Source organism: Telopea speciosissima, chromosome 3, assembly GCF_018873765.1.
Source record: "Telopea speciosissima isolate NSW1024214 ecotype Mountain lineage chromosome 3, Tspe_v1, whole genome shotgun sequence".
NCBI lineage: Eukaryota > Viridiplantae > Streptophyta > Magnoliopsida > Proteales > Proteaceae > Telopea > Telopea speciosissima.
In genome coordinates, this window is record NC_057918.1 from 115,306 (window position 1) to 351,566 (window position 236,261).

General features: G+C 41.4%; 4 protein-coding genes, 1 long non-coding RNA gene, 1 other non-coding gene and 1 pseudogene across 8 annotated transcripts; 4 read left to right on the plus strand and 3 right to left on the minus strand.

Moving 5' to 3' along the window:
• Window positions 1-1,400: 1,400 nt before the first annotated feature.
• Window positions 1,401-2,288, plus strand: LOC122653803 (annotated as a pseudogene).
• A 5,214-nt stretch (window positions 2,289-7,502) lies between these two features.
• On the plus strand, window positions 7,503-8,036 carry LOC122653634. The gene is made up of 3 exons (XR_006331838.1): window positions 7,503-7,563; window positions 7,636-7,712; window positions 7,966-8,036. It is a non-coding gene; the product is annotated as an uncharacterized LOC122653634 (long non-coding RNA).
• Window positions 8,037-17,048: 9,012 nt separating this feature from the next.
• LOC122656112 lies at window positions 17,049-90,379 on the plus strand. The gene is made up of 10 exons (XM_043850561.1): window positions 17,049-17,368; window positions 20,279-20,348; window positions 29,853-29,977; window positions 73,151-73,259; window positions 73,343-73,406; window positions 73,513-73,568; window positions 83,032-83,139; window positions 88,263-88,412; window positions 89,687-89,857; window positions 90,016-90,379. The coding sequence occupies exons 1-10, from the start codon at window positions 17,136-17,138 to the stop codon at window positions 90,247-90,249; spliced, it is 1,320 nt and encodes a 439-aa protein (XP_043706496.1). The 5' UTR covers window positions 17,049-17,135; the 3' UTR covers window positions 90,250-90,379.
• Window positions 90,380-91,588: 1,209 nt separating this feature from the next.
• On the minus strand, window positions 91,589-105,899 carry LOC122656485 (DNA repair RAD52-like protein 2, chloroplastic). Of its 2 annotated transcripts, none has more exons than XM_043851025.1 (4): window positions 105,389-105,899; window positions 104,943-104,980; window positions 104,046-104,137; window positions 91,589-92,085 (listed from the first exon to the last, which is right to left on the minus strand). In XM_043851025.1, exons 1-4 carry the CDS (start codon window positions 105,745-105,747, stop codon window positions 91,939-91,941), a joined length of 636 nt encoding a protein of 211 aa, XP_043706960.1. In that variant the 5' UTR covers window positions 105,748-105,899; the 3' UTR covers window positions 91,589-91,938. The 2 variants fall into 2 exon arrangements, with proteins under 2 accessions (XP_043706960.1, XP_043706961.1); XM_043851026.1 differs by having other exon boundaries at window positions 91,872-92,085; window positions 104,000-104,137.
• An 8,699-nt stretch (window positions 105,900-114,598) lies between these two features.
• Window positions 114,599-159,073, minus strand: LOC122656691 (protein FRIGIDA-like). Of its 2 annotated transcripts, XM_043851302.1 has the most exons (4): window positions 158,131-159,073; window positions 115,781-115,953; window positions 115,342-115,686; window positions 114,599-115,173 (listed from the first exon to the last, which is right to left on the minus strand). In XM_043851302.1, the coding sequence occupies exons 1-4, from the start codon at window positions 159,068-159,070 to the stop codon at window positions 114,787-114,789; spliced, it is 1,845 nt and encodes a 614-aa protein (XP_043707237.1). In that variant the 5' UTR covers window positions 159,071-159,073; the 3' UTR covers window positions 114,599-114,786. The 2 variants fall into 2 exon arrangements, with proteins under 2 accessions (XP_043707237.1, XP_043707236.1); XM_043851301.1 differs by having other exon boundaries at window positions 114,599-115,686.
• A 19,205-nt stretch (window positions 159,074-178,278) lies between these two features.
• Window positions 178,279-225,761, plus strand: LOC122653808 (U2 small nuclear ribonucleoprotein A'-like). The gene is made up of 8 exons (XM_043847750.1): window positions 178,279-178,360; window positions 178,587-178,627; window positions 204,350-204,479; window positions 204,574-204,779; window positions 206,098-206,271; window positions 206,564-206,614; window positions 206,726-206,899; window positions 225,735-225,761. The coding sequence occupies exons 1-8, from the start codon at window positions 178,279-178,281 to the stop codon at window positions 225,759-225,761; spliced, it is 885 nt and encodes a 294-aa protein (XP_043703685.1).
• A 3,323-nt stretch (window positions 225,762-229,084) lies between these two features.
• On the minus strand, window positions 229,085-229,165 carry TRNAL-CAG. Its single transcript has one exon. It is a non-coding gene; the product is annotated as a tRNA-Leu (tRNA).
• Window positions 229,166-236,261: the final 7,096 nt, after the last annotated feature.

Consider the following 236,261-nt stretch of genomic DNA (forward strand, 5'->3'; position numbering starts at 1 on the left):
ATATTGCCCATAACTGGTTTTGCGAGCGGCGGAGACACCATTAGAGGGGGTGAAGTTTATTGGATTGTGTTTGATTCATCGTTATTTCCATGGAGAAAATCAACAATTGGGTTCAGAGGCAAGTGATGAGGAGAAGAAGAGTAAGGCGGATAAGCTCTGGGTGTTGTTGTGTCCTTCGACCATGTTGATTTTTATTTGCTAAACTGTTTTGCCATTGATTAATTGCAGCAATATTCAGGTCACTTCTCTATGAAGCTTGTGGGAGAATAGTGAATCCAATCTATGGAAGAAGATGAAACTCCAGGGTGTGAATCGCTCTAAGGTGTATGACCTTCGCTCCAAATTTCAGGAGGAACAGTAAGGACTGGTTTGAGTTTGATTCAGATCTGGTCGGTTGCAGCCTTGTAGGTACCATCCAGGACAGAATATCAGTGTAACAATGAAGGGAAAAAACAATAGTAGACATAGAAGAACAAGGAATGAGTAGGAGCAAGGGAAAGGAGACATGGAAGAAATCAGACCTGAGAAGCAGAGAAAGTCAACCTCAACGATGGACTCCAAGCATCTATTTGAAGAGTTGCAAACAAGAAAACCAAAATAAAACTGGAATAAAATTTAACTCTTACTTGGAGCAGCGGATCGATCCCCTCGGACCTTGGCGAGTTGCAGTCCCTCTCCGGAACGCTCAACCTTTGAATTAGACCTGCTTCAAATGGTATGTGTGGGAATTTGATTCTGCAAGAGAAGGAGGGCTGGAGGGGTGGTGCTGGTGCTGGTGGCGGTGGCGGGGTTGCAGGGGAGCAAGAGAAGGAGGGCTGGAGGGGGCGGCGGCAACGGCGGAGGAAGAAACAGCAGAAGGAGAAGAAGAAGGGGAGAAAAAAGGAATAAAAAAAAAATATTGAATAAAAACAAGGGCAAAATTGTCTTTTTTTAAAAACTAATTTCTAACATCATTAATTCATCATTAAGGGTATTATAGGGATTTCACTGTGGTAAGGGTAATTTTGTCATTTAAAAAGAGTTAACAGACACTTAACTGCAGAGACTAACGAAGTGGACTAAATTGAAATAAATTCATAAAAATAGGGGGTATTTGTGACATTTTGACCAAATATGGTAAGTTTCTAAGATATTAGATACTTTTAGGGGGTATTTGTGAAATTTTCTCTTTTTTTTTTTAACATAAAAATTAATAAGAGTCCGTAGCAACTCAACGTTAAGTGATAACGTGGAATATACTTTAGACATGAAAAAACTGTTATACCTTTTCATAACACCCTTAACAAACCAATGACCATCGTCTTCCTCAAATCTCACCCACCATTCTTGTCAAGCAAATCAATCATGTTCCTCCTCCATAGAAGAGAAGATCGGATTTTTCTTGGCCATTCAGTCTATCAATGGCGATTCAGATCCTACTAAGGGTTAAATTCGCTTTGAAGCTTCCAAAATGCCCTTTCCTGCCCATTCGCTCCAAAACAACTTCATCTCAGTATGTGGTGTCCGAGGCAGAGACCCCCCACCTTTGAAAAATTCATGGGCAACTACAAAAATTTTCTTAAGGAAGTCTCAGTCCAAGATCTCATCCTTGCGAACCCTAAAAACCCAACACTTCCCCTTGATTTCCTCAACATGCTTTCTAAAAAATTCCACCTCAATCGTAGAGTACTTCAATTCATCCGTAAATATCCCCACATTTTCACGTTCTTCTATGATAGCCTCAAGTCAAAATCATTCTTCAAATTAATCGAAGCTGCAATTGAGATTTCTCGACAAGAAGCAACTGCAATTGATACTTCAAAGCGCGTTGTAATTGACCTATTAGTTCGACTTCTCTCAATGTTTATCTAAAAATCTCTACCACTCCGAGCAATTTTCAAAGTCTGGAGGGAACTTGGCTAGCCCGATGATTTTGAGGATTCAATAATCTCCCACAACCCTACTATTTTCTCTCTGTATTATGCCCATGAACCTAAAACTCATATCTTGAAATTGGTGCTTGGAAACCTAAATACTAGCTCTTTTTTTAGCCGCAATTGAGAATAGAAAATTTTTTGAATCTTGTAGGGAGGATGTCGGGGTTGATCCATCAGAAATAAAATTTGCTTTTAAACATGGGTTTCCACCAGGGATTAGATTGAACAAGGATTTTAAAGCTAAGCATAAGGAATGGCAAAGGTTGCGATATTTGGGACCTTTATGAATTCTTGAGTTTGACAGTGAGGAAAATGGTGGAGGTAGAGAAGATTAGTCATTTTCGGAAATGGTTTGGGATTGATTTGTGTTAGGGACCTATCTCCAAGCGAAGAAGTTATTTTTCTTGCATAAAATAATATGACCAGTAGATAGAGCCACATTACAATCAATCTAACAACCCTTATTCTGATTGCATTCTTCTTCGTATAAACCTTCAAAATGATTGTCCAAGCAACAACAAACACTTGGTTTTTAAACGACTTCCATCTAGATTCTCCAAAACCTTTAAGAGTTTCCTAATTTTAGTACTTTGAATTGAAACCTTGGGACGTCCGATCTCGATCGACTGTCCATGATGAGCAATAAAAACATTTGCACGTAAAGCTCAACAAAAGAGTTTTGGTTGCCGGATGAGGAACAGGGTTGGTCGTCTCTTGCCAGGGGGAGGAACAGGATTGGTTCGCCTGACAGGGATGATGGGTGAGGTTTGGGGAAGACGATGGTCATTGGCTTGTTAAAGGTGTTATGAAAGGGTATAAGAGTCATTTCGGTATAAGAGTCATTTCATGTCCAAAGTATATCCCACATCATTACTTAACGTTGAGTTGCTGTTATTTTTACCTTTTTTTTTTTTTTTTTAACGAGGGGGTGTACAAGGTGGTTATTGGAAACCTGGTTTATTAATGTTTTAGAAAAAGTGCAGGGAGTACACGTAATTTTCCCTTTAGAAAATGGTGGATAGAAGAATCCACAATTGATCATGTCCTTCAAGTCACACGTTGATTTCTACGGTTCTACCACATCGTTTCAAACGAAGTTTTACCATAACATTCCTCTAATTTGGAACCGACATGGAATTGATTCAATATGAAGCCACGAAGAGTCGTAGGCTTTAATAAATAGTATAGTAATCTATAATTTTTTCTATTTATATTATATTCAATATTTATAGGATTCTAATTTAGAATCCAAATTGAGAAATTGTTGGCTTGATAGGAACTATGAAAGAAAAAAGGATGGTCTAACTATGCGAGAGTCATGAAATAGAAGGGTGGTCTCTCACTTATTGAGACTTTTTTTTTTTTTTTGGGTCTATCCTACTTAAGGGCCCACAGACCAACTACAAGCTAAGGAGAAAGGCTAACACAAGCCCACAATCTACAACTAAGGGGGGGCGGGGAGGAGGGGAGAGAAAGGTGCCCTTTTGGCACAATATGCAATCTAGGAGAGTCGATCCCTTGACCTCATGAGGGGGGCATGCACGTACTCAACCTGCAATGCCTCCAACCAACCGAGCTAGCGGTTGTTTGCCCTTATTGAGACTTGATTCCTCAAGATGTTATGAAATAAAATCTTGACTCCTCTGCCCATTCTTCTATTACAGTTGGATTATTATTATTATTTTTTTTTCTGTTTGAATTTGGGACATGTGTTTTTATGGCTATTGTGTGATGTTGGAAGATTTTATGGAGTTCGGATTTTTTTTCTTTTTGGTGTTTGAACTTAGGTTTTGAATATCCCTATACTTGAAACGTGTCACTGAAGTTGACATATTTTTTTGATATGTGGTACTTGGATTTTTTAGTTTGGAATGGGTTGTGGAATTTGGATATTAATATGTATTTTTCTTAATTGTCATAGTTGCTTTGAACTTTGGATGCAAGCATTTAGGTAATAATTTTTCAATCTTTGTGTATATGCCCTTTTTTGTTCTGTGTTTTTTTTAAATGTGTATCATCATTTTTTTTTTTTGCCGTTGTCATAATATTTGACAGCATTTTTTATTTCTTGTTTAATTTCTTAATCGTTTAATATGCCGTCCCAAACAAAGTTTTTTTTTGCAATTACCATTTTAATTGACTTTGTTAGGGTCAACCCTATAAAAAGAACAGTGTTGTGTCAAACAATAAGGGCAAAAGATCGTTGTCTACTTGCATAGCCCTTGCACTAATGTGGGGCTTGATGAGAGTGTGTGCAGGGGCATATACACGGATGGGATTTTTTATGTCGTAGTATATACATTGAATTTTGCCACCCTACAGTACTTTTTGGACATTGTTTAGGAAAGCCTTACTTCGGTTTAACTCATGAAGTACTGTTCACTCTTCCCCTAAGACAATGGTCCCACTCTCTGCTGAGCGGGCCATGGGGGTAGGCACCCCCTACCGGGGGTGTAGGGGGGCGGAGCCTTAGCACTGATTTTTCTTAAGGCATATGCTCTCATACATGAACAAAAAATAAGAAGTCGGTGAAAAGCATCAAAAGCACTGAGGTTATGCAGGAATACACTGGTAAGCCCTATTTAGGGTCCAAACAGGTAAGTTCTCATCGTTGTTCTAATTTCAATTATTTATTTTTTCCAAATAGTTAAATGCTTCATTTTTAGCCGTTATGCCACTTAAATAGGGATTTCAAAATAGTTAAGCTCTTTTTTTAGCCATTATGTCGTCCAAATACATATTTCCAAAAATAGATAGGTAGGTTAACATTGTTGTGGGAGCTCGGATTTTGGTGGGGAAAGGTAGGAAGAAGAAGATGACGGGGCGGGTGGAGTTGCAGGAAAAAATAAGGAGGAGGAGGGGTGGAGGGCTTGATTTTCTAAAACCCATAAGAATTTACTATTTTACCCTTCCATTTTGGGACTAATTAGCACGTGTTCATTAAAGTGCCGCACAAATAGCGAAAAATTGTTTTCAACGTAAAATCATAAATGACTTTCAACCTCTTTTTGGTTTTTGTATTTTTTCAATCATTTTAAAATAGAAATAGACTCCATAAATGATACCAAACGCAACCGAAAACATTTTTTTGGCCAAAAATAAAAAATAAAAACTATACCAAAGACGCCCTTAGTCGTCATGTCATCTAAATAGGGATTTCCAAAATAGTTAAATGCTCCATCTTTAGCCGTTATGCCCCTTGAATAGGGATTTTCTTATGCCACCCAAATAGGAATTTCCAAAATAACTAGAATCTCCGAAATATACAATATTCCATTTCACACCGAGAGGTTGCCCAGGTGATCTTCAAAATGATTTTTGAACTACGTTCGGCTTGATCCCTAATTAGAGTACATAGACAGTCTGGGTAGTTATATTAATACTAAGTTTCAACCATCTTTCCCCTTCCCCCTTCCCTTTCTTACATAAATATATACGTTATTCAACCCAACTACCACTATATTTTCTTTTTTGTAAAGCATGTTAGTTATTAAACGAGTAATATTAGTACAAATGGTCTACATAGAAAAAGCCATGCCTTCGACCGAACAGGGCTGGGGTGTAAAAGCATCCCCAATACGTAAGCTTGAACCAACCTATAAATCTAAGAAAACCTTTGCCTTATCCATCATGGTCTCTATATCTCTAAAAAAAATAAAAAAGAGAGACATCTAGGTGGCGACTCCCTTTACGTACAGAGAATATTCCATGCTACCATAAAACAATGTTCTTGTCTTCGTCTCTCCCCCTCGTTGCAGTCGCTCGCCAATCCTGGAGCGACAAGGAAGAGAAGAGAGAAACCACGCACAAGACAGAGGAGGATTCAAGAAATCCCCTTATACTTACACACAGGGAGTAGGATGATAATTTTACACATTCATATGTTTAGGAGTAGGGGCTACGCAACTAGGTAGCGTTATTTTTCTCACATGGATGTGATTTTTTTATTTCATAGGTGGTGGAGTAGTAATTTAACGCACTCGTCTGTCTAGGCACAAGGGCTATGCGACCAGGGAGAGGTCTTTTCCCAATAATAAAAATTCGGGAAAAAGTACTCTAAAAGGTAGCATGGTTCATGTGCCTTGACACAAAAGAAGGTGGAATGACCACCTTGCCCCTCGTGAATATAAAAAGACCTCCCTTGTTGATGTTTTTGTGCGTGTCGTGATTGGCCCCCAGCCACACTGCTTGTCGTAACCCTTTTCCCTAAAAATCGTATTGCCAAAAAACAAAACACTTAGGGCTTGTATGATACACTTCTGTTTCTGGGTCATGTTTCTATTCCAAAAATAACTTTTTGTATTTCTATTACTGGGCCGAATTTCTTGGTATAAACACGTGTTTGGTAATGCATAGAAAATTCTATTTATGTGTTAGGAAAGAAACAAAAATGCGTTTGTAACGCGCAATAATTTATATTTCTAGAACATTGAAAAATTTAAAAAATGCCATTGAATACCCTAAAATTTGTTGGCATGAGGTGGTTTCGGTGGAAATGGTAGTGGAGGAGGACGTGATGGTGGCGGTCGAATCTAACAGAGATGAGAATCGTAGAGATGGGTTGAACACCCCCACCCTCTCATTTCTCTGTTTTATTTATAGAATAGAGAAGTTCTAATATTTTTCTATTTTTCAATTATTTTTTTTTTTGGTTGTCCAGATTCATTCCCTAGAACAAAAAAATGGATCGATGTTAACAAACAGATTTCTATTAGAAAAAAAACAAAGAAATAGAGAAACAAAAATGTTAACATCCATAGATTAGAGTATATGTGGATGAACGAATCTGACAGAATAACTGTTTGATTACCCTGATTCTAAAACCTGAATCTACCAGAATAACTGTTTGGTTACCTTGATTATGAAATCTGAATCTAGCAGAATAACTGTTTGGTTACCCCAATTTCGAAACTTGAATCTACCCAAATTGTGATAAAATGCAATATGAAATAAAATTAATTATACTAATTATTTTATTATTTAATAATAATAAAATATAATCATAATTATAATATAAGTATTTAAAATTTTAGTATTTTTAATTAATAATTTAATTCTGTGTGCACACTGCCTTCCATGCAACCTTTGCCCTTTAATTAATTATATGAAATTTTAATTATATGATGCTTTGATTAAATGATTTTTTCCGACAATAGAAGAGTTAAATAGAATTCAATCAAACATGTTGTTTCACATTTATGTGTCACTTGATTCAAGTACATAAAACAAAAAAAACAGGGTCCGACAATGCCATGTGATTTTTGTCACATTCTCTTCCTTCTTCCTAGACACTGTATAATGCTCATGATTGCCTTAAGTGACTATGCTATGAACAGTTGAATAAAAGGATCTCGGTGGATTCGAACCACCATACCCTTGGAACATGCTCATGTTCCAAGTGCTCTACCAATTTGAGCTAAAGACCTAACAAGTACAGTAGCAGACTGTTTATGGGACGTAGACATATTAAAATTAAAAAAAAAAATTACAGCATATGCATTTGCTCCAGGGAAGAAAAAAAACAGAGATGAGAGAGAGAGAGAGAGAGAGAGAGAGAGAGAGAAGCACTAGAGCACAAGGATGAGATGGACCACTACTCTACATGCCCATTTTGTTCATGTAGTAGAGCTTATTGGTGGCCATGAAAGTAAGAAAATCTCCATTAATCAATTTCTTCCTTCTACCAAATTAATCAATTTTGTGAGTTATATTTGTGTAGGGGCAACACCCGAATCAGTTTTGGAGTTAATGAATGTGAAGGACTTAACACTAGCTCATGTGAAGAGTCACCTGCAGGTAGGTGAGGTTACTGAGGAGCAATCTCCATTGCTTTGAAATTAAGAGGAAAACAAATATTATTATATATTTTTTTTTCTTAGCTATTATTTTTTATATTATTGGTTATATATTTAGGTTATTTTAATATTTTTGGTAGTGGAAGTGGGGTTTGGCCTGTTTGGAAAACAAAGGGTAAGGACAAAAGGGTTTCAAGAGAGTAATCTTAGCATTGTGGACTTTGTATAATTCTTTTATGTGCTTGTTCATGAAGATGTATAGAACAGTGAAGAGCACTGACAAAGGAGCATGTATTTGGATCTTCCCCTACACCCCCCCCCCCCCTCTCTCTCTCTCTCACACTCAAGATTTCATTGGTACTGGACTGGCTTTAGTCCACAAGAATTAATTTTTTCTGGGTATCTGGCTTTAGTCCCCCATCAATATTTTTTTAAGTTAGGTGGGGTGGGGTTTTTGTTAATCGAAGGGCTTTCTTTTCATAATGTATTAGCATCTGATATAGCTTCTCTCCCAGTCAGAAATACCCACGAAAACTTCAGATGTAAAGATCATTAAAGATTGTCTTGGCATTCTAAATGAAGGTGTTCTATCAACAAAAAAATGGCTTTGCTGTTCTATCATTTCTCTTACTAGGTTTTGCTTAAAACATAAGATAGTGATGTACAGGTCATAAGATTTTGCCTCAAAGGAAGTAGAAAGCAGAATAAAGGAAATAATATTCTCTAAACAAGAAGACTCAATAGCAAAGTCCTAACCTTCATAAAAAAACCATCCATTAGCTATACAATCAAATTTACAAGAACATATTGTTAGAACATTCAAGGGTTTTGAGAAACCCGAATCCGTCCCCCATCCAGATCCCTAGAACACCATTGAATCAGAATAAATAGGGAAAGCAAAGTGTACCTGGCACCCACGTATGTTGATGAAGAACACATAAGAACGCCTCCAAAAGCAGCATCGATCTGTCAGATAATGAGTGCAATCCACGATGGGGATCTTCTGTCGCCTCCTATACTCTCCCACAACTCTCTTTCTTTGTGGAGAAAAGAGAATAGTGAATGCAAGGACCCCTCATCAGTAGTATTTATAATACTCCCAAAAACCCTGACCCACTTCCACAATGGGCCGGGCCGGGCCGGTCCATCTCAATAAAATAGTAGCAGCCACGTCGGCCCTTGTATTTCTTGATCCCCATCAATGATCGACCCGATAATTAATTAAGTTCACACTCGTTGCATTTCGGGGAAATCCCAACAATCTCCCACTTGGGCTACATTAATTATAAAGTCATCATTATCAGATGTGGCCATGGGATCTCAGCACAACAATAATGCTACTAAACCTTGATCCAGTCAGTAAATACATCGATGTCGAGCAACAACAGAAAATACACCTCAACATATGGCATATCACTTTCTATCAGCTACAAACAAAGACCTACTTACTAACATGAATCGCCTTGAGATAATTTGTACAAGGAATGTCGTCCACGTCTGTGATCACATAAATATCATCATCATTCGTTGTGGGTCCTCGAACGTATCATGAGCATCGTACGACTCATGGATTACCTTTGAACATCAACATGATTCGTTGGTAATCGAACGACTTAGTTTATCACCAATAGAACATCCGTGGTTAGAAATAGCCGAACGACTTGTCTCGTCGCCAATCGAACATCCTTGGACCAAAAGGCCCATAAACACATCAATCATATGCATGCATGCAGATGCTATTCATCACAACGAACAGAAGCACCATAATCGAAACGAAAACATATATTAAGTCCTCTCACTCAACAAGCATATCAACGAGATAGGAAGAATTCTCAATCCACTAACAGAACAATCATATAAAGAAGCACTCCCAGTGATCAAGAGAATCGAACAAACTAAATCGATCAAGTTTGAAAGTAAAAATTCAAACCACAAATCCCGGTATAAACTAATCAAAACGTCAAACTATTCGAACCGATTACTTCTTTCGTTCTCAGTCAAGTTATCATTCTCAAGCTTCTTACTTTCTTTCTTGCGCACAATTAGATATCAATTTCTTTCAAGGGTATAATCGTAGTTTGTTAAGTGCATCAACTTCCTCAACATATTCTTCGTGATTTTTAATTCACTCATTCATTCCTTGTTTTATTTCAGTATTTGGCTTTATCCTTTCATAATATTGATGCATTTTCAATCCATGCCACCGAAGTAGCTTTCGTCAAATGGCTCAAGGCCGATTATACCCTATAGGTTACAAATTGTTTTTAAAACAATGTTTCATTGCTACAATTCTTATTGATGGATTATTCGTTCATGGTTCATTATGCTCGTTGGTTAACTGTCAGTTACCATAATTATTCACTTATTATTTCATCTACCATAATAAGTTGTTATTCGTCAATAGCATAACATTTTCATCAACATATAGAAACAGGACATCATAATATTAAAGGTTTCTATATCACACAAACTAACATGTTCTTCACCCATCGCATGTTGTCTTATCATTAAACATGCATCAACATAAAATCAGTGGTTCTAAACATTTATCATCAACTCATCAGACACATGTATGCGTACAATCAAGATGATAAATATCAAACACTAACACTTCTTTACAATACTGCATTCTTGCCCTTTTCGGGTCAAAGGTACACGTCTTTATCATACCGGTACACGTCTTTATCGTACCATAAATACCGCGAGATAGCAACAACTTTCAGAAATCTCCCTCCACCTTTGGGTGATAAAGAAACCCCTAGGTTATGCATCTCAATAACAATTTATCGCACTGTAATTACCGTGAGATGTCGATGACTTTCAGAAATTTTCCTCCACCTTTGGGCGGTAAGAAAACCCCTAGGCCACGCATCCCAATTTCTTCAAGTACACTATCTTTGGATGGACACATTGCCTTTATGTGAAGAGATCAGTAGTTTTCAGAAATCCCAGCACCTTTGGGCAACTGGAACCCTTAGACCACTATCCCTTCCAATACATATGCATATCACCTCGTCAAACTTTGGTAATATCGCCTTTGGTCTAATGTCACCTATTCCGCTGCCTTGACAGAACCATAAAAGGATTCAATGGGCCACTTTGGTGGATCACCATTTTACCCTCTCATAATTCCTCAACCAAATATGCAGCAATATGTGTGGAAGTAAATACATCGATTGTCCATAATGTGTTGTGATATGCACGTTTATCATCAATGCGACAATAGTCAACCCAAAATAGTCCAAATATGCTTAAAGCAGCATAATCGTCCAATACAGGTCCCTGGGATTATTAAATGTCCCAAAACCATGTACCATGGGTAGGTCTTGTAATTACGAACAAAACAAGACCAACCGGAGCCTAATCAGACGCTCCACTCACCCATACGTCACTCGAAGGTGACACAATCATCATAACAGGTCCCATAAAATTAACCAAAATATTCGAATTGGATGCCCAAAACGTCGACCTTGAAAAATTCAAGCAAAATGGAGCATCCCAGGACAAAATCCGATCAAAACGGCGTTCCAAAACAGGAAATATAGTTTTTGGAACAATTGAAAACGTTCTAAACCAGTCGATTCTGTTCCCAAAACAACTGGAAAACACAAAAACCTCCAAAATCACTATTTTTGTTCATACAAAGTATGTCGAATTGCATATCAAACCGAAGAGCACGCAAAAACAGACACACCAGAAAAACCGCGTCTCAAAATTCATCCAAACGAACCCACACGGTCCATTTGAAGTTTTATAGTCTTTTCCCCTTTTTTTTTTTAAATCCGAATTGAACCGGTTCGATCGAATCAACCCAAATCAAGCCGAACCGGACCGTCGGCCCAGGATACGGGTCAAACAATGGGTCAATGGTCGAGTCTGGTCAGCCATGCGGGTCGGGTTAACTTTGATCGGGTCTCGGTTGACCGGGTCAAACTTGCCCCGCAAGGACGTCAGCATCGCTATGGAGATTTTTTTTTCTGCAGCGGTCGTCGGCGCGTGGATCTCACTCGAGCCTTTGGGGGGCGCGTGCCGACACGTTCGGCCACCAACGACAACGATCCACTCACCGCCGTGTTCGTCTCTTCAAGCCCTTCGCATTCGTGTAAAAATATTAAACTTTCGCCGGTGGAAAATTCTGGCAGCGGCGAAAACGTGCGATTATGCCAAAATCCCTATTTCCACCGTCAAAACTCGATCTAGGTTCTTAATCAATCGATCCTAGGTCCGTATGGTCGGCTCTGATACCACTTGTTAGAACATTCAAAGGTTTTGAGAAACCCGAATCCGTCCCCATACAGATCCCTAGAACACGATTGAATCAAAATAAATAGGGAAAGCAAAATGTACCTGGCACCCACGTATATTGATGAAGAACACATAAGAACGCCTCCATAAGCAGCATCGATCTATCAGAGAATGAGTGCAATCCGCGATGGGGATCTTCTGCCGCCTCCTAAACTCTCCCACAACTCTCTTTCTTTGTGGAGAAAAGATAATAGTGAATGCAGGGACCCCTCATCAGTAGTATTTATAATACTCCCAAAAACCCTGACCCACTTCCACAATGGGCCAGGCTGGGCCAGTCCATCTCAATAAATAGTAGCAGCCACATCGGCCCTTGTATTTCTTGATCCCCATCAATGAACGACCCGATAATTAATTAAGCCCACACTCGTCGCATTTCGGGGAAATCCCAACACATATGACCACCAGATAGAAGCATCGAATATAGAGTTTTTAGCATTGCAATGAAGAAACTGTGGGCAAAATCCTAATTTTTCTTCAGGTGCACTTATAACCGACCATGAGATCAGGGAAAAGATCCATGAACAACATAATTCAATTTTCATTACAATTGCTCTTCATCAATTTTCATTGTAACCGACCATGACGATCCATTAATTCCTTATTTTAAAAATCTGAGAATGTTGTCTCTGCAAAGGAGCCAATCTCTAATATTTGAAAGTGCAAAACAGTACAAGAAGGCACAACAGCAGAAAAATTGTTGACATAGCTCCATTGCCCACCATTCTTTAATTTTCCTTTTTCATGGGACCTCTATGTCTCTATATCCCAAGGGAAGGGAAGGGAAGGGAGCAAGAGATGCGTGGAGTGGGTTCAGAACTGTAAAGCTAGAAGATCTAGCTAGCCATGATTGAACACCACTGATCCCAACCAAAATACTTGATCATATTACTTGAGAGGGTTGGGATTGCTGTTCTAACAAAACACAAAAACATGCCGAAAGAGGTACTGTTTTTAAACGTTAGCAGACATTCATCATGTGCTTAGTCCCTGTGACAAGTTGCAGTTTTATAGAACTATGCCAAGTGGCAAAAGCACCTCTTTATTTTTTTTTTCTTCTAAGAAATCAAGAATAGTATAAAGGGCTGTCTTTTGTAGAGCAAGGCTCAAAAGTGCTTTACAAGTTGGGCAACGGCACTGAAGTTGAGACTAGTTCCCATTTCAGCTTCCAGCAATATATGATGTCAGGCTCAAGTTGAATCAGTTATGAGCTTGGTTGGTCCTTCATGTCAAACCACATGGCAGAGAAAGGCATCTATATGGGTATTTATGTAAAAATATATGGAGAATGGAACTAATGGAAACCCCCTTTTTCAGCTCATGAAATCTGTCAGGTGAACAGATTTCAATTCAAGGTTTTTACCCAAAAAGAGAGAGAGAGAGAGAGAAGATAATTCAAGGTTTTTCTTCTATAAATGATAAATTTAAATCCCATTAAAATATGTATTATTTTCAATTTCCAATCTCTTTAAAACAACCGTAATGAACAATAGACAACCACTTCCTTGGCAGTACAAACAACAGCATGGAATCTCTCATGACTCATGAACAACACAAACATACCGGAGTATCAGTGAACTTTGAAACCACAAAGAAAACGGAATCAATGACCTTGAAACCACTCCCAGATCCATATCTCAGCCTCTTATCTAAAATTTGCTGGTGTAAGCTTCAGCAGAACCTCTGTTTAAAGCTCTCTCCAGCCTTTTCTCAAATGGAGTAGAGTGCCAATTCACTCTCTTATCCATTTATACTAATAATCTGTATACAATTTCAGATTTCACCATTCAAGCAGCTAAACAAACAAACGACAGAGAATACCCATTTCAGAAATTTCAGAGAAGAAACATATCACACACACATGGCTAGTAGGTATCAAATTTCTCTTAGAATGACAGATCTAGACCTCTGCCCACTTCCAACCCAACCCCAATCCCCATCCCTCCCCCATCCCAAACCCCCAAAAGGAAAAAATTGACCAAACATACAGCTACTTTTAGACAATATGCAAATTCCAGAACTAACAAATGTCCCTTTTCAATATTCCCTAATAACTACAGTTTCTGGATTCAAGGAAAGAAGTTAGGTGGCGTGGGGTTTTTGTTAGATAAATTCAGAATGGAAATTTAATTATGGGAGTCCTATTCTGTTGAAGGAAGTAGAAAGCAGAATAAAGGAAATAATATTCTGTAAACAAGAAGACTCAATAGCAAAGTATTAAGCTTCATAAAAAAACCATCCATTAGCTATACAATCAAATTTCCTTTTAGAATGCTACCCAGTAATTCACACATGCATTCAAATCTCTTAAATTACAATGTTGGAATCAAACAAATAGATAGGAGAGAGCAGAGAAGGTCTCTGAGACAGAGAAGGCAGAGAAGGAGAAGAAAAAAAAAAGAAGAGACAGATATCCAACAGAGAAGGGAAGGAAGATGAGAAGAATAAAAAAAAATGCAGGCAAAAGGAGGGTTTCAGGTAGGAGATGGGGGAGAGAGAGGGCTTCAGGGAGGAGTGCTGGCATGCCATCAATGGAGCCAGTGAGCCACCCAAGCATCAGAATAAGAATTAAAAGAAAATATAAACCAGAGAAAGAGAAGAAGAGCAGCGGGCTGGGAGAAGGAAAAAATAGAGAAGAGGAGGCCGGAAGAATTTAAAGAGGGTTTTGGGATACCTAGAACTGCCTAGCCGCGACTTGTCAGAAGGTTGAAGGAGAGAAGAAACCAGGGTCATATTAAGACAAAAAATGAAAACTAAAATTAAAAAAGTTCACAAATGGCCATATGCAGAGGAAGCGAGAGAGCAGAGAAGGACTCTGAGACGTATCACACACACATGGCTACTACTCATCCCACACACAGATTCATAGAGGATACAATAGATTTTAGAACCAGAAGATATCTATTTCAAAAGCCTTAAAAATTACCTAATAAGTTTTCTCTGACCTAACACCAGGCACTCTTCTTGCAGGGTGATTATGATCCGGTTTCTCTGGACAAAATAGGAGAGGGAATAACCTAGGTCAGATCAGAACTTCCCACAATCGAAACCCTAGAAACAGAGAGCGCAAGAGAGAAAGCGACACTGAGAGAGAGAGATAGAGAAATCTGTGCTAATGGAAGGATCGAACTCACCAGAGCGAGATCTCTCCTTCATTCTCCTTCAACTTCACCTATCTTAAAGTCTTCAACGGTATTGCCTCTATCGCAATTCTATCTGAATCTCAAGATGTTAGGCCTTTTATACCATAGGGTTTAATTTCTTGAATCTCAGGATTAAATCTCAAGATTTAGATTTTTAGTGTAAAATGGTGTATCTCATAATGTAAATCCGTTTTTCCAACCAAACGATTAAAAAAAATGAAATTATCAGCACCACCCCTTGAGTTACACTCTTATTTTAATACAACCTCATTAAGTATCCAAATATCAAAACCAATCCAAAATCTAACGGGTTAACTGTATAAAATACAAATGACTAAAATACCCTCGACACTGGCTTTGCACTTCAAACCTGGAAGGGAAAATAGGCACCCCACCTCCATCTTCCATACTTGCGACCAGCCCACCTGCCGGAGAACCTGCAAGTGTCCGGCTAAATCCCAGGAACTCCACTCCAGCGATTCATGCCCCTGTGCTTCCCGGGAAGGATGACTGATAACGCTGAGACCACCGATGGTGAAAGTGACGACATAGGCATCGACACCACGACTGCGAGCAAAGCCATGTGTATGCTCTCCTTGGTTGAGTTGGAGAGCATATCCCAAAGACACCAAAGGTTCCTTGCTCTTATTTTTCTCCCCTTCTTAGTTTCAGAATTCTGAATTGATCGTAGTTTTCGTAAGCAGAAACACCCATAAAGGAAAATAGAGAGTTTGACATTGAGATGTCTTTTTTTTGCAAAATTTCTTTCATCGACGGAGAAAAGGTTGCTGAAGAAGGTGAGTGGGAGGAGAGATAGGGGAACTGATCAGAATTCGGAAATTCGAGTCGTTGCTTTGCCTCTGCATCTTCCTATATATCTATAATGGATTCGAAGCACCGATTTTATATATCATCCAGAGAGAGAAACGGATTGAAAGAGAATCAATCAAAAACGGTAATTTCAAACTTGAGTTTTGTGATATTCACAGTTTTGTTATTATATTCTTGAAAGATTTATTTATGTATCAGTAGATTTTGGATTTCTAGGGTCTTAGCGATGTCTGCTAGGGTTCTCAGCGATTCTATGGTGAAGTCTGCTCCATATTCTCAAACGATTCAGGGGCTGGGGTGTGTTTTCAGGGTAGAGGCGCACGGAGGCAAGGGCTGCAGGATCTTGAGAGCCCGCATGCAGGTGGGTTGGGGGGCAGGGGGTTTGGGTGGTGGGGGCCAGCATGGTGGTGGGTTGAATTGTAGTTGGTGAAGAAGAAGAAGAAGAGTTGGAAGGGTATAATTGTTTATAATTATAATTTTACCTGCTGACTTCACCACTTAACAGCACTAAGACTTAAACCCTGTTAGATTTTGGGTTGATTTTGATATTTGAGTACTTACGGGGGTTGCATTAAAATAAGGGTATAACTCAGGGGGTGGCGCTGATAATTTCCCTTAAAAAAATTGGGATTCATGTGTTTGTAGATGTAACACCTATAAATTTACGCAACCAAACACAATGTAATAAGTTATCCCGAGTAGTGACCCAAGTTGAATCTAAAATCCTAGTTCGCAAGTTATGTCAGAGTTGGAATGACAAGTTACTGTCCACCGTACACACTTCTATCAAACAATCGCCAAGGTCTGAGTGTCTGACCCCTCCACCGGTCCACATCCTCCCTCCCAAAAAGAAATAAGGGGAAGCAGTTTTCTGTCCGGGAGTGTGGCTTACGCCAGCACTCCCGTGTCTATCTCTCTCCTCCTTAAAACAAGGGGGTAGATGTGTCTTTTCACATGGAGAGAAAAGAGATAGACTCATGGGAGTGCTGATGTAAGCCACATTCCCGAACAAAGATCTTTTTCCCAAACATAAAAATAAAAATATATATTGGCACTCACCGGTCGGGCGGGGTTTTGGAACGCGGAGAGATTTTTCTTGTGTATGTTTGTCTGTGCACTGGTCGAATAGCTGGGAGGTTTGGGAGATGAACACAAAAGTCTGGACTCCGCATGCGTTCGTTGCACCGCGATATCCTCAGATTCAAGGCGAATATAGCTTACGGGTTTCTCAAAACCGCCAACGTTGCGGCCTTTACTTTCGGTCAGGAAACCGCCTCCGCCGGCATAGGGATGCCAGCCGTCCTCGTAAGCGGTTATGTTATTCCGATGACCAACCTCAAGAAACCACCGGAGTTCAGCTCTACAGTGAGATTGAAAGGTACACAAACAAAATCTGATCCGCGAAGACTTGCGTATTATTGTGTCTTCTTCTTCTTTTGTTTTAATGAATGTCAAATTTTTACTGATCAAGAGAAGAGAGTAGGAGGTGTTTCCTGTTATCCTCCAATGTTTCTGTCCATTATATCATCGGTTTGGTCTTCTGGAAATGTGTTGCGACATGTTGGGCGAGATGTTCATTATGGCCACCAATTGTCATTGCCTATCTGATCATGTGAATTTGTCTCCAAGAACTAATACCGGAGACTTTTGGTGAATAACAATTCATTACCAATAGAAGAAGAAACCGGAGACTTTTATATATGTTTTCCCTTACTATTTTTATCGTTTAATGTACCTCTTACAATTCACAATCTTCTGTGTCTTTTATGAAGTCTTTATCCCTTTCTAGGAGGGCCCCTAAAGGGGGGTGGGGGGGGGGTTATAAAATTTTTGCATATGTTTTAGTATGATCTGATTGATTATTGTCATGAATGAAGTTGTCTTCAAAATTGCGAAATAAATGTGGCTCTTAAGCTAAAATTTCAAATTTGCAAGATGTGATGTATGTTTCTCTAACATTACTCATTTATCTCGATCTTTTTAATGGAGAAGATTAGTACACTGTGATACATTCTGGTAGAAATTTTAGCATTGATTGGTTGAGATGTTTAATGTATGTTGAGCATGCAACTGAATTTGAAGCATTAGAAAAAGGGGACCTTTTTCTTGCATATCCGTTTAGGAGACCTTTCTTAAACAACCCTACAAATCTGCCACATGGCAAATCAGATGGGGCCCAAATTTTGTTCACAGGTAGACCTCTAGGTCCCTTGCTCAGTGCTCACATGTCAAGTTTCAGTCCAAATAGAATTTTCCTTGAGGCAAAATAGAACTTTGAAAAATCCAGGACTATGGGAGAGTTCATAGTTGTGATTGATCATTGAAGTATCATAGGCGTGCATAGACACATGCATCATGCATGGGGATGCATGGACATATATGGGAGAGTATTTGCTTGAATTGAGTATGAAATTTAACACATGGATAATCCATACCATATCCTCTCTATACAACTGTTGGAATTGCCACATCATCTGTCCATGTGGCTCAAAATGGTGGCCTATTTTGGAAGCCCTTCCTAAATGGGGCTGTGCAAAACAGTTTTCCTCAAAAAAAAAAACCATTTCCATCATTGTTTTGATACTGGTTGAACATTTGAATATTGTGCCATGCTTAATGTTTGGACTTTGTCCCTGATGCAGTAGCTTTGGATTGTCTGAACCATTATGACAAGCTTTGGAAGTAAAAGCCCAAACATTCCGGTCCCTTAGCCAAGCCCAAGATCCATGGCAGTAAATTGCGAAGTATTTTTTTACTTGGGGGTTTCTCATAATTATTTTGGAGGTTTATTTGTAATTATTAGAAGTGTAGGTTTTTTTGTTATCTAATTGATAGCTGCATTAAGTGTGGGGCCAGTTCTGGTTGCTGGTTAGTTTAGGGAGTCTTTTATTCTGTTAAAAAGTCTCTTATTTTATTACCTTAAACATCCAGGGGTCACGGACCGACCATAGAACCCTGTTCAATAAGTGGAACGTATTAGCTGTCCACTCTCAAGTTGGGCAGTAAGGGTCGGAGAAGGGCAATCACTCATTCTTATTCTTTGTTATTTCTTTAGGAAGTCCACTTTAAGTGGAATTATATTTCTTTTTTCATTTAAAGAACTGTAACCCCCCTAATCGATTATTGAAAGGAATCAGGAATTTTTATATTGAAATTGAGATTGTTGTCTTTCTCTCACTCCCCCTATGATTCAGGTTTCTTCTTATTCTTTCCCTCCTGCAATTTCTCTTTCTTTCTCTCCCCCCTTCTTCCTAGCAAGTCTGCAAGTTGATCCATCTCTCCTCCCCCTCCATCATTCTGAATCCTTTCCCTGGTAAAAACTCAGTTGCGCCCCTATATCACCCCTTATTTCTCTCTTTCTCCCTGCCTTGGGTACCCTGTTTTCCCTTCTCTGTTGTCGCTGCAGGTGCTGAAACTAGGATAATCTGCTGTCTGATCTTCTCTGTAACCGCAGATACTACTCTACAGAGGTCCTGCAGAGAAACTTTCCTTTGAGTACTGCTAAGATAGCCAGTAAGTAACCTGCAACTTACCAGATCTGAAAGCTTTTATGTTCTGGTATCAGGTTAGTATTTTAGATCTGTGATCTGTTATTTAGTCCCTAATATCTGATTCTGTTATTTAACCAGTATATCAGAACTATTTTCTCAGTTTTTAAGCTTCATAGCTAATGTTCTGAGTTGCTGGATTTGGATCTGAAACTTTGCCTATTCTGAATTATTTTTCTAGACTACCATTCAGTTTCTGTCAGTATTCATTAGTTCTCTGTTTACTGATTTGATAACTAACTGTAGTTCTATTTTATCTCCTTTTCTGTTTCAGTATTGTATTCTCTGTTTTGTTTCTTTTGGGTTTGTTGCTGCTAAACCTTAACTTACCTAGACAGCCCCTAGTTCCCTAATTACACTCTTGACAACCTGGGCGTATCAGCAGCCTAAATAATCTTAAGTTCTGCATTAGCCCCAAGAATCAAGATCTCGATTTCGGACCTGGTTTTGGTCAGGCCTGAAATTGAAATGTGCTGGATCTCGTTTTGAAGTTTCAACATCGGGTTTTGACCTTTAGGCCTCCCTGGGTTTCAACCCAGGGTCGAAACTTGGGTTTCAACAAAGGGATTTGTTTCGGCCAGGCCTGAAACCAAGACAACTCGGAGATTTCGGTCAGTTTTGACTGATATTTAGTTCCATCATAACTGTTATTTGACTGGTTTTACTTCATCAGTTATCTATTTTGTGTCAGAATTGCAAGTCAGAACAGTTACTAACTCTAATTTATTTCTCATTTGCAGATTAATTACGGAAACTGCAAAGCAATCCCAAGATGGTTGGGGTGCTTCTGGAGATTGGAGTGAAATTGAGGTGCTGTCAGTTTATTCTTCCCTGATTTTCTGCTATTCTTCTTTTCCTCTTCAATTTCAGAAACCTTAATTTTATAGTCTCTATTTCAGTGGGCATTTTTCTTAGTTTCTTGTTGTTTTCCCACTCTTGTATGTTGTTTTCCCTAGATACTTTCCTCGGTTACTTACTGTTCATGAGTACTGTCCACAGTCCAATTACATTGATTGTTTCTTCCTTTGCCTATTCTCTTTTATTTTTATAAACTCTAATCAGCCCTACTCTATTACCCACCACCGTTCCTTGTAGTTCAGCCTTAAGATATCCATAATCCTAGGGTGTGCTGCATCAGAAGTCTTCCTTTTGGTTTTGGTACACATCTGAAAAATAAAAAGCAAACATAATTATGGACTTGAATTCATAATCAGAAAAAATGAAGACTTGAATTCATAAAAACTAAGTATAATGGATTTTATACCTCTTCTCCTTATCCAAATTATCAGGAGTTTTGGATGAGTGATGCATGTTCATGGATTTGATATTTCTTCTCTTTATCCATACCATCAGGGTGTTGGGATGAGTGGTACCAGTGCTGAGATCTTAATGCACTCAGCTTTGTCAAGGCTGATGTCTTAGGTGAAGTCTAGGTGGTCCATCAGGGCTAGGTGAGACTGGCCTTGGTAATTTCTAACTAGGCTGGCGCCTATGACTTCGTGAGCTCGAGGGCTGTGTCATTACTCAGTCAATAAGGTTCCCAGATTTGCTTGTGAGAACCACAAATTTTTCCGAAAAAGTGAATCCTTTTCCTAAGAGTTGCCACTTTTGGGTTGAGGACCCAAAATATTATTTCAAATTCATAGTTATTGCCTTATTGGTGCAGTCCAAAGATGAGTCTGAATCAGGTCAATGGTTTGTTTGTTGTGAGGCAACAGGCCTGGTTCAACATTGATCTTCTTATGCTAATACATTCATAAAGTCACATCCTCAAGAGAAAGAAATTATATGTTCAACCTAATTGTGGATTATTTTTCTCCCCTTTAATATAACAGACTTGTATGCTTTTAAATTGCCTATTTCCTCCGTCATAAGGTCTAGGCAATGAGCTGCATATGGAGTCCAATACAACTTCTTTCTTTTCTCCATTAATAATCTACCAACATAATTGGCAGTATTGTCAGTGACTACTTGAATCACATTATCCTCCCAAATCTCTTCAACTTTACTATCAAGGAGCTCAGATAACATTTTTGCATCTTGTTTTTTACTTGGTGCATCCACAGATCCCCCCAAAAAAAAGGGAAAATTACTTCGATCCACTAGATAAGAACGGAAATTACAAGATAAGTAGGTCAAATTTGTTTTACATCCACTACTTTCTATTTTAAAAAGATTTACTTAATCCCCAAAGTTGGTTAGTACTCATGCCACGCTGGAATAAAATAAAAGCAAACTTCCAAAATTGCACCAACCTCATTTAACTGTTTTAAAAACTGTGAAATCCAATGAAATTGCACCTTAATTGTAGGAGTAGAAGTCAAAGCGGTTCAACAAAAAAAAGAAATGAAATCAAAGCGGTTATTATCCCCTAAAAAAAATAAAAACAAAGCTATATCATCGAATCCAAAGGGAAGTACACCTTAATTGCTGGAATAGAAAACAATAGAAACAATTAAAAAAGTAAAATAAAATAAAAAAAGAGGATGGTTCACTCACCATCCTAGGGTTCACAAACCCCTCCTAGGGTTTTTGTATGTTCCAAAATACCCTCTCAATACCTATTCCCACCCTGCGGTGATTGGTGGAAGGAAACTTGGTCAAAAAAAAAAAAAAAACAAACAAAAGCAAAAGTGGGAGAAACAATAAAAAAAATAAAAACATGTAGAGAAAATTGCAACGACCCTTCCCTCCTATTTTTCCCATTGTGGTTTAAACAGATTTTTGGGGTAATTTTGGAAGTTTACTTTTATTTTATTCTTGCGTGGCATGAGTACTAACCAACTTTGGGGATTGAGTAATGTCAATAATAAGAGAAAAAGGAAGAAGAAGAAGAAGGAGAAAACGAGAGAAGAAGAGGAGAAGATGAATGCAACTTGGGAGTCGCACGTTATGTTTGACCTCCCACAAAACTTAATTAAATAAGCTCTTAAGGGCATAACAGTAAAACAACATAAAACATATGTAACATAAAAACTCCCTAAACTACCCTCTAACTATTCTCGGTATTAGCAGCAGGCGCTAATACCGAGATTACATAATCTCAATAACACTCCCCCTCAAGCTGGAGCATAGATGTTAATCATGCCCAACTTGTTACAAATATAATCCACTCTTGCACTCCCCAAAGACTTCGTAAAGACATCTGCAAGCTGTTCTCCAGTACGAACATGACAAAGAGAACTCAGCCCTTGTTGCAGCTTCTCTCGAACAAAATGCAGCCAACCTCAATGTGTTTTGTCCTCTCATGAAACACAGGATTTGAAGCAATATGGACAACAACTTGGTTATCACACCACAACTGCATAGGAGAAACATCAACTAACCCAAGCTTAGCCAACAATTGTCTTATCCACATCAATTCACAAGTAGCAAGTGCCATAGCCCTATACTTTGACTCTGCATTGGAACGAGCAACTACTGTCTGTTTCTTGCTCTTCCAGGGCATCAAATTACCTCCAACAAATATACAATAGCCAGTAGTAGACCTCCTGTCAACTGGAGACCCTGCCCAATCAGCATCTGAAAAACCCTATATTCTCCTATGTCCATGATCACTGTATAGAAGACTACGTCCAGGAGCCTTTTTAAGATAGCGTAAGATATGCACAACTGCCTCCCAATGAGATGTTTGTGGGGCGGATAAAACTGACTCACCGCACTAACAAGAAAGGTTACATCCGGCCTAGTTACTGTTAAGTAATTTAACTTGCCAACTAACCTCCGATACCAATCAGGATCAGGCAAAATATCACCATCATCAGCAGTAAGTTTCAAATTGGGATCCATAGGGGTATCTAGAGGTTTAGCACCCAACAGTCCTGTCTCTGAAAGAAGATCAAGCACATATTCCTGTCTCTGAAAGAAGATCAAGCACATAAATTCCTTTCTTTGACTGAGCAACTTCCACACCCAAAAAATACTTCAACTTACCTAGATCCTTGGTCTGAAATTTTTGCTACAAGTGTACCTTCAAATCTTTAATACCAGAAACATCATCTCTTGTAATGACTATATCATCTACATAAACCACAAGAAATATTTTCCCTGCACCAGAGTGGCGGAAGAACACAGAATGATCACTACCACAGCGTGTCAGCCCAAACTCTAACACAACCTGAGTAGACTTGCCAAACCAGGCCTTAAAAGACTGTTTCAGCCCATATAGAGACTTCTCTAACTTACACACCAAGCCAGACTCACTCTGAGCAACAAACCCAGGAGGTTGCTCCATATAAACTTCCTCAATCAAATCCCCGTGTAAAAAGACATTCTTGACATCTAGCTGATACAAAGGCCAATGGTAAGTAGCAGCAAGAGAAATCAAAATGCGTACAGAAGTGAGCTTCGCTACAGGAGAGAAAGTATCCAAGTAATCAACCCCATATACTTGGGCATAGCCCTTCGCAACAAGACAGGCCTTCAAACGAGCCACAGATCCATCAGGATTCACCTTCACCATATACACCCACCGACAACCAATAGCAGATTTACCTGAGGGTTAGGGCACAAGATCCCAAGTCTGATTCTCTTCCAATCCCAACAATTCCTCATTCATAGTAGCCTTCCAACCCGGACTGGACAATGCCTCTACGACAGACTTAGGAACAGGATGGTTTTCAATAGTTTGTAAACAAGAATGAAAGGTGGAAGACAAACCAGCATAGGAAACAAAGTTAGAAATGGGGTGTTGAGTACAAGCCCGAACACCCTTACGATGAGCAATATGAATATCAAGATCAGATGGAGGTTCCAAAGGAGGAGTAGTACCTGTCTCAGGATCTGTTGACGAAGAAGTTGATGTGGCAGAACGCGTAAGAGTGGGGGTCCAAGTACATACTTTCCGTTGGTGACGTTTAAACACACTAGGTGGAGGTGCCGGTGATGAGGCAATCTGCGGAACAGAGTGAACAATGGAAACAGGAAGATCATCATCCAAGTCAGACACAGTAAAAGATGAACTATCATAGGGAGTAGACTTAAAGAAAGAAACATCAGTAGTAACAAAATATTTCCGCAACTCAAAAGAATAACAACGATAACCCTTTTGAGTGCGAGAAAACCCAACAAACATATACTTGAGAGATTTAGGATCCAACTTGGAGACACTTGGACGATGATCAAGAATAAAACAAACACTGCCAAATACTCGCAGTGGTAAAACAAATAATGGCATAGAAGGAAACAACAAAGAAAAGGGTATACCACTATGTAAAACAGAAGAAGGCATGCGATTAATGAGATAACAAGAAGTCAAAACAGCATCTGTCCAAAAAGATTTAGGTACTTTCATCTCAAATAATAGAGAACGAGTAACTTCCAATAAATGTCTATTCTTCCTCTCAGCTACACCATTTTGTTGTGGGGTGTAAGCACAAGAGGATTGATGAATAATGCCACGTTGAATCATAAATTCAGATAAGGGGGCAGAAAAATATTCCTTAGCGTTATTACTACGAAGAATACACAAAGGAGTCTGAAATTGATTATTGACTTCATTCACAAATGCACAAAAAATTGAGAACAATTCAAAACGACATTTCATTAAATAAAGCCAGGTAACCCTGGAATAGTCATCAACAAAGGTTACAAAGTAACGATAACCCAAAGTAGACTCGACAAGACACACAATTCAAACTAGAAAGAGACCAAAACCGACTATCCAAAAGCTTTAAACTCTCAAACGAAGGATGACCCAATGATGACAAGTCCTCACTTGCCATGAACCATCAGGAACACCGAGTACCCAAGGTAGGTGGTTTACTAGAACCAGACCCACCACCACGACCACGACCACGACCACGACCAACACTTCTATTACCATTACCAGTAGTACCAGCCCCACCATTGGGCCCACGGTTCTGGGGAAAAGAAGCCAAGGCCGAATTATCAACAGTAGTAGTAGTCTCACGGGAGACACATAGAACCCTGGAAAAAGTCTCAGACAATGTGGCTACCTTGTCACCACTAAGAATTTGGGAACGGACTGAATCGAACTCCTTCCCAAGTCCTCCCAAAAATCCCATGACAGCAAGCTGCTCCCGCTGACTTTGCATTGCTTCCACATTAGAAGTAATGGGAAGAAGTGAATTAAGTTCCTCATACATTCTTTTAAAATCATCAAAGTATTGGGTCAAAGGACGACCCTTTCGATCAACTCTATTGAACTCCTGTGACAAATCATAAATGCGAGAAATGTTGTTTTGCCCAGAGTACAAAACATTGAGATACTCCCAAAGCTCCTTAACCTTATCAATATGTGTTACCAAATCAACAATTTGGTGCTCCAAAGAATTCAGCATTTGTCCCAAGATTCGAGCATCAACTGTATCCCACAATGGGTCATCATCAGGCTTGAGCTTAAATAGGTGATCTTGCTGATCATGTCCTATCAATACCAACTTAACAACTTTCTTCCATTGTTGAAAGTTGGTGATTCCCTCCAATTTCTTTTCAGTGATTCGATTAGAGGAAGAAGAGAAAACTTCAGTCATTACAGGCTTGGAACCATCACCCATAATTTACTACCAAATTGATGAAGTGAAGGAATAAAAAATTCTGGAAAAATCGAACCTCCAAAAACCCTGGCAAAAATCGATTTTATCAGAAAACCTAACAAAAATTGATTATAAGAGAAGATGATCAACAGCAAGAAATTCTGATATATGTCCTTCGAAAGAGGGGCAGCACACTCTAAAAATCCAGCCAAGTCCAGAAACAGTCCCAAGAATCGATTTTTCTCCCTTGAAAAATCGATCTCAAAACCCTGACAAAAGGTGTCGATCCCATGCTGCAGCCTTCAATTTAATCTTCACTCCATCCAATGCAATCCACAAACACAAATGAGACCTAGTTCTTAATTTATACCATGAACTAATGCTGTAAAAGCCTCCAAAATACAGCAGTGGGTGCTGCACCCCTTCAAACAGAGAGAGGGAGAAACCGCAAGTCTTCAAGCTTCAATATCACTTCAATCTTCAGTCTTAGGTTGTAGAAAAGAGATAGAGAATTCCACCGAGAGCTGTAACAGTGCTTAAAGCTCTGATACCATGTCAATAATAAGAGAAAAAGGAAGAAGAAGAAGGAGAAAACGAGAGAAGAAGAGGAGAAAATAAATGCAAGTTGGGAGTCGCACGTTATGTGTGACCTCCCACAAAACTTAATTAAATAAGCCCTTAAGGGCATAACAGTAAAACAACATAAAACATATCTAATATAAAAACTCCCTAAACTACCCTCTAACCATTCTCAGTATTAGCAGCAGGCGCTAATACCGAGATTACATAATCTCGATAACAAGTATATCTCTTCAAAATGGAAAGTAGTGGATGTAAAACAAATTTGAAACCTACTTATCTTGTAATTTCGGTTCTTATCTAGTACATCTAAGAAATTGTCCCCAAAAAAGGTCCCTTCCGTACAGTTGACAAGATAATTAATTAGGTGCCTTCCTTTACTATCTGTCCAGTGTCCACTCATCAGACATGAGAGTGCACCCATATTTCTTCTAATCAATTTTATTTTTCTTCTTCATTTCATCAAATTTCTGCTTCTCAGACTTCAATAGAGTAACCCTATAATCATGAAATGAATGGGGCTTGAAACCTGGCCCATACTGTCCAATTGCTTCAACCAACTCCTCAAAGCTCCTTAGCTTCATTGCATTGAATGAAACACCGCTTTCACAAGCCCACCTTGCAAAGTAAGAATGAAGTTTCTCTCTTTCTTCCTTTGATCTTAAACGGTTCTCCATTGTTGTCTGATAGGGACCTTTACCCCGCCTCGCTTCAACTACCTCTTCAGGAGTCCGTCTCACATGAGCATCCATGGGACCCCTTGTTGTTTGACTTGTGTCTGAATGACAGCTTTCTTTTTTTTTAAAGTTATCCCAGAGCTTGGGACAAGGCTTGAGCCTCCCCCCCCCCCCCTAAATCAGACTCTGTATGCCCTTCGGCCCCTTCCACAAGTGAATCTCCACCAACATCTAAATCATAAAAAATTTCCATCGTCCTCTTCTTGTTTTTCAAGATTGCTTCTTTCATCTCTTTAGCAAAATTTTCAATTGTCTTTGTGCACTTAGGTACATGTCCATATCCATCAACCAAGTGTTGCTTTGATCTTTTTATTCCTCCCTTGACATCTTTCCCACAAAGGATACACTTAACACAATTCTTGACTTCTAAATTAGGCTAGTATCCGTACTTCCATCCGGGATCATTTGATTTAGCCCTCCTTGCAGAATCCTTTTTTGGATCAATCCCTGACCCCGCACTACCAATATTTTCATCCCCACTGCTACCACCAAGTACATTGGCCGTTGTACTCTCTTTGTTTGATGTCTAGTTGTCTACAATGATAGAAAGTAGAAAAATAAAAAATAAAGAAATAGAGAACACAAACATGTCTTAAATAGTTAATTTAATCAAACCTTAGCTTAAGAAAGTTCATAGCTAACAACCTAACCCCAAAATGACGGACAAGGTACTAAAACTCGGGTCTCGGTACCAACTCGGCTCTTGGAAAAACCGAGACGAGTCGAGATCTCGCCGAGTTGGTGCATTTTTTTTTTCCAACTCGAATCCTCAACTTTGGGTCAACCCGAGATCCGAGATCTCGCCGAGATATGTCGAGTTTTGTCGAGTTAGGTAAGGTATTTAAGTGGTAGGTGGGTTAAAAAAATGGGTCGAAACCGAGATACAAACCGAGATCCGAGATCTCGCCGAGATATTGCACTTTTGAGACTCGCAGGCAATCTCGTCTCGGCTTTTCGAAAAACCAAGAAACTCGACGAGATCTCGAACTATGATGACGAAATAGAACACATAAAAATTAAAATGGCATCAAAAGAAAGTAGAGAGTAAATCAGAAAAACCAGGGTGAAAAAAAAAATATAACAAACAAAGGGGGAAAAAAATAAACAGAGAAGAAGAAGCATCGGCAGCATGAGGCTATTGGAAAGAAAAAACAGATAATAGAAAAAAGAAGAAGCCGCAGCCAACACTCAGCATCATCATCAATCATCATAATTCATTAGTCATTACAAAGGAGGAAAAAAAAGAAGCAACGTTACTGCGTTACACAAAAAAAAAAAAAAGAAGTAGAAGAAGAAGCATCGGCAGCATGAGTCATGCGTGTGCATCATTAGTTCATTACCAAAAAAAAAGGATAAGAAGCAGCAGCAGAAACATGGGACCAAAGAAAAACAACAGAGTAGAAGCCTAGAAGAAGAAGCAGACGTGAGCTGGGGCAGGGAGCAGCATAAGAAAAAAAAAAAAAAAAAAGACAAAAAAAGAGAAGAAAGAAGAAGACGTGAGCAGGGAGTCAGAGAAAGGGAGACGTGAGCAGGGAGTTAGGGACAGGGAGACGTGAGCAGGGACATGCAGCAGCAGCGTAAGGGAAAAAAAAAAAAACAAAAAACAGAAGAGAAGAAGAATAATAATACACTAAATTTACTTACCTTGCTGAAGCGAGGGTAGCCAGAGGAAGACTCGTCGGAGCCAAAGTAGCCGGAGAATACTTGTCGGATCTGGAATCGATGGAGAAAATCACCGCTGCCAGTGGTTAATGGATTTCTCCCAAACACACGAGAGATGAGGTCGAGGGTTTTGCTGTTTTGGAGAGAAAATCTGTGAATCTTAATTTTTTTTGTTGGGATTTTTGTTCCTTTATGCCTTTTTTTAGATGGATATTCGTCATTTGCTACACCCAAGGTTCAAAATCTCGTTTCGGTGTTTCGGTCAGACCGAAATGAGCGAAATCGGTGAAATTTCACCGAAACAGTGTATTTTTTGCATGAGTTTTGCTTTGCCATTTTGGGGGCAAGCAGCCAAAATGAGCGAAATACCGAAATGAAATGACAGAAATTTCAAAGAAACAGTGCATTTTTTAGATCGAAATGAGTGTAACACCAAAACGAAATGAGCAAAATATCAGCGAAATGATGTCAGTTTCTTATTTCACCCCATATTTCATTTCGCCAGCTTCAAAATTCCAAAATTCCGAACTATGACTACACCTTGGGTTTGCATTTCTTGGCTTTCCAAATATAGAAAGAATTTTCTTTGTGTGGGAGTATAGTGGAAAATTCTTCTTTCTTGAACCTCTTCTGTTGCAAATTCGATTCAATTTAGCATGTTCGTTGCTCCTATTGAAAACTTGTTAAATCTTGTGATTTTTAGATTACTTATTGTAATGAATTTTTAACTTGAATTCTGAAATGAGTGACTTATTACTTTTTGCTGCAGTTTTGAGTAAGTTATGTATTATTGAGATGGATTAACATATTGAGGAAGTGTGGAAATTATTTGGTCTCAGGGAGCATGGGTGCTAAAACCAAGAAACTCAAAGCCAACATCAGTTGTTCATTTTGTTGGTGGTATTTTTGTTGGGGCGGCTCCTCAGCTCACATATCGTTTATTTCTTGAGAGGCTTTCAGAAAAGTGAGTGACTTTAGTGGTCTCTTTTGATTTCTGCTGGATTTCTATAAATGCGTACTTGTGCTTCCTAATCTAGTTTACTTTTATCTCCTGCTAAGGAAGTTCCATCTGCTTCATAATTCACATAATTTCGCATATATTGTCCTTTATGCATGTTTCTGGTCCCATATTGCATGAGACAACTCTAACTTAGGATTAGTCTTGTGGAGGGAAGTCCAAAATATTGTGGGTCACATGATTGAGAGAGCCTATGAAGTTCAAAATGCGATTGAAGGGAACCTTTTTATCCAATGGCTTGGATTGGCCACATCAGCCTTCCATTGCTCAGATCAGGCTGTGCATTCCTCCATTATTGTTACTTTCCTTTTAAAAGGATCCTAAAATGTTTTTTCATTCATTATAAATGTTCACTTTATCATATTTAAATCTTTATAAATAATAAATATATTAAACATAAGTTTGTGTAACAAATATATAACTATGATACCTATGAGATGAGAAACGAATTTTTTGTAACAAATATATAACTATGATACCTATGAGATGAGAAGCGAAGGGAGAGGGGTGTGTAGGTAAATCTTTCTGGGAATGTGGAAGCCATGCATGCCGTTGCCCCTTCCCCATGCTCATAGTTAGTAAATACAGGTACGGGAAAAAAGGGGTACAGATACGTACGGGTATTAAACGGACCTAGACTTCAATAATACTTCTAAAAGTTTGGCGTATTCTTGTTCACTCAATCAGTGACAAATTTAGAGACAGCTTGGGCTCAGATAGAATGGCTTTGGTCTCTGATATTCTTCTTCATGATAGGTGGGCACCATACTGAAATTCAAACCTGCTGTAGCTCCATACTCAGTCTAATGATTTGTAGGACTGGAAGGATGTGGGCCTCCGCAGGGTAGGGGGAACAGACCTGCTGAACCTGTAAAGCCGGATACACTGTACTACTTGACATCAAAGAGGGTGCTTGAACATATTGACAGAACATATGTCCTTTAAAAACTCGATACCATGCTTTTGAGGGCCAAACAATTGTTTTTTGCCCCTTTTTTTTTCTTTTCTGGGCAGCCCAATTTTGAAAATTTAAACATAATCCGTTAAGTAGTTTCACACTTTCATCCACACAAAAAAAAAAAGAAAAAAGAAAACACTCTCAAAATGGTACTCGTGGTTTTTACCCAAGTTTGCTAGTGTACACTGAATGATCTTGTACAGTGTACAGTAGCCTTATTATAAACAGTAAGTTAACATATAGATAAACTACTGGAAATGTAAATAATCCATTTTAACAATCAAAACATGCAATAGAATTGTTAAATAAGCATAAATGATGGATGAGCATTGCAACCGCCATTCAACTTCATAAGAGCATTAAAGAGTATTGGTAGGTAATAGTAAATGAGGGTGCATACTTAAAGATGTCGTAGTCGCACCCAATGGCGGAATATGTGTGGGAAAGCACTGTAACTGCAATCTTCGTTAGGTTGGGTTAATCTCTGTCATAAGCATAAATGATGGATGAGCATTAAAGAGTATTGCTAGGTAATAATAAATGAGGGTGCATACTTAAATATGAATGGAAAGCATTTGGAATGGCATTGAGGATGTCGATCACCTTTTTTTACTTGCCCCCTAGCCCTCAACATTTGGAAAAAAAAGCCTTAGCCTCTATTTGGCCTCGTAGTAGAAGGCCTCTTCCCTTTGCTAGGGAATATATTTGGATGCTGAGAGCTTTCTCAGGTGGCACAATCTGCGATACTGCTGGTAAACTAGTGTTTGAGGCTGCTATATCTCACATTTAGATGGAGCGGAACCTTCGAAGATGTCACACCCTGCTCCTTATAACCTAGGAGATGACTATGATGCTTACATCATCCTACTCAACCTGCCAGGATCTCTAACACAGTATCTTAACATCACAATCCATACTCAAACAATAGAAATCAGAGCAGCGGAATATAATATAAACAATTCTTGTTACAGGACAACTAAGTGATAAAGTTATTACATAACAGTAGTTTATTCTTGTTCACCGATAACAGCGATAAGTACTCAAAACATATTATAATATATCATTTATACAATTCCCAGGAATACCAAAAAATCCAAAAAGAGTATGGGGACATCTAGTCCTCAATCACTGCCCACTGTAGGCACAGTCATCACAGACGCAACCGGAACCATGCTTTGTAGCATTAGGGTTCTACCAGTCCATCTCGCCTTCATCGCCATAAGATGAGGTATCCGTACACACTAGTACAACATGACCTGCATCAACAGCTAAAACGGAACACACACGTGGTGTGAGCTTCACTAAGCTCAATGAGGGATGGGGGCATGTAAGCACAAACAACAGTAGGATGCGGTGCATGAGTTCATTTTATAATTATAACCTAACAACAAAACTAAGTCTCAGGTAAGATGCTACTGTAACACATTAGGATGTATCCCTGGTCCCCGAATGCGACTTGGGTCCCCCAACGATACAGCCCAAGTTGCGAAAGGGAGCTTGTCGGTCCACGAATGCAACCTGGGTCACCCAACAAACCCCGATTAGATCCTGCCAGTCCCGCAATCATTTGGAGGAAAACTATGAGGAGCTGTGTGAGTATGGTGAGTTGGAGCGGTGAAGGAATCGGAGAACAACGGGTAATTACACTCGAATACTTGACCGTTTCTATATCCTTGGCGGATTGGATGATCCCAACATGAAGCAGGTCTTCCTCAACTCTTTCCCAGATCCTTTGGGAAAAGATGCTGTAAAATCTTTGCAGCAACTTGGCCTTCGCACTGACCAAGCCCCAGTTGGTCGCCTCTACCAGGAAATTCTCCGCGCTCTGCAGAAGCTTTGTGACCAGCAGCTGTTCTTCAAACAGTGGGAAAAGACCACCCACAAACTCACTGATGCATGTGACACTTCTTACCTCAAGATCAAGTGCAAGGAATCCACATGCTCTTGCCCATCCAAGAAGAAATCTCATTTCTCAAAAGTCAGCTCTCGTCCTGCAAAGCCTCCCTTCCGGACTCACACGTCCAACCGTTTTAAAAAACGGCCTCAGTCCAAACATCAACAATACAAGTTCTTCAAGAGAAAGAAGTTCAGACAAAAGACTTCTACTAAATGTTATGCCTGTGGCAAGACTGGCCATTTTGCTAAAGATTGTCCTGACAAGACAAAGAAGACCAAGCTCATGCACATGCTTGCCCAGTTCTCCATAACAGATGATCCAGAGGCGGATGTTGAGTCTCTCTACTCCGTAGATGATGACTTTTCGCCTGATTTACTGTTTGCTCTTGAAGATTGGGACGACTTCTCCGGCACCTCATCACCCGGATCCGAGTCCGATGGTTTTGACCCCATCTACCTGGTTGTTTCACAAGATCCATATTCCCCTCCTACTTCACAACCCTTCTTGACAATTACCAAAACACCTTTGCCCCAAGCTCCTCTGTACATTTCCCCCACTACATGGGATCGCCCTGTTAAAGTAATCGGTTACTTTGATACAGGCTGTTCTATGACCATTTTAGCCCCCCATGTCCTACCTTCTCAATTTTGGAAGCCACACAAGCAGTATTTTACTGCTGCTGACGGACAAACTTTCTCAGTAGACCTTATTTCCAAAGGCCCTGTCCGTTTCAAGATTTTCCCTTCCCTTACCCTTAGCCATACTGTTTTAGGTTCTTCCCTTCCTGGTCGTGATGCCCTCATAGGTTTTGACCTCCTATGCCGCCTACCCCATCTCCGATGGAGTATCCATGGCCTTAGCCACAAAAAGAATTTTCTCCCCTGGACCACTGTTTCCAATTTATTACTAACAACTCCTATTGCAGATATCAAGCAACAACTACTCGCTCAATGCAGCGCTGATTCGCACACTGAGTTTCTCACTAAGTGTGATCATCCTCTCTGGCATAATCCTAAGTTCTTCATCAGGCTTCCTTTCAAGAAAAACGAAGATGCAAATCCGACCAAAGCCAGCCATTCTGGCATGAAGCCCGAGCACCTCACCAGTGCTCGTCAGGAAGTGACCCTCTTACAGGCCCAAAACCTCATAGAGAAGACATCTTCCCCTTGGGCTTGTGAAGCATTCTATGTCAACAAGCGAGTTGAGCAAAAGAGAGGAAAACTCCGATTGGTGATCAATTATCAGCCCCTTAATGCTTTCTTGGCTGATGACAATTTCCCTCTGCCCACACGGCTAGCACTTCTTCTCCAGCTCTCCAAAGCTAAGATCTTCAGTAAGTTCGACTTGAAGGCCGGTTTTTGGCAGCTTGGCATTCATCCTGATGATCGTGCTAAGACAGGTTTCTGTATTCCAGGTGGACATTTTCAGTGGACTGTTCTCCCTTTTGGTCTCAAAGTTGCACCCTCCTTATTTCAACAGGCTATGCTGCAGAAGTTCCTCGATGTCACCCTGGCTCATGGTGTTATGCTCTCTCCCTCAAAACTGGAAGTTGCCGTTCCAACGATTGATTTCCTTGGTGTCACTATCTCCAAAGGAAGTTTCCAGCTCCAACCTCATATTGGCCGCTCACTTCTCGATTTCTCAGATGGCCCTCTCACTCGGCAGCAACTATAGCAGTTTCTCGGCATTATCAATTATATGACCGAGTTTCTTCCTCATCAGATCCGGTTCACAGGTCATCTTCACCGACTACTCAAAAAGGATGCTCCCCCATGGTCTCATGCTCATACCAAAGCAGTCCAGGCCCTGAAGACTCTTGCTCAGTCTTTGCCCACCTTGCAGATTCCATCCTCCGGTTTACGCATCTTACAGTCTGATGCCAGCGACACCCAATGGGGTGCTGTTCTTCTTGAAGAAACCCCGGATAAGAAGAAGCGTCGCGTCTGTGGTTACCGTAGTGGTATGTTCAAACCTTCTGAACAACATTACCATTCTACCTTCAAGGAAATCCTTGCAGTACGCCGTGGCATAGAAAAATTCCAGTTCTTTCTGGTTGGACACACTTTCCAGGTCGAGATGGACATGACAGCTTTTCCGAGAATGCTCCACTTCAAGCAGAAGCATCTTCCCGAGTCTCAACTGTTACGTTGGGCACAATGGTTCTCTCAATGGTCTTTCAAAGTCAAGCACATCAAAGGCAAGGACAACGTCCTCGCTGATTTCCTTTCTAGGACTAAGCCTCCTATTTCTTCGACCATACCTATTCTCTGTATGCCTCTAACCCCTGAAGCATATTCCTCCTCTGCTCCATCACCACCAGCAGACCCATTACTCACCCTTCTCCCAACTCTCCCCATTTCATTATTCAGCGAAATATCCCTTCGCACCTTACAAGCCAATAGTATCTCCACTTACCAGTCTGTCCTATTTTCCATCGTCCACAAGAATGGTCTCGAATATGACTGGGTAGTCTGTCATCCAGATTATCCTTTTCTCACACCTTTTACCATTCACCCAGCCCTTTTTGACAAAGAATGTGTTGTGTTCTTTTGGCATCTCCTCGCAGTTCATTGGATTGCGCTGACCTTCAACCGTCACACTCTCTACCATTACCTTAGCACCGTCTCCACTGTTTTCTCCAACCCTACTGGCAGTTACTATATTCGTCTCCAAAGACCCCAATGCTTAGCCCGTTTCCTCCGCCTTTTTGCTCCAATACCCTAATGGCTTTCTATGCTTTCTGCCCTCGATGATCTCCCCTTCGTCACCTACATATTTCATTGACCCCCTGACTTCGTCCATCATGACCTTGTCTCTCCTCCTGTTCTAGAACACCACCTAGTTGCCTATGATCCCATCTTCTTCCTCCATGGAACTAGTCAAGAGGATCTCTTCACCCACCGAGATGAGTCTGATGCCCACAAGGAAAAATGGTTTGCTTTCATGACTACTATGTGCGCCCACAATCATGTCGACCCGGCTACTCTGCCAGCTTGCCTTCTCCAAAGCACCCGTACCGCCTGGGAAGTCAACAACGAACTCCAGCACCCAGTCATCCATCGACTTCTAAGCGAACACCTGGAATTTGAAGTTGATCATGCCCTCGATATGTTCATCCTCTATTCTAGTGACAGCGGCCTCGACACCGATTAGTGCTACACAGTACTTAATAAGTATTTTGTCTTAAAGTAACTATAGGTTGTCGGTTGGTTGTAATAACTATGGTTTGTATGTTACCATGGTTAGGTTGTTACCATGGTTAGTTGTACTTCGTCTTAAAGTAACTATAGGTTGTCGGTTGGTTGTAATAACCATGGTTTGTATGTTACCATGGTTCAGTTTGTATTTGCCTATTTATTGAGCTACTCTGCTCTTGTAAATGAAGAATTCCGCAAGTAATAGAACTACTACTCTGAATTGGTATCACGCATTTCCAAGCCTATCTCTAATGCACATGATGCACACGATCATTTCATTAGTATGGCGATCACGGTACCAGATACCACCTCCGCCACACCGGATCCCATTTCCCAAACACAGATCACAATCATGTTTTAAAGTAGTTGTAAGCATACGTAGTGAATTTATGAAGTTAAACTAACATAGTTAAGATTATATACAACGTCATATGCTATGCGTGCACCATACAACATTTATAATGCAAAACACTCCCAGATTAAGTCAAACCACACCCACTCACCTTATCAATTTATTTGGTGATTCAATCCCAAAATCAAAGCCGATCAATCCCCGTTACGTCTCACCGTTACACTTGCCTCTGACCTAATTATGTGTACAATATTTTCGACCAAGTGTTGGAGAAATGCCCGAAGAATTCCCGGAAGGGCAGAGTCATAATCAACTCTGGGAATCCCCCGGTAGAAGGTATCAATAAATCAGCTGATTGACCGGTGGATCATTATTGATCATTCAGTACTTGAAGCTGGAGCTTCAGAAGTTTAAGTTACCAACTGGCAGAACCCTACTGGCATTACCAGACTTTTGCTGGTAGTGAACGACCGGTAGTCAGTCCGAGAACTAAACTTCAGTTTAGGTCTCACCTGACATCGTGCCGGGGCCATTTCTGTTCCATAGAGATTGTAGGGGATCACTACACCTACACTTTAAGCCTAACGACATCGGGTTTCATCGGTTGAAACCGGAGATATGACCAAATCTCCAATTCGAAACCCTAAAGTTAGGGTTTGGGTCATTTTCACCCAAATCTCGCAGAAACCGATTTGGAATGGGATTGGGAGTGTGCAAGAGAGTGATATGCCCTCATATAACCATACTCCAGCTAGCTTCCAAGCACAACACTCGGTTTTAACTGAAACCCAATGAAAATCCTAACCTAAGCTTAGATTTAGCTAAAAATGGAGAGGAGGAGGTGAAGAGCAAGTGCCTCTACCTGAGATGGAGCAGGGAGCGAATTTAATACGGAACACCGGGTCCTACTGGAAGCAGTCCAATTTCTGGACAGCAAGACCCACCAGCTGATCAGGGTTTGCCTGTGCTGATTGGCCGGTTGGTCAATTCCAGCCTTGTTCAATATGAGATTTCAGCAGTGCTTTCCCCCTCTCCCAAGGGTACTTTGGGGGGGGGGGGGTTGTGCACGGTATCTTGTCAGTGTACTACCATGCTTTCGAAGGTATAATTGGTAAGAATGATTACCTTTGATCAGACCTCCGGTAATGGATTCGTATATCCATGTTCACAGTCATGGAGGAAAGTCCACCCGTCTACCACGATCCAAATAACTCGACATTTGCAGCCCACAAGCTGACAACACTGAGAGTTGCTAGAGTAGTACCTATGCATTAATTCAAATTAGGATTGATTTGGGCACGGGTGTAATAGAAGATGGACCTCCAATTCTTGTTCTATTGACATGATGATGCAGGACAATTGCTGAACCGGGTTGACCCTCTTAGCAATCTCGACCGAGATGGGCCAGTCCCTTGGAGATGCATTCGATCAGCCTTATTTTCCTGTGGATTGCGGAAGATCCTTCAGATTTGGATTGCTTCTACAGTTGTATGTGGGACCCACAAGATAGTTTGGATTTTTAGTTTTCTTTTGCGCAAATCAAGCCTTAGTGTTAGGATCTATTTTAGTAGTTATCTTTTATTTTGGGTAGGGAGATAAGATTGTGTTTCCGGTTTCTTGGTTAGTAAGTTTCCATATAGTTAGGATTTTATTTTCTTTAAATAGGGCTATAATCCACGGTATTTGTTATGTAAGAATGAATTGAAAACAAAGTGAGTTTGTGCCTGTGCATACCCCCCCCCTTTTCTTCTTCTTCTCACGGCTCCTTCTTCCCCTTTCTTCTGTGTGATTTCTTCTCTCCCCCTCTGATACCAGATAATGCGGGACAGAAATCGAAAAGAGGATTGAAGGAGGTAGAAGAAGAAACCAGAGGTTACCCCTGCAAATATAATTTAACCTTTTCGATCAATAGGTTAAATTATATTTGCAGGAGTTCTTAACTACCAAACAATGTTCTACTCTCACCACTTGATTGATAGTTGACTGTTTATTTGGATCTGGCTCAAGCCTAGCGACCATTGTGTGAACTGCTTCTATCAGATCTTGTCTCATCGCAAATCTACGCTTGTATTGGTACTTAGAATTCAGATATTATGCTGAAAACAATGCAAAGTACCATAATAAGAAATAAATGACAAATTGACAAGTTGAATAGAGGTTAAAAAAAGTAACAACTCACCACCCTTTTGTAATGGATGCATGAGTTGCCTCTCCCAGCGATCCCTGATAATGGAAATGAACCTTGTGTTGCCCCGTCTGTACACTGTCTCTACTTGCATCTTCATTATGTCAATAGCTGCCCACAAGACTGGTAAGGTGGGCTTCTTCTGTGAGTCCACCATTCTCAAATCTCAACACGGTGACGACTGGGTCTAAGATCTTTACGACTTTCTTGAGGTCATCCTAGAATTTGTCAAAGCGTGTAAACCCTGCCCTCACCAAGTCACCACCACACTTGCTCCTCAACATTTGCAGGGCAAAACGATGATTGTAGACGAAGGTGCTCACATGTCTTGCCTTCTCTATCACCTCTTTTACAATCTTGATATTCCCCATGTCCTTCTCCATGAGATTGATGTAGTGGGCTGCACATGGAGTCCAGAAGAGATGGTACCTGGTATTGTTCATCAATTTTTGCCCTGCCTTCTTAAAATTACTCCCATTGTCAGTGACAACCTGTACCACATTCTCCACTCCCACATCCTTCACCACCTCTTTCAACAAACCTGCAAATGTACTTTGCATCCTTCTTTTCCTTGAATGCATCAACTGACTTAAGGGACATGGTCCTCCCATCAATTTATCATGAAGTTGATGATGGACTATTGGACTATCTAGTGGGTCTAGTCCAACCTTGACACATCACAGTTACTCCATAATATGCCCACATCGGCTTCAACCCCTTAATATACTCCAACTCTTACTTGTGGTGAGCCAAATAAACATTAGACATCTCATATGCTGTGGGCCCTTCACTCCTGGGCCAGCCCTACCTATCTCATCTAACATGTTCTGAAAGTATGGCCCTATAGTGGCATTGGTTGGATTGTTGTGGTAGAAAAGCCCACTTGGAGAAAACAATCCCCACTTTCTCCTTCATACTAGCCCACATTTGTTTCAATTCTTTTGTTTCTGGTCCTGTCTTGGAAACAAGGGTCAAGATCTCGTCTCGTCTTGCCATTTCGGGCATGTCGAGATTTCTGAAATATCCAAAATTTACCGAAATTGTCGAATTATGGTATTTTTTCTGCCATATTTTGGCAGTCAATCTCGGTGGGTTTTTGGCCATATTAAGGCCTGTGTACACCCTTATTTAAGCTAAATAAACACATTTAAACCTTCATATTGCAAAAAAATGAACTTAAAGTGGTGTTTTGGGTTTGCACCCTTTATTGATAGTATACGGTCGGACCCTGATGTATAAATAGTTAAATACACATTGTATAAGTACTAAAAAACATGATACATCACTTTTCGTGCCACCAATCCCCGATGGACACCTGGCCTACTCTGGGCCACAAGCGAACCAACTCCAAAACGTGGCCTCAAAGAACTGTGCCAGAAGCAGTTATGCCAGCTAGGACGGGTCCACCACAACGGTTACACAACTTCCAATTAAGGATATACCATTAACTTTATCTCCAGCGCCTTGTATAACAAGATTCCAAGATTCGCGGAAAGGAAAAAGGACTCCTATGGCAGGTTCCTAATCAAACCCGTAAGAGAGGAGTCGTGATAAAAAAGGAAAGGGATGAACCCTAAATTGGTATACATAGGAGCTCTACGCTGTACTGTAAAGGGATTCTCCACTAATTAATGAAGAGATTGAGAAGCTTAGTAGAGTGATCTTCGTTTTTCCCTAACTCATTAGTAGCTTCAGGCTAGCTTGAAAGTTGTACTGCCTGAGGATCTTCCTCCGGCAACATTCTTTGTGCAACATTTTTGGCGCCGCCTGTGGGAAACGAGGAAACAAAACCTGCGAAGACCCCATCATGACCAACACCAGAAATCAGTCCAGAACCACCAGAGCCGCAGCAACCACAGCCGCGCCAGCCGCCGCTCCTAACATTCCTCCCGCCATCGTTCAGGAAGAAGACCAGGTCCAGCTCGACGGTTCCCGACAGGTGGTAGACGATCCCATCCAGGAGGGTGACGAGTCACAACAGGAGGGATCTCATTCGAGGTCTCCTAGGGATCCGTCACGCTACGTGACGGTGGAACAATTCGACGCGCTGCAAACCCGCTGGCAAGACAAGATGGAAGAGATGATGGAGATGCAGCGTAATCTCTTGCAGAGGATCCAAGTACCCCTACCTCCGCCATGAGGGAGGAAAAGAACACCTTACCCGGAGCATAGCGAGAACCACAGCAACGCAAATAATGACCGGCGATAGGGTAAAGAAGTTCAGGTGAACGCCAAGAATCAAGGCTCCCTAATGACTAAAGTTGAGCAGATGCTGAATGATAAGGTCTTGGAGCTCCAGGATCAGATCCAGGAGGTCATACGAGGAAAGAATAAGGCCCCAAATCTCGACTTCCACTTCACTACTGACTTGGCATTCACAAATGAAATCCGGTTGGAGCCCCTGCCGAAGGGATTCAAGATGCCTACCATTGAGCAGTATGTGGGCACCACAGAACCCGAGGATCACTTGGAAACCTTCAAATCCCTAATGTTCTTTCAGGGCGCCTCAGACGCCATTATGTGCAGGGCCTTCCCCTCCACTTTGAAAGGGGCGGCCAGACAATGGTTCACGCCTCCCGCCACGCTCCCTCTTGAGCTTCGTGGCTTTAGGGTGGGCCTTCCTGGCCCACTTTGTAAGTAGCCGGGTCTATAAGAAAATTGCAGCGAATCTCTTAGCCATAAAACAACGCTCGGACGAGTCCATCCGAGGTTTCCTCACCAGATTCAATAAGGAAACCTTGGAAGTACGGAACCTGGATCAGACGGTGAAATTTTAGGCGTTGCGCAGTAGCATTTAGGATGTGGAGCTGAAGAAGTCTTTAATCACGGATGAGCCGGAAGACATATATGAGCTTTTCTCGCGGTGTGAGAAGTACATTAACCTGGCCAAAGTCTTGGCTGCCGAGCAGGAAAAGGAAGGCAAGTCTGAGAAGAAAGTCCCAAAGAAGAAGGATGCACCGACCGGGGAAGTTGGCGCTAAACGCGTGGGGGATGAGAAAGATGGAAGAAAGAAAAGAGAAGATAAGAAGGTGTGGGTACCCAGGAATGAGGAACCGACTTACACAGCTCTTACCCACAACCGAGCATACATCTTGAATGAGATAAAGGATCAGGTGACTCTGCTCTGGCCAGCAAAAATGGCAAAACCTGCGCACGAGCGCAACAAGAACAAGTATTGCCGCTTCCACCAAGACCATGGCCATGATACCGAGGATTGCCGATAGCTGAAGGATGAAATTGAAGCACTCATCCAAAGAGGACGATTGGGCCGATTTGTTAAGAAGGAAGATGGCGACAGAAGACAAGACTATCGTACTCGGGAACCTGAGCCGAGATACCGATCACCTGCGCGGTCGGAGAGGGAAAACAACCCGCATGGGAAGCAGCACGCTGAGAATGCCCCCTTGCGCGAGATGGCCACAATCTACAGAGGTCCAGGCCTAGGGGGAGAAACCTCCAATTCTCAGAAACATTATGTTCGAAGTGTGTTCCAGATCGAGGTCCCAGATAAGAGGAGGAAGACTGACCAGAAAATCATTTTCTCGGATGAAGATCTATCAGACATACAATCTCCCCATGATGACGCCTTGGTCATTAAGATGGTTATCGCCTATTGCACGGTAGGAAGGATTCTCGTGGACAACGGGAGCTCGGCGGACATCCTGTATTATGACGCATTCGAAAAAAATGCTCCTAAAGCCCGAAATGTTGAAAAGGGTTGAGTTCCCCCTGTACGGATTCAATGGGGCCCCAGTACAGGTGGAGGGCACGATTGAGTTGCTGGTGACTGTGGGCACTGAGCCCAGACTTGCCACTGTGAAGATGAATTTCCTGGTGGTAAAGGTAAACTCCACGCATAATGGAATACTAGGGTGACCCGGGCTCAACGCTCTGCATGCTATCGTTTCCACCTCACACCTGATGATGAAGTTCCCAACCGATCAGGGGGTAGGGGAGTGCCGAGGAAGCCAGATCACCGGCTGCAGATGCTATAAGGGGTACTTGAGGACCAAGGGAAAGGAGCCACAGATACTGGTGATCAACCTGGATGATAACCGAGACACCACCGAGCAAGAACGGACGGAACCTGTGGAGGATCTGGTCCCAATAGAGATTGTCGAAGGAGACCCCACGCGAATCGTGCAAATTGGGGCGGGTTTGGGAGGCAACCAGAGACAGGCCCTCATCAACTTCTTAAGGGCCAGCGCAGACGTATTTGCATGGTCGGCAACCGACATGCCAGGCGTAGATCGAGAGCTAGATGAGCATCGGCTCAGCGTGTATCCAACTGCTAAGCCGGTGTTCCAGAAGAAGAGGACTTTCGCAGCAGAGAGGTAGGAGAAAGTGATCGAGGAGGTAACCAAACTGTTGGAGGCAGGTTTTATAGAAGAAGCTGTTTACCTCGAGTGGCTTTCTAATGTTGTAATGGTGCCCAAGCCTAATGGCAAGTGGCGGATGTGTATTGACTTTATTGATTTGAATAAAGCATGCCCTAAAGACTACTATCCCTTGCCTCGCATTGATTTGTTGATAAATGCAACGGCGGGACATGAAATGTTGAGTTTCATGGACGCCTACTCCGGATATAATCAAATCAGGATGTACGAGCCTGACATCCTGAAAACTTCTTTCATTGCTGAGAGGGATACATATTGTTATACTCGCATGCCGTTCGGGTTGAAGAACGCCGGGGCCAAGTACCAACGGCTGGAAAACAGCATCTTCAAAAATCAAATAGGGCATAATATGGAGGTATATGTAGTTGACATGTTAGTGAAGAGCCTAAAGGCAGAGCACCACGTTGCTGACCTTGATGAAGCATTCCAAGTCCTTAGGAAAAGCAAGATGAAGTTGAACCCGGCCAAGTGTGCTTTCGGCATCGCCTCGGGAAAGCTCCTCGGTTTCATGGTATCTAAAAGAGGAATAGAAGCCAATCCTGTAAAAATAAAGGCCATAGTGGAGATGCAGCCGCCTGGCAGGGTTAAGGAGTTACAAGAACTAACGGGAAGAGTAGCAGCGTTAGGAAGGTTTATTTCAACCTCGGGGGACCGCTGCCTACCCTTCTTCAAGGCTTTAAAAAACCGAGCACGAGAAAGAGAAACAAAGGGGACCAAGCTCACCTTTGAATGGACGGAAGAGTGTCCGATAGCGTTCACAGAATTAAAGAGGAATTTGGCCCATCCACCCCTCCTGACCAAGCCAGAACCAGGAGACATCCTGCAGCTTTATCTGGCCATCACCGCAGTGGCGGTAAGCGCGGTTTTGGTTTGGGAAGAGGGACGGGCACAGAAGCCCATTTATTATGTCAGCAAGGTGCTCCTGGATGCAGAAACAAGATACAACAATGCAGAGAAATATGTATACGCGTTGATCTCGGCAGCTCGGAAGCTAAGGCCTTACTTTCAAGCCTACACTATAGAAGTAATCACAAATCAACCTTTGAAGAGGATACTGGTCAAACCCGACCATTCGGGTAGGCTAGTAGCATGGTCAGTGGAGCTGGGTGAATTCGACGTCCAGTATAAGCCACGCACAGCTATTAAGGCCCAAGCCTTAGCAGATTTTGTTGTTGAATGCACCTTGCCCGAGGAGGGAATGTGCCCAGATGCTGAAACCGGAGAGCCAACGTAGACCTGGACCCTGTTCGTGGACGGTTCCTCTAGTGCAAACGGGTGTGGCGCCGGCCTTATGCTGACAAGTCCAGGAGGGTTCTCAGTACAATACTCCCTGAGATTTGAGTTTCAGACTACAAACAACGGAGCAGAGTATGAAGCGCTAATTGCAGGTCTGAATTTAGCCAAAAGTTTGATAGTGAAAAGCCTTGCCGTCCTCAGTGACTCCCAGCTAGTGGTCAATCAAGTGAAGGGGGAGTATGAAGCAAAGGAACCGCGCATGGCACAGTACCTCAGCAAAGTGCGTGCAAGGTTCGAAAACTCGGGTCTCGGAGCCATCTCGGCCCAGCAAAAAACCGAGTTGGGCTGAGATCTCGCCGAGATCTCGGCGAGTTTGTGCACTTTTTTTTTCCCTGACTCGGAAGCCCATCTCGGTGGGTTTTAGACCTCTTTTGGGTCTGAAAATCGGTATACAGCCTATTTTAGACCATTTAAACACAAAGGCATTATCAGATTTTGCAAAAACTTTGTCTAAATAGGACTTTTACATCGGACCCTTAGTTGGTAGGCGAAGACGTATTAAAATAGCATACTATATACATTAATGACATAATTTATGTATATAGAACTCAAACAAAATATTCAATTAATAGGAAAACAACTTAATAAGCATTACAAATGTTAAAGTGAATAAGTGATACATCAAATTGCTTAAGCTTAACAATGGTACAAGTTACAACTATCATCACATAAAATTAGATTGAATCACATATTCATTCCCCATTTGTCCCGCATAATCTTCCCATGATATATTGTTGCTCCACTGTTGCATATAGTTCTCCACAACATTCATATAAGAGTTCTCATCCACATATGCCAAGACCCCTATCCTAGGGTATAGCTGTTCCACAGTGGCGTTAGACCGTTGCTGTGAAGGTTCATATCCACTGCTTGTGCGACTGTCATATTGAGGAATGTATGGGACTGATAATGTGGACCCAAAGGTGGACCCAATGCTAGACTCACTACTTTGATAGTCATACGCATGTGTTGACTGACCAAACTGACCATAGGCACTATATTCAGAACCGGTGCTCTGCTGGCCATAATCATAGTGATGATGAGGTTGATATGATTGCCACGACTGATGCTCACTACCAGTATCCATAGTCATGCTTCCAAAACTTGCTAGCATGGTGTTCATACTTGTGTCATCATACTGAGGTTGGTTGTGTTTGCGACCCGTCCTTCTCTTGTATGTTTTACTGTGGCCACCATGGTCTTGATCTTGTGTGGTATGTGTAAACTGAGACTCACTTGTGAAACGCACAGGGTCCTCCTGGGTTACCACTTCATGCTGGTATTGCTCGCGCATCCCCTCATGATGATCCTCATAATAACCACCACTCTGCATGCCACCACCACCATTACCACCAATAGCGTCATCACCACCAATAGCGTCATCACCACCAGCAGGGTCATCACCATCACCATCATCATCATCATCATCATCATCATCGGGAGCAGTTCCTGTTGCATCCTCAAAAGGTCTCGGTGACTGAGAATGTGCACGCCCCTCTTGCGACATATAGTCGTCAACATCTGTACCAGTTACGGACGCAATAGTGGAGTTGGGCCTACCTCCAGGCTCATCCATCTCTGGTGCACCACGATCCCTCACCTACTGGAATAGGGGATCCTCATCATCATCAGAGTCCTCCTGGAATATGTTGGCTAGCTCGGTGGGATCTTTGTCATTGTTCTCAAATTCTTCACTTATGTGCCTCATCTTTAGTCTCATATTACAATGCACATATACCAGCTGCTCCAGTCGTTGACTACCCAATCTGTTCCGCCTCTTTAAGTGTATCAATGCGAATGTGCTCCAGTTGCGCTCGCACCCAGAGGATGAACAAGTTTGTGAGAGCACTTTGATTGCTACCTTCCTCAGGTTGGGTGAACTTGTATCATAAAGCACCCATCAGTCAGCTGCATTATAAACATAGAATATTAAGAATATGTGCATTGTAAAGGGATAAAATTATAATTTATAAATGTAATGTCATGCCATATTGCCACCTACCAGGGTCTGACTTTTGTCTACCCTCCACTGCAGCTTTTCAACTGAAACTTGCTGAGGCCTCTCTGAAGAATTTGATCTATTTTCATTTTAAATTTCAAACAGTGGTAGAGGCATTAGTATTTGCCATTTAGTAATTACATTCCTTTACTGACTACCAAAGTACCAAAGTCCCATAGTCTCACCTCTTCATTATAGTCAGATTGTGTCTTGGGATTGACCTCCAACTTCTCAATAACAGTTTCAACTGGCAGTAACAAATCCGTGTTCAGTCCAAGATTTTGCGAGTACTGGTACTTTGGATTCAAATAGTATGCTAGTAAAGGGGAAACCACAAATATAAGTTGTTAGTGACTTAATACTTTCGAGGTTTGAATATGTAAATGTAAAAACTCATATAAAGTTTAAAGTATGTTGAAGTGTTGAACTCACCAGCTTTATGCAAGGGATGACTCAAGTGCTTCTCCCATCGCTCATCAATGATGTTAATGTATGAGCGAGCACTTCGGGGTATTGCAGCTCGGACCATTTCCTTCATCTTCTGCAGGGCAGCATATATGTGGGGCAAGGTAGGCTTCTTCTCCGTGTCACCCATCCTTAGTACTCTAATATGGCAACAACTTTATACAAGTCCTTCCAAAATTGATCACTTGCAATGGTCTCTTGTGCTGCCTTCCCTTCTTCTATCCTAAAACCTGGCCAAATAAACCATTGTTCACTTGCAAACATTGACCTCAGACCTACCACCTTCGTATGAATGCTCTTCAATGCAATGTAATTGGTGGCAAATCGAGTGACACCAGGCCTCACTAAATCCCCCTTGCATTTTTCCCTCATCATGGCTAAAGCATAACCATGGTTATACACAAAGGTGGTCACTTGCCTGGCCCTATTGACCACACCAGCCACCAAAGCTTTTTTCCCCATGTCCTTCAGCATTAAATCAATAGAATGGGCTGCATATGGAGTCCAAAAGAGGCGGATCCTCTTACTCTTCTTGTTCATCAATTTCTCTCTAGCCTTCTTAAAATTAGAACCGTTATCCGTCACAATTTGGATAACGTTCTTTGCTCCTATATCTTCCTCCACCACTTGCCTCAGTAGCTTATACAAGTATGATGCATCCTTTACATGCTTTGATGCATCAACAGACTTCAAGAAGACAGTCTTTCCATTACAACTCACCATGAAATTTATAATGGACTGTCTAGTAGGTCCAGTCTAACCATCAGCCATAAGAGTAACCCCATATGTGTCCCACCTTGGCTTCAGACCCTCTATGTACTCTTTCAGCTCCTCTACCTCTTTAGGCAAATATACATTATATAACTCATATGGTGTAGGCCCCTTCCATCCTAGGCCAGCCCTCCCTGCAACGTCAAGGAATGCATTATAATATGTTCCTTGTGCTACATTAGCTGGAATGTCATTGTATAGCATGAACTTGCTGAAGGCTTTCCGTGCTTCCTCTTGTTTACCACTAAACACTTGCGGGATGGTTGGCTGGAAGGCATCTTGTTGTCTAAAGGTAGATGGATCCTGCTAAAAAATGGTATCTGGGGAACGTGCTTGTGGTCGGGCTTGGGGCCGTGGGATATCTCTTGTGCCAGTGCTTCTCCTCCTCTCATCTTGTTGCACTGGTGCAGCTGAGCCAGATCCACCAGCTCCTCTTGCTTGCTCATATGCTTTTATATTCTCAAAATGAAAACTTTGCCTACTCTCTGCCAAAGTCTGTTGATAAATCCTCCATTCAGCTTCTGATTTGAACTCACCAGGTGTAGGCCTATATTCAGTATCATCTCCTATTCCTCCACGGATATCTACACCAGGCCTCTCTAGAACTGCCTCATCAAAAGCTATTTGTTGTCTTTCCCTCTCAGCTTTCTTTGTTCGTACTCCTCTCAAGTTTTGTGCCATTGCCAGTTTCACTTGGCTCGGAACATTTCGGCATTTGGCAACATCCTGGCCCAGACCAGACAAATGTTTCTTTAACCTAGTTGCTCCTCCAGAATTTAGAATCTTTCCATAGTAGTTACACTTTGACTTCTTTTTGTCCTCAGACATCGGGACTCCATGTAGCCATGCTATATCCCTCATTGTGTAAGAAATATCTTATTTTTTATACTGTTACATAAAAAAACATGTATTAGTAACTATTACAGACTTAAAGTAAGGTATTAAACATTTAAAGTATTGTATTCATAACTATTAAACATAATATGAAGCTACTAGAACAATCAAATACCTATTTCTTATTTATTCCCTAACCCTAGTATTTATTTATTAATTAAAAATAATATTTACAATTTTTATTAAAACTAATTATACCTTCAAATATAAAATATTATAACATAATGATGTATTTGACATCATTTGAAGTTGGACATTATGTACAAATGTTGTGCATAATTTTCCAACAAAAACAGATATTTTTCCTTAATTTTATATATATTTTAAACTATTTTAATAATATTATTATTAAATCTGAAAAAAAAAATATTTTTTTTTAATGGGTGAAAAAAAAATGACTCCATGAGGCTGTAGAGCATGCAAACTTGTCTAACATATATCAAAATCACATCCAAACAATAAGTATTTATCATATTTTTTTTAATTTCTTTTTTGAAAAAATTCATTTTTTTTCCAGAAATTATAATAAAAAACATAATAACCCAAAAAAAAATTCGGCCTCCGTCAAGTGATAGATCGGCCGAAGTTGTGTAACATAACTCAAAATCACACCCATCTACCAAGATTTCATCAATTTTTTTTGAAAAAAATAGATTTAAGGAAAATGGGTTACCTTTCCAAAATCCTTCAAAAACTTGATCAATCTTGCAAAAGTGAGTTTCATTCTTCAGTTTGGCAGCAAAATCAGCTTCCAAAGGTTTGAATCCAAGCAAAAAATGAAGAAGGGAAGAGAAGAAGAGAGAAGAGAGAGAAAATGAGAGTAAATACTCCCTCTAGACAGAATCTCGTTGAGTTCTGTCGAGATGGGGTGTTTAGATAAGTTAAATGAAGTTAAATGGGTCATTTTGACCCAAACCCATACCTGAAACCATCAACTTGACCCGAGATCTCGACGAGATTTTGATGTTTTTGTTCTTGTTTTTAACATAAAAAAGAGACCCAATCGAAACGAGATATAGCCGAGATCTCGGCGAGAAAGTGTATTTTTAAGTCTCGTAGGCCATCTCGACTCGGAAAATCAAAAAACCGAGAATCTCGGCGAGATCTCGCGAGATTTCGGACTATGAGTGCGTGCTCTGATGGCTAAATTCACCCACTTCCAAATATTGCAGGTGCCTCGGGAGCAGAATGCCTCGGCAGATGCCCTTTCCAAGCTGGCCACCTTGGATTTCAAAGACCTCGGTAGGACAGTATACGTGGATGTGGTCAGCAGGCCGAGCGTAGAAGAAACCGAGGATATATTACCTATCGATATGGAGCCTTGCTGGATGGATCCTTTAATAGCCTACCTCCAAAGGGGGTCATTGCCGGCAGACAAGGAAGAAACAAGGAAAGTAAGAATGAGAGCCGCGCGGTATACAATGATAGAAGGAGTACTCTATAAGAAGGCCTATGCCATGCCATACCTAAAATGCCTCCGGCCATCTGAAGTGGATTATGCCTTCCGGGAGATACATATGGGTATTTGCGGACAGCACTTGGGGGGCATAGCACTCGCCCATAAGGTCATTAGACAAGGATACTTCTGGCCATACTTCCGCAAAGAAGCAATGAGTTTCGTTCGCAAATGCTACAAATGCCAGAAGTTTGCGCCAGTCCCGCGACAACCGGCCACGGAACTCACATCAATCTCAAGCCTGTTACCTTTCGTGCAATGGGGCATGGATATCCTGGGACCCTTCCCTAAGGCTTCTGGAGGAAGGCAATTCGTGGTCGTGGCCGTGGATTACTTCACCAAGTGGGTGGAGGCAGAGGCCTTGGCAGTAATCTCGGCAGCGAAAGTATGGAAATTCTTCCTCCACTCAGTTATCTACAGATATGGAATCCTAAGAACCCTTATCACCGACAATGGAAAACAGTTTGAGCAAAAATTCAAGGAATTCAGCGATCAGTATGAGATTCAATTGAGGAAGACCTCGGTAGCTCATCCGCAATCGAACGGCCTAGCGGAGGCCATGAACAAGATCTTTTTTTTTTTTGGGTGAATAAAAATTTCATTACCAAAAGAGAGAAGAAAGGAGAATTACAAAGGGCCCCACAACAGGAGGGCCAAACCAGCCAGCCTAAGCATTTGCCGGAGCTACCAAGGAAACATTGGAGAGACCCCAGGACTGAACAATGGTCCTGTTCCTAGGGGAGTCTATACAAGAAGAGGGGGGAAGAAGAGATAACTTTGCTTTAATTTCAAAGGAAATGGAGTCCCAAATCTTCTGGTAAGTCCGAGAGTTGGAAGTCCATTTTCTCAAATTTCGCTCCATCCAGATATGGTTGAGGGTAGCACAAAAGGCCAACTTCCCGACCGCGTCACAAGTGGTGGATTCAGTAAAAGTCATATCAATCCAAATCCTTTCTCTGGAGAAGGGAAGGATGCGTCTTCGGGTAGGCCAGCATTTGAGAAGGACTCCCTTCCAGATTGCAGTAGCAGTTTGGCATTCAAAGAAGAGGTGGTTCAGGTCTTCATCATTGTTCCAGCAGAGGCAGCAGGCACGAGAGACTAAGATCTGGCGGCTGCGAAGAAAAGCTTGAGTAGGGAGACAGTTGTTGAAGACTCTCCAGGCTGTGAAGCAGTGCCTAGGAATGTGATGCTTGAACTAAAGAAGTCTATGCTAAGATACCAAAGGGCCTTTCAGACGAATAAGATCCTAGGCAGCCTTTGAAGAGAAGGAGCAAGAGTTGTTAGGGAACCAAGTAACACAATCTCCTCTAGAAACAGCCCTTCGAGTAACCGAGTGAAGCTCATTCCAGAAAGGGGTGAGGATGGGGCAAGATGTTGGAGGAGCCCAACCATTGTGATGTAGAATATCGGCCACCAAAGAAAGTCTATGAAGGCCCGAGGAGTAAATGGATCTTGGAGTAACCCGGTGAAGAAGAATTCCCATAGGATGCCAGTTGTCAAGCCAGAGGTAAGTAGATTGACCATCACCAATGCTGGAGCGAATGACTTGAAGGACCAAGGGGCGACTGGCAAGGATTTTCCTCCAAACCCAAGAAGCATCAGGTAGAGCGGGAGCAGTCCAAATGGAATTGTGGCGGAGGGGCCCCGAGTAGATCCAATCCACCCAAATGCTCTTTTTTTTTGAGGCTATCTTCCATAGAAGCTTGATGATGCCAGCTGAGTTCACTTCTTTAATACGCCGAATACCCAACCCCCCTTCCTTCTTGGGAAGGCACACAGCAGCCCAGCTCAAGGGATGAAGGAACCTTATGGCGTCAGAGCCCTTCCAAAGGAAAGAAGCCATAAGAGCTTCCACAGCCTTGATAGTAGACTGGGGGAGACCATAGACACCCGACCAGTAGATATAAGAGGCTTCCAAAACAGATCTGATGAGGACCAACCTGCTAGCATAAGAAAGAAGCTTGCTTTTCCAGAGCTGAAGTCTCTTCTGGATCATATCCAACAAAGGAGTACAATGGTGAGCAGAGAGCCTAGCAGGGATCAAAGGAATTCCCAAGTATTTGACAGGCAGCTGACCCTCAAGGAACCTAGAGATGGCGAGGAAGCCGGCTTTGTCAATTTCAGAAACTCCAGCAAAGAAGATGAGAGTCTTGGAGGGGTTGATGCGAAGCCCTGATAACTCTTTGAATTGATGGAGGCAAAGCAAGATAGACTCTAAGGAGGCAATTGATGCCTTGGAGAAAATCATCAAGTCATCAGCAAATGCCAAGTGAGTGAGCTTTAGGCCTTTACACTTTGGCAAAGGAATGATGAGCTGCTGGTCAGTGCAAGTCTGAATTTGCCTGGAAAGGATTTCCATGGCAATAGTAAACAAGTAAGGGGAGAGAGGGCAGCCTTGTCGAATCCCCACAGAAGCTCCAAAGTACCCTGCCGGGCTGCCATTGACCAAAACTGAGAACTTTGGGGAAGAGATGCAAGAGCTGATCCAGTGAACAAAGGGCAAAGGAAACCCCATTTGAGTCATCACTTGAGCAATGTAATCCCATCTAAGAGAATCAAAAGCTTTGTGGATGTCAATCTTCAGGAGCAACGACGGAGAGTGATTCTTTCTATCAAAGCCTCTGACAATATCATTACACAGAAGGATGTTATCAGAGATGTTCCTGCCAGGGATGAAGGCTGTTTGGTTGTCACTCACCAATAGGTCCACCACACTCTTGAGTCTTCTAGCAAGAATTTTTGCAATAAATTTGTACAGAAGACTGCAAAGGGCAATGGGCCTAAAGTCATTCATGGCAATAGCACCTTCCTTTTTGGGTATAAGACAGAGGAAGGTGTGATTGATCCCATTAACTTGGTTGGGATTAAGGAAGAAGCTCTCAATGGCAGCAATAAGGTCAGCTTTGATGATGTCCCAAGCAGCTAGAAAGAACCCCATACTAAAGCCATCCGGGCCAGGAGCTCCATTAACCTTGAGGGAGTGGATAGCTTTCACAATTTCTTCTTCTTTGGGGATAGCACTTAAGGATTCCAAAAATTCTGGAGCAATGAACTTGTTGAGCAAATGGTTAGGTATAGGGATCTGATCCTGTTGAGGCTCAGAGAAAATACCTTTGAAGTGCTGCACTGCTAGATCCTTAATATCCTTGACAGTGTTAACAAGAGAGCCATCCTGTCGAGAGAGCTGGACAATAGAGTTAGCATTAACTCTAGCTTTGACAGACCGGTGGAAATAAGCTGAGTTAGAGTCACCCAAATCCAGCCACTTGATTCTAGATTTTTGTTTGAGAAAGCTTTCTTCCCTAGCTAGCAAGGTGGAGAGCTGGATAGAGACCTCTTTTTCTTCAACAGCAAGGGATTCATTGAGCAAATCAGACTGCAGCCTAGATTGAATGGAAGCAAGTCTGTCCTTACACTCTTTAACTTAAACAGTAATGTTGCCAAAGATGTTTAGGTTCCAGTCCTTAAGGGCAGCCTTGACATTCTTGAGCCTCTTAGAGAAGGCTATAAGAGGGGTAGAGAAGGCATGGACAGGCTTTTGCCAAGCTTCAAGGACAACCGGGAGAAAAGTTGGATGAGAAGACCACATGTCAAAATATTTGAAGGGTTTGGGGCCAAAGGAAGTAAAGGGCTGGATAGCAATCGAGATGGGAGAGTGATCAGAGATGCCTGGGTTTTCAAAAGAAGCCTGGGAAGAAGGGAAGGAGTTAAGCCACTCTTCATTGACCAGAACTCTATCAAGCTTGCAGGCAATTCTACAGTTTCCAGACCTTTTATTGCTCCAGGTAAGGGGAAATCCACTCCATTTGAGATCATTAACAGCTGTCTTCAATGCAATCATTAAAAACATTCATAGTATCCAGGTCAATATGGTCACCCCCTTACTTTTCATTACTGTAGTGGATAATGTTGAAGTCTCCTCCAAGACCCTGAGGCTGGGATCCAATTTGGCTAGCAAGGGACCTGAGATCAGCCCACAAAGAAGTCCTAAGAGTAGGACAGTTTTCAGCATAAACAACTGAGAAGAAGGAAAAATGGCCTAAGGAGTCGGAGAATTTGGTATGAAGGTATTGAGAGGAGGAAGCAGAGAGAGAAATAGAAATTTTTTTGGGATCCCACAGAAGCCAGATACGGCCATTGGTATGGTGGATGTAGTTGGAAAGCAGAGACCAACCAGGAGCAACTGAGGCAAGGATTTTGGAAGAGTTGGGCTCCTTAACATGGGTTTCCAGGAGGCAACAAAAACTCGAACGAGATGATCTAATGCGGGAACAAACAGCAGCCTGCTTCGCGGGAGAGTTGAGCCCTCGAGTGTTCCAGACAGTGCCGTGAATCATTGGGACAGAGGTTGCAGGGGCAGCGAAGGCTCAAGGAGCCTGGTCAGCACAGCACGAGACCTAGCTTCACTATGGTGCCGCCGGTGATAAGAGCTACCATAGGGGGCAGTGGGAGTGGGAGGGGGGGGGAGGTGGGCAAGAGATGAAACAGGGGAGCTGCAAGGAGCGGGTGAAGAAGATGATGGGTTCAACGGACATGGGCCAGGTCCATAAAGAGAGCTTAGACCTGCCCGAGAGGAAGAAGAACTTAAGTTTGGACAACCCGACCCATTGGAGGAGTTGGGTAAAGGGGCAGATGAGTCTGGGTTAAAAGAATCCGGTTCAAATGGATTAGAAGACAGCGTAGAGCCCAAAAGGCCACAAGGAGGAGGAAGGTCAACTGGAAGGGGCCCCACTTGAGCCAGGTCAGCAAGAGTTGGTGTCGCGGGGTTCAATAAAGCAGGAGAAAAATGAAAGAGGGTTACTTCGATAGCAGGCAGGAGCGAAACACAATCACCAGAGATCAAGGGAGTAGCAGAGCAATTCAGAGGAGCAGTCGAGGACTTAGAAACCAGAGCATCATAGTTTTCTAAGCCAAAGCCAAGAATAGAAGGCTCGACAGCAGGATCTTCTGCCATACGAGATCTGCTGCGAGGAAGTATCTCAAACTGGGGTTTCTCGGGGCACAAAAGGGGCTCTGCATCTTCAGTCGACGCTAGGAGACTGAAACGATTTTGACCATCAGCCCAGGGCTTCTGCAACGATTGAGACAGATCGTTGGTGCTTTCCGATGGCTTCTTCTTCTTCCGCCGCTGATTCCGGTGTCGGATTCTGGATCGTGAACGACCGCGAGAGCTATAGCGAGCAACCTTGGAGTGGAGGTTTATCGTCTCGACTCCACCATTAGCCGTTATCGCAGCTCTATCCAAGGGAACTATACCAGAGCTAGCAGATCCATCGCCAACCAAAGAGACTGAGTTGCATCGAGGATCAGGGCCATCAACCTCCAGGGGTTTGACTATCGGAGTGCAATGTTGGGAGTCATGGCCAAAGGTTTTACAGACCATGCACTGAGGAGGCAGCCAATCATAGTGTACTTCCTGTTCAAAAGAGTGGCCCTCACCTTCATTGACAGTGATGAGAGAAGGTAGGGTCCCAGCAGCAGAAACTTCAACACAAATTCTCGCGAAGGCTAGACGATCCTTCCGGCGAGTGTGCAAATGAGAGAACAAAGGATTTCCAAAGGCTGAGCTGATCAGACTAAGGCCATCAGTGCACCAGAAATGAAGAGGCAAGCCTGGTAAAGTGATCCACAGAGGAATGGATGAAAGGTCCAGTCGCCGAAGTTGAATTTGTCGAGTCCATTGACGCAAGAAGATAGGCCTTTTACCCACCAGCCAGGGACCTCCTTCTAGGGCACGAGACTTGTCAAGAGAGGAGGAGAATTTAAAAATGAAGAAGCCATTGTCTAGCAGAAAGGTATCCAGAGTACCTTGGGGAAGCCATACTAGGAAGAGAGGACGAGGGGAGGATCAGGAGACCTGCCGGAGGGACCGGCAAGGAGAGACAGATGGAGGGGAGGAGCTCATTCCAGTGGGTCGTCACCCACTTCTGTTACAGTTTTACTTGAATGGAAACAAGAAAAAGCTAGAAATGGCCAAGGGATTATGGGTGGAGGAATTGCCCAGCATTCTATGGGCATACCGAACAACTATGAGGCTGACAACTAGGGAAATGCCATTCATGTTGGCATACGGAACAGAAGCAGTAATCCCCGTGGAGATAGGGGAGACATCAACAAGGGTACAGTTCTACAATCCTGGGCTTAATGATGAAGAGCTACGAGCAAACTTGGATTTACTGGAGGAAGTCCGAGAGACAGCTCAGGTCCGAAATGCGGCTCACCAGCAACGAGCGGCGCCATTACAATTCAAAGCTCAAACTCAGAAAGTTTCTCCAAGGGGAGTTGGTCCTACGCAAAGTAGAAGCCTCCGATCCGAGGTCCATGGGTAAGCTAGCGCCAAACTTGGAAGGACCGTACAGAATCTCCAAACAGGTGGCGCCGGGAGCGTACCATTTGGAGACTTTAGGGGGGGTTCCCATACGGCCATACCACGATCTTGGAATGCAGAGAATTTACGAAAATTTTATCAGTGAGGTCAATTTCCATTTTGTTGATTTTGTTAGAAGTTAAAAATGAGTACTCTCTTCAAGACTCAGGAGGCAAACACAAATGAGAATGTTAGTACTTATCCAGTTATTCATGGCAGAAGTTTAGTCTTGCAATGTTTTGTTGCTTCTATGTTGCTTCTGATTATGTGCCAATAAAATTCATGGTCACCCGACCATAATGGTGAGTTGCACCATAGGGGCGCTTCCCCAATAAAATTCATGGTCACCTGACCATAATGGCGAGTTGCACCATAGGGGCGCTTCCCCAATAAGATTCATGGTAAACCGACCGCGATGCGCCGCATGGAAGGGGTACAGTACTCCTATAGATGCCAAGAGAGACAGAACACTAAGTCCAAAGCGTAGCAGAAAGAATATGGAAAGAAGCCGTGCAAAAACAATAGGATTCTTTATTCTTTAGTGACATTTCAAAATGCTAGTACAAGTACATGAGATTGCTACAGATACACATACAGGGGTATTACAGACCTAAGGATCAAATCGAGCTTGGTTTGAGGTGAATTCTCCTTGCCAAAAGGAGAAAACGAGGTAGGCTAGCAGTGTGCCTAAACCACAAGCCCGACGTGCCTTGTCTTGATCCTCCCGAGCAGCGACCTGAAAAATGCAGGAACCAGGGGACGAGAAATGTGAGACAGGGGTAACAGTAACAACAACATCGGATAGTTGAAGATCAACCCCGACATCCATGGTGCAATATGACCTGTCTCAAAGCGACCCCGAGAAGTCAGGAGTGGGTTGTGTTGCCAAATGGGATTCACCATCGGAGGGTTTAGAAGCTCCTCCAAAGCCCAAAATAGCCCCCATCACCAGTCCCCCACATCTGCAAGAAGCGAAGAATCTGAAGAGCACAAGCATGTCCCGGGTCACGATCCTCCCGACGCTGCTTATGCAAAATCTCCACGCCTCGAATCCTGAAGAGGTTAGACTCGGCAGGAAACAACCCCCTCAAGACTCTTAATTTCTCTGCTGTAACGTTCCCACTCTAAGTATTGGCGAGGGCACACTACGCAGAGAAACGGCCCCGAAGCTAGAAAACCCAAAAGACACTGTGTGTCGATTGAGGATCAAAGCTGTAAGGGCCAATGTCGATTGAAGATTGAAGCCGAAAAAGGAAATGTCTCTAAGAAGATAAACCTCCAAAAATATATAGCCTCTGTATGTACAAAGACAGCGACATCCAAAACGGCAAAAAAGATCGAGAGCTTCAACCCAACCATGGAAGGATGTCAAACGTGGAACGTTCATGGTTTCACAGGAAATAAAACGAATGAGAGGAAGAAGCACTATTTAAAGAACTAGGCGACGGTTCACCCTGGAAGAAGAATGCCAAAAGACAACCACCCAAATTAAAGAGAAGTAACTGCCAGGGCCACGTGACCAAGCCTTATTAGGCCCGTACCTTCTGAAAAGAGGGAAAGGGTACAACTGCAGAGGCAGCGATTCAGCTTCAACTTAAGTTCCATTAAAGGCGTGATAAACAAGGCGCCAGTCAAGGCATGGGTAATAAATGTTTTTCGTGGGAACCCGCAAGAAATCTTCTGGAAAAAGATCTTCGTTATAAAAACCGTGACGTTAGTGGGAAAGACCCAAAGAACACAGAATACCAGTAAAACACTAAGTAAGATTGTGATTTTATACATAAAGGCAGCTACTGCCACCCGAGATACGGTGCAAACGATTACAGGTATTTAGGCTCGGGACGCGAGGGGATAGGGGGCAAAGGTGCTGGAACATTCCGAGGAGGAGGAAAGAATGGTATCGAAAGAGAGGAAGGGTCTAGTACCACCTCCCGTACAGGAATTCTGGGATTAAAACCCAACTTAATCCTCTCCTACTTGAAATGGGGGGCGACATCCCTTATCTTGACATATAAACGTTGAGCCCCTTCCAGGGCTTTATCCTCACTGAAGCGTTGGAAGGCTGCTGATTTTACAACATGTTCTATGGTAAGGTTGGCAGCAGCATATTTTTCAGCCCACAGATAATCCGCCACGTCGTCGACAATATCCCGAGCAAACTCCAGCCTTGCCCGCAGGTCCTCTTCCCAACGCTCCAGAGACTTGTAGTAATCTAACCCACTCTCCAGACGAGCGTGGCGCTTCCTCAGCACGGCATTTGCTTTCGCAAACGCCTCTATCTAAGCCTGTAATTCCTTCTCCCGCTGCGCGATACCAGCTGGCATGTTAACGTGCCTCAGAAAGTTATCCTAAGAAAAAGAGAAAGGTTATGTTCGGGTGGAGGTAAAATCAAAGAAATCAGCATGACAGCTCGAAACATAAGAAGAGTATGGTCATTCATCATTAAAAGCCCCGACAGGCAGAAGTACAGATAAAAAAAAAAAAAAGAGGCAAAAAGGGCAAACAACAAGAGGGGAGGCTAAACTACGGGAGCAACCTGAATATCTTGAACTTCATACGCAGCGGCACCCTCAGTGGACGAAACTGGGGGGTTCTCCTCTCCAGACACGACACCTTGTGACGCTTGCTCAGTATCCGGGGTATCCCCCTTGGCCTGCTCGGGGATCGAAGCACTAGTTCCAGTTGCACCCGCCAAAGAAGTCAACCCACCAACCTCAATACTAACCATGGAAGGAATCACGGAAGCAGGGTGCGGTAGGGGGATGTCCAATTGACCCGCTGAGGACGAGGGGACATAAGCACCAGATTTCAGTTGGGCAAGCATGGACTCCACCTCGGATATTCCCCCGAAGTCAAAATCTGGTTGCCTCTCCTGCAACTGATGCCAGATGGAATACGCTGTCTTCAGATATGCCTTCAGGGCCGTTTTTATATGCCCTCTGGTATTGGCCTTTGACTTGACATACTCCTCCACTGCCTGAGCACGCGAGTCCTCAAGTTGGGACTTCAGAGCGACAACCTCGTTTTTCAGATCCTCGACCAATTTTTCTTTCCTGGCCAACTTCCCCTTGACCTTCTCATGGGAGGCTGAGACAGATTTAACTTGCTTTTCCGATGTCGCAAGCTTCGCCTCCACCTCAACACGCGCCTCCTCCGCGGCCTTCTTCCCCGCCTTCAAATCCTTCACCTTGGTGTTCAGGATATGAATTCGATCCTCGCTATCGCGGCAGATTTTCTTCAGCTCCTGGATCTCCTTCTTCGAGTTCATGTACACGGATGCGATTCTTCTCTTGCGCTCCACTAGCCCAGAGACAAAAGCCAAAGCCTGGAACGAGGCCAAAATTAGCGGCTAGAGATGGGCAATCAGACGACAGATAAGGGAGAGATACTACCTCATAAGCCCGAGCAGGGGTGGACTTCTCGAGCATGTCGTCCATCTCCGAGAGCCAATCCTGGTCAGCGAGAGGAGCACAGTTCAGAGCCAGATTCTCAGTAGCAGCGACGTCGCTAATTACCCTCTGGTCGGTACTGATCGACCATTTGGGAACGAATATGTCAAGACTGACTTTCTCCTTCCCCTTTCTCCTCTTGGTTATATCCGACTAAGGGGGATCGCTGAGGACCGCGAGGGGTCCCTCAGTACGCGAGCCAGACAAAGAACTCCCCTTCCCCTTCTCCAAGGAATGGTCTACAATTTTTACACTCCGAGAAGGCAAGGAAGGAGTTTTGGTAGACACCCTCTTGGAGGCCTCCTTGTCATACTCGGTGTGGGCCGATTTCCTTTTCTTACTCTTCTCGGCAGAAGGGAGGATATTATCCCCTGCCACCTGAAGACTCTCGCTCTCCATAAATGTGGTGAGGGAATCTAGAGGAAACTCCGCTGCAACCAAAGCAAAAGGGCGAAAAGAGTTAGCGACATATGATGGATTATAAGGAGACGAGAAAGATGAATCCCCGAGATGCTCACCCCTCTCCAACTCGTTCATGTCCAGGGCGTCGATGGCATCTACTTTAACACGCCGTCTGTCAGCCATCATCTTTTCCAAAGTGGATTGATCTTCAGGGTTAAAGGGACAGATTTTATTTCGAACAGTGGTATCAGGGTAATCCCATACGGTGGGACACCGAGGTCCTTCGCAGGCAACCCAGAAATCCCTCTACTTGCAACAGTGAATGGCTGACGGGAGAGGGCCCACAATGGGAACATCGCGTTGGCGAAGATAATATCATCCAGGATGGCCGCTATTCTGGTTCAAAGTGAAACACCTAATGAACAGGGCAGGGGAGGGGCGCCTGCCCAACCGAGAACATTTGATCACAAAGGCTCCCACACATCTCCAACAATTGGGAACTAATTGACTTGGGGCAACTCGGTAGTGCTTGAGGAGGAAAGAAATGAAGGTGGGAAGAGGGTAACGGAGCCCCGCCTCGAAAGCGTCTAGAATGAGGCCCACCTCGTTGGATTGTGGTTGGTTCAACCTCTCCTCAGGAGAAGGAACCCTGAGATCAACGGACTCCGGTATACCGTACACGTTTCGAATCTCCCACGGATTGTATTCTGTGAGGATGGACGGGATCTCATCTACCCCTTTCGTAATGGTGGGATCTTGCTGAGGTTGGCGAACCCGGTATCCCCTTTTAACCGCCGACTTTTGGGAACCACGGCTAGAACTACTGGTGGATGCCCCAGAAGAACTTCGGGGAATTAAGATTGGGACCCTAGAGGCTGTGGTATTCACGATGGATGACTGAGGATGGGCTCTCCAGTTCCCTTCTAGGGCCTCTCCATGGAACAACCGCTCTCCCTCATCTAACAGAGATTCTACTTCCTTACCGGCTCCTGAGATTGAACCCTTCTTGGACTTCCTCATTCCCCAAAATAAATAGAAAGCACAGAGAGTAAAAGGAAAAGGAAATAGGGAAACTTACTTGAGACAGGGAGGATACGGTTGAAGAAAGAAGATACGGAGCGAAGCGACGACAGAAGCCGGAGAGTTATGTTTTAGCTGGAGAACTCTAGAGCGATGAAGGAGGGAAGATTAAGGAAGTAAGAGCACTTTATACTCATGGGGGCAACGGAATAAGACCTCCAAATCTCACCACCCATTCTACTTGGACGGCCCAAATGTCAGAAGGGAGAAGAAGAAAAGGCACCGAAATAGAAGACAGAAACCACCTTCACAAAGAAGCACCGGGAACGCAAGGGGGTTTGAATTCGAAACTTTATGACATCCCATCGAGTTTCCCTCAAAAGACGTGAAAATCAGAAGATATTTCGCTCCCACGTGCAAGCGCTGGCGAATGGCGGCGGGGTCATAATAGACCTACGGAGGGTAACGTTGTCCTAGAGAAGGCTATGACTCCAAAGAATAAAAGGGTTGGATCCATCCACTGCTGGCGCCACTCACGCACAACCTGAGCTACACCCGGATCAGCGGGGGGTACCGAGGACATATACTCCCTATACCTCACCTCAGGTAAAGGGAGTAGGGGGCAAATGATACATCACTTTTCGTACCACCAATCCCCGATGGACACCTGGCCTGCTCTAGGCCACAAGGGAACCAACTCCAAAAAGTGGCCTCAAAGAATCGTGCCAGAAACAGTTATGCCAGCTAGGACGGGTCCACCACAACGGTTACACAACTTCCAATTAAGGATATACCATTAACCTTATCTCCAGCACCTTGTATAACAAGATTCCAAGATTCGTGGAAAGGAAAAAGGAATCCTATGGCAGGTTCCTAATCAAACCCGCAAAAGAGGAGTCGTGATAAAAAAGGAAAGGGATGAACCACAAATTGGTATAAATAGGAGCTCTACGCTCTGCTGTAGAGGGATTCTCCACTAATTAATGAAGAGATTGAGAAGCTTAGTAGAGTGATCTTCGTTTTTCCCTAACTCATTACTAGCTTTAGGCTAGCTTGAAAGTTGTACTGCCTGAGGATCTTCCTCCGGCAACATTCTTTTTGCAACAAGACATAATAACAAATTTAAATAAAGTAATGATACAAAAATAAAGTCAAATGTAGCCTTTAGTTTAAACTTTAAACTCATAAAGTCACAAGTGCATAAGTTCATAAGTAATAACTCATAAACTCCATAAAAGTCATTAGTTCAATACTCAATAGTCAATACACAAAGTCACAACTCACAACTCACAAGACACAACTGTCATAAATCAAATCTTAGTAATAATTGCTATGCCTTCCTGGATCGACCCCACTCATGCTCCGCTGGAGTTGACATCCATTGCTCTCTGTCTGAAGGACATACATGGACCACGGTATAGTTTCGGAGAAGAAACGAGTGTAATCATCCACTATTGCCATGTAAATCCCGAAATATCACGGAATTTCACCGAAATTTGTACTTTTTCATTTCGTATAGCCATTTCGTCTCGGTGGTGTAGAGATTTCCGAAATATGCCGATATATCGGCGATATTTTGCGAAATCTTGAACCATGCTTGGAAAGAGAGCAGGATCCGACTGAAGGACCTTAACAGTTGGGTCACGAGGTGGGGGTGGAGGCCGTTGGACTGGGTCTGGGGCTGGGGTCTTCACACTCTGGCTCCTAAATGGAATCTCTGACTCTCAGTGTCTTAACCTCCTCCTCCTGTGTAGCCGTGGCTGGAGCTGTGGCTCATCTCTAGCCTATCTAGATGAACCAGCTCCCCTGGCCTCTGTATTATTCTCTCCTGGTCCATCCTAAACTACTCTCTGCTCTCTAACCTTGCCCTCCTCATTTCTGCAGCCTTTGCCGGTGTTTGTGCATAATCCCAATCTAGCTCCTCACTGTCATAATCCTCCTCCCCTAATTCAGGCATCCTCTGTAGACATTCATCATGAAAATCATACCTGGCTGCCCTCTTCTCCCTCCTAGCTTCTACCCCTCCCCTCAGATGCATTACCGTAGCCCTCTTTATCTCACTTGTCACATTAGGGCAGCCCGTTACATTCCTATCACCACCAGCAAGATGCCACTTTAATCTAGTGGGGCCCCACCTCCCCCAATTATCTTCTTACAATAATTGCACTCAAATTAATTCTTGTTAGCTGAAAAGGGTCTCCCATGCAGGCATGCAATGTCCCCCCCAACCTTGGCCAACCATTATGCAACATTAGTTGGTACCCTGTTGCAACAAGAACACAAAGATTATTAACATGTATGCTTCAAATATGGCTCCTAAACAACATCAAAGCATATTCTAGATTTCCCCTAAGTATGATATTTTTGACCTTTTTAAAAAATATTTTTTAATTATTTTAAAAATTAATTAATTAAAGAACATTACATTATTAATCCCTATAGTTTCATTAATTTTATTCATTTTTAAAACTAAAATAGAATATTCCTCTTATTTATTTTCATTATTTTTTGCATTTTAGCAATTATTTTTCAATAATCCAAAAAATTAAAACAAAAAATAAAAATATTAAAAAAATTTCGACACCGTCAGGCTATCTAGCAAGGTTGATTGAAGTGGTGGATGCAAGAAATCTAAGTTAGATGTTGATTTCGGGCCAAAAAGTAGAATTTTCAGGCAAAAATGGCTCTGCAGTGTCTAAACCTGTGAAATCCCCTCTCTTGGTCGAAACTCCTCGAAATACCTCTATGCTTCAAGCCTCAAATGAGTGTCTAGCAAGGTTGATTGAAGTGGTGGATGCAAGAAATCTAAGTCAGATTGATTTCAGGCCAAAAAGTAGAATTTTCAGGCAAAAATGGCTCTCCAGTGTGTAAACCTGTGAAATCCCCTTTCTCTTGGTCAAAACTGCTCGAAATGAACAAGTTTCGATCGACTTTGAGCCTTTTAATGCCTTGGTCCAACCATGTTTCGGTTGGAACAGTGTTGAAACCATGCACTTTGACATTTCAACCCTTAAAGTCGGTAGTGGGACTAGAGAAGGGCCAGCGCAAAGGGGGTGAGTGGGGTATTTAGCGAGGGAGTCGGGGGTGGGGGGTGGGGCTGGAGAGGGCCAAAATCTCTTGCCCCCCCCCCCACCCCCGACTCCCTTGCTAAATCCCCCACTCACCTCCTTTGCGCTGGTCCTTTTCTAGTCCCACTACCGACTCTCACTCATCCCTGAATCTCGCCCCACTTCTGCGACCCTCTCTCTATAGTTTAGGAGCTACAAGGTTTTCTTTCCTGAAAAAAAAGAGGCTCAGTCCTTCCTCACTGCCCAACACCCATCCCCACGATTGTATCTTGTTCTACGCTATCCCTTCCCACTCCTTCTACCCATCCCCACCCATAACCCTGCAGCCTCCTGCGGCACTAAGGTCAGTGATCAGGACCGCGGCGGTGGGATTAGCCTGAGCTCTAGCTCGTCGCCTCGGTACTTTTGGACAGTAGGCTATACTCCGGTAAGTTCACGCCAGCACAGTTGGTAAGACTGCAGCTTGCATAAGCGATTTGGCCGGATTCGGCCATAATTAACCGTCTCCTTATATCTTTGCATTCCTGATTTTGACCATTCTGGTTGCTGCACTCCATATTTCTGTATATTGATCACACAATGTTACTTTATTTATATTATTTATTGCAGCAAGATTATTTTATGCCTTAATTTAACCATCTTATTATATCTTTGGATTCCATGAATGACCATTCTGTTCACACTCCATATTTCTTTATTGACCTCACAGTGTTACTTTATTTATTTATTTATTCTCCTTCTCGCATTCTCTTTTGCTATTGTGTTCAACTTGAAATTACTGTAGTGCCGTTTTACTTAGAGATACTTGTGCAAGCTTGGTGTACTTATATATGTTCTTTTATTTATATTCTTCTATGCCTTAACCCAGATATTGCTTTGAACTATTCTAATCCTTTGTCTTTTGCCTTTTGGACTGCATATGTTGTGAGATACTGACACTTGGTGGAATTGTTTAGATTGCTTCCTTGTCTCTTGGCATGTATCTATTCTGTTGTGCTTTCTATTCTTAGGTGTTGAGGTTGACTGTTATATATTTTAGGCGTTTGCCCTCACTTTATTATATTCTTCCTATATGTTGGTGTGCCAAGTCTAATATGAGCTAGTGGTCTTTTTTATCATTATTATTTGTTTAGTTTTAAGCATTGCTTTACTATTTGTGTGTCTTGCTTTGCCTGATTATGCACCTCTTTTTACCTATTGAGAGTGTCTTTCAATGCATTAGGTTTGTCCTCTCCTTACTACCTTTTTGTTTATATTTTTCTAATATATATACCTATTTTCTTATAGTGGTGAGCTAGGTCGGCAGCCGACACTTTAATATATCTTTCTAATCACCTTTGTGCATGGATCCTTTTTGTTGTATGATTTCTTTTCTCTTGATCTCATGTCTTTCCGTCCTCTTTTTACTAGGGCGTCCCTCGTAAGCGATGTGCCGTGCTGACGCCCGAATGCGGTGATAAGTAGACAAGGGCAAGTGAGAGGAAATTTGTTAGCCCAGAAGCGTAGTATTAGATTAGCTTCCTGCAACATTGGATCCTTAACGGGTCAGAGCCTGGAGTTGGTAGATGTTATGAGGAGACGAAAGCATAAATATCGCTTGTATGATGTATCCAAGAGATAAGGTGGAAGGGTAACAAAGCTAAAGTGTTGGATGACTTCTAACTTTGGTATTCGGGAGATCGTAGTAATAGAAGCGGAGTGGGCACAATTGTGGACAAAGATCTAAAGAATGACATTGTAGAGGTCAAAAGAATGGGAGACAAAATTATATCCATCAAACTGGTTTTGGAGAAAGAGGTTGTCAATATTGTTTGCGCCAATGAACCCCAAGTAGGATTGGATGAAAGTAGTAAGCGTCAATTTTGAGAACACATGGATGATTTAATGCTGGGCTTTGGTCAGGATGAATCGATTATTATTGGAGGTGACCTTTGTTATCAAGGCGTCGCCTAGGTGTCCAGGCTCCTTAGTCGCCTTGGACGCCTAGGCTGGCACCTTGCCGCCTTGCTTTTGGACCCTCTAAAACGCCTTGGTCACCTTCCCGCCTTGATAACTATGGAGGTGACCTGAACGGACATGTTGGGAGTGATTGTAGAGGATATGAAGGTGCCCATGGTGGTTACGAGGTTGGGGAGAGGAACGAGGAGGAGACCTCAATTCTAGACTTTGCGGTAGCTTATGATCTTTACATTGTGAACACTTTCTTTGAAAAAAGTGGGGAGCACTTAATTACCTATAAAAGTGGGAATCATACCAGCCAAATAGACTTCTTCCTAACGAGATGGGCAAACATAATGGTGTGTAAGGACTGTAAGGTTATCCTTGGGGAGAGCCTAACTATCCAACATAAACTGGTGGTCCTAAGATAAGATGGTGGAGATTAAAGGGGAGTCCCTAAGGACATTTATTGATAACATGGTCAAACAAGGAAAGTGGGACTTTGAGGGAGACACCAATGCGATGTGGAACGAGATGATGACTTGTATTAAGAGGGTTGCCAAAGATGTTCTAGGGGAAGCGAAGAGTAGTCATCAGGCCCCTAGAGAGACTTGGTGGTGGAACGATGAGGTCCAAACAGCCGTTAGGACCAAGAAAGATTGTTTTAAGACATAACAAAGGACTAAAGAAACAGAGGATAAAAAGAGGTATTATGATGCCAAAAATGAAGCTAAGAAGATTGTAGGGATGGCTAGGGCGAAGAAATATGAAGATTTTTATACCAACCTAAACACTAAAGAAGGGGAAAAAGCTATATATAAGATAACTAAGATGAGAGAAAGGATGAGTAGAGATTTCGATCAGGTGCGTGCATTGAAAGTGAGGATGGAAGAGTGTTGGTAAGGGATAAGGACATTGTGAAGAGATTGGATGAGTATATTTGTGACCTACTAAATGGAGATAGGTCGAGTAAAAATGACTTGGATGACTACATTATTCAGCAAGACACCACACATCATAGATATGTAAGAAAGGTTAGTGTGGTGGAAGTTAAAGAAGTCTTAAGAAAGATGAAAGTAAGCAAGATTCCAGGCCTAGATGAGATCTCAATAGAAGTGTGGAAAACCTTTGGAGGTTGTGGGGTTTATTGGTTAACTAATCTGTTTAACAGGAATATGAACACAAGGAAGATGCCAGATGAATAGAGGAGAAACATTGTAGGCCCGATCTACAAAAATAAAGGTGATATCCAAAGCTGCACTAACTATAGAAGCATAAAGCTTATGAGTCGCACTATGAAACTTTGGGAGAAGGTTATTGAAGCCCGTTTGAGAAGAGAGACTCCTATCTTGGTGAACCAATTTGGCTTTATGGCAGGTAGATCCATAATAGAAGCTATCTACTTATTTAGGAGGCTCATGGAAAGATATAGAGATAGCAAGAAGGATCTCCATATGGTCTTTAGTGACCTAGAAAAAGCCTATGACCTAGTCCCTAGAGATTTAATTTGGCATGTTCTAGTGAAGAGAGGGATATCGAGTAAATATGTGGACGTAATAAAAGATAAGTATGAGGCATTGTTGTCACGGCGTCTAGGCGACCCTAGGCGGTGTAGAGGGTCCTAAATCAAAGTGACACCAATTAGGCGACCAAGGTGCTTGGACGCGGAGGCGATGCCTTGACAACTTTGGTACAAGGAAGTGGTGACTAGTGTGAGATTTGTGGGAGGTCAGGGCAAGGAATTTCCAATTATGTGTTGAATTATGTACACCAGAATACCGTGGGGGTATTCTAGTCATTTTACAGTTGTATTTTTTTACTTCTTTGTTCCTCCTAGTTAAGTCGGCTATACTAGGGGTATATTTGGTTATTCATATGTAATCTCTCATATTATAAATACAATGCTTGTTTGATCATATTGATCATCCAAGCAATTACTCTCTAATTCAGGTCTGCTAACATGGCATCAGAGCCAAAAAAAAAAAAACCACGGTATAGGGCAGTCCTCTCTCCTTCCATTCTCGATTTCCCCTCCCTTTCCCTTCATTCTCGAGCTCTTCTTCCCCTCTCTTTCCCTTTGTTCTTCATCCTCCCACTAGGGCAGCATTGATGAGGTGATCTACAGATCCAGTTGCTGCCCTCCATCACCTCATTCATGTTATTAAATTTTCTTCAGATCGATAGGAACTTGTGCACTGCCTACGATATTTGAAGACTTAAAGTTTTTTGGACTGATTCATGTACTCTACTAAAGGATCTCTCCACTTTATTGAAGCTCAAGCATGGTTCAAGATTTCGCGAAATATCGCCGATATATCGGCATATTTTGGAAATCTCGACACTACCGAGACAAAATGGCCATACGAAATGAAAAAGTACAAAAGTTAAGTTTTTTCCTGTTTTCAGCATTTTCATAAAATGGTCCAAACTCAGTTCCAGGCTACTCTCAAGGTTTTGAGAAGTGATAATGGCACTGAGTATAGGGAAACTCAATTTCAAAAATATTTTGCTGATCATGGGATTGTTCACTAGACTAGTTGTGTCGATACCCCAGCCCAAAATGGTGTGGTTGAAAGGAAGAACCGACACTTGTTGGAAGTGGCCAGGGCGTTGATGTTTTCGCGCCATGTTCCCTCCCAATATTGGGGGGATGCTGTTCTCACTGCAACCTATCTTATTAATCGGTTTCCTTCCCGTGTTCTTGATTCGCGCAGTCCGGCTGAAATTTTACACGGGAGTTCCACCTTTGTGGTTCCTCCCAAAGTGTTTGGTTGTGTGTGCTATGCCAGAGAAACGAAATCTCATGGCACACTTGAACCTCGGGGGTTGCGGTGTATTTTTTTGGGCTACTCTCCAACCTAGAAAGGTTATAAGTGTTACCATCCCCCTTCTATCGTACTCTGGTCAGTATGGATGTCGTTTTTCATGAAAGTCTTTCATATTATCTATCCCCACATCTTCAGGGGGAGAGTTCTAGTTCTAGTGAAGATGTGTTTATGTTTCCTCCCCTTGAAGTTCCTCCTGCCCCACCTCCTATAGCTGCTGCCCCATCTCCTTCGGCTGCTGCCCCTTCTTTCGAAGGGATTTCTTTACAGGGGGAGCTTGTAGGAAATAATGGTGGTGATGTTCCTAGTCAGGGGGAGTTGACTCCAGTCCAGAGAACCATCAGTGACTTTCAGAAGAGAATTGACAACTCTAATACCATCACCTACAAAAAGAGATGCTCCAACAGAGGTTAGCATCAATCCAACAGAGGAGTCGGCAATTGAATGTCGTAACTCATCCAAACCCTAACTTCTTTATACCAAAATAACCCCCTAGACCTACCCATTAATACCCTATAAACTCGTATTCCCAATATCCAAACCCTAGATAGGTAGGAGACCTACCTATATTGGAATAAGTCTGGGGTTGGGTTACATACATGTTGGGCCTTTATACCAATATCCAAACCCTTGATTGGATATTGGGAATAGGGGTTTATAGGGTATTAATGGGTAGGTCTAGGGGGTTATTTTGCTACAAAGAAGTTAGGGTTTGGATGAGTTACGAAATTCTGCAATTTAGGGCAGAATTAGATTTAGGGTTTTGATGAACAGATTGGGCTGCAACTGAGATCGAGTTGAGGGATAAGGCTGGACAGATTTCAGAATGAGGCTAGGGTTCTGGGAATCGATTAGGGTTAAGTGGAGGATTAAGAAGAGGAATGAAATTGCAGAATTATAAAACTACTTACTTGAATTAACACTGATCTCCAACAGTAGCAGATTGAAGAAAAGCTAAGAGAGGACCTCCCGATCTACAAGATGCAAGGAGTCAACTAGAGATCCTCCAATCCCTTCACCTTGATATCACTCACAAGGCAACACTCAATAGAGCAAGGCAGTAGCAGCAATGGCAGCAAGCAAAAGCTATTTTTATTAATCAAATTCGTACCTAATGCTGGCCTCCCTTACAAACTTATATCGAAGACTTAAAAATAGACGTAGACACTAAAAAGGAATGGCCTGACCCTATCCCTAACGTATTAGGTAACTTAAACTGACTAGGAAACTAGAATACTAAAGGAAATAGACTCAAATCATGGCTGGACTTATAGAGTCCTAATCCAGCCCAACTTACATCACATGACCACTTAAGTTGTCACATGACCACTTAACCAAGTCACATGATCACTTTAATTGAACCAATTGGATGCAACCAATTTGAACCGGTTCAATTAAAAAACATAAAAATAAACTAAGTATTGGGGTAATCCCGTATACAACCTATATACCCATATTTTAGACCCATAAAAGTGGCCTATTACATTAGAAACCTATGGGATCAAAGGCCCAACATGTATGTAACCCAACCCTAGACTTATTCCCAATGAAACAAGCCATATTTGGTGATGAATCTGCATCAAGGAGTTTGAGATTAAAGATCTAGGGAAGCTACAGTACTTTCTTGGGATTGAGGTTGGCAGGTCTTCTAAAGGCATCTTTCTCTCCCAGAGGAAGTATGTCCTAGACTTGTTGGCTGAAACTAGTTTGTTAGGGTGTCACCCTTCAGATACTCCTATGGAGGCTACTGTCTGTCTCAAAGAGGAGGAGGGTGAACCTGTTGATAAAGGCCGGTACCAAAGACTAGTGGGAAGCTGATTTATCTCTCACACACACACGTCCAGACATTGCTGTTGCTGTGAGTACTGTGAGTCAGTTCATGCATGACCCCTATTCTTCTCATATGGAGGCTGTTCTTCGGATTCTTCACTACTTGAAGTCAGCTCCTGGAAAGGGCATTCTCCTGTCTCCTCATGGTCACCTACGGATAGAGGCATATACCGATGCTAACTGGGCTGGTTCTGCAAATCGGAAGTCTATCTTTGGGTATTGTTCTTTTGTAGGAGGCAAGCTTGTTACTTGGCGTAGCATGAAGTAGAATGTGGTGGCTCGTTCTAGTGCTGAAGCAGAGTTTCGTGCTATGGCACAGGGCATTTTTGAGTTATTTTAGCTGAAACGCTTGCTACAAGACCTTGGTGTTCTTGTTCATCTTCCTATGATGTTGTACTGTGACAACAAGGCTGTAATCAGCATTGCACACAACCCGGTACAGCATAATCGCACCAAGCATGTTGAAGTGGACGGACATTTCATTAAGGAGAAGTTGGAAGAAGGGTTGATTTGTGTTCCCTTTGTGAAGTCTACTGATCAGGTTGCTGATATTTTCACCAAGGGATTGTCTAGGAAATTGTTCCATCCTAATCTAGTCAAGTTGGGCCTGATTGATATATTTGCTCCAACTTGAGGGGGAGTGTTGAATTATGTACACCAGAATACTGTCCCATGGTATTCTGGTCATTTTACAGTTGTATTTTTTACTTCTTTGTTCCTCTGAGTTAAGTCAGCTGTACTAGGGGTATATTTGGTTATTCATATGTAATCTCTCATATTATAAATACAATGCTTGTTTGATCATATTGATCATCCAAGCAAATACTCTCTAATTTAGGTTTGCCAACCTTATGATTGGGCTACATCAGAGATCAGCCTTAAGCCTTTATCATTTTACGTTTATCATGGACGACCTAACCAAAAGCATCCAAGACGAGGTCCCGTGGTTATGCTCTTCATCGATGATATCGTTTTGGTGGATGAGACAAAAGCAGGGATTAATGCTAAGGCTCCATTTGTTACTTGATAAATTTTACACAAAATATTTTACTTCGTAAATATAAAATTTTACATGTTGAAAAATTTCCAATGTTTGTTTGCATAAAAAAAACATTGGAACACTTTTCAACATGTAAATTTTTTGAGGTAAAATTTTCCGCTGAAACAAACGGAGCCTAAGTTAGAGTTATGTAAATCAACCTTGGAAACAAGGGTTGTAAGATTAGTAGAATGAAGACGGAATATATGATGTGTAATTTTAGTCACAGTATGATGGATACTGACATGGTTTGGATTGAGGAAAGAGAGATACCGCAAAGTGACTATTTTATATATCTGGGTCAATCATAAATAAAGAAGGTGACATAGAAGATGATGTTTCACAGAGAATTAAAGTGGGATGGATGAAGTGGAGAGGTGCGTCCAGAGTGCTGTGTGACCGATGTATTCCTTTAAAGCTTAAAAGAAAGTTTTATAGGACTGTTGTACGACCGGCTATGATGTATGTGGGAGAATGTTGGGCAGTGAAGAAGTGGCATATTGAGAAGCTATGTGTAGCAAAGCTGAGGATGTTAAGATGGATGTGCGGAAAAACAAGGATAAAGTAAGGAATGATCGTATCAGAGCTGACTTGAGAGTTTCTTTGATCAATGACAAGCTCCGATAGAGTTGTTTGAGGTGGTATGGTCATGTTCAATGGAGGCCTAGGGACACCCCAATAAGGAGGAGTGATATGATCTCGATTGAAGGAGCTAAAAGAGTTAGGGGTAGGCCAAAAATGACCATAGGGGAAGTTGTGAGGAAGGATATGCATAGTATAGGTCTTGTACCCTGTATGACCTTGGATAGAGCCTATTGGAGGGCAAGGATCCATGTAGCAGACCCCATTTAGCTGAGATTCTCCCGACTTGTTGGGCTGTGCCTCTTTCTGCTTACTTTTCTTTCACTTTTCCTTTTGTTTTCCATTGTTCATTTGTCACTTTCCATTTTTCACTTTGCATCTCATTTTCCATCCCTCTTTTCCCATCTCTGCATTCCCCTATTTTGTCTAGACCTCAGTTTTACGTACTTTGTTTGATTGGATCCATGTAGCCGATCCCATTAAGTTGGGATAAGGCTGAGTTTGTTGTTGTTGTAGTAGAAACCGAGATATCTGAGTTCTTGAACCATGCTTCCAGTTATGTGAATTATAGTTTTTCTGATTTCACTTAAAGTTTTATCCAATTTGATTTCCCTTATCATTTGTAGAGTTTATTAGTTTTAGAACAGCTTTTGCTTGTGGTTCTATCAAAAGTCAAGTTTATTGATTTGAAAATTAAGGAAAAAATAATTTAAACTTCCTTCTATGACATAGGGGTGTATTGGTGGTTGCCACACCTTATGCTAGTGGATTCGACCACTTCCTCATTGCAGATGAAGCACAGTTCAAATTTGATAGGTGTATTCGGTTTCTACAAGGGACCGTGAGTTCATCCAATAATGGTTTCGAAAATATCTATCTATTTTTTTTTTCTTTTATCAAATTTTAAGTGCTTTTTCTTTACAGGTAAGTGACGTCCCCATTTTCAGCATTGGCCATTCTTTGGGATCTGTCATCCATCTTCTGATTGGTACTGTCTTATGTTATTACATGGTCTAAAAATGTTGTCTCTTCTAACTTCCAAGTGATAAAGTTTGTGTTCTAACATCTTGTTTTACTAAGTTGTGATACATCAGGGTCAAGATATGCCATTCAACGAAGTGGGAATATATTAATGGCATTTAATAACAAGGTACTTGGCCTTGTAAATTCTTTTGTCTGTAAGACGAAATCAGAGTTTGAGTGAATCTCTCTTCATATCAATTTATTTTGATTTAGTTAAATTGCAAATATGGGTTGTTCAGATTGCTATTTGCTATTATTTTTAGTCATTGTCCTGTTTATAGGATCAAGAAGATGTACTAAAAGTTGCATTATTGTTTCCTGTTATGCAGTGTATTCTAGAATCTTTTTCAATAATATGATAAAATGCTAAGATAGGAACCTTCACAAACACATTAGGAACATGGTTCATGATTTCGGTCAAAACAACCGAAATCTTACGAAATTTTTCGATTTTGACTTAGGTTGAAACAAAATGTGAAGCGACTCTACAGGTATTCCAAATTTTGACCGAAACTTTCATGTTTCAGTTGTAATATTGTAATGTTTCAGCGTTTCATTTTCATTTCACCGAAACAATACAATCCCATTACATTAATACTTTTTTATTAATCGAAATGGGTCACTGTTTTGACCCATTTTGCTCGAAGTTGACCAGAACCGGCAGGTTTCAACTTCAAACAATTGGATTTGAATTTTTTAGTCATTTTACTTGCAAATCATGGTGGAACATGTTGAAGCTTCTACAGGTCATCTGCAACAAACATTTGATGGATTTGAGGGAGATTCCTTGAAGATTCACAGTTTTTGGTATACCCTTTTTCCCTAAAGTAATTTTTTGAAAGAAAAAATAGGGTAAATATGTAGTGGTTAGGCTCCAACTTTTTATATGTTAGATAGCATAAGCCTATCTACGATTTCACGAAGTCGCATTTAATTTTCTGTTTTGTTAAATTATTTTTAAAATTTTATGTTTTAATATTGATTTCTTGCAACAAATTTTTGAATAAAATAAGGTTTATACTTAGTGGTTAGAGGCTAATTTTATCTATGTTAGATATTGTTGGCCCATCTACGGCCTCACAATGTCTCTTTTTTCGGTCAAAAAAATGAAAAATATGAAAATATTCTATTTTGGTTTGAAAAATAATTATTTTAAAATAAATTTATTGTCAATTGTGTTTTTTTTGGGTGAATAAATAATATCATTACCGAAGAGAAGAAAAGAATTACAAAGGGCCCCTAGGGGCAAGAAAAACACAAACAGCCAAAGCCTTAGCTAGGAGAGGCTGAAGAAACAAGAGAAACATTAGAGAGGCCCCAGGAGTCAACAATGAACCTGTTCCTTGGGGAGTCTAAACAACTAGAGGGGGGGGGGGGACAAGAGATAACTAGGAAATGGAATCCCAAATCTTTTGGTAAGAAACAAGAGAAACATTAGAGAGTCAACAATGAGCCTGTTCCTTGGGAGTCTAAACAACTAGAGGGGGGGGACAAGAGACAAGAGATAACTAGGAAATGGAATCCCAAATCTTTTGGTAAGAAACAAGAGAAACATTAGAGAGTCAACAATGAGCCTGTTCTGGGAGTCTAAACAACTAGAGGGGGGACAAGAGATAACTTTGCTTTAATCTCAAAGGAAATGGAATCCCAAATCTTTTGGTAAGGACGAGAATTGGAGGTCCATTTCCTGATATTACGCTCCATCTAAATATGGTTAATAGTGGCACTGAAAGCCAACCTCCCTACCACATCATAAATAGAGGAGCCAGCGAAGGTCATATCAATCCAAATCCACTCTCTAGAGAAGGGGAGAATTCTTCTACGGACCGGCCAGCACTTGAGGAGGATGCCTTTCCAAATAGCAGCAGCGGTAGGGCACTCAAAGAAAAGATGACTCAAATCTTCAGCATTGTTCCAGCATAGGCAGCAAGCAGAAGAGACTTGGATCTGACGGCTTTGAAGAAAAGCCTTGGTTGGGAGACAGTTGTTGAAAACCCTCCATGTTGTAAAACAGTGGCGAGGAATGTGATGCTTGAACCAAAGAAGCTTGCGCCAAGGTACCAGCTGGCCTTTCAAATGAATGTAGTTCCAAGCTGCCTTAGAAGAGAAGAGGCCAGATCTGTTTGTTATCCAAAGAACACAATCTCCTCGGGCAGTAGGCCTTCTTGGAATAGAGGGGAGCTCACTCCAAATAAGGCTAAGAGAGTTGCCAAAGGGTGGGGGAGCCCAGCCATCCTGATCAAGAATATCAACAACCAAAGATAGCCTGTGAAGACCCATGGCATAAATGGAGCGGGGAGTGACCTGATGGAGAAGAATCCCCGAAGGGTGCCAATTGTCCAGCCAAAGGTAAGTGGAGAGACCATCACCAACCTGGGACTGAATGACCCGTAGCACAAGGTGTCGGCTAGCAAGAATTTTGCGCCAGACCTAAGAAGCATCAGAGGAAGGGGAAGCCGTCCAGATAGAGTCATTTCGAAGAGGACCCGAATAAATCCAGTCAACCCAGATGCTTTTCTTCTTGGAAGCAATCTTCCAAATAAGCTTGATGATACCCACAGTGTTCACCTCTTTGATTCTTCGGATGCCCAGCCCACCTTCCGTCTTAGGGAGACACACAGCGGCCCAGCTTAGGGGATGGAGAAATCTAGAGGAATCATTGCCCTTCCAGAGAAAGGAGGCCATGAGAGTTTCCAAGGACTTGATGGTGGCCTGAGGTAGCCCATAAATCCCAGACCAATAGATATAAGATGACTCCAATATTAATTTGATAAGGATTAACCTGCCTGCATAGGAGAGAAGTTTGCTTTTCCAAAGTTGAAGCCTTTTCCTGATCAAATCAAGCATAGGAGTGCAATGGTGAGCAGTAAGCCTGGTCGGGATCAGAGGAATACCCAAGTACTTGACTGGAAGCTTGCCCTCTAGGAAGCCAGATCTGGCAAGAAGAGCTGTTTTGAGAACCTCTGAGACTCCAGCCAAAAATATAAGAGACTTTGAGGGGTTGATGCGGAGACCCGAGCGCTCATAGAAATGCTGAAGGCAACTTAAAATGCACTCAAGAGAGGTGACTGTGGCCTTTGAGAATATCATCAGATCGTCTGCAAAAGCCAGATGAGTGAGCTTAATGGCTTTACACTTGGGCATTGGCATAATAATCTGCTGATCAGTACAAATCTGAATCTCTCTGGATAGGACTTCCAAAGCCAAGGTGAACAGGTAGGGAGATAGAGGGCAGCCTTGGTGAATCCCCACAGAAGCACCAAAATAACCCGCTGGGCTACCATTGACCAGAACCGAGAACTTGGGGGAAGAAATGCAAGAGCTAACCCAATTTACAAAAGGCAGAGGGAATCCCATCTTAGTCATCACCTGAGTAACAAATGCAAGTACTACAACATCTTATGTGTTGTTCCATGCTTACACATTGGTTAATTGTGTCATTATTATTTAAAAATTATAAAAATTATGTATAAATTACAAAAAACTTTTTTGTTGTCGTAGGATTTTTAATTAATATAGAAAATTTACTAATGTTACACTTTTTGTTGCAACAATGTAAGAGTTCATCATGACTTCTCATGGAGGATGAGGGTGACAACATGCAGGCATGGTGTACCCATTGGGAATGATATGAAGAAGTCTTAATGCGATTATTGTGGGAAGAAAATCATAGGAGGTGGGAAAGCTACAACGTCGCCTGGATTGGGCAAGAGGCCAAATAACTACCAGAACTACGGTTGGCCGAGCAAGGTTTTTCGAGGAGCTAGTTCGAGCCCCAATCCGACTCCGTACCGTAGGCCAGATGTGGGTTAGAACCCTTTCCGCCCCACCTATAATCGACCTGCCCAACCAACCGCGAGTCAAGCGACAACAGCAGCCTCGCCAGCCCGACCAGCTACAAACACTAGACTGAAGTGGCATTTGGCAATATGGATATAAGAATGTGGTCAAATGCCCTAGGGTTTTTCTTAAAGTACAGGAGGCCATGGCTACTGATGAATTAGGGGAATTGAACTTGTGTGAATGAGACATAAGCCCTCTTTATTTATAATAAACCTTATGAAGTACAACTTACAAATATACCCTTAGGGCCACACCAACTAAACCCTAATGGACAAATATACCCTTGTACCCATAGTACAACACTCCCCCTCAATTTGGTGCATAGATATCAATCATGCCCAGCTTGCTAACAATAGAAAGAAAATTCTTAGTACTCAATCCCTTAGTAAATAAGGTTTGTCCGAATTAAAACCTAAAAACCAATCTATCAGATTGTACCTCTCAAACTGCTCCCTATTACATCTATCTAATGAAATAAATTGTAAATAATGAAAAATAAATCTTCGAGTCACCCTCGAACTCTCCACCAAAAGCATATCTCCATCTCAATCCTCTATGATGTAAAAAATATGGGGTGAGCTAAAAAGCCCAGTAAGATATGTAATAAGAGCATAACACCGAAACAACAACCAAACAATCACATGCGACTAAAGAAAACACTTTTAGTTTTCTCAAAAATAACATTTTTTACCAACACACTTATAAAGGGAAACAGGCTGCCACCGCCCATAACATGAGAGAAACACGACCCACTACAACCACTCTCTGTTGTCTCCCACTCTGTGACTATATATAATCTCTGTTGTCACCTACTCTGTGACTATAGATGTTTCCGCGGCCCCACGGAACACTCTATGTCTCTGGTGGTTATGACTCTCCACTGGCACGGTGCAGTCTATTTACCCTCAAACACTCTCTCCAATTTCACTCTTTAAACACACATGTTTTAAATATAACATGTCAACACTCATGCCAAAGCATCCAAGCAATAATCAGTAGCCCTGATACATCACACCAAAACAAGATTTAACATCACTAAACATGACTTACATGACCACATATCACTCATGATCACAATTTCAAATCACCATACATTAACATATTTCAACAACAAGAAGCCAAATAAAACATAAGTCAACCATACCACACAATTGTGGTGTATACCTACTATACTCCACTTACTTTGACCCGGGAATGTGTTAATTCCATCCTCCACGTTCCAAGCACTCAAATTAATCACAACCTGCAAATATAATGCAGACTCTGTTAACTCACATAATCTAAAACCAAAACACTATTTTATTTCCCTCGAATTCACTCTTAGGTCACCTAAATAAATTCCCAACATGAGTACATACATGCTGTCCCTACAAGATTTCAGATCTAAAAATTGATTGAGTAGGATTAATATAAAGTTAATTCACAAGTAAACTAACCCCAATAGTACCCACGATAGACATATAACAGTCCCAGCAAAGGAGTCAATGACCAGCAGCTAACACGTATGCCACAGGCCCAAAACAGAGAGTTATATGGGCAGAAATAACCTGAACCAGAATTAGAAACTGTAGGGCTCTAATGGGTATACAAAATCTTATTTAATTTCTGAAGTTGCACATGGCAGTAGAAGGAAAACCAATCTACAATTCGAGTTGATTCTCAAAGAGCACATACGCTTTGGCTACTAAACTTCACTGGTTAGGTCTCTTCAGGGATAGGTACCAAGGCTGCAACTTTCGAGGAGAAAATATTAGGAACATCCTCTGGAGAGCAGCAAAAAGCTTTTTCATTATCAAAAGCCTTGATCAAACACAAGACAAATCTTCAATGAAAGAGAGCAGCAAAAAGCTTTTTCATTATCAAAAATCATGTTCAATACTTGCCCCTCTTACAACCTTATATAAAAGACTAATAGACTCTTACACTAAAAAGGAAAGGCCTAACCCGATCCTTAACCTATTAGGTAACCTATACTAACTAGGAAACTGAAATACTGAAGGAAATCGACTCAAAACACGGCTGGACTTAAAGAGTCCTAATCCAGCCCAACTTACCAAACAATTAAATAGTCACATGACCACTTAACCAAGTCACATGATCACTTAAGTGATCACATGACCACTAATTACACAAAAATAAAACTAAGTAAGGAATTAAAACATTTAATCCCGTATGCAACCCTGTTACCCATACTTTAGGTCCATAAAAGTGACATATTACATTAGAAACCCATGGGATCAAGACCCAACATGTATATAACCCAACCCTAGACTTATTCCTAAGCAAAAGAAGCCCCGGTTGGTGATAAATCTGCATCAGCCTAGGAGACTAAGAAGCCCCCCTAGCTGACTCTATTACAAGACTACCTCCGGTCTCAAAACCGTGGAGAGGAGGGGGACTTAAGTTGTCACATGACAACTAAAACAATTTCAATAAGGAATCTACTTAATTCACTTAAATTGAACCACTGGTTCAAATCAGCTTTGGACCGGTTCAATTTAAAACACAAAAAAAATTAAAATAAATCTAAGTATGGAACCAAAACAGCTAATTCCGTATGCAACCCTATTACCCATACTTTAGGTCCATAAAAGTTACCTATTACATTGAAAACCCATGGGATCAAAGGCTCAACATGTATATAACCCAACCCTAGACTTATTCCTAAGCAAAGAAGCTCAGTTTGGTGATAAATTTGCATCATTTGGATTTGGAACGACTAATATGAGAAGACAGGCCAAGATAAGTGCCAGGATAGGAAACACATTGCATATAGACAATTCCTGAAATAGTATCTTTAACATGGTCAAGGGTGTTTTTGCTGACATAAATTTCAGATTTTTGGAACGGCTAATATGAGAAGGGAGGCCAAGGCCTGATTTGGTATGATTTCTATTTCAATTTCATGGGTCATTTCGATTTTGGAAATTTGTTTGGTTTGATTTTTGCACATTATTTCAGTGAAATAGAAATAAGATGGAATAGAAATTCTGAAACAGGTGAAGACCCCTTTCAATTTCAAAATTGAAATTACATTCATTCCAATTTCGCGCTGCTCTTTAATGAGCACGTGGTAAACAACGGATTTTTTATGGGTAAAGTAGTAATTTCACAAAACTTTAATAAAAACGGCTCTCGAGCGACTCGTTACAGATATAGAGACCATTCCTCAGCATCTCTCTTGCCATCGCAAAGACCATTCCTCAATCCTCACCATTTCTCTCTCGCTCTCTGGTTTCTGGCTTAATGCAACAAGGCATGAATGAACATCTCTCTCTCTCTCTGTCTTTTCGGTCAGGGATATGGTAATTTTTCTGATTTGGGAAACACCCTTCACCAGATTTCTCAAACTAACAGTAATTTCAAAGCCCCTTCTAAAGAGATTCTAATACCCAAGGGGCAATTGAGGCTCTTGGGTATTGGAGGGGTGTTTAGAAACTCCTATGGAAATTACTGTTATTTTGTTCGAGTCCCATTTGTATTAGAACTTGAAATTCTATTTAAGAAACTACAATGGTTTATGTTGTTAAGTTTCAGAAGTTTTCTGTTCAGAACTTGAAATCCTATTTAATTATCCTATAATTTAATTGTTTAGTGAACTTCTCTGTCCCCAGGAATGATCTCATTGAAAACAGCTAACAAAGATAGCAGCCCAAGTTCAACAATACCTTGATCTTCATCTTTAGAAATCTGCAAAGCCCTGCTAGGGATTTAATAGTTGACTATGGATCAGCAAGCAGGACCATTCCCAACTCTGCAAGTTTATCTTTTTCCTCTCAAATAATTCTTCAGCAGAAAGGTCCTCTTTCAATTCAGCCTAAACACAACTAGATAGGGAATAAAAGAATTGCCTTGAAAAGGAAGAGTTCAAAATGGAAAGAAAATATTTTTTAGCATATCACACAGACTCAAATGATATGCTTGGATTTTGAAATGTTATGCTCAAATAAACATCCAAAAAGGGTTCATAAAATATTTGGTATGGCTAGGGAGCATTTCTTGAGGTTGGTGTCTATATTGAAAGAAAGATGTCCATTGACAAACACAAAGAATATTTTAGTGGAGGAACAATTAGCAATGGTCATCTTAATGATGTCTCACAATATTAAAAATCCATTAATCCAAGAAGTGTTTACACATTCAGGGGAAACAGTGAGTTGACACTTCCACAGTGTATTGGCAGCATTGCGAATATTTGCTCAAGAGATGATACAATCACTTTCATTTGAGGAGATACCACCAGAGATCAAAACAAATCAGAAGTATTATTCATTCTTTGTCAATTGCATTGGAGCAATAGATGGAACACATATAAGCGCATCACTTCCACTTAACTAACAAATACCATATAGATTTGATAGAAAAAAATGAAGTTACCCAAAATGTATGTGTTGCATGTTCATTTGACTGCTTCACTTTCCTTTGGGTTGGTTGGGAGGGTACTGCACTTGACAATCGAATATTATGGGGAGTCAGGAGCACTCGTCTGAATTTTCCCATCCACCACTAGGTGACATTTCATATGATAATTGTAAAGAAACTTATCAATTTTTTTTTTATATGATTGACACTTGAACTTTTAACTTTATATGTGTAATTTGAAAATACTATCTTATTGAACAAATATTTTTGTCATGTATTATACGCCGTCTCACATGGGTCTTTTATTATTTTCTTTTTCCTCCTTGACCGTTCGGACCCATGAGGATGATACTATTTCTCATGCCACCGTTGGTGTGGCGTGGTATCGGGAACCCTCTCCCAAAGAAATATATTCAATTGGAGAGAATATATTCTCAATAATTGAACTACCAAATGGATTTCTTATTCTCTAAATATTTTAGATTGATGCAACCAAAGCAATTTCAATTTCGTGACCAAAAATCTATTTGTTGACTATTTCAAGAAATCAATTTGAAATTGAAATAGAAATCATACCAAATCTGGCCCAAGATAAGTGCCAGGATAGGAAACACATTGCTTATTGACAATTCCTGAAAGTGTCTTTAACATGCTTAAGGGTGTTTTTGCTGAAATAAATTTCAGATTTTTGGTGATTGACCATTTGACAGAAACGCCACCGTAGAGAGAAATGATATCACTAATCTCATGGGCATCTCTAGGGGTGGCCTGCATGAAGAAATAACTATCATCAGCAAAAAACATATGAGAGATTCTAGGACCGTTTCTGCCGATCCTAATTGTGGAAAAGTCCCCTTTGATGAACTTTGTTTTAGATAATGCATGAGATGCTTCAGAGCAGATTAGGAGGGGATAGGGGCTAATGGGGTCTCCTTGACGCAGTCCTCGAGACGGGGTAAAGATACTAGTGGGTGAGCCATTTATAAGGATCCTATATGAGACAGTAGAAATGCATTGGTTAGTCCAGTTGATCTAGTTTTCTCCAAAACCCAAGCATCTCATGGTATGAAGGAGAAATCTAGCCTAGAGTCACTTAAGTGATGCTTGAAATGCGTTTGACTATATCATGACACCAGCTTAATGATTTTCTTCAAAGGTTTTATTTTTCATATAATTTGCTAACCTTTTTGTCAATATCTGCACTTGGGAAATGTTAACAAATTCTATTATCCAAGGACGATCACCAGAAATGGTATAACATGCTCTACAGACTGCTTATGTGCTTTCTCATATGCTACTGGATGACTATTACCTTGAAATTATTTTCACTCTTAGTAAACTATCTGTGAAATTACTAAAAAAGTTATAATTAATGCATTCCACAGGAGGCGAGCCTAGCAATCCCATTGTTCTCACCTGTTATTGTCCCAATGGCCCAAAGCTTTGGTCCGGTTTTCTCCCAGCTCATATCATCTCCAACAATCCGCCTTGGGGTGAGAACTTAAAATCACTTACTTATGATGATGCATTTAGGCTGAGTTTGTTTTGGCTTCAGACTTTATCTAGTATCCTTTCTGATAGTCTAGGTGTTGAAGTACTATTCATGTGACATTGTTCACGTGAACAGTGATTTGGTTGATATGTGTATCTTCTATTTTCCTAGTCCTAGTTGGAGTCCTAGTTTCTAATTATGTCAAGTCCTAATTCTACTGTGAGTTGTTAGTCTTAGTTTCAGTTTGAGTTGTTAGTTCTAGTTCTTTTCCTATTGTAACTTGGAATCCTATCATGATTAGGAATTCCTAATCTGATTAGGAGTTCCCCTTTCCATTGTAATTTGAGATTATAAATACAAGCATTATGAGGGAGACTGATAAGTTTGACAGTTCTCTCCTCTTCCTCATCTTCTTCTCTCTCTCTCTTCTTCCTCCATTCTCGGTTCTGGTTTTCTTCATCTATACTCTCTAACATGGTATCAGAGCTCATGGTCTGAAGTTACCCTGGGTTATTATCGTCTTGCCGGTTTGAGAGTTGTGTAAGGTCTCTGGTGTGGTGAGCAGCCACCGTCACCGCTGCTGCATGTTTATAGATATTCAGTTTTTTGTTTGATTTTTGTTGCTATGGCTGTCGATTAAAAGTTCGAAGCCAGTTTTGTTTGGCTATGTGATTGGTTTTATGGCTTTTATCAAGCCTTGTTTATGTGTCGGTTGCTTGCCGCTGTTCCTTTTTGAGGACTGGTTCACAGGTGGAAGAAGGACATCCACCTGCAATTTTCTGCTGGCTGTGTTCTTTGTCTAGGGATGGGGCTGCTATTACTGCGCTTTTATTTTTTGTTATCATGGAGTGATTCTGTTGGAGAAGATGACTACTGTTGTGTGAATCGAACCAACATCTGAAGAACCTCTGTTCGTTGAAAGTGCTATCCTCTTTAGAAGAAAAAGGTCCTGCTGATTTACATATTGATTTCCTGCAGGGTTGGTTGCGGTGGTTGGTGCTCTGGTTGTATGGTGTTTGCAGCAGCTATGGTTTTCTTCTTCCCTTTGGACTACTACTCTTCCCTACTTTACCGTACCGTCAGTTTGAAGACGAAGGTTTCTCGGTTCGACTAGGTCCTCTCCTCTTGAGAAGCTAGTGAACAGAGAAGAAGGTGTTCTTCGATTTCTGGTTTCCAGGGTTGATTATTGCTGTGGGAAATTTTATTTGGATCGATTCATCAATTGTCGCTGCTGTTGTTTACTTCGATTTCTATTGAAGGTTTGTTTGTGGAATTAAATTCTGGTTTTCTACTTGCTGAATCGATTTGATGTTGTGGGTTGCTTTCGCTATCAAAGGAGATTGAAGGACCTGCTTTTGTTTGCTGATCAAAAAAGTAGAAGACCTAATGCATCTTGATCCATCTCGATCTACCGTATCTGAACCAGATCCGTCGGCTGCTGGTTCGAAGTTTGAAGACAACCTTCATCAACAGGTCCGCTGTTTCCCCTTTGTTTACTGCCTCTCTGTTTCCCCTTTGTTTCCGCTGGTTCAAAGCCGTGACTGTCACGAGGTAGAAGACGGTCAAAACTCTTTGCCTTTTGCGATCAATTCTTTCCTTTTATGAGTTGGTTTCCCATGTCATGTGTTGCCATATCCTTTGGTCCAGGATTTATCAAGAATGTGTTTTCTTACTTTTCTCTAGTCGCGTGACTCAAGAGACTTGGTTCTTTTATTAGTTACTCTATTTTATTCCTTAAGTTTCCCTTTATGCCGTTATCATCTTCCCTTATCTACCTCTGTCCTTATATTACTGCTCATTCCAACATTACCCTTTTGCCTTGGGTGGTATTTGTAATCAGATTTCATCTAAATTATAACTATGCCATCCCTTTTTTAATTGTGTTATTTACAATTCTGCCATTCCCCTTGCAAAATTCTGGTTATTTACGGAACTGCCATTAATTTAATACATTCCCCTATTTGACTACCCAATTGACCCTTGAAAATTCTGGTTTATTACCAGTTTGCCCTTTGGCTTGGTTTGTATTTAAAAAGTGGAATTCCACCAAATTACAGTCATGCCATCCTTTTTTTTCAACACCGTTCCCTTTCAATAATTCTAATTCCCTTCATATCCCATACATTTGGCATATATCCATAACCCCTTTGGAAGTTAATGGTATTCTCTATTTTGCCATTTCTTCTTTTTCCATTACCCTTAGCACCTCTTGGAAAAATCTGGAATATTATGTTTTTGCCCTATCTCTTACATCATCTCTGTTATGTCCACGTGTACTACACATGAGGGGGAGATTATGTATAGTATACCTGCAGACATTGCAGAACGCAGAACTTGCAGGAACATTGGTGCAAAACATAGAAGATCGGTTTTCTCCACCATTGCCATAGGGTATCCTTCGTTATAGGGTTGAGTTTGCCGTAAGGGGGAGATTGAAGTATTGAAGAGTATTGGAGATATTTGGTTGTTGCCTATTTGAGGACTTTCAGTTGGGTTGATACAGTTTTTTTCCGCTGCCTAATTCAGCTCGTTTCCGCTACTTGCTGCTCTAGTTATTTAACTTCAAAATTTTATGTCATTATGACAATCTGAGATTCATCACTGGTTAGCTATTGAAGATCATTAAAAGCTGCCTTTTTTGGAAGAAATTCTAGTCCCGGTTTGCTGATCATGTTTGTCCAGGTTTTGAAGATCAATTATTTCAAGTTCTTGAAGGTTTATTTGGGAGCTACATTCATCTGTCAAGCTGGATTTTGCTGCAACTTAGTTTCTTCTCATTTTGTTCAAGTTGGGCATTAATACCTTGTATGCGCCAACTTGAGGGGGAGTGTTTGCATTATTATGAAGTTTTTTTTTTTTTTTTTTTTTTTTTTTTCCTTTTAATTCAAGCTGGATCTTCTTTCTTTACTTATTTGTATAATCCAGCTTGAGGGGGAGTGTTGAAGTACTATTCATGTGACACTGTTCACGTGAACAGTGATTTGGTTGATATGTGTATCTTCTATTTTCCTAGTCCTAGTTGGAGTCCTAGTTTCTAATTATGTCAAGTCCTAATTCTACTGTGAGTTGTTAGTCTTAGTTTCAGTTTGAGTTGTTAGTTCTAGTTCTTTTCCTATTGTAACTTGGAATCCTATCATGATTAGGAATTCCTAATCTGATTAGGAGTTCCCCTTTCCATTGTAATTTGAGATTATAAATACAAGCATTATGAGGGAGACTGATAAGTTTGACAGTTCTCTCCTCTTAAGTTTGACAGTTCTCTCCTCTTCCTCATCTTCTTCTCTCTCTCTCTCTTCTTCCTCCATTCTCGGGTTTTGTGATTCCTTAATGCATTTTCTGCTCTTTTTGTTTCTATTCATTGTGAGCATAAGCATGCTTGGCACCTATGCTTTTGCAAAGTCTGTTAGACGTGCTTAACTATGTCAATATGTAACCCATTCTCAGTGAAACGAATGGAACCTCATGTTAAAGTGTTTCTATTCTGGACAATATCTACTTCAAACTTCATGAGACACTTCCATGGCAGAAAACAGAGATATCCTTGGGCAGGCATATTGACAGCACACTATGTTTTATTCCCTTTTCCCACTTAATTTCATTTCTACATTCCTTGACACCAAATTGTCTGCACCAATTTCATTTCTGCATTCCTTGTACCAGTTGCTGTATTTTCTGCTATTTTGGGGATATTTCATTGTCTGTGGTCCTGTCATGTCCCCATCTGGTTAATATTTGTTTTGGACTATTTGTGGCGGATATAATATACAGGATGGCATAGGAAACTGAACAAGTCACTTGTGTGCAAACTATTCAATCTATTAATTTGATTATTGCAAGGTATTTTGGTATTTTCTTTTCTGCAGTGGTTTGTTGTATTGGCATTGGGTATTTTGAGTCATACCTTGAATTTGATTGGATCCAAGTCCTAGTAAGAGTTACAACTTGATGTCTAAAGCTATATGAGGGATTGTGAATAACACGTTTGGGCTGATGAATGAATTAAAATTTTCATCATATAATCAGATGTTTCTTATGTACACACCATATTCTGCAATTCAATTACTCCTTCCAAATTTCATTATATCAATGCCCTAGTCTCTCTTTCCTCCCCCCCCCCCCCCTTGAAATTTATACCGTATTATCTTGCATCTAAACCTTAAACAGTGAAGATTCTTTTCTATATAAGTACCCAGTAAAATAGCCTTGAAATTCTCCCTCCCTGGGAAGTTAATATTGTTTTTCATGGCTTTGTAAACAAATAAGAATTTGATACTTGTGGCTCTAGACATGGCTGGATTAGGTAATGAGTTTTGAATAAGATGATTTTGGTACTAGCCTTGAAATCATGTGCCCCCCCCCCCCCCCAAAAAAAAAAAAAAGAAGAAGCCAATATTGCTTTTCATTTTTCTTGGATTTGTAAGCAAATAAGATTTTGTTACTTTTGAGCTCAAATATGGCTGAAATAGGTAAAGATGGTGAAGAATGTTGATGAAGATGATTTTGGATAACACTCCCTGTGATGCAATGTAGGCACTTGAGCACTGCCACCATGTAGTGTTATTCTCGACCATTGTTGGTTTGGTGGTGTCAGATTGGTTGTAGATCTGTTAACCAGACGGTTTAGATGTTGAGGTGACACATGTGTGTTTCTATCCATAACAGGCAAAGAAAAACTTATACTTACGGACTTACCTCTTGAAAAAAAAAAAGGTGGGGCCAAGGGTTTTTAGGGCCCAAAAAATTGCAGTTTCCTCTACCAACTCTTGCTCATATTTTCAATCACGAAAAGGAGATGAACCATTTTCCTATGCTATACGTATTTCAAAATAAAGAGGAAAGGACTCTCACAAGGAGTTAAGCCATTGGGAAGAAGATAGAGGCCTTCATCTTTTAGAATGATGACGTAGAGAAGGAAGATTATATCCTCCTCTTCCAACATGTTCTATGGCTTCTATCTCATCCCCATCTTGACAACCAATGATCTCCCAGTTTAAGTAGCCAATTACAAACTAACCCCAGGAACAGTTTTGTTGACACAAACGCTTGACACTATTTTCTTTGGCACCCATGATCTGTTAGTCATTTACTGATTGAATGTACCATCTCTTGATGAAATGTTTCCAGGCAGAAATGGCTCTGAAGCAATTAGAGAACCTCAGCCCTCCAATTATGAAACAAGTACTTCCTTTGGTTGAACAACTCCCTCCTTTGTACATGGATTTAGTTAAAGGGAGAGAAGATTTCACCCCAAAACCAGAAGAGACTCGAAGATTGGTATGTATTATATTTGACTATAGCATCAAGTAAAAGCTTGAGTTGCTACATATAGTGTGCAGGCTATGCTTTGACTATCACAGGTATGACTGTGGAGGCAAATTATTTTGCCCAATTTTGTTCATTACTGGGTCTTCATGGATTGCATTTTGATTATTGCTTTTCCTCCCCGAATTTTTGTTTTGGGAGATTTGCATTCAGTCTTCACACTTATGGGGTTTTTTGTTCTTTTTATGGAACACACTTAAGGTCTTTTGAGGTTTGTTCTAATGTGTTCTAGCTTAATCCTGAATTTACCATAAAAAATATATAGTTTGTTTAGAAGAACGTATCTGTTTGACAGATCTGGGCAGCACATCTGCTTATTTGCAGGCTGTAGTTGATCTTTCAAATCTGGTCTGACTAATGAAATTTTGAGGATGGGTTATGATGGGTTGTAGTTGATAGTCAACTTCTTGGAGTTTCCATTCATCTTTCGTCAGTTTCTTGATTGCTGGTTTTGGAGATTGCTTATATGGTTACAGCTTGGATTGTTTGGTTAGAATTTGGTTTTATTTAAGGGAATTTTAATTCTGTTTGCATATCTGGAGTTTTATAAGATTTCACTACTTAATGAAGATGCTGGATTAGTTTGAGCGAGTCCTAGTCAAACTTTGGATTCAGAAGTTGCTAAATTTATTAAATTTAGAATCCCTCCAGCCATACTAAGACCATTACCTGTAGGATTTTAATGTTCTTCTAAATTTGCCTGCATCCAAGGGTCTGTTGTTGCTGGTTTCAGAAAATGAAGTGGTTTGGGTTGTCCAGGGACAAAATAAGGACAAGATATGTCTAATAATTTATTCCGAGTTGCCCACTTTTTCTTCCTTTTTGTCTTTTTCTAATTTTATCTGTTCAACCTTCCTTTGTGCTACTGTAAACCAGATGATCACTGGGGAGGGGGAAGGAGGAAGACAGGAATGTTTTTTGGGTGGGGTGTGCGGGTTGACGTTTCATTACTTTACCACAGTTCACTTCTCATAGAGCACATGATGTTATGTCAGAAAGACCCTAGAGAGTTAAAACCCAATCTAGCTGCTAGCTGCAATTCGTTAAGTGATAGGAGAAATGTCTTTCCTTTTTCTTTTTTTTTGGGGGGGGGGGGGGGTAGAGGAAATGTGCTTGTTGAGTATAAAAGCATGAACTTTATGTCGTTTCTTTGAGCAGTTTCCATTTTGCAAACCTGTACTTTCTATAAAAAGATTCATATTTCTTAGATGATAAATAATTCACAGATAAGGTCTTACTATGGTGTTTCGAGGAATCTTCTGATTAAATTCAAAGATGATACAATCGATGAAACTTCAACATTAGCACAGGTGCTGACCTGTGATTCTGCCATTAGTTCACTACTTGATATCTCAATCCGTTTGTTACCTGGAGATCATGGGCTTCCACTGCAACAGGTGAATATTATATACAATAATTTGGGTTAGATTAACCATGGGATGAAGAGTGACAATTTGAACAAGATTCTTATTACCCTTTTCATTCATTTATTTATTTATTTATTTTGATTTTTGATACAGAACTAATATCTTTGAAACCAATTAACAATTTGCAGGTTCTACCAGATGTCCCCCCAGCGATGGCAGATGCAGTAAATCGTGGAGGTGAGCTGCTGGCAAATCTAACTGTGGGAACGCCATGGGAGACAGTTGCCAAAGAAGTAGGGAACACACTTGGCATTGATTCAAGGATCTTACGGGCAGAGATTTCAAAGGACATAGATTTGCTTGTGGATGTAATCACATCTTGGATGGCATCAAACTCAGGTCCAAGACTTCTGAAGCCATGAAAAGTGAAGTAGAAGGCCAGAAGCCAAGTCTGCCAAAGGTGGGGGAGAGAATCTCTCTGCATAAAACATTCTGACGATACCATTCATATATCTCTATACATATATGGAACTTTCATTTTCTACCCCGTGAAATGTACCACCCAAGAAAAAAACCTCTACAAAGAGATACCATCATTTCCTTTTCTAAAGGAAATTGAAGTGAAATTATTTTGAAATGAAAATTGAAAGAAGGTAGCCTGGTCTAATCACAAACCTACTTTAAATGCCAACAATTGCTGTGTGGTAGATTAGATGAGGCCCAAATTTGTGAACAGATAGACCTCTAGGTCCCTTTGCTCACATCTCAAGTTTCAACCTTATTGGAAGTTGCCATGTGGCAAGACAACTTAGAAAATCTGGGGTTACGGGAGAATGCACCGAGTGGTCGAAGTAGTTGTGCATTGACATACATAAGAAAGCTGCTACTAGGAGGGTGATTGATTTAGACTCCAAAATTTAGCACGTGCCTAACCCATACCATGATCTCTCTCCACATGATTTCTGCCCATGTGGCAAAATAATAGTAGTGTTTTAGGGAAAAATATCACCTCAATTTGCCTGCCCGTCAATTTTCTCAATTCCCTCTAATAGAGTGAGGTGGAACCCACTCCGAGCGGAGTGATCATTTCCACTCTCCTATTAGATGGAATTGAGGAAATTGAGGGGCGGGCAAATTGAGGGGATAAAGATCCGGGTTCTTACCAAATGTTTGTAGGAATCCCTTTCCCGAGAAACTTTTGTAATCATAATTGTTTAACTAATTTAAAATCTTAATAAAAAATATGATTACCTTTTTCCTTTTTTTTTTGGTACAAAAAAATATGATTAGCCTACAGGCTAAAAGGTTGCTGTACGTCCCCAATAATAGCTTGACGGTATGTTCTTCAATTGATAACTATTGATTTAACCTCTTCAATATGGTCACAAACGCTTGAGGTTGCCTATGAAATTTGACATTCCACATGTGGATGACCAAGGTATGCTCTAGATATCTAAACACTAACAGTGGGATTACTACCCATCAAAGCCCTCATGGCAGATATATGGGGTCCAATGTAGATATTCTTCTCTAGAGAGCTTGTGTAGAAAACATTTACCAGTGTGTTGCGTGTACTGTGTGCATGCCCTCAAATGGTTCGGCTCCAACAGATACTGGCCACCTCTCTAAAACTCCTACATGAAGGGCTGGCGAATAAGAGCATGTGTAGATCGCTGCGGTCAAACAAAAATGAAAATCACAGTGGAAAAATGCCTATTCCCGTCTACTGTTAGACGTTTTTCTGTGCATCTATGAAAAGAGTGACAAAAGGGAATGAGCATATTCAATTTCCACAAACAAAAAATGCATGCTCAGTTAGACATGGCACGGTATGCTTTACACTGCAGGACGGACTTCATACAAGAAATCATTGCTTTTTGCCAGAAGCTTAACATTTGAACAAACCTCCACTACAGTATTTCATCCAAAACAAGCTTCAACAGAGTTCTGGATAACCACTCCCAGCCCCTCAAATCTTAATATGCGCATTAACTGGAAAGCATTTACAATCTGAACTCATAATAAAGATAAGTAGAACCCGGAATTTGTTCCAGTGAAAACATGACTGCTACTTATTATGAACTCATTATGAAACAGAACTGCGCTATTTTCTATAATATCTCATCTTCATGATACAAGTATAGACCAAGACCAAACCGAGCACAAGCTCTACAGAAAGCTATTTCCTCTGCTGCAGCAACTGGATCTTCAATGCTGCCATCACTCAAGGATACTGTCCCAGTTGATTCACGGTGTGCCTGCATCGGAATTTAGAGAAAGAATAGTCAAAATAAATGACACGTCAATCATCTTCTGATAAATGTAATGAAGAACTTTACTTCAGCTTTTGATCAATTGCCTCATCAATGTTTTCTTTTTTTCTTTGGTTGTTTGGTTTTTTTTTTTTGGGAGGGGGGGTGGGGGAGGATGAATTCCGTGCTCTCTATAGTTGAATTTTAACAGGCCTTTTATTGTTATCAGGAAGACCAGTAAACAGATCATGTAGCCATTCTCTACAAAGTACGATGGTGCACCTTCAGCAAGGATTACATCATACTAAATTTAGTCACGATAAGATCTAATGTCACAAAAACTAAACATCAAAAGTTACCTTAATAGTATCATTGAATATGCAATCTCTATATGGATGGGGATGCTTTAAAAGCAAACACCAACAAAATCACATTCTTGCTGCTCTATCCATCAGTAATCAACCTACATTCTCTCCACATTTTAGTGCATAAAATACAAGTCCAGCATTACTTCTTCCTCCATCTGCCAAATCAAGTCAACAAGTGTTCTATCCACCTTATGTTCATGATCACCATCAACAGCAACAGTGATGCAGTTGATTCCAGCATCCACAGAATTAAAAAGAAGGGAACCAGGCCACGAAGTAGCCTGCGGTTCCCTTATTCTGAACCTTAGAGCACTTAGTCTGGGTGTTTTCTGGTCACTCAAACAAGAATTGTGGACCGTGGGGATTGTTCTATGCAGAGTTTTTAACTTATTTCTTTCTTTGTTACCTAGTAGTGGATTGGATTAGGACAAGGATAAAGAGTCCAGTCCAAGTTAAATTCCTGTTTTATGTTACTAGACAAGTTACTTGTTTATAAGAAACACTCCAACCCATCACAGTCGACTCAAGAGTTTCCCTTTCTTTCTTTGTTATGAATTTTACTTGGAAACTACTTCTACATAAGAGTATGAGGCTGAACTACTCAACTCTCTACATTATTGTAAGAGCCATAGAGCTCCCCCACGATTTATGTTGATGAATACTTGTTTTATGCCAATGAAGCTGTGAGATGGTAGGTGAACTAGTGTGATGCTGGTTGGAGCTTGAGTGAGAAATTCTCATATCCCTATCCTTCAATCTGCTTTCCTTCCATTCTATCCTGCAATACAAGTATGATGCAATTAAATCACCTAAATGGTATTATTTTATTAGAAATAAGCCTTGGGATGGGTTATATATGTGTTGGGCCTTTAGTCCAATGGATTTTCTTTGTAATGGGCCATTTTTATTTTTTTTTTCTTTGGGGAGGGGGGGGGGGGTGTGGGTTGGAGGGGGTGAATAAAAATTCATTACCAAAGAGGAGAAAGAACAAGGGAGCCACCAAATTAGGGGGCCAAGAAGGAAGAAAGGAAAAAAAATTACAAAATAAAGGACAAACACTCCCTCTAAGGAGGAGAAAGCATGGAGGAGGGAAAGCCCTAGATGACAACAATATGATTGTTTATTGGGGAGTAAATACAAATAGGGGAGGATCTAGAAATTTTGCTAGTAACATCAAAGGAGATGGAGTCCCAAATCTGATGAAGGATCTTGAAATGGAGGTCCATCTCCTGAGATTGCACTCCATCCAAATATGCACCATAGCCGCTTTGAATGCAAGCTTTCCAACCTTGTCACAAAAAAGACTTTCCCGCAAAGGTCATATCCACCCAAATCCACTACCTCTAGGAGAGGTGGATTCTTCTCCGCCTAGGCCAGCATTTACGTAACAACCCCGACCATATTGAGGCGGAGAATGAACACTCAAACATAGATTATCAACACTTTCCGAAGCGTTCCGACAAAGACAAGTAGGGGAGACGGAAATCTGCCGGTGAATGAGAAACGACTGCATTGGGAGGCAGTTAGAAAGAGCACGACAGACGCAAAAGCTATAGTGGGGGATATGGCCCTTAAACCAAACAATCTTGCTCCATGGGGAGATCAGCCCCCTAGATCTTATAAGATTCTAAGCCGATTTAGAACTGAAGAGACCAGTAGAGGAGGACACCCAAGTAACAATATCTCCCAAACCAAGAGACCTTCTTGGAATGGAAGGGCATTCCAAATTTCTGCTAGTTGAGGAGAGAGGAGAGAGGCCCAACCATCAGGAAGAATGATGTCCGCTACTAAGGAAAGCCTGTGGAGACCAACACAGTAGATAACTCTGGAGCCGACTAAGGGAAGGAGGATGCCGCGAGGATGCCAATGATCGAGCCAAATTCTAGTAGAGGAACCATCTTCAATCTTAATAGTATCAACCCCAAGTGCTAAATGTCTGAGATTAAGAATCTTTCTCCATACCCAATAAGCGTCCGGTTTAGGAGCAACAGTCCAAAGGGAGTCATTCATTGCAGAGCAACCCCGCACAAATCCACTCAACCCAAATACTTTTTGTCTTGGCAACCAGCTTCAAGATTAATTTAAGGGTACCAGCCGCCTTGTTGACTTCTTTGATTCTTCTTAAACCAAGACCCGTCTCCTCTCTAGGAAGGCATACTGAGTCCCAATTGATAGGGCGGAGAAATCAATTAGTTTTTTAGCCTTTCCAGAGAAAGGAACACATAAGAGATTCCAACACCTTAATAGTAGACTGTGGAAGGGCAAGAATACCTAACTACCAATAAATGTAAGACGATTGAAGAACCGATCGAATCAATTCCAAGCGCCCAGCATAAGAGAGAAGCTTGTCGTTCCACAACTTGAGCCTCTTGTGCAAAAGATCTAGGATGGGAGTGCAGTGATGAGCAAAGAGCCTGGCAAGGATGAGAGGCAGCCCCAAATATTTGACTAGGAGGCAACCAATAGGGAAGGAAGTCTTCTCCTGCAAAATTTCCATGTTCGAAGCAAAAGGCCCACCAAGAACAAGAGGGATTTCTGCGGGTTGATCCAGAGACCAGAAACTCTTTCAAATAGATTCAAGCAATCCATAATTGTCTCAATCGAAGTAATATTAGCCTTGGAGAAAATCATTAGGCCATCAGCAAAGGCCAAGTAAGAGATCTTGAGGTTCTTACACTTGGGCATGGGAGAGATGAGCAGCTGATCTGTCTTGCACTGGATCTCTATGGAGAGCACTTCTATGGCAAGAGTGAAAATAAGAGGAGACAAAGGGCAGGCTTGTTAATGCCAACTGTAGAGAAAAAACCTGCTAGACTACTGCTAACAAGCACCAAGAACTGAGGAGTGGAGATTCAATTATAAACCCAATGAAGATTCTGGTCCTATCCAACTTACCCTATTCCACTCTATCCCACCCTTGGCCCATCCCTTGCACCCATGACCTCCTCTGACCCGGTATTTAATCCCTCCCCCAAACCGCCTCCCCCCCCCCCCTCTAACCCCTTATCCTTGAACCAAGCCACCAAGAACCTGCTCCCCTCCCTAGTTCCTTTGTCCAGTTTGAGTTCCCCCCTGATGCCCTTCTGGCTTTGAGGCCCACTATGGTGAGACCTCCCTCCCCCCCCCCCCCAAGGTTCTGTCGAGCCTTCCCTCCTCCTAATTCTGACCTTTCGTGGTCTTCCCCCTATGGCTAACCCCTTGGGCTATCGCCACTAGTCACCATCTTATCACCTACTCTCTCTAGAGATATAGAACTCACCCCCTCCTCCCTGGTTCCTTTGTCCAGTTTGAGTTCTCCCTTGATGCCCTTCTGGCTTTGAAGACCACTGTGGTGAGACCTCCCTCCCCCCGTCCAGGTTCTGTTGAGCTTTCCCTCCTCCTTATTCTGACCTTTCGTGGTCTTCCCCCTGTGGCTAACCCTTTGGGTATCGCCATTCGTCGCCAACTTATCACCTACTCTCTCAAGAGATATAGAAGCCTTCCCCCTCGGGTGTCACCACTCAACCCCTTTTAGTTCTCCATGTGTGTAGGATTAATTTGGAATGTCAGGGGTCTCAATTCCTTGGCCAAGCATGCTGAGATTCATTCTATCATCAAATCCAATAATGCTTCTTTCTGTGCTCTTCTTGAAACTAGAGTTCTCCAGGACAATGCCCCTCGCATTATCTCCTCTATTGCCCCCTCTTTGTCCTTTCTCTCCAACTATGACCACTCCCTTAACGGTCATATTTGGATCCTTTGGGACCCCACAAAAATTTACATCTCTTCCTCCTCTTCCCAAATTCTTCACCTGCATCTATCCCTCCTCAACCCCTCATCCTCTCTCTTCCTTTCTATTGTCTATGCCCTCAACAGAGCTATTGATCGTCTTCCTTTATGGCATGACCTTTCCCTCCTCCATTCCAGTGTTGGCATTCTTCCTTGGGGTGTCGATGGGGACTTCAATGTTGTTCATTTCGGATCTAAAAAAATTGGTGGTCACCCCCTTGATCTCCCATCTGTCAACGTCTTCAATGCTTGCATTGAAGATCTTGGAATTAATGATCTGAGATGGTAAGGATCTCCTTTTATCTGGCACAATAGGAGAGTAGGCCCTGATCGGATTGCTTGCAAAATTGATCGTTTCCTCATTAATGATGCTTAGCTATCCCTTTTCCCCAATTCTCATGCCTCCTTCCTCCTCCCTGGTATGTCTGACGACAGCCCTTGTCACCTTCTCATCCAACCCTACTCCTCCTTTGGCCCAAAGCCTTTCAAATTCTTTAACATGTGGACTTCCCATTCCCTTTTCCTTCCCACCGTCCGCGAGGCTTAGTCCAAGCTTATCCATTGTTTCTCTCTCCCTCTCCTTTCTTTTGCAAAAAGGCTCCATAATTCCAAAGCTACTCTCTAAGTTCGGAATTCCACCATTTTTGGCAATATTTCCTCTCGGCTTTCCTCCTGCCGTTCCAATCTCTCCCTTGTCTAATCACAACTCCAGCTTGACATGCTCAACCCTTTGCTTGCTAAGGAAGAGAAAAGGCTCTCCTCTGAGCTATCCTCTCTCCTCCCAAGAAGAGAGTTTTCTTCGCCAAAAATCCCACATTAAATGGTTAGAGCTTGAAGACTCCAACACGGCTTACTTCCATCTTCTCTGAAAGCCCGCTCCAACTCCAATTCCATTACAATGCTCCTGACTTCTAATGGTGTACCCCTATTACTTCAGCCCTTAGTATTTAAAAATGAAGCCATCTCCTACTTCTCTCTCTTCTGCCTTCCCCTCTCTCCCCCCTCCCCCATTCCCCTAACCTTATTAATAAATTCGTCCCCTCTTTTTTGGATCTCCTCCAATCCATTCCCTCGGATGATGAAATCCTTAAAGCAGTTCTCTCCCATAAATCCAATCGGGCTCCAGGTCCTAACGGGTTCAGTATGAGATTCTTCTCGACTTGCTGGGACATTGGGACATCATTAAAGATGATCTCATTAAAGCCGACGGTGGCTCCGGACGGACAGGTTCTTGTTTCCCACTATCTTTTTGAAGTAGATAGTTCCCAGTACTCATTCTATAAATACAAAAGGCTCTGGTTCTATGGAGAATATTAGCAACTTTATTTTTGGTTTTGGACCAAAAATAATAGCTGGGGTGGCTATCGCTGCCTCCGCTCTTCTGGGGGCTCGTCATATGTTTTAGGTGGGGTTTTCTGAAAAAGTGCCCTTTCCCCAACCTCCAATCGGGTCAGAACAGAGGACTAACCTCACTAGAATTGCAGTCCGCCTCGGTCCCCCCTTAGTTCACCTCAAAACCAAAGGGAATATCGAAAGCCATCTGCAACTTCTTCTATAATCCTGGCCGGATTTTTATCCCAGGGTGCTGTCCCCTCACATGGGGGCGAAATGACCATATAACCTCCCCTCAGGCAGTGTGTTCGGGCAGGGAGGTTAAATGGTCATTTCGCCCCCATGTGAGGGGACAGCACCCTGCTGTCCGGTCAGTGGACAGCAGAGGATAATGATCCATCCTGGCCAGCTCCCGCGTATCAACCAAACATTCCTTTGCCTCATCCCCAAAAAAGAGGGAGCTTCTTCCCTGTCAAACTTTAGACCTATCTCCCTTTGCAATCTTCTCTACAAATTCATTGCCAAAATTCTGGCTAATCGTCTTCAATTGGTGATTCCTGCTTTAGTTAGCCCGAACCAATCAGCCTTCATCTCTGGTAGGAGCATTGCTGACAATATTCTCCTTTGTGCGGAGATTGTCCGGGGCTTTGACCGCAAATCTGATTCCCTCGCTGCCCTCTTAAAGATCGACATCCACAAAGCTTTTGATTCCCTAAGATGGGACTTCATTTGTGATAACTTGACCCAAATGTCCTTTTGCCCTATCTTTGTCCGTTGGATTCATTCATATATTTCTTCCCCCTTCTTCTCGGTCATTGTTAATGGCTCCCTTGCCGGGTTCTTCCCTTCGAAAGTTGGTATCCACCATGGTTGCCCCCTCCCCCCTTTCCTCTTCTCCCTTGCTCTAAAGGTCCTCTCCAGGAGCATTCAGGCTAAAACTAACCAGCATCTCATCGACCCCATCCCCAAGTAAAAATGCCTCAATCTCACCCACCTTGCCTTTGTAGATGATCTCATGATCTTCTCCAAGGCTTCCCCCCTCCTCTATCTCTTCCATCATGTCTTCCCTTTAGCTCTTTAAATCTCTCTCGGGTCTGCGTATTAACTTTTTAAAATCGCAATTCTTTCTTTCCGGGGTCTTTGAGCATGTCAAAGCCACCCTTCTCAGTTTGACTGGGTTTTCCCTTGGGTCCCTTCTTGTGAAGTACCTTGGCCTCCCCCTTAGTCCTGCCAGGTTGACTGGTCATCATTGCACCCCTATGCTTGATCTTATCCGTAAGGGGCTCCAGCTTTGGAAGGGCAAACTTCTTTCCTATGCGGGTAGAATTGTTCTGATCAAATTTGTTCTTCAATCCTCTTACAGCTACTGGTGTGGTACTATAGCCTTCCTAAATCCACAATCAAAGCTATGGAATCTCTCTTCTGTGCTTTCCTTTGGAAGGGCCAAGAGTCCTCCAAATTCCTCCACCCGATTAGCTGGGCAGCAATCTGTTGCCCCAAATCTGAAGGAGGCCTTGGCATCTGTCGGATCAGTAATTATAATATTGCAGGCCTCCTCAAGCTAATCTGTAAATCTCCTCTAAGCAGGATTTAATTTGGGTTAATTAGGTATAATCCTACCTCTTAAAGCAAGATTCCATCTAGACTGTCCCCCTACTTGCGGACCCTTCCTGGGTCTGGTGCAAAATCGTTCTCCTCCGCTCCTTAGCCCTCAGTGCCACTTCCTCGACGGCTGTAGATGGTTCCTCCACCTCCCTCTGGCTTGATCCTTGCCATCCCGCTAGAGTCCTTTACAACATCATAGGTGCCCGAGGGGTCTACTCTACCGGCATCCCCAAATCTGCCCCTCTCTCATCAATAATCTCCCATGGTTCCTGGTCCCCCCTATCCCTTTCCCCCCAGTCTCACTCAGGTCCGAGCCTCCCCCCCCCCCCACCTCCCCTCTCCCCATCCCTCTCATTCGGACAAAGTAATCTGGCTCCCCTCCCAAAATGGCATCTTTACCTCCCGCCCAGCTTGGGATTTTGTTAGACCCCATAGCTCATCTGTCCCCTGGCGTAATCTTGTTTGGTTCAAAAGTCACATCCCTAGACACTCATTCAATGTTTGGAGAACCCTAAACCTTTGCCTCCCTACCCAACCTTTCCTCATTCTCCACCACATCTCTATCTCCCCCTCCTGTATCCTTTGCTGGAACAGTATTGAGGATGTCGATCACCTTTTCTTTTCTTTCCCCCTAGCCTCCTCTATTTGGAAAAAAGCTTTACAATCCATTTGGCCCAAGAATAAATGTCCCCTTCCCTTTACCCGGGAGTGGCTTTGGCTTGATATGTCTCTTTCTAGTAGCTCTATTTGTGATACAGTTGGCAAGCCTGTGTTCGGGGCTACTATCTCTCATATTTGGATGGAGCGGAATCTTCGTAGATGGACTTCCAACTCCCGATATATTGACCTGATTTGGAAAGCCATCTCTTTTGATGTCAACTCTAGAATTCATATGTTTCCCCATGGTTCTCTTATAGACTCCCCAAGGAACAGGCACATTATTGTTAGCTGGGGTTTAGATTCTTCTTTCTTTTGCTCTCTTAACCAGGCCCCTTAGGTCTGCGGCTTGTGGTTTGTATAGCTCCCCCCCCCCCCCTCTTTCATCCTGTGTATCCCCCCCTTTTTTTTCCTCTCCTCCCTTCAGGATTTTGGTAATGAATTTTTTATTCACCAAAAAAAAAAATGTCACGTCATAGTGTGTGAGAAGAAACGAGAGCAATCCTCCACAGCTGCCTTGTAAATGGTCTCATCTACATACTGCAAGTAACCTATCCTAGGGTATAGGTCACCGTAATGTGCAAAACCAGCCACTGACCCACTTTCAAAAGATGGTGTTGGTTGCATGTACGGCCAGTAGGTTGGGTAGTAGAAGAAGTTGTCGACTAAGGACAATCCAATATGTCCCTATGAGTGGGCGTCATACTCAAAACTGGGGCCATAAATCGGCCAACAATGATTAATTTATATATATACACACATATAATAGAGCCCCATCCAATTTATATAAGCCCTATTTTTTCACCTTTTTTTGGTAGAAAAATTAATTTTTATTACCAGAAAAATAATATATATATAAAAACAGAGGAAAAATTTTGACATGATGAGGTCGCAGATCGGCAACTAGTGTCTGACATATAAAAAATCTACCCCCATACAACAAGTATTTGTCATAATTTTTTCAAAAAATAATATTTGGGAAAATGTAGTTTACCTGAAATAGTTGAATGTGGCCAAATTTTCCTCAGTAAGCAGCAATTGATCTCTTTGGAGTGATGTGGCAACCCCCAGCAGTATATTCCAGTAGTACGGAGTGGTGAAGTGGCCAAAAAAACCAAGTTTCCAGCACTTTTCCCCTTCTCCAGGTCGAAACCAACGGAACCACCAAGTTCAAGTCAATATTTTGACCTTAGCTCGTGAAAGAGTGCATATTAATATAAGGGTTGTGTCATTTCGGCAAGCTGATACAAACAGTACCTACGAAATTTCGGAAATTTCAGTCGAAACAAATGCACTCCGGTGTTTCGTCTCGGCCCATTTGAAACTACCGAAATTTTTGAAATTTCAGTGAAATTTCACCGAGTTTTTGAACTATGGTTATAGACTTATAGGTGGGCAGTAATGGACTATTAAAACAATTGGGCCAAAACATGTCATGGATACATGTGTTGCATTCCAAGGAGCGGCTACGACAGCTTCAGTGGTACGCAGCTCATGGATTGGACCCGCCAAGAAACTCCTCATGCAATTGAGTGGTAAGTGTTGTATCATGTATGCTTGTTTTTCCATTCATATATATGTTTTGATCATTTTAATACCTTATTAAGAAGTACCATATAGATAAACTCAACGTAGTAGAGATGAGGATGTGTGAGATGGATGAGTGGCAAAACTAGGAAGTATAAAGGCATGATCATATTAGAGCTGGTTTGGGAGTAGCTTCGATACTTAATAAGCTACAAGAAAATCGTTTGAGGTGGCATGGCCATGTTCAAAGAAGGCCTTTGGATTCTCCAGTACGGAGGAGTTATTTGATTCAGATTGAAGGAACTAAAAGAGCCAGGTGCAGACCTAAAATTACCTCAGGAGAAGTGGTGAGGAAAGAAATGCATAGTTTAGGCCTTGTATCAAGTATGGCCTTGAATAAATCTGATTGGAGGGCATGGATCCATGTAGCCGACCCCATTTAGTTGGGATAAGGCTGAGAGTTGTTGTTGTATTAACATTTCCAATAGCTAAATTATATGTAGACTTAGTGTTTACAATAAGGCTAGTGTACATTGATTAGGTTTAAAATGTCCAAAATAGGCAGCACAGAAAAAATAGGACAAAAAAACACTTTCTGGGCCTAGAAACCAAGGTTTCGAGTTGGCCCAAAAGAAATACAACTCGGTCAAAACCTGATATATCTTGGTTTCGGCCAGGTCAGAAACCAGCCTCAAAACCGACTAACCGAGATGTCGATCCTTGCTCTGAACTACAATGGCTCCAGCAAAAAGTATAATCATAGATTTGAAATTATTTCTGCTACTAATACAACAAAGAAAAACTCTAGGTATCTCCAGCCAATTCCTAAATAAACTAGCAATACTAATATGACCAATTACTATGTTTTAGCAACTCCAGTGAGTGCTTAACCCTTCTCCCAAACAATAAGGAATTGACTCTGAATATATAAGATTCCTAATCAAATTGAAGTTTATAAAGTATCTGTCAAAAAATATTTATAAACTACAAACCCACCACAAACTGACAACCTCTTGGTAAACTGAACACAACTTTAGCAATATAACTTGGACAGATACTTAAAAAACTAACCTAATAAGCTTTTACAGTTTTACACAGCACCAAAATCACATGAACTCACAAAGCTTTCTTCCCGAAGTGACAAAATTTACCCATATAATGCCTCAAAACTCAAACGAAAGAATGTCCATGCAGGCATGCATGACCTCGATTGAGTTGAACATGAACTGTCCATGAAAGAAAAAAATGTTCAAAGCACGAAATGCATTTTTTATTTAAAAAATAATAGCATAACCCCACAACATCAAGAATCCTTCAATCAATGATTCTATAAAAATCGCCAGGAACTAAAGGGTGGATGATTGGAGAAGCAGTGAGGAAAGACATGTAGCCGACCCCATTAGTTGGGATAAGGCTGAGTTGAGTTTATCTAAAGGGTGGATGAAGTAGAAAGCAACAGTCTTGATGCCAGTATCCTCAAATTTCCATTGCCTGACAAGATCAATACAATAAGCCTCATGTTATTGTGAATCCAGCACACCATAGATTCTGGATAATCTCAAATTTCTCCAATTATAAGGCTCTTCAGGTGAACGTGTGGAATCTTTTTGGCTGCCAACTCAGCTACCACATATAGGATTGCTATTATCTAGACAAGTCAACAAGAAACCCATCCTCTCCCCTACCCCCAACATAATTAAATTTCAACAAGAAATGAGACGAATATTATTTTTTTTCGGGGGGAAAGAGAACACTATCTGGGCGTGTGCAGTGTGCTGCCCCTGCACCCAGACACAGGGGCACGCTAAATGACCGCCACGCCCCCAAGAAATTCTGCCAATCCATGGGGGCGTGATGGTCATTTCGCGCGCCCCTATGTCTGGGCGTAGGGGCAGCGCACCGCACGCGCCCTGATAGCATTCTTTCTCCTTTTTTAAAAAAAAAAAGAGGCCGAAAGAAACACTGCCAAGAAGTAGAGGCTAAGATTAACAATAACCAATGGTAATTTGACTGAATTGTAATCATAATTCCAAAAAACCTAAAAAGGTAATGAATGGGTTCGAGGGGTCAGTTTCAGGTTTAACAGGTTCAAGACAAAATAACATGTTTCTTTAGTATTTGTTAAGATATGTATTAGTGTCTCGGTTTAAGGGGTATAAGTTAATGTCGGTTCTTGAGGGGTGTTTCGGGTATTAGGTGTCTATTTAACTTAATGTCGGTTGCGGACCCAAAGTCTGTTTTAGTTTTCATAATAAATAGATCCCCTCACCCACAGTTTGAGTGTTCTGTTCACAACTCAAACCGTGGGCAGTTCTCTTCTTCTTCTCTTCTCCTCTCTCCATGATTGCTGGTTGTTAGTGCTTTGATATTGTCACATGGTATCAGAGTGCTAAGATCCAGTGTCTGCCATATTATTTTCATTTTGAGAGTCCTTTTAGGGTTTCTCCATTGTGGTCAATTCTCTGATACCCTAGTTGGTGAGATAATGAGGAACTACGGTTTCCTGCTGCCATGAAGATCTGCTCCTTGATTCAACAACTACTAGAGACACTAATACATATCTTAACAGTACTCATTTCTTGTTGTCATGAAATTGGCCTGAACAACCTGACACAGATCCAATAAGTGTTTGTCTCAAGCAGACAGGTCATTTAAAATTTTACCTCCCTCTGATGATGAGAATGTAAATGCACAAAAAAGAAGGCACACCTCTCCATCAGATCCATGTATAGTGACACGATACACCACAGTCACACCTCCATTGTCGGCAAATATAACATCACGTATTTCTCCACACCAACCTAGAAAAATTAAAAATCAATTAAGAACAACGTCAGCATGTTTCATTACTTGTACACACAAAGGAAAATATAAGTTTCTTATGTGGAAAGACAAAAAAAAAAAAAACTGCTCAATCATAAGCTAATGAATATAATAAACCTAAACTGAAGGCAATTTAATGAGCCCATCAAGATTTAAGTGGCCAAACATACTAGAGAACATAGAAAGTCGCACAACATTGGAACTAGTCACATAAATAAGTCGCATGCTTCTCCAGGTGACCCTCCTTCCTCAAAACAGACATTGACACGTATGCTTCACACACACAGCAAATCTGCATGGCCTTGCACTACAAGTGGCAGGTAAGCTTCCTAGAGAAACCAGGGGGCCAGTGTATTCCATTTGATTCATAGCAAATGAATAGGACCACATCATCCTCAATTCATGAGGTAAGCTCAACCAAAAAGCTCCTCCTAGGCAGCAAAAGAAAAATCTCCATATAACCAGAATTTGAACCGGAACAGACTTATGAGGCACCGAACCGATAGTGAGATCACATGGCTAAACCAGTGGGCCCTGGATTAGCCAGTCTGGTTATTTCCATATCAATGTATCCTCCACCCCCACCCCCCCAAAGCGTTAGGGAAGGTCCGATTGTGAAAAAATGAGATGATCTTCCTAGAACCAGTAAATTTGGTGAGTGACAATGACCAAGATGATTTGGTGGGAGGTTAACTCTCCTAATTAAACCCAAAAGTTGGAAGTTGATAGAAATAAACATTGAAGAAGAAAATGATCGCTCGAGAGCTACAAAAGAGGGTCCACCTGGGGCATAGAAGCTCAACATTCGGTTGGCATGGTACCTGTAGAAATATGCAAGTAATACGAATTCAGTTAGATCATCCATATTCTATACCCAAACGAGAAGGAATGGGCGAGAGAACAAAAACATGATATAGGTGCCGTCAGATACAATCATGATTAGAAAGACTAGTGGATATAGAGAATCTAAAGACAAACTCACACTAAGATAGATATTCCACAAAAACGATACCATATCATTTCTTGTCCCAATCAAGCAGTAGCCTCAGCAAGCCTGATACAAATCGATAGAGATATCCAGAAACCCCATGTAGTTGTTCGAAGTTACGGTTACACTATCACTATGGTTGTTTTTAACTTGTCATTTTTCTTTCCCGTTGTTCCTTCAGTTTAGATAAGCAAACCCAAAAAAACAAAATTGACCCCGAGTTTGTCGACATTGTTCTTACCATGGGATATAGTTGGTATCGGGTTTGATGATCTTATCGGGGACCCTTTTGTTGAGGTCTCTGAGGATCTCAGCAAGGGGGCGCATAATGCACGACGACTTGTCCAGAGGCACCACGTAGTTCGAATTAGGCACTGCTGACTTCTTGACGGCGTTACTGCTGCTACCGCCACCGCCACTGTTCTTTTCCAGAGCCCAAACGACGAGGGACAACGACGGCCTTCTGCTGCCTCTACGCCGTGAGATTCGGAGTTCGTCGGAAGTACAGGAACCGCATAGAGGTGAAGAGATCGCCAGAACACGATTCTCCGTCGCCGGAAAAGCAAACTTATTAAGAAAGATCGCGTTATGTAAGGCCATCGGATAACTATAACAAAGACGGATAGAATGGGCAAGAAAAATACACAACTCGGACAGCCAGGGTTGGTAGGGCGTAGGGGTTTTGGATTCTGTAATGGCCAAATGAAAAGAGCGGAATAAAGACCCTTTACCCGTACCTGGAGGCTGGAAGATAATTCCTTTTTTTTTTTTTCTGGTAGAAGCTGGAAGATAATCAAACTCCCAAAAAAACAGAAAAAAAATAAAAATAAAAATAAAAAAGTTAAAGCTGGATCGGAAGATAAGAAAAGCCAAGTACACAAGAAGTTAATGGACACAGTGAGTAAACCGATATTCTAATTTTCCAATTATAATTCTCTTAAGGGTGCGTCTATTTATTTTAGGTTTAATTATGTTTTTACTTCAACAGAATGGCACATAAAGTAATTTCTTATATATATTTTTTTTTGTCCTTTTTCTGGGATTCCATGACTTTACTGCCGTTAAATATCAGCTTCCTCGGTCATAAAAACTGACGCTCTCCTCTTGGAGTTTGCCTACTGGAAAAGGCTTCGAAATCCCGATCCTTCTTCGACATCTTTACCCATGTGAAGAAGAAGAGGACTTGGACACTTGGAGGGATGGGCAAAGTGGAGTCGGAAGCAATGGTGTGAGAGAAGGAGATCTAGACGGCAACGGAGCACTTAATGAGGTGAGATGGAGTTGAATCTTCTTGGAGTTGTTGGAATTTTAACTGATTTTAAAATTTAGATTCATAATATTATTATTTTTTGGGAAAAAAGTTTTCTGGAGTGTGGTCTATCCCAGCACTCCCATGAGTCTATCTCGATCTTCTTCATGTGAAAAGACATCTTTGCCGCCTTTGTTTTAAGGAAGAGAGAGATAGACACATGCGAGTGCTAGTGTAGGTCACACTCCCGTACAGAAAACTGCTTCCCTATTTTTTATTAGGATAAAACTATTTGTAACCAACCCGATTACAATAATATATTGTAATCGGACTTATTTGCCCACCCTAAATTACTTATCTACTTTTTAAGACAACGGTGTTTCTTGTAATCTCCCACTCCCCCCATTTCCCTCTCCTCTTATTCTCCGTCCCCGGCTAACCCTCTCCCTCCTATGGCTCCCTACACCCCCATTCCGCCTCTCTTTCACTCTCCCTCCTCGTACCATTGACTATATAGGTACCCGAACTTCAGACTTGGGCATGACCACCGACTTGATCCGAACTGTTTAAACTCAAAGTTGCTCCCCTTGTTTCCATTCCTTATTCCTGTATTTTTTTCCTGCAATTTTAAGTGACCAACTCCGAAGTCGAAATAGGGCAATCTCGTTGTACAACATGCCCCGAGTACGGATAAATCAATTACCATCGGTGGACATTATGTCTTTTTGTTCACATATTCTCTAATCCATCAATTGCGCAAGAGGGAGGGGGAGGCGGAACGGGAACTGTAGACGGTTCTACTGCTGCTCGGCAACAAAACAATAGAAACCGCAATCTCTGCAATCCTTGATCCCAGTGTCTTTCTCCTCTCGGAAACTTCTCTCGGAAACTCAAATTCAATAACCACACAGAGATTAGGAGTACCAAGCCACCGAAAATCCATCAGCTCTCTCTCTCTCTCTCTCTCTCTCTCTCTCTCTCTTGCAAATCCATCCTTTGTAATTTGGAATCCTCTGTTCTGCTCGTACAGTTTCTCATTCTTATGTGGAAATTCATCTAGGAACCCATCCACATAACTATTTAATCCTCTTGTTCTGTGTATACATTTTGTGGAAACACATCTAGAACCCACCGTCAAACTATATTGTCCTCTTGATTCCAAATAGTTGCCAATTTTTGCCTGATGATATTTTCTGGAGAAATGGCGATTATGTGCGTCGATAACAGAAATCCCATCGTGTCAGATCAGGAAAAATATATATAATCATAGAAGTGCATAGTGCATTGGTGTTCAAATTCAGGACTCTACAAAACAGAAACCTTAGCTGGCACTGGATCGACCAAGGCCTAACTTCATTGTGCATCCATCGTCGTCGGCGGACTGGAGTAGAACACTGGCGAACAAATCGGGAGGGGGTGAAGTGGCCTGAGGAGAGACAAGAAAGGGCATGTTGGATTATTTAGCGAAATTACATCAATAGACATTCTATTATAACACCACGTCATTATGTAGAGCGTAAAAAAGTCAGGTTACAATTTCTGTTTGTAACCTGTTTGGTTATAAACAGACGCACCCTTTTTTAAAGGGTTTTGTGTGGGAAAAGACTTTATTTATGGACATATCTATTGGAGACATCTTTGGATGTCTTTTCTTCTCTTATACAAAAAGAAGAGGTCTTGTCTACTTTTTCTAATAATTTTGAAAAAATCTTATTTTATTTTATTTTTTAGTTTTTTAGTTTTTTTTATTGTTTATATCCAATTGAGTGCAATTCTTTGTGTCCTTAGTAGCCTAGTAAGTGAAGTGTTACTAGATAACTTCATGTTTGGAATGTTGTTTTATTTTAAAAACTGATTTGGAAGGATCCGATTGCATCATAAGGGGCATCTACAATCTTAAAGAGAGTTACTTTTCTCACGACTCAACCCCACCAATTCCTTTAATTTTTTCATATTTTTCAGATTTATGACACATTATATAGTTCTTGAGATTGCCGTCATCAACTTCAGCTTTTGAACATTAAGATAAGTAATCTATCCCCTTAATTACATATTGTGATATGTATGTTTTGAATGATTATTTACAACAGCAGGCCTGGCTTGAGAAGGCCCTTCATTGGGAGCACACTGCTTTGTTCATTTCTTATGTAACACTTAAGAAATGATAATCATTTACGTTATCTGCTATGGTCAATTGATCCTCTATTGTCAAGTGCACTGTAAGCGACTAGTTTGTCTCTTGTACCGATCTGGGTGCTACGAAAATTTTTAATTCAATCACCAACATAAGCAATCAGGTGGGATGAGGAGGTTGGAGAGAATTTTAGAATCAATACCACTGACAATCGATTCGGGGCACTTTTTGTTCGCACATCTATGATAGTGTGATGTACTTTGTGGATGTTCATTATAAAATCTCCACGGCCCGAAGCTGGGAAAATTATCCGCCCCATTTCCTGTTCGGTTCATTTCCCCAAGTCCCTCTAATAGGGGGAGGTGGATCCTACTCGGGCAGTGTGTTCGGGCTGAGGATAGAATGATCATTTTCGTCTCCCCCCCCCCCCCCCATTAGAGGAACTTGGGGAAATGAACCGGGTAGATAAAGATCCCCGAAACGGGTAGATAAAGATCCCCGAAACTGGAAGCAGTTAATCGACATATTCTAGTTCCCATTCAAGCTCGGTCTTATATTCTTACCAAAACAAAAAGCTTGGTCTTATATCATTTTAGGCTTCCTTACAATTTTGTTGGTTTGCTCCTCATTGGTTCAGCGTTCCCGACTCATGCTGGCTTTTGATAACCACCAGAACCATGGTAACAGGAGATGGTCACCACCATGCCACTTCTCTTGTTCCAAGTGGTAGGAGTTATTGTTAGAATTCTATTTTAAATATGAATAATATTCTTTTATTATGGACTCATATTTAATATCTTAAAACCAGGCTAATTTCATTGGTCTAATAAAGGGGGTTATTGAGTTGTTTTAGAAGTCTGTTGTGGGCCGGCTTAGTGTGGGCAAGCTGGTTCCTAATGGGACTATGATGAGTTAGACCCATATGGAAATCCTATATAAAGAGAGCTAGGTCTCCCCCCCCCCCTCTAGCCCAACAGAAATCATTATTCTCAATCTGAGTTAAGGAGTGCATTCTGGAAACAGAGGGAGAAATACAGTGTTCTTCATCCCTTTTGCATGCGGTATTCTCATCAAGCCAGTGACCGTTGGGAATAAAAGGGAAACACCTTGGTATTTTATTTTTCGCTGCGATTATCATCACTATGAATTCGAAACAAGGTTAGTGGTTTTCTCTAATCCTCTATTATTTGCTTATTTGTGTTCTTGAACGACCTATGGAGATCCTGGTTTATTATGGCTATCTTCTTATTGGGATAAATTATCTAAAGTTATCAGTTGTGTCACATAGAATGAACTGATAAGTTGCAAGTAACACTTAACAGCAAGGTTGGGTGAGTGTTGGGAGCCATAAGGAAGGGAGGGAGGGAGGGAGGGAGGGTGATGGGGACGGGAGTGGGTCGAAGACAGAGAAGAAAGGGAGAAAGAGAGGGAGGGAGGGAATTACCAAAACACCCTACGATTTTAAGTTGGTAAGTGATGTGGAGTGGCAAATAAGTCCCATTACAATAATATATTATAACCGTGTTGGTTACAAATAGATTGACCCCTTCACTAAATTTCTAGCGGAAGAGTTTTCTATCTTGGAAAATGGCCCCTGCACCAGCACGAGGGTCAATGGAAACGCATGTAGAAACATCAACAAGGGTGGAATTTCCACCTTTCATGGGGTAGGGTGGTCATTCCGCAACAGTGTATGTGGGCGCAAAGGGACATGCTCCGGGATAGTCTTTTTTCCCAAATTTCTAATACTTTTCACATTAAAATAATAAAAAAAATGCTAGAACTTAAAAAACAATAATAATAAAATACTACATTATTCTTTAATAAGACATATAAATAAGGGAAAAGTCGGGGCACACCGCCTGGATGCCCAGACTGCGTCTGTCTCTCTCGCACAACTCTTAGAAAGGTCCACCCTACTCCTCCCCATGCTACCCGCCCATTGGTGCAGGCCACTAGCGTGCCCACCCTTGGCCCTATAAATAATTACAAAATAACCAAATACATCATCCATAAAATTCATTGTTCATTGTTTTTAGAAACTTGGGTACAGTGGAGTGCATGGTAAAAGATTGGTATCGATCTCGACCAATATCGATACAACACTGATATGGATCAGTCTGTATCAATTTGTATCGGACGATTTTACCCTCACTTTTTGTTACAATACGGTTATTTATATATATTAACTATTATTTTATATTTGTTAATTTTTATATTTGTTTGTGGGTAGGGGTGTCAATTTTGGACCGAAATCGTCCTGCTAGGAACCGGAACCGACCCACCCAATAACTTATTGATTTGGATCTGGTCTTAGTGATAGGTTATTGGTCCGGATCTGGTCTAGTCTCTAGAACCGTTAAGGAACCAAGAAATGCATACACTTGAACTTGTCATACACCATTTTTTCTGTTTTAAAATGTTAAAAGATGATCTTTGCTATTTTAACATACAATTAAAGTGACTTTTATTATACAGTTGTTGTCCAATTGCTATTAGAACATGACCCAAGACTAAGTAAGACACTTGGCCCCTCAAATTCTAGTATTCTACCCCTCTCATATCTGTTGCACATAGAGGACACACACCAGTAGTTAATGAATTGCTTTTGAAAGATTCTAGCTTGCTTGAGATTTCTCGTTCCAATTGAAAAAATACTTTACATTTGACTGCTCAACAAGGGCATGTTTGGACCCGATTAGGAATCGGAACCGGACCAACCAATAGTTAATGGTCCTGGATGTCAGATTTAGAACCGGTGAGCTTATTGGTCCGGATCTGGTCTTGACACCTTAGAGTTGGAACCGCTAGAGAACCGGAGTAGTGGACACCCCTAGTTGTGGGTGAGTTAGTATTGAGTGTGAATTAGTTAAGATAACTACCGGTGTTAGTGGGTTAATTATTTAGATGTGGAAGGAGTCAGAGTTATAAGTTATGTAACAACTATTCAGCCCTATTTAATAGTGATTATGAATGAAAAGACTAGCAGATTATTATTCCTTAAATTACTTCTTAAGAGTTATCTTGAGAAGAGAATTGGCAGCCTCCTAATAGTGCCAGGACATCCGGCGGCTTCGTCCGTAAAGTCCCAAAACCCGTATCCCTCTCTCTTATCTCCCCCTATTATCTTTCTCTCTCATATCTTCCTCTCCCAATTATTTCTCTTTTATTTTGTTTTATCTTCAGGTTTTCTTGTACGTATCACTTTTGTTTTTTTTTTTTTTTTAACAATTTTACACCAATTTGTACCATTACATTGATATAGAATTGAGTACATGGATCGGCGGACAAGGATGATATGGAGTGGACCGTGACTTATGGGCTATTGCCTTGGCCTTGGGTAAGAGGAGTGGCTATTGTGCCGGTTAGGCAGTTAGAAATAAACCTCATATCCACATCTTATCCACTTAGATATATTGAGTTTTTTGTCCAACTGCGTAGCGTATGTTAATGCATCTCTGTCTCCCCTGCCACAATAAGGGATAGATATGTCATTTCATAGGAGAAGAGTAGAGAGATAGACACAGTGAAGCACTAGCATACGCCACACAGTCTGATAGTGTTCTTTCTCCCCTTACATATTTACCTTACCCATTCAACCAATCAGAATAGAATGACCACCTTTCCATGATTCGTTGATATGTGGCTAGTTCAAATTGAATCTAGGTGGTATACCTTGCCACAACACTTGATCTCATTTTGATGGTTACCATTCCCTCCTTCAATTAGCATAATGAGTCCAATCAATTTGTAATTCCATATCTTGGTTTATGTAGTATATTCGTCAGGTGTAGGTCAGTCCATTTGTCTTTCCATACGTAGTGTAACATAGTTTAGTAACTTTAATCTTTTTCCCAAACTAATATAGTGTATCACTAGTATATATACATTCATAATTAGATAGATGTGTTGATTAGTGTAATGATTTTGTTTACTCTTACAACAACCATAACAACTCAGCCTTATCCCAACTAAATGGGATCGACAACATTGATCCTTTCACAAAAAGGTAGGGAAAACTGAGTTCCTCACAAAGGGAAAGCAAAGTAAGAGGAATGAAGAAATGAGATAAGAAAAGTGAGAAATGAAAAATAAAAGTAAGAGAAAAGATGATGGCCAAGGAAATCAGTAAAATCTCAGCTACATGGTGTCGACGACGTGAATTTTTGCCCTCCAATAGGTTCTATCTGAGGTCATACTTGGCACAAGACTCAGACTATACATGTCATTCTTCACAACCTCACCTACGATCATTTTAGGCTGCCCCTAGCTCTTTTAGTTCCTTCAATTAGAACCAGATCACTCATCCTTACTAAGGCATCCCCAGGCTCCCGTTGCACATGGTCAAACCACCTCAGACGACATTCTCGGAACTTGTCGCTGAGCGGAGCAACTCCCACATTAACTCTAATACGTTCATTTCTCACTTTATCCTTCTTAGTTTTGTTGCACATCCATCTTAACATCTTCATCTCTGCAACACATAGCTTCCCTATATGGCACTTCTTAACTGTCCAACATTCTGCCTCATACATCATAACAGGTCAGACAACAATCTTGTAGACTTTCCTTTTTAAGCTTTAAAGGAATGTGTCGGTGGCACAACTTTCTTTTTGTGTACTCTTATACTATACATATCACTAGCTACTGAACTAGGAACTAATATTGTTTCCTTCTTTCATGTAAAACTCACCATTTCATTAGCTTAATAGGGGACATAATCCATCAACACATAAACTAGGTTTAGTTTAGGGTAATTATAACTAGAGTAATTAGGATCCATAATTCACTTAAAACTATTAACTCATTATCTAGGACTTAGATTAACATTCCCCAACTAGTCTAACATAGGACCTCATAACGTTCTAACCTTTAGGGGAAGCTTCTAATTAATTAGTGCATCTTACTTTAACCTAGCCTAGTACAACATAGGCACTTGGTTTAGGATTTCATACACATATACCTGGTTTACCTAGCTTTAGGTTCAGTGAATTAGACTTAGGTTTAGCCGATAGACTTTAAGAAACACTAGGTTCAAATAGAAGGAGACCGACCCTAGGGTTGGGCAAGTTGGGTGTCTAACACCTTCACAACCTATAACTTGACACCTATTTAGATATCTAAATGCTTATTAGTGTCTTTTCCATTTGAGTTAATTAGTTTATCTCTCCTGAAAAAGAGAGACACATTCTTGGGTCCTAAGCCCCTATCTAGGTGGTGACTCTCATTATTTTATATATGCGCCCTCTTGCATATTAGAGCGGTGCGTCTCATAGGTACTATCCACGTGTGATCCACATATTCTCCATAGAGGTATATTTTCAGATCCCATATATCTTATTATTGGAATTTTTATTTATTTTTAAAATTAAGATTCAATATCGTTTCTTAATAGGCATCTAAATGACTGGGTGTGACTATTGGATGACTTGTTTGGATGGTCACAAAACAATCAAAACCACTAGCTGGAGATGGGGCTTCACGATGGTGGTGGTGGTGGTCGTAATATTGGGTATCTACATTGTAAAAGAAGATGATTTGGGGAAGTTGAGGCATTTTGGTCTTTGCAAATTTTAGCAAATAGGTCAGAACAATTAGATCTTTAGAAAAGAAAGAAGAAAGGGTAGTTTGATCATTTTTTAACATTTAATGCCTGGTGTGGACGTAAATGACTTTAGGGAGATAAAGTAGGGGTGGTACGTGAAATTTTCAAGGGGTGCGTGTGGACTTATCAAAACCTTAGGGGGTATAAGGAATATTGGGTGCATTTTAGGGGGTATGCGTATTTAACCCATTTTAATTTTACATTCTTTGCAACCAACCGCTAGTCCACAGCTCAGCCAGAAAAATACCTCTAACAAGTAGGCAGCCGTAGGAAAACCACATTAACACCCAAAGTCAATTTCCGCTTTGATTATTTGGTGACAAGTAATCAGAAAAAATATATTGCTACTCCCCCAAATAGCCCAGGGGTAGATATAATTTTTTTTTTTTGTTTGCCCCAAGAAAAGGAAAGATGGCTGGGATGATCTGATGCACTAGGATCTCCAGCAAGTCATTTGTTCTATAGATAGCCATTTGATCATTAACTGTAGCAGACTTCATGCAACAATTAGCGCTGAAAACAAACACGTGAGAGAATGTAGACTCCAACAAAGCATCAGATTTCCAAGTCCTTGCAACTCCTACCAACATATAGAGGAGAGAGAGCGTAGAAATTCCAACAAACATGCCAGAGATGGGAATTGTTGTCCATTCATTGCGGGAAAGATGGTTGAGGAACATGCATGGAAGAAGAAGGATTGGTAGTGCAAGAGCCACCACCGTAATAGGAATCACCTTCCAAAACTGCATCTGCAAATCTATAAAGATTTGATCCTGAACTTTGCTTCACAACAGAGAGGTATGGTGTTGTCGGCAGACCCACAAAGCCTTGTTCCAGAGATGGCTGCAACCCAAACATGCCTTTCCTCCTGGATGCTGTATCATTTGAACTGTTCTCAACAGAACCATTATTGAAAGTTCCATCCCCATACCATCCACACGGCCCAACACCCTTAGCTGTTATTTGCCCAACCCCATCTCCCCCAAGTAAAGCACCACGAATTCCAGATAATGGGCTAGTGGACCGAAAACCACCACTTCCTCTTGACGTCCCAGCTGCTGCTACAGTTGAAACCCCACTGCCAATGCCAGCTATAGTGCTCAGAACGTTTTCAGTTGCATCTTGTACTACAGCACTAGCCATTGATGAGATACCTGAGTATCCAGTGAGCACTCCAGGGAATCCACCGGTGTAAAGTTTGTTACCAGAAAACCCATCATTTGAGTTGTTGCCTCCAATGAGACCAAAAGTCCTCCGATCTTGTGACACCAAGATTGCAGGAGGTCCCTGAGGCGAAACATTTGTGGTAGGCCAAGGATGTCTCACTTCTTGGGTTCTCATCTTTTTTGAAGACTCAATTATGCCAGCTTTCCTCTTCAAATTTGCTTTTTCATCTATTTTCCTTTCTAGATCTGCAATCTCTTTCTCCAAGTTGGTTATTTTGTCATTGATATGCCATCCAGCAAGAATCTTCATAGGATCCATCTTGTGATCCTCCAAACACTTAATTAAGGATTTCAGAGCAGCAAGCAGCTTTTCATTTGCTTCTTTCTGTGGCAGAAAGTGACAGCATTGTCAGATCCAAATTACAACCCGATATGTTTGAGTGTGTGTGTGTATGAGAGAGAGAGAGAGAGAGAGATACCAGTGGTGCAGGAGCACCTTGTGCTTCTCTCCTTGTTCTTTTCCAGACTTCTTTGGATTCACGTAAAAATGATGCAAGAATTTCTTGAGGGAATTTTTCCTCAACCCGAAAAGTACAAGCAACATCAATAGCTTCAATATGCATTTTGTTCTTCACCAATCCATGAATCATATCTGTGAGTATGGGAAGTTTGAGATGAACTTAAAAAACTAAGACACTTCAGTTAAATTGAACAGAGTAGAATTTGGTTTGGCCACACTCCAAATCTTGTGGTAACAGTCGAGGGATATGTTATTGTCAGCCCATGTTAGAGACATTCATGTGGTAGATGGCATCAAGTATTCTATCATCAATTGAATCATGTTCATAAGAAGTCAATAATATTAACAAATGCTAATACAATTTGTACAGGGATTCTTGAATACAACAAACAAGGACAAAGAAATAACCTGAAACCGAAGCTCATGCAAACTTTAGCTTCGTCAAAAAATCTACTTAGTTCCATCAGCAAGCACAGGTGATATAAAAGGTATACCTTTTCGTAGGGGTACCTTTTCGTAGGACACCTCCCACTCAATGGCCTTACTGGGAAGAAATTTCAACATGACCTCAGGTATGATAAGCTTCATTGTGCAACGATAGTATAATAATACCTTGAAGGACTTGGATAAGAACTCTTCCCCATCCCCACCCCTCACACCCCAAAAAAAAGTCAGGTGACAATTCATGGTTGATATCCAAAATTGGTTAAGCTCCATGGTGCAACGATAAGGTTGCTCCATTGTGACCAAGTGGTCACGCGTTGGAGTCTCTGGAAACAGTGTCTCTGCAAAGCGAGGGTAAGGCTGCATACACTATAACCCTCCCCAGACCCCACAGTGGCAGGAGCCTCGTGCACTGGGTACGCCCTTTCTTTATCCAAAATTGGTTAAGCTAGAGTTTTGGGCTGTGTAAGGCTGACAGTCTCATGGATTCAATGCCATTGTTTAAAGTCAAACTCTTAAACGTAAGAAAAAAAATGCATTTTTTTCTTTCTAATTCTGGTATGTGATTATATATATAGGGACTGTCTGAATGACACCCTCTATAGGTGTATTTAGAACATGCACCCATCTTTTGATTGCCCCTCATCTTCTTGCCAAAAATTCCTTAAGTCAGGGATCAAAAGGGTTTTCAAAATAGCTTAAAAAAATGCTCATAAAGTCATTTTCAAGAGCTGTCATTGTCTCACACATATTTGGAGTACACATGTGAAATGACAATATTTTACCTTCACTGAAAGAAGTGTACTATACTAAGAGGGCAAAAAAATAAGGTTACAAATACCAATAAAAATGACTTCTTTTTACTTAAAAATACATAATATAATGATATACAGATGCTTTAGTTGACTAAATTAATTAATAATAAAAATTATATAATTTAATAATTGTATTCTATTAAATGAATGATATAGAAGATAACAGTTGTCTGCTAAGGCAAGCCATGGCAGTAGCCAGCCACCTTGAAGATGACGCCTAGACAACACCTTGCCACCCAAGGCGAGCTCCATATGTAATATTCAAAGCCTATACTCTAGGTATTTGTCACCAGGGTATAATTGAGATTATCTTTTGGAAGAAAGGTAAGATTATAGAAGTCATATAATTGAAATATATAGGAATAGAAAGAAAAATGATTAAAATATGAAACATGAGGGAGGCAATCATCAAGTTTTGGGTCCAAGTGCCTTGGCACATAAGGTGACTTGTGTAGCCTTGGAACTCAAGGGGGTGCTTGATCGCCTAGGCAATGCTATTCTACATTCCTACTATGGTAGACAATACTTACTTACACAAGAAAGCATTAATAGATGTTGTGATGATGAGAAAGTACAATATAGCCATAGACTTGTAATTTGTCCAATTCACATTACATTTTTTTTTGGGGGGAGGGTGAATAAAAATTCATTACCAAAGAGAGAAAACAAGAAGCTCCCAGAATTCAAGGGGAGAAAAGAGAGAGAAGAAAACATCCAACAATACATAGGGTCAACCGACCCCCTAGGGGGAAGGGAGACCCCAGGAAGCAACAATGAGCCTGTTCCTTGGGGAGTTCACACAAGGGGGAGGGGGGGAAGGGGAGAAGGATTTGGAGCTGACATCCAAAGAGATGGAATCCCAAATCTGTCTGAACGACCTAGAGTTGGTAGTCCATTTAATGTTGCACTCCACCCAAATATGCAAAATGGTAGCCCCAAAAGCCAACAAGCCAATTCTATCACATTGCGAGTTACACCCAACAGATTGGATGATCCACTTCCACTCTCTCTGAAAAGGCAGAATCCTTCTTCTAGGCCAGCATTTGATGAGGATTCCAGACCAAATAGTAGCCGAAAAAGAGCATTCAAAGAATAGATGATCAACAGTTTCTGAGCCATTCCAACAGAGGCAGCAAGCTGGAGAGACAGAGTTGGGAGACAGTTTGTAAGAGTACACCAAACACAAAAGCTAAGACTTGGAATATGCCCTTTGGACCAAACAGCCTTGAACCAAGCAGTAGAAGGACCTTTAGATCTTATAAGATTCCAAGCTGATTTGGAGCTGAAAATACCTGAAGCTGATGGAGTCCAAGAAACCAAGTCTCCAGATCTCGTTGCCCTTCTGATCAAAGGAGGGAGAGAATTCAAAATAAATGCAAGCTGACGGGAAGGAGGGGCCCAAGATCTGGATGAGATGATGTCAGCAACTGAGGAAAGTCTATGAAGACCAGCACCATAAATATTTCTTGAGCTCACTGAGGGAAGGAGGATGCTCAAGGGATGCCAATGATCAAGCCAAACTCTGATGGAGGATCCACCAGCAATCTTGGTAGTAACAGCCCCAAGGGCTAAGTTTCTACAATTGAGAATGTTTTTCCAGACCCAAGAAGCATCCGGAGAGCTGGAAACGGACCAAATTGAATCTCTTTGAAGGAGCCCCATATAATCCAATCAACCCAGATACTGTTATGCTTGGCTGCAATTTTCCAGATGAGTTTAAGAATCCCAGCCATGTTGACTTCTTTGATTCTTTTTAACCGAAGACCCCCTTCTTTCTTGGGCAGGCAAACTAAGGACCAACTGATAGGGCGGAGGAATCTAGATGATTTAATATCTTTCCAGAGATAACCACACATGAGAGCTTCAATAGCCTTGATGATGGAATGGGAAAGAGCAAAGGTGCCGGACTAATAGATGTAGGAGGATTGCATGACTGATCGGATCAGTTCTAGGTGGCCGGCATAGGAGAGAAGTTTTCATTTCCAAAGCTGGAGCTTCTTGCAAAGGAGCTCGAGGATTGGGGTGCAGTGGTGAACCGAGAGCCTGGTAGAGATAAGGGGGAGACCCAAGTATCTCACAGGAAGCTGCCCTAGAAGAAACCCAGTTTTCTCTTGTAAAAGGAGCTTATTCTGCTCAGCAATACCAGCCACAAACAGAAGGGATTTATGAGGGTTAATCTTGAGGCTGACATACTTTCAAATAGAGATAGGCAGCCCATAGTAGAGTCTCAATAGAGCCCAAGTCGGCTTTGGAGAATATCATGAGATCATCAGCAAAGGCAAGGTGGGTGATCTTGAGATGCTTGCATTTGGACATAGGGGTAATAAGCCGCTGATCAGTTTTGCATTGGATCTCTCTTGAAAGCACTTCCAAAGCAAGGGTAAAAATTCAAAGGGACAAGGGGCAGCCTTGCCTGATTCCAACAGTGGAATAGAAGAACACAACCGGGCTACCGTTGACCAGCATCGAGAAATGAGGAATAGAGATTCAGCGGTAAACCCAGTTAATGAACATTGGAGGGAACCCCATCATATTCATGACCTTGACAATATAATCCTATTTTAGAGAGTCAAAGGCTTTATGACCTTCACATTACATTTTATTATTCATAGAATATGTAATACATTGACAATATCTACATGTCAATTTTCAGCATACTACCTAAACTCCAAGTATCAATATAGCCATAGACCTGGTATAAATTCGGATCTTATATAGAAGCAGTAAAGATAGTGGTTGCAAAGTTGGATCCAAATAAAGACCAACAGGTTGTTTGTAACAATGAGGTGAGTTGTGTAGTTCTGTATGAATATAATAAGTAATACTCAAAATGGGTTCCTAACATATACAATTTTCCAAATGGATATAGATTAGAAGTTTCAGGGATAGATCGAAGAGTTTTGGTAAGCAATCAAGTAGTATATTCTCTAACTTACATATGTATTTAAACTTGTGAAATTCAAATTACATGTGTTCTTGTTGTAATGCAGCTGAATGGTGGGTGTTGTATGGAGGTTCGGCAGAAATTTTGAGGAAAGCAATCAAGGTCCTATCCCAAACATGTTCCACCTCCAGTTGTAAGCAAAACTGGAGTGTGTTTTTGCTCATCCACTCAAAGTGGCGCAACTGATTAGGTTCCCAACATCTAGCTGACTTGGTCTATGTGCACTAAAACATGAGTTTGAAGATGCAGCACATACGCATGGGTATGGAGAACGATGCCCTAGATCGAGCTCCCCAACATTTTCCAGTTCGAGTCAAATGATGAGGATCCCTTGGTGGAGTGGGTGGGATAGAGGTGAGCCGGTGATTGATCAAGCTGGGGGTAAGCCTAACCCACATATAGCCAGTGAGATGGGTGTTGATGTGGATTAGTACATGGCTACAAAGGGTAGGATACACTCACATACACCCCGACCGTTCAAACCCACACGTTGTAGGGATGAGGAGGAGGAGGACCCCGACTGGTCCACTTCCTCAGGTGGTCAGACTCCCATATCGTCACCGTCTACTCATGGAGGTGATGGAGATGACGACGACGATGATGATGGCCGCGACGGCGATGATGGTGGTGACGGTGATAAATATGCAAGACTTCAAGAGGAGTATCACCAGGCAGAGGAGATACAGGAGCTGGTTCGATTCACGGAGGAGACCCACTTTGATCATGCTAGGATACGGACCACGGAGCACGTCCAACCACTTGTGCAAGCTACACGAGAGTTAGAGACGATCCAGTTAGATTTAACTCTTACCCGTGGTTTTTTCTTCCTTTGTTTAAATACCCAATATGAACCAGCTACTATAGGATGTGAGAAATTTCTACAATTGTTGTTGTATAGATATTAGGTCTTTTTGGACTCATTTCTGAAGTCACGTTCAATTTGGGCATATTATTAGGAGTTAAGATTATTCAAATCTGTCTTGCATCAGCTTGGTATGAAAGCATTAGGTTGTTATTTGATATTAAATATGAAGAAAGAAGAGATTGTCGTTATATCTCAACCAGGCATGTATGAAGCTATTTCTGAAGGCATCAAAATTCTAAGGGAGGGCCTAATGCACCAGTACAGAGGCTTGATGACCATGTAAACATAGTTCAAAGACTTGATGAGATCTCAATCTGCTCAAGACGAAACTATATATGAAACATTGGACTTGCAATGTTTCAACCGAAACAACTGAGATTTCGGTACTGTTTGTACCATCTCGCCGAAATGACACAAACCCATATATAAAAGACCAAATCTCACGAGTTCATTTTGAAATTTCGACTTCACTTCCGTCTGTTTTATGGGTTTCGACATGGAGAAGGGGGAAAAGCCTAGAATCTTATTTTTTTTGCCACATCACCACTCAATACTATTGGGATACACTACGGGGGGTTGCCACATCAGGTCGAAGAGATCAATTGCTGCTTACTGGGAAAAAAATTAGGGACAATATAAACTGGATGGGGCTCAATTATGTATATGTTAATCACCGTTGGCCGATCTACAGCCTCACGGTGTCGGATATTATATTCAACAGGTAAATAATTATTTTTAATTTCCAGAATTATGAAAAATAATTAAAATTTTCAAAACAAAAAAAAAAAGGAAAAATAAGGAAAATATTCTGTTTTGTTTAGAAAAATAGAGGAGATTTATGGTATAGCATTTGAAGCGCATATAAGACTTCAAATGCTGTACCATATTTGGTTTTCTTGTATTAGGTCAATATTTTATTGAAAGAAAATTCTGAAAAATATTTTTAATTATGAAAAAAATACGAGGATTAGGGGAAAACAATAAGTACTTCTACACAGTTGTTTTAGTGGTATCAGTCGGATGTTTCTCATTTAATAATGGCTCCTTTTTCTTTATGCAACAGCAAAGAGGTGAGATAATGGCTGACAGGGAAGGTGACGTCGGAGGCAATAGGTGAAGAGGCAAGGGAGGCGATACGAGAGATATAGCATGGTTGCATGGTACTCCCAAGGTTTAAACTATCGGTACGTATCGTATCAACCGATAATTATCGATATCGGTCGGTACCGATACGATACATACCGATACGTCTCTTTTTTTTTTTTTAAATGGATTCTCGAATTGTATCGAAATGTGTCAGTCAATACAAGCCGATACAATATGATACGACCGATACATATCGACACCATCGATACGTCTGGTAAAGAGTTCTGTGGGTGGTTTAATACGTATCGATATGGCTCAATACATACTAATACCATCGATACATTCCATAAAAAAAAAACCCTTTTCACTCACAGACTCCATACAACTCCTATTCTAATGGAAAACTGAAGGAAAACCTCCTAACCAAGAGTCTAAAATCTTGCATTTAATCTTGGTTTTTCACATTTTTGGACTAAAAACGAATCAAGGAATGCTACAACATCATCCTTTGCATCACCCAATACTCTTCATGGCTATAGACGAGATTACAACATGTAAGTAACCTCATCTTTTATAACAATTTCAATTTAATGCACTTGTTTGGTTATACATTATTCTCCATATTAATGTTCATGCATGATACTTGTTATATATTGCTTATTTATATTGTTTTTTGCTCCAAAAGTGTATTTCCATGTGTATCTTGACCATTTCTATGCGTATCTGTAGTGTTCGATATGTATCTCCGATACGATACGTCTCTTAAAATCACCCGACCAATACGATACTTGATACTGATACTTTAAACCTTGTTCCCACCCTACTTTTTAAACAACTGTTAAATTGGCTCTCAAAGATTGGAATACTATCTCTTTTGGTAATATCTCTCAGCGGGTTATTGATTGTAGAGGCAAGCTTTCTACTATACAGGCTCAAGTTCGAACTGATTTCCTCAATACCCTCCTAGCAGAAGAAGAAAAAGTTACCTCCTCTAAGCTCTCATCTTAGTTATTCCAAGAGGAAAGTTTTTTAAGGCAGAAGTCTAGGATCAAATGGCTGGAATTAGCTGACTCCAACAAGGCTTAGTTTCATTGTTCTATAAAGTCTAGAACCAATATGAACTCTATTCTACAACTTGCAAATACAGATGGTTCTTCTGTTCATCGGGTCAAGGACATAAAGGATTTAGCAGTTGGTTACTTTAAGAACCTGTTCAGTGGCTCTCAGGGGGACTCGGGCCTAATCCCAAACAATCTGTTGAATAAATCAATTCCTACAGAGCTTCAGTTCTCTCTCCAGGCCATTCCATCTGAAGACGAAATTGTAGCTGCCATCCGCTCTCTCAAGGCCAATAGAGCTCCAATCCTGATGGCTTTAGCTTGGGTTTTTCCTAGCTTCTTGGGACATCATCAAGGAGGACCTCATAAAGGCTGTCAAGAGTTTTTTTCTTCAATCCCAATCAAATCAAAGGAATCAACCATACTTTCCTCTACCTTATTCCCCAAGAAAGAGCGTGCATCAAATATAGGAGACTTTAGGCCAATAGCTCTTCGCAACCTGCTCTACAAATTCATTGCTAAGATCCTTGATAGATTAAAGGTTGTTGTGGATTTCCTTGTCTGTGAGAACCAATCAGCTTTTATTCCTGGTCGTAGCATTTCTGACAACATTCTCCTATGAAATGAGATTGTGAGAGGATTCGACAGAAATCTCACTCCCCTACTGCCCTCATGAAGATTGACATTCACAAGGCCTTTGATTCTTTGAGATGGGATTTCATTGATAAAGTTTTAAACAAGATGGGCTTCCCTCAGGTGTTCATCCATTGGATTCTTCAGTTTATTTCTTCTCCCAAATCCTCAAGGTTAGTAAAAATGGAAGCCTAGGTGGGTATTTTCCCTCATTAATGAGAATTCGTCAGGGCTGCCCTCTTTCCTCTTATATCTTCACTTTGGCTCTGGAAGTTCTCTCAAGAAGCATTCAAACTCATACAGATCAGCAGCTTATCGCTCCTCTCTCCAAGTGCAACGCTCTCAAGCTAAACCATCTTGCCTTTGCTGGTGATCTTATGATCTTTTCCAAGGCTTCCATTAGTTTTTTTGAGAATATCATGGCTTGCCTGCAACACTTTGGAGATCTTTCAGGCCTTCGGATCAACCCCACAAAGTCGCTATTATTCCTTGCAGAGGTTACTGAGCTTGAGAAAGCTTCTCTGATTACTATGTTTAGGTTTTCTCTTGGCCAATTTCCAGTTAAATATTTGGGCCTGCCTCTGATTCCAGCTAGGTATATTGTGCATCACTGCTCCCCCATGCTGGATATTATGAGGAAAAGGCTTCAACTTTGGAAAGGAAAGCTTCTCCCTTATGTTGGTCGATTAGTTCTTGTCAAATCAGTGTTGCATTCCTTATACATCTATTGGTCAAACATATTCAGTCTTCCATCCTCCACTATCAAATCTTTGGAATCCCTTATTGCTTCTTTTGGTAAAGAATCTTCTAGATTTTTCCATCCCACTAGTTGGGCCTTCGTTTGCCTTCCCTAAAGAAGAGGAAGGTTTATGGATTCGTCGTATAAAAAATGTAAATTAAGCTGGTATCATAAACTGATTTGGAAGATTGCTTCTAAAAGTCGTAGTATTTGGGTTGACTGGATTCAATTAGGTCCTCTTCACAATGATTTCATTTGGACAGTCTCAGACCCTTTAGATGCCTCATGGGTTTGTCGTAAGATCCTTGCTCTTAGGCCTATTGCCTTGGGAGCTATTAGTTCTCAGATTGGTTATGGCAACTCTACTTATCTTTGGCTGGACAACTGGCACCCCTTGGGAATTCTTCTTCACTTGGTCTCTCCAAGAGCTATCTACAACTGCGGCCTGAATAGACAATCTTTGGTTGTTGATATTATTATTGAAAATGACTGGGACCCCCCAGCCACTCTTCACCCAATGCTTAACAATGTGTGGGATGCTTTTCCTTTCATTCATAGAAGACCCTCAGGGAGGGATGACCTAGTTATTTGGTCCTCTACCTCTTCTGGTCCATTTAGTTCTAAACCAACCTAGAACCTCATTCGTGCTATAGAGGCCCTCAACCCCTTTGGAGAAAGCTCATTTGGTTCAAGCATCATATCCCTTAGCATTCTTTCACAGCCTAACGAGTCTTCTCTAACTGGCTTCCTACACAGTCCTTTCTTCGTCACAGACAGGTTTAGGTCTCTCCTTCGTGCTGCCTCTGCAAAAACAATGTAGAAGATATTGATCATCTTTTCTTCGCCTGCCTCATCTCCTTATTATTTGGGAAGGCATCCTTGCTAAATGCTGGCCCTGTAGGAGAAGAGTTCTCCCCTTTACAAGGCAATAATTGTGGATGAAGATGACTTTTGCCGGTTCTTCTACTTGTGAAGTTGTGATACTATTGGAAAGTTGGCCTCATCTCCTTATTCATTTGGGAAGGCATCCTTGCTAAATGCTGGCCCTGTAGGACAAGAGTTCTCCCCTTTACAAGGGAAAAATTGTGGATGGAGATGACTTTTGCCGGTTCTTCTACTTGTGATACTATTGGAAAGTTGTCCTTATGGGTTGTTATCATATTTGGATGGAGCGTAATATCAGGAAATCGACCACCAACTCTTGTCGCTTAGGCAGATTTGGGACGCCATTTCTTTTGATATTAAAGCCAAGCTTGCATTTGTCTCCTTCGTATGTTCCAAATCCCCAAGGAATAGGCATATTGTTGTGTCCCGGGGTCTTCCCTCACCCTTTTCTCAGCCCTCTCCCCTCCCTTGTTTGAGGAATAGGGTTGCTTTCTGTAGTTGTGTTTCTTTCCCCTTTGGGAGCTTTGGTATTCCAAGACATTATTACCTCTGTGACTAACCACTAACCAACTAATGTATCACAAGACATTATTACCTCTGTGACATAGTACTAAATCTCGTTTCGTTTCGGTGTTTCGGTCTGACCGAAATTTCGGATATACCGAAATTTAGTCATCGAAATATGTTATTTTTTTGTGGGTGTAAAATGCAAAAAATGACCGAGATTTATGAAATTTCCGAAATGAGATGACCGAAATTACCGAGATTTCCGAAACGAGATGACCGAAATTTCCGAAATATTCGAAATATTGCATTTTTCAATTCAATGTTGCATTTCGTTTCGACTCGACCGAGATACTCGAAATCTCGACCGAGACGAAACGAGTTTTAGTATTATGCTCTGTGATACCTATCTTAACACTCCCCCTCAAGTTAGAGCATATAAATCATCCATGCCCAACTCAAAGCAGCCTTTCTGGAAAGGAGGACTAAAAGGAGGCTTTGTAAACATGTCACCTAGCTGATTAGCATAAGAAATAAATTGTGTTTCAATCAACAACAACCATAACCTTATCCCAACTAAATGGGGTCAGCTACATGGATCTAATAAAGGCAATGACAATAGAAGAAAAAAGAGAAGTAAAAAGAAGTTAATAGAAGTAAAAGGAGGTAAAAAGGAAAATAAGTAAAGGAAGAAGTCAAAGCAGTAGTCAAAGCCGCATCCCAGGAACATCCCCCTATAAGGGGTCGTCTATATGGGTCTTTATCCTCCAAACAACTCTATCCACGGTCACACTAGGATCGAGCCCTACCACATGCATATCCTTTCTTACCACTTCTCCAATAGAGGCATTTTAGGCTTGCCCCTACCTCTTTTAGCTCTGTCAAACTGAATCTGGTCACTCCTTACTGGTGCATCCATGGGTCTCCGTTGTACATGACCATAGTTGTCAAGGCGGCAAGGCGACCTAAGAAGTTGGAGGGGTGCCTAAGCGCTTAGGTGACAAGGCGTTGCCTACGCGACCAAGGTGCTCAAATTAGTGCCAGAACCTGATCCGATACCAATTAAACCAGTGTAAGGCGGCAGTCGCTTAGGCCCCTAGAGATCCGCCTAGACGTCTAGGCGACGCCTTGACAACTATAAATGACCATACCACCTCAAGCGGATCTCACGGAGTTTGTCCTGGATTGGTGCAACTACCAACTCGGTTCTAATAAAATCATTTCTTATTCCATCTCTCCTGGTCTTGCCGCACATCCTCAACATCATCATCTCCGCTACACCCATTTATCTATATTACTCTTCTTAACTGCCCAACATTCTGCCCCATATGTGATGGCTGGTCTTATTACTATCCTGTAGAATTTCCCCTTAAGCTTAACATCCATACGTTTGTTACATAACACTCCCGATGCACCTCTCCACTTCATCCATCCTACTTTAATTCTGTGGAAAACATCATCCTCTATATCACCCTCTTTGTTAAACGTTGACCCAGGTTCTAAAGCATTTAGTTTGTGGTAGCTCTCGCTCCTCAAGTTTCACCACTTCATCACCTCTCCTGGTTTGACTGAAGTTACACATCATATATTCTGTCTTTGTTCTGCTTAACTTAAAACCTCTTGATTCCAAGCTTGATCTCCATAACTCCAGCTTCGCATTAATCCCTTCCACTGTCTCATCTCTCAAAACAATATCATCAGCGAATAGCATACACCAAGGAACCTCATCTTGGATGTGCCTACTTAGATCATCCATGATGAGTGCAAACAAATAAGGGCTTAGAACTGATCCTTGGTGTAACCCAATTGTAATCGAGAATTCACTACTTTGGCCCTCTGCAGTTTTGACACTTGTTACCACGCCCTCATACATATCCTTAATTATATCCACATAGTTACTTGAGCTCTTTCTCTTCCCTAGGATGTGCTAATTGAGCTCTCTGGACTCTGTCATAAGCCTTGTCTAAGTCGATAAAGATCATATGGAGATTCGTTTTGTAAGTTCTAAAAATTTCCATAGGCCTCCTTAGAAGGTAAATAGCTTCTATCGTGGATCTCCCTGGCATAAAACCAAATTGGTTCTCCAATATATCAGTTTCTCTTCTTAGGTAGGCTTCAATGATTTTTTCCCATAGTTTCATGGTATGACTCATTAGTTTTATGTCTCTATAGTTATTGCAATTCTGGATATTACTTTATTCTTATAAATCGGAACTACAGTTCTTCTCCTCCAATCATCTGGCATTTTCTTTGTACTCAAAATCTTGTTAAACAACTTGGTTAGCCAAAATACCCCCGTACTCCTAAGCTCTTCCACACTTCAATTGGGATCTCATCCGATCCCGGTGTTTTTCCTACCTTTATCTTTCATAGGGCCTCTTTAACTTCGGCCTTGCCAACTCGTTGTAGATGTCCATGACGTGTGTTGGCTTCAAGACTATTCCTTTCCACTTTCGAATCCATCCTATCAATCAAGGTAGCTCCATTTAATAGATTGTAAAAATATTCACCCCATCTCTCCATAATGTCCTCATCCCGTATTAGTATTCTACCATCCTCGCTCTTAATGCATCTAACATGGTCCAAATCTCTGCTCTTCCTTTCTCTTATATTAGCTATCCGATAAATCGCATTTTCCCCTTCTTTTGTATTAAGTTTTTCATAAAGGTCATCATATTTCTTCGCTCTTGCTTTCCCCACAATCTTTCGAGCTTCTTTTCTAGACGCATAATAGCTCACTTTATCCTCTGCCTCATTAGTCCTTTGCCAAGTCTTAAAACGATCTTTCTTAGTCTTAATGGCTACTTGGACCTCATCATTCCACCACCAAATCTCTCTAGGGGCCAGACGCTTACCCTTTGAAATCCCTAGGACCTCTTTAGCAACCTTCTTAATACAAGTTGTCATCTCAGTCCACATCTCATTGGTATCTCACTCAAAATCTCATTTCCTTGTAGAGCCACTTTATCGGTAAATGATCCTAAGAGAACTCCTTGTAGTCGTCCCCGTATTATCTTAGGGCAAACCTTTTCCGCCTTCTTATGTTGCCTCATACCAAGGTACATATCCAAGACCACCAGTCCATGTTGAGCGATTAAGCTCTTTCCGGGTGTAACCTTACAATCCTTACATAGTCTGTTAGACCTTCTTGTTAGGAAGAAATCTATTTAGCTTGCATGTTGCCCCACTCTTTTAGGTAACTAAATGTTCTTCTCTCTTTTTAAAAAAGGTATTTGCAATGCACAGGTTAAACGCTATCGCAAAGTCTAACACTGAGATCCCCTCTTCATTCCTCTCCCCAATTCTGTATCCTCTGTGAACCTCTTCATAGCCTCTACGATCTCCGCCCACATATCCGTTAAGGTCACCTCCGATAATAATTTTCTCTCCCTTACAAAAACCTTGCACTAATCCATCCATGTATTCCCAAAATTGTATTTTAACACTCATCTAATCCTTTGGGGCATGTTTGCGCCAACTATGTTGATAACCTCGTTCTCTAATACCAACTTGATAGATAGGATCCTATCTCCAAATCTTTTGACATCCACTACTTCGTTCCTAAGGTCTCTGTCCACCACTATGCCCACTCCACCCCTCCCGCTTTTGTCTCCCAAGTACCGTAGCTTGAAATCATCTAACGCCTTGGCTTTGTGACCCTTCCATCTTGTTTCTTGAATGCATGCAACATTAAACCTCCTCCTTCGCATAACATCTATCAGCTCCATACTCTTACTCATCAAAGATTCGATGTTCCAAGATGCAAATCTAATCCTATGCTTACGAACAAGATTAGTATTAAAGGACATGATATAAGAAGAAATAAGGGATAATAAAAAAAATATTAGAATCCATGCAAAAGGGATTGGTTGGATAGAATATAGTGTCGGCTGCCTACCTAACGCACCAATATAGGATAAATACTATATAATATATAGATGTAATATGAAAAGCATAGTTAATAGAGTGCAGTGCCAAGAGGTTACTTAATACATTATATACATTATACAGGCGATCCCGTCAAAACAAAAAGTGATAAATCAAAACAAAGTGAGATAAACAAGGCAGAATACACAAGATTCAACTAAAAACAAGACAGGGCGGGATAAACCAAACTACTACACAGTAAATCACACTATACAAAGGAGTACAATAGTGTAATAAAACAATAAGCAAGAAGAGGTAATGCAATACAGAGGTACAATAGTGTATTAAGACAATAGGCAAATAGAGATAACGTACTACAAGGGTGTGTTCCAATCATTTCTTTTTAACCGCATTCCTCACAAAATGACAATCAACGTCAATATGCTTGGTTCTTTCATGAAACATAAGATTACTGAAAATGTAGATGGCAACTTGATCAACATGGTGATAGGTCGATAAACGAGCCCCTTCCTTGGGCTCCCTTCAGATACCTTAATATTTGTGATGCAGATCTGAAGGTGTATTCAAGAAAGAAGGCTGCTGCCTAGCAGCCACGATTTTGCCTTGGTTGGGTTGTTTTGTTTTATTTTAATTCCTTATGTCCTTGTATGAACCGGTTGGTTCAATTTAAGTAGTGTCCAGTCCAGTTGATCTAGTTGATGTTAGTTACTTTGAATTTCTATTTTCAACAGTTAGTTCACATCAGTTTAGAAACCGATTGTGCCTTGTACTCCAAGCACAGGGGGACCTTCTAATTTTGGACCCATGCTGCTCCTTTCTATTATTCTATAAAGCAACCCATGGGAGCATGATAGCCCATGATTTTTACCTCGACCTTTGCTGCTGTTTGCATGTCTGCTTGCTCTCCCATGGAGATTCCTTAGCGTGTGATCGAAGGAGGAAGAGGCTAGTGTTCAATCCAGTCGACTTTTTGCGGTGGGAAGCCCGGGAGGCTGATATCAACTTATGTTCTTCATCCCTACACTGCTCTAAAGCTGATAGAAGATTGTCTTCAACAATCAATCTTCACTGTTGCAAGTTCAGACCTCAAATTCTGGTTAGTTTATAATTCTGACCTTACTTTTTAATTCCATAACCTATATCCCCACAGCTAAATCCCATCATCACTTTGCTTTCCCCTTTGGTCGAACTTCACCCCCTGTGAGAGGACCACTCGATCCAATTCTCTGGTTCATTAGACCATTGGATCTGCTGTTATCTCCCCTTCTCCCTCAACCTGCCCCTGAGATCAATTCCTGCAATTTTCTGCCCTATTTATGAAATCGGTAGGAATATTTTAATCTGCTGATTGCATAGAAAAATCTGTTATTAAAACTATACCTTTATTTCAGACCCGCATCCATATATCCCCGTTCTGTCCCAACCCCTAAGCTGCTAATATTCTGGTTTTCTTCTATTCTGCTTCATACCCATAATCCCTCAGCCTTACTACAACCTGAATATCCCATAAGTGTGTCCTATATCCCTGGTTTAAGATCATGTTTTGGGATTGTTTGAAGCTTTCAAATCTGTCCTACATTAATTTGATATTCTGCCTCCCACTAAGTCTTCTTGGGCAACTACATGAATTGACTAATAACTTCAACAGCAAAAGAAATATCAGGTCTGGTAACAGTAAGGTAAATAAGTTTCCCAATAAACCTCCTGTACTGGTACTTGTCACCAAATTCTTCATCATCATGTGTCCCAAACTTCTAGTGTGGATCCATAGGAGTATCAACTGACTTAGAAACAAGCATACCAGTCTCAAACAAGAGATCTAACACATATTTTCTCTGTGAAACTAATCCCTTTCATACTTTGTAGCACTTCAATACCAAGAAAATATCTCAGGTTACCCAAGTCTTTCATCTGAAAATGCTAATGTAGATGAGCTTTCACCTTTGTAATCCGTGTAGCATCATCCCCAAATATAATAATGTCATTGACATAAACAACCAATACAACCACTCTAGAACCTCGATTTCGAACAAATAAAGAATGATCAGAATAACGTTGTGAGAACCACACCGAGTAACAGTAGAGTTGAACTTGTCAAACCAGGCTCTATGTGACTATTTCAACCCATAAATTGCCTTGTGTAGCTAACAAACTCTGTGTGAATTCTTGCAGCATACCCTGGATGTTGCTCCATATAAACCTCCTCATGAAAATCACCATATAAGAACACATTCTTGATATCCAACTGATATAAAGGCCAGTTGATACAGATTTATCACCAAACTGGGCTTCTTTTATTAGGAATAAGCCTAGGGTTGGGTTATATACATGTTGGGCCTTTGATCCCATGGGTTTTCTATGTAATAGGCCCCCTTTATGGGCCTAAAATATGGATAATTAGGTTGCATACGGGATTAGATGTTCTAGTCCTATACTTAGTTTTATTTTCATGTTTTTAAATCGGTCCAAAGCTGGTTTGAACCAATGGTTCAATTTAAGAAATTTTAGTAGTTTTCTTTTAATTGTTTAGTTGGGCTGGATTATGACTCTATTTTGAGTCTATTTCACTTTCCTAGTCAGTTTAAGTTACCTAATAGGTTAAGGATTGGGTTAGGCCTTTCCTTTTTAGTGTAGACGTCTATTTTTGAGTTTTTATATAAGGTTGTAAGGGGGCAAAACATTGAACACGAATTTGATTAATGAAAAAGCTTTGGCTTCTCTACTCTTCTTCTCCATTGAAGATTTGTCTTGTGCTTGACCAAGGCTGGTGGGATTGATGTTTGATCCAATCGACACCTTGCGGTGTGAAGCCCGAGTGGTTCGAATTTGTTATTTGTTTTCTCTATTGCTGTTACATTCAAGTTCTACATTCAAGTTCTGATTTCAAGAGTGATTCAACATCATCAAGCACTATTCAAGTCTACAACATCACACCAAGTCTAATCCAATCTGTTCTTCATCCACAAGTAAGTCTAAAACTGAAAACCTGCAACTATTCTTCTTCACTTCTAAAAGGTCACATGCAAGGTGATTTTCACGAGAATTCTGCCCAGCCAAATCTAACCGTTAGAACCTGCTAAAATTTTGATCAAATCTTCCTCAAACCCTAAAAGAGACTCGATCCAAATTTCATCACCATCCACTCAGCCGATTGTCTGAAATTATACTTTTACCCCTCTCTCCTATCTCTACTAGGAAACCACCATAACTCCAGATTTAACCATCTGATTTAATTGTAACTTTCAGCATAAATTCCCCTCCATCCTACCCACACTCCAGCTAAATATTAAGCCCTTTCAACCACTTGATTTCTTGCTATTATAAACCCTAGTTCCATCATCTTCCACCTTTCAAAACCCTAAACCTAAAATTGCTGCCAATTCATTCCAGCACACATTCCTCCATCAGAACTTAACGTAACCTTCACTAATAGATTCCCCCATACCTGCCTAGCATAACCAACACCTCAAACCCTAACCCTAACTTTGACCAAAAATCACATTCTGCTCCAATCGAACTAGCAGTTCATATTAGATCCAGGTGTACTGGCTCCTAGTTGGTCTCCTACCAATCTAGGACTACATTACCAGTCTAAATTTACAACAAGATAAGCACACGAACCAAATTTAGAAGAGCAACAGGCGAGACGGTCTCAAAATAATCCACGTCGTGGGTAAGTATAACCCTTTGCAACCTAAGGAGCCTTTAGTCGTTCCACTGTGCCATCGACATATATTCCCCTCCACCCTACCCATACTCCACCTAAATATTAAGCCCATTCAACCACTTGATTTCCTGTTATTATAAACCCTAGATTCCATCATCTTCCACCTTTCAAAACCCTAAACCTAACTTGCTGCCAATTCATTCCAGCATACATTCCTCCATCAAAACTTAACATAACCTACACTAATAGATTCCCCCACACCTGCCTAGCATAACCAACACCTCAAACCCTAACCCTAACTTTGACCTAAAATCACATTCTGCCCCAATCGAACTACCAGTTCATATTAGATCCGGGTGTACTGGCTCCTAGTTGGTCTCCTACCAATCTAGGACTACACTACCAATCTAAATTCACAACAAGACAAGCACACGAACCAAATTTAGACGAGCAACAGGCGAGAAGGTCTCAAAATATTCCATGTCGTGGGTCAGTATAACCCTTTGCAACCTAACGAGCCTTTAGCCGTTCCACTGTGCCATTTAGATTGTATTTAATGGTGCATACCTAGCGACACCAAACAAGATCCTTACCTAGAGGAAAATCCACGAGGGTCCATGTTTGTCTAGACAGCAAGGCATCCATTTCTGTTTGGATAGCCACTTTCCACCCAAGGTGAGACAATGCCTCACCATTGTATTAAATCATGTATACCTAGCTTATTATTTTATATGTTTAAAATAGTAAATCATCCTAGCAACTTCACCTTCATATCCATATACTAGAATAAGTAATACAGAAACATCTCCATGATAGGGCTATGACCACAAAACAGAAAGATTCCCAACCCAATGGTAGGATCGAATGTATTGTAGTACAGCAGGTTATACCACTAACAGTAGAGGTTATAACAGGCCCAAACTTTGGACAACAGTAAGGATATTGGCAATAGTGTAAGGACAAAAAGTGTAGACACAATCCAAGGGCTAGATTGTTCTCCACAGAAGATTGACTGTCTAAGGCAGCTTGCTGCAAGAAAGTAGAAACTAAGTGAAACCTGAGAATCCTAGGTCAGAACACCTTCATATTATCACTAACAGTAGGTAGTGTTTGCAATAAGAAGCCCTAAAATTATCTCTCAAAACGGATGACCAGAACTAAAGTTACAGAAGCTATTGGTCAACTAGCAATAGCAACCGATTGGCACCATGGATGGGGCTCAAACTCCTATCGATTGGAGGGTCAATGATGCTCAATAATACTTTAGAATCTCAGCCACAGATGATGGCTGGATTGGGAGTAATGACTCTTGATCAAAAATAGAAACTGAGGTGCAGTTTTATAAACTTACAGACTCAGGATTTCTAGCTAATGAATAGGCCTGAAATCACTGTCAAAGAGGGGCTGGTAGATGGACAACAGAATACCAGAAGAAGGCCTGAAGTTGATGGCCAGATTGTGATATATCCTGGCCAGAAGAATACTGCCACAGAACTCCAAAACCAGAGCGCCACAGGGAGTTTTGGAACCTTCTAACATCAGCTTCTTGGAGAAATCGATGGATCATACTTTAGGGGATCAACAGCAACTCAAATAACACACGGGGGTGTCTCGGTACCTCTCACAGTAGCACAGGTTGCAGGTCTATAAAATAGCAACTTGAGGAAGAGAAAGGGGGAAGAAGAAGGGGGGGTACAACCAAGGCCTCTGACCTATGGCCTTGGTCAGTCTCTCACTAACTCATGAGGTATCTCACCTCCCACTGCATCTCACAGCATCCATGGCTAAACAATCAAACTTTCTTCATTCATCTAAATCGTGGGTGAGCACTGAAGGCTCTTACAAATATATAGAGTGTTTGTAACACTAACACGAAATAGGAAAGGCTAAAAGAAAGAGTCTCAGGCATGGAGGAACTTTGTACAGCAAGCCACTTAATATAAAAGGAAATAAAATAACTAAAATCTAAGTTGTATCTAATAACAACTCAGCCTTATCCCAACTAAATGGGGTCGGTTACATGGATCTTTACCCTCTAATCAACTCTGTTCGAGGACACACTTGATACAAGTCCTAAGCAATGCATGTCTTTCCTCACCACTGCCACCAGAGTTATTTTAGGTCTGACCTTGCTCTTTTAGCTCCTTCAATCTGAATCAAATCACTCCTCCATACTCCATCCAAAAGCCTTCGTTGAACATGGCCATGCCACCTCAAACAACTTTCCTGTAGCTTATTAAGTATCGGAGCTACAACAAAACAGTCAGCACTAATATGATAATTCCTTACTCTATCCTTCCTAAGTTTGCCACACATCCATCTCAACATCCTCATCTCAGCTACATTGAATTTATCTATATCCTGCTGCTTCTTTTTTTTTTTTTTTTTTTTTTTTTGGGTAGAAAATATTCATTACCAAAGAAGAGAAAAACAGCCTTCACGGAGCAAGGGGAGAGAAGAACAAGCAATACAACATAAAGGAACATACCCAACAAGGAGAGAGTGAAGGCAAGGGATTGGAAAAGAGAAAGGGGGAGACCCCAAGCATCAATAATCAACATATTTCTAGGAATGTCAGCACAACGAACAGGGGAGACAGCAAGCTTAGCTATAACATCAAAGAGAATCGAATCTCAAATCTGCTAGAAGGATCTGGACTTAGAGGTTGACTGCCCAACATTCCGCACCATACATCCTAGCCGGTCGTTTCAATGTTATAAAATGTTCCTTTTAAGTTTTAAAGGAATATGTCAATCACACAACACTTTGAACGCACCTCTCCACTTCAAAAAAAAAAAAAAGCGCAACCTAGTGCACAAGGCTCCCACTACTGCAGGTTCTGGGAGGGGCAAATGTACACAGCCTTACAGCCCTTACCCCCACTTCATGGAGAGGTTGTTTCCAAGTTTTGAACCCGCAAGTTGATGGTTGAAATAGCGCAACTTAACCATTGCGCCAAGGCTCGCCCAACCTTGTTCTCCAACGGAAGCTTGATGGATATAATCCTATCACTAAATCTTTTAACGTCCACCACATCATTCTTTAAATCTTTATCTCCTACTATGCCCCTACTCTACTTCTATTACTTTTATCCCCCCGTATACCAAAGTTTAAAGTCATCCAACTCCTTAGCTTTTTCATACAAGCTATATTAATCCTTTTTCTCCTCATAACATCTATCAATTCTATGCTATTACCCGTTAAAGATCCAATGTTCCAAGATGCTAATCTAATCCTGCGCTTTCGAACTAGCTTCTTTACCTGCACTCGTCCACGATGCGAGATTCGAGAACCCTTGCTTACTTCTCACCATCCGGGAGCAAACATGGCACGTCGCTTACAGGGGACACCCTAGCTAACCCTTGCTCACTATTCACTATACCCGGGACAAAATGTAATGTGTCACTTGCAGGAGAACACCCTAGCATAATGTTGTAAAATATAAGGTACTAGAATTCATGTAAAAAGGGTTTGGCTACGGTTTTCTAGTGTCGGCTGCCAACCTGACGCACCAATCCCCCTCCTTTATCCGAGCTTGGGACTGGCAGCATACACCAGTGGAGTTCTAATAACAACTCAAACTAGCAATTAAATAAATTAGAAAATAGAAGCTAGATGTCCCTCCACGCAGAAACTAGGTGATAACTTCATGGGCTGGAAGTTAGTCCCATGACTGGACTAAAGGCCACCCAAAGGGCTGGTTTGATACTGAATGGCCTTGCTGGGCTTGAAGAGCCTTCTTCTTTCTATCCTCCTTTGATCTACATCACTCCAGCCCCATCCAATAGTGTCTTTTCTTCCATGGGAATCAAGATCTACAAGGTTGAAGGAAGAACAAAAGCACTGGGGCATCGTTCCATACTTTCCACCAAGTGACAGATCTTTCACTAATGGGCTTTCCATTCTGAGTCATTATCCAGGTAAATTTCGGTAGCTTTTCCTAGGGAGTAACTTGGAAAGTTAAAACTCATCCATTTAGTTTGATTTGGGTGTAGTTTGAACTTTGAAAGCTTCTTCAGTTGGATTTCCAATGAAACCAAAATTTTGTAATGCCAAGCTGTTACAAGTCGGGCAGAACAGGTCTAGGTCCTAAAATCCTATGGATGATGGGCTCAGATTATAGAAAGCTCCTAGACTGAATAAATTTAGATAAGAGATCCAAGATTTTTTTTTTTTTTGGGTGTGTGGCCATGCCCACATCTGTAACTGATGTATCCAGACCAGGAACATGAAACAATTGCCATGCATAATGATTGTGAAAGATCCAGCCCAAATCTTTAAAAAAGTCAAAAACTGCAAACCAGATTTACAGATGCAATAGGCTCGATAGAAAGTTCAAAAACATACATTGAAATCGAAGTAAGAAGTAGCAACAAAAAAAAAGAAATACAACTGTCTTTTCAATAACAGACAATTTTCTTAGAGAATATAGATCTAAGTTGACAGATTCAATGTAATGCCATGATAGATTTCAGAATCCTACCCATAAAAGAATCGGATGACTCATAACCAGCAGGTTAAATACCACATATAACGCCCAATCTAAAGGTCACATTACCCCGAAATTCAGACCAGTCGTAAGCAAGGATCAAGAACTCAGTGCCAACCCAGGTTTCAACCAGCCAGAAACCAAAATTTCCCAGGTTTTGGTCGAAACCTGGTATTTTTCAGTGAGAAACTTGAGTTGGTGGTTTCGAGGGCCAGAAATGTGTTTTTTGCTCTGTTTTTTTCTGGGAAGCCTTCTTTTTTTTGCATTTTAAACACAATAAATTAATTATTTTCACACCAAAACAAAAACAAAAGGTACTTGTGGTTTTTACCCAAGTTTACTAGTGTACCCTGAATACGGCTGAAAACATATTCTATTTACTTAAACTATTTACCTCTATTTTTTAAACTAAAATAGAATATTTCTCTTATTTATTTTCACTTTTTTTTAAAATTTCAGCAATTATTTTCTAAAACCAGAAAATTAAAATTAATAAATAGAAACAGTAAAATAATTTTGACACCACCACGCCGTAGATCGGCCACCGGTGTCTAACACATATTAAATTGGTGTCCATCCATGATATCTAATTTACATTTGTGAAAAAAAAAATATGTTGTAGGAAAATACCCTTTATAAAACAGAAAATTAAAAAACTAATTGGCCTACCCAAAAAAAATCCGACTCCGTAAAGTCTTAGATCGGGCCATTGTAGCTAACATATAACAATTTGAAAGAGTTCTACCATGTATTCCCATGTATTGTGCAAAAAAGTTGAGTTTTGGGAAGAAAATACAGTTACCTTTGAGAATCAAGCTTCAAAATCTCTTCTAGGAAACTTGATTGAGGCTGTAAATGCACAAAATGTAGCTTAGGTTCAAAGTTGAGGGAAGAAATCACAGTTTTTGGCCCAAAACACACTCTCCTAGTAGAAACAGGCGACTCCCACTAGCTCTCGGTCGAAACTGCTCGAAATGAGCAAGTTTCAACCGATAAAGGTGATTATATAAGGTGAGTTCCACCATGGTTCAACCCTGTTTCGACTGAAACAGGGTCAAAACCATGTGAAACCAGGTCGAATTTAAAGTCGACCTACATCTCGTCTCAATAGGCTGTGAAACCGTGTTCTTCTTCCATGGTTGTAACTTGTAAGTAACTATCAGTTCTTCAATCCCTCAAAGTAGGATGAAAATCCAACAGACGGATTCCAAGTTATTTATCAAGTAATGAAAATAGAAAGTAAATTCCAGAATTAGAACCAACTGTGTATCTCCAAAACCACATGGCGGATTGACACAATAACATGGGCAGATTCAACACTCCATGAACTGAACATCATATAAAAATTAGTTCATTCCGATAGCTATACGCTCCAAATCTGCAACAACAACAACTCAGCCTTATCCCAACTAAATGGGGCCGGCTACATGGATCCTTGCAAGCACAGAGACTAAAAAGATAATAACAAAGGGAAAGAGCACAACAACATCAGCAGAAACACAATAAATGTAGAGTTGTTAGAATATCTTGTATAGGGGGAGTTCTATCACTGTCTAGTTATAAGACATGACTAAGTTTATTTTTACTTTATTGTCTTATTTCTCCTTACCTCCCTAGGGAGGCTTGTGTAATTTGGAAGACTTAATGAATGAAGCTAATATGTGTGTTGAGAATCACTCTCAACACACACAATCGATTCTCCCATTCTCTTCTCTTCTTCTTCTCTCTTCTCTTCTTCTTCTCTCTTCTCTCCTTCTTCTTCTTCTTCTTGCTGTAAACTTCTTCTCTTACCAGATTCGATCTACCTTTGAGTTTCAACTTGGTATCAGAGCCAACATCTTTGGTTTGAGAGTCGGCTGAGCTCAGTCCTCATCTTCTCCTCTCTTTGGAACCCTATAAATGTAAAGGGGGTTCCATTGGAGGCTGTCTATGTGAGACCTATACTCCTTACAGTCTTGGGAGTGGTATTCTCTAAGTTGGAGAGCGTTTAGGAGCTGCTGAAGGTGACTTGAAGCTATGGAGGAAGACTGGCAAGTTACCGCCAGCTTGTGAAGCTTCTTCTTGGTTCTCCTTCTCTTCTCCACATCTTGGCATGAGACCTATTGGAGTTGCATTGCCTAGGGGTGTTGTTTCAGACCCCAAAGCTCTTGTTTGTTGAAAAAGAAATGCTGCCTTGCTGCTAGATGTTTTGAAGACTTGAAACCAGGCTCTGTTTTCCGCCTGACCTAGGAGTGTCTCGGTTTCGATTCGCCTTTGGCAGCTTGGATGACCTTGGAACTTGTCCCATTTGTGCCGTATGGGAGTGCTTTTTTGAGCCCTAAGAGCCTGCCCTTGAAGGTGGAGGGTCAGACGACTGCTACTGTTTTTTTTCTGCTGCTACACAGGTATCGGCTGCTCTGTTTTTTATGTCTTCTCTGAGGTCTGCTGTATTGGATGGCTGAATGTGATAGTATTACATCTTGATACACTTATTGGGTGTTATGGACTAAAGGTTCTTGGCTACTAGCAGAATTTGGTTTGAGTTATGCAAGTTTTTGCTCTTCATATGCTTGCTGTTTTTTAGGCTTGGCCTCAGCCTTGTGGTTTGGTTGATTTGGGACCATTTTTTGTATTGGTCTGTCTCCTTGTTTTGGGTTGAGTATACTCCCCACTTGCGCAAACAATTTATATTGATTGTTGAAGTGTTTGCCTATTATGTCCACTGTGTCTGGACAAGATTCTGAGGTCAGTGGACCAATTACAGCCGGCAGCCCAAGTGGTGGTTTCCCAACCATGGCTTCCTTTGATAACCCCAACACCCAGATCTCAGTTGTGAAGTTGGACAATACCAACTATTTGGATTGGTCCCGTTCCGTGAAGTTGTCCCTACGTAGTAGGGGGAAGTTGGGGTACATTACTGGGTCTATCACAGCTCCTGCTACTACTGATGCAGGCTATCTCAAGTGGGAGACTGAAAACTCCACTGTCATGACTTGGCTGATCTTTTCCATGAAACCTGAGATAGGTCGGAGATTTATGAGTAAGGAGACTGCTAAAGATATTTGGGACGGTGTATCCAGAATTTTTTATAGAGTTGGAGATTCAACAAAAGTGTATCAAATTCTCCAAAAAATCATTCATATGAAACAGGGTGATAGGAGTATATCTGAGTACTACAACTCTGTTATTAGCTTGTGGGAGGAGTATGATCATTATACCAATCTCCAGTTGTCCAATGCTGAGGATCAGGCAAAAGTCTACAGGAGCCAAGAAAAGGAAAGGATCATTATTTTGCTTGGTAGTCTTAACTTTGAATATGAGCCCCTTCGCCTACAAATCTTAGGGAGGCCTCCCTTTCCATCTCTGGATGATGTGTGCAGTTATTTGCAAAGTAAGGAAACCCGGAGGACCACTATGGATATTGTACCATCAACAGAGAGGTCTGCTCTTGTTTCCAATTCCCAAAAAGACTGGAAAAGTAGGGGGAAAGGCCGTGAGAGATACAAATGTGACCATTGTGGCAAGTTTGGACATACGAAGGACCGGTGCTGGGATCTTCATGGGCAGCCCCCTGGTATGCGTGGTAGTTCATCTCATGCCCGTGGAGGCAAGCGAGGGGGAGCTAAGGCTCATTCTGTGACATCTGAGTCCGAGCCACCTGGACCGCAGCCTGCTCCTGATTCCCTCTCACAGGATGATATTGCAGCCCTACGTCGGTTGATGTCTCACCTTGGAGGGTCAACTACTGGTACTAGCTCTGGAGGGTTGACTACTTCTGCCTCAGCTCTGCAGGTCTCATCTGCTACCCCTACTGCACCCACTTGGATCATTGACTCTGGAGCCTCCGATCACATGACTGGTATGTCCCAGTACTATGATTCCTATTCCATTTGTTCTGGCCGGGACAAGGTAAGGGTTGCTGATGGTTCCCTTTCCTCTGTCTCTGGTAAGGGTAATGTGCGGGTTACTCCTTCTATTTCCCTTGAGTCTGTCCTTCATGTTCCCGACTTTGCTACTAACCTATTACCAATGAGTCACCTAACCAAATCCTTACATTGTTGTGTCACTTTCTTTCCTTTTTATTGTGTCTTTCAGGATTTGGAGACAAAGAGGGTTATTGGCAGTGGGACTGAGAAAGGAGGACTCTATCTTCTTGAGCCACAGTCACCTACTCAATCTACTGCTACAGCTTATGTTTGTGGTCAGCATGACCGGAGTACTTTGGAGTCTGTTATGCTTTGGCATCAACGTTTGGGTCATCCCTCTTTTGTTGTTATGAGGAGACAGTTACCCCACTTGTTTACTTCTTTTCCTGCATCTTATGTTTTTCAGTGTGAATCTTGTATTTTTGCTAAACATTGTCGCACATCTTATCCTTATCGTGGTAATAGATCTACTGCACCTTTTTCCCTTGTTCATACTGATGTTTGGGGGCCTTCTCCTACTACTTCCTTATCTGGTTTTCGTTATTTTGTTTCATTTGTGGATGACTATTCTCAGTCTACTTGGACTGTTTTGTTAAAACAAAAGAGTGATGTTTGTGATGCTTTTAAGGAGTTTTATCACCTTATCAGTACTCAGTTTGGTACTCCCATCAAAATTGTTAGATCTGATAAGGGGGGTGAGTACATGTATGGGGGGCTCCAACAGTTCTTTTCTGATAAGGGCATCATCCATCAACTGGCTTGTGTTGACACCCCACAGCAAAATGGGGTGGCTGAACGCAAAAACCGCCATTTGCTGGAAATCACTAGGGGTCTTCTCTTTGGTATGCATGTGCCTAAGACCTTCTGGTCTAATGCCCTTCTTACCGCTGCCTTTCTTATTAACCGGATGCCAAGTCCACTCCTTGGCTCCAAATCCCCCTTAGCTCTTCTTTCTCCTCAATCCTCAGTTTTTTCCTTGTCTCCACGCGTCTTTGGTTGTGTTTGTTATGTACATGTCAACAAATCAGCCCGTACCAAGCTTGATCCCAAAGCTCTCAAGTGCATCTTCTTGGACTGCTTTGATTCCACTAAAGGGTACAAGTGCTACCATCCTTCTTCCCAAAGGCGATTTCTCTCCAAAGATTTCACCTTCTTTGAGTCTATTCCTTTTTTTTCTTCTTCCCCTCGCCATTCTGTTCAGGGGGAGAGTATTAGCAGTGAACAGAATGCGGATGTCATTCCCTTCGTATCTCCCTTGCCTACCTCCACTTCCCCATTTCTATTTGATATTGGAAAGTACAAAGAAGTGGATGTTGTGGATGATGCTGATGTTGATGGTATTGGTGATGGTGATGCTAGCAAACCAAAGGAATACAAGGGGATAAGATTCAAAGAAGATGGTGCATTCACAAGAGGTGAATGCTTGTGGAAGGAAAAAGGGAAGCAACCATGGTACAAGCGACCCTGCCAAAACCCCTCTTTGGATCTACATCCTCAGTCTCATCCTCTTCAGTCAGGTAATCCCTCTCCTTCTGAATTAGATCTTCCCATTGCTATGAGAAAGGGGAAGAGAACCTGTACTAATCCCATAGCCCAATTTGTTTCCTATGACTCCATTTCTCCTACAGGTGTTGCTTTTCCCACTGCTCTTGAGTCTTCTTCTATTCCCAAAAATGTCACAGAGGCCTTATCCAATCCAAAATGGATGCAAGCAATGACTGAGGAAATGGTGGCTCTAGAGAAGAACAATACTTGGACACTTGTTGATCTTCCCAGGGGGAGAACTCCAGTTGGATGTAGATGGGTTTATACAATCAAGCATAGATCCGATGGTACAGTGGAAAGGTACAAAGCTCGGCTGGTTGCAAAAGGGTATAGTCAGGTGTATGGCATTGACTACCAGGAGACTTTTACCCCTATAGCCAAGCATAACTCCATCAGGGTTCTTCTTTCAGTAGCAACCAATAAAGATTGGCCTATGTACCAATTAGATGTGAAGAATGCATTTCTTCATGGAGATTTAGCAGAAGTTGTGTACATGCAGCCCCTACCTGGTTTTAAGTGTCCCTCAGCTGAAGGGAAAGTGTGTTTGTTGAAGAAAGCTCTCTATGGCCTAAAGCAGTCTCCTAAGGCCTGGTTTGAGAGATTTAGACAAGCCATTCTGAAGAATGGGTATTCCCGGAGTCGAGCTGACCACACCTTGTTTATCAGGAGAGGTAATGGTACAGTTACAGCTCTCATTGTCTATGTTGATGACGTTGTGGTGACTGGGAATGATGTTGCTGAGATGGATAGATTGAAGTCTTATCTGGCTAAACAGTTTGAGATCAAAGACCTTGGAATCTTAAAATACTTCTTGGGTATTGAGGTATCTAGATCAAGGAAAGGGATCAACATTTGCCAAAGGAAATTTGTCTTGGATCTTCTGAAAGAGACAGGGATGATGGGGTGCAAACCAGCCACTTCTCCCATTGATCCGAATCATAAACTTGGTGATGAATGTGGTTCTTCTCTTATAGATGCAAGCAAGTACCAGAGGTTAGTTGGGAAACTAATCTATCTCTCCCTGACTCGACCAGACATCTCTTATGCAGTTGGAGTGGTGAGTCAGTTCATGCATGCTCCCAGGGGTGGACATCTGGATGCAGTATATCGCATCATCAAATACTTGAAATCCTATCCAAGAAAGGGCCTTCTATTTGCCAGGCATGACCATTTGTAGATTGAAGGCTACACAGATGCTGATTGGGCTGGTTCAGTCTCTGACAGGAGATCTACTTCTAGGTATTGTACCTTCTTGGGTGGTAATCTAGTTACCTGGAGGAGCAAAAAACAACCAGTTGTTGCTCGATCTAATGCTGAGGCCGAATTTAGGGCCATGGCCCATGGAGTATGTGAGCTTATATGGCTAAAACGACTTCTTCACGATTTGAGCTTTGAAACTGAAGGGCCAATGAGACTTTATTGTGACAACAAAGCTGCCATAAGCATTGCCCATAATCCGGTTCAACATGATCGAACTAAGCATATTGAGGTCGATCGTCACTTCATCAAAGAGAAGTTGGATTCTGAGTGCATTTGTACTCCCTTTGTGAAGACAGGTGATCAAGTAGCAGATATCTTCACCAAGGGTCTCTCTTCTAGTCTATTTAGTACTCTATTGTGCAAGCTGGAATGTATGACATTTATTCTCCAGCTTGAGGGGGAGTGTTAGAGTTGTTAGAATATCTTGTATAGGGGTAGTTCTGTCACTGTCTAGTTATAAGACATGACTAAGTTGTATTTTTACTTTATTGTCTTATTTCTCCTTACCTCCCTAGGGAGGCTTGTGTAATTTGGAAGACTTAATGAATGAAGCTCATATGTGTGTTGAGAATCACTCTCAACACACACAATTGATTCTCCCATTCTCTTCTCTTCTTCTTCTCTCTTCTCTCCTTCTTCTTCTTGCTGTAAACTTCTTCTCTTACCAGTTTCGATCTACCTTTGAGTTTCAACTATAAAAGCCACGTAAAAGGGGTCAGCAACATTTATCAAGGTCCTTCAAGTAGATCATGACCATGCCACTTCAAACGACGCTCTAATAGCTTCTCCTGAACACACTCCAAATTAGCAATACACGGAAATAGCAACTTGTGATCAAAATTAGTACCTAGCAGGAACAACCAATCCATAACTCAGATCACTCCCATATAGTAGTCGATGGAAGGCCATGTATTATGGAACAATACTCAAAAAGTCATCATGATATGATGGCTGGATGAATCAATAACAGTACCTTCACTACCACAGATCAGAAAACATAAACCATAGGCTTGTTTCAGTTAATACAGAGGTGACAAGCAGCATATAAGATGACTTCCACAGGCTTTAATCGACATCAATAAAATAATAATAAACTTGGAACAAAGATGCTCTGCATACCTCAGTTTCAGAACCAGAAAAGAGAATAGAGAAGAAGAAAAGGACTGATATGACCTGGAACCCAAGGCTTCAACCAGTATCTCACCAGTCTATCCAAATTCACACCAGATCTGTTAGAGTTGATAGTAGATATGTATCAGGGGTAGTTCAGGAACTAGACTTTGGACTAGTTGCCTTATTATGTATTTTAACCTTTTTATGTCTTTTTACCTTTTACCTCCCTAGGGTGGTGGATGTAATACTTTTAGTAGTTCTATTGGAGTAATATAGATGTGTTGGAGAAGTTACTCCAACACACAACATTCCCACCGAAATACACTCTTCTTCCCTCTCTTGTCTCCTCCTTCTTCCTCCTCCATCTCTAACATCTTCCTCCTTTCTCCCTTGCTTCCTTAACCTAAAACTCAACTTGGTATCAGAGCAGTTGGTTTGAGAGTCGTATTTAGCCTCTTTCTTCTATTCTTTTTCTTCTCTTTGGAATCCTAGGATTCAAAGGGTTTCAAGGAGCAGTCACCAATGTAAAAAATCTGGTATAGGAGTATGAAATAGGTTGAAAATAACCTACTCAGATGTTTGAAGATGCTCTTTGAGCTTTGTTGAAGCTCTTGTGAAGTTTTGAAGCCATTCCATCCACTCCAACAGTTACCGCCAGCCTCAGCTTGGAGTTCCTGGTTCTCTCTCACTCGGCCTAAGTTTCAGCCTTGGAATGGCTCAATAGGATCGCCTAAGGGTGCTCTTTTCATCCCATCTGGTCTCCTTTGCAGCTTGACAGCTCTGTTTGAGCAGTGCTCTTTTTCGTGGGATCTCTATTCCTGCTCAAGTAATATCGTGACTGCAGTTTGTCTGTTCCTCTTGCATTTGGACTGCCATGTGTTACTGTCTTTGTTGAGAAATGCTTAGAACCAGCCTGTGTGAGGTGCCTAAGCTTGTTTCAGTTGTGTTATCCCTTAGTGGATGCTAGGGTGAAGCTCTTTCCTGTGTTTTACTTGCTGGATTTTTTTCTGCCTTTTTTGGAATCCTTATTTGGGTAGAGTGTGTACTCCCCACTTGAATCGATATTCTAAGGTATTGTCAAGATGGCTGAATCTGAGACTTCTGGACTTGGTGTGGCTGATTCACAGCTTATTCCTTCTTCCACAGCCCCTCAATTGGTCTATGAAAGCACACATTTACAGATTTCCTTTGTGAAACTTGATGGCACCAATTACTTGGACTGGTCACATTCGGTGAAGCTTTCCCTTAGGAGCAAAGGGAAACTTGGGTACATCACAGGTGCTATCAAGGCCCCAGAGCTGAGTGCGCCTACTTATGAGAAATGGGAGACTGAAAACTCTACAGTCATGAGTCATGACATGGTTGATCTTCTCCATGAAGCCCGAGATTGGGAGAAGATTTATAAGAAAGGAGACTGCCAAGGCCATCTGGGACAGTGTCTCTCAGACCTTTGACAGAGTAGGTGACTCTGCCAAGGTCTATCAGCTTCACCAAAAGATTCACTCCATGAGGCAAGGGGACAGAACTATCTCTAAGTACTACAATGCCTTCCTTAGTCTTTTGGAGGAGTATGACCACTACAGAGATCTCCATTTGACCAACCCAGAGGATGAAGCAAAGGTGTATCAGACCCTTGAAAAAGAGTGGGACTTCTCTTTACTTGGTGGTCTGAACCCTGACTATGAGCCCATCAGACTCCAACTTTTAGGCCGGTCTCCTCTTCCATCTCTGAGTGAGGTCTGCAGTTACCTACAGAGTGAGGAGACTCGGCGTGTTACTATGGACCCAACACCAGCATCATCTCATGAGAGGTTAGCTCTCAATTCCAGTTCTTTCCGAGACACCCGTGGAGGTGGTAGAGGCCAAGGGCCCAACCGTGAGGCAACCAGTGCAGTGGAGACAGTTGGTGCCAGTGGAGTTGGGAGAGATAGGTTTAAATATGATCACTGTGGGAGAAGTGGGCACACCAAGGATAGGTGTTGGTCTCTTCATGGTCGTCCTCCCAGCACAAGTGGTCGTGGTGGTCGTAGAGGGGGAGCTCGGGCTCACTCCGTGATGACTGAGGCAAATGCTACACAGGATGATCCTGTTTTGGTTGATACAGTTCGCCGGATTATATCCCAATTGAGCACATCTCCTACATCTACTGTGGCCAGCTCATCTTCGTCCTCAGCCTTGCAGGCCTCCACTACAGCTTCTATTGCAGCCCAGTCTTGGGTCATTGACTCTGTTGCCACTGACTACATGACTGGTACGTCCTATAATTATGATTCCTATACCATTTGCTCTGGTAAGGATAAAGTTAGGATAGCTGATGGATCCCTTTCCTCCATATCTGGTAAAGGTAGTATCCCTGTTACCTCATCTATTTCCCTTACTTTAGTTCTTCATGTTCCTAACCTTACTGTTAACCTTTTATCTGTGAGTCACTTGACTAAATCTCTCAACTGTTGTGTCACCTTTTTTCCTTCTCACTGTCTTTTTCAGGATTTGGTGACGAAGAGGATTATTGGTAGTAGACGTGAGGAGAAAGGCCTTTACTTTTTTTATCCTGGTTTACCCACAGCTCAGTCCTATGTGTGTGGACGTGATGATAGTAGTTCTGTGGAGTCTGTTATGGTACGGCATCGGCGTCTTGGCCATCCATCTTTTGTTGTAATGAGGAAACATTTGCCTCACTTATTTTCTTCTGTTGCTTCTTCTCATGTCTTTCAATGTGAACCATGTATGTTTGCCAAACATTGTCGTTCCTCTTATCCATATCATGGTAATAGAACTGCGGCTCCTTTCCATATTATACATACTAATGTTTGGGGACCTTCCCCCACTACTTCTTTATTTGGCTTTCGTTACTTTGTGTCTTTTGTTGATGACTTTTCTCGTGCTACTTGGACTGTTCTTATGAAACATAAGAGTGATGTTACTGCCTCTCACAGCATCTGCTTCACACAGAACATTGCAGCAGCAACATAACTTTCAATAGCTAAATCATGGCCTTCTCCAGCCCCTTCTCTTTATTAAATAACGAAGCAACTAATACAAGAACAGAAACTTTTAAAAATAGAAATTATTATGTGGCCTGACAACAACATACTTAAAGGAAAAGTAAAACACCCAACTTCCAATGCAAGACTCAACTTAAGAGGTTCTTAATGGGCCTAGATGGTGCAAACCCAGGTTGGAATAACCCTTATTGGGTTGCTTGTGGGCCCACCCAAACAAGAAAACACTCAAGTCCAAATTTAAGTGGCAAAACAGTAAATAATTCAATGTTTACCAAGAGGGTGGCAATTCTGTAAAAAGTTGAAGTCAATAAGGGAGAGGCAGAAATGTAATTTAAACAGACTTTAAAAAGCTATTGGGTAGGAACAAAGGCAGTACACAAAAGGAATTTGATTTATAAATTTAGGACTAACATGGAAGAAAAAAAAACTAAAGGATAGAAGGGGCTATTGACCTTATGGAAGAGCCATGGGCAGACCTAAAATGACCTTAGGAGAAGTGGTGGGGAAAAGACATGCATAGCTTAGGCCTTGTATCAAGTATGACCTTGAATAGAGCTGATTGGAGGGCAAGGATCCCTGTAGCCGACCCCATTTAGTTGGGATAAGGCTGAGTTGTTGTTGTTGTTGTTGTAAGAGGTTAATGTTGTTAGAAATCAGAACTAACTAACCAGCAGACGATAGAAGAAGAAGAAGAAGAAGAGAAGCACACTGCCGAGAGAAGAAAACAGCAGCCTGTGATAGAAGAAGATAACTTCTATCGCAAGCCTTGGGTTCTATTAATAATAAGGTCAATCTAATTAAGGTAAGCTGGTTAGGGGTTTATTAGAAACTTACCCCTAAGCCCTCACCTATTACATCTTAACAAATAAAGACTTAAAAAATAGAAATTTACATAGAACCCTAAAGATCAAAACTAGCAATGACAAAACTGCCCCTAATTCTCAACACTCCCCCTCAAGCTGGAGCATATAGGTCTCCCATGCTCAGTTGTCACAACAGGTGCGAGAATTAGGAGCAAACAAAGATTTGGTGAAGACATCAGCTAGCTGATTTGAAGACGAAACAAACGGAGTCTCAACTAGCTTTTTCAAGACAGCATCACAAACAAAGTGACAGTCCACCTCAATATGTTAAGTCCACTCATGGTAAACAGGGTTACTAGCAACAAACGTACAATAACCGGTAGTGGAACGATGATCACTTGTCGATCCAGCCCAGTCTGCATCAGAATAAGCAACCAGATCCATATGTCGATTAGGACGATAAATCAATCCTTTACCGGGAGCACCCTTCAAATAACGAAGGATACGAATGGCAGCATCCCAGTGAGCCTTCTGAGGAGTTTGCATAAACTAGCTCAGAATGCCAACAGCAAACGAGATGTCTGGTCTCGTGACAGTAAGGTAAATCAACTTCCCAACTAAACTTCTGTATTGGTGCACATCATTGAGGGGATCTCCATCATCTACACCAAACTTCTGATGAGGATCCATGGGAACATCTACTGGCTTGGACGCAAGCATGCCAGTATCAGATAAAAGATCTAAAACATACTTCCTTTGAGAAAGACTGACACCCTTCTTGCTTCTCATAACCTCAATGCCACGAAAGTAATGAAGGTCACCTAAATCCTTGGTTTGAAAGTTCTGTTGTAAGTAAGCCTTTACCTCAGCAATGTCTGACACATCATCACCAGAAACAATAATATCATCAACATATACAACCAGAATAACCAACTTGCCACCACAACGACGAACAAACACATAATGATCAGAGTAACACTGCGAGAAACCGCACGATACAACTGTGGCACTGAACTTCTCAAACCATGCTCTAGGAGATTGTTTGAGGCCATAGACTGCTTTCTGCAATTTGCACACCTGAGTACTAGTCTCCCCCTGAGCAACATACCCAGGAGGTTGCTCCATATACACCTCCTCATGAAGATCACCATACAAGAAGACGTTTTTAATATCGAACTGAAACAAGGGCCAATCAAAATTAACTGCCATAGAAATAAGTAGGCGAACAGAATTCAGCCTAGCAACAGGAGAAAAGGTCTCAAAGTAGTCCACACCATAAGTCTGTGTATACCCCTTGGCAACCAAACGGGCTTTAAGCCACTCAACAGAACCATCCGAAAGGTATTTGATTGTGTAAAGCCATCGACACTTAACAAGTTCCTTTCCAGGAGGCAGATCTACCAAACTCCAAGTGTGACAAGATAAGAGAGCATCCATTTCCACATCCATAGCCTTCTTCCAACCAGGAAGACGAAGAGCCTCAGTATGATTTTTGGGAATAGGGTTGGAAGACAAGGACAAGGCAAAATTATGAACAGAAGAGGGTAAGTGAGAAAGAGACACATACTTATCAACAAAATATAAAGCAAAATACTTTTGAGTGCAAGAGCGAGTACCTTTACGCAAGGAAATAGGTAAATCATCAGTTGAAGAAGAAGGTGGAGCTTCACTAGACGAAGAAGTTGGCAGAGGTAGTGAAATAGGTGGAGCCGTTGGAACCTCTTCCTGTGGTACTATCCTGTCGCGCCGTTGATAAACCTGCAATGGAGGTGTAGGGAATGGGATAAGAGCAGGGACAGGAGGAGGAGTATCAACAAGCCACTCATCCTCAGAGACAGAGGAGGAGGAAGAAAAATAAGAACGGTCCTCAAAGAAGGTGACATCAGCACTTACAAAATACCTATGGGTGACAGAGTCATAACACTTGTACCCTTTCTGGGTACAAGAATAACCAAGAAAAACACACTTAGTGGACCAGGGAGAGAGTTTATCAGAATGAGCATGTAGATTGTGAACTAAACAAATACACCCAAAAACACGAGGAGGTAAATGAAAACTGGGCTGACCAGGAAAAACAATGGAAAAGGGGGACTTGTCGGCAAGAATAGAAGAAGGCATTCAATTAATCAGATAACAGGCAGTAAGCACCCCTTCACACCAAAATTGCTTCGGGACATGCATATGGAACATTATAGTGCGGGCAACCTCAAGTAAATGTCTATTCTTACATTCCGCCACCCCATTTTGTTGTGGAGTGTAGGAACAACTAATTTGGTGAATCATTCCATGAGAAACACAAAAAGCAGAAATATCACGCTGAACATACTCCAAAGCATTATCAGAACGAAAAATTTTAATAGGCAAACCAAACTGAGTTTTTATTTCATTATAAAAATTTTGGAATACAGATATATAATCGGAACGATCCTTCAAGAGGTATAACCATGTGAGACGAGAATGGTCGTCCACAAAAGTGACAAAATACATGAAACCACTCTGATTCTTAACACGGCAAGGACCCCAAATATCCGAATGGACTAAAGAAAATAAAGACAAACTACAAGCAATAATACGAGAAGGGAAAGAGGCACAATGATGTTTTCCCAACTCACAGGTTTCACACTCTAACCGAGACACAGACTTAAAAGAAGGAAATAACAACTTTAACCTAACTAAAGACAAATGACCTAAACGACAATGTCACTGGAACGGATATACCCCTCCAACAGAAGCAGCAGCGGCAGACGAGGCAGAAGCACCATGATCAAGGTAGTAGAGGCCATCTTTTTCACACCCTCCACCAATCTTCTTCCTCATGTGAAGATCCTGAAAAACACAATAAGAAGGAAAGAAAGTCACAAAACAATGTAAAGCTTTAGTTATTTGACTGACAGAAAGAAGATTCAACGGTAGCTGAGGGACATGTAACACAGATGAGAGACTCATGGAAGGAGTGGGTGAGATGGTACCATGCCCAGAAATTGGAGTAGAAGAACCATTTGCAAGAATAACAGGTGAAGAGGAATGTGTATGTGAATAAGTGGTAAATAAAGATGACTCACCAGTCATATGAGCAGAACCCCAGAGTCAATAATCCAGGATGGAGTAGTAGTGGTAAGAAGAGCAGGTGTACCTGCATGAGCTAAAGTTGCAAAAGAAGATGAGGGACCAGTGGATGTAAGACTGGATGTCTCCAAGTGTTGTAAACACCGCAATATCTGAGAGAGATCATCACGGTGAGGAGTTGTAGTAGAACCACTCCCTGAAAGGGAAACCTGTGGAGAATCACTATGGGCAGCACCATCACTACCTCCTTCAGACGCTGCATGATTGGCAGATTGAGGTGCCCAATCGAGTTTGCATGCTTGTCCCAACTCCCAACAAAAATCAACCGTGTGACCAGTTTTACCACAATGAGTACACTTCCGAAAAGGTTTATCACCTGACTGACCATCAGTGCCACGACCACCATCACCACCACCACGTCCTCCCCCTGAGTTACGTCCACGACCAGACACAAAGGCAGAATTCTCCTTGGGAGTAGAGTCAGTTTTTCCAGGAGAAGAGATACGGTGAAGGCAGGAGAACGTGTCAGCAAGAGTGGGGACAGTTTCTCCAGCAAGGATATGTCCCTTGACAGACTTCAAATCAGAATCTAGTCCAGCCAGAAATTTAGACACAAAAAATTCATTCCGCTGTGCTTTTAATTTGTCAATATCGGTGGTGAGGGGCTGAAAAACATTTAATTCCTCTACAAGGCCTTTAAAGGTGCTTTAGTAGTCTTGGAGAGGCTTGTTGGACTGCCGGAGCTGAAAAAGTTTCTCATATAAGTCATAGACTCGATTCATATTTTTCTCCTGTGAATAGGTATCCTTCAAATCATCCCACACACCTTGAGCAGTGATGTGAAACATCACGTTGGCAGCAATCTCTGGTTCCATGCTGTTCCATAACCAAATCAAATTAATGGCATTGTCTGGCATCCAATCCTCATAATCTTTTGAATGAGAGGTAGGTGGACCGGAGGTAAGATACTTGAGTTTTTTCTTAGCCATAATGTAAACCTTCACACCTTGAGCCCATAACAAATAATTCGAACTCTTTCAGCTTGATAGAGGTAATAGTGACATTAAAATCGTTGGTTTGAGATGTAACCACTGGATTATTTTTATTCTCTCCCATAGCACCAAAAAGGGAAAAATAAAACCAGCCAAATAAAAGTACCACAAGGGAACAGCTAGCCAACAAAGGGGACAGCAACCATACACAAACAAGACACTAGCTGTTGCAGAATTCCAGAGTAATAGGCAGCAGAGAAAGCAAAAAATAAAGGAGGCCCAATCTCAAGCAGGGTAGAAGCCTGGAACCAGCAAAACCATCCAAACAGGGAACTTCCGGCAGTAATAGGAGTGATTTTTCAGAACTTATAACCAGCAGGGTGAAAAAGCCTGAAAAAGAGATCAAAGCTAGTACCTGGATAGGAGAATGAAATACCAAAAAATCAGCCTGAGCAAACAAGTGAAACAGACACAGGGAAGCCAACTGTAGGGCTCATAAGTGCTCAGAAAACAGAGCATCCGCAGGTGTGAAGAAGAAACCCAGAAGCACTCGATCAAATCACCAGAACTGGATAAAAAAAAACAAGTCAAGTCTTCCTCTAGGTGGGTACAAGCAGCCCTCAAAAAATCAGAACCAGAAGATACACAAATCTGAAAGAAATCTCTTGTTTCTATTTTCTGAAAATAGAAGCATAACCAGGAATTCCAGAAAAATAGGAACCTTCCATCCTTCAATCGAATCTTCAAGGGATGGTCTCCAAATCACCAACTACTATCACAACTAAGCACTCCATTCATGTTTATATGGAGTCTTCAATCCATCAACAAAAACAGAAGCAGTAATAGGTGTCTGAACACCAGAGAACCAAAACTGAGAGAGGGATCAGTAGAAGGAGATGAAAGAAGATCCTTCAGCTGATCAGTGTAGCTCCGATACCATGTTAGAAATCAGAACTAACTAACCAGCAGAGGATAGAAGAAGAAGAAGAAGGGAATAGAGGAAGAGAAGCACACTGCCAAGAGAAGAAAACAGCAGCCTGCGATAGAAGAAGATAACTTCTATTGCAGGCCTTGGGTTCTATTAATAATAAGGTCAATCTAATTAAGGTAAGCTGGTTAGGGGTTTATTAGAAACTTACCCCTAAGCCCTCATCTATTACATTTTAACAAATAAAGACTTTAAAAATAGAAAATTACATAGAACCCCAAAGACCAAAACTAGCAATGACAAAACTACCCCTAATTCTCAACAAATGTCAATATGGAAGGGTAAAATTGGAAAGTGGGTAAATAAAGCAGAAGAAACAAGATTCGTGGGAAGGGGTGATTGATTATCTTCTTCCTTTGAACTCAACCAGAACCCAGTGGAAGAGGAATTAGTTCGAGCCTCAAGATCTACTTCACAAGGAACCCAATCAACCTGAAACTGGGGCTAAAGAATCGCAACCTCTGTATCTCATCGAAGCAACCAATAACAATCCCAACAGATAGCCAACTGAAAAGTTCAAATATTCTGCAACCCTTGACCTGGCAGATAGATTCAGGGACTCCCTAGTTGCTAGTCTGGTTCTCAAGATTGGAGGAACTCTAGGATCTAATTTTCTGGGGTTTGATTCTCCCTACGATGAGGAACAAACACACTAGATCTGAGAAGGAAAGGGGAAAGAATAAGGGAGATGAATACAGTCCTTGCAGACTGCTGTCACCGCCAGAACAGAATAGGAAAGACACAAAATAAAGGAAATCGCAGGAGAAGGGGAGAGGAGGAAGAACTGAAGAAGTAGGGTCACACTGAGAAGGGATGAAGAAGAATAGAAGAAGGGATACGAAAGGGGGGAGGAAGCTCGCACAAACATCATACGCCACGCAGGCACAACCAAACTCGGTTTTCAATTCATCTTTTCAATCTGCCCAATGAATTAGGTTACAAGCATATATATAAAAAAGAAATCAAGTGTTTCCTAATTGAAGTCTGTTAGGAATCAGAACTAACTAACCAGCAGAAGATAGAAGAAGAAGAAGAAGAGAATAGAGGAAGAAAAGCACACTGCCAAGAGAAGAAAACAGCAGCCTGAGATAGAAGAAGATAACTTCTATCGCAGGCCTTCGGCTCTATTAATAATAAAGTCAAACTAATTAAGGTAAGGGTTAGGGGTTTATTAGAAACTTACCCCTAAGCCCTCACCTATTACATCTTAACAAATAAAGACTTAAAAGATAGAAAATTACATGGAACCCCCAAAGACCCAAAATAGCAATGACAAAACTACCCGTAATTCTCAACAAAGTCTAAAACAGAAATAGAATTAAAATCCATCTCCTAATTACTTCCTAAAACTTAGACTAATAAAAATAGAAACTCAAATTAGAAATTTCCCTACATGTCTATAATTGCACAAAATAAAAGATTACATATCTTTCTTTACCAAATATCCTACTCCACCAGAAGAAGGATGGGACCCTGTTCATCTTGGTTTGGGTTCTCAAACGGGTTAGTCCCGGCCCATGGAACAGCTCCTGCATCACCAGAACTGGCCCATTAAATGGGCCTAATATGAATCATTAAAAGACTTTAACTACTGGGCATTATGGGCCTTTGAAGGCTGGAGCTCGATAGGCCTTTAGCTGCTTGTCTTCAAGGCTAAAGCATGGCTGGAAGGCTGGGCTTATGGGGCTTAAAGCTGGCTGTCTCACTGGGGTTTAAGGGCTGGCCCTTCTTCTCTTCCACCTCCTTCGATCTACATCACATGTCCTATCAGAAAATGAAGAAATTAAAACACCTAAGACATGATATAGATAATCCACTAGCGTAGTTGGTTGGAGCCTTGTGCGGTAGCTTCTCCCAGGAGGTCTCGGGTTCGAGCTTCCGGTCCTCACCTTTCCCCCCCCTCTTGTATCCCCTTTGTCCCCCCCCCCTTCGATTCCCCTTTGTATCATCAAAAAAAAAAAACACTTGAGTAGTTCTTGCACTGATGGAGTTTCTATTACCTAAGGGATTAGGGTTAGAATTCCTTGAGTTTTCCAGAACTGCAGGATAGGAACCAAAAAACCAGATTCAAGAGAACTCAAATAATTTAATGAAAACAAGTCTGACGGGTAGATCACCCTGATCAAATGGCCTATGTATCATGGAGAATGTCTCAGCAAGGTTGGATGGAAATCTGATGAATGGATTTAAACACATGCAAGGAAACTGAAATAGATGCAGGGGTTTTAATGGTTCAAATCTGATTTCAACAATGATCCAAACCAATGATTAAACAGTGAATAGCAATCAGAATTCATGAATTAATAAATTTTTTAAATCTGGGTTCAAAGAAGTAACGTAGAAGTAGCGTTTCTGGAAATCGATTAAGCTGTCAAGGTTTTGAAATATGAACTGAAATTAGAAAACTGAACAGTAATCAGAATCAGAAAAGGGAAATTCCTCCCATGCACAGGCTGTGTTTGGAGTCTCCTGAACTGACTTGGAAACTGTCAAAGGAAAGCAAACTCACTTAAATCAGGTCTGGACTTATAGAGACCAAGTCCAACCTGTTTAAACAACTTAATAATAAGAAAATAAAGAAAATAAGGCTCCCAAAAGAGACACGATTTCTGGTTAATTTGGTGAACCAGACCTGAACCAATCTTGAACCATGGGTTCAGTTTGAATAAAAAAAATGGTTTCAATAAAAAAACAAAACAAAAGGCAAATAAAGGCCCTGGTATTCATACTGCTGCAGGTTCTGCATCAAATCCCTAAGACTAGACTTCTTCGAGTACTTAAAATAAGATCATGAATACTAGACATCACTTCTAATCCAATGTATCATTATATTTTGGCTCAAACTGGTATCTTTGAAAGATCAAAAGATTAGATAGCTGATGGAAATGCTTCAGCCCATTGGCCAATTTACTATTAGGAAGTCAATCCAGATATTTTTACTTTGCTATTGTCTGTGTTTAGCAGAGGGGGCACACACTGATGAGAGTTTTAAATTTTGTCATCAGCTTCAAAATACTACGTTTGAGTTTTGGGTTCAATATAACAAAATAGTGTTAGCATTGGTTGTTAGTAAATTATAAGGGTCTAGTACGGTAGTTACTCAAATTCTGTTTCTCCATTTTAGGAAGTGTTACGGTGATTAGGAAAAAATTAAATGAAGAGTTACTATTAAGTTGCAAAGCAATGCAAAAAACAATTAAAAGAGGGGGGAGGCAACATCCAAAGCATGTACATGATGATTTTAATTATTGAATGAAATTTGGGAGCTGAGTTATTGCTCTACTTCTTCTCTTCATATGCTCTGAGCTATGTGAGAAGCCCCGTTTAGTAATAGCTAAACACTAGAAGGGCACTTTCTTGGACCTAAACATCAATCGTCCTTTTCCTACTTAAATTAATAGCATCTACCACTTCATTTTTCTACTCAAATCAGATAGCATCTACTACTTTGGTCACTTTTTTGAGTTGTTCAAGTAGAGGTGTAATTGCAAACTCAAAACTCCAGTTGATTCTTTGTTGTAGAAAGCCGGCAACACTCAAAGCATCCTTTACTGTTAAGAGATAGCTATACTTGATGCATACTTCAGTACGTAACAAAGTAACAGAAACCAATACCTGGGACTCTTTCAAGGAGGAAGCGCGACCGTCTAAGGGCATCGGCAATCTCCCTCGGAGTACTCAGTCGAAAAAGATTATTGAGATCTTTGTACTCAAATACGGCCGGGATGCCATAGCAACCGACAAAAAGAAGCAGCCCTCTAGCGTCCATGCTATGAGCCTTGGAGACACCACCTTCACTGATCAGCCTCTTCCTCCAAGCAATTGCTGCGATCTCAGCTTCTTCCTTGACCAAAGGATCAATCTCATTCTCGACACAGCCCGAGAGGAGAAAGAATTCCAATATGAGTACGGAGGCCTGCCGCGCGGGAATCATCGGAGAATCCCTGGTAAACGCTTTGCTACCCTGGAGATAAAACCGGCCAATGCAGTCCAAGACGAGCTTGGCAGGGTTGGGGGCACGCTTAAGAGCTGCGGGAGCTTCTTCACGGAGTTTAGCAACGTCTGACAGACAATTAGCGATGTATTTACGTAGGCCACGACTACCCATCGTCTCACAGAGCGACTCAAGTTCGGAGAAGGGGGAGTTCTTGGCCGTTTCACTACTGAGCGACAAGCCTTGCGCGAAATCTCGGCTAGAAAACCTGGCCGAATCCGAAAGGGCTGAATTAGCAGAACCGGAAGCGGGGGCATCTGCTGCAGAGACAACCTCCAGCGGCAGTGGCAACGGAAGCTGCAGTGGAGTCACGTGGTCCGTATAAGCCCGCTTAATCCTCACATCGATGGCATTTTGGATGAAATCCAGATGCTTCTGCAAGTCATCCCAACAGCACCCAAACATAGACATAGCGGAGGAAAGACCCCGCAGCTCATCCACCTCTTTGAGAAGAGAAAGCTCCCTTCTTTCCTCCTCGAGGAATCGTGCATCTGCGGTTGCTATTGGCTCTCCTCCTTCCTGCTTCCCAAGTGCTGCCGAGTCAGACGACGTTGCTGCCATGGGGAATTGCTGCCACGAGAAGACGATTACAGCGTGCGTTAGAATAGGCTCTCGGCTCTCCTTCCTCTTTAAGAACGGCACGACACAACACAACACAGAATTCGACTCTCTCTCTCTCTCTCTCTCCTAGCCAAGAACGTCCAAACAAAGGATCCTTGGCTGTGTCGTTGCTGTAAATATACAGAGAAGGTAAATTGCGTTGCAGGTCGCTAACTAGGGTTGTAATCGGACCGGATGTGTTGCGTTTTTTTTTAAACCAACCCAGAACGGTCCGGTCCGAAGTTATAAATAAATCTGTTCGAATTAAGGCTGCTTTGGTATGCTTTCCGTTTTAATTTTGGATTGTTTTTAATTTAACTATCACCTGTTTTTTGGGTAATAAATTAACTATCACTTTATGCTTCTAAAATATTAAATAAATAAGAAAATAATTATTTTTTTTGTAAGAATAAGAAAATAATTTTAAAAACAAACAAACACGATACCCCTCGTATGAAAATCTCCCATATTACATGAAAAAAATGGAAAACATATTAACATGCATAGAAAAATCATGAAATTTATACCGACCTACTTAGAGGAAGAAAGTCAATGCGTGTCCATGGATCCCCGTTTATCAAAAAAAAAAAAAAAAAAATGTGTGTCCATGGAAACATAAAAATCCGACAAAAAATTACATTTTTTTTTTTTGGGGGTAGAAAACAAAATCTTACATAACATCATAAGGTATGAGGACACTATTCTGACCATTATGACATCATAATAAATCAAATTATAAATAAAGGGTGCAACTTGTTGTCTCCAAGTAGTGAACTAAGAAGTTGTACCCTTCTTTTAATTGTCATTGTACCAAAAAAAAAAAAACTTCTTTTAATTGTCCATTGTCTTATTCTTAAAAATTATTTATTGTAATATTTAATATAGGGGAAAAAATAATTTTTAAAAAGTTCAAAGTCATTTAATGCAATATTTTAATTATGTGTTTATATTTTACCATCAATATTGACACTTCTTTTTTTTCGTAAACAATATTGAAACTTTAAGTGGGCAAAAAATAAAGTTACAACTTTTTAGTCCACAATTTTGGTTACAATAAGATTTTCCTATAAATAAAATACCAAACGAGTATTAAAAATTACAAAAGATTGTAGAACATCAATAAGTAATATAATAACACTCCATACAAATTTTAAAAAAATCCATATGGATCCTTCCTATGATCTATTTGGTGAAAGAAGTTGTAACCTTATTTTAATTGTCTCTTGTCTTATTCTTAAAAGTTTTTTATTACAATATTTAATGTAGGAGTAAAAAATAACTTTAAAAAGGTTGAAAGTCATTTAATGCAATATTTTAATTATGTGTTTATATTTTACCACCAATATTGACACTTTTTTTTTCGTAAACAGTACTGAAACTTTTAGTGGGTAAAAAAATAAGGTTACAACTTCTTAGTTCACAATTTTGGTTACAATAAGATTTTCCTATAAATAAAATATCAAACGAGTATTAAAAATTACAAAAGATTGTAGAACATCGATAAGTAAAATAATAACAGCCCATAAAAATAAAAAATCCATATGGATCCTTCCTATGATCGTATTTGGTATACTGCTATTGTCCCATTAAGTTTCTCAAAAAAATTGTCCCATTAAGGGTTGTAACGCTATACCTATAATAAAATATTAGAATAAAAAAAAAAAACTAAGATCAAAGGCTCGAGGAGTTGCAAGTGAGTACAGTGAAATTCACTTCTTAGTTTGAGAGCCAACTTCTCTGTCTTGTGGTTTCCCTAACAAATGAGTAAAACATTGTTTTATAGTTGGGAGGCTTTCTTAGCTCCTTAGTGACGTTTGAACTTTGGTTTCATCAAAATCTAAAATATATTGACGAAAGTATGAGTTGTTTAAGATCAATGATTGAAAAGAATGATAAAATCATATGAACCAATGAGAGAAAAATATTTCACTTGTCCAAAATGTGTTGGGAAGGGTATGGAAAGATTCCATACTGATGATTTGGGGGAAAAATGGCATGTGTCTAATGAGACAGACAAGTTTATTTTTATAATAGAAAAAGAGAAGATTCTAGAATGGTTACAAGACATAATTACGCTCATAGACAATTTTACGCTTGTACCCATATTGTAATACTCCCCCTCAAGTTGGTACATAGATATCACACTCATTAGTAAAAACATCAATCAATTGATCTCTAAACTTAACAAATGATGTGCAAATCAGCCCTTGTTCCAACTTATCTTTAATGAAATGTTGATCAATCTCCATAGAGCATAAAGATGTGAAAATCATGGCAAACATGGTGAACACGGATGTAAGAATCTTAAGCATGATAAATAGATCATAAATAACAAAAATAAATAAAATTACGAGAATACCTTTGGTGTTACTTCAGCCTAAAGGGGGTGAAAAGTATGAAAAATATAGTGGAAAATGGATCTAAAATCATAAATGAAGAAAAAGCGACTAAGAGCGTCTTTGGTATAGTTTTTATTTTTTATTTTTACCTTAAAAAATGTTTTTGATTGCGTTTGGTATCGTTTATGGAGTCTATTTCTATTTACAAAAAGATTGAAAAAAAAAAACAAAAACCAAAAATAGATCGAAAGTCGTTTATGGTTTTTGGCCAAAAAACACTTTTGACCATTTTGCAGGGACTTTAATGAGCACGTGCTCATAAGTCTCAACATCGAAGGGTAAGAGCGTCATTTCCTTGTTTAATTAGAAATATCGACCCTCCTCCTCCAATTTCTGATTCTTCTTCTTCTTCCTCCTGCGACCCCATCCGTCAAATCCCATTATTCTTTCCGTTGGATGAATGTTGAAGAGGCTGCATATGTAGCTTTCAAAGTTCTCTGCAACTGTTCTCGATCTCTTTAACAATATCCAGGAAGTTGTAAGGAAATCCTTTTTGTTTGGAAGGCTCATGTACTCAACTGAGTTAATATGGAATGAACATAAGCGGCTTATTTTGAAGGGCTCCTGTGGGATATGGGGTGAAATTCATAACAGGTATGGAAGGAGTATCATTGCAGTTAGGTTTATTGAGAAATTACTTATAACTGTTGTTGTAACCATTTCAATTGGAAGTCAGAATCCATGGCGGGGAATAATGGTATGGGTCAGGGCATGAGTCGGGCTTGGTTAGAAACAAAGAGACAAAGTTACAATCAGTATATCATCAGATAAGATAACCCACCTTCCAGCATTTGGCTCAGGCAAGGCTCTGAGGTTCTCTCTTATCGAGACCTCCCAAATCCCAATTTCTATATTTGTAACCTTCACGAGTTTACCTATTTATCTGTTTAAATTTCCATTAATGGCAAGATCTCTCGGCAGAGACGATAAAATTCAAAATCGGCCCAATTGTGAAGATGGAAGAGAAGTGATTTTACTTGAAATGGGTTTGCAGGAAAGTCATTGCTTGAGGGAGGGAATGCTCTGTTTTAACGAAGGAAGAAGGGGAAAGAAGGTTGGGGTGGCAGCTGATACAACATAAAAACACCTCACCAATTAGAAGCCACCACGTGGCCGAGCCGGGGTCATCCCAAGAACCGAACAGAGCTGAATCAAAAACCAGGCTGACCTGATCTCCGTCACATCGCATGATAGGGCTGAGCACTTTGCTAAGCCTGCGACACATCATCCATGCCGACCTCTCGGACCGAGCATACACAATACGGTTAAGGCCGAGGTGACTGCCGAGATCGATCTCCCATGGCTGACCTCAATGGCCGAGCTCTTAGGCCGAGCCCTCCACCAAGGTCATCACAACGGCCTCCCATGGCCGACCTCCTGGGCCGAGCCCTCCACCAAGGTCATCACAACGGCCTGCCAAGAATCGCGGAGCCACGTCAGCACCGCCCGAGTATCCCAGAATAAGGATCAAGCCACGATCCTTACGCAATATCGAATCACGCTCCCATTAGGACTCTTACCTTAATAAGAGTCTGACCCCGAAGGAAACTCTCCACTCCACTCCGCTCCGCGAGGAAGAGCCTTACCAAACAAGGTCTCTTACCATACCAGGATTCCTCCAATTGCCTCATCTCCCTCTATAAATACCCAGGTATGGAGCTCTATTGCTCACTTTACTTTCACTAGCTGTTACGCTATCGCATTGGAGACCTAACTTGAGCGTCGGAGATTCCTAGGCCGGAGCCACACCTGCACTCTTGCACTCACTCAGTTTTTTGTAGGCTCATCCGTGGGTGAACCGGGCACCGGAGATTTCCACACTCAACAAATTTGGCGCCATCTGTGGGAACGACATCAACAGGTCATCGTCGATTCCACCAACTTTAAGAGCAGCAACAACGGTGCACATGAGATCAGGGCAGCATGGCTCGACTTCCCGTAGGGATGAGCTACAGCCCGTTGTGCAAACGAGGCGATCATCGCCCCCTGAAGCCTCGCGGCAGGGTGAGACCGAAAGACCCACTCGGGCAGGGGGTGCGCAGCCCAGGACGGGCACCGCGGTCAATCCCATTCCCCCGCTAGAGGGTGGGAATGGTGGAAGTGTGCTTGACATGGCAATGGCTGACCAGGCATAGGTCGAGCCAAACTTGAACGGGCTGAGCCTACCAGCGCCGCCGCCCTTACCAGAGAATTTGGAACCCGAAGCCCCGAAAAATAACCGGCAAGTTATGGACTTGCAGCTGCAGATGCTCCACACCAACGAGATGATGCATACTTTCATGAACCAGATGGCCCGGGGTGGGCTGATGGGCCAACCACTGGTCGCGCCCCCTCCAGCCCCGATGCGCGTAGAGAGAGACTTGCAACAGAATGGTGGCCAGTGTCGGGCCAAGCCTAGTCGGGCCGTGTCATCACACCCGTCTCGTCAGAAGACTCCTCCTCCACGCCCTAGTAGAGGCGCTCGACGAGATGAACAAGAGCATCACCGAAGCCCGGGGGCAGGGCAAGAAATTGAACCAGCGGGCTTAGTAGCATAAAGGTCAGTATTTTTTGGTCGGCTCAGAGAAGACGGGCAGCGGAGCGGAAATCGAGAACAAGGGAACAAGCCAAATGGGAGACGTGTTGCGAGACAAGGAGAAGGATCTCGCGATAGCCCTCGGCGTCGAAGCTCGCCTCCCCGAGAAGAGCAATAGAGGAGCCCTTGTGGGTCCAATTTCCAGGAGGAAAGAAGAATAAGGAAGGATGGTGCTGACCGAGCTGACTAGAATGGCCGACCACAGCGGGAAGACCGAGCATACTGACCCCATGCTGAAGGAAGAAATGGCTGACCCAGGCCGAGTGAACAAGACAATTTGTACCAGGTGGATAAGCTGAACGGCCGAGCGCATAAAATCGAGCTAGAAAAGCGGCTATGAGACTTGGCCGAGTAGGTTGAGGGATTGAAGAAATAGGCGACCCCAGACGCCTATTCACTGGTCGGACGATACCCTTATCCTCCCGAGATCATGACCGCGCCACTATCAGTCGGGTTCAAACCTCCTCCCTTCGATAGGTATGACGGGATGACTGACCCGACAGATCATATCAACTACTTTAATGCGATGATGACCATGTACGGGGGAACCGAGATTGTTTCTTGCCGAGCTTTCCCTGTATCCCTCAAGGGCGCGGCGACCTCATGGTTCTCCTAGTTGCCACCAAACTCCATAACAAGCTTCGCTCAGCTCTGTCGAGCCTTTGTCACGCGCTTTCAGAGTAGTATAAAACACAAGAAGATGACGGTTAACCTCCTCAGCAAGAAGCAAAGGTCTGACGAGTCGATCTGAGCATTCGTCTCCTACTTCAACAAGGAATCCTTAGACATCAAGGATTTGGATGAGGCCACGGCCCATACTACAATGAACAACGGGCTCGCTGACATGGACCTCATCAAGGACTTGGCCCGAAAGCCGACTAGAAACCTGGTCGAGCTCTTGGAGAGGTGTAATGAATTTGTAAATATGGCCGAGGTGCTCCAAGCCCGGAAGGGAAACGAAGGCCAAGCCGATAAGAAAAGGGCGATGACCGATGACTGCAAGAAGGACTAGCGGCCCAGGACAGATCGCCCAGCTGAGAGATCAGACCGAGCTTAGAGTCCCGATTACACCCTACTAAATACCTCGCGCAAGGAGATTTTGATGCAAATACAGGACGGCGGGTACATCCACCGACCCCAATCGATGCAAGCTGGGTCATCTCGGAATCCCAACAAATATTTTCAATTCCACAAAGACACCGGTCATGACACCGAGGATTGCTATCATCTGAAAAGAGAAGTCGAGGAGTTGATAAAAGCGGGGCACCTGAGGCGATATGTCAAGGGAGGCCGAGAAGAACGTGGGGGTCGGCGATCTGAAGATCGCGACCAAAGGAGAGCCGAGTCGAGGCCCAAAATAGGTAAGCCGAGTGAGATGAAGAAAAAGCCCGAGCTGAGAAGAAAGAGGACGGATCTGGGCCGAGCCGTGAAAAGGGAGCTCCCGTATACACTATTCTCGGAGGGCCTGGACAAGAGTCTACTCGAAAGGCCAAGGTAAACGCGCAGTTCGTCAGAGTCGTCGAGATGCCCACCAAGAGGCTCAAGCAGGCGGTGACGATCTCCTTCACCGAGGCCGACCTCGAAGGTATAAGTTTGCCTCATGACGATGCTTTAGTGGTATAGCTAGAAATTGCGAAGAGACCCGTCCATCAAGTATTGGTTGATACCGGCGCATCCGTGGACCTTATGTCGCTAGACGTGTACTGACAATTTGGCTTCGGCGATGAAGCACTCAAACCGAAGGGCACCTTACTTCACGGGTTCTTGGGAGCTGACGCGACCATCAAGGGCTCAATCGACCTGCTGGTCACGATTGGACAAGCCCCATGTCAAGCGAACTTTGTACTCGGCCTTCAACGCCATACTCGGCCGCCCATTATTGACCGCTCTCCAAGCCATCATTTCACCGACGCACTTGAAGATGAAGTTCCCGATCGAGAACGGTATCAACAAGGTCCGAGGTGACCAGAAGAAAGCGCGGGAGGGCTATGCTACTTTTGTCAAGCAAAACAAAGGCAATGTCCGAGGAATGACAATGTGCGTCGAGCACCTCCCTGAGGATCAGCGGGATGAGGTCACCGAAAGGAGAGGACGACCCATGGAAGACATGACCCCATTCCCCCTCAACGAGGAAGACCCAACAAAGGTGGTCTAGCTCGGATCATTGCTGAGCGAGGATCAAAGGAATCAGCTCGGGAACTTCTTAATGGAAAACGCCGATGTCTTCGCCAGGTAGGCTACAGACATGCCGAGCATACCAAGGCACATAGCCGAGCACCGACTCCATGTGGATTCGAGCCGAAAGCTGATCCAGTAGAAGAGAAGGAACTACGCCCTTGATCGGTAAGCCGCAATCAAAGAAGAGGTGGAGAAGCTTCGCAGATCAGGGTTCATCCGAGAAAAAAAATTTCTGACCTAGTTCGCAAACGTCGTCATCGTCCCTAAGCCGAACGGGAACTGGCGAATGTGCGTCGACTATACCGACCTCAACAAAGCTTGTCCAAAAGACGAGTACCCGCTACCTCGGATCGACCCCATGACAGGGCACGAGATGCTAAGCTTCATGGACGCATACTCTGCCTACAATCAAATCATGATGCATGAGGAGGATGAGCCATACACGGCATTCCGAACTGACCAAGAAAATTTTTGCTATAAGGTCATGCCATTCGGATTGAAGAATGCTAGAGCGACATACCAGCGGCTCGTAAACTATATATTCTGCGAGCAGATTAGAAGAAACATAGAAGTGTACGTAGACGACATGTTAGTAAAGAGCTTGAAGGCCGAGCACCACTTGGCCGACCTAGAAGAGGCCTTTGGTGTATTGAGGAATAACCAAATGAAACTGAACCCCGCTAAGTATTCATTCAGCGTGACTTCGGGAAAGTTCCTCGGCTTCATGGTCTCTATCAGGGGCATCGAAGCCAATCCAGCAAAAATCAAGGCCATCCAAGAGATGAGCCTTCCAAGCACGATCTGAGAAGTACAAAGGCTAAACGGGCGAGTGGCGACGTTGGCACGATTCATGTCAAGGTTGGGCGACAAGTGCCTGCTGTTCTTCAAAGCCCTCAAGAACATCTGGAACCCGAAGGACTTCGTCTGGTCAGACGAGTACCAACAAGCTTTTGAAGAGCTGAAGAAATACTTGGAGAACCCGCCTCTTCTCGGCCTGGTGGCACCCTGGTGGCAGTCAGCGCGGTGTTGGTTAGGGAAGAAGGCCGAGCTCAGCAGCCTATATACTACATCACCCATGTTCTTGTTGACGCCGAGACGGCCACGAGAAAACTAAGGCCATACTTTCAAGCTCATCCGATATCAGGGCTGACTGACCAGCCTCTCAAGAAGATATTGCACAAGCCCGACGTGTCAGGTCGGCTGATCACCTGGGCGGTCGAGCTGAGTGAGTATGACATAAGCTATTGCCCGCGGACCTCGATCAAAGGACAAGCCCTGGCCGACTTCGTCACTGAGTGCATAATGCCCGACCTCGGGGACGACGAAGAGAAGATAGCAGAAGATGCCAATACAGAAGCTGAAATCGACCCGACCTGGACCATGAACATTAACGGCTCGAGCAACCCCGGAGGGAGCGGGGCTGGGCTGATCTTAGTCAGCCCCGAGGGCTTTTGCATACAATACGCCCAAAGATTTAAGTTCCTAGCCTCGAACAATGAGGCCGAGTACGAAGCCCTCCTAGCCGGGCTTCGAGTGAGCAAGGCTATAGGCGTCAAACGATTGAGGGTACGAGGAGACTCGTAACTTATGGTCAACCAGGTCAACGGAGACTATGAGCCAAAAGATGAAAGAATGATAGCCTACCTGAGCCGGGCACGGGAGATGATTTCTGAGCTCGAGAACTTTGAAATGACTCGAGTACCGAGGAAAGAGAACGTCGTGGCCGATACCCTGTCTAGGTTGGCCGAGGCCAACCTCCCAAATCTGAGCCGATCAGTACACATTGAGATTCTGGAGAAGCCTTCCTTGCAAGAAGAAAGCGTCAAACACATCGAGGAAGATGGGCCGACCTGGATGGACCCCATTGTAAACTACTTCTAGAATGACCAACTCCCGGAGAGTCGGGAAGAAGCAAGAAAAGTTAAAGTCCGAGTTGCCAAGTACACCATGATCGATGGAGTGCTTTATAAGAAAGCCATCTCAACGCCCCTTCTCCAATGCCTCGCTGAGTACACCCTGGCCGAGGTGCATGAAGGAATATACGGGAGCCACATGGGTGGCCGAGCCCTAGCATACAAGATATTGCGATAAGGTTTCTACCGGCAAAAAATGCAAGAAGAGGCCATGAAGTACGTGAAGACGTGCGAGAAGTGTTAGCTCTTCGCACCAGTGCCGAGCCGACCTGCAGCCAAGCTGACCTCTATGCTGAGGCCAATTCCTTTTGCCATATGGGGGATGGATATACTTGGAGACTTCACCCCGAGTTCCAAAAATCGAAAGTACGCGGTCGTCGCAATCGACTACTTCACTAAATGGGTTGAGGCCGAGCCCTTGGCCATGATCACCGAGAAGAGCATGGAGAAATTCTTCTGAGATAAGGTCATCTATCGGTTCGGACTACCAAAAGTGCTCATCACAGATAATGGCGCATAATTCAACAACCCAGCCTTCCAAGAATTATGCAAGCACTTCCATATTGACTTTCGACCAGTCTCAGTAGCTCATCCACAAGCAAATGAACAAGTAGAAGTGTCCAACCAGACACTACTCGCTGGTATCAAGAGAAGGTTGGATGAGGCCAAAGGAAGATGGGTGGAAGAGCTCCCAAGTGTCCTATGGGTATATAGGACGACAGTAAGAACACCAATCGGGGAGAGCCCTTTTCGGCTAGCATACGGAGCCGAAGCCCTCACCCCGGTCGAGGTCATGGCATCGTCATACCGAGTGCTCAATTTCGATGAGAAGACCTATGAAGATGGGCTGAGAGCCAACCTTGACTTCCTCGACGAAGTTCGTAAAAATGCCTTACTCCGGAACACAACATACCAACAGAGGACGGCAAAGTACTACGACTCAAGGGTGAAAGAGCGACACTTCTGCCAAGGGGACCTCATCCTCAGAAAGCTTAGCGCTTCCCAGCCAAGATAGCAAGAAAAGTTAGCACCAAATTGGGAAGGCCTGTACATAGTCTCCAAGAAAATTCGCCTAGGGACGTATCGCTTGCAGACTCCGGGGGGCAAGAAGGTATCGAGACCTTGGAACTCAAAAAATTTGAAGAAATTTTTTCAATAATTTCCTTAAGTATTATGCTCAGCACAGTTTATGACGAGCATATTTGTATTCGGCTTCGGCCCCGACATTTAATTCAATAAAACAAAGTCTTTCTCCCCCACTTGGCGCATTTTCAAGCTTGGCAACCAAGTCATAAGACCGGTCCTCATAGACCTGGAACCTCCACCCCAGCCTCATCTCCCAACTCCTCAGCCATAGTGGTCGCATCATCGTCAAAGCGCGAGAGATTGAGATCGGGATAGGCAGCCTTGATCTCAGCCAAGAGATCAGCCCGGCCTACCTCAAAACCATTAGCGTAAGGAGGCTTCCTGATCTCATGGCATATGTCAGCGTACTCCTTCGATAGGAAGTAGTCGTTGATCGCCTCGTCCTGAGCCAGGGCCAGGTCCTCCTTGGCCTTCTCCAGATGAGCCTGCAGAGCCTTGACTTTCTCCCTTTGCCTGGTCACCTCGGTCTTAAAGCCCTTCACCTTCGCCTCGGTGGGAGTGAGCTTCTTTTCAGTCTCCCGACGCCTCTGAACGGCCTCCTGAGCATCTTGGTAAGCCTTTTTATATTGGAAGCCCAGGGAGTGGTTCTCAGTCAAGAGCCGCTCAAAGCGGAGCATGGTCTCCACTACCTTGGCGAAGCCCTGCAAGAAAGCATCCGAACAAAGGTCAGGTCGGACTCCAGAAGTCGGATCCAGTCTCAAGAGCCAAACAGAATACTTACCATGTTAAAATCCTGGAACAGAATAGAGAGGAGCTTGGGGTCGAATAACGCCTCGAGCTTCTCCCTGTCGACCAGGAGCCTTCCAGCATCCAGCCATTCCTTGGCATGCGCGGCCGATGTCAAAGCTTAGTCCCCCGAGAAGAGGCACCAGGTCGACCTGAGCGGAACATTGTGGGCCGAGGCCCTCCCCAGCACGTACCGGGAAATGTCGGGGGGAGAGGCCATGGGTGGAGGACCACCACCCGGCAGATTGATTGAGAGCTTCTGGTGTTTGAAGTCCCTCGACGGGCGTTGCTCGCCCTTTCGACCTTTCCCTCTTTGGTAGGGGCTCTATCCTTCTCGGCCTTGAGGCCGACCACGGCGTCAGCAGGGCTCGAAAGCTTCGCCTTACCCTTCTGTGCCTTGGAAGACTCGCCTCAAGGTTTCTTCGTGGCGTTCTTCTTCCTTCGGTCTACAATGGTCTCAGCCCTGAGCCGAGCTGAATCCATTGGGGGAATATGGCCGACCACTGCGAGAAAGATAAAACGTTAGAAACAAACCAAAAAAGAAAGAAAACTAAGTAGAGGGGTCAGCTCGGGCGACAGAAACGGGCGAGGTCAGCTCATTCTCGATCAGGGGTAATACCCTGTTGACGTAGTTCAAATTGATCACCTTCTACTTGGCTCGGAGAGGGCTGTTTGGAATGGAAGCAAAGAAAAAACGAGGCTTCCAATACTTATTGAAGTTCGGCGTACCGACCAAAAACTTATGACCGTCCAGGGCCACACTATTCCCAGATTGGCGGCTAAAATAGTACCACCCCTTCTCTGGTGACTTCTTCAAGAAAAAGAGCCGAGAGAAAAGCGCTATGCTTGCACCTCGGCCCGTCTCGCAAAATAGGGCGTAGAAGCCATACACGGACAGCCAAGAGTTCAGCACCAGCTGACCTGGAGACAGGTGGAAGTGGTCCAAGATCTGGTCCACCAGGTCGAGGACGGGGAGCCTGAACGCGTACTTAAAAGGCAGCTCGTACAAAGCCACCTCGTCGGGCCTAATATAGCAGGCCATCTCCCCTGGGTTGGGAGCTCAGAGCTGGATGTTCTCGGGGATGGCATAGGTCGTCTTGAGGTAGTTGAGGTCGGCATCCGTGATCGTGCTTGGGACGATGTCGACACTCCCTTCTTTGAGTTCAGAGGCATTATCGGACGAGGATGATCCGGAGCTCTCGGCTCAATCTTCGGGAATTAGTTGGGCCACAAGACCAAACTCTAGGGGCAATGGAAGCTCGGCAACGTCGGCCTGATGTGGCTCCACTACATCGGGCTCGTCCGAAGTCGAGCCCAACAAGTCTATTGTGGGGGAACGAGCGGGGAGCTCTTGGCTCGGACTTGCTCCCTCTGCCGCCCCGGCGAGTAGCTCGCCCATATGACTACTACCAATTGACATACTGGGTGGAGAGGACTTACTGGTTGAAGATGGGCTGAAGACAAGCTGAGCACGAATGAAGGAAAAGTCGAGCTGAGCACGTACTGAAAAGCACCGAGCACTGCAGAGCTGAGAAATTCGAGCTTGCCGAGAAGTCAACAACTTGAAGCAGTGAATAATGAAGAGGGAGGAGTCGCCTATTTATAACTCTTGGGCTGAACTGATCCAACGACCAAGGAGAGCTCAGCATAATTAAACGGCCCAGATCATAAGACGATTCAAATTCCAAAGCTCATTTATGACGACGGATGATGGGGCGCTGGCAGCTCAACTGTCAGAACGTACAACGTCATGTCACCGACAAAGTAAGGTCAGCTCGACTACAAGAAGAACCAGCTGAGCTGACCAGAAGACTTTACTCATCAGCGCTGGACCGACCCCTGATGAGTGGGGGGCCCGTGATACAACATAAAATCACCTCACCAATCAGAAGCCACCACGTGGCCGAACCGGGGTCATCCTAAGAACCGAACCGAGCTGAATCAGAAACCAGGCCGACCTAATCTCCATCACATCGCATGATAGGGCCGAGCACTCTACTAAGCCCGTGACACATCATCCATGTCGACCTCTCGGACCGAGCATACACATTACGGTCAAGGCGTGACTGCTGAGATCGATCTCCCATGGCCGACCTCAATGGCCGAGCTCTTAGGCCGAGCCCTCCACCAAGGTCATCACAACGGCCTCCCATGGCCGACCTCCTGGGCCGAGCCCTCCACCAAGGTCATCACAATGGCCTGCCAAGAATCGCGGAGCCACGTCAGCACCGCCCAAGTATCCCAGAATAAGGATCGAGCCACGATCCTTACGCAATATCGAATCACGCTCCCATTAGGACTCTTACCTTAATAAGAGTCCGACCCCGAAGGAAACTCTCCACTCCACTCCGCTCCGCGAGGAAGAGCCTTACCAAACAAGGACTCTTACCATACTAGGATTCCTCCAACCGCCTCATCTCCCTCTATAAATACCCAGTTATGGAGCTCTATTGCTCACTTTACTTTCACTAGTTGTTACGCTGTCGAATTGGAGACCTAACTTGAGCGTCAGAGATTCCTAGGCCGGAGCCACACCGGCTCTCTTGCGCTGACTCGATTTTTTGCAGGCTCATCCGTGGGTGAACCGGGCACCGGAGGTTTCCACACGCAACAGCAGCCATGGAAGGAGAGACAGGGAGGTAGATTTCGGATCTCAGGGGATTAAATTGCATATGGATGAATGATCTAAACCCAAAAATCCCAAATGAAACAAGGAAAATCCAAAGAGATTGATACCCAACAACTCGATTTTGAGCTTATGCTTTGGGAGGGAAGATGGGTAAAGGTGGCATTTCTCCACCCACCCACTTGAAAAAACTATTATGCACATAGATATGCCAAACATATTTCTTTGTCTACAATCTATTATGTGTAGTAGTTACCAAACCATTTTTATGTTTTGATAAAAAATGTTTTTCATTAATGATTTTTGTTAAATAGGTAAAAATAAAAAATACAAATGATACCAAAGAAAGCCTAAAAGAATGATCTAAACTCTTGAAAATAATCAAAATAAGTTAAAAACAACTAAATCTAAACATTTTAAAAGTGCTAAAACGGTGAAAACTCCGGCTAAAGAAAACAGCCAAAAAAAAAATAATTTTAATTTGTCTTAGCTTGAATAAAATCATGGAAAAATAGTAAACTAATCCTAGAAAACTATAGAAAGGGTGGATAATACCTCTGACCTACTAGGGCTAAGAGTGATAAACAGAATTAATGAAAAAAGACAAATAAAAAATCATATAGCTCTGTAGTGACACGTGCTCATTGCTTAGCATAAAAAGGATATAAAATCAAAGAAATATCAAAAAAATATGAAATGAGAGCGAAAAGACAGAGGACTTATTTGCCTACAACTTTCATGAAGGAAGAAAATCGTTCGAGTGGCCTAGACTCGGGTTGGAGAAGCTTCAAGTCTGAACTGACAGAACAACATTTTAACTTTGGCTCCAAAACATGCTCCAATACGCATATTATATCGTCAACTTGTCGAAATCCCCTAAAATGTGTAAGGAGTCGCCTATTTATAGTGTTAGGAACCCAACACTGTGCAAGGCATGTCTCAACTTCCATTTGAATGGAATCTTCTTGCCATACGAACAAGGGTTGATTTTGGTTTTGGAAGGAAGGGGATCAATTCGATCCACGAAATGAAGTTTTTTAGGGTCTCATGAGATGTCTTTTGAGTCCTAAAGGTATTTATGGGGTACTAAGGTCATGGGATTGGAAACAAAATTGAATCCCGAGCTGGGATTCACCAAATCCTTGGATTCTCGCCAAAACGGCATGGGATGAACAAAAATGACACAGGGTGAAGGGAAAACGACATCGTTTACCTATAAGTTGGTGTTGTCTCTGGATAGGTTGAACCTGGTTCGAATGCAACACCGGGGGAGAGTTTTTAGTTAGTTCTAAGCCTATTTCAGCTATAGTCACGGTCTACTGGGTTAGTCTAGGTTTATCTTAGTGTGTCAAAACCATTTACCATTATTTTTTAAATCGTTTTATGCAACACCCATGCTCCCTGGTATTATGGGAAACACCTAAAGAATATTGGCGCTCATATTTGAAACTGGCAATGGACCAAGGGCACGGTGAGCAATTCTTTTCTTGCTTTTCTTTTTATTACTTATATATATATATATATATGGAAGATTTTTCTATTCGGGAGCGTGGGCCAACGCTAGCATGGGGCCAATTTGAGCGTCCGATAAAGCATCAACAGTGGTGGGATTTTTGCCATTTTTGCCTTTAATGGAGGATGAGGCGGTCATTCCACACCATCCTGTGCCTAGCATAAGAGCTACACTACCGGACATAATGCTTTTTCCCAAACATGATTTTACCCTAAAAAATAACACCACATTTGAATGTTTAACTTTTTTTTTTTTTACCATTGAGGAAGTCATCCCTACAATCTTTCAATTTAGGGACTCAAACCCCCAAGTGCTCAAAACACCAACATTGCAACAATGGGAACAAATCAGTTCCAAGCATATAAAATATACAAACATGCAAGGAACTCAGAGAAAAATAAAATAAAAGGTTGAGATTTTACCTCAATGACATACCAAGCCCCAGTAATGCAATGGGATTGGACAAAAGCAAGAGCGTCGAAGCTCTTCAGCAGATAAGCATAGCCGACGATGCCCTAGCCATATTTCTTCACGCTACCTATCCTTCTAAACTAGCCCAGGTAGTCTAAGCTAATCTTATCGGTGCTAGTACTGAAGAGAGTGTTCCCCAGCATATACATAACAAAGGATCAAGCCAGTTGTTCTTGAGTGGTCTATGGAGAAGAATCTGTCACGATGGTCCTCCTACTCTCCCGAATCCGTTTGAACCAAGTGACTCGAGGCCTAGTAGACCGGGGAACACTCCCCACAAGCTCTCTCACAGCCTCATTCGAAGTGCAATCCTAGCCATCGGGACATGACTCCACAACCAAATGACAGGCAGGTGCACATGCTAATAGCAAAGGAAGTGATGATCATCTTCCCACTAATAAAATGAAAAGCGTGGGTCGACGGCCACCATCTCTCTACCAGAGCATAATACAAGTCAGGATCATAGTTGCGAGCCTACAACTGCACGAAGTCCTCAAAACCCATCACTTGGATCCTCTCCTGGACTACGGGACACAACTGGTTATACCACTCTAGCACTAAATCATTAGACCTATATTTCTTCATAAAGACTAACTTCTGCACCAAAATGAAAAACTAAAAGACGATACAATTTTAACCACAAATGGGCAAATCATGCAAGTCAAATCATGGCAAGATACACCAAGGCATAGTATAAATGTAAATCATAAACCCCAATGGAATACAAAAATCAATTTCAAAATTAAATGTGACAAGGGTCACAAAATAACTACCATGATATGATGGTATATTATACATGGGTGCGTCTGTTTGGTCTTGGTTACAAACAGAATTTGTAATTGGATTCTTTTGCCCATCAAAAAATGACATGGCATTAGGATAGAAGGTTCATTGTTGTAATTTCGATCCCTTGTCCAATATGTCCCTTTGGCTCCTTCTCCTTCTCCGTCTCCCTCTATCCTCCCTGTGGCTCTGGCTCTTCGACTCCCTCTCCAATGTGGTTTAATCTACCTTACTAGCCATTTATTCATGAATCGGTCTTGCGGGCGTAAGGTCATATTTCTGAAATCCTCATTGCAACTGAAGTTGGCGAAGACAAAAACAATGGTTGCTTCAATGTGTTTTACCTCATGCCTATGTTCATTGGGAATCCAACAATGGCCACTCTGGCGTTTGGGGCTGCGAGTATAATGCTAGCGATGTAAGCATTCTAATGGTCTTTCCTCCTATCGCATGCCGTCTCCTTCATCAGCCTCCCCAGTTTCACCCACTTATTTGCATAAAAACTCTTTCAACACCTCTGCAACCCATATTCGCTTAAAAAATTGATTATGTTTTTTTGGCCTTTGCCATGGGTTTTTAGAAATAAAGAATAAAAAGTTGAAGGAAAATAGGTAGAAGGCCCTTAATTTTCGGTGGCCTCTCTGTTTCTTTCTCCCTCTCTAACCGTTTTGCTCTTGTGATGAGTTGGGAGTTAAAATTCACAAACCTGCAGTTCTAACTGGAGGTCATGCCTCCACCCACATGATAATATTTGCCGTGATAAACATCACAAATTGGTCACTCATGGAACAGATGGATTCATCCTGTCATTTGGGTTATTGCGGTTTTTTCATTTGAGTGCTGGCCGGTGTTCAAGTAATGCTTTGCAATCCCTTTTGCAAGGTTGCTTTTATGTTGGTTACTTGCCAATTCATCTCAGTATGGTAGGATACCAAATGAAGAGTTAGCTGAGGAATTTTTGGGGGTAACTTAGTACTAAGAATTTAGTTGGAGTTCCAACTGAAGTGTCATTTGTGAATGGTGTAAATACCTACAAAATTTCTAAGTTTTTTTTATCAGGTAAAGCTTTCTCTCTCTTAGAAGCAGCCTAAGCTGCCTATTTGTTCATGACGGAGGACTGCGTGATGGCACCTGAGAAACATGGCACTTGGAAGGGTTGTGCAGCTCAGAACAAAGGAGAAGAAGGTCATCGTTGCCCGCATCGGTAGTGCTGCGTCCTAGATATATGGATGACAAGGAACTTGAGCTTTATCCCATAGCTATTGACATCAATACAATTAAGGGTGTCAAAATGGAACTAAAACCGACCGTTTACGATCGAACCGAACCAAACTGCACCGTATAAAATCGACGCGCTTCTGATTTCATACGTTCTATTACTGGTTCGGTTTGGTTCAAAACCGAAAAACCGTCGGTTAACCGAATAGAAAACAGGTAGAAAATCAAGATTAAGAATATTCTAATTTATTTAATATTAGGGTTAAGCACTCTAAAATAGTACGACTCCTTATTGAGATTTTTTGAATTTATGTTTGAGTGCCAAATTTATGAACGGATAGAAGGTTTTAGTAATCACTCTAAAATATTATTGCAACGAGCATGTCTTAGTTTGTAAATGGATTGAGAGGGGTATGGATTGGTGATGTCCTCAGGTTGGTTCCCTTAGAGTACTATGTGGCCTTGAGTAATCACTTAAAATTATCATTGCAACTAGCATGTCTAAGTGAAGTAGTGAACTTTACCTAAAGTTAGATGTGTATGAAACGCTGTAATTTCTCCCTCATAAAAAGGATGTGAAAAATAAAATTAAGGATGCAAAGGTGAAATTGGTATTATAAACCGCATAACGAAAACCGAATAAAAACTGTACCGTATATAGAACGATTATGATTTTGAGTGATTCTTAACCGGTGCGGTTTTGATTTCTACCTTGCAAAATGAACACCGAACCGGAACCGTACCGTATAATCAAAACCACACCGTTTGACACCCTTAAATACAATGGTTGCATTTCACTTGAAGATCTTTGGGATGCACTCGTAAGTCGTAAGAGCATCTGTGTTGACATTGGAGAAGGAGGGGATAGAACTAGACGAGCGTAAAAAATAGAAGAAGGAAGAGAGAGCTGGGATGAAATTACAAAAATATCCTTACTTTAAAAAGTTGACAAGTTATCTGGGATGAGTAAATAAGTAAAGTTACAACATATTTTGTAGGTTACAAACAACTTTATCCATTATATTATATATATATATGGGCTTACAAGTTACGAGGGAACTGATGATGCGGTGGTGGTTCACTGCGGTTCCTAACAAGGGGGCAAAACGACCATTCTACCCTTGATAGAACACTCTGCCCTAAGGTGGAGTCCACTCCGGATTATTATCTTCTCCAATTCTTAAAGCTCGGCAATGCTAGGTGGGAATGCCTATACGTGGCAACTCGAACATCTAATGATCCAAACTCAACATAGTCAATGAGTTCGGACAGTTGGATGTTTGAACTGCCATGTGTTAGCATCTCCACTTAGAACTATCACACTGCCGAGCTTTAGGGAATTGAAGAGAATAATTTCTCAGAGGCACTAGGGGAACTGTGAATCGCAGGAGATATTTTTCCGACGCGCTGTGGCGAGTGAAGTGACGCAAACGTAATACAAATCCCATTCTTCTTTCCAGCGCTAACTATTTCTCCCACTGCCTTTCTTAGGTCGTCGTATAGAGCAGCTTTGACACTACTATTCCCTTCCTGCTGTAGTGTGCTGAGGTCGCCTTTGCAGCTGCCGCGAAGGGGCTAAAGAGAAAAGAGAATACTACTCTCCCAGTGCCAAGAAGAATAAATGGTAAGGCTGACTGCGGACTTGATATGGAAAATTCCTCATTTCTTCAATGCTGTGGGTGATCGAGAGTTGGATCTCCGAGGTAGCTCCCTTTGTCCAGCCTGCTCATCTATCTCTATATGTATTTCTTGGAACCCTAGTTTTAGACAGGTTTTGTATCTATCGTGTAGCAGTCGCCTCCAGTCCATTTGTATAATTTGTTTTAAAGTTTTTCATAAATGGTTTTTAGGGCATTGCATTAATTTTCGGGTAGATACTTAGAGGTGCACTGACGAACTTCCTTTTCATTATCTGCCCTCTTCCTATAGGCAACAAGATTGCTGTGATAGAAAACCTGGGGGCAACCGAGGTACGCTATTTTTACTTTTGACTCTTCCATGATTATTAGAATTTTGTCCTGCGATGATATTGACGACGCTTTTCATCCATCCTCTCCTTTTTTTTTTTTTTTTTTTCCTATTTCAGTTTTGTATTCCTCATTTTCCTTCTGCTGGGGGGGGGGGTTGGTTTCCTCATCTTACCTTGTCCACTATCTATTCACATATTGTTTTGTTGAGGTAGCTTAATTTCCGAATCATGGTACTATCACCTCTTTGATTGATGTCGGTGCTTCCACTTGACTTTTGTTGGACCATTGGCACTCTCTTAGCATCTTCCTTCACCTGGTGGGTGATAGAGCCATCTATAGTTTAGGATTTGATAGACTCGCCATGGTCTCCGACATCATTCTGGATGACGCTTGGCCCCCCCTCCCCCTCCCAACTGGGTCCTATTTGGTATGCCCTTCTGAGTATCACCGGAAGGCCTGTTGGAAGAGGAGATCTGGTTACTTGGTCTGCTTCCCCCTTGGATCTTTTCAGTTTTTGAAGTATAGTTCGAAAACTCAGCTTGTTTGTGTCTCTCAACCAGGTCGAGCCAACTGAAATCTCGTGAAATCTTACCCAAATATTGCATTTTTTGGGTAATTTACACATACCATCCCTGAGGTTTGATGAAAGGATAATTTTACACCCCAGTTTTGAAAAATTCTGTGTACCCCCCTGAGGTTTGCAAACAGTAACAAATAAGCCCATTCCGTCAGTTCATGACTAACAATGTTAAAAATAAGAGGTGAACTGACAAAATTACCCTTGCAAAAGAAGAAGAAAAAAAAAAACCTGCAACTCATCTTCCCCAATCGAATTGGGGAAGATGAGTTGCAGGTTCAAAACCCTTTCAACCCTTAAGGAATTTAGGGTTTCAAATTGGGAAAAAATCCCAAATCAAAACCCTTTTGCGCACCTGAGATACTCACTGCCATTGATTCCTCCCTCAGCAACACAGGCTCACCAGCCCTGCTATCGACTTCCCCCCGCTTTGTCGGCAGCAAAAACCCCCACCGCTACACAATCGGATGACAATGTATCAGAATTGAAGAAGAAGAAGAGGAGGGGATGAACCTACTTGAATGACTTCTCAGATTATTCTTCTCACCTCCACAAATCCCATCTTCCGCTGTGTGCCGCCGAACCTTCATCGTATTCAAACCCGTTGGAAGAACACAATTGCAAAATAGACCTACAATTTTCATTCGTAAAAATCCAAATTAATTTTTGGATAAAAAATGAAATAATAAAATAATGGGTTTGTGAAATCAAGGCAGGATTGGCGAGACTATTGACCCAGCGAGGAATTGGTTTCGCCGTCAATCTGAGCAAGCGTCGTTGCAGAAGTGATTACAGTTCTTGGTTGTGAGATTGTAAGTGTTGCCTGTGTATTCTTTCGCCAGCTTCCCCATCAATGCTCGAACCTCCTTTGGACCTAAATCTGTTCTCCCAATTAGGATCGATTTCTTGAAAGTGAATCCAGGGCATTGCTTCGGTTCACCTTTGAAGATTCCCGTAGTTGGAAAATCATGCGCCCCAAATGCATATTCCACTTAATGAGCTAAACATACAAAAATCAAAACTGAAACTTTTAAACCCACTAGATCTGGATTAGACAGGGGAAAAAAAACCCAAAAAAAAACCCATAAGTTGGAGGTGAGAAGAAGAATCTGAGAAGTCATTCAAGTAGGTTTGTCCCCTCTTCTTCTTCTTCGATTCTAATATTTCTCTCGCCTGGAGTATCTCAGGTGCGCAAAAGGGTTTTGATTTGGGATTTTTTCCCAATTTGAAACCCTAAATTCCTTAAGGGTTGAAAGGGTTTTGAAACTTGCCACTCATCTTCCCCAATCGATTTGGGGAAGATGAGTTGCAGGTTTTTTTTTAAAAATCTTTTTTGCAAGGGTAATTTTGTCAGTTCACCTCTTATTTTTAACACTGTTAGTCATGAACTGACGGAATGGGCTTATTTGTTACTGTTTGCAAACCTTAGGGGGGTACGCAGAATTTTTCAAAACTGGAGGGTAAAATTATCCTTTCGTCAAACCTCAGGGGTGGTATGTGTAAATTACCCATTTTTTTTTGTTTCGTTAGGTAAATGGCCATAGTTGGCTCCGAAATTTTAGGGGAAGCTCGTTTTAGGCTTAATAAACATGTTTAAATCTTCAAATTGGAAAAAAAGCATCCAATTTGTTTTTTCATGGATTTGCACCCTTGGTTGGCTGTAAACATTGAATCCTTATGTAATATTACCTATTTTACACATTGTTTGAGTGCTATGAGACATATTGGCAAGTAAAACAAGTAAATTATGCAATAGTGGATGAAGGCACATAATATTAAATAATTATTTAAGAAATAGTTAAATAGTTAAAGACTTAAGTAGAAACTACAAAGTACAATGAACAATGCAAATTACATAGACACTCATGAATAGTGAACAATACATATGTCATAATCACCCTAGTCTTCATGTCAACAATTCAATACTGTCAATTTGTGACTGTTTACTGATATGAACTATGACATGATGGATCGAGTCCACTCATGGTCCAATTGGTACAAGGGCCAATCAAAATTCATAGCTAGAGAAATAATGAGGCGAACAGAATTCAGCCTAGTCACAGGAGAGAAAGTCTTAAAATAATCTACACTATAGGTCTGGGTGTACCCCTTAGCAACCATGCGGGCTTTTAGCCGCTCAACAGACCCATCAGAATGATACTTGATAGTGTACACCCAACGACACTCCCATGTATGTCGAGTCAGTAAGGCATCCATTTCCACATCCATGGCCTTTTTCCAAGTAGGGTTATTAAGAGCCTCAGTGTGAGTGCGAGGAACAATATAACTGTATAAGAAGACAAAGAGGTAGCAAGAGTATGAGGACAAGATGGAAGATGGGATAAAGAAACAAGCTTCTCAATAGGATAGGTAACTAAAGATTTTTTAGTACATGAACGTTTACCTTTCCGAGTGGCAATGGGTAAGTCATCAGGATCCGGATCAGCTAGTAACTCAGGAAGAGCAGGTAAGACTGGATCTCCACCAGAGGTTGAGGAAGGTGTAGGAAGTGATGTAGAAGGGCCAGTTTGATCTGTATGGAGCTGCCCAATGTGCCTCTTGCGCTGGTATGCTTGTAGTAGAGGAGTATACATAGGAACAATGACGGGAATGAGAGGAGGGTCAGACACAGCTAATGGATCACTTGACACGGTGGGCTGATTAGAAAAATAGGATGTACCTTCGAAAAAGGTAACATCCACACTCACAAATTGCCTTCTAGTTAGAGATTCATAGCACCTATATCCCTTCTGGATCCTAGAGTAACCCAAGAAGATACACTTTGTTGACCGAGGGTCCAATTTATCACCATGGAGATAGAGATTATGAACAAAGCAAGCACATCCAAAAACTCGAGGAGGCAAACTAAAATTCGAAACAGCGGGAAACAAAATAGAAAAAGGTGACTTGTCACCCAGGACAGAAGAGGGCATTCGGTTAATCAAGAAACATGCAGTAAGAACTGCATCACACCAAAAATGTTTGGGCACCTGCATATGCAACATGAGGGCCTTGACAACTTCAAGTAAGTGCCTATTTTTTCGTTCCGCTACCCCATTCTGTTGAGCAGTATAGGAACAACTAATTTGATGAATTATTTCGTTAGTTACACAAAAAGATGAGATCTCAGTTTGAACAAACTCCCAAGCGTTATCAGACCAAATAATCTTAATAGATGCACTAAACTGGGTCTTTATTTCATTGCAAAAATTTTGAAACACATTTAAAGATTCTGATCTATCCTTTAAAAGGTACAACCAAGTAGTCCAGGAATAATCATCTACAAAAGAGACAAAATAACGAAAACCATGTCTATTGCTTGCACAACAAGGACCCCACACATCTGAATGCACTAAGGAAAATAAAGAAGTACTACGGGGCATAGGACGAGAGGGAAAAGTAGCACGATGATGCTTACCCAACTCACAACCCTCATAGTCTAATTTATTTAAAGTCTTAAACTGAGGAAAAACAACTTTTAACCTAGACAAGGATAAATGTCCTAGCCTACAATGCCATCGAAACGGAGACTCTGCACCAATAGTAGTAGCTGCTGCTGAAGCAGATGGGCAACGCCATTCAAATAATATAGTCCATCTTTCGCACACCCTCCACCAATCGTCTTCCTCATGTGAAGATCCTGAAAAGCACAGTAAGAAGGAAAGAAGGTTACAGAACAATTTAGATTCTTAGTAAGTTGGCTAACAAAAAGCAGGCTTAGGGGAAATTGGGGAACATGTAAGACAGAAGAAAGAGAAATATTAGAATTAAGAGAAACAATACCATATCTGGTAACAGGAGTAGAGGAATCATTGGTCACAATAACAGGAGGGGTGTAAGAGTTGGAAGAAATAAACTCAAAATTGATGACTTACCAGTGATGTGAGCGGAAGCCCCCGAATTAATGATCCAGGGTGTGGAAGTAGTGGAAAAGAGAGCAGCAGGAGTACCTGCATGAGCTAATGTGGCAGCGGTGGTGGATGCCCCAGAAGTGGAAGTGGATGACTCCAGACTCTTGATGCGACGCATGAGTTGTTGCATCTCATCACAGATGTTGGTAGAAGAATCTCCCACAGTCGAACCAGCTTTAATATCATTAGTTTTGAGCCCATTCGGGTTTCCCATGCTTGACCAGCATGTGTCAAGAATGTGATTTGTCTTGCCACAATAAGAACACAACCAGGCTGCTTTATCAATATGCTGTCCTCAAGAATTACGACCACCAAATCCACGTCCTCCCCCCAAGATTTTAGGTCTTGGTTTCGCCAGGCCACGAAACCGAGATCTCGGCGAGATCATCTATTTTTTTTCCTAAACTCGATGGTAGGTTTCGGTGGCCATATGGCCAAGATAGGGGCTGAAACTTGACGTTCCCCCTTTTTTAGGCCTTCTAAACACAGTGGAACCCTTAGTTTTTACAAATTCAAACCCAAAATGTTACTTTGACTACGGACCCTAAGTTGGTAGTCTATAAGTTTAGATCATGTTTCTATGAAAAATATAGTTTTTGAGATGAATAGTTACCTTAGGTTCTTGAGATGCAGCTTGGAGGAGATTAGCAGCTTAAATCTTTAATGAATCAAGCTTTGTTGAGGTGTTGGAGGTGTGATTTGCCAAAAGAAATGAAATAAATGACCCAAAGATGAAGTTTCCCCTTCACAGAGGCGAGAGTGAGTCGAGATCTCGTCGAGTTATGGTGTATTATGAGCTTTCTGGTTCTACCAAGTCGAACCGAAACGAGAAATAGCTTGAGATCTCGGCGAGATACCGAGATCTCGAGTGAGATGATGACATATTTGTGTATCGCATGGCGTTTCATCTTGAGATCCTACGAGATCGAGTTAAAAGGGGAGATCTCGCCGAGATCTTGAACTATGCCTCCCCCTGAATCACAGCCTCTAGTAGTGGTGGAAGCAGAATTTTCCTTGGGTTAGTCTCAGGCTTGGAGCTAGGAGAGACAATATGCTGCAGTCTAGAAAAGGTGTCATTCAAGGTAGGGACAGATTCACCCACAAGTAGATGTCCTTTAATAGCCTTGAGACTAGGATTTAAGCCAGCCATAAATTTAGAGACAAAAAACTCGTTTCTTTGAGCCTTCAACTTTTTCAATATCAGTAGTAAGGGGGCTGGAAAACATTTAATTCATCAACCATGCCCTTAAAGGCACTGTAATTGTCTTGGAGAGACTTCTCTGACTGTTGAAACTGAAACAATTTCTCATAGAGTTTTAACCTTGAAGATACGTGTCATACTCTTCTCTTGAGAATATGTCTCCTTTAGGTCATCCCAAACTCCCTTTGCAGTAGTGTGGAACATAACATTCGCAGCAATATCCGGCTCTATGCTATTCCATAACCAAATTGGGATCATAGCATTCTCCTTATTCCATGTGCTGTAATCCTTAGAGTCAGGCTCTGGAGGAGGGGAAGTAAGGTAGCTAATCTTGTCCTTAGCTATAATGTAAACCCAGACAACTTGTGCCCATAGTAAGTAGTTGGAATTCCCCTTCATCTTTATGGAGGTAATCTGAACATTGACATTGTCATGGGGGATCTTTGAATCAGCCATAGTAGGTATACTTCAAGAACCGATAAGGGCAAACACTAAGGGTATTCGATTCAGAAGTAAGAGAAGGATAGCAGCAGCAACCAAAAACTAGCAATTGATAATAAGATAACTGTTGACAGATTTGAATGAGGGAATAGGCTTGGATGATCAAAGGCTGATCCCAAGCAATGTATTTATAATATTAGAAGACAAATTACATGGACAATTCTGTCCCTCATAACCGACTCAATACATAGCAAAATAAAAAAGGGAAAAGGACCAGAATACCCCCCACGGTATTCTGTCCCATACAACCAACACTCCCCCTCAAGTTGGTACATATATGTCATACATGCCCAACTTGACTAAAACAAGACAGATAGCTTTGCTACTCAACTCTTAGTGAACACATTGGCTAACTAGTCAACAGACTTCACAAAGGGAACACAGATGAGGCCAGCTTCAATCTTCTCCTTAATGAAATGTTGGTCAACTTCAACATGCTTGGTACGATCATGCTGGACAGGGTTGTCAGTGATGCTAATGGCAGCCTTGTTGTCACAATACAACATCATGGGAAGATGGACAACAACTCCAATGTCTTACAACAACCCTTTAAGTCATAGCAACTCACAAATTCGTTGTGCCATAGCACGGAATTCAGCTTTAGCACTGGATCTTACCACAACATTCTGCTTCTTGCTACGCCATGTGACAAGATTCCCACCCACCAAAGAGCAATATCCAGAGATGGATTTCCTGTTAGTAGAGCCAGCCCAATCAACATCAGTGTAAGCTTCAACTTTCAGATGGCCATTGGGAGATAAAAGTATTCCTTTTCTAGGAGCAGACTTCAAATACCGAAGAATACGAATAACTGCCTTCATATGCGAGGAATAAGAATCATGCATAAATTGGCTCACTAGACTAACTGCAACAGCTATATCTGGCCGTGTATGAGAGAGGTAGATTTGCTTGCCAACCAATCGTTGATAGCGACCTTTGTCAACTGGTTCACCTTCTTTTCCCTTAAGCCTTGCAATAGCTTCCATGGGAGTGTCTGTGGGATGACACCCTAACATCCTTGTTTCGGACAACAAATCTAGGATATATTTCCTTTGAGAAAGGAAGATGCCCTTTGAAGATCGAGCAACTTCTATCCCTAGAAAATATTTTAGAGTTCCCAGATCCTTTATTTCAAACTCACGGCCAAGGAAGTGCTTTAATTTCTTGATCTCATTACCATCATCTCCGGTTACCACAATATCAGCAACATAGACTATGAGAATAGTTAGCTTATAACCAACTCGTTTGATGAACAATGTATGATCAACATTGCTTTGCTTATATCCCACTGAAATCATAGCCTTGTGAAACCTGTCGAACCAAGCTCTAGGTGATTGTTTCAACCCATAAAGAGGATGCTTTAATTTACAGACCTTGCCCTTGGTCTTATCATTAGAGAAACCTGGTGGAATATCCATATATACCTTTTCTTCTAGCTCTCCATGGAGGAAGGCATTCTTCACATCCAACTGTTGAAGATCCCACCCAAGATTTACAGCACAGGACAATAACACTCTTACAGTATTGAGTTTGGCCACTAGTGCGAAGCCTGATAATCAATTCCATAAGATTGGGTAAAGCCCTTTGCAACCAGGCGTGCCTTATATCGATCCACAGTCCCATCAACCTTCTGTTTGACCATAAACACCCATTTACATCCCACTGGTCGTTTCCTTGGAGGAAGATCTATAAGATCCCAAGTATTATTTTTTTTCAATGCTCTCATTTCTTCCAACATTGTTGCCTTCCACTTTCCATCTATGTAAGCTTCCTGCCAATTTTTAGGAATAGAAACAGAAGAAAGAGAGGACCCAAATGCACGAAAAGATGGAGAAAGAGAACTGTAAGAAACAAAGCGGGAAATGGGATGCTGAGTACAAGTCCTAGTACCTTTGCGATGAGCAATAGGTAGGTCGGAAGGAGAAATCTTACCAGGAGAAGTAGGGTCTAGATCCAAAGTCGGTAACTGGATGGGTACTGGAGCTACGGTGGATTGAGGCTGCTCTCTTCTGGAACGTCTTTTGTGGTAAAAATGTTGGAGTCGTCGATCCTCTTCTGAAATTTCTCAATGGTTCTCTGAATTGGAGTTAACTCCCCCTGAGTAGGAGCTTCACCATCACCATTTTCCATAGTCTCCCCCTGTATAGGATTATCTAAAGGTGATGGGGCAGTAGCCAAAGGTGATGGAGCACCAGCCAAAGGAGATGGGGCAGCAGCCAAAGGGGAAGGAAACACATCCACATCTTTACTATAACTCTCCCCTTGAAGAGGTGGTGAAGAATAATAAGGCCGGCCTTCATGAAAGGTAACATCCATACTGACTAGAGTACGACGGGAAGGGGGATGATAACACTTATAACCCTTTTGGGTTGGAGAATAACCCAAAAAAATACACCACAATCCACGGGGTTCAAGCTTGCCAGGGGACCTGGTATCCCTAGCATAACACACACAACCAAACACCTTGGGTGAAACAATAAAGGAGGAATTCCCGAGCAAAACTTCAGCTGGACTACGGGAGTCAAGGACCCTAGTAGGCAATCGATTAATAAGATAGGCTGCAGTGAGGACAACATCTCTCCCAATATTGTGAGGGAACATGTCGAGCAGACATTAATGTTCTGGCCACCTCTAGTAAGTGACGATTCTTCCTTTCAGCCACACCATTTTGGGCTGGGGTACCAACACAACTAGTCTGGTGAAGAATTCCATTATTAGCAAGATATTTTTGGAAGTGACCCTCTTTATACTCTGTTCCATTGTCACTTCTCAAAACTTTGAGAGTGGCCTGGAATTGAGTTTGGATCATCTTATGGAATTGCTGAGAACAGGAAAAGACCTCACTTTTTGTGTGCAAAAGGTATATCCATGTGTTTCTAGAGTGACAATCTATAAATGACACAAACTAACTATGTCCGGAAATTGAAGTCTTATGACTAGGGCCCAAAACATCAGAATGAACCACATGAAAAATAGAAGAACAACTTTTATTAGAACTAGAATAAATTGAACGTGTATGTTTGGCTAGTACACACGCCTCACAATAGAATTCATCATTATTACAACCTTTGACTAAGGCTGGAAACAAATGAGACAGTTCCTAATGGGGGATGACCTAATCTAGAGTGCCATTGGTAAATTTCAGCAGAGACCTATGAATATTGATGGAATAGAAGAGGTAAGGTTGTTGGAGAAGGACGACCATCCTCAAGCAGGTACAATCTACATTGCACTTTACTACATCCAATCGTCTTCCCTGTCACCAGATCCTGGAAAACACAGTGAGAAGGAAAAAAAGTTACTTTGCAATTAAGGTAACAAGTAAGACGATTAATGGAAAGAAGATTAGTAGTAAAATTAGGAATGTGTAAAACTAAAGACAAGGTAAGGGAAGAAGTGCAGTTAATGGATCCTTTTCCAGAGATGGAGGAAAGGGAACCCTCAGCTACCTTGACTTTGTCCTTCCCTGAAGTGGGAGAAAAACGATGAAAAAGACTAGAAGATCTAGTCATGTGGTTTGTAGCACTAGAATCTATGATCCAAGGATGGTATGCTACAGAAGCACAATGACCACCAAATGAGATACCTGACCGAGCAAAATATGAACCTGAAGGAGCAGAGGAATTGGCAGGCACTGATGTAGTAGAAGCAGCAGCGACAGAAGTCCTTAGCATACATAGGAATGCTTGTAGATCTTCCTGGGATAGACCAAGGTTAGTAGTAGGAGCTGTAACAGCCTTAGTGTGATGAGCCTTGTTCTTTGGTTTTTTCTTGGTAGCCCGTTTTGCTTCAAAGTTAGTTGGTTTCCCGTGGAGCTTCCAACATTTCTCCTTGGTGTGGTAGGGCATGTGACAGTGCCCGTAGTAGAATCACCAAGAGAAAGGTTTCCAGCAGGTGCAGGAGTAGTCGGGACAGCAGTTTGGAAGGTTGATCTGTTAGTGGTAGGAGGATGTAACATAGCAGCCCTACGGTTCTCTTCAGAGGAGACCAAGGCACAGGACTATTCAAGTGTGGGAAAAGGAGAATGGCCCAACACTCGAACACGAATCCGGTCATACTCCACATTCAACCCTACCAAGAAATCATAGACTGTGATCTTGTCCACATGTTTTTTATAGGCAGTAATGTCAGCAACTGTAGTAGGGTGGAAATCAGAGAAGCGGTCCAATTGTTGCCAGAGGCTGCGCAAGGTAGCATAGTATTTGGAGATGGATAATTCTCCTTGAGTAGTGTGCAGGACCTTCTTCCTGAGTTCATAAACCTGGGCATCATTGCCAAGCTGCCCGTATGTTTCTTTGCAAGTAGACCAATTCTGAAAAGCTGTGTTAAGGAGAAGAAATCCATGTGCAAGGTCTGAAGTCATAGAACCAATCAGGTATGACATGAGAACTTCATTGTTGACAAGCCACCTACTTTGAAGAGGACCAGGTGCAGTCGGCATAACACTGGTGCCATCAATATGGCCAGTAAGGCCACGGCCAGCAATGGCAAAGGCTGTAGATTGAGACCATAACAAGTAGTTGGATCCATCCAATTTGATGGGGTTAGGAGGAAAAGTGTGGTAATCAGTTTTGCCTTGACCATCCTGATCAGAAGTAGCAGTGGAAGTGGTTGAGTCACCCATACTTGTAGCAGAGAGGGGCTGTTGTAAAGAGAACCCCAACAAATACTCCAAGATAAGGGCTAAAAATTGGAGGAGGGACTGCTGGAAAAACGGGAATAGTTGTCTCCAAAAATCAGCAGCAGCAACCAGGGCAATCCCTTAGATTGACTTTTTCAGGGTTTTGAAAAAAACCTTGAATATGGTGAGATCGATGTAGGAGAGAATGGAAGAAAAAACACACTGGAATGAGCTGAAACTTGGATTGAGTGGCCTTCTATTAGTGGTGAATCACCCTTCCAAAAATCAGCATCAATAGAGAACAGTAACCCTAAGATCGATATTTGCAGGGTTTTAGAAAAAAACCCAGATGAGAGCAAAATCAATAGGGAGAGAGTCTTCAGTATGGCTGGAAATAGAACCTTGTCCAATAAATCTGCTGCAGTTCCTGAGCTTCAATAATCTGGAGAGATCTCTTGGGAGATAAAGTTGAATCAGTCCAAAAAAAATTTGAAGGCTTCAAATTTCGCAGGCAGGGTTCAAGCTTCTATTGATTCTGAAATTTTATAACATGAATGAGGTGACGGAGGGCCGCAACTGGATCTGTAGATCACCTCATCAGTGTTGCCCTAATGGGAGAATGAAGAACAAAGGGAGAAGGATGGAAGAAGAACTTGAGAATGAAAGAGAGAAGAAGATGAAATCGAGAATGGAAGAGAGGAGGGTTGCCCTAATTCGAAACATGCTCTGATGCCATGTTATAATATTAGAAGACAAATTACGTGGACAATTCTGTCCCTCATAACCGACTCAATACATTCCAAAATAAAAAAGGGAAAAGGACCAGAATACCCCACGATATTCTGTCCCATACAACCAACAATAACTAATCTGCAACATGGAAAGAGGCAACGGACAGCAGCAATACCACACTTGATGAAGGCAGCCAAGGAACAAAAACTGAGTTGATCTCAGGGTTTCTGAGAAGAGAAGGTAGATCTTCAAATTAGCAGCCCAATCAGTCAAACCAGGTTGCAAGAACTCCCAGAAGCAATAAAAACCATGTAGAAGCAGGCCTGAACCACAGAACTTCAACAAAAATCTTCCCAGAGAAAAATTGATAATTGTCAGGGTTTTATCCTGACATCGATTGCAGCAGCCTTCACGAGTAGATGAGGAAGAACTCTAATCAGTCATCAAATAGGGTAGATAATAGTATAAATCACTCCATTAATTCTTCAATAGGAGTGGATTTACACAATAGTAAAAGCAGCTATAGGTGGCTGCCCACCACAGGCCAAAATCGATAGAGAGAAATCAGAAGAGGGTTGGGGGGGGGGGGGGTACTCCAATCTTATTAAAAAATCTCTGATATCATGTTAGTAAACCAGAACTTAGTAACCAGATCAGAGAATGAAGAAAGGGAAGAAGAAAAGAGAGAAGAAGAGAGGAGAGGAGAATCACAGAAGTCCCAAGACAGGAGAGGACCTGCGGACAGAATAGAATAATCTGCCGCATGTCTGCTCCAATATATTTATAACAAAGTCTAAGTGATAAAAAGGACAAGTATGCCCTTATACAAAAAACGACATAGCAAAGAGATTAAATAACTAAAGCACAAAGACTTCTCTGCCCCTATAACCACTTATTTCAACAATATGAACTGAGGAAGAAAATTCATGATACTAAACAGAATGAGTTGACTGTCTCTCAATATAATGCTGAGCTTTGTAAGTGCTGGCAAGAGCTTGATCATTACTCGGATTATCAACCCACCATTGCTAATAATATTGCTGCCTATCGAAAACATGTTGATAAGATTCGAGTTTATAATTTTTTTGGCTGCCCTCAGTGTTGATTATGATCCAATTAGAGTACAAATTCCCAGCAGGGATTCTTTTCCTACTCTGGAATAGTCATTTGCATTGGTTCACATTGAAGATTGATGCTGTTCAACTATGCTCCATCCTGCACCTACAGATCGACCAGCTTTACACACTAAGACTGGTTCAAACTCTACTACTGTTGACACCTCCAAAGCTGAAAGGCAGCTCAAATGTGAACATTGTGGTAAGTTGTGGCACACGAAAGCCACATGTTGGAAGTTACATGGGAAGCCGACTGATTTTGAAGCAAATTAAAAAAGGGTAGTGGTAACAAGGGCCGTGGTCAACCTACTGCCAGGGCAAATCGGACTGAGACTACTACCACACCTCCTACAGACAATGGTCTTTCTATGGAAGAACTTCAAGCTTTCTATCAGATGTTAAAGGCCTCTTCTGCCCAGACTTCTACACCTGCTGCCTCTTCTGATTCTATTTCTAATTTTGCCTCAGGTATTTCTGTTGGTAGTCAGTGTGCATCGGCAGTCTCTAGTCCATGGATCATTGACTCCGGTGCTATTGACCATATGACAGGTTCTTCTACTCTTTTTCATCTGTACATTCCTTCTTCTGGAAAGGATACAGTCCGTGTGGCGAATGGGTCCCTTTCTTCCATCTCTGGAAAGGGATCTATTTGCTGCTCCCCTACGCTTATCCTTAAATCTGTTTTACATGTTCTTTCTTTCTCTACTAATTTATTATCCATTAGTAGTCTTACAAATGACCTCAACTGCAAAGTAACTTTTTTTCCTTCTCATTCTGTCTAATGGGATCAGGTGATAGGGAAGACGATTGGGGTTGGTAAAGTGCATGGTGGTCTATACTTGTTTGATGGTGGTTCGCAGTCCTCCAATACTGTTCCATCTCACACCCATCAGTTACATTCTGTCTCCTCTAACTTTTATCAGTGGCACCATAGATTAGGACATCCTCCCATTGGGACTTTATCTCATTTGTTTCCCGATTTAGTTATAAATTGTAATAAAGATTAGTTTTTTTTTTGTGAAGCCTGTATACTGGCTAAACAGACTCGGTCCATTTATCCTTCAATAAATAAAAAAAGTATTTCCCCTTTTCATATAGTTCATTCAGATGTATGGGGACATGCTCGGAATGCCTCTATTTCGGGCCATCAATGGTTTGTAACTTTTATTAACTGCCATAGTCGTACCACTTAGGTGTATATGATGAAGCAACTTGGTCAAAACTCAGTTCAACGCTACTCTAAAGATTCTCCGCAATAATAATGGCAGAGAATATATGGAAGGGCAGTTTAAAAAATACTTGGCTGATCATGGAATTCTTCACCAAACAAGTTGTGTCGACACACCGCCCCAAAATGGTGTGTCTGAAAGAAAAAATCGTCATCTCCTTGAAATTTCCCGTGCCTTGATGTTTGACCGCCATGTCCCCTCTCAGTACTGGAGTGATGCCGTGCTTACTGCTGCCTATTTATCAATCGGCTACCTACTCGGGTTCTGTCCTCCTGTCCTCCGGTTGATGTCTTCCAGGGTGCCGCCTCCTTTCTCATACTTCCCAAGGTTTTCGGATGTGTATGCTATGCTCGCAACTATCATCCACATGGGAAGTTGGATCTGCGTGGTGTCCGGTGTATTTTTTTGGGTTACTCTGCAACTCAATACAAGTGCTGTCATCATCCTACTTGCTGTGTGCTTGTATCTATGGATGTTGTCTTTCATGAGTCTTCACCATGCTATTTATCGTCACATCTTCAGGGGGAGTTTGAAGCTTGCGAGGATATGCCAAATACATTACCTGCTGCCAATAATCCTTTACTTGCTGCCAATAATCCATCACTTGCTGCCCAACCTGTTCCTATTCAAGGAGGACTTTTTTCGGATGAAGTTCAGGGGGAGTAGCCTACTCCTGGCTCTATTAGAAGACAGGTTGAAAAAATTCAGGGAAGACTTGATCGACCAGACCTTCTTGTTTTCACTTGAACTTCAAAAAGGCAAGTTGAAACCACCACCCCTGTGGCACCTTTACTCATCTCATCACCATCTCTTGAACTAGAGCCTACTAGTCTGGCTGGTTAGTCTCCTTCTCTTGAATTACCTATTGCTGCCCGTAAAGGTGTTAGATCATGCACCTCACATCCTAACGCATGTAGTTTCTTATGATTCTCTTTCTCCTGCCTGTCATACTTTTGTGTCTTCTCTTTCCTCTATTTCTATTCCTCAGAAGTGGCATGAAGCATTTACTAATGCAAAGTGGAAAGCAGGTATGGTGGAAGAGATGAATGCCCTAAGGAAAAATAATACATGGAACCTTGTTGTTCTTCCTCCAGGAAAAAAACCAGTTGGATGTAGGTGGGTGTTCGTAGTCAAGCAGAAGATGGATGGTATAGTTGACAGAGACAAAGCTAGACTGGTAGCCAAGGGTTTCACACAGACCTATGGGATTAATTACCAGAAGACCTTTGGTCCTGTTGCAAAATTGAGCACTGTTTGTATTCTCCTATCTTGTGCTGTGAATTTTGGGTGGAAATTACAGCAGCTTGATGTTAAAAATGCTTTTCTTCATGGAGAGCTTGAGGAGGAAGTATATATGGAGATTCCTCCAAGTTTCTCATCTGAAAAAATTCATGTGAAGGTCTGCAAACTGAAGCGTGCACTCTATGGGCTGAAACAGTCTCCACGAGTTTGGTTTGGCAGATTTCACAAGGCAATGATTTCAGTGGGATACAAACAAAGTAATGCTGATCACACTTTGTTCATCAAACGGTCTGGCAACAAGGTCACTATCCTCATCTTTATGTTTATGATATTGTGGTAACGGGGAATGATGGTGCAAAGAGATCTCGTCTGAAGAGCTTCCTAGGTTGAGAGTTTGAAATAAAGGATCTAGGGACATTTAAGTACTTTCTTGGGATTGAAGTTGCTCGTTCTTCAAAAGGCGTCTTCCTCTCTAAAAGGAAGTATGTCTTCGATCTTTAATCTAAGATTGGTTTGTTGGGTTGCCATCCTTGGATACACCAATGGAAGCTGAGATTCGACTAAAGGATAAAGATGGTGAACCGGTTGATAAAGGCCGTTATTAGAGGCTAGTGGGGAAATTAATTTACCTATTACATACTAGACCAGACATTGCATTTGTAGTGAGTCTGGTTAGTCAGTTTATGTATGACCCCTATTCTTCCCATATGACTGCTATTCTTCCCAAGAGGGGTTCTTTTGTCTCCCCATGATCATCTTCGTATTGAGGCATATACTAATGCATATTAGGGTGGTTCTTCTGATCAGAAGTCTACTTCAGGGTACTGCTCATTTGTAGGAGGGGACCTTGTCACTTGGCACAACAAGAAACAAAACGTTGTGGCAAGGTCCAGTGTTGAAGCAGAGTTTCGGGCTATGGCACAAGGAATCTGTGATTTATTATGGATACAAGGTTTACTTCATGATCTTGGTGTTACTGTTCGGCTCCCAATGATGTTGTATTGTGATAATAGAGCAGCAATTAACATTTTCCATAATCCAGTACAGCATGACCGTACAAAGCATGTGGAGATCGACAGACACTCCATCGAAGAAAATTTGGAGAGGACAGATTTGTATGCCTTTTGTGAAAACCGATGATGAAGTGGCTGATGTTTTCACTAAAGGCTTGTGTGGGAAATTATTTCACCCTATTTTGTGCAAGTTGGGCATGTGTGATATCTATGAACCAACTTGAGGGGGAGCGTTGAGTTATGTAGCCCAAAGGGCATTATTGGGTTTTTCCCCTATAGCCGGCTAATTAGGAATACCGGCTGATTAGAGTATTCCTAATTAGCATCGGCTATGGGGGGATTCCTAGTTAGAGTCTGAATCTTTGTAATCTCTTTTTATTATAAATAAAGGGCTTGGTGATCCTATTGATCACTCAAGCGTTCAGTTCTAAGGGCTGTTAACATGAGAAGACTTCATAATTCCTTTTGTTCCAAAGTACCCTGCAAATAGTAAGCGGAGTAGATGCCAAACAGCAGCAACTTTTGGAAATAGCTGATTCATAGGCCAATAAAAACAGATGTTGCACAGGTGGGGGAGAGGGAGCCCAAATTAAACAAAACAAACCCAAGAAGTGATTCCACAGCTGTGCAGTGATATTGCAGTCCAAGAACATAAGGGAAGCTGTTTCCTTGGTCTTGCAGGAAAGTGAACACCTACTAGCCGAAGAGAAATATTTCTTTTCAACTATTCCTATGTTAGTAACCTATTCAAGGAAAGCACTACAGCAAACACTACAAGGTGGTGGGCTAAACTTTTCTCAAGGTTTAAAATCTAGTTTCGTTTCGGTGTTTCGGTCTGACCAAAATTTCCGAGATACTGGAATTTTGTCAAAATTTTGTCGAAATATGGTATTTTTTCTCTGAGTTTTGCTTGGCCATTTGTGGATGTAAAATGCCGAAATGACCGAAATAACCGAATTTCCAAAACGAGATTTCCGAAACGAGATGACCGGAATTATTTTTTCAATTTGAACTTGCGTTTCGTTTCTCCTCGACCGAAATACTCGAAATATTTGAGATTTCGACCGAGACGAAACGAGTTTTTGAACCATGACTTTTCTATATGCAAATCTTATTAGCACTCTCTAATTCAGCGTTGACTAGGAAATTAAAATATGATTCGACTGTCAACACCTCTTTTGGTCTCCTTTTTATCTTCAGCTAAAAGGTTGATGTAAGCAAGGTTTACAATCTCGTTTCGTTTTGACTGAAATTTCTGAGATACCGAAATTTTGTCGAAATATGGTATTTTTCTATGAGTTTTGCTTGGCCATTTGTGGATGTAAAATGCCGAAATGACCAAAATAACCGAAATTTCCAAAACAAGATGGCCAAAATTTCCAAAATTTTTGAAACATTGCATTTTTTCAATTCGAACTTGCGTTTTGTTTCAATTCGACCGAAATACTCGAAATATTCAAGATTTCGACTGAGACGAAACGAGTTTTTGAACTATGGATGTAAGTACTCTGCAAATAACTAGGGGGGGTGGGTGGGCAGCACACTGATCTACCTCATAGTCCATCAAGGGCCTTCTGAAAGCTGGGGACCAGACCATGCAATAGAACCACTGCTGGAAATCATCATCACCTCTTTCAAAAGTGTCAGACTGCAATGGCAAATCCCTTCCTCTATGAGCATTCATTTCTTTGCTGCAACACATAATGAATTATGGAATGTGAAAAGTGAATTAAAAGAACAATGAGTACGCAAGATGCTTAAAATTTTGAAATAACTTTTGTTGAATAACTGGAATAATAAATGTTTAGTAGAAATTATGGTAATACCTTTAGCAATCCCTGACTCATTTATAAATGTTCCCTAATTTTCTTACTTTTATAAGTAATGATATTAATAGCAAAACTTTGTTTTTGGATATCTTCAATTTGGTGCTCCAATGTTATGGTTCTGCTCCATTCCATTGTCTATTACTTTGTCCCATCCACTCCACATTCAGTCCACTCACCTACTCCTGCTAATTCTTCCTACTGCAGTGAAAAGAAAAGGGAAAGCAGGTTCCTCCTCCCTCTAATGAATGCCTTAATTTTTTCTTGGGAGGATGGCCTTTGGGTAAACCATAAATAAGGATTGGGATGAACATTGGCAATGTACCTTGAAACCATTCAACCACCTTGTTCCAAACCTGTTTTTCTCCGTTAAATAGTCAAAGAAATCCAGTAAAGCATCATTATCATATGCCTTTTGAACATCTACTGATCCTTACCCCCCTTTAGATTAGAGATCTGTGTTGGTTTGTTCTTCAAAATTGCCCCTTAAGTCGGGGAGAAATTGTTTCTAGAACTTCCATAATCTTTCTGGACAAAATTAGCCACAATTTTTAAGCACTGGTTGTTAAACTAGTGGGTCTGTTCTTCATTGGGTAGGAAGATCCAACTTTATTTGGAATTAACATGATAAATGGGTCAATAATGCCTTTTTTTAATGATCCCACTCATATGGAATTTCCTGAAGACACTCTCTGAGTCTTCCTAGAACACATTCCAAGCTACTTGAAATGCAAAGGTTGTCACTTTTTCTAGGCAAACAAAGCCCTTCAAATACTCAATCATCATTGCATTGATTTCCATATTTTTAATATATTTTTATGCTCATTCTATGTTTTAAATCTTACGGAGAAGTTCTTTTTTATTCCCATCTCTTATATAATTCATTTATGTTGACATTTCTGTTGCCAAATTACTGATGATGCTCCATTTAAATCAGTGTCCCTGCCAGAATTGTCATCACTCACTGATTCTTTTTCTATTGTGAAAGCCATTTGTTTGAGCTCTCACACTTCTGTTATCTTTCCAGTTTGGTCGTTCCTTTCTTTTTGTTGATATATCATATTATATATATATATATATATAAATATATATTATTTAGTGTATACTATAATGCATAGTTGTCAAGGCGCTAGGCGATCCAAGGCGTTCGAGGTCCTCCCTAAGCGCTTAGGCGGTCCCTAGGCGGCCTAAATCGTGTTCCAGTATTATTTTTTTAATATATCAGTTATATGTATGAAACAATCAAAACACACATTTGGTTCATATGTTCTTGGAATTGGTCATTTTCAGGTATACCTAGTCTCACATTGGGTTTATACCGTTCTTAGAAAATATGATGTTATCAATAAGTAATTAACCTGCTCTCAATTTAGAGAAATGTTCTTGTTCTCTAAGAAATTTGATTGTTCAAATGATTTTATTTTTACACGAGAATTTTTGTATTAGGTAGAGCACAAAACCAGCTTTCCAACAAATCCAAGATTGCTTAAATCTGATTTATATTGAAGGAGTTATGTTCCGGTCAAACCTTATTTGGTGTGCGCGTGAATGCTGTCAAAATCGCTCTGAATGAAAATACTTTTTTAGATACCACAACAAATGAATATTTTACTGCACTTTTGATTTTTAGCAATGTTTTACCATATTAAGATTTATGAAATTTTTAGATTTGACTTTGCGACAGCATATGATCTGTGCATTGCAAATACCTTTTTTAAAAAGAGAGATGAACATATAATTACCTACAAGAGTGGGCAGCATGCAAGCCAAATAGATTTCTTCCTAACCAGAAGGTCTGACAGATTATTATATAAGGATTGTAAGGTTATACCTGGAGGGTGCTTAACCACCCAACATAGACTGGTGGTCTTGGATATGTACCTTGGTATGAGGCACCGTAAGAAGGCGAAACAGGTTTGTCCTAAAATAAGATGGGGCCGGCTACAAGGAGCTCTCCTAGAATCATTTACTGATAAAATGGCCCTACAAGGGAGGTGGGATTTTGAAGGAGATACTAACGAGACGTGGATTAATATGACGACTTGTATCAAGAAGGTTGCTAAGGAAGTCCTTGGGATTTCTAAGGGAATGCGTCTGGACCCTAGAGAGACTTGGTGGTGGGATGATGAGGTCCAAGCAGCCATTAAGACTAAAAAAGATTGTTTTAAGACTTGGCAAAGGACTAACGAGGCAGAGGACAAAACGAGCTATTATTCGGCCAGAAATGAAGCTCGTAAAATTGTGGGGAAAGCAAGAGCGAAGAAATATGATGAACTTTATGAAAAGCTTAATACAAAGGAAGGGGAAAATGAGATCTATCGGATAGCTAAAATAAGAGAAAGGAAGAGCAGAGATTTGGACTATGTTAGATGCATTAAGAGCGAGGACGGTAGAGTACTAATACGGGATGCAGAGTCCTAGTCAATGACCCTTGGTTCTCCTCCCTTCCTTCCTCCTATGCCTTTTTGGACCTTCCTGGTCTTTTGGACCACTCTCCCATTTCTCTTTTTATCCTCCCCTTTTTATCATTTGGCCCGAAACCCCCTAAGTTCTTCGATATGTGGTCCTCTCACCCTGGCTTCCTCCCTGTTGTCCAAGCCGCTTGGAACATCCCTGTCTTCTCCTTCTCCTCCCCTCTTTTAGCTTTCTTTATAAAGCTCAAAAATGTCAAGATGGCTCTTAGATCTTGGAATTCTTCTACCTTTGGTAACATCTCTTCTCGTGTCTCCTCTTGTCGGGACACCCTCTCCTCCATCTAGCTCCGCCTTCAGTCTGACCCCCTCAACCCTTCCCTCGCTGAGGAAGAAGTCCTTGCCGCCTCTGAGATTTCCTCCTCTCTCTCCCAAGAAGAAAGTTTCCTTAAGCACAAGTCTCGAATCAAATGGCTTGAGCTTGGGGATTCGAACACCGCCTTCTTTCACCGCTCCCTTAAAGCCCGCTCCAACTCCAATTCCATTCCCTCTCTTACCTCCTCTGATGGCTCGGTTCTCTCCTCTGTTGATGCCATCAAAGATAAAGCTGTGAACTATTTCACTGGTATCTTTTGCCCCCCTCCCTCCCCCCTTCACCCCCTTCCTGATGACCTCCTCAACAAGTTCATCCCCCCTCACCTCCTCGGCTCCCTCAGCTCCATCCCCTCTGACTTTGAAATATCCTCCGCTGTTCGCTCCCATAAGGCTAGCAAAGCTCCGGGCCCTAATGGGTTTAGCATGGGATTCTTCACCACTTGCTGGGACATCATTGGGACCGATCTTATTGCTGCCATTAAGAGGTTCTTCTTCAATCCGAATCAGATTCATGGCATCAATCAATCCTTCCTCTGCCTCATTCCCAAGTTCTCCGGAGCCTCGGCAATGTCTGACTTTAGACTCATCTCCCTCTGTAATCTCCTGTACAAGTTCATTGCTAAAATTCTTGCCAACCGGCTCAGCCTTGTCATTAACTCCCTTGTCAGTTCCAACCAATCCGCCTTCATTGCTGGCCGAAGTATCTCGGATAACATCATCCTTTGCTAGGAAATCGTCCGAGGTTTGGACCGCAAATCCCTTCCTCCGTCTGCTCTTTTGAAAATCGACATCCAGAAGGCCTTTGATTCCATCCGTTGGGACTTCATCTCCCAAGTCCTCCTCAAGATGTCCTTCCCTCCTATCTTTGTTAACTGGATCTACCATTGCATCTCCACCCCTCGCTTCTCTGTGCTTCTGAATGGCTGCCCGGCTGGTTTTTTCCCCTCCTCTGTTGGTATTCGACAAGGTTGTCCCCTTTCCCCTTTTCTCTTTTGCCTTTCCCTAGAAGTCCTCTCCCGTAGCCTCCAATCCAAAACAGGCCTCCACCTCGTCACCCTCATTCCTAAATGCTAGCCTACCAACCTGACTCACCTTGCCTTCGCTGATGATCTCATGATCTTCTCCAAGGCTGACCCTCTCTCCATTGAGTCCATCATGTCCTCCCTTCACCTTTTCCATGTCCTTTCGGGGCTCCGCATCAACCTCCTTAAGTCCCATATCTTCCTTGCCGGTGTTCCTGATACCACCAAAACCTCCCTAGCCTCCCTCTGTGGCCTCACCATTGGCACCTTACCTGTCCGCTACCTTGGCCTTCCCCTCATCCCTGCCAGACTTTCAGCCCACCACTGCTCCCCCATCTTGGATCTCCTTCGCAAGAGGCTTCAGATTTGGAAAGCCAAGCTCTTATCTTATGCAGGTCGGATTGAGCTGATTAGATCGGTGCTTCAGTCTTGCTACATCTTTTGGAGTGGTGTTTTTGGCCTCCCAAAGGCTACTATCGAGGCGGCTGAATCTATTATGTGTGCTTTCCTTTGGAAAGAAGTGGACTCCGCCAGGTTCCTTCATCCCATAAGCTGGGCTTCCCTTTGTGTACCCAAATCTGAAGGAGGCCTTGGGCTCAGGAGAATTAAAGATGTCAACATTGCTGGATCCATCAAGCTTATCTGGAAGCTCCTTACCAACAAAACCAGCATCTGGACTTCTTGGGTTTATGCTGGGCCACTCCGTAGGGACTCCATCTGGTCTATTAGCCCAGGGGCTGACTCCTCCTGGGTTTGGCGCAGGATTCTCCAGGTGAGACACTTAGCCAGGGACGCCATTTCTTGCAGGATAGATGATGGTTCGACCACTTTGCTTTGGCTTGATAAATGGCACCCTTCTGGTGTCCTCTCTTCCATTGTGAGCCCTTCAGAGATTTACTCCTCCGGCCTGGACAGATCTGCCCTTGTTGCCTCTATCATCTCCAATGGCTCTTGGTCCCCCCCACCTCCCTCCCCCCCTGGCTGGCCTGTGGAGCTCCCTCCTCCCCATCCCCCTTGGGCACCGCGGTAGAGGTGACACTACCCTCTGGCTCCACTCCCCCTCAGGCAGATTCACCTCTCACTCCGCTTGGGACTTGGTTAGACATAGAGGGACCCCATGTCCTTGGCACAGAGTTGTCTGGTTTAGAGGCCACATTGCCCGCCATAGTCTCACCGCTTGGCGCGCCCTAGCAAATTGCCTTCCCACCCAAGGCTTCCTCCTCTATCGGCATATTTAGGTTAACCCCAGTTGCTGTCTTTGTTGGAATGGGGCTGAAGATACAAATCACCTGTTTTTCGCCTACCCTTTTGCTTCTTCCATCTGGTCCCGTGTTCTTCGTCACTGTTGGCCAGGTCATGTTGACATGACGTTTGGTGGGAAGACAATTTGTGATTCGGTTGGCAAGATTGCCTTTTGTGCCACTATCTCCCATAGCTTGATGGAACGCAACCTCAGAGGATGGACGTCCAACTCCCGCTCTTACGACATGATTTGGAAGGCCATCTTTTTTGATGTTTCATCAAGATCAGATCCCTCCTCCCCTCGGATGTGAAGGACACCCCAAGGAACAGGCTCATTGTTGTTGCCTGGGGTCTCCCTCCTTCCATTTTGTGCCCTAGCTAGTTCCTAGCTTCGGTTTTGCCTTTGGGCTTGTATATTCCTTCTTTCTCTTCGTAATTTAATTTTTTTTCATCCTCCCCCCCCCCCCCCAAAAAAAAAAAAAAAAAAAAAAAAGAAGAAGAAGGGAGAGATGAGGTGAATATTTTTACAATTTGTTAAATGGAGCTACCTTGACTGATGGGGTCACTTTGGAAGTGGAAAGCGATAGGCTTGAAGCCAACACACATAATGGACAACTCCAACGGGTTGAAGAAGCTGAATTTAAAGAGTCTCTACGAAAGATGAAGGTAGGCAAAACACCAGGACCGGATGAGATCCCAATTGAAGTGTGGAAAAGCTTAGGAGGACGGGGGTATCTTGGCTAACCAAGTTGTTTAACAAGATTCTGAGTACAAAGAAAATGCCAGATGATTGGAGGAGAAGTACTGTAGTTTCGATTTATAAGAACAAAGGTGACATCCAGAACTGCAATAACTATAGAGGCATTAAACTAATGAGTCATACCATGAAACTTTGAGAGAAAATCATTGAAGCCCACCTAAAAAGAGAAACTGATATATCGGAGAACCAATTTGGTTTTATGCCAGTGAGATTCACGACAGAAGCTATTTACCTTCTAAGGAGGCTTATGGAAATCTTTAGAGCTCACAAAAGGAATCTCTATATGGTCTTTATCGACCTAGAAAAGGCATATGATAGAGTTCCTAGAGAGCTCATTTGGCATGTCTTAGGGAAGAGGAGGAGCTTAAATAACTATGTGGATATAGTTAAGGACATGTATGAGGGCGTGGTGACAAGTGTCAAAACTGCAGAGGGACAAAGTAGTGAATTCCCAATTACAATTGGGCTACACCAAGGATCAGCTCTAAGCCCCTATTTGTTTGCACTCATTGGATGATTTAACTAGACATATTCAAGATGAAGTCCCTTGGTGCATGCTATTCGCTGATGATATTGTTCTGATAGATGAGACAGTGGAAGGAATTTATGCAAAGCTGGAATTTTTGAGATCAAACTTGGAATCAAGAGGTTTTAAGTTAAGCAGAACAAAGACAGAATATATGATGTGTAACTTCAGGTAAACCAGGGGAGATGATGAAGTGGTGAAACTTGAGGAGCGATAGCTACCACAAAGTGAATGCTTTAAATATCTAGGGTCAACCTTTAACAAAGAAGGTGATATAGAAGATGATGTTTCCCACAGAATTAAAGTAGGATGGTTGAAGTGGAGAGGAGCATCAGGAGTTTTATGTGACAAACGCATGCCTATTAAGCTTAAGGGGAAATTCTACAGGACAGTAATAAGACCAGCGATGACTTATGGTGCGGAATGTTGGGCAGTTAAGAAGAGTAATATAGATAAGATGAGTGTAGCGGAGATGAGGATGCTGAGGAGGATGTGCAGCAAGACCAGGAGAGATAGAGTAAGGAATGTTTGTATTAGAACCGAATTGGGAGTTGCACCAATCTAGGACAAACTTCGTGAGAGCCGCTTGAGGTGGTTTGGTCATGTACAAAGGAGACCCATGGATGCACCAGTAAGAAAGAGTGACCAGATTCAATTGGAAGAAACTAAAAGAGGTAGGGTAGACCTAAATTGACTATTGGAGAAGTGATAAGAAAGGATATGCATATGGTAGGGCTCGATCCTAGTATGACCGCGGATAGAGTTGTTTGGAGGTCAAGGACCCGTGTAGCCGATCCCTCGTAGGGGGGTGTTCCTGGGATGCTGCTTTGACTAATGCTTAGACCCTTTTTTTTTTTATGTCATGGCCCTTTTGGATCCATGTAGCCGACCCCATTTAGTTGAGATAAGGTTATGGTTGTTGTTGAAATTTTTAGATTTGAGAAATTTGAAAATTTCACCTACTGCCAAAAATCCAGCTGCTGTTCTTAAATTGGGGGGTTGGTTTTTTATCCTTTTAGAATTTGATTTTTTAACTATTTTTATTGGATTCAAATAGGGGGTTTTTACTTATTTATGAATAATATCTTAAGTAAATAAAAACATTTACTTAAATGATGTTTGGCATCGCTTGGACGCCTAGGCGGTGCCTTGGTGACACCTTGACAACTATGCTATAATGTTATTTATGACATTGAAATTTCAATTCTTAAAGGTTGCAGCGTTTGAAAAAATCTTTGATGCACTATTACACTCTTTGAACAGTTGTAAGATTACTCCTATCTTATGTTTTTTTTTTCCCATTCTCTGTAATAATTCAAGTAGATGGATGTACGGTATCACCTAGAAAATCCAGCTTGTTTGTTTGATCTTTTTATCTTTTTAAATTTATTAATTTCATTTCTTCATCTATTTGGCAGGATCAATTTGACACCATTGATTGCTCAGACAATGAGATTGTTAAGCTTGAAAATTTTCCTTATCTGAGTCGGCTTGGTACTTTGCTTATAAGTAATAATAGAATTACTCGTATCCATCCTAATATCGGAGGTTAGTTGAAAGCGACAATTGATTCATTATTGTCTCTCTTTCTTTTCTGCTAAATTTTCTTATTTTCATTTGTTGGTTTTCTTTGAATTCGCAGAATACTTACCAAAACTACATACTCTGGTTCTTACAAACAATCGACTTGTTAACTTGGTGGAGATTGACCCTCTTGCATCCCTTCCAAAACTGCAGTTCCTTGTTCTGCTCGATAACAATATCACAAAGAAACCAAATTATCGGTTATATGTGATCCACAAACTGAAATTGCTACGGTTGCTCGATTTCAAGAAAGTGAAATATAAGGTGAGATTTTTGTTGAACTCCAAAGCACTGATATTTAGGTGTAACATTGGGCATGCATAGGTGCATTACAAACCTGCGCAAAAAGGTCTATGCATGTTGTGTGAGAGGATCACCTTGGTGGTTGGCTGTGGTAGGTCTTGAAGAATCCAGTAACACCTTAAATTCGTTCTTCTGAACCCTCCAGCAAGTTGATTTATTGGATTTCTTTTCAAGGAATAACATTGCAAATGTTCAGGGTGTGTATTTTTGGGTGATGCTTTTTATTTTTCTTTCTAGCTGCACTGATTATCTGATGCAGTTGCACGTATGGAGGCTTATGTGCAAGCGTGGAGGCTCATAAGGTGTTGGTAGTAGTCCAATGGGCTGAAATTGACCTTTGGGTAGTTATATTATAGGTTAGGCCTTTTATTTTTTTGGTTTTCATTATAATTGGCCTAATTATAAGCCCATAAAGTATGGATAAGGTTAGTACATGGGATTAGTAGTTAAGTGTTTGAGTTAGATTAGAATAATTAATAGCTAGATGGTGTTCTGTTCTGAGTTTATTTACTTTATTGAGTATATTAGACTGATTAGGAGTCCTTAGATGTGTCAGATTATGAATTTTAGGTTTATAAAGTCGTTTGAGCCTTTGAGGTGGGATTGCTATGTTCAATGGTTTCCTTTAGATGCTTCAGTACGGAGGAGTGATTTGGTTCAGATTGAAGGAGCTAAAAGAGCTTGGGACAGACCTAAAATGGCTATGGGAGAAGTGGTGTGGAAAGACATGCATTGCTTAGGCCTTGTATCAAGTATGATCTCGTATAGAGCTAATTGGAGGGTAAGGATCCATATAACCAACTCCATTTTGTTGGATAAGGCTGGGTTGATGTTGTTAATATTGTTGGTAGCTACCATGGACAATGGGCGAGGTTTTCGCTTTGTTACATTTTGTGGATGGGGTTAGCCACCTAAGAGACTAATGGCAGTTATTTTGGTTGGGTTCTCTTATTGAAATTATATGGCTAGTGTGATCTGTGTAGCATGGTAAGGCCATCTTGTTCTGGAGGCATCATATCCTTTATTTAATTGGGGGGAAAAAGTAAAGAAATTGTGGGCTGTGCCAAGTTATGCACATTGCCATAATTGAAAAGTAGGTAATGAATATTTAAAAAGCTGTCACTATGAGCATCTCTGTGTTTATCATCCATGGGGTCTTAGAACCCAAAGATTTTAGGGTATTGAGATTTTTCTGAGGATTATTTCTGCAATTATTTTGTTAGTACTGGTATCATATTGCAATATTTTCTATTGGTTACCATGGTTCTGTATACGGTAGGAGAGAGTTGAAGCTGAAAGGCTATTTGCGTCAAAAGAAGCTGAAGAGGAAGCTAAACAGGAATCCGCAAAAACTTTCACACCAGGTGAGGCTCTGAATGTCCCAGAGATTACAAAGGAAGAAGAAGCACCTAAAGTAGTTGCCCCGACACCAGAGCAAATAATTGCTATTAAGGTATTATGCTTGCTCTGTTTAGAAGGCTTCATACCTCCCTTTAAATCGAATAAAATATTCATTTGTTTTCTTCAGTCGAATAAGATTTTATTTCCTTTTTTCTGTTCTTACATATTGCTTTCAATTCAAAATTTCAAGGAATATGGTTTGTTTTATTCTTCCTTTAATTCAATATATTTTTACGTGTCTGCTTTCCAACATCTTCTTGTTAATCTTTGGCATGAATTTTTATCAGTATATTTTTAGAGGTTCACACGTATATTGTTAATTATATTTCACTCCATTTTTTCAGGCTGCTATAGTGAATTCCCAGACTCTGGAAGAAGTTGCAAGACTTGAAAAGGTATATCCCTTTTGAAGCTCATATAATTTTTAATTGTACACAAGAAAATTTATGTTTTGCTATCTTGCTATGTTTACTTCTCTCATTTCAATGTTGATTTGGCATGAGCAGGCATTGAAGTCAGGCCAGCTCCCTGCGGATCTGAAGATTCCAGATGATGATAAAGTGATTTATGGTGTTGATCCCAAAGATGACAAAATGGAAGTGGACACTCAAAATGAAGGTAACCAGGAACAAGACATTGCTGACCAACAGGCCAATAACAATCCTACACCTGTCGAGCAAGTATGTATTGTCTAGTCCTATGGTTTGTGAATTTGATTCTATTATTCTGCATTGTGCTTGGGTGGTATGGTACATGGTGTTGGCTTTTTCTTAGTTTCTGCATTGTTTTATGTATATTTTACTTTTACAGTGACTGGTTGACTTTTAATTTAATGTGACAGTTGGCTCTTCTTACTTCGTGCTTTACATGTAAGTGTGTAGGCTTCTGCAAAATTGATTGATGCAGCTGGTATTACTGGTTCAATACATAAAAGGATATAAAAAAATCTGTCTACAATGCTTCCCAAAATTCTCAGGAACCATTTTGTTAAGGGAAATTAAATTCTTGGTTCAATCTGTGGTTTCTATTAGCAGGACTGCTGGACCGTTACTTGAACACATCCATTATCATTTTCCACCTCCTATTGGCTAGGTGGTTCACTCTCCTTACATTTGATTTGCTACGGAAATATCTGTCGGCCTCATCTGATATTAATTGAGAATAAGATACACATAAATATAAAAATTACTTTTGATTTACGCTAAAATGATCAAATCTGGAACAGCTTATTTGGTTATTGATGGGCAATTGTTACAAAGAAGAAGAAATATCTTCACAGTGTTGCTTTCAATTTGGACGAGCAGATGGCAAGGTTCGAGGTCTCTGAAAAAAACTTGGTTTTTTCATGTACCGAGACGAGACATGCCATGAGTCAACAAAAGTGCAAAATCTCAGCCAAAAATTCGGTATCTTGCTGAAATGACACAAAGTTATATAAAATTATAAATTATAAATGCCATATTTTGATTTTTCTTTTCGGTCAAAATTTTGACTTCTCTCGTTCGAAATTTCGACCTCTCTCGTTCGAAATTTCGACCTATTCTCAATAAACTTGATTGGTTTCGCCAATTTGTGAAGAAAACATCTCCAGATCACTTATTTTCTCCAAATCTTACCAAAAAAATCTTAGAACTCTTGGATTTGATGTTAAGAACATCATTTGCAGGAGATTTGCTGCTCAACGACCTTCCTGGGAGGAGATTTGAACTTGAAGGCCCGACACTAGTTCAATATTAGGATGAGCATATAGGGATAGGGGTGACTTGGTACTTGGTAGTTGTTGGCTTGTATTGTTTAATATTGACTCAATATATTTGACTCTATATAACAAACAATGTCAGTTTTATGATTTATTAAATGGTTCATAATTTGATGTCTTTTCATTCCTATAACTTATTTAAGTTGTTCTACTTGAATTATATGTTTTCTAATACAAAAGATTGTGTGTATAGTGTACACTACCAACCTAGGGTCCTAAGTTAAACTATCATTTTGGGTGTGATTTTAAAAAACTAAGGGTTCCACCATGTTTATAGGATCTAAAATAGGGGCTGTCTTAACCAAGGGCTGAAATTTAAAAAAAAAAAAAAAACATTAATTCGGCCGATAAATATAGGACTGTTGTAGTTTCATAGAGAATTAAAGTGGGATGGTTGAAGTGGAGAGGTGCGTCCGGAGTGCTGTGCAACCGACTTACTCCTTTTAGGCTTAATGATGCAGATCCAAGCCTCCATGAGCTGAAGAAGCCCTCCTGATCATAGGGTTTTAGTAGGAGCCTTAGAATAGTTTATACTTATTTTATTTAAGTTCTATACTTAGTTTTATTTTTATGTCTTTAATTGAACCGGTTCAAATTGGTTGCATCCAATTGGTTCAATTTAAGTTGGTCTAATTTAAGTGAAGTGTTCCTATTTGCTATTAGGATCTTATATCCTATTGGTTGATGAGGAATCTTCTTAGTTTAAGAGTTTTAAGTGTTTGAAGTTAATAGGGGTAGTTAGGATTTTTAACTTTGAGTTATTTCATTAAGTCACACCCCTTCCGCGTTTTTGGAAGAGAGAGGATTTTAAATTGTATTAGGATTGTGGCCCTTAGGCCCTTATTAATAGAAATCGTGGGAGAGGCTCCCCCACCAATTAAAAGTTTAAAAAAAATTCGTTTATGTGCTGCTGGCTATTGCTGCTGCTGTTTCTCTCTTCTGAGATTGTCTTGTGAGTCATATCAAGACCCCCCTTGTGAGTCATATCAAGGTTGAAGGGCTGGTGGATCTCTAGTGACTCCTTGCATCTTGTAGATTGGGGGGTTCATCTTCAAAGCTGTCTTCAAGGTTGCTGCCATTGAAGATCTCCTTAAACCAGTAAGTTATTTACTGTTTTAGCATTCCCCTCTTCTTCTTAACCCTCCAACCCAAGCCCCACCTGTCCTAATCGATCCACATAGTCTTCTCCATTAAAAACCCATTGAGCCCCATAAACCCTAATTGTTCTAAATTCTGTCCAGCCTTGTTCCTCCATCCAATCCCAACCAAATTTCAACCACAGCCCCCTCTCATCTCCTTCTTCACTTGACTTAAGTTGCAGCCCCATCCAACCACTCAAACCCTAATTTGTCTTGTCTCTGTAGAACCCCAAAACCCCTAAATTCTATATAGCCCAATTCAGCCATCAGAATTGCATTATATTACAACCGAACCTTCCTCCTAGCCCCTCTAGCACTCCACCTTAGCCCCTTGCCCTAATTCCAAGTTTAAACCCTAGTTTTAACCTCAATTCTAAAACCCAAAACCCGAAACCCAAAACCTAATTTTTGGGATTTTTTAAATTTTGTTTAAACCTTGTTCAAACCTACCCTATTAGCTTCTCCTAGACTTGCCCATTAAAACCATATAAGATTCAACCCTATTCTCATAAACCTAACCCTAGATTTGACCTAAAATACCCTAACCAGCCCCAATCAACCAGCACCTTTGTGAGGGCTCTACCTGGCTCCTAGTAGGTCTCCTACCTATGTAGGACTACATTACTTAAAGGAAAGTTCTATAGGACTGTTGTGCGACCGGCCATGATGTATGGGGCAGAATGTTGGGCAGTTAAAAAGCATCATATTGATAAGCTTTATGTAGCAAAGATGAGGATGTTAAGATGGATGTCTGGAAAAACAAGGAAGGATAAAGTATGGAATGAACGTATAATAGTGGACTTGGGAGTTGCCTTGATCATTGACAAGCTCCTAGAGAGTCGTTTAAGGTGGTATGGTCCTATCCATCGGATGCCTGGGGACGCCCAAGTAAGGAGGAGTGATATGATTCCAATTGAAGGAGCTAAATGAGCTAGGGGCTGACCTAAAATGACCATATGCGAAGTGGTGAGGAAGGATATGCATAGTCTAGGTCTTGTACCAAGTATGACCTTGGACAGAGCCTACTGGAGGGCAAGGATCCATGTTGCAGACCCCATTTAGCTGAGTTTCTCCTAACGTGCTGGGCTGTGCCTCTTTCCTCTTACTATCTCTCATCTTTCATTTTTCTATTTATCTCCCGTCCTTCATTTGTCTTTTTCTTTTCTCTTTCCTCATCTCTAGCCCCATCCCTCTTTTCCCATCTTGTCTTTCGCATTTTTTTGGTTAGAACTTTGTTTTCCCTACTTTGTTCTGTTTGGATCCATGTAGCCGACCCCATTAAGTTGTGATAAAGCTGAGTTTGTTGTTTGTTGTTGTTGTAACTTGGCGAGTTAGCAAGACAACTCGGTTTTTGGGATGATCGAAATCAGCTGAGTTACCAAGACCTCAAACCTTGGCAGATGCTATACCTTAAAGGATATCTGGTGGGTTTTGTTTTAAGTTATGATATGTACAATAGACTGAAACTGATGGAGAGTGGCTAGTATTATGACTATTACTAGGAGAGAGAGACAGTGCATCCAATTAAAGTGGGTCATCACCAGTATCAAGATTTATGCCAGGGAGATCCACGACAGAAGCTATTTACCTTCTAAAGAGGCTTATGGAAATTTTTAGAGCTTACAAAAAGAATCTTTATATGGTTTTTATCGACCTAGAAAAGGCCTATGATAGAGTTCCTAGAGAGCTCATTTGGCATGTCCTAGAAAAGAGAAGGAGCTCAAGTAAATATGTGGATATAATTAAGGACATGTATGAGAGTGTGTGACAAGTGTCAGATCTGCAAAGGGCCGAAATAGTGAATTCTCAATTACAATTGGGTTACACCAAGGATCAGCTCTAAGCCCTTATTTGTTTGCACTCATCATGGATGATTTAACTAGGCACATCCAAGATGAGGTCCCTTGGTGTATGCTTTTTGCTGATGATATTGTTTTGGTAGACAAGGCTGTGGAAGGGATTAATGCGAAGTGGAGTTATGGAGATCATGCTTGGAATCAAGAGGTTTTAAGTTAAGCAGAACAAAGACATAATATATGATGTGTGACTTCAGTCAAACCAGGAGAGGTGATGAACATAGTTGTCACGGCGTCACGGCGATCCAAGTCGGTGGAGGGGTGTCAAGTCGATATATCGACATGTCGCCCCCATGGCGAGCATGTCGACCATGTTTTATTTTTTATTTTCTCTATTTTTAATGTTTTAATAGATGTATACTCAAGCCATGTTTTATTTTTTCTCTATTTTTCTCAAGTTTTAAGGATGGCAATCTTGTAATTAAGCAGAATCTAAGAAAGGGCATAAAAGGGTTTTGATTTAATGACTAAGGGTAAACTTGGAGGGATGTGTAAAGTCTGGCAAAGGGGAATAAAAGAAGAGAAGGGTACTTTAGGAAAAAGGCAAAAATAAGGGTTTGTAATAACCCACGATCGGATTATGGATTTATGGTTGTCTTCAACCTTACGACTTCAGCCTGGGACGGAACACAACGCAGTACGAAGGAGATAACTCCTTCAACTCTTCTCGGTCCAGTCTAAACCTTCAGGCGAAGCATCGCCACATCATGTTCTATCAATTCCAGCAAGAACTCATCACAGAAATCAACTAAACAAGGAGTATTTAATTCCTGGAATCAGATCTGGCGACTTCTTAGTTGCAAAACAGAGACAGAGAGACAGGAAGAAGAAATCGAAGAGGGAAAGAGAGACAGGAAGAAGAAATCGAAGAGGGACGCCATGGCGTAGGTCGCCATGCATGCTTCTCCAGTGCCAAGACGCCATGACAACTATGGTGATGAAGTGGTAAAACTCGAGGAGCGAGTACAAAGCGAATGCTTTAGATACCTGGGGTCAACCATTAACAAAGAGGGTGATATAGAGGATGATGTTTCCCACATAATTGAAGTAAGATGGATGAAGTAGAGAGGTGCATCAGGAGTTTTATGTGACAAACACATGCCTATTATGCTTAAGGGGAAATTCTATAGGATAGTAATAAGACTGGCAATGATTTATGGGGCGGAATGTTGGGGCGGAAAGAAGAGTAATATGGATAAGATGAGTGTAGCGGAGATGAGGATGTTGAGGAGGATGTGCGGCCAGACCAGGAGAGATAGAGTAAGGAATGATTGTATTAAAACCGAATTGGGAGTTGCACCAATCCAGGACAAGCTCCGTGAGAGCCGCTTTAGGTGGTATGGTCATGTCCAATGGAGACCCATGGATGCACCAGTAAGGAAGAGTGACCAGATTCAGTTTGAAGGAGCTAAAAGAGGTAGGGGTAGACCTAACATGACTATTGGAGAAGTGGTAAGAAAGGATTTGCTTGTGGTAGGGCTCGATCTTAGTATGACTGTGGATAGAGTAGTTAGGAGGACGAGGACCCGTGTAGCCGACCCCTTGTAGGGGGATGTTCCTGGGATGCTGCTTTGACTACTGCTTAGACTTTTTCCTTAAGTAATTTTATTTTATCTTTTTTTACATCCTTTCACTCCTACTTTTAGTTACTTTGTTTACTCCCTTCTACTTCTCTTACTGTCATGACCTCTTCGAATCCATGTAGCTGACCCCATTTAGTTGGGATAAGGTTATGGTTGTTGTTGTTTGTTTGTATCACCAAATATCAAGATTTAGCTTGTACCTCTTTGCTGTAACGTTCCTTCTGGTTTGAGTTGGTTGGATATGTGGTGGAGGGCCGATTAGGAGAAGAGGGGCGAATTGGAACTAGAGTTCCAGGGGGGAGGGAGAAGACTCACATAAGGATGGGAGAAGGATCGCACAATACCAAAGCCACGTAGTCACTCATAAACTCAAACTTAATTCATTCTTCAAATCTTCAAATCTGTGTTCTCCTATGTATTACAATGAATTAATAGAAAAACTCTCTAGCATAGAAATAGAAACCTAACTAAAATGGAAACAACTCAAAGAGGAAACTAACCATATCTAAGAAAAGAAACTATTAAAGAAAAACCTACGTAATGTACCCATTCAAATAAAAAAATTAAAAGGTTGCATCCTAAGTAAATTAAATTACTAGCCATTGACTGACCAGAAAACCGGTTTAGGACCAATCCTTGGTTTGGGCCTCCAAAGTAGGTCATGTCGGTGTAGCCAGGCCTAAGGCAACTGGATCAACTCGCCTTCTCTGAAAAGAACTCGACTTTGTCGAGTTCGGATGAGGTCTAAGACTGCCGTCCGAGTTAACTTGCTGTAGGAGAAATGTACCCGCTGGCTGTTTTTTTTTTTATATATTTTTTTTACCCGAATATTATCTGGGACCTGGGGTAGCCCCTAGAATTTTATTAAAATAAACCAAAAAGATTACAAAAGGGGGGTAAATAACTCGCCTTACCCTAACCCGGATCACTCTTGCTCACTCCAAGACAATAAACAACTCCCACTCACACAGGTTACAATCTGAACACTGGTAGACCTGCTTTATGCCCTCGTAAGATTTTCCTAAGATTCTGGGGGTTAACCTGCCCGGCAAGAAAGTATGAATTAGACAATTTAGAGCAGACATAGTTGTTTAAAAAATCAGCAGCACAATTGCTTTCCTTATTCGAGAAAACATATTTACTCCAAGAGAGTCAACCAAGGAAAGAACTTCTTGAAACAGTACCAACAACTCCACAAAGGACAGACCCTTTGGGACACAAAATACACAATGGCCGTGGAATCTGAACTGATACGGCATCCTAAAAATCCCAAGCTGGCACACATACGAAGTCCATCTAAAAGGGTTCTCATCTCTGCCACTGAGTTTGTGCAGATATTATAGTAATTTGCAAAAGCTCCAATCAGGTTACCATTGCAGTCCCGAAGAATTCCGCCGCCTGCCCCTATGCCTGGATTTCCTTTATTGGCACCATCAACATTATGCTTAACAGAGTGAAAAGGAGGGCACCAATAAATTGGCTTGGGAACTTTCTGAGAGGAACCGGAGTACCCAATCCGCAAAATCTAAAGCATTAGCTCATCTTTCATCGATGGAGCCTTCTTGAATTTAGATGGGTAAGGGATTTCTCTCAACTAGGACTTTACCTTTTTAATGATAGTAGTTGCCGTTCACACATCCGACCCATGGCGACGATTATGTCTTTCCTTCCACAGTTCCCACACAATTCCTTTAATATAATCACATATACTAGCCCTACCAGCTTGAGAATGCCAAAAAATAATTCTCTCTCTAATATCTTGGTATTGTAGAATTTCCACATCTTGCAAGTTACCAAAAAATTCCCAAACCTTGGAGGCCGTGATACCTATTGCAAGAATATGGGAAGCTGTTTCTCTCCAGGGATCCTACAACAAAGACATAAAGATGAGGAATTCCCAAATTCATTAAATTGTCATCTGTTGGAATTTCGCCATTCAAAATTTGCCAGGTAAAGAAACCAATTTTCGTAGCAATAGATTTATTCCAAATCCAAGATGCATAAGGAACCAATGGCGATCTAATACGAATCACATTCCATGCTGATCTAACGGAAAAGATGCCATCAAAAGCTGGTTTCCAAACCATTTTGTCCATCCTATTCGATAATTTAATATTGCTATTTAAGATTTTCTCACAAATCACCTGATTATCAATGAGGTTGACAGTTCCCAGGTCCCAATGACCCTCATCAGTTAGGACATCCTTGATCTGTGTATCCAAGTCCACATTAATGGCACCATCCACTGAGTCAATAAGAGGGTCCTCCCCTAGCCAATCATCCAACCAAAAAGAGACATTCCCCTGTCTGACCATCCAAACAGAGTGGGCTAAAAGGTAGTTCTTTAGGTCAATTAGATCCCGCCAAGTTTTCGCCCGCCCATGTCGCCTCCCTAGGCAAATATGATATGGTTATTGTTTAAGAACTTAGCTTTAAAGAAATGGCTCCACTGGGAGTTTTTTGATAAGATACACCAATAATCCTTTGAGCCTCATAGAAAGACTAAAATTCTCTAGGGACTGGACACCAAGTCCACCCTCCTCCATTGGTCTACAGATCTTATGCCAACTAACCCAATGATTTCGCTTCCCATAGACAGACTCCCCCCACAGAAATCCGGCACAAATAGAATAAATTTTTTTCATCACCCCTTTAAGAATAGTAAGACAGAATATGGATTGGCGTAGATGATAATATATGCTTTAATAAAATCAGTCTACCTCCTGAGGATAGCATTTTACCTTTCCAGCCTGCCGCTTTTCTCCGGACTTTCGTAAGAACATCTTCAAAGTATGACATTTTTAGCCTTCTAGTATAAATAGGAGCGGCCAAATAAATAATAGGTAAAGATTCAAAGCCAGTTAAAATCCCCAACCATTCTTAACCGGGCTTCTGAAGTATTGGAGTCCATGATAAAACAGCTTTTATGGCTGTTCACCCGCTGACCAGAATATTTTTCGTAACGGCTAATCAAACCCATAATCTATTTTAATGAAGACTTTAATCCTTTAGAAAAATAATTGTGTCATCAGCAAAAATACTATGAGAAATACCTGGGCATCCACGAGGCAGGTGGAAGTAGCTGGTTCTTCCTTCTGCAAAGAGAGCCCTAAGCCCCCTTAATGAAGAAGGGGTCAACTAAGAACCACTCTACAATAGGATTGATGATATGTTGCAAGAAAAAATCAAATTAGAAACAAAAACAGGACTAGTAACTTAGGCACCGTTTGACAACGTTACTAGTGTTTCTGTGCCGGTTCTGACTCAAAACGTATTTTGGTGTTACTGTTACCAGAATAACATTACTAGCTTCCTGAAAGGTGTTTGATAAACCTGTTCCAGAAACGTATCCAGAACACTATTAATACTGAAAGATGTTTGATAAAACCTGTTTCTGTAACAGTTTTGTATTGATTAATATAAATTACAAAATTGCCATTAATAGTGTAATACATATAAAGTCAATGATGTTAGGACATTAAAATTTATTAAAAATCTAAATAAAGTGTATATTAAATAAAAAGACAGAGATACACTAATAGGTTACTATAAATTACAAAAATGCCATTAACACTATAAATTACAAAAGTTTATGGATCAATTAGACATACAATAGTTTTAAAGAATACAAATTGGAAATGTCTCATTCGTTGTTGCATCTTCAAAACCAGAGAAGCAACAAAATTCATTCAAAGTTTCAAACTATCAACAAAAAAAGAAAAGAAAAGAAAAAAAACACAGAGAAGCAAACATTGTATGATGCTCATGATTGTCTTCTGTGAACAGTTGAATAAAAAGGGTCATGGTGGATTTGAACCACCATCCCCTTGGAACATGCTTGACACATCTTCATGTTCCAAGTGCTCTACCAAGTTGAGCTAAAGACCCAACAAGTAAAGTTTGAAATTTACAAGTAAACATGAGACCGTGCCACAAACCATGCTTCAATGATAATACCCAATTGAGACCTTGCCACAACCATTCCTAATGTTCTCGCATGTATTGGTTAAAAAGAACTCTTGAGCAGAGGAAAAAGTAAGGATTTATTACCTCCTGATCAGACCCAGCAGCCTTCATAAATCCGACAAGGAAGACATGGGGTGTTGGAAATGTCAATCTCCATTCAAGCCTGCCCAATATTGCCTTCTCCATCCCCAATATCTGTTCTCTAGTGTATGCTTTCTCTAAAATGATAATAAAGTCATTGACATGCAAAAAATCACAAGTAGCCAACATGCACCTCCCTTTCATAAGGCTGGAGGTACCCCTTCATCGTGCACCCTCCTGAGTCCCAAACCCATTTTTTGCGGTTTGCCCAATTCAAGACATTCGAATAATCACCAAAGTGGTGGTTATTCTTTAAAATGATAATTTATTCAATATGATGCATAGTATAAGGCAGCACTAGAGTTAAAGAAATGTTGAAGAGTTCTTTAAAATAATTTCTCTTTTTCTCTGACTGATTGACAGCACTAGAGTTAAAGAGAAAGAGATGGGTTTGGTTTTGTGATGACAATTGAGACTTGAGACAGAGACTATATGGTGAGTGTAACATTGTAACTGGTCCATTTTGGATTAATAATCTGAAATAAACAATAACAGAGACAAGTGTAGGAGAACTAAACTAGAACCTGAAACCATCAGAGAGACGAGACAAAAGGGAAAACAAACATCTCTCTCTCTCTCTCCCTCAGTCACTCAATGAATCGTGTCACAATACAGGAGAGGGCTTGAAATATCTTCTCAAGTTGAAGCAAATGTTGCTCAAAGGATCCCAAGTGGTTCAATTTTCAGATATGATATCCAGTTGTGTGTTATAGCTTGTCCATTAATGTTTTACTAATTAAATGTGTCTCTATCTATCTGTCTAACCATCCATCATTCTCAAAGCTTGCAGCTTTTCTTCATGAGATCTGATATGATAAGATCTATCCATGATAGCTATTGATCCTACCAAAGTATCTCATTCTGCTAATCATATTTTGTTGGATAAGTCAAGACTGTCTGTCATCAAGCAAATATTAACTATTAGGATAAGTTTAAAGTATGTCATCAAGCAATATTATTAAGACACATGCATTCCTTTGAGTGTAGATAAACAGATTAGAATGGGATAAGACAGTTTTTAATTTGCATATATCTTTTAACTGTTGAACTATATCTCTTTCTCTTTCTTTCCAGGTTTAATTCTCTGTAGAAAATGTTTGGGTCATTTAAGGTGTGCTATTATTGGGCCTTTATTGAGACCCATTTTAATAGTCTTTAAGATAAACATACTCATAATTGGATCAAATTTTTAATGGGTCCAAACCTAATATTATTACAAATGGCTTCTACTGTTAGGTCCAATCCATCAGATTTATGGGAGCTATGGAATCGAAATATAACAGGTAGCCCACCTACCATTTGGTCATTGATCATGAAATATGGAGCATTTACCTGTGCAATATACTATCATATCCCAAGAGCCAACTCTTCTTTTAGTCTTCTATAGGTGATTACATTAGAGGTTACTTAAATTAACAGGAATATTAAAGTATCAGTGGGAAACTTTAGAAAATACAGAAATCATGAAATCATTGAAGTCAACTTTTAGAAAATGAGGAAAAAATATTTTGGAGTGGAATTAATGTTCCCAAAAATGTAAAGACCTCCAACCCCCAAATCATATCTGTTAATTCCTACTCAAACCCATTCTGCCATCCATCAATAAGAACCATAGAAACATCATCATCTTCAAGCAAGCAAGCAAACAAACAACTTGCAAACACAGTATCCCTTCCCCATCCCAACCCATCCCAGAGCATCCTATACCTCCTGCAGCCTTTCCCTCTTACTCAAAAGCAAAGACAGCCCCCTATCTCTTTTAGGCTGTCCTAAACCATTCATCCATCACAGAAAAATTAAGTACTAAATTCTTACAAATTTACCATAGTAATCCTAGCCTTTATGGGTTATCATTTGCTCTGCATTGACTATCAACTCTAAAAATTATTTTAACCCAATTAAAGGAAGAACAATAGTGGAAAAACTAACACAGACTTTTGTAATTTAACTACAATTCCATAAACTTTGGCCAGTCAACACAGGCAGAGAGAAAGAGAGTAATCCTAATAATAACACATTTCACACTGTCAGAGAAATCATCAGTGCATCAGAGTATGCTTCAAACACAACCAGATCTTGAATTGAAGTCCTGATGGACTCCTCCTCACTTCAGTGCCTAATCTCTCTCTCTCTCTCTCTCTTTCCGAAGCTCAGCCTCAGCGAACTCATACTAGTTTGCAAATATCAAAATTTTTCTCCTTATTATGTACCCAAAATGCCCAAAAACTACAGCATTTAACTGAGTATGAAGACATCAATTTACAGATAGACCAAGACTAACGTTTTTTAAGACAGTAGGTATATAGAGAGAGGAGAGGGTGGAACAGGTTGGAGCTAGTAGTAATTGCTTGTTTAGCTTGTGGATGCGGAAGGAGAGGAAACCGTGTAGGAGACGATGAGTTTGAATTCGAGTTCTCACTAGTGCCAATAATGTTCCCAGCATACAAAATCTACTCCAATGGAAGAGACAGGATTGAAGAGAGAAACCGTAGAGTTGAGTTTGAAGAGGGTAGAACAGTGATCGAGGATATCGTTGATGCCCGTGGCACCAAAGTTGCAGAAATCACAATGGAACTCCTTTTAAGTTGGATTTGGGCTCAAGGGAGAGGCGATGTCGGCAGCAGGTTGATTTTTTTTGTTCAGATCTAGGGTTACATAGCAGCAGGTTTCGTTGTACAGAAAACCAGTTTCATAGCAGCAGGTTTGGTTGTACAGAAAACCAGTTTCATAGCAGAGAAAGAGAGAGAAAGACAGTTACCTGGACAATGGAGGTACAGCAGCAGAGACCCTCGAGCTTGAGGTGAGGATGAAGCTTCAAGTCCCAACTCGAGCAGAGATCAGTGAGAGAAAGAGTTGCAGGTTTTGCCTTTTCGAGTGTTTGAAACTTTTGAAGCAAGAGAGAGTTGAGCGAGAGATGAATGACTTCGCGTATTGCAAGCGTTTTATCGGGTAACAGTTTTTGTTAAAAGCCACAAAACAGTAAAAACAACAAATAGTTATGTCAAAAACGTTTTTTTGGGCATAAATTGTTAAAAATTTTGATTTTTGTTATCAAAAACACTTGAAACAAAACGGATTTATCAAACGGTTTTTCTGTGCCATTTGTGTGCTGGGAACATTATTGGCACAGAAACAACAGAAACAAAACGTTGTCAAACGGTGCCTTAGTAAATAAGAACCAAACCAGCCATTAGTTTGGGCTCAAGTCTGGATCAAGTGGAAGTCTTGTTGAGAGGAAGTTCTGCAGCAAATTGATGTAATTCTGATGGTCAGAAGTGGGGTTATGAGATGGGAATGAAAATAAAAGGTTGGTGCTGTAGAACAATCTGGCCAGCAGACTAGGCTGGTACTGGGATCGAGTGGGCTCCTTGTGATTGTGATTCAATCCTCCAAAGCTCTGCTGGAACAGAGTTCAGACTTAAGAGAAAAGTTGGTTCAAAAGTTGCAGGCAGCAGGGCAGAAACAGATCTTCAGAGGTGAGCCTCGATTCTTCTTCTGGTGATGATTAGCAGCAGTGGTCAAGAGGTTGATTGGAGGATCACTTCTGGTCTTCAGCAGCAGTTGTTTGCTTACAATAGAAGTCTCACAGAACACAGCAGAAGTATGGCTCGATTGGGTGTAGAAGACAGTGAGAAGAAGGGAATAAGAAAATAAAAGGTAAAGGGTGATAAGGAGATTTGGCTCTCTCAGTCCTAGGGGTTTCGGCTCTCACCAGCCAGGCCTCTCAGCCCTTCATCCACACAATAGGACAATAAACTTTGCACAAAAGGCATGTTCTCATTCATCATAATCGGTGGTTGGGGAGCCTCTAAGGGCATTACATATTTATGTGAGCCAAGCTTGCCTTACAAGTAAGACAAAAATTAGAAACTTGCAAGAAAAGGAAACAAACTAAAAATAGAAACTTCTAAATAAAAGTTAAGCCTACTTTCTAAATTTGGAATAAACTAAAGAGCTAAGGTTGCTTTTAATAGACAACCACAAAATATCTAAGAGAATAATTCTAAAAATAGAAACTAAAGTAGACTCCTAATTCCCACACAAACAAAATTCACCCTTCTAAAAAGTCTTCACACGATCTGGTCCTAGGCCTCACAGAATCTTCAATATCTCACCAAGGCAAAATAAGGGGTTGTGATACTGTTCACGTGAACAGTGTTTTGGCATTTTTTTCTTCATATGTTGTCCTACATCAACCCTGCTTAGAACCTCTTCTACCAGGAAAAATAGGTTAGGCGCTAACGAATCCCCTTGGCGAAGACCTCTCGTTGACTTAAAATAACCTGTTTGGCCAGAATCCATAACCACCAAGACCAGCAATTATTAAGTGTTTTTTCAATTAACCTAATCCAATCCTGACTGAAACCGAACTTTTCAAGAACATCCATCTAAAAATTCCACTCAATGCGGTCATAAGCTTTAGCCATGCCCAATTTCTAGATCACATTCCCCCCTCTTGTTTTTCGAGTGAGGTCCTGAACTAGCTCATGCACCAAAGCAATGTTATTGGGTGTATGTAACCAAGAGTTCAGTTGAACCTTTTTCTCTCCTATAAGGCTGCCTAGCCACACCAGAATTTGAACCCAAAAAAAATCTTTCTTTGAAAGAGTATATCCTATGGATCTCAAGTGGGCTGTGGACTCAGCAAATTACATCCAAGGTGGATCTCCTTGGTGGTGGCATTGGTGGATCTCTAGTTGCCACCAACCTATCCACATCATCTCCGTCATCTCTTTTTACCTTTTCTTTTTTAGGTTAATCTCTTCAGCCCATCAACATCAACATCAACATCAATCGAAATTTCCAAGTAAGGCAGCCTACGAATTATCCATCTCACTTCTCAACTTCTCTTTCATCCTCTCTCTTTGGCAGCCTATATTTCCATAAACTCCCCTCATTCGTGGTCCTTTTCTGTACCCTCCATTGAACCAGATTCGATCTTGGCAGCAGCCTTATAGGTCAGCACCAGTTAATCCCTTCTTTTGTCTCATCCACCAAAATGATATCATCGGCGAAGAGCATACACCTGGGGACCTCGTCTTGAATGCTCTTGGTTATATCCTCCATGATAAGCACAAAAAGGTAAGGACTTAAGGTTGAACCCTGATGTAATCCTATCGTAATTGGGGATTCCTTGCCCTAACCTCCCATAGATCTCACACTAGTTACTACGCCCTTATACATATCTTTAATGACATCCACATATTTGCTTGACACCCCTCTCTTCACTATAACATGTTGGATTAGATCTCTAGGAACTCGGTCATAGGCTTTTTCCAGGTCGATAAAAGACCATATAGAGATCCTTCTTGTTATCTCTATATCTTTCCATGAGCCTCCTCAATAAGTATATCGCTTCTGTCGTGGATCTACCTGGCATAAAGCCAAATTGGTTAATCGAGATATGAGTCTCTCTTCTCAAACGGGCTTCAATAACCTTCTCCCATAGTTTCCTAGTGTGACTCATCAGCTTTATGCTTCTATAGTTATTACAATTTTGGGTATCACCTTTATTTTCGTAGACTGGGACTACAATGCTTTTCTTTCATGCATTTGGCATCTTCCTTATGTTCATAATCCTGTTAAACAGATTGGTTAACCAATAAACCCCACAACCTGCTAGGATTTTCTGTACTTCAATTGGAATCTCATCTGGGCCTGATGTTTTGCCTGCTTTAATCTTTCTTAAGGCTTCATTAACATACGCTACAGTAACCTTTCGTACATGTCTATGATGTGTGGTGTCTTGTTAAATAATTTAATCGTCAGGGTCATTTCTACTCAACCTATCTCCATTTAGTAGGTCACAAATATACTCATCCCATCTCTTCCCATTGTCCTTATCCCTTACCAAAACTCTTCCGTCATCACCCTTTATACATCTCACCTGATCGAAATCTCTACTCTTCCTTTCTCTCGTTTTAGCTATCTTATATATTGTTTTTTCCCTTCTGTTGTGTTTAGGTTGATATAGAGATCCTCATATTTCTTGGCCTAGCTATCCCCACGATTTTCCTAGCTTCGTTTCTGGCATCATTATACCCTTTTTTATCCTCTGTTTCATTAGTCTTTTGCCAAGTGTTAGTTGTCAAAGTAGTAAGGCGACCCAAGGCGGTGGAGGCGTGCCTAAGCGTTTAGGATACAAAGCGTCCGCCTAGGCAACTACGACCAAGGTGCCCAAGTGTTATTTTTTATTTCCCCTCTTTTCTAACATTATTTAGTATGCTACAATATATACCTTATATCATCAAAAATCAACATTAATCCACATCAAGTCGTCAAAAATCAACATTAAGTCACATCAACATAGAACTAGAAGAAAACAAAGCTGAAGAAGCAAGCTATTGGAAGTTTAAAACAATCAAAATATACATTTGATTCATACTGTTCTTGGAATTGGTCATTGTCCTGGTATTGCTAATCTCACATTTGGTTTATACTGTTCTTAGAAATATGATCTTATCTATAAATAATTAAACTGCTCGCAATTTAGAGATTTTTTTTTGTTCTCTAAGAAGTTTAACTGGTCATATGATCTTATTTTTACATGAGACTTTTGTATTAGGTCGAACACAAAACCTGCTTTCCAATAAATCCAAGATTGCTTAAATCTGATTTGTATTGGAGTTATGTTCCGGTCAAACCTTTTTTGATATGCACAAATGATGTCAAAATTGCTCTGAATCAAAATATTTCTTTATATATCAAAACAAATGAAAATTTTACCGCACTTTTGGTGTTACTTGGTTGCCGAGTTCCTCGGGTTCCTTTAGTTCCAAAGTGGCTTGGGATCTCATTCGTGCTTGTGGTCCATTAGCTCCTTGGAGGAAGCTTGTTTGGTTCAAACACCGTATCCCTCGTAATAGCTTTACAGCTTGGAGAGTCTTTTCCAACTGCCTTCCAACGCAGTCCTTTCTCCGCTATCGGCACATCTCGGTTCCCCCTAATTGTGGTCTTTGCTAGAATGCGACTGAGAATTCCAACCATCTCTTCTTTGCATGCCCTTTCTCCTCTTCCATTTGGAAAGGTATCCTTGCAAGATGCTGGCCAAGCAATCGTAGGATTCTTCCGTTTGACAGAGAATGGATTTGGATTGATATGACTTTTGGTGGCTCTACCCTGTGCGACATGGTTGGAAAGCTGGCTTTTTATGCTGTCATCAATCACATTTGGATGGAACGTAATATTCGAAAATAGACCACCAAATCTCGATCTCATCAACAGATTTGGGATTCCATTTCTTTTGAAATGAAAGCCAAACTTAGTTCGGCTGTTCCCTCTATTTGTATTGACTCCCCATGGAACAGACTCATTGTGGTATTCTGGGGTCTATCTTCTATTTCTCTTCGAGCCTCGAACTCCCCTGTTTGAGTCTTTGGCTGTTTATTTCTCTTCTTCTCCCTCTTATTCGAGGGTAGTTGTACTTTTTTTCTTTCTTTCCTCTTTGGTAATGAATTATTTTATTCACCAAAAAGAAAAAAAGATTTATGGAATTTTTGTATTTGAGAAAAATTCCAGCATTAGAAAGCTAAAAATTTCACCTACCGCCAAAAATTCAGTTTTTGTTCTTGAACTGGGGGGTTGACTTTTTATTCTAGACAACTGTGCTTAAAACACATTTTCTTGGTCTTAATAGCTTCTTGGACCTCCTCGTTCCACCACTAAGTCTCCCTAAGGGCCTTGCTGAAAATCTGACATTGATCCAATGGCTGGATCAGAAAATATGGATCAATCCTAGTTGGACTAGAAGGGTAAAACTGTAATTTGATAAACCAGATTAGGATTCAGAAAAGAGGAAAGTAATGAGCAATCAATTACCAATAAATAGCATAAGAATCAGCAATAACAGTTTAACAGAACTAATTGATCAATTCAATGCTCGGGTGGCCGAATTCAAATTGAGGAACAAAGGACAGAATTGGAAAAACTGAAATAAGTTCAGATCAGCAGGTCTGATCTGGGTCAAAATCTTAATCGAGTTCCTCTTTTAGGGTGAAGAATAATTGATCAAATTTTGGCAGATTCTAATGACTGGATTCTCCTAATTGAAATTCATGCAAAAAAAAAGTGTAACGTATGAATCTCAACTATAACCCGAATTGCAGAAAATTAATTAGAACCGTAACTTACTGTAATCGATGGAAGGGAAGAAGATGTAAGAATAATAAGATAGAAAAGCACCCGGGCTTCACACCGCAAGGTGGTTGGATGGACATCAACCTGCCTTGATCAAACACATGGGATTCTTCACCAATGGAGAAGGAGAGCAGCAGTAGCAGCTTTGTCTTTGTTTATAAAATTCGTGGGTATGCAATAGCCCATCGATTTGTTTTTATTGACAAATATAATCAGAGTTAGAATTGGATAACGAAAATCTTAACCGACCTCAACTTGTACAAGACACAATCAGCCTTATAATCCTAATTTTATACAAGGATGATGTAATTAATCAATTATGTTGCAACATGTCATTTGCAACTTTTGATGGTCATCATTAAATTTTTTCTTTCCCCTTGCCCCTTAAGCTCTTAGCTCTGATGTTTGGGACTAAGTACCAGTGGAACACACACTTGTTTAGAGAAAGGGCAGAAAAGCGGGGAAAGGGGTGTCAGTAAAGGAAAATTGAGATATTACTTCTGAACGTCAATTGAAATTGTGTTTGTGGTGGAATTTTGTCCATGTAAATATATACAATTGTTTTTTTTTTTTTTTGGGGGGGGGGGGGGGGGGAAGGAGAAGAATGGGGCTTCAACCCTTGTTTTGGACACCATACACGTATCAACTAATTTGGCAGCTGAGCGGCTGAAAATGAGCTCACATGTTATAGTACATTGGATCTTACTGCTTGTTCTAATGTTCACCGTGACAGAATGAAGCATCATTGGATTGATCTGGTTCCGATTGTTAAACTATCGGGTTTTCATGGTCTGAACCCCCCCTCCCGACACACACACACACAATTCATACAATGTGTTGTCGGCTGTTCAGCTGCTGCCATTATTAACCTGTTATATTTCGCTTACCTGGAATAATAGTTTCCTAATATTGCTTCCTATTTCTTCTATTTCCAGGATAAACGGGATGTTTCTGGCAGCTAATCTTCCCATTTGGTCCGGCCTGGTGAGTTAGTGACAGATGGGGTTTCTCTTTTATTGTAGATTTCATTCTGTGGGTTACTATTTGCCTAGATTTTGCTTACTATACAAGTAGAGACCATGTCAAAGTTTTTGGTGCTGAAATGCTGGAATTAGCAAGAGGTTCGATTTGATGATGCAGATTTTTGCCCTAATTGGAGGTCACATGGGAGTATTGTAGTTTATACATCTCATTCTTTCTTGAAATTTGAGTAGCCCCACCCCCCCCCCCCCCTCAACAATAATTATCACCGCTAATTCGCTGCCCGCTCCAATTTTCTCCAACTTCTTACATAGAAGCGGAAATGGCCACCCTACCCCACCTTGAGCAGTGTATTCGGGCAGGGGTAGGATGGTCATTTTCACTCCTATGTAAGGAATTGAAGCGGACAGCAAATTGGAGGGGATAACGATTCCCTCCCCACCCCCTCTCCCCCCCCCTTCCTGTCTTTTTTTTTTTTGGGCATTCAATATCATGTAGTTTAAACGGCTATTCAGGTGTAGCGGATCTTTTGCTTTACTAATCGGTAGGCACGGTTTGCACCTTTCCTAAGTGCAGATACTTTCTAGCATTTTCGGGAGATGGAACCATTTAACACACAATTACCATAGTACCTTTGAAATTTTGCTTTCATTCCCTTCTACATACAACCTGGCACCCATTCTGGAGTGGCGGCTGTATAGTATAGGGGCGTCGTGTTGAATGCTCAATTCAACAAGTTATTGGGACCACCAATCATCGTTCATATGGGATGATCGTGAGCGTATTTAAATTGCTTTTGACTCAATGGAGACGCAGGTACAACACTCTAGAGAACAACGCCCTTCATTTTTTTTTATGGGTGACGCTCTTCTCAAGTCCGTTTGAGAAGAGATTCATATCTCGATTAATTAATTTGGCTTTATGCTAGATAGATTCATGATAGAAGTCATATATTTATTGAGGAGGTTCATGGAAAGATATAGAGATAGCAAGAAAGATTTTCATGTGGTCTTTATCGATCATTTGATGATATTTCGAACAATATCAATGATCTTGATTACATGTTCTGTTTATTTTTAGTTTATCAACTTTATAGTGTAATAATATACAATTATCAATTATATGTTTTTATTTTGCCAATACTCTTGTATTTATAGCGTATGTAATGCAAAATGATAAATTAATCAAAGCGATTAAAAAAAATTATATTTGAGATAAAACAGAGAATGACCCCTGACCGTAATAATTTTTTCATTTTGAGGAGGGTATTTTTTTCTGCTTCATTTCCCCAAGTTTCTCTAATAGAGGGTGTTGGATCTTACCGAGGTAGTGTGTTCGGACAGGGGTAGGGTGTTCATTTCTGCCAATTCTATTAGAGGAACTTGGGGAAATGGATCTGCCCACAAAATGGAACAGATAACTTGAGGAGGCATATCGATCCATCCTCCAAGAAACTATAACTGTTCCGTACAAAAGGTCTTCTTCACTCTTTTATCATTGCCAAAAGGAGACGGATTAATGTGTCATCATATTACCTCAACTACCATCTCCATACTGAGCAGGCACACTCTTTCTACTCGAGTCTTCCTGAATGCCTTCCACTTTTTTTTTTGTTTGGTTAAAATCCTCAATGCCTTCACTTAATGTCTTTTCTCGCTCAACTCAATAAAGATACGTGAAACAAACTCGCAAATACGGCTCACCCCAGAGAATGACGGACCATTTTATGTATATTCTCTAGAAGTCATGCACTCATGCTACCTACCCTGGCATTCTGAGCACTCGTCACCTTGCCTCCTCGACTGGAGCCAATACTGATCTCCTTAATCAATTTGGATCCTCTACTGCATGATGTCCGTTCTGTCGCCGTGCTTCTCACACAGGCAGCACGCAATAACCGCCCTACCCACTGCCTGAGCCTCCTGCCTGAGTGGGGTATGGTAATCATTGCATGCCTGCCTGTGTGAGGAAGCACGGCGGCAAGACGGGCAGCGTATAGTAGAATCCCTCATTAATCCCTTTCCAATTCTAGCCCTTGCAAAGTTTCAACTACCCATTCATTTTAAGATGTGAGAGAGGGTTGGGCATGCTGTTAGCATCGATAAGCTAGCATCATGCACCAATAACAGGATTAGACACAGAAAGGCAAGAGAATCTTTTCCAAAATGGAGAAGAAAATGACACATACTACGCATCCTGGTGACGTGCCCAACCTTTCCCTTGAAGATATATATGTGTGCATCATCGCCACTGTCTCCTTCACCTATGCGCCATTATTTGTTTCACCCTCAACAGGCGCATCTCATTAATTAAGCCCAGCTCCCTTTTAACTTTTCCTGTAGATATCTTCCTATTGACATACAGTAAATCATATACCTAACTTTGTGGTGTCTCCAATCCAGAGTACAGAGTCCAGACTCCCCACCAATACCTTGCCACCTCCTGCCTTCATCCTTACTCCCTTAATACTAAGTAACAGTCATAAATTTTTATCTATTTTTTATGATATTATGCATGGATTAGATATATCATGATCAATTCCTCAGAAAAAAATGGGCTTCCACAATGGAATCTGATAAGTTAGATTTCGAGGTTTTTCATGATATTATGCATGGATTAGATATATCATGATCAATTCCTTAGAAAAAAACGATGTCTTCCACAATGGAATCTGATAAGTCAGATTTTGAGATTTTTCATGATATTATGCATGGATTAGATATATCATGATCAATTCCTCAGAAAAAAATGATGTCTTCCAAGTAAACTTGCTTGAACATCTCAATCAAATCTATATTAGCAGAGTATCGAGTCTTAACCCCCCCCCCCCCCCCAACCAAAATATCCTTTCACACCCCAAGCTCATCAAAAAAAAAAAAAAAAATCCCAAAGAAAACAACAGCCCATGCTCATCAGGAGGTTCCTTAGAAAAAAATGATGTCTTCCACAATGGAATCTGATAAGTCAGATTTCGAGATTTTTCATGATATTATGCATGGATTAGATATATCATGATCAATTCCTCAGAAAAAAATGATGTCTTCCAAGTAAACTTACTTGAACACCTTAATCAAATCTATATTAACAGAGTATCGAGTCTTAACCCCCCCCCTAACCAAAATATCCTTTCACACCTCAAGCTCATCAAAAAAAAAAAAAAAATTCCCAAAGAAAACAACAGCCCATGCTCATCAGGAGGTCACGATTGCCGCCCCCCCCCCCCCCCCTATATAGGTATATATATATATATACATAATAGCTCCCAAGGACCCAATCTCTCCCTCCCCAAAATAGAAATAAAAAATGTCAAGAATGGGATTCGAACCCATGCCCTTTCGGACCAGTACCTGAAACTGGCGCCTTAGACCAACTCGGCCATCTTAACATTTGCGCAAAATAATGGTACACAGATTTAAAATAAAATATTTACCCACTCTTCGTAACTGTTATGCATAACTTTCTATGTTGCTTGTCAAAAGGGATAATTTTTCTGCGCTGACGTTGAAAAAAATAAAGCATTCAGCTTCTGTTGTAAATTTCATTCCATTGACGTGAAAAATGGGCCCCTAAAAATAGAAAGAAAAAAATATTATTGTTAAAATTTTGTACAAGAATTTCAATTCAAAACCGATTTGATCTATTATAACACAACACCAACTCCAAGTAAGATTAAAATGTTGTGTTTTTCAGTCAAAATATTTCCTCCCTATGCGAACAAAGATTTATAAATTACTTGGGATGATGGAGCTCTCTCCATCCTTTACGTATCTTGTGGCCCCCTCTTCTTAAGAAGGCCAAAAAAGAATATTTTCTGCATTTGATTCATAAAGTGCAAAGTAAACTCACATCTTAGAAATCCACCCTCATTTCATAAGCTGGACGCTCAATTTTAATCAAGTCAATGTTGGGGTCCATGTCCACTTATTTAATGTCCCATTTTCTTATCCATAGAAGTATTTGTTCTTCATTTGACTTTGTTAATGCAAACTTTTGGAAGGGGGGAATCCAAAAAGGGAAAAAAATTACCTTGATTTCCTAGACTCAGATGTGTAAGCCAAAATCCTACGGCGACATGGTTTTTCACTTGAGTCACATTCATAACGAAACCTTGCTTATGCGTCTAAGATGGAGACTTGTTACTCAGCCTAATACACTTTGGGTATGTCTTTTGAAAGCTAAGTATTTCCTATCTGGTACTTCAATCAAATTATACACTAAAAAGATGGTCATGTGTGTGGAATAGGGTTACATCTGTTTTACCCATTTTAAGGAACCTCCTGATGAGTCAAGAAATAATGGATCAATAAGGGAATGACACCTGGCAGCCCAGAGACAAAGCAAGAACAATCGGTCGGACCAAGTAGCAATCCAAGACCGACCGGCAATCAATTTACACGACCCAAATGGGGTACCCTCGACCATAGGAAACTACACTCAGTCGATGGTGAACACTAGAAGAACAGGAGAAGAGCCGAGTGGTCACACTCATCTCATAAAAAAGAAGAGCCGAGTGGTCACACTCATCTCATGAAGCAGAGCCAAGTGCTCGCACTCATCTCATGAAGAAGAAGAGCCGAGTGCTCGCACTCATCTCATGAAGAAGAAGAGCCGAGTGCTCGTACTCATCTCATAAAGAAGAAGAGCCGAATGCTCGCACTCATCTCATAAAGAAGAAGAGCCAAGTGCTCATACTCATCTCATGAAGAAGAAGATCCAAATGCTCGCACTCATCTCATGAAGAAGAAGAGCCGAGTGCTCGTACTCATCTCATAAAGAAGAAGAGCCGAATGCTCGCACTCATCTCATAAAGAAGAAGAGCCAAGTGCTCATACTCATCTCATGAAGAAGAAGATCCGAATGCTCGCACTCATCTCATGAAGAAGAAGAGCCGAGTGCTCACACTCATCTCATGAAGAAGAACAGTCGAGTGCTCCCACTCAGCTCATGAATAAGAAGAGCCAAGTGCTTACACTCAACTCATGAAGAAGAAGAGCTGAGTGCTCCCACTCAGCTCATGAAGAAGAAGAGCCAAGTGCTCTCACTCAGACCAAGGCCCCACGTACACTCGGACCTCGCGCAGGGTCGGTGTTAAATCACAGTCGGCCTAGCATAGGGTCAGCCCAACGCAAAGGGTGGGATCTTCCTGTGAAACCCTAGAACGGAATGATAACTGTATTCGTGCAAATCTCGGGGCCACGTCACCTCATCTCGAAGATCATGATATATGCTGAGTCAACTGGGATTAACCATCATCCACTGGCGGAACCGTATCCCACTCAACTAAGGACTCTTACCATGAAAAGAGTCCACTTCCAAATATAACTCCGGTACAAGATCTCCTACCTAAATCAGACTCTTTCCATATAAGGACTCTCTCTATAACCGCCTAAGGTCACACTATGTCACTATACATATAACATACTCAGGTATGAGGTTCAAACGTCATCTAACTTTTCACTAAGTTAAAAAATATTGTTGCTTTGGAGACCTAACTTGGGCATCAGAGCGTCCTCGGCCGGAGCCACACCGGCTCTCCTTTGCTCATTCGATTTTTTGCAGGTTCATCCCAGGTGGACCGGACCAAAAGTTTCTTGACACAACACCTCCTTTGTTGAAAAGTGGATGAAGGGATTTCTATAGATATCTGGAAGGACCCCTGGATTCCAAACTGGCCTCTCAAATTCATTGAGATTATAATGACTACTAACCCTCTTTATGGTTTAGTATCAGATATTTTTGTTAAAAACTGCTTTAATTCAATTCTTGTTTCGTATTGATATTGCAAACCGTATTCTTAAAATACCTTTTTCATTTGTACGGGGAAAAAAAAAAAAATTTCCCATGTTGAGGCACGGTCCAACAATAGGTACAATGAAATTGTGGCAATTAGGAACCAACAAGGTCGGCTTGTCAATGACACTCGATCAGGAAATTGCCAAATTGTTTGCCGAACATTTTCGGGTTATCTAACAATCCTATAAATCTATAATGGTCCCATTGGCCCCGCAGTTGTGAAACCCGGATTTTATCCTCTCAAGTTCGCATCTCTCGGTTCTTGCCCCAGTATCCACCTAAAAATCCGACACGTAAACAAGACAAATCCAACGGTCAAAATTGAATCAAACCACGTACCCACCCAACCCTAAACCGTTCGGGTGTTCCTCTCTCCCTGCGGCGCCCCATCTCCTCTCTTCTTTTCTGTCTCTCTCCCAAGGGTGAGATGAACTTCTGTTTTTTTTATCAAAAAGAAAACAGAAAACAGATGGATCGTCTACGGCCTGCTGCCCCGTAGCAGTCATAGCAGCGCGTTAATGAGGCGCGATGCAATGATCGCCTTACCCCTGCTCGGGCAAGGCACTCGGGCAGAGGTGAGGCGGTCATTACACCACACCTCATTAGGGGGCTGCTATGGCTGTTACGGTCAGGCAGGCCGTAGACGATCCAAATTAATGAACTTATGTTTTAGCCGGATTCAAGGTGTGGTAGTGAGCGTTTCAAAGAAAAATTTCCAGCTCTGTTTCGGAAGCTCAAAACAAATTGGTTTAGATCATGGATTATTATGGCCAAAGAACTGGTCATATTGTCGACTTGGTTTAGAGCTAGGAACCTTAAAATAATTCCGAAATTAATATGGTTCCTGCCTGCTAAATTAGCTCTCTGGTGTACAGATTGATATAACAATCTCAACGTACAATCAATCTCCCATTGGGGGCACTTCTCCTCGCATTTCCGAATCACCACGTCGTGCAATTTTGGTATTGGTTGAATTGATCCTCCTCCTTCGCTAGTCTTCTAGTAAAGGTTAGCACATTCTCGATATGATTCGTCGTGGTCAATCATAGCGCAACAAGGCAATCCTTCATACTTGAGAATGAGCTCAACACAAACACCGGAGCTAGCGACGTCGAATTGGAATAGTAGCGCGTCGAAGAGGTTTTGTTATATATGTTGATAGAAATTCGACTTCGCATGTGCTGCATGCATATGCCGGCCAAAGTGTATGCCTTGTACAAGCTAGCATGGCAGATTTAAGATTACCCAATCTAAATGAAACCTATGAGGCGATCTTCCCATTGACCATCATCTCTCCATCGTTCTAAGAACTATACGATTAATTTCCCAAAACACTCTTAAGGCCCTTCTGCGAGAACATTATAGACATCCTTTGTATGCTGGAAAGGAATAACGATTAACGACCCACCTCGATCCGTAAGAGAAACCAATACCTCTCTTTGGTCGTTTCATGTAGAAACCAATGCATGCATGAGTCACAATTTGTTTGCGATGATGACATACCCCACCAGTGTACATATTACTCCAAGCTTCTACGATACTATCCTCGAAGTCATCCCCAATCACGAACTCATCATCATCCTCTATTTTTGTGGGGGTGGGGTTTCTGTTTCTACATATATAGCTACATAGAAAAGTTGTACTACTCATAAATCTTGCACAATTACGAAGAGAGGGAGGTCAATGTCTCCGTCCCTCCCAATTGCGTATTGTATTTGCAGCCATTCACTGATCCAGGATAACCAAAAACACAAAATAAACACTAAAAAAAGGGCATAACCAGTACACGAGGCTTCCGCCACCACTAGGTCTAGGGAATGTAAAAATATACGTACCCAGCCTTGGCCCCATTTCACAAAGAGGCTATTTTTGGTTCACAATTCCTTACTCCTACGATCATTCTAGTGTTTTTACATTCTCTCTCTCTCTCTCTCTCTCTCTCTCTCTCTCTCTCTCTCCACCGCTTAGACCTCTCCGTTATAATATTCCTCCCAACCAAAATCTCCATTCCATCCCTAAAATCTCTCAATACAATCTCTGGCTTGTACTTCAATGGAATAAAGATCTAATCTTTTCTTCATCAAAAAAAAAAAAGATCTAATCTTTTCAAATAGACATTTTCAAACAACCACTCAACCTCTCCCTTCCACAATCCTACATTCTTACTCCACATCTTCAACAACAACTCAGCCTTATCCCAACTAAATTGGGTCGTGTACATGGATCCTTGCAAAGACTGAAACTAAAAAATATTAAAGGAAAAAAGAGCACAACAACATCGGCAGAAACTCAAGAAAAATCCATCTAAATGGGGTTGGCAACATAGCTCGTTGTCTTCCAAACATCTCTATTTGAGGCCATGCTTGAGACTTGAGAGGAGGCCCAAACTATGCATGTCTTTCCTCACTACTTCTCCTAGGGTTATTTTAGGCCCACCCGTAACTATTTTAGATCCTTCAATCTAAATCAAGTCACTCCTCCGAATTAGTGCATTCTGAGGTCTCCATTGAACATGACCATCCCTCCTCAAACGACTCTCTCGTAGCTTCTCATGTATAGGGGTTACTCCCAACTCAGCTCTAATATGGTCATGCTTTATCCTTCATAATCTTGCCACACATCCATCTCAATATCCTCATCTCCACTTCAACCATCCTATTTTAATTATCTAAGAAACATCTTCATGCCCAACATTCCGCACCATACATCATGGCCGATTGAATGATAGTCCTATAAAATTTTCCCTTGAGTTTTTAAGGAATATGCTGATCACACAAAACACCACTAGCACCTCTCCACTTCAACCATCTTATTTTAGTTCTCTAGGAAACGTCATCCTCTATATCGCATTCTTTATTTACGATAGAGCTATATATATTTTTTTTTAAAAAATCACTTTGAGGTATCCCTTTATCATCAATATTGATCACCTCATTAAATGTCGTAGTGTGGCTAAAGTTGCACGCCACGTACTTTATCTTTGTTTTACTGATCTTAAGACCTTTTGATTCCAAGGTATATCTCCACAACTCTAACTTGCCGTTAATCCTTGTTTTTGTCTCATCCACCAATATAATATCATCAACGAAAAACATACACCAAGTGATTGCATCTTGTCTGTCTCGAATTAGATCATTCATGATAAGCACAAATAAGTAAAGGCTTAGCATTGGTCTTTGATGTAATCCAAACATAATTGGGAACTCACCACTTTGATCCCTCGTAGATCTTACGCGCATCACAACATTATCATACATATCTTTAATTATGTCCACATATTTACATGGTGCCGTTCTCTTCTCTAATATGTGTCAGATGAGTTCTCTAGCTAGGGACACTATCTTAGGCTTTTTCAATGTGAATAAATACTATTATTCCCTACCTCAAATCTACTTTTTCTCTAATATCTTCCTCTCCGTATTCACACCTCGATTACTCTCCTTGTCCTCTTATCTTTCTTCCGCAAAATGAACATCTACTAAATACTTTAAGGGTGCAGTCTCATTTCCTTTGTAGCTCCATTGTATAATAACTTCTTGTTTGTTTGTTTAGCAAATTAATTTTGCTCTGTGTAGTGAAAATCCCACTTCTGACAGGACTCTTTTGCAATGGCGATTGGTAGTTTGAGAAATTTCTTCTTTAAATATAGGATGTTTTATTTTTAAGGGAGGAGTGAATCAGGTGATGGCAGCTTGTTTCCCAGCACTACTGTGGTTTTGAAAAGTAAATAGTCTTTGAAATCGGCGGTTGTTTGTTTGTGGGTGGGTGTGTGGGTTCAAAGAAACGAAGGGGTGTTCAACAAAACCATAATAAGCCGGCATAGGGTTGTGAGCAAAGCAAAAGAGGACGTCAACTTGTAGATAAGGGTGTAAATGAATAGCCGAAATCCATTTCTGTATCCGTGTCCGTATCCGTGTAGCACTATCCGAATCCGTTTGAAAGCTAAACGGATGCGAATACGGATAGGCTATAGCTATCCGAAAAGTTATATTTACATGTAAACGGATAAAATATCCGATTCGTATCCGTTTAGCACTATCTGAATCCGTTCGATAGCTAATCGGATGCGGATACTGATACAACACTATCCGAGCCAAATCCAATCCATTTACAACCCTACTTGTAGGCCCGTAATCGTAAGGTAAAACATTTTGACGACTTCATAGAGTGGTGAGCAAAGCTAACAGAGATTGCATAGCATCTGATTTTTTAGGACTTGTGTAGCTCTTTTTAGGACGCTTCAGAAGGAACTATTTTTGACAAATCAAAAAAAAAAAAAAAGAAAAAAAAAATTTGCATATAATATTGAAATGGTGCCTCAGAGGGAGGGCCTTGGTGCAACGGTAAAAGTTGCTCCATTGTGACAAAGTGATCATGGGTTCGAGTCTGAAAACAGTCTTTCTACAAAAGTAGGGGCAAGGATGCATACATTATGACCCTCCCCAGACCCCCCAATGGCAGGAGCCTTATGCACTGGTTACACCCTTTTTTCTTGAGGTGGTGCCTGTAATACAGCCTGAATTAAGGCCAGCCTACTTAAAGAAGGTAGTAGTACAGCTTGCCATTCTTGTAAATAGTCGAAGTACATTAACTTGAAAGCTTATAAAGCCAATCTAATATAGTGTGTATTTCCACCAGAATGTACATATTTGGTCACATGCAATCATTATAATGATGATGATGATGAT

Excerpts from the sequence above, each read along its gene's own strand:
- LOC122653808 (XM_043847750.1), top strand. The coding sequence starts at position 178,279 with ATGGTAAGGCTGACTGCGGACTTGATATGGAAAATTCCTCATTTCTTC. Across the intron at positions 206,615-206,725 it reads AAGTTGCAAGACTTGAAAAG|GCATTGAAGTCAGGCCAGCT; the intron begins GTATATCCCTTT and ends TGGCATGAGCAG. Across the intron at positions 206,900-225,734 it reads ATCCTACACCTGTCGAGCAA|GATAAACGGGATGTTTCTGG; the intron begins GTATGTATTGTC and ends TTCTATTTCCAG.
- LOC122656485 (XM_043851025.1), bottom strand. The coding sequence starts at position 105,747 with ATGGCCTTACATAACGCGATCTTTCTTAATAAGTTTGCTTTTCCGGCG. Across the intron at positions 104,981-105,388 it reads GATACCAACTATATCCCATG|GTACCATGCCAACCGAATGT; the intron begins GTAAGAACAATG and ends ATATTTCTACAG. Across the intron at positions 92,086-104,045 it reads TACATGGATCTGATGGAGAG|GCACACCGTGAATCAACTGG; the intron begins GTGTGCCTTCTT and ends ATTCCGATGCAG.
- LOC122656691 (XM_043851301.1), bottom strand. The coding sequence starts at position 159,070 with ATGGCAGCAACGTCGTCTGACTCGGCAGCACTTGGGAAGCAGGAAGGA. Across the intron at positions 115,954-158,130 it reads CCTCCTTGAAAGAGTCCCAG|ATATGATTCATGGATTGGTG; the intron begins GTATTGGTTTCT and ends CCATACTCACAG. Across the intron at positions 115,687-115,780 it reads AAGGTGCTCCTGCACCACTG|AAAGAAGCAAATGAAAAGCT; the intron begins GTATCTCTCTCT and ends TTTCTGCCACAG.
- LOC122656112 (XM_043850561.1), top strand. The coding sequence starts at position 17,136 with ATGAACACAAAAGTCTGGACTCCGCATGCGTTCGTTGCACCGCGATAT. Across the intron at positions 73,407-73,512 it reads TGTCATCCATCTTCTGATTG|GGTCAAGATATGCCATTCAA; the intron begins GTACTGTCTTAT and ends GTGATACATCAG. Across the intron at positions 88,413-89,686 it reads CAGAAGAGACTCGAAGATTG|ATAAGGTCTTACTATGGTGT; the intron begins GTATGTATTATA and ends AATAATTCACAG.